This window comes from Blennius ocellaris (genome assembly GCF_963422515.1).
Source record: "Blennius ocellaris genome assembly, chromosome: 9".
In the NCBI taxonomy this organism is placed as follows: domain Eukaryota; kingdom Metazoa; phylum Chordata; class Actinopteri; order Blenniiformes; family Blenniidae; genus Blennius; species Blennius ocellaris.
Genome location: NC_137658.1, coordinates 5,614,668 through 5,903,025, shown reverse-complemented (window position 1 = coordinate 5,903,025; position 288,358 = coordinate 5,614,668). Strand labels below are relative to the sequence as shown.

Sequence of the window (288,358 nt, the reverse complement as noted above, 5' to 3'; positions counted from 1 at the left end):
TCATTTGATTGTCACGTTGGTTTAAAAGTAAGAAAAAGACAACTCCAATACACCCCAAGTTATCCGAAGGCAGATGCGTTGTGGCATAAATATAATGTGACCGTACCACGAAGCCCCAGAGAAGAAATGTCAAACTACGAGGTGTAATGAAAAGTGTTCGTACTGAGAGGAAGGACTGGAGATTATATTGCACCTCAAAAGTGGGACAGATGCAAAAATCGGCCCAATTTCATGTGATTGTGTGCTGTTATGAAGTTATACGGCTGCTCACTGCTTGTGTTGTATGTTAATGTAACACATCAAAGTCTCATAAAGACTTATGATGACCAAGTTAAGACAAATATGTTTTGTCTCCTTTTAGTCTGAAAAGAAACGTCAGTCACCACCTGAGTGGTGAATTCAGTTTTTTCCTACGAGAGGATAATTTCGTGTTTTTGTTTAGGAGAACAATTGCAGTCTGCTCTTTGTGCTCAGCACAACGGCAACGTAAGCTTCACCTCTGTCTCACGTTAGCGGGCAGGAAAAGAGCCCCTCAATGACATGCGAGTCTAGTTTACTGTCCCTCGCAGGGTTTTCCTCCGTCGCTTCGTGCTGATATTGCAATGCAAACATTGGTCGTTGAGTTTACAGCTCAGGACTTTGCATGATGTTGCTACGGCAGGTTACATAACCTCAAGCACGTGCCAGAAACAAGCGTTGATTCATTTGATCACAGCAGAAAGGATGTTAATTTTTAACTTGCGTAATAAATATTACATAACAGACGGAGCTTCAAAAGACCTGCATGTTATTACACTGAATGTAATAAAAAAAAAGAAAAACGGCGTCGCAAGCAGAAGTTGGATTTCTGTCGTTTCGCCCAGCGGGAGGGACCAACTTTCTCCGGCAGCTCAGGAATATTGTGCACGACGAGGCGTCTCTTCTCCACGTCCCCACAGTTTCCCAGGGTCCGGCTCCTGCTCGTCTAAGGTTACCTCGAGAGCTGGAACAATTACCCCTCTGTGCTCGGACCAAACGAGGGACACTGGAGTTCTTTTCTTTTTTTTTCTGAATGCGTGAATTTCCAGTCTTGCATCACAGAGTTTAAACAAAAAAAAAACTTTTCCAATGTTCCCTAAATTATATCAAACTCAGACACTGATGACGCAAAGCTCTTCATCTTTGGGAGGTAATGGGTTACTTCCATGACACTTGTGTTTTGGTATATATTAGTAATAGCAGGGGTAGACGTGACACACCTCCCGTCTGAAGGATGGAGGGAAATGATTGTCTGGCGTGGCCTCACCTGCGCTCGCCGAGGGTGTGGCGGCGCATGTGACTCACTCGTATCCGCCGCGGAAGCAGGTGATTCGAGGGAACGCTGCCCCGGGTAATCCTCTGGGAAAACAGGGGAGGCTGTAGGGCTTCAGACGCTTCCCTCCAAAGCTTAACGCTGTCACATGAGCGCAAGGCGTTTGATGTGGGTAAAGTGTTCAGGCTGTCGGAGCTTTTAAAACCTCTGCTAACTTATTGAAAAGCGTTTATTCGTTATTGTCTCACGTTGCATTTGAATTGAGCTTTTTTTTACAACGATTAGATCTTTAAAATGTAAATTGTTAATAGACTTACAGTGAAGAAATTCTAGCTTCCAGTGCTTCTCGCCATTAATCAGTTACCAAAAAAATGTCAAATTATGTAAATTAAATACATTTTTCTGTCTGTTTAGCACTTGGAAACCTCAATAAAAGGATTCTTAGTTCAATTACGTATCTATATTTCAATTACTTTGCACAAATAATTAAACAAGCCCTGTTCCCAATACATCTAAAAAAAAATCTAGCCAAAATGTAAAGAGAGTTTTAACTATACAGAATCATAAAAGATTATGTCAAGTCTAAAATCTGGTGAGACAGTTTTGTTTACTAAATTAAGAAAAATGAAAGTTCTTGGTTCCAAGCATAATTCCGTGTATATTCTCAGAAAATAATCAAAAAACCACAAAGTGTTTTGCACTGGACAATCAGACTCAGACTTTAAAAAAAAAAAAAAAAAAAAACAGGGACACTGTTAAATGTAAATAAAAACAGAATACAAACATATACATGCCTCATTGGGCCATATTTTTTTCCCAGTAGAAAATTAATCCTATATCAGATATCAACACAGAGACATCATGCTGTCTCATAGAAAATGCCGATTTTAATTTAATGGCAACTTTACTTCTAAGAATTTTTCTGTGTTTCTATTCCGTGATTTCTCAACTGTTTCTCTGCCCTTTTGGTTTAAACCATTTTAATCGCGGTGGTCCTGAAGGGGCCGAATAACACGAGCATCTTTTGGTGTTTTTATACACTTTACAGAGAAGGATCTTCTAAGTATTTTTGCGTTTTTAAGGAGAGGAAAACTTCTGAAGTTGTTCCAGAATAGATGCAGGCTGGTACACCTCTGACCATCCTTGCATCTGAATTACTGTGCCTCTTTAAAATGCTTCTTTTTACTGTCTGACCTTTTGCATTTTGGGATTCTAAACCTGGTGTGTTGACAGGAGTTAAAAGAGTAGCTGGTTATTCAAAGTCAAACTCAAACACTTAGGTTGAAGAGTGGCCTGACGTGACTTCTTCAGTTTTCTGTCCCCGAGGAAATAAACTCATCCTGTCGTAAAACAAACAAACACAAATATGCAGTCGGAAAGCTCTGCAAAAAAAATAAACCAATCGATTCACTCCTCTCCCGCTGAGATGCCTTAACCATTTTGACGAACCTCCGTTCCACACGGAGGACCGGAGAAAGACGAGCGCCTTCATTGATTTCATGCTGTTTCCTTAAGAAGAGTATTGAAACACCGTTGTTTGCGATGGTTTGAAAACATTGAAACTGAAGTAAATTTGATCTGGCAGATCCATCCTCGGACACGGAGAGCAGGAATTTATCCTCCTCGGGGTGGCTGTTGCTGTAACACCCCCCCCCCCCCCCCCCCTTAATAAAAAAAAGTGTTGCATGTGCAGCATAAAGGAATTCAGTCGCAGTGAAACTCATTTGTTTTCATTTTGCACTGACTTCATTTCTTGTGGCTCAAAGGAACATCTTGGAATAAGAGTCCGTTCAGGTCAGGCGTTTCTATAAATGCAGCTTGGCCTGGTTTTCTCCGCGTTTGTCTTTCTTCTGTGTGCTACAGGATCCATGACCCCCCCCTATCCATTACAGGAGTCGGTATCAGCTGTACAAAGTAAAGACAAAGAAAGGGAGGGAGGTCCGTGTGCATGCATATGGAAGGACGTGTGCACACATATTTGTAAGCCGTCCTCTGTGTTTGCAATCAGTTATCGAGCCACTGAGAGTACTTTACCTGTGGTAGTGCAACATCAGCAGTTTGACACACCCCCCCCCCCCCCCCCCCCAAAACACTCTCACATTCTCACACACACATAGTTTCTATGCTGCAGATCATTAATGTCTAGTCTAACCATAATCTAACATGGATCTTCCAATAAAAATGAAAATGTAGATTTTATCGTGTATTCCTACACCTCATCGTACAACCCGGTGGCGTCCCGACAAGTATAGACGAACGACTCCACACACATATATTCATACGTGTACTAATGAAAGAGGCAGAGGAAGGGAAAAAAAAAATAAAAATCCCAACATAATAGGTATTTCCCCCTGCCTGGTTATACCCCTGCATTCCTCACCCTGGTGCAGTCAGAGCTCATACACATCCACACCGATACACACACACACACACACACACACACACACACACACACACACACACACACTCGCTCGCTCTCGGGCATTATTTTCTGACGGTGTACTGCTCGGGAGGCAGGGCTCTGGTTTCATTCAGGCTGCTGGAGCCTGGTGTTTGCGTGCAGTCCCTCCTGGGCGCTTGACAACACTGATATCATCTCGGCCGAGTCGTTTCAATAACACAAGAGGATGAAACCGCCTTTTTGTGTTTCTAAAACCTGGACTGGGTGCACGAAAACAAGGAGGTCAAAGGTAGTGGCTGTTTTTAATTAAGATATATATGTATATATATATGTATATTTTGCATTATACAGAAGTCTTTGTTTTTTTTTTTTTCTTTAATTAATTAGTTCAGGACTCAGTTGTGCGTCCCGGGATTTGTTTTTTTTTTGTACTTCTTTCAAGTCTTCTCACGTTACAAAGTTTTTCCGCATCGATGCCGTGTCGTGACTGCAGCTCTTTGCAACTTTACTCCGCTTTACTGTTTTGTTTTTTTCCTTTTGTTAGCTGCTCTTATCAATACTCTTATAATTCCACTTCTGTTCTCGCCCACCATTTTTTATTTTTTATATAGAGGATGAAATGTGACTAATAGGGAAGATTTAACTGTGATTTATGTTGTTGGGTCACCGCTTTTTATACCTTTGTTCATAAATGGGGGAAGAAGTTGAAAAGCCTCTCAAAAGAATGCATTCCCAATAATTCCTCTGCTCATGAGGAGGAATTAAACGAGATTAGGCGTTGCACAAAGGGATAAGGGCCACTGCTGATTGGTTGCGAGGGGTCATTAACAAAGGGGATTGCCTTTCTCTCCAGGTCATTCACACTCCGTACGCTCATGCAGCGCCGTGCCTTTGTACCTTCCCATTAGATGCGCTTTGACTCCGCTCCATTTTCCTTCGGCCTCATTTCACACAGTTTAGTTGATTCCAGTGGGGAAGCGCTGCGACTTTTAGCCGAGATGAGAATTCCTTTTGTCCCTCAGGAAGCCGGCTGAGAGGAAGCAGCTGTAGCTCCGCTGCCATATTGCTTCTGCTTTTTGTGAATTTGTCATTTCCTGTGGAGCCGGCCAGTACGGGCAGGAACGCTCCAACTCTTTTTTTTTAACCATAGTCCTCACTGTCTATGTCTCTCAACAGAAAATCAAGATGAAGACATGGAGATGACATCGTTGACTCTGGATTCTTGTTGGACTGTTTCGAGTGGATCCAGTTTGGAACATGCAGCTCTAGACTTGTGAACTCCGCCAGGCCGGGTTTGTGGCGAGATAAGAGGGCGCTGATCTCTCCCGGACACAGACTTTTTTTTGTTGTTGTTGTTGTTTTGGGGACTGTCCCCTCCAGATCATGGCGACAACAGAGACCAAAGTTCCCAGCAGCACCCCGGGCCTGTCGTGGGCCCGCGTCTGCAAAGAGTGCGGCCAGCAGCACGAGGGCCCCGACAGCCACCTGTACGAGTACCAGGACGAGGTGGACGACGAGCTGGTCTGCCACATCTGCCTGCAGCCTCTGCTCAGGCCCATGGACACGCCGTGCGGCCACACGTACTGCTTCCACTGCCTGAGCAACTTCTTGAAGGAGCAGGACTTTTGCCCCGTGGACCGCCAGCGGCTGCAGCTGCACCAGTGCCGCCCCTCCAGCCTGCTGGTCAGGAACCTGCTGGACAAGCTGGCCGTCATGTGCCCCCACTCCGCCGAGTGCCAGCAGCAGATGCAGCGGTGCGAGCTGCAGCCTCACCTGCACAACAGGTGAGACTCTGGGTGGGATGAAGGGGTGATGGGGAGTGGAGTCGCTATGACGACATTTTGAAATCATCGAGCGTTCCGATTACAAAACTTCCATGAGAGTTAGAATTACATGGTTCACCCTCAAAGACGATCAATATCCCTTTATTTGTAGAGGCTCAGGCAGACATTTAATGATTAACCATAGTAGGAAACATACACTTGAGCAGAAATACACTATGCTGTTTATCTTAATTAGCTTTAAAATGACATTAAAATTCAAACATCTGTGATTATTTTATATTTATATTTCTACGGTGTATATATAATTTTTCTTTTGATAGTTTTGAATGAGGGCAGATGTCAGCTTTTTGGTCAATCCTCCGACGTTCCGCCTGCCTCAACAAACCGGGTTAAAGACTATTCTGTGATGTTTGTTCAGCTGAGAGGTGAACGACTGGATGAAAAGTTGTCTCAACATTATTTCACACCGTCAACTCTCCAACCAACAGGCTGTGATTCTGAAGAGCTGCAGTAAAACATTATTGAGCTTTGTAAAAATCTCTGGAGGCCTGAAAAGACTACAGCCAATACACATTTTATCATTTTATCATTATAGCCGGTAGCGACAGCAACAGAATTTTTAATCTTCTTGCACCTGTAATGAAATCTGTTTGATGTAAAAAAAAAATTTATGTTTGTATTTGATGTGTAATTCAGTATTCCTGTGAATATGAGACAGCTCTCCCTTTTACAAGGATCATATTTGTGTTTAAGAAGACATAGATTACATAATAAAAACACGCGTCACCAAACAGAAGTTGTTAATCTTTTTAAATGCCTTCTGTATGTTTTCACATGGACTAAACTTCTCAGACATTCCCTACTCTTAAAATCTCCGTTGTCCTCGGCTTATTCACTGCACAAAACCTCCAGCCCCTCTTTTCTCTGCAGCTATCTATCTAAAACATTCGAGACGCATTTAAAGCCTCTGAATTACGTTGCAAACAACGAGATCAAGCTCCCGTCGCTGGTTTGGTTTCCCGTTCTGAGGCTCTTGTGCTCAGCATTTTATTGGGAGCTTAATATTAAACCGTAAACTTGCTTTTTTCTTTTATTGTACACCCATTTCGACGAGGAAAATTAAAAACCTGCCTTATATTTCGACCAGTATAGTCCATGAAAGTAACTCTTGCACAGGAAGAACATGCAAACCTCCAGTATATCAATTCTGTGTTGAACTCTCTGAAACCAGATGCCTTTCAAACATGTCATGAAAATGACAGTTTAAGGAAGTCGGAGCCAATTTATACAACAGATATGCGAATGGTCCGGTCAAAAACACGGTTCGTCCCTGAAAAGGTCAAGAGTTTCTCCCCGTGAACGCCGGACTGTTACGTCCGAACAGAAGCTTTAAGTAATTTGGAAGAATTTAAAACAACCGTCATCAAATGGTTTGCTCGGTGTCCTTTAAAGGAATGTGTTCTCCCACTTTGAAGCCGGACCAGCGTCTCCTGGTGTAACAACCCCCCCCCCCCCTCCCCTCCCCCTGTGAACTCTCAACCTTGTAATTATTGAGCTTCAGATGGGCTGCTGGTCATGCATCTTGTTTTTCACATGGTCCAACGTGGTGTTTATCGCGGTCACCTGTGGGAAGAAGATTGTGCCCCTGTGTGCAAACAGTGAGGAGGCAAAGTTCAGGCGTGAGGTGACGAGCGGCGCTCTGACGGCTTCAATCAGACTCAACCCGTCTCGCTGGGACACCCCGCCGTCCGCTCATCCGCATGGCGCTTGCCGTCATCCTCCCCAAATAGTTTCCTTCGCTAATCCCTCCCTGAAACATTCATGAAGGCCTTCTCCGTTTCACGTGAAAACTGCACGTCGCGGGTTGTTTTTTTTTTTAAGCGTAAAATGATTGACGACTCGCCGCTCATTACCGTTTTCCCCGTCTCTCTTCAGATGCCCTGTTTTTAAACGACTCCGAGAGGAAGCGGAGAAGAGGAAGAGGCCCTCGTGGAACGAATTAAAGGGACGAAAGGGCGACGCGGAGTTGTCGGGGGATGCCAAGCATTCGGCGACTCCGTCTCGGAATCACAACCGCGACCAGCCAGAGCCCGGCCTGATTAATCCGGCCTATGAGGAAAGTGAAGAAGGTACGCCGCCAACCCGTCATTACAGCGACCACCCCCCCCTCCCATATGTCCGACGACGAAAAGGTGGAGGATTGTGTGTGTGTGTGTGTGTGTGTGGAGCTGTCAGTGAAGAATGCTTGTCGGCTCAGAGGTGAAGGAGAAAGGTTTTCTGAAGTGGTGGTTGTTGACACACACACACACACACACGCACACAAGACTCACTGCTTCTTCGCCTCGGGGATTTGATTCTGTCGCAGGTGAATCATCAGACGAGCCGTAAGAACCTGAACCAGGTGTTTTAACCAGACAGTGTCATCACTTGGAAAAAACCCTCCAGCTGGTAGCAGTGATCCGAGTCTGCCAGGAAACGGTTAATCGGTGTTTCGTATTGAGGTTCCTATTTATGAGCTTGAACAAATTCTGTCTATTCTCCTAAAGCTCAAGTAAAGCCCCCCCACGACAGGGAGCCCAGTCTGGAGTTAAGTTGCCATTTAAATTAATTTCCAACGCTGAAAAGGAAAACTGCTGACTCATCCAGATTACACCGTCTCCGCTGCCGGATGAGTTCACGCGTGTGTAATGTCGATTAGACGGCGTTGAATTTCACTACGGGTTTTTTTTTTGTGAACACTCGACCGTTTCCAAGGTGTGATGAGCTCACATCTGCTCTCATCATTGCCTTACTTATTTATGGTACATTGACTCTCTGTGGGGGGTGGAAAAAAAAAAAACCCCAAAACAAACGTCATCAATGGCAAGAGTAGGTTACTGGTTAGCGCAGCATTGTGTAACTCTGCATGTCTCTACTAGTAATGGCCTCTTCCCAAATGTTGGCGAGAATTCCTGCTTATTCTCTTGCTTGGAGTTAAATAAAAATAGATATTGAGCTTATCTTTTCTGTCTGCTGGGTTTGCAGCTCTCATGCAAACACTGATTTTAGAAGACAGTCGTAGTCACCTGAGCAGGAATCTCAGTCTAATGACTAAACATCAGGAAACATGCAGTCGTGCTTATAAATATAATAATAATATAACCAGTTTGACCTCCCTGTTCACATAGCCATTAACACAAATAACTAATCAGCCAGTCACAGGGCAGCAGACGTAATGACAATGAGTTACGAAAGTTCAAACGAAGAAAAAGCATGAGGAGAAATAGCCAATCTGGCATAAACAACCACGCTTCATTTATAAAGTTTTAGCTGCCGTACGCGTGAAGGCACAATGTACTCGTGCAAATATCCAGAGTAATAAATCTGGATGCCAATAGACAAATGGAACTTGAATAAAATAAGTCAGTATAAAGTAAAGGGAAAGAAATTGTTTCTAAATGATAAGAAGCATTCAAATATATTGAAGGCTTTCTCAAAAAATTCATACAGAAATGAGTAGTGAAACTGTTCATCTCTCAAGAAGTAAATATACTAAAAATTATGATTACAATGTGAAATTAAAAGTAAACTTAAGAGCATAAATGAGTAAAAAACTAGATTGTGCTAAAATAAAACTTGGAATAGAAAAAGCAGCCGTGGACGTTCATAAAGTAAAAACACGCCTCGTGATTTCTGAGTGGTTTGGAGGAGTAATAGAAGGTTGGCACATAACTGCAACACATCTTTCAACTCAGCGTTTATTATTTCTTTTTTATCAGCCAAAAGTTAGAAACACTGTCGGTCAGATTTGACCTGAGTGGAGGTTTTGTGTAAAACCGCGCCGACACCAGAATGTGAAAACACAGAGTTATTATTAAAGTCATTACTGTATTCACGCAAAAACGCTCCTAATGAAACCACAATATTTTTGTTCATTAACCGACGGACTGAGGTCAGCTGACATGCAGACGCTCCTGTTTGGCTTGTTGGTATCAAGTTTTTAGTTGAGTTGAAGGAAGCATAGTGACGACATTAAACCGAGGAGGCGCTGCTCCTGTAGAGGAAACAAAACACTGAATTACTGATGACAAGTCAATCTGATTCACGGAAACACAATTACTAACAATACGTTAGTACGGCAGGATGGTTATAAGTAACACTTTGAGGAAAGAAGTAGAAAGGAAGACGATAATCGTCCAATCTTCTCTTAAAAAAAAAAAAACACATTTCAAAGTCAGACGCCACAGATGAAGCGTTTTCACTCGGAATCCAAATGTTTTGCTTACCCCTGTCTTCCCGCCCCCATCCCTCATTGTCTCGCCCCTGACTGTGTTATGGATTTCAACTTTTTTTTTTTTCATCAAACATCCGCCAAGTGAATTCATGGGAACTAAATCTGGGACATTTTAAAAGCAACTGAAGCAGCGACGCTTTCAGAACAACCCAATGTGCAGAACAGAGCTGGCTTCCCTTAAAGAACCGCAATTGGTCAAGAGTCGCACACGCTGCAATCCGATTGGTCAATTTGTGAACTTCCTGCCGAGTCATGGTCGCGGTTTGCCGCGGAGAACAAACACCTGACCATCTGTGTGAGAACAGTCCTCACCTGCACACTCCCACAACCAAAACGCTCTCCGTCTCGCTGACTGTGTAAGATAACACGTTTGTTTTTCCTCGGGCCTCCTGCAGGTCCAGATTACCTCCTTATCTACTGTACCAGGCTCTGCGTATTATGGAATGCTGTTAATTTATTAGAAGGAAGTAGGTGGGGGGGGGGGTTAATTCTGTCAGACACTTTAATGTAGACACTGCCCGTTTAAGTCGGTGCGTTTATAACTGGTTTAATGTGAAAATAACCGGTTTGGGGTCTGAGGCTCGGTTTCTAATCACAAGGAAATCATTTAAATCCTGCATCTCCCCGCTGTGGAAATGTTGTAATGCCCTTGAGCAAAATGATGTAAAGTGCTTTCTGGACTGCTGAAGGAGTGGAAAAGATATTATTATTATTATTATTATTATTATTATTATTATTATTATTATTGTTCAAATGTGCCATTTCAGTCCGGCTCTCAATGGCCTGTGACAAATTGTAAACAGAAAGTGTAAAAAAAGATTTTTCCCAGGTTTATCCTTTTTGTTTGAGCTTCATTTTGCTTGATGTCTGATAACATATTGACGGGACAAGGAGGGTCCGTTCTCGCAATGTTCATGCAGCTCACGTTAATGTGATTTCAAAGTAAAACTGCTTTTGTTTAGTTTTGTGTTTCCAACTATTTCCAGGTTGATGATGATTTAGGGGCTTTTGCTTCTGTTCTTTACATCAACTTTGGAGGTGTTTTTTTTTTTTTCCCTTGCCTGACAGTCCAATATTATATATGCAGGTAGTAGTGTTGCCTAGAAAGTTAAAATAAGACTTCAAATGTCTGGATTCAGTTAAACCTAATGGGGAAACTGCGCTCTCCTCCAGACAACACCCCCCTGCGCTCCAGTTTGGTGGCGGAGGCCAACGTGGTGGAGCTGTTCCGAGACGAGCCGGAGGAGGAGCTGGGCCTTCGCATCGTGGGGGGGAAAGACACACCGCTGGGGAACATCGTGATCCAGGAGATCGTCCGGGACTCGTTGGCAGCTCGTGATGGCAGGCTGGCCCCGGGGGACCACATCTTAGAGGTGAGAGACACTCCGACCCGCCACCATTGAGGCCGACTGCAGCACGGTGCAGGCCAGAGATGTTTTGCACAGACACCCTTCATTTGCATTCTCACGGCACTGTAAACACTTTTCCGCAGCGAGGGGGAAAGTAGATATTCAGGATAAACACGTTTTGTCGCCATGGTGACGAGGCGTGGTTTATTATTGCCGGGCACAAACATGGCGTGTCTGCGTGACAGCTCTGGAATAGTGGAAGGAGCATCATTTTATTGTGATAGGACGTCAACACAGCTGGTGTGGAAGTAACAAAAGAGAAATGCTCACTTTTGACAACCCAGTCCAACAGAATCCATGTATTAGCGAATGAGTTGTTGTAAAAGGGGTTCGTTTGATTCCTCTGGAGATAAGTGAGTCTGCAGAATATGACTTATTAGATATTTTAATATACCGTGATCTCCACCGTCCCTGCCACATCCTCCTCCTTGGATTTCCAGCCTGCGGCCGTCCTGGTATGTGGCACCGCCGCTGTAAACTGAGCTCACAGACTGTTTCAGCCTCAGTGTGTCCTCTGGAAAACAGCTTTTCTCCTAAAGCCGACCAATCCCACACCAGGAAATGAAAAAGGAAAAAAAAAAGGGGGGGGGGGGTGCTTCCAGCTGACAGGACGTGAGACAATAGCAGATTCTTTTTCCTCTCTTTTTCGGGAAAGTTGCTGTGTTTAATCAAAGACGGTGAAGAAAGAATCCACCACTCCGACCATGAAATTAGATCTTCGTGTCTTCTTTGAATTACACATTGATTTCTGTACAGATCGACTTTCCCCTCAAGTTTGCGAGACAAATATTGTCTTTGACATGAACATATTTTAAACCCGGAGCTGAACTGATGATGATTAATAACTGATTTTTGTTGTTCTGTATCATCAAGTATCTATAATACAACGCAGGGTGAATATATCAAATTTGACATAAATGTTTTTTTTCACACTTTTGCACGTCATATATTTGATCTAAAGTGTATGTCTTTTGGATTGGGATAAGAAAACAAACGTACGCATAAGACGAAGATCACAGAAAACTCCCCGGGGTGGAATCGAACCGGACTATTCTCACTGTGGCAACAGAGGAAAAACGATTCCTCATCTCAATATCCTGCTGAATGAAGAGCACACGCGTCGTCTTTGCGCAGCAGCCCGTGTGTGCGCGTCCGTGACACTGCGGCGTTTGTTTCCAGGTGAACGACGTCAGCCTGGCCGCCGTCCCCCACGCCCGGGCCATCGCCGTGCTGCAGCAGCCGTCCCTCCTCAGGCTCACCGTGATGCAGGAGAAAGGCTTCAAGATCCGGGACCAGCGCGCCGACCACCACCACCCCTCCACGTCCGCCGCGCCGCAGCCCTCCCTCGGTAACCACGGCAACGCCGCCTCCGGCCACAACCCCGGCACGGTGCTGCAGGTGACGCTGATGAAGAGTCAGCGCACGGAGCCGCTCGGCATCAAGCTCATCCGCAAGTCGGACGAGAGCGGCGTTTTCATCCTGGACCTGCTGTCCGGCGGCCTGGCGGCCAAAGACGGGAAGCTGAGGAACAACGACAAGGTGCTGGCCATCAATGGACACGACCTGCGTCACGGGACACCCGAGAGCGCCGCCCAGATCATACAGGTACACGACGTGAACCACACCATCCATGACAAAAAAAAAAAAAATCCATTTTAATTTAATTGTGACAATTGAGGGAAAACTAATTACTTTTAAAAAAAGTTTTAAATGTTGAATTAACGTTTCACTTCCCCTGCTACTTCAGAGGGGCTCTCGGTGTATTCTGCAGAAGAGCGTGTACTCTATATGTCAAAATAATGTAGGAAAGCCATAAATACCTGCCGTTTGTAGGCAGTTGAACTAATTGGCAGTCCTTATTTTACTGAATATGACATTTTCGAAATCTAATTCTGAAGGGGTTCATTATAGTTCCTTCAAATAAAAAATGGAGAATTTCTAATAACTGCTGTATGTGTTTGTGGTAAAGTTTTCTTTCCCATGTTTCCAGGGCAGCGAGGTGCGAGTCAACTTTGTGGTGATGAGACCCGCAGAGGCTCAAGACGACGGCGGGAGCGGCAGAGCGGCGAGGCGCGCACCGGAGCCGCAGTACTTCAGGCGCCGGTCCACCTACATGAAGGTAAGATGAAACACCATTTCCCACCCCCCCACCCCCCCACTGGCCACAAGATTTCGTTTTCAGGGATGTATCTCGTGTCTAAATTTATTTGGCCCGGTTCCAGCTGTTGCCCCCCCCCCCCCCCTTTTTTTGGTGGTTTTTTTTTTAACAGCGCCGCTCGCAGCGTCTTACCAATCTGACATGTGTCTGTTTACTCAGCGTACTGGTGACGATCTCTCACTCAGTCGTACCATACACCGAGTGTAGAAAGAGGACCCCCCCACCAATACCCCACCCCCCCTCGGCTGAGGGTGAGAAGCTTTGAGAGCAGACACCTGCGTTGGTGAGCGGAGATGAAAGCCCTCCTCTGGGGCCTCCCTCTGTCCTGATCAAAAGACCCCGGGTGCTGCTCGCTCTGCCGCTGCGGGGCCACTGGCTTGTTGTTTTTTTTTTCCTTTTTTTTTTTTGCCGGGTTGTTTCTTTGGGGAGGCAGAGGATCAAAGCTGGTAACAGTTAGCTTTCGCCTGCAGAGTCGAGCCTTTTCGTCTTGCTGGAGGGGGGATGGGCTCCCTGCTGTGGGGAGGAAGGACCCCCACCCTCCCCCTCCGCCTCCCCCGAGCTTCCCTTCTGATGGTTTATAGACTCCGGAGGGCAACAAGGAGCCTGGTGGAAGTTGTCGTTTTCCACACATCTTTTCCACTACGAGAGCCGAGTGCTGATCCTCACACGTTCCCTCTTCCCCCGGACCTCTCAGCTCCATCTCAGATGTTTCACATTTGTTTCTACAAGTGGTTTTCTTTAGTGAGATCTATTAAGTGAAAGCCCCCCCACCCCCCCCCCCCCCCCCCCACCCGGAGGGGCTCGAACTCTAATGCATTGTGTGTTAAGCAGCATGAGATGCGGCGACGACGACGAGAGCCGTGAAGTTTAATTCGCAAATTTAGAGGTTCGGTCCAGTTTGACGCTGACCGACGCGTTTCTTGTCGTGTGCCTCCGTACAGGATCCTCCCGGCGGCTTTACCAGCCAGGAGAAAACGGTGAGCCTGAAGAAGGAGCCCCGGCTCTCTCTGGGCATCACCATCGCCGGCGGGAGGGACTGTCGCAGCCGTCTGCCCGTTTATATCACCAGCGTGCAGCCTGTTGGCTGTCTGCACCGAGACGGCACCATTAAAAGAGGTACAAAGCAAAGAGTAAATCCTCTGTAAGCCCAAGACAGTTTCCTTTATAATGGTATTTAGATCAGTAATGGCTGCAACTTCAGATCTTCCACTGATTATTGGTGAATCTTATAAACGATTTTGAAGATGAAGGCACTTCCGTCAACACATTGTCCTTACATGGCAACCAGCAGAATAGAATAGAATAGAATATCTTTATTAAAGCCGAAAAATAAATTTAAAAAAGTCTATATTGTGGACATTTTTATATTGACTTGTATTTGTATTTTATTTTTTATTTTAAACAAACCTGATCATTTCAATTATTTATACTGTGATTACCTGGTTATTTTTATTAAAGGTATAATACGGTGCGCAACTCTCTTTTTATGTTTTTTGACATATATTTGAGCTTGATTGAATTAGAAGCATTTTGGTAATGATTTAAAAAAAAAAAGACACATATTTTAACTTGTTTTCATGTAAAATTCTAACCTGTTATTCAGGAAAAGACAATTTTTTTTCTCCTTTGAACTCTGGAATATATTGCATTGTCAGTTCAATATTATTTGATAACAATATCAAAGCCTATTTATAGAACTGCTTTCAAGCATGAGTTAAAACGGGATGGGAAAGATAGAGGAGTGAAGTATAAAAATAAAACGATGAACAAGGAAATAAAAATGCTAATCTCAGGATCTGTTCCTCGAATGTTTATAGCTGCAGTTTAGGGCTTCCTTCTCTTTTCCTGCTTCTATTGAGGGAGACAATGTGTTGCTTAAGGGCCATTAAACAGAGGATGTGAGCTGAAAAAAGAGGCTTCACACAGACTCTGGCGGAGGTTCTATTCAGCCGGTTGGACGGATTTCGGCTTCAGTTCAGGGATTCAAGCTGAAAAACCCCCCCAAATCGTCCAACGACAAATGATCCTGTGGTTCTTTAGGCGACGTCCTCCTGAGCATCAACGGCGTGGATTTGACCCAGCTGACCTACAACGAGGCCGTCTCGGCGCTGAAGGCTCAGACGGCCCAGTCGCAGGTGGTGCTCCGCGTCATCCAGACGCTCTCCGAGGACTCGGACGTCGACGCCGACGCCGCCGGCAAGGACGAGCTGGACCCCGTGGAGGACTTCCGAGACGACGGCCTCAACTGGACACCGCTGTGGACTCGCTGGCTGGGATTGCCCAGGTAGAGGCCCGCTCTGTTCCACTCCAGCACTTTTGTTTCAGTTCCAACAACAACCAGGAGGAAAGCCAAAAACCTGGAAACACATCTTGCAGTGACAACCCCACACCACTAGGAGGCAGTAACATTCAACCATGAATCTTATTATTGCTTTAATCAAGTTCAACTCATTTTCGGCCGCTAATTTTCGTCCAATGTGAGTTTGTGAGGTGTGGGTGACAGTCAGCAAAGCCCCAGTCTTTTCCTCAGCTGAATAACGTTCTTCAGATAGTTTAAAACCAATGAGCTCTGAAATTATAAAATGTAGAGTTGTGAGGTCTCATCTCTCTGAACCGGTCTCTCCAGTCACATGCACTGGTGCCGCGACATCGTCCTGCACAAGACCAACAACGACAGCTGGGGCTTCAGCATCGTCGGCGGTTACGAGGAGAGCCACGGGCAGCAGCAGCCCTTCTTCATCAAGACCATCGTGCCTGGAACGCCGGCTCACTTTGACGGGCGCCTCAAGTAAGTCAAGCGCTGAGGCGTCCTGCAGATTTCAGTCCCGGGTCAGAAAAAGGCGATTAGAGAAGCAACTGCTCTCACTTTTTAATTCACTCACTGAATTCATCCACTCAAATTATTACATTGAACTCTTATTCCAATAAAAATTGTTTTTTTTTATATACTATCTTTGCTTATATATCATTATTCTATAATTTTTTTATTAATATTTTCTATTTTCTCCTCATCTTACCTACTTCTTTTCTCCTCCTTTTATTTGTCTTCTACTTCTTCTACTCCTTCTCCCCACCATTAAACGATGCTCTCCGTCGCCCCCTGCAGGTGTGGAGATGAGATCGTGGCGGTGAACGGCGCGACCACCGTAGGAATGAACAACTCGTCTCTGATCCCCATGTTGAAGCTGCAGAAGAACAAAGTCACACTGACGGTGGTTTCCTGGCCGGGGAGCCTCGTGTGACACTCGCCCTCGTCGTCGTCACATGTTCAGACGCACACACACACACACACACACACACTGCGTTCAGCTGCAATTCTCCACTGCAACACTTGCTGTCCATTGTTTAACTGGTTTGGTCTCATTCTTCCAGGACAGATCGATGTTACACAGAACATGCGTGAGCTCGAAGAATCGTCACATGTACAGTACAAATGATTTTCACCGGCGTCACACCAGCATGTTGTTTCAGTTTGTGTTTCAGTTTGTGTTTCACTCGCAGCGTCAGGGTGCAAAGATGATGACAATCCTACTATTTTAATGCCGAGGGCGAACTGGAAGGACTGTTGTTTTCCGACATCTTTTTAATCCCGTTTTTAACCCGTATGTATATATTCACCTGTTCAATATGCTATTTGAGAGTTTGATCCAAGTGATTCAGATACACGGTATACAAAGATGAGATATGTTGATCACGTAGACGGATATTGAACGGATTTATTGATGAATACATTTAACAAAGTGGCTGCTGACTGTAGACTCATGCCAAAGAGAAAAGTAGTTAAAGCGTGACGTATTTAGCTTTAGAAAGCTCAAGAAATTCTACATAAAAGAAGTGAGCATCAACTCAGAGGTGAGGTATTTGACAAATTAACAGAAATCACACTTGTAATCTGTGTTATACTCCCTAATCTGAACCCGAACGGGAAACATCCTGTAAAGAATTCCGATCAAAATCAAATTCCCACAGCGAGACGTGCAGCAGCTTTAATTTATTACCTGAGTGACTCTTATCATTTATTTCTGAACGACAAACTGGCTCTAATAAAGCGGGTGCCTTGTAGATAGTGAAGGACAAACCAGAATGTATACTTGCCTTAAATTTCCACTGTACCCCAAAAAAAAAAAAAAAGCACCCCCCCCCCCCCCCATCATCACTGTTTATAGGAATTGATCGCGATGAGTCGGTGTCAACACGTTCCCGGCCGTCTCTCCGGATGGACCTGAGGTTTCCCAAACGGTTCAGAGAGGCTGTGGAATAATCTGTGTATGAACTCGTTCACTGTTTCACCGTGTTCAATAAAATAAAATTTTAAAAAATCACACCAGATAAAGCCTGAGGTGTGTTTCTGTCCTTGAACTGGGTTGTCCAATACTCTACTTTCAAAGCTTTCAAAGTGGGAATAACCTGGCAAGCGTCAGGGAGACAGATTAGAGTCGGGGGGGGGGGGGGGGGGGACTGAATGAAAAGTGATTTTCTTCAATAGAAACCAGTCAAGCTTTACTGGAAATCCATAAGTCTATCAGCTCCAGACTCCATACTTAACTTCACAGCATAATTGCCTAAAGTAAATAAACCACATATTCCATTTAGGCACTTATTCTACCAGGCAGATGATAAAACACTTACCAGATGTTTTAAACCCAACATGAAAGAGCCATATATTTATTTTTTTTATTGTCTACAGTTCCTAAAAGCCTTCAATAATATCCTGTGATGTAAAAAACATCAGGAGCTCCAGTCACAGATCATTTCACTGCTTAACATAACAAGCTCATTGGACTGAACATGAAGGAGTGGAAATCCCTGCGCTGAAATCTGAGAATTCTTGCATCACCAAATTATTTCACATGCAGCTCGGAAAGGAACTCCAAAGGAATCGAACTGCCGAGAGCTGACGGTGCAAACCACTGCACCAGACTGACACCCTGTGTCTTCAATAGAAATGCGTGTTGAAAATACAAAAAATGTGATTTAATTTTTTTTTTTCATCTTTTTTTTAAAAATTCAAGGTGTGAAATTTAAAAGCCTTGCAGCGAGCAGCAACAGACAGATTGAAACTTCACATCGTCCTTGGAGACGAGAGGAGATGAAAAACACTTTCAAGTGTCCTTCAAGGTCATTTTGATGGAATCTAAGAATGACTGGAGTCTCACTGTATCTCTGTACAGTTTATCAGACAGTTCAGTCTGACCCCTTGTGGACAGAGTTATTAGTGGAACAAGTGACACACACACACACACACACACACACACACACACACACACACACACACACACTTGCATCCAGGCCCTCCACCTATCTTCTTTTTTTTTTTTTTTTAAACCAACTTAAAATAAGTGTCAACTTATGCGTGTCCGTGAAATTCAAAGCTTAACTGAGCTCCTCTAACCCATTTCTTTTGTTCCAATTATTCAATGTTAAATAGATAGTTATCCAAATCAACAACATGACGAGGGTGGCCACATTTCAGCAAAGTACTTAAAAAAAATTTTTTTATCTGATTTATTTTCACACAACTTAATGTTGCTACACGAAGGTTTTTGTATCAGGAAATAAATGACATACGTTTTATGAACGACTGTATCATGAAGTGTAAAAGAATATAAAAAGGCACATATTCAAAATAATGATTATGAACAGCAGTGAACAGATGTGCTTCGTATGTCTGAAATGAAAGTCAATATATATATTTATAAACATTTTTCCAGTCAATCTTAGAAAAAACATTCACAAACATCCTTGCAAATGATCTTTTTTATGCTTTCTAATTAAAATATTTGGCCAAATGTCATATTTAAGTGGATTATATTAACCTGTAATTAAACTGAAGACCAATGCGATTAAAATTTAGTTTAACTCTTGTATAGAACTCGCAAATATTTGATCACTCGTGCGTGTATTTATCTTTTCTACGCTGACAATGGTGAACTCAACAGAAATACCATGTTAAGACTTGAGCGCTTTACACAAGAAACCCACTGGAAGGGACAATATCTATTTTAACATACTCGGTAAACCTATAGTTATGTTGGTAAACAGGACGAGTGGAATCTGCCAGCTTTTACACCACGTTCCAAAGAGATTTCCATTTAATTACGCGGCCCTCAAAGCCTTTGGCAACTCTTAAGGATGACGATTTTCAAGGTGCAACATACTCCAGTGGTCAAGAGGGGTTAAACTGCCGCGGTTGTAAAGACTTCCTCAAAACTTCCACGGGGAGAGACAGTGGATGTGAAAACAACAAAAACAAAGGACCGTAAAAGAAAACCACCCTGAAGCGAAGCCCTCCTGTCCAGGACGTGTGTGTGTGTGTGTGTGGGTGGGGGGTGGGTTTGTAAGTGAAGTGAGCTACTGTAGTGCTGCGGTGGCGTTCCCTCCGCTCGCTGACCACCGGTGTGTTGCAGCGGGTTATGGTAACAAGCCGCTTTTACAAATGTGTTGAGTAATTGCAGGCCGTCTTGTTAAAGTTAACGATTCAACACCTTGTTAAACATGACAAACAGTGCAGTGGCTCGGCCCCACCGATCCGATTCGGGGGGGCCTTCCGGGGGTTCAGACCACAGATGGGGTGTTAGAGAAGTAAAGCAGCGGAGAAAAGTCAAAATCAACTTTTTATTTTTTTTTCTCTCCGTGGGGATTCGATCATCAGGACAAACATGTACAAGGGTTTTAACGGGGACAAATACTGGGAGGAGGATTTTGAAGTCTCCGTTAGCAGAGGAGGGCAGACGTCAGCCTGTTCTCCTCTGTGATCCTGCCGCCGATCCAGAGGCACTCTAACGCAACGCAACGCAGCAGCCTGCCGACTAAGATCCAGGAGAAATAACACCGACACTGGAGAGAAGGACCGAAACGAAGGGACCGTCTGCTCGACGCGTCATAACAGGACCCCAAACACAGCATGGGGGGGAGGTTACAAAACTACAAAAAAAATCAATGCAAAGTTCGGGATGAACTGAACAAAAATATGAGTGGAAGTATAGAGATAAAAATCTTCCAACTATCTCCGGATGACGCGTCGCTGGACGTCATCTCCGTTGGCGAACGCCGCCGTGCATCTCGTCGCCGGATGAATATTCAGTCTGATATCCCGACGTTCCTCAAGTGCAATAATCAGTCTTCAAACTCTGGCATTGGGTAACGTAGTCACTATATGGCTTAACAAGGTAAACAGGTCCATATAAACTAGAAAGACATCTTTCATTAATCAAAACTATGGTACAGCAATATGTTGGCAAAAAAAAAAACTGAACTAAAGAACTAAGTAACTTTATGTAAACAATGGTATGCCACTGTACAGCTTATTCTAACTGGGTATTTACAGGTCAAGTTTATTTCACTAGCTAGTTCCCACGTACAAGAGGGTTAAAGTCGAAACACAGGGTGGACGTACGCCGTACGTCAGGCAAGTCCAACCGTCCCGTCGACCTGCAAAGAGCGGAGCCCCCCCGACAGGTCGCGTGATTAAATACACGGCCTTGTCGAGTGGCTCCGAGCCTCCCTCCCTCCCTCCCGTCGCACATGGAGTCGTTCCTTTCTGAACCATACATAAGGCAAAGGATCGTCACGGAAAGGTGGAGGCGACACATTCTCTGCAATGGGAATTACCGATCTACGGGGATACATGTTGGTGGTTCTTTGGGGTAAATGCACTTTTCGAGTTTTCACCACGACGATAAAGAGAGAGAGAGAGAGAGAGAGAGTGCAACGAAGGGGGATAATGTCTAGTTGTGGGGGAGGGGAGGGGAGGGATGTGCAAAATCTGCTCTAAAGCAAAGTGACAGTGTTGCAAATTTCTAATGTACAAGGTACAGGGAGACGCACGGGGGTCGTCGGGTGGAAGATGCCAGTGCAGACCCTCGTGGCGACGCACTGTGTTTATATACAAGGCACTGAGGAGAAGATTCAAGGGCCACGCATCCACTCCGCCACCGGCCCCGCTCAGTCCGGTCGAAATATAGGATATTTGGGTAAGAATTCTATAAGAATCACCTGCAGAGGGAGAAAAAAAAAACATTTGAGAACACACAACGGGGGACATTAGGAGGAGTAAATGTGATTTTATCAGCACGATCGGATGGGAAAAGTGACGATGACAATGATTTTTTTTAATGAATAATGCGCCCAAGCACCATCTGTGACACTTTAGCTTTTAAAATCCTGATGATTAATCCTGAAAAACTGAACAAGGACCATAATGTGTTCTTCATCTCTAGTGGAACTTTAGTCAAAGGACAGCAGGCATAGACATATAATTAAAGTTATCTAATAAAGGAGGCTGTAAGACAATGTTAGTACCTTATATGCAACTGTTCTCATTTTCTTTCGACACAAAATCACAAGAAAAAGTCCCGACATCACCTTCGGTGACAAATATTTTTTCAGTAAATTTAAATCACAAGATCAATTTTTTTTAAAAATCACTTTGGTGCTGGCAAATTATCAAACCAATGCTGCATCTTAAACTTAATAATTTAACCGTTTCCTAGAAGCTTAACGATTTATCCGTTAGTCGGGGATGATAACCTGGAGATTATTTCGTTGTTTCAGCAACGACGTGATCGACTTACATATTCCATCATATTACTGCTTTCGCATTTTCTTTTACTGAGTTTCCAGTGCAGCCCCAGCTGGCGAGAGAAGAGAAGACAAGATTAGCCAATATCTGTCTTTCACCTTTAAACGCTCACACACACACACACACACACACACACACACACACACACACACACACACACACACACACACACACACACACACACACACACACACACACACACACACACACACACACACACACACACACACACACACACACACACACACACACACACACACAGGCGAATCTGTCTGAAATCTCCCTGCAGTGTTGGGGGACGTTGGGATCAGGACTGTCTGGTCTGGCCGGGGTCAAACTGTGGCCAGACACCCTGAAGAGCTTCCTTTATACCTCTGCACAGCTACTAGCAGTAATTTGTTGCTGCGAGACAAAACAAAATTAACACAGGTCTTTTTACGGCTGACCCCGCGGTCCGTCCCCGGAGCATCGCGGTTTCCAGATCGGACTCGAGCGGCTTCGGGGCGGCGGGCGACAAAGAGGTTAGGAAGCAGAGGATCCGTCACGGTGACGCCGGAGCTTAAACTCACACCGACGCACACGATTAAACACTTCCACACTCGTAGCGGCCGGCGTCTCTCTCTCTCTTACCTTGTGGTATAGTCGGTTATTTTCCCATTCTAAGAGCTTCTGAATGGAGCGTCTCGTCTTTTTGGGGGAGGGAAGAAGAAAAAAAAATGCATTAATGCAGGCGGGCGGGGAAATGCAGACTTTAACAAGGATCAGTAAAGAGCAACAGTGTGAGGATTTATGGACTGAACTCCCAATTTACCAGCTTGTAATTTCCACTTTCTTGTCAGCAATTCTGACTCCACCTTTAAATGACACACACCCTTGAGCCTGACGAGGAGTGGAGTGGAGCTGCACTGCACCATGCATCATTTTTCTTTTTTCTTTTACACAGAGCCACTAATTGAACACGAGCAGTTATCACACACCCCCCCCCCCTCCCCTGCGCTCAGATCAATGCAGCCGAATTGCCATAAACGGCCGCTGAGTAATCGGCGCTGACGTCAGGGAGGGTTTGAGCCGGCGGAGGAGGCAGACTCACCCTCTTGTTGAGGCAGATAACGGGCCACAGGCTGCAGCCGACCGTACAGCAGCAGCACAGGCAGCCGCAGAGGAGCCACTTCACATTCACAGGCAGGTTCTTCTTCAGACACGCGTTCACTCTGCTGATGCTGGTTTTGAATTCCTCGGGCGCTACCTGAAAACACGTTTTTGGTTTTTTTTTAAAAAGCAATCGCTTTAATAGGGGCAATGATGAGGGGGGAAAATAGTGAAGCTGGAGAAACAAATAAGTACTTTTTGAGGTGTGTGTGTGTGTGTGTGTGTGTGTGTGTGTGTGTGTGTGTGTGTGTGTGTGTGTGTGTGTGTGTGTGTGTGTGTGTGTGTGTGTGTGTGTGCGTGTCCCCTCGACTAGATTGCTCTGAAGAAACCGGCGCGCAAAGATCAAAGACTTTCAGAAAACCAACAGGTAGATGTTTGCAGATGTTGTCCCGAGATGAGCTCTCTAAATGCTACCCCCCCTCCACCCCCCCACCCACCCCCACCCCCGACGTGCTAACCGAGCTCCAGACTGTTCAAGGCAAAGAAGGGACTCAAAAGGAGAGATAAGGCCAGCGCCTGTGGCAGTGTCGGGACCAAACAACTTGAATGGATGCTCATTCCTCGGTGAGTCTGTACGCCATAAAACCGGGGTCGTAATCTTTTATGACAGGATGCAAAGGTCTCTTTGCAAACAGCCAAAGACCTCGGAATAAAGCCCAGCAGGGCCTGATCTGCACCCTTCAATCATCATAATTGTGACCTCGTCCATCACATGTCACCCTGGGTCACAATACCGAAGGTACTTTTTATTGCCCCACACTTCCCTCGGCCCGCTCTTACCCCTGCAGCCTTTTTGTGTTTCTGCGTCCGACCCAGGAAGCTTTTCTTTTCTTGTCTAACGGCCGAGGCTTCATTTCATTATTTTATCACCCGGCGCTGGACCATCCAGGACACTGGGGTCCCCGCCAACCGCTCCCCATAGACGGCTTACTCATTGACAGAGCCGGACGGCAGCACATTCAGGCCTCCTTTCTCTGCGCTGCGCTGCGCCGCTTATAATGCATCTCCATCAGATCAAACCCACTCGGGGAAGTTTGAATGGGGCGGTTTAGGGAAGTTGGGGACAATAAAGCCCCCCCCCCCCAAAAAAAAAGGGAACAAAGGGATCGCTGCAGCCTTTAACTGCTTGATTCTTCCCACTTGGATTTGAACAGAAAGTGGCACCGCAAGACCGAAGTGCAAGAAAGCTGAGGAGCAACCGTACCTTTCCCGTGAGAACAGAGGGAAACTCGGTGTCGAATCTGTTGCTCAGTCCAAACCTGCAGGAGGAAACACATTTAGTACGCAAATACTTCGATTGATACGTCAACCTGAGCAAGATCAAGCTGAACAGAAGCTGAATCACAAACCAGCACTCATACGAAAAGAGAGACATTAAATGTGGATGTAATTTTGATTTATTTAATTTTTTTTAGGGGGGTACATCTGACTTATTTTATTGGCTGGCAGGTACACACATGAATATTTAAATTCACAAACCAAACCTGAAACGTACCTCAACATAAGTTCTGTCTGCGATATTTTCTTCATTAATTTATAATTATAACTATTATTTTAACTCATCAGACAACAGAACAAGTTTTATTTTCCCCCTCAATACATTTTATATGGACTCCATCCCATCTGGCACAAAGGCATTTTGTTCAGTGTTTCCAGACGGTGGATTGTGGAAGTGACCATGCAGTGACGAGCACCAGCATCTAATCGTTTGTCACTTTCACTCACTGATTTTTTCCCCCAAATTCTCTGGATCATTTGATGAAATTAAACACTGTAAATACTGGGATATTCTGAAGGTTTCAACAATATTTAGATGTAATAGTTCTCGTATCAAACTATTCCAATCTTTTTTTTTTAATGGCGTCTGCATATTATTGAGATCACCGTATGTGAAGTGATATAAATCATTCCCACTTCCTGTTTCTCTTTCAATAAAAACAATGTTAATTTGTTATGAAAGAAATATAGGTGTATAACTTGTACACATCATCACATGGGGTGGTGTGGCTGTATTATATGGATTATATAGGCAAGGCTAATCTATCTAGACAGTACATTTCAGACACAAAGCAATTCACAGCCCTTTGCAAAGAAATAAAGGAAATACATCCAAACCAGGCAATTAAGAAAGACATACAAAGGTGAAAAGTGAAAGGATGATTAAAACAAAGGACGTAGAATAAGTAAGACCTACTATTTAAGGGAAATTGTGAGCAAATAATAGTATTTTAAGGCCTGCTTTAAAAGAAGTGAGTGTGAGCGGTACTCGGGTGTTCGGGAAGTTTGTTCTGGAGTTGAGGAACGTAGGATCTAAAAGCTGCTTCACCTTCGTTCACTCTGGGAAACTTAGTAAACCTTTTTTTTCCCTGAGGACCTCGGGGGTCTGGATATTTCATAATCTACAATAAGTTTTTGCCCTGAGACCATTCAAAGCTTTATAGACAATAAGTAAGATTTGAAGGTGGATGTTTGACCAGTGAGGAGATTGAAGCTCAGCTTGCCTCTTTGGGTTATTGAGGACTTTAAAACACACAATAAATAATAACATCATAATGAAAATAATCCACTCAACTGAAAACAAACGCAGGAACATACTGAGTGTGTTACTGTCCTAATGTGGTGGTTGATATTTCAGATCTGAGTCCATAATCAGAGGCATAAAAACAAGATGTCAGAGTGTTCGTCTCACGCAGCCTCGGTGACGTGTGACGCTGTGATCAGTCTCTCCTCGTCTTGTTAAAGGAAGGAGACTGAAGGAGGATCAGATAACGATGATTTAAAGCCACGCTGGAGGTCTGCTCAGCTTCAAGGCGCTGACCTTTCTCTGTAAACTTCACTAAACCGCGATCTAACCAGTGGCGTCGACGACGTTCCAGCAAAAGTTTCGTCAAAACATGATGAGGATGATGATGAAGATGGTGGAGGAAAGATTTACAGTGAAACACTTGAAACTTGAAATAATCGGTCGGCGCGCCGCCTCCTGTGAGGATGTGCCGGGGTATATAAAGCGGGTGAGATGAGCTTGTGGAACAATAACGGGTAAAAAAAAAAAAAAAAAAAGAAATTAAAAGAAAGCGTAAACATATGGCTGACTGTTAGTTGTTGTGATTTGGCGTTAGCTCGCGGGCTAGCGGCGGCTCGCCAGGCGGAGGATAACAAGGCGACGGGCGGACAGACGGGAGCGACAGACGCGGCTCTGCTTACACGGTGATGTGGCCGGCCCCTCGCATGACCACGGGCTCCGGGCAGTATCTGGGGAGGTGCTCCTCGCTCAATACGTGCTCATCCTCTTCGTCTTCTAACTCATAAATGGTATCAAAGTCCGCCATGTTGGGTAGTAAGACGCTCATGACGTCTGCGGCGGGGGCGCGCACGTCACCCCTTGTTTTTTTTTTTTTCTCGTTTTTTTTATGCGCGCCCACGCGGCTGGTTTGCACTCAACAGATTAGAATCCATTGAAATCAACGCATAGTTACAAGAGTGGAACACATCAAATTAAATCCCCCCCATAAATTGTGATTATTGTTCTGTCACGTAAACCAAGTGTTTGTCTCCTTTACATGATTTAATACCAAGAGTATCACATACGAATGTAAATAATCTGACTGGTTATTGATCTATTCATTTATTATTTCCACTGTTTTGATTGTTTTTCATACTCATCATTTATTGTTTGCACTTGCCTTACTCTTTTATTATTGTCCAGTGATTCTTGCAACAATGCAACATTCCCCATTGTGGGACAAATAAAGGTTATTATCCTATATTATTTTCTTTATGACTGGGGTTTGTGTGAAATATTTTGCATCTGTTTATTGTCATTCACATTTAAATTTAATTAATCATGTTGTGGATGTATTTTTATTAGTACAGGACTACGCTCTGTATAATGTTACTTGTTTTCATGTTGTGGGTTTTGTCTGTTTTCTGCGAGTTAGTAAATATGATTCCAAGTCATTTCAGTCACATTTGTGGCTCTTCGGAAGTCTTTGGTCTGAATTTATGTCTCCCTCATTTGTATTGTTTTGTGTGTCTGTCTGAGTAATATATGCTTTATATATCTGACCCCTCTGACACTTTGGGGTCTCGGGCTCTTGTCCGCTGTGAGAGCTGCACCCTGTCAGGGTGAATCAATGAACTTTTTTTCAATTCAGACATGGACACAGGTCAACATAAGAGAGAGACCCTTTTCCTGAAATAATGTGTCTAGACCGATGATAATTGACTAATTACACACCAACAAGCATGCCTTGATACCACCGATTATACCAAAGCATCTCTACCATGTGTAGAATAATGAGGAGAGTTGATATATACCCCACATTTCTTGGGTTTCTCTCTATAAAAAGCACATAAATATGACTGTGTTGTATTTGGTGCTATATAAATGAAGTTGAATTGAATTGAATTTGATTTTCTCTCTTAACTTCTGGGCACCCATTGTGCTTCAGTAACATACAATAAAACAAGTCAGGGTCAAATGACAATACACTTTCTATAGGCTATATCATGAAAATATAATTAAAGTCCAAATGAAAGCAGATGTGGGTGCATAAAATCTCCAAATCCACGTGGGAAAGGAGCAGCCAGTAGACCTCAACAAGTTATTTTAGACAGAGGCCTGTGCTGATTATCCACAATAGAAAACCAGAATTTCCATTATCAACAGTAACCATCTGTGTTGGACAAAAAAACAAAACCCTGATATATTAACTTTGTGAAATATCTCAACAACTTGCAAAAGTCAGACTATAGAGTCAAACAATAAAACGCAAATAAACATAAAGGTAGAAAACATTGTTCTCGAGCAGCATAGTTGCTTTAAAATATGTAGGTTTGTATGCACAAGAAATCACTGAAAATGCAAGCAAGCGAGAGAAACAAAGAAAAATAACGTAAGTTCTGCAAAAAAGCATTTTATTTACACTATGAAATTTGCCATTGGTCGACTTCGCGAACCGCGTCATCACTTTGCACCAAAATCGTGCCGCAAACATAGAAAATGATTTGTCAAGTCGAAGCAGTTTGTCCAGTGTGACTGAGCCTACAAACAGTCCAAACCTCCACTGGAATATCCCTGAATTCTCCTTTTATTCACACTCTTCATCACATACAAAAGAAAAAGGATATTTATATCTTATTAACTCACAAACAGTTTAAAACTTTAAAAATTTGAAACACGTAGATTTTTTTTTCTTTTTGTTATCCTCACTTTATTATATCTATTCTATTTTTTTTTCCTTTAAAAAAAAAAAAAAGCAATATTTGAGGGTAAATCTGCAGCTTTGTGCTTCAGGACGTGAGTCCAGGTCCCCTGGCTGCCTGTGAGGAGTCCCGTCAGCGCGTCGGAGTGCTCAGTTATTGAGAGATGATCCACAGGGTGAACTGTTTCACTGAGTCACTGTCACTTGCTGTATATTCCCGATTGATGGCAAGGTGTTCATTCCCTGTGGAGGATACAGAGAGCCGTGGATGTCTGTGGGGCTGAGGGAGCCCGGTGGCACCGGCAGAGGACTCACTGACCCCGGGTCACTGTGCACGGAGCCGCTGCTGCCGTCCGACTGACCCAGCTTCTTCTTGATCAGCTTCCTCTCCTTCGCTCTGCGGTTCTGAAACCAGATTTTCACCTGGATGGAGGCACGAGAAGATAGGAAAAGTGAATACATATATACCCCTAATTGCTTAGTGTGGCGCCCATGGTGCGCTTTAACAGATTTGGGTACAATTTGCGCGCGGGGGCAGCGTCATATTCACGAAATAAAATGAGACGTTTTCGATCTTCACTTCATGCTTTAACGTGTCCCAACGTAACAAACGAAATAGTATTAGAAAACAGAACAAAGCAACAGATTTTGGCAATAAAATTAGAACTGAAAAACAATTAAATGCCATACGTTTACAAAAAAATTAAATAGAAAATACACATTTTATTTATTTCTTAATGCATGCAAACTATTTAAACTGTGCTCTAAAATACAAGAACGTAAACTGCTCACGTATTGAAAAAGTTTAATTCCGTTTTACAATGTATCTACTACATCAGTAATATACAAACTAAATACTAATCGTGGGTGCTTTGAATTTATATATTATAAATAATTAAAATGTTGATAATTAGAGGTTTTAACGAATATCTATATGAATCTACATTTACCCTGCCTGAATATAATTGCAGACATATTTTACAGCCACAATAATAGTGACTTAGTTTTGCAGGTTACACGTCAGCCATCTGATATGACAAGTGACAAGCACCTCTTTGACCCAGTCTGTAGCCTATAAATACTTGTAGTCTTAACTTTACTGCGTTTCATTGCAGACAGGCGTAAGTGGGGTTGTATTTAATTGTGGCATGGATCTACCTGTCGTTCCGACAGTCCGAGGTTGACAGCCAGCTCGGACTTCCTCCTGATGGTGATGTATCTGTTGAAATGAAACTCCTTCTCCAGCTCCAGCCTCTGATGGTCTGTGTAGACTACCCTGTATTTCTCCTTCGTTCTCGTTTTACCTGAAGGTGAGAAATAAGAAGGAAAAAGCCACGTTGAGGACTTTTAGGGACCTTTTGCGTTAACAAGCCAGGTGGTTAAACTGGTAGATTTGCACACACTGCATGCCGGGACCGGCCTATCTGAGCATCTCGACGCGTCTGTAGCCCGCGAGTCTGCGCCTTCTTTCAACTGATAAGGCCTTTTGATGTTGCACTGATGACAGCTGTACGACACTGAATTTCAAACAGATCCGCCACTGACCAGTCAGAAGTAAACACCCAACCCAAAAATACGCAGACAGAAGAGACATTGATTCCATTTATACTGCGTAAAATACAAGTTGTTACGGTTTTACAGGCCCGTTGTGAGAGCACACTCGTTAAGCTGGACTGGGCGATGATAAAGACATCTTGTAAAAAAACGGTGACATACACATGTAGTCCTATAACGATTTATTCAGAATGCTTCAAATTAATATACAATTTGCTGAAATTGTGGTCTTATTTTTCCGGGGTTTTTTTTTTCCCTTCGCTGGGCAAAAATAGCAAACCAATAAAAGTTGTAATACAGCCGTAAAACATGCTGCCCTTAAGATTGAGATATTGGCTGTGAAACGCGTCGCTCTTTCCGGCAATATAACTCTCGGAGAGGAAGGGAGGATGGCGCATATCAAAGTGAAGAGGTGTTGAAAGCAAAGGCCACTATGACGGATAACTCTCAAAACAGTAAACATGTAACAGGGAAGTCGACCTCACATCTTCAGGATTGATGGCATTACCATCACAACTGCGCCTGGCGCCGATTCCTCGCACCTTTTTAAAATGTCCACCACAGGAGAGAGACCAATAGAATGACCTGCTGACCCCCAGTCCAACTATTACGCGTCAGAGGTTTTGATATGGGAGTAATGTGTACAGACACATGACACCGAATTCGATCAGCTGAAAATATTAAGAAAAGTTTTTAAATCGTTAATAGTATTTTGGAGCAAAACTGGCCATAGAATATAATTGATTCCTAGCCTGAGAACATTTTGCATAATCATTTTCTTTAAAGGTTAACAATTCCCACGGTGACACGGGGCCAGGGCCGCCTCCTGTCTCTTTAAAATTCCTCTCTGGATTCCGTGCATTTTACGTTTGACATTCTATTTTTAAAACACATTATACAATATTTTTTGTTAAAATAACCACGTTAACAATATCTATTTCCAGTTATATTAAACCGCAGATACGTGCGTAAAAATCCCAAAGGCGCGCCAAACCATTTTTTCTCTCTCACTATAACACAACTGCATCTGATCCACTTTTCACATCACACTATAACATCAGTACATTGTTTATGATGTGGAACTGACCTGTAGAAGATGACTGCGCAGTTTTACTCATCCACTGGTATGAATTGCGCCTTTCTCGCTCAGACGAAAGTTGCGCGACATTTACGTTATCTGGCGGCGGCTGTAGCACCGCAGAGCCTGGAGGATGCATATGACTGTACTCGGATGGACAGTAAGGAACCGGTCCAGGAGGGGAATTACTCATGGGTGTAGGAATAGTATTAGGTGGTCCCAGACTGTATGCACCCCAGTCCTCCCGTGGGGCACCATATGAAGGTCCCCAACTCCCCGCAGACTGTGGGTGCGTATCCATGTTTGGCACATGATGATATCCAGTAAAGTCGGGGTACTGCGGTGTAGAAACAAAGTTCTGTGGAGGCAGATTGATGCTTGATCTTCTTACTGGCCCTTGATGATACATGCTACTTTCTTTATCCAGTAGGTATCCCACATACATGATTTGAAAAGTGTTTAATTGTTCAAAAAAAAGCAGCAGCAGCAGAGGGGCGATGTTGCCTTATCTTAAGGCGACATTGTGACCCTGCAACTGTGAAAACAAATCCTTTTGCTGTTTAGTCCAAACGTTGTTTCCGGAGTAAAAAAAAAATGCGGCGTAGTTCCCGTGCGGCTCCAGTCTCACATGATGTGGCTCTGTTGACAAGAGGATAAAAGTATACTCCGGCCTCCTTGACGTCAGCTGACTCCTCCGCTCTTGTCGATTTGCATCCAAATGAGAGTGACCGGTGCGGCCGGCCCAGCTGTCCCCTTGCGCTCGTCCTGGAGCGCGTCATCACCTGACGATGGGCCTATCCCAAAACACTAGTAGTCCACTCCATGAATATATTAACACCGCGGCCTATCAGCTGCACATGCCGCACAGACCTGCAATAAACCGAGGCCTCGCGTCCACGAACGCGTCGGGATTGAACGGTAACCGTGCGTAGTTCCGTGCTGGTATACATTTAATTATCAGGACTTTCGATAGGAACTATTTTCGTGTGTGCGTGGTAGTAGTATGTTACAATAACCAGAACAAATGAACTTGTTCATTGGTTGAACCTATTGTGTTTCCAAAGTTGCCCATCAAATCCAATGTGGATTCAAAAGACGCTCAGTATGGGGAATTCGCCACTTTCCAGCCACGCTTCACGCGCGATCCTCGATGTATTTGTTAAGATATTCACTTGCAAACGAGGTGCAAAGCACCAGAGGCTTTTACCCAAGGCAAGCCGGACCTTCAGTATTCAGCGTTCACACCTCAAGGTCGCACTTCACAGCTAATTCCGGTTACAAGGAAACTCCAAAACACCCCCCCCCCCCCCCCCCCCCGAGACAAACAGCGGCCTGTGACACTTCAGCCACCGCCTGAAACTCAAACTACACACAAGTTGTTTTCCTGCGACTTCAACTGGTGTTATTATTGGATGGATAGATAGATAGATAGATAGATAGATAGATAGATAGATAGATAGATAGATAGATAGATAGATAGATAGATAGATAGATAGATAGATAGAGAGATAGATAGAGAGATAGAGAGATAGATAGAGAGATAGATAGAGAGATAGATAGAGAGATAGATAGATCTGACTGCTGCACCCTGCCTGTCACTCAGCTCTGTCTTTTCTTAAACCCATTCTCTTAATTTCAAATGCAAGTACGCAAACATTCAGTTGTGGGTGTTTCATACATTTTATTCTGTGTTGTTTTAAAGTTGGAGAAAGAGAAAGTGATCTTCACAGTCACTGAAAAAACAATAACCTAAAGCAAATGGGACTTTTTGGAGAGGAAAAAAAAATTCTGCACATTGGTGGACGTTTCTTTGCTGCGTTGAGTTCAGGAGGGCAATTACGTAAAACACACTAATGCCCCCTTGTGGATTTAGGCCCAAGTGCGGCTGCCAGAGTGAGATGGACTGTTCAGCAGGTTATGTACCTCGAGAGGGCAGCCTACACCAACAAAAACACATCTGAAATACTCCCAAAGAACTCTTCTTGTACATCCATCCATCCATCCATCCACCCATCCATCCATCCATAATCGGTTTATTTTCCTGCTTAAATAAAGTTTGAATAATAAAAAAATAAAATAACAGGCTTAACGATGGTGATGCTGTCTATATGCTGCAGTTCTCTTTTGATGATGCTGGTAGTGAAAGGATGAGGCATGAAAGGATCGAGGAAGTCGATATGAAATCAGGAATGATGTTCACTGGATGTTGTTAAAAGTGATTAAAAGTTACAAACGCGTCCCCTCTCTGACGGTGGAAGCCAGCGTTGAGAGGATTCGGACGGTTTGTTTGACAGTCGGACGTGCAGTGAATGTGGTGGTGAATCAAATTAACTAAATTGTAAAATAACAAAAAGCAGGTTGATGGACCTGGTGCATCTTAATGTCTTGCGTCATGTAGAACCAGCCACCATGACATTATGTTTGTCTCACAATCATTATGCAGCGCATTTGTTCCCATAAAACGTTGACATGGTATGAAGCTTTATAGGTTTCAGCACAATTTAATTCGGATCACTGAAGCTCTGATCACACAGCCTGTGACGCATGGCTGCTCGAGACCTCTGCAGACCATTGCAGCGTTTTCACCCAGTCACCAAACCACGAACGTTGTCTCTGAGGGTTTCAGGGCCTTTCTGTAGTGGAGTGTGCATGTTTCCCCTGTGTTTTCTGTCTGTTCATAGTCCTGAAATATGAGTTTGAAGCTAATTGGTGCTTCTAAATTGTATATACCTTTGAATCTGTGTTGTGATTGACTCCAGCACCAAGACGATGTAATATAGAAGACTGATGAAATCCACATCACAATTTGTTTCTATATTCATTAGAATCAAATGTGTTTATTGCTGAAAATGTCTTTTTAACACTTTAATATGAAGCCAAGTGAATATTTGTGTAACAACCTGATAACTTTCCACTAGATGGTGTAGTTGAGTTATTTATCTTCAATCCTCACCCTTCCAGTGTGAAGAGAGAAAAAAAACTGTCACTGAAGTACTCAAAGTACTAAAGACATTCAGATTTAGGCAAAGACAAACGTTCACACATGGCTTCTGTATGTGACTTTTCCAAAGGATTTGATGATTATAACAAATTATAAGTCCACATTCTGAGCATTTCAACAATTTCACGAGAGATTTGACACAAATAGTAAATGTAGTGTTTTTCCACTCTGCTTCAGCAGCCCTGAAAGTGCTTTACATGTGACCACACACACACACACACACACACACACACACACACACACACACACACACACACACACACACACACACACACACACACACACACACACACACACACACACACACACACACACACACACACACACACACAGTAAAGGCGATTAATCCTTCCACTGGGAGCAGTTTGGGCGTCACGTTCTTGCCTGAGGACACTTCATCATATAACCAGGGGAGAAAGATGGAGGACTGAACAAGTTGTGATTGAAAGACAATCCGCTCTACCAACTGTGCCTCAAACATGTCTAATTTGAATGATGGTACTGAGTTTCTCCTCATACCAAGCACCTATATAATGAGGCAGCTCAGGATTTTTTGAGACCGAATGAGTCCATTCGGAGTTTCTGCTTCAGTTTCCAGCTGCTTTTTTTTTTTTTTTAAGGCTCACCTCAGTAAATACGAAAATAAAATGAATGTTGTGCTTGGTCTATAGAGTTTATACGGTGTGCTAACGGGGTGACCGTGAAACCTTCCAAGAGGTTTTGGCTTCACATTGCTGTGTTTTCTGGCTCCGGCGTATAATGTATAGACAACTGTGAAAATTCAGAAACACTTGTGTCTTTGCCATAGTGATTATGGGCCCGTGGCTGGGTTCTTTCAGCTGATCGCCCGTCAAGGCAAAGTGAACCTTGTGGATGAACTCAGAGTTACAGTGAACCCCACACATACTGGGAGCAGCTCGCTGCTGAGCTGCTGGGGGGTGTGGGGTTAAAGGTCACGGTCAGGGATCCGTAGTGAAAACCTGTTGGCAGCAGCACTTAAAACCAGCTTGCTTCTCTTTAACTTCCAGGCCGCCACGGCGCTCAACAGAAGGTTGTTGGTTCTCACCCGGTCCATGTGCTGAAGTGTCCCCGGGCAACAACCGTACCGCCAAATGTCTCCCAGTGGAGGTCGAGCATCCCGCAAGGCCCTCGGTGTGAATGTTTGTGTGAATGTGACCAACAGTGCAAAACAAGCAGTGGAAACATGTTATATAACTGAAGTCTGTTCAGACGCTCTCTCTCTCTCAGGAGTCTCTTGTTTATTATGGGGATTTCATGCCACTGTTGGGAGCAGACTATAAACAAAACAAAACAAAACAAAAAACAACAAACCCTTAATGAACAATTTTTTGCTCCACGATTTTCATCTATAATCCACCATGTTGTACTTCATCCTCTCTCCTGACTTTTGAGAACTGACATGCGCAACATAAAAAAAAATAAAAATAAAAAAAAACCTTTGCTGGAGTCACATTTACTTTGGACTACTTTGTCACTTGATGGAGCCACATTTCTTGTTTTGAGTGTCAAAAGCCACGAGGCTCACGAATCGAAGCGTCCCCAGCGTGTCTCTGCAGCAACGGCCGTGAAACAGAAACATGTGCTGCTATTTTTAGGAAGAGCCGTCTGCATGGTTGACCCTTCCTGAGTTTGTCACTTCTAATGTGAAACATCTGTCGAACACAACATCACGTTCGCTGGTCCAAGTGTTCTTGTTAATTGGTTCAAGAGACGACAGGAATAGATCGTGGTAGAAAATGTAAAAAAAAAAAAAAGATCCTATTTACAAACAACAACAACCAAAAGTCAAATGGAATTCACGTTAATCATCAAAATCAAATGTCCTCAGTCAGCAGCGATGCTGCAACACCCCCGCAGCTGACTGTGGGTAATAAAACTGTTCACAGTTTGTAGACTAGAAAAGCTCCTACCTTGATTTGATGCTTTGAAACCTTCATTTAAAGTGTAAATTTTTTTTTTACGGTTGTCTGTATGTTGTGTAGCATAAGTGAATCAATTAAAAAAAAACCACAATTGTATTATCTGTCAGTTACTCATGAAATCCAGGCCTTCCTGAGTGTAGTTTGCATGTTTGTTTGTCTGGATACTCTGAATTTCCTCCAACATGATACAAATATGTATTTAAGGTTAACAGGTGGGTTTAAATGTGAGAGTGACATTATGTGTTTCTTTGTGTTCCTCATTTGTTTTTTGAAGGTGACTCGTCACCGACTGCCAAACATGATTGGCTCCTGCAATTTGTTGGACTATATTCAATTTATATAACACCACATACAACACAGCCATTTCAAGGTGCTTTTAACAGAGAAACCCAACAAATATGCATATATTGTAATTTTATATGCGTATGTAAAATAAAAACATAAATAGAATAAACACACCAACTGGTGATGTAAAGATCATTATATAAATGATTATTAGACTGCAGCTATTAGTGTTTTGATTTCAGAATCTTATGTGAATAAATGTTATTTATTTCAATGCTTCTGTTTGGCTTTTCCGTCAGCGTGCGCTCTCATCACACAGGCTATTCCTTGAGGTAATCTTAATGCAGCTTTTGACTTTTTCAACCAGTGATCTGTTGGTACTGATATAATAATAATAATAATAATAATAATAATAATAATAATAATAATAATAATAATAATAATTATAATTATAAAACACTGCACATACAATTAAGAAAAAATGTGGCATTTACTTCCTGTTTACCTTTTGAGCAGCATTTAAAAAAAAGATTTGGGGCATGTGAGGAACCTATGACAATACTAAAGTGGTATTTTGTTTTGGCTGAATTCTCCATGTGCTCAGCATTATTCTGAACAAAAGGAATTCATACTGAAACGTTGGGTTTTTCCTGGAGCCTTCATGAACTCTTTCTACAAAAACATTAAAAGCTAACAAAAAAAAAAAAAAAACAACCCACAAGCTGGTATTGTTGTTCTGAAAGTGACAGGCTGGCGTGCTTTAGGCGGAGAAAAAAAAACAAGTTAACTTGAACAATGTTGACTTCATTCATCGCACATTTTGGCTTTCGGACGGCTTTCTGATGACACTTGTACGCCACGAGGGTCGGTGGACGTCAAAGTGACCTCAGTGACACGAGTGCAGGGAACGTAGGGCTCAGATGTGTGTTTGTGGAGGATTTTTTTTTTTTTTTTTTGTGCTTCTATGAAATATCTGTGCTTCCGTTGCCCCTCTGCTGCAGCAGCAGCAGCAGCTGTGGATGGGCTTCCTACTCGCTGAGCCCAAATTAAGGGCATCTGATCTGCATGTTTTCCGCCATGAGCGGCATTGTGAACGTGTGATTTCTGGATCCCTTCATCAACGCTGCACCGCCTCTGCGGTCTGTTGCAATATGTTAGACCCCTCAAGAGAATTACCTTATAACCTCATATGATTATCCGAATTAGTGAAAACTGTCATTCGCACTGTTATTACAAAGACCAATTTTGTGTCGGTACACCTACCAAAGTGTACAGGGGACTAGATAACTAAACAATGGCTGAATTGGCAGGTATGAACGAGTTCATCCACAAAACCTACTACTGATTAAAAAGACTCTGACATCAAGACCAATGGTAAATGGATTTCATTTTTATATCTTGCCCACAGACGCGAATTAACCTTCAGATAGTGCTTCGTCAAACTATTTAGCATTTTCCTCTTCGGATTGCGGCCAGGCCACTCATAGTTTCAAACTTCTCATTTCGTAGCTCAATCATTAGTCTCTAGGCTTTAGAATTTCAAAGCCACAGTTGCTTCCATCTGCTTTCCCTGCTTTTATACGGTCAAAGGCACAGACTCCTACATTTACGCCTTCAGCAGGAACACATGGGACCAAACTAACAGGGGCACAGGGAGAACATGCAAACTGCTCACGCCACGACCTCATTGGATCCTCGTTATTCTCACAGCGGACTGGGAGGCAGTGCGGCTGAAGGTTTGTGGCCTCGAGCCCCAGCGAGTGGAATAATGACGATGTGTTTCTTCTTCTTCTACCCCTTCAGACATATTGAATTGAATCCAATCGAAGTGTTCAGCACATGTTCTCTCATATGTTCCTCTGAGTATTAAATGTTCTCCCTTTGCCCGTGGAGTGTTTCTGACGCTGCATGGGATTCTTTCCACAATCCAAAGGCATAGTGGTTTGTTGAATTGTGACTATACATTGTCCATATGTGTATATATGTCCATGTGATGGACTGGCACCGTGTGATGCAAATGCAATCAAAAGCATCAGTCTTTCCTCTTGCAAGATGTTTTTGAATCGAAGCAGTCACTTTTACATTTACAATGAATTTAGGAAGGGGCTTAAATAAAAATGTAAAATAAATAGTTGAACCTCCATCTGACCTACTTCCCCCTGAAGCCCAAGCGTTGTCCGGCAGCTGCCCAACAATAAGCGTTGAAAACAGGCAGGGCAGGGAGGTAATCCAGGACCAAGGACTGAGAAACACTGCTGCATGGGTAAACAGAGAGGGAAAAAAAGCATTCGGTCCCTCCAAAGAAAACTCGTGGTTTTCTTCATTTTTGCTTTGATACTTGCCGATTTATTTACACAGAAAACTTCAGACTCCATTGTTTTGATTAAGATTTCGCTGCAGCGCAGCTCCCTCATTAACACTCCTCAAACTACACAAACATGTGGACTTGCTCCTGATCTGTTTGTGTTTTTCCTTTTACCTCCTGCCCCCCCCCCCCCCCCCCCCCGCCCCACCCCGCCCCCTCCCTCCTCCTGTTGTCTTATTTAGCCAAGCTGCTTCTGCTGTTAAAGGTGAACTAATGTTAGGTGTTGCAGGGGAGGGTATCCGGCTCATTGTTCTGCTTTTAGGTGAGAGGCGTGTACGCTGCCTGCACGCCATTCACCTCCTCGGGCAGGGGTCTGGGAATAGCATTGTGTGGACGTTTATATGCCTTCACTTTTTACCCCCCCCCCCCTTTTTTTTTTTTTTCTTTTCTCTGGCTTGGTTGCACTGATTGGCCAATGGCCTCAAATCAAACTATGATTGGATTTCAAGCTGAATCACTGTTTTGGCACAGTTTCAGAGGTTCCCTGAATTCATTATCGGCTTCTTTTCTGAGATTAATGAAGTGTTTTTGCAGCACTGTTTGCTTCAGGAAGAGGCAGTTCGAAGTGGTCAGAGGAAGGTCGGGGAGTGTGGGGTGGGTGGGTGTGTGGGTGGGGGGTTTCATAAAGGCAATTGTTAAATGAAGGAAACAAAAACATGCAAAATGGGTGCGACACACACACACTAAACATTGAAGGATGTTGTACTCTCTTCATTTTGTGAAATATTTTCAAGATAATCCCGATAAGGCAGATCTGTCTCTGTGGGAATCTCCTTGTTTACCCGTGGGTTCATTTTCCAATTTGTCCATATCGGACTCTGCAGTCTAAACGTCACTGCTGCCATGTGTTGTGCAGATTGTGAAAGGATGGCGCTCAACCGAAACCAGACTCCAGTTTAGTCATATATGACTTGAAAGCCAAGACACTTTACATTATTTTACATGTTCCCAATTTTCTGATGAGAGATTTATGCTCTCATGTTCTCTCATACTTTTATCAGTGAACAATGGTGGGATGATGTCCAGGTCTTGGCATTGTGATTTATAACATGGAAATATTAAATAGTATTCTCTCTTTTCAACCCTGTTGTGCAAACAAAGTTTGATGTATATGAATACAGTTGGATTTTGGAAACTCTGAAACGACAACTTTCAGATGCACCTTTTGAAAACAGATGTTACGCTGATTTTATTGCTTTTTGAGAAATAAGCTTCTGATTCTTTGCTCTGTGTTTCAACATCATTAAAAAAAAAAATCTAAAATCTACCCGCAATCCACAAAACCACTGACCAGTGTCGTCGAAACACAAACCACATGACCACAAGTTTCCTCGAAAGTAAAAATAAAATAAAATGAAATTTTCACTTCCGCTTTACTTATAATTCTCTCAACTGTGTTTCTGCAGAAAATCATGCACAAGCTATGAGGAAGTTGAGTTTAAAGATGATGAACAGTGTTTCGTGACGCTGCGTCACATTTTAATCCTCATCAAAGTGTGTCTTCATCACGAAATGAAACATTAACTTCAGGTCGTTTCATTCATCACTTGTTCATTAAAATACGGGGCTTTGGAAAGATTCATGTAGACGTTTCAACACAATGAGTAATGACCAGGATAACCAATAACATTCATAATTTTGAATTTATTAACCCTTTGAAGGAAAGTTTAATGTGTCTGGAGTTTCTGAGAACGATATGTCATCTCTTCTATAAGAGTCTTATTAAATCCGATTTTCCAGTATTGAAAATGACAAATAGAATAGAATTTTAATTGAACATGACAAACGCTGCATTGCCATAGATTTCTAAATGACTATAACTGCATCAACTCCACCAATGAAATTATTTGGAAATAACTTTTTCTCGTCATCATTTGAATTTCGTCCGTATTTAATGGTCATCATGCGAATATCTCATTCGTCTGCTCAACTCAAGATCAAGTTTGGTTGCATGTGACCCCTGAGGTGATATGAGTTTGACACTGCTGGTGTAAAAAAAAAAGAAAGAAAAGCAAATAAGTGACTTCAATTTGCAGGATGTCATAACAACAGAACAACACACAATCAATTCCAGCTATTTGAGAACATAATGTACTATTTGCAAGACAAAGTCCAACTATGACTTACTAGAAGTATCAGACACTTCAAAGCTGTCATGTTGCAATTTGCAATACATTGAGAGAAAAGTGGAAGTTGCCTAATAGGGTCACTTTCCCCTATAGAACATTTAAAACGCACTGATTCATGGAAAAGTTTGTGGCGACACTTGTAGGAAATCAACTCATCTCCTTCCAGGTATCTCATGGGAGGATCTTCATACACATTCATTTGTGGAAAAACACTATGTTTAGTTGCACAGTTTAAAAAAAAAAAAATGAAAGAAAGAAAGAAAAATCACAGTGAAGCCCTAAGATCTCCCAACACCCACCCATTCCTTCACCCCCCCCCAACGCCCCACCACCACCACCACCACTCCCGGCCCCTAACATCCTTCCTGGTTTGTTTGTATCTCCTCGTCTGGAAATAGTCCACATCGGAGCTTGTTGGCATTCATTTGGGTGTGATGTTGGCACTCACTTTATGGTAAACACAGTAAATCCTGTGATCGTCCTGTTGCTGTCCCCCCCCCCCCAATGTCAGACACACCCAGTGCCGGTTACCCAGAGCCCCCCCACCCCACCCCCCCTTACAGGAAGTGCCGGTGTGTGGCGTCCTCCAGTCTTGACCAGGATGATTAAGAGTTCCTTCCTTCCCGGCTCAGAGGGGCATTGTCCCGCTGAACAGACAGGCTGCCGACACCTTGTCCCAGTGAGGAAGTGCCTCTTTCACGGTCCAAGGAGCACGAGAAGGCTCCGCTCCAATCTAAATAAGTATTTTCATTAACGTTTGACAACCCAACTGGGAATAATTAGTAGGACGATTCAGAAAATCTGGCTCCTCCAAAAAAAAAAAAAGCTTAGTGGCTCAAAGTTGAGCCCCTCCCACAAAAGTCACCGGAGAGATCGGAGCTTGTTAAAACGATTACCAGCATGTTTTCAACTCTAAAATAATAATCCTTTACAACATCACACTTTTGTCATTTGAATTTTCAGTGTGACTCATGAAAAACTACCCACATTGTACAATTCTCTCAGTGTAGACTCCCAAGGCCACGTTTCCCTCCGTCCCTTTGTTCACATCCAATCCGTTTGACTTGTGACTCCTCACTATCGATCACAACCTTCACAGCCTTTTACCGTAAACATGCAGTGACTGTTTCATTTCCAGCATTTTGAGAGGAAGAGATGAGGAAACAAATGGAACAACAACAAAAAAAATTATCCAGAATTAATCATGCAAAGATTTAAAGTATGAAATAAAGGGGGGGGTTTGAAATGTTTACAACACACATTTTCCTGTTTAATCCCGAAAGGGGCGTGACAGACTGCAAATCTTTCAGTGGAATGCTTATTAAATCACAGTCACTTCAATTCAAAGATAAATTACAAACCGCAAATGCAGGTCATGATTTTCTTTGTTGATCCACTGCATTCATTGTTAAAAAATAGCATCATGTTGAAACACTGTTGGAAACTGACTTTTTGTTAAACCTCATTATTTATAAGTTGCATGTCATTTTAGTTGTGCAGTCCACTTGAGATCGTATTGTGGGGGGGGGGGGGGGGGGGGGGGTATACGGCCCCTGAAGTAAAAAGAGTTCCACACATCTGCTCTAATGACTTTATGGCCCTCTTTTGTTCTTGTTAATAGACTTCTTGGGACACCTGGCAGATACAGAAACCAGAGAGGATTGTGTATATCCTGTCTTGAACAGAATATCAAACAACTGAATTCCACATATTAATGCCGCACAGTGGTGGAGTGGTTGGTACTTTAACCTCACAGCAAGAGGATCCTCAGTTCTAGTCTGAGTCTGACAGTTTGCGTGTTCCTCAGCCATCAAAAAACATGCATTAAGAGTTATTCAGTGACTCTAAAATAGGACATGTCCTTGCCAGAGTTGTATCTATGAAATTGATCTGATTTTAGATATTTTCAATAGCGAATTAGGGGGTGAGGCTCAAAAGAAGCGCAGACATTTTTGTTTGATCATCTCTTTGAAGTATTTGGACTGAAACTACTGGCTGATAACACTTTTACTGTTATTGTTTGTTTTTTATTTCCCAAGTGTGTGAAGGAGAGATACCACAGGTCTTTCCTTCCTGCTACTGTTGGTTTTTACAACCAGTGAAGTCTCACATGCACAGCAGTCCTCATGTACACGTTGAAGCCAATTCTGACTTTAGGCAGTTTTAATTGAATTAAAATGAATAAAAGTATAAGAGTCACATTTAAATGGGTCATATTAGTCAACACTTTCACTTGAGTTCATATGTACAAAAACATTGTATTCAAAGTTTATTGCATCCAAATACTTTATTTTTTCCTTGATTTTCCTCCATTATTGGATCATAGGAGCTACATTCAGAATCTGCTGTCTGTGTGAGCAGGACTGGCTCCGCCCACACATGCCCATCTTGGGACGAGGAGGAAATACTTCGTCTCGTGGTGCCATGTGCCATAGCAGAGCTGCCTAATTGTGGGAGAAACTGAAATTTCCGCAGTATTCAGCTGTTCTTGAAACATTTAACTGAAGTCTTTATCCAACAGGAATCAAACGTTTCACAAATTTTTTTCAAGATCTTGAAAGAAATGAGACTTGAGATGTGTTTAATGTATAAATATATAGATCTTTATTCAGTTATTTACTTCATACGCTCAGTTAACCGTGTTGGGGAACAATACTTTGATTAAAGTTGTAACGCTACATGAATAACACAAAACCAGAGAAGGTCTGAACTGCTGCAGGAAATGTTAGTGGTGTTGATTTAGAACAGGATGTAATAAGAATCCAACTTTGAAAAAAACTAAATCTTATTTGCAGTTACACTGAAATCAGAGGAGTAATATCAGAAACTAAAATTGATATGACGTTTTAAATTTTAAAAGTGAACATAACCTTTAGATGGCAGTGACAATGTTAGGCTGGTAAGACAAAAAAACAAACTGCAAGTGTTAATTTTCCTATTATATTCTGACAAAAAACACAGTAAAGTCATAACATATGAACTTCAACACTGTTTCATTATAATATACTTTTAAAATACAAAAAAACCAACAAAATAACATGATATAAAGTATCAGTGCATAATCAGTTCTTCAACATTTGGTCACAAGAGACAAAAAAAAAAACATTTGGAAAGTTCAAAACATCCACTTCACACTGTAGTTTACTCACTGACAAACACTGGTTCTTTAGTGGTCGACAAACACGAGCCAGCTGCATTTCAAATCGCATCACAAAGTAAAATGCTGTTAAACACACAACAACGAGTATGACGCCCGCGCAGCCTGCACCGCAAGCTTCGTTAACACGAGGAGGACGAGGCGAATCCCTCGGCTTTACAGACGGTTAATACAGCAGCATGGACAGCGAATACCTCGGATGAAACTCCGTGATTGGACATTTTGATCCGAGGAAGACTGAGCCGGAAAATCCTTTGGTTCACTGGAGCAACAAAAGCGGGATTACTGAGTGACATTGTTTAGAAAGCAGAGAAATTTTTGTTTTTTACTGCTGCTCCCACAATAAACTCTTCCTAGGAAGTTTCTTGCCACGAATCAAGAAACATGAATGTAATCATTTCATGTTAAATCTGAAGTTTGCTTTCGTATGTTTGTTGTTTTTTTTTTGGATAACATTATAACATATTTTAAAAATAAAATACACAACTTCTCATTAGAAATGTTTTGCTGGACACATGGACAGAAAAATATCCCTCTTTTTCAAAAAAAAAAATTCACAAAATACTTTCCAGTTTCCAATTTCAAAAACAAAAAAAGAGCTATTCAGTTTACATTTGAACAGCCTCGGCAATCCTCTGTCTCTCCTCTCAATTCTTCTACATCGTCATCGTCGTCACGGCGGGTTCGGTCGGGGGAGTTCGTGGCGGCGCTTTATTTCACAGTAGGTCAAAGAAACACCTGAGCCTGTTTTCAGCTGACGTCAAGCCAGCGTCTGGAAAAAAACAAAACAAAACAAAACAAAACAAAACAAAAAAACTGGAACCCAATCAAACAGCCTGTAAGTTTTTTTTTCTTCCTTCAGCTGAAAGAGGTTGTAAGTTGCAGTGATTTTTTTTTTTTTTGGCGTGAGGGGGATTTTTTTTTGGAAGTGGACGCTGAAGAGTTTAAAGAGTGAAAAGGCCTTGAGGTGAAGAGTCTCAGACTCCCGGTGGAGGAAACGCCGGAGGTGGGGGTGTGGGGGTGTGGGGGGCTACACAGGAGGGGTGGAGTAGCGCACCACGTAGTTGTAGTCGGGCGGCGGGCTGTGGCACTCCAGGCCGGCGTCCAGAGCCGAGTCGTCCAGACTGAAGTCCAGAGCGGGGACGGAGGACGGATACTTGTCCTTCTCGGCGTCACACAGCACCGACTCCTTGCTCTTACTCACCGCCTTCATCCTGGAAACACACAGATACGACCGTAAATACACTCTGACACGTTATCTACAAACCAGATCTTTCAGAACGACGGTGGATTTGGTGAAAATCTCATTTATTATGCATATATTTAAACAGTATTGCATTCATAGGCCCAAACATTTCAGGAAAAAAAAACTTTTTTTTAGGTTTATGGACAATAAATATTAAACGTTTACTCTTTTAATTTGTTCTTTTTTATTGGAAATAGAATTATCTTTAGTTGGAAAGACAAAATTAAAGATATTGAGTTTTAATCTGACGTATAGAATATACCAATTCATTCTATAATAATATTCTGTCGAAACCAGAGAAATGTGTCCTTTTATGTTGACAAGGTGGGAAAAATAAAGTCTAATTTGAATTTAACAGTTTGAAAACCTTCAACAGAAACAAACTATAGAGAAAGTAACTATATGTCTTGAAATAGTGAAGGGATATTTCAAAGGTAGATTAAAAAGACGTAGATTAAGACTGTCGAGACATAACTGGTCATCTAATACCACTTAAATCATGTTCTCTCAACTCCCGTCACTTATTTATTCACATTTACTATTTATTAATGCATCTTATATGTTTATTGTGTTTCATTGACTATTTAGTATCCATCCAGTATCTTTTTCTTCATAATTACTGACTTTAACACAATCCTGTTCAGGTGAACCTGAACAATCGGATTATAATCCAGCGCCCTTTGTTCATCTTTCTGTTCGTGACAGCCTGTGTACTTTGGTGTGACATCGAGCCGTTTCTTTTTCATCACTTGTTTTTCTTTCAAGACAACTGGACCTGACGGCTCTCACAAAGGACGGCAGCGTCATCAGACCGACCTCCCCTCATTCATGTATGATGTAATCAATCATCCCGAGCTTTTTCTGCTCCGTTGGATGCCCAGAATATGAGTAATTGCCTCTTATTGTGTGGGATGTTGCTAAGGGTTCCCGGAGCTTTTTCTCTGGAGGGCGAAAGGGTCAGCGCCCAGCGGGTGGGGTGGGGGGGGGGGGGGGGGGGGGGGGGGATGCAGCTCCTCTGGAATGCCTCCTAGATGAGTAAACTACCTGGTAAAGTCTGATCAAACTACATGACGGCATCACAAATGACACGAGGTCAAATGTTTGATTGAGAGCCGAAGCCGTCGGGAGAGGAGACGTTTTTATTCAAGAAATGTTGGTTTTTTTGTTGTTGTTGTTGTTTTCCATCTTTTTCAGCAGAAGCATTCTGTCTCCTGCAAAAGTTCCGCTTCACTCTGACGTCCCTGGAGGTGTCCAGAGATAAGACAGTTGTCCTCCTGGCAGAGCGAGTAGAAGAGGAGTGGGGAGGCCCGGGGGAGCGTCAGGTGGACTGCCATACAAAGAGCTACAGCAGGGGGAGGCCCTCATAAACCCCCCCACCCCCCCTCCACCCCCCTCCACCCCCCTCCACCAAAAGTTCAAAGGTGGCATTGACTGAGTGGTTACCCCAGCGAGGAAGTCCTCCCCTTAAAATATAGATCATTCCCTGGATGCCTGCGCTGATTCCCTTTGCCACGCCGAGGCCCTGATGGGACGAGCAGGCGCGTAACATCCTCCACCTCCCGACGTGAGATCATCCTTCAATCTTCTCTGTTTTTTTTTTCTTGCAGTAAGAATTAATATGCGCCTTCGGGTCTTTGTTTAGCGGTTTGTAAGTCAAACATTTCTCCCGGCTACTGCTCCGTTAAATCCGTATTAGCAGCTGCTACCGTGCAGGGCGGCAGCAGAATAATGAGAGAAAGTTTAAAGTGTAATTATTGAGTTCAGGGGTGTGACCCTGTAAATTAACCCTGCCACTGAGCCGCTATAAACTTCACATATAACCCTCCACACACCCAGAGAGACCCTCCCAAATATTAGGTAGGGGGGAAAAAAAAAAAAAAAAAAGAATTTACAAAAATCCCCCTCATGTTTGACTCTTTTTGAGCATGACCTCGAAATGGAGAACACACAGACTCACACACTCAACGCTATTCTTTCAAGATCCACATCTTAAAGTCGTCAAACCATCGGCCAGAGTGGATCGGAGTATTTTAAAGCCTGCCGACGTCACCGCTTTGGCTTCATTCGGGCCAATAGAAATAAATCTTGCAAGGTTACATAAACGCTGTTGACAGGTACGACTTGTGCTTTTTGATAATTATGACAGTTTCTGTGTCCTGGAGTTCACTTATTTTCTTTCATTCTATCCTGTGCTACGTATATAATAGCATGTATAAAATGCACTATTCATCTTTTTTTTTTTTTATATATGTATATATATCTATTCTTTCCATGCATTTGCATGGAATACCCAGAAGGTATTTTCCTATGGCGACAATAAAGTGTATTGTATTGGTTGCCTAGCGTTGCATTGTAGCAGACAGCCATGACTCACAAGTTAAATCAGTCTGGGAGGTATCTTATTCAGTGCTCTCTTGGTGAAAACAAAGACTTTTTTAGTGTGTTCTCTTAAAACAGGCCAAACCTCACTCTCCCTTTGTGGTCAGTCCTTCAGTTTGTCACCTTTAAGCTTTTTTTTTTTTTCCTCCCTCCCTCCCACTTCTCCTTTGTGCTTCTCGCCCTGACGCATGGTTTCTTCAGACAAAAGGGAAAACTCGCTGCTGGCCTCTCTTTAAAGGCAGAATAATCTGTGTGTGTGTGTGTGTGTGTGTGTGTGTGTGTGTGTGTGTGTGTGTGTGTGTGTGTGTGTGTGTGTGTAAGTGACAGTTGCAGTGTACATTCCTGCACAGCAGGGAGGTTTCCAGGCAGGTACCCTGCTGCCAGTGTGTCGGTGTGTGTCGCACGTGTGACGTTGCGTACGTACGCCAGAGCCATGATGCTCAGAGGTCGGCCCGCCAGCGACTCGAAGCGCATCAGTGTCTTCATGTTGTCGGACGACAGGCCCATCCCGCTGTCCGAGTGACCCTGACGAGGGCGACAGAGAGTGAACATGGAGAGCCACTCCTATGCTTTTTGGCACAATAAAGAGTGTTTTGGTAGAACAGCGGACACAATGCACACTGTCGTAAAAACACAAACTATGAAGTATTATAGTTATATATTATTGTTGCAACGACACCAACCAGAATTCTTTTATTTATAACATAAAACTCAGTTTTCAATCAAAAAATTTGATAGTTGAGGGATATTTACCAGTGGTGTTTATATCCTTCCAATATGTCTGTTTGTTTTTTCGCATGACAAGATTTGACCTCGAACTTTGTCTGCTTTGAATCATTGTTCATTCAGCGAGTCTGTTTCTGCTTTAGTTTTGGGCCGAGGCTCTCACCTCGTGGTTCTCGTTTGTGCCGTCCTCCATAGTGACCTCGTCGAAGGTCTTCACACTGGCCGGACGGATCTTGATGTTCCTAGGTGAAAAAAATAAATAAATGTACTTCTTCAGTTAAGACATCGAAATACATTTATAATGTCCTGCTGCTGCTGGAGAGGATCTTGTGACTATACTGCAGCCCGACGTCAAAGTTCAGCAACACAACTGCAGGAACTTAATCACTTAGGTCAACACTGCGTTGCATCTATGACATTGTACTCTGAAAACACGCCTTGTTTGCTTTGCATTTCAACACTCGGAGGCTAAAACGGCAGCCTAATTCGACTTAAGGGGCAACTGTCATTACCGCTTTTCATCACCTCCTCAATAAACACACTTGGTGGACCTGTGAAAACCCAAGAGCTCCACAAATATTATTTTAAGTGGACATAAATCTTGTCGCTGGCTCGACAGTTTTCGGAGGGGAAATTCCTCGCAGGAGCCACAATACCGAATGCTCCCCCGGCCGTCAAACTGCATCGACCAGGACGTCTTATCACCCATCGGGTCTCTCATTGTCCTCCGGGTCAGACTCAGCTGAGTCTAGTCTGAGCGCCGCGGGAACAATAATTGTTTTGGCTGTTTTTCAGTACGAAAATGATGAAAATGAGTCAGGTATTTCCTTTGCAAAACAGACGCGGCAAAGGTTTGCCTGTAGCAGTGTGGGGATTGGTTTACATGTGCGTGATGATTAATTTCCTTCGATAGGCCGTCAGGGAGCCCGACGGGGTTCAGTCAGCGCGATGAAACGCCGGCTACGGAACTCAGTCGAGCCGCGCTCATAACTTTTCCAGGTATTTGATTATAAAACCCACATATTTGATGACCTGACGTTCACAGATACAGTCACAGTTGTTGTCGTTGCCAATGGAGGCTCGGGTGTCACAATGAGCCCGTGTGCTCACCAGTTGCTGCCTGAGTCACGGTGGGAGACGGGGCGAGTGGGGGTCTCCTCCGTCGGTGCTGCGGCCGTCTGGTCGCCCACCTTCCCCAGCAGCGCCGTGTTGATGGGTATGTAGTGCTTCCCCTCCTAAAATGAATGAAACGGGCAGATTTATGGTCAACGCTGTGTGCGCTGTGCAAACACGCGCAGCCACAAGTCCTGGTGACGGGCCAAAGAAACCAACATCGTGCTGAATAAAATCCCGGGTGCCGCGACGGTGGAAGTCGGTCTGAAGTGGGCCTTTCTGCTCTGTAACAAAAGTTTTACTGATGAGAGTCGAACTGCTCGTCTTTCCTCTCCATCCTGTCCGAGACGTTTCTCATGAAGATAGCTTTCACAGGCTCATTTGTAATGCAGCGGTCGTCATGTGGTTTCATGTGTGGCCTTGTCTGTCGCTCCGTGGTTTAACCGGACACTCTGTAGATTTGCGTAATCTTTGCAAAAACACTGAAATACAATTCCCTGGTTATGTTCCTCTACCGCCGCCGTGGCAGAAAGCAGAATGTTGAATGGGTCCAAATGGCTCTCTCAAGCTGATTTCCTCAGATTATTGGATGTAAATGTCGAGTCTTTCATTTTGATTCATGTTTCTGTCACATTTTTCCCTTCGCAGGAACATTCCAGACTATAGAGGTGATCATTATTGTTCTAAATTATTAAAAGTGGAAAAATAAAGTACTCCAGCAGACGTTCCTGTAAGAATAGATTTTTTATTTTTTTTTGCATTTCAGTTCCTTCGTCTCACAGATTAACAGAGCTCAGAGCGAGTTGAGACTGTGTGAAATTCTACCTCTCTGACTTTTTCCTGCAGCACAGGTAAACAGGTGGAAACAGGATCGCGAAAAGTGGCTGTTTTCTTTTGTGTCTGCTTTGGTTTCGGAGTCCTGGTGTTATCACATGGCTTTAATGGAGCACTTGGACAGAATAAAGCCATTGTGAGTGTTTTAATGACCTCCTCTAATAGGTCAGAATGTTTACTGCAGACAGACTCACTGGACTTAGTGGGGTGTTTTTAATTTTGAAGGACTTACAGGCACTGTTTTTACAACACGAGAGCATTAAAACAACCATAATATGATATAGATGAGAAAAAACACACCATTCTGACACTGAGGGCAATATGACCACCAAAGGTGGAAGTGATGAATTACAGTTAGTCTTTTTTTTTTTTTCAGCATTTAAGTGTTTACGTGTATTTTCCTCATCTTCTGCTATATATATGGAGTGCATCTGTTAGACCTGCTCGATAAACAATGGACAGTTTCCCAGTCCATCGCGGAGAGACAGATAATCAAACTGTAAAGTTCGTAGTCTCTAATTAACCTAACAAACAGGTATTGAAGAAGTGTATTCTTTGAGAAAACATGTGACACTCATTGCATTGATACATTTAGCAGATTTCAAACATATTTACTGTCAGTAGATGCTTGAAAAACGGATTATCCTCAAATCAAAAAGGCCCCAAAAATGAGCGGATTTCTTTTGTGTGCAGTTGCTTCACCAAGGCAGTGGAATTTGGAGTCACAATTATATAATCAAACTGTTAACAGGAGTTTGTGCAAGACTATTTAAAAAAAAAAAAAAATGGTACTACAGTATTTGAGTTCATTATTTCATTCACATGTCCTTTCGCAACAACACTTAAAAGCATCGACTCCGGACAATGCAATCTTGCATCACACTCATTTTTGCATTGTTTTTCCATGTGTTTTGAAGTGCGGCGGCTTTTGTGAGGCTGATTGTGTCATTTCAAAAGGGGGGCCAAGTGTTTATGTATGAGTGTTACTTCCCGTCTCAGTTACACCGAGTGCCCTCTGGGCGAGACGTGGCACAGTCTTAAGGCTGCAGGACCCCGAACCACACTTCCTGAGTATCTGTGACATTTGAGACTCACGCTGCAGAGGGACGGACTAATACTATTGTTCTACGATCAATATTGTCCTATGAGCAAGACATATACATGCAAAAATATAATATTGCTGTAAGAGAGGAGATATTTCCACTAATACATTTTGTGATCACTCATGTCAAAAATGTTAAAATCCACTGACCAATACTGTTGAAAGCACCACCTAGAAAAGCTTCTGTATCACCAATTAAAGAATAAAATATTTGCGGAGATTAAATAATTACAAACTTAATACAGTTTAAAATATATATATAAAGAGGTGATTGTGGCGAGGTACAAGGTTTTGCTATGAGAACAAAGGGCTTGTGGGTTATGACGCTGGACTGTTTATCGGTAGAAGGGAAACAATCTGACTGTATAGATCATCACTGCTTTTTGTGATTTGGGTGTAGGATCTAACAACGTTGATGTAAATCAAGAAAGAATCATGAATGAATGAATTCATATTTTGTGTGATTCCAACAATAACTATAATAATATAATACTATATCATAAAGGGGAAGGATTAAAAAAATGCAACTTCTTCTCATCCCCTTTTCAAACATGTAAACGCACACATTGTTAAATTGTGTCATATGAACTCATTTGGATGATTGTCTTTAATTTTTTTTTAAATTTATGTTGGTTTCTCTTGTTTCTTTTCAATTTCATTTTTTTTAACGTGTTCGTAAATAAGTAAATAAATGAATGAATGACTATAAATACCTGCTGCACGCTGGCCTGAAGCAGATCTCCCAGCTGCTCCACCAGCTCAGTGAAGGTGGGTCGCTCCTGCGGCACACCCTGCCAGCAGTCCAGCATGGTCTGATATCTGAAAGCAAGAAAACAAACCACAGAGTCGGTCGAACCTAGACGAAAGCCCTCTCAATACGAGATTTACGCCCCAAAAGTTCGCGCCAAGAGCAACAACAGAGTATTATGGGGTTGATATATTGGATATTGTAACACCTTCGCAAGGAAAAACAGCTACCTCAGGACCGGTGGTCCCTCATCTTTTCAATCTTCAATAAACAAACTTCTTTGCACTGTACGGCCACATCTGGCGCGCCTCTAAATCAACAGTCATTCAGGCACATTTATACACTCAATATCCCCCCATGTCAGGGGCAATCCTGAGCCCCCGGGACCGGATCTCGCTCTCCCGGACTTGGGTGTGAACGCCGCAGAGAGCCTCCATCGTGGGTCCCTGACAAGCTGTCAGCGTCTCCGTCCGGGTGGGAAAGCTCGGAGCCACTCCGCTAGTTTCCATCCAAGCCTCCCTTCACGGAGGAATCCAGAAATGCAGCACCGCCGCTGCTGTGCAAATGACTTTCACAGCTTGCTACGGATTCCTAATAGAAACCGCCACTCTCCCCACAGAGCGCTTATATTTCATGTCAATACAGACATTGCGATTGCATTTGCCGATACGTAGCACAGGTCTGAGGAGCTCCAGGAGGTAGCTGGTCTGTAGCGTGTGCCGGTACAGGTGGCAGCCCGACTGACAGTGGCAGGATGTCCATAGCCAGACCGCAGCTCTTGTGCATATTATTGAGGAGGAAGTGGACACATTGTATGACTGCAATATTTAAACCACATTTCCTGCCCGACTCATAATGAGAATAAATAGTACCGCGCCACATGTTTTGGGCCTTGAGGGAGCCGAGTGTTTCTGATGAGGAAAGATTTTTTTTTTTTTTTTTTTGGCATACCGGAGTATTTCATCCTGTCCGGCAAGTGTCGGATGGGAAATGAGCATCCTATTTAATTGTCCTCCCACTCTCCGCTAAGCATCCGCTAAATTCCTGAGCAATGCATCAGGGCGGGGAGTTGCTGTTCGCGGCATTCTTGATGAGTTAAGCGGGGCCGAGTGGTGCAAATGAAAAGAGGCTGCTTGTCGTACCACATGGTTTTCATCAGTCTCGTATTCCGGGGTTTCGGGACGAGGGTCGCCATGTCATAACCTGTACTGATGGACACCTGTGACGAACCGCAGAACCCTGGAGGGGATGAAGAGAGTTCGCCCCACTGGGGCCGAACGCGTCCCATCTGATCTGATATCAGCAGGTTTTATCTGGACTTTAAATTAGAGGCAGGCCTCACAGCCATAAGAATGCAAAATATGTAATCTGGCAGTTCTATATTCTGCCTGAACCTCCACGGAAAAGTACGAGAAATCCTTGGCACCGGTCGGTCTGCATCTAAAGATCCAACTACGAACCTCCGGTCTGGATTTGATTTTGCGTTTCATTTCCAATCACGGCCGGCATCCATCGCTGATAGATTCATTCAGTTAGGTTGACTTGGCACAAAGTGCTTTCCAAGCCCCGGACCTTCCGATAGCGTCGTCACTATCAGGGCCGGAGTGCGGAATTATGCTTTCAAAATAAATAACATTTGCGAAGTTTAACAATGGAAGTCAAGTTGAAATGAATTCCAGATGCAACGTATGCACACGTGTTCAGGCCCGGGCTGTGATTGCTGGGCCCAGATCAGTCGCACGCCGGACAGAAGAGTTCTATTACATGAAAGGTTTGACCGGCTGCGTCGCTGACTGACGGCAATGACACAGACGGAGAGGACTCTGTGTTCTCCCACAGATATTTATGTCTCACACGATCCTTCAAGTCTTACTAAGGGAAAAAAAAAAGAAAAAAAAAAAGAATTAGGCTCCACACGGTTTAATCTGAACCGCCGTCAGTCTCGAAAAGTTCCAGAGCTTGAAACTCGCCGCTGCCGAGCTGATCAGAAGCTAATGTTTCCCTCCACGACACTGAGAGCTGCGTTAGTCATGATTCTTATCAGGCGTCTCTAACCTGCTGCCGGAAGGGGAGGAAAAAAAACAAAAACAAAAAAGACAAAAACAAAATCCTCCTCTGACTTTCTGCCTTTGTTTCTCATAGAGCGAAACAGCCAGCAGCTTCAAAAACCAGAGTTTTTACACCGATTTGCTGCTTCGTCACAAACCATGAGACGCTTTCTTAAATTGACAAGGATACTCACATTTCCGAGGAGGAGTATTCCGGCGCCCTCATCCTGGTCCCGTCTTTTAGTCTGCAGCAAAATTCTTCATCAATCTGGACGCCGGGGTACGGGGAGGCACCTGGCAGCGCAAAACAAGAGGGAAGACGTACAATTACTTTGTTGTAAGAGATTCTTTTACTTCTAAAGCTTTTTAAATTTTTTTAAAATATAACTGTTTAATTGACCATTTAGACACATTCAATGGAGAGGCTATGCTATGCCAGTTCTCTCACACTCGCGACACACATGAACTAAAATCATATGGAAAATAGATGACTTTTGTTTGGAAGGGGTTAAAGAAAGCTTCGCTCATTACAAATAATAGAAGCATAATATTTGTCTGTTTTCGAATCATAAATATGTCAAATTTATTTCTCTTCAATCTAAAAAATTAAAAATAAAACCCAAACATTTAAACCTCATTTTAACATGGAGCTCCATTCTTAGATGCAGAAACCTGCATGCACTACCTCGTTTTGTGGGTTTAGTGAAATAACAGTCACCCAAGCATGTAATCAATATAAACTCATGACTCATTAAGTATTACTTTGTGTTTACTTGAGTTCCCATGCACAAAATGATGAATCAGCTTTATGAGTTCCCAGATTTATAGGATCCCCCGCTGACCGCCGGGCAAGTAAAGAAAAAAACCAAAACAATCTGTGATTTGTGTTGCGAAAACATTTCATTTCCAGCTGACGGAGTTCATAGTTGCAGTCTATGTGGTCTTCCTGTTTTGTTTTGTTTTTGACGGGGTGCTGGATCGAATGTTTAGTCGCTGCTGCATGTTGGTATTTGTGCCTAAACAGATTTTTGAGTGGAATATGTTTCGCGTCGGAGCCCTTTAGAGGGCCCGGTCTATAAATTCACCAAGTGTCTCACCTTGCTGGATTTCACTAAAGAGATTCATCCGCAACTGGGACTTCCCGTACGAGCAATCTGGACTTCCTTGCATTTCTGACACTTTACAGCAGTTCTACTTTAGCGTAATAAAAGCCGCAAAGCGAAAGAGAAGGACACAGCCTGAGGAAGAAAATGCCTGACGGATCTCTGTGACGGCAGGAAAACAAAAACATGCAGCTGAGAGGATTGTCTGAGGACGAGGTGAAGACAAAGACATTTGGAAATCCTTGCAGGCACATGCAAATCTCAGTACGCACTAATCTCATTCAGTCTCAAATATGATCACGAACAGACAAATAAGAATGTATGTGCAGACAAGAAACCTCTACCAGATGAGATAATATCAACAACAACTGAAATCTTTCTCTGGTGTCATGTGGACTTAATTTGTGGTGTACATTTTAAAGTACCATCCCAATTAAGGGCCTTTTGTGTTTTTCCTCAAACTCTTGGCCACCACAGGTTCTCCTACAGACTCTGAAGGCAAAAGGTTGAAGGAGAAGTCTTTTTCTTGTTACAGGCATACAGCTCAAAGCAATATGGCAACATAACCAAACATCTTTAAAAAGAAATCTATTTGAGGTCATTTCTCTCGTGTGCAGGAAACTGCAAAAATACCAGAAAATACCAGAAAAATGCCACCTTCTCCATTCGTGTCCATTTTTGGGATTTTTCCCTTTGAAATCACTGTTTCCAAATTACAAGGGAAAACACTTGCTTTTGCAACTTAAATTGCCAGGAGTCATTCTTCATCAGTGGAAATCGGATAAACCCCCATCATTTAACAGCTGGATAAAGGAAATGCTCTCTGTTCTGCAGCTGGACAAGCTAAGATATAGCAGAGAAAAGTGTCCTGAGAAGTTTTGGGTGATCTGCTCTCCTTTTTTTGACTACGTTAAAAATCCGAGTCTATATTTAAGCTCATATTATTGTCTATATGATTAAAGGAGTTACACTTATTTACTTATAGTTTTTGTTTTGTTTTATTTATTTTTTTTATTTTTTTTTTCTGAGTTATCTGTAATGTATATTCACTGTTTTGCATTTTACTTTTCTTTTCTCTATATGTGACATGGGAGGGTGGGTGATTGGGAAGGATGGTATATGTGTATAGCTGAAAAATGAAAAATCTATAAATAAAGTCTTGGGGAAAAAAAAAAAGAAATCACAATCACAATAAAACAAATACGTAGTTTTAAGATTTATTTTCATATACAATGGTTTTATGTTTTAAAGGACTCAAATATAAGTTAGTTTCCATTTATTGGGGTATCCACATGTGTAGCCAATAATAAATTCACAAGTTCCACAGATCGCCAGTTTCCCATCTCTGGTCCATGTATTGCTAAATATCGTTCTAGCCCAAAGGCGTTGAATGTGCAATTAACAGTAAATTAATAAAGTGGATATCTGAGCCCTCAAAACAGAACTGACACACTTGTGGTTTTCAGTGTGATCTTAAAAGCACGTTGGCGTCGTCCAGGTTTGACCTACAAACATGTTTGGGTCGCAAATCTCACCGCTCTGCCATTTTATCCGGGTCGTTTTGTATCCTTGTCTCCTGATTTATATTTTTCTGAGGCCCGACTAACACTACCCAGATGTTCCAGTGTTTCTTTGAAGGGGAAACTGTGGTGTGAATGTGTCAAGAGGGAGGAGAAGGAGGGAAAACAAAAAAAAAAAAGGAAAAAGAAAATGAGATCAAAGTGTCATTGTGACGTCGGCCGGCTTTATGTTGGAAAGTGCATTCAGTGACAGTCTTTCAGCCACAATGGCGGCCGATTCAAAAGGCGTCACAGTCCAAACGTACAGTGCAGCAATACATCCAACTCTGCCGCTTTACACCGACTCTTATGTTTCCTCCACTTCCCATGGTGACGTTTGAACATACAATATTTCATGCTGAGTCCCGCTTTAGAAATGCGTCTGGAGCTCAGAGCCACGGTGCACCGGCGGACACACAATGCTGCCTTAAAGGCCTTAAAGTGCACAGCAGGGGTCCACTTTTACACTGATCTGGCTGCTTGGTTACTGCGAGTTTATGTTGCCAGCAGGAATGAAGCACATAACTTAAATAAGGTGGTGTTCTCTCATTTTAAAGTCACCAAGCCTGCACTAATGCGCAAAGGCAATGATGTTTCTTGCACGGGTGGCAGAAAGATAGTTTTCTCAGACTGACAAGACAAGTGCAGGCTCTTCGTCTCCAGGGGAACAGTTGCACAGTGGAAGAGGACAGTTATTATTACCCAGTACATCTGGTGAGGTAGTATAGCGGGAAGAACCAGGATCCACGTCAGAGTATCTTCTGACTGAATGTATGTGACAAGGGAGACCTCACTGTAGTAATTACCAATATAAACTACCAGCAGTAGCCATATTAATCCCAGTATAATCAAACTTACTCAAAATGAAAAGTGGAAAACGATTGCAAACGCTCCTATACAGTTTATCTCTGCAATGCAACTCGTCTTCAAAATGCCGAGTAAATAACGCAATATTTTTGATCCGAGTAAAAGAGAAGTCGGAAATGGAAGATTTAGACATTTTATATTTATAATATGTGCTTCCTGATTCTAATCCCGACACTGACAGCAGGCCCTGGTTGGAAGTCACTTGCCTTTCAATATGATACAGTCCACAAGTCCCATCACCTTTTTACTCTACACCTTTTTAATTTATTGTGATTTAACCTTTATTTGATCAGAAAAACTAAAAATATCTTTTTCAAAAGTGTCCTGACCAAGACAGGCATTAACGTTTCAGCCAAAACATATAATGAAAACATCAATACATTAAAAGACATAAATGAAAATGAAGTCCATTTAAATATAAATGATTTGAAATTTTGTTTTTCAATCTGTATTACTTAGAAATAAGTTTTTTTTTTTTTTTTGTTTGCTTTAGTCTATGAAAATTCTTCATAAAAGCACATAAACCAAGAGGTCAGCAACTTACCCAGAGAAAAGATCTCCCACATGAGAACGCCAAAGGACCAAACGTCACTCTGAGTCGTGTAGATCTTATCAAAAATGGCTTCAGGTGCCATCCACTTCAGTGGCAGTCGAGCCTGCGCACAAATATTGAGATAATTACTTTCCTCTATCACCTGCAAACATCTCATTTACCAATGCCAACACAAACACTGTTACTTTAGGGGGAAACTGGCTGCTTTCAATTGTCCCAGCAGCTGCTGGCCTCCGTTGAGCTGAGGTTTTTTTTAAAAAACTATTTAAACAACATTATTATGTCTAACATTTCCAAAATGAGTCCTTGTGTTTTCTGCCAGATAGTTTTTTTTTTGTAGGTTTGCCACTAATGAAAGCATTCTAAACGACCGTTCCCGAGCTGGAGAGGCTAAACTGCAATAGCAAAGAGTTTTAGGCTTTTTCACTCACGTCTCCTTTGCGCACGTAATCGGGGTCTTTGTAGATGTCTCTGGCGAGTCCGAAGTCGCAGATCTTCACAACATTGTTCTCAGAGAGGAGGATATTCCGTGCAGCCAAATCACGATGAATGCACTAATGGAAGAAGACAAAACTATTCACAAACATCTACACCCAGTTTCATGCAGATCGCTGACTTTAGACTGATCCACTGTGTCCAGAGAAACACATGGTAAAGTCATCACTGGGAAATACAATAGCAAGCCACTTCTTCACATATTCAGTTATTGGCTATTGACAACAATGGCTTCGTTCTGCACTGGGTATCATCCGGCTTCTTTAAAAACCACCAGATTATACAACAAAGGGGAGAATAAAGTAGGTCAGAGCAAAATAAACAACTTTTTTTTTCAGATGTTCTGAATGTGCATCATCTTTCATCACTTTTTTTCCCCCTCTTATATTGTTTTCATCTTTTTACGTGCATCTGATCACCAAAAGGTTTTCTAAATGCAAATCGAAATTAAATCAAAACACCCCAAACTAAATGTATACAGTTAAAAAAAATAAAAGTATTTGCAGCATTTTGACTGTGAGGAGGTTTCTTTCTTTTCTGGACACATTTACTGATTTTTGGAGTAAATGTTAACATAGTCAATTTCCACTATGTTATGGAAAAATCTTAAAATAAAATCCAAAATACACATGTATTAAAATGGGGGAGCATACCTTGCGTGAAGCCAAGAACTCCATGCCTTTTGAAACTTGGAAACTGTAGCAAATTAAATCTTCCAGTGTGAGGATCCTCTTATATAAATCCTCGGTTTCTGAAAACAGAGAAAAAAAATGAAGTTTTCCCATTGAGAAGGATCTTTCACTGTGACCTTTTACATCTGGAGAATTAACCTTAATCATCGAGGCATGTTTTCAAAGAAAGTGAGGATGATCAGCAGCTCGCAAGCAACTGATAAATCAGATAAGAAGGAATAATAATGAATCTCAAGGGGACACTGGAGAAGCCCAGGGCCGCGGCGCTCCGTCCTAACCATCCATCCTGTCACGTACTCGTCTCCCCCTACGCTCCCTGTCTCTAAAACATCCTTCGCTCGGGCGGCGATTAAAAAACAAATTCACAATTGCTCCGATTTGTCGGATGTCAGGTGAAACGTGTGGTGATGAGCGCAGCGTGCTGAGATGGGAGGAACTCATGGGGAGTCCTTTCCCCCCCCGGGCCCACCTGAGTAAACAGCCAATCAAACCAGAAATAACACATCAGACACGACGTGGCCGACGTGGCGAGCCGAAGACAAGAGCGGAGCGAGACTTGGGTCGGGACGGGAAATAAACAGACGCCTCCCCAGACTCAGTGGGGGTGACGGCGGCTCCTGCTGCAGCGATTGTACTGCCGAACAGGAGGAGGAAACGTCCCATCAGGCCCAGACCAGAAAACAATCTGAGGGGAGCTTTTCGTTCCTGAGCGGGAGGGGTGGAGCAGAGGTGAGAGGAGGAGGAGGAGGAGGAGGTGGTGGAGGTGGGGGGGTGCAGCAGGAGGGACAAACAAGGGAGGAGGAGGACTGCGTGGGTTGAAAGGAAGCGGGACGTGTTTGGCCTTTACCGTCTTCCTCTTCCTCCGAGTCGCAGTAGCTCTTATCTTCCACGAAGCCGGAGCTGGCCGAGCTTCCTGTGCTGGCCACGCTCTCCAGGCGGCGCTTCATCAGCTCGCTCAGCTCGCAGCCCGACCCGGACGACACCACCTTACCGTCCTGGTTCTGACCGCAAAGCAGTTTATGGTGTTACGTTTCAACGCCGGAGCATGCGGGAGATGACTCAGACTATTTACAGCGTTAACTCACCTTGTAGACAAGAAAATCCTCTCTCCTGCTTCTTAAGAAGTTGGACAGGTTTCCATATTTGCAGAACTCCACAATCATCATCAATGGTCCTATTGACATTACAACAGCAAAACAATTTAAATTGTGTTACTTTAACATCGAGACAGACTGATAATCTTGTGTTTTAAGGTGAGCTCACCTCCAGGTTTTGTGCAGGCGCCCAGCAGGTTGACCACATTCAGGTGATGTCCAATGTGAATCAGGATCTTCAGCTCTGACATCAGAGCTTTGCGCTCGTTTGATGTGGCGCCTCCTGTAACCCCAAGCGTACAAACCTGTTCAGCATTGGCCGGTGTTTGATGGAAGATGCATTGCAACTTCCTCTAAATCCTTTCATTTTAAGAGCTCGTCGACATTTGTTTTTGGCAATCACAGAAAAAGACGAGATGAAATGGACTTTATTGTGTCTCTCGCAAACAATCTTCTTGAACAGGCTTAAATGTAACAAACTCTCACTGTTAAAAACTTACGAAGAAGCACGTGTGAATGAGAAAGCAACAACACATTTAAATTTGCCGAAGGAATAAAGGATTATTTCTTAAATGTGCCTCAAAGCTCTGCAGAGGATGTGAGGAACGTCAGTGATGGAGACGGCTTTTCTTCTAACTTTATACATATTTTGAAAGGGAAGTAAGCCAATGACGACTATTTAAAATAGTCAGAACTATAATATCTCCATAATTGTGGAGGTAATTCTTTCTATGCGCGGTTTCAAAGTGCAGAAACTAAATTCTGGGTGGATGATTAAGTCAACTTTAACTTTAGAAAATGATAAATGAATTAAACCATAACACAAATGGATGTAATACAAATCGGCTTTTGACCTAAAAAACACAACGACCACATAATCACAAGAATAAAAAGAGGAAATGCTCATGATCATGTGGTTGATTCTGATAAATATGTGCAATCATATCATCAAGTTGCGATTTAGTGGCTGTTGCTTTATTTGTGGCTTTGACCAAGCTCACATTTATAACCAAAATTGAAAGCAGCCAGCGAGTGTCTGGCTGAAACGTGGTCAGTTTGAGGAGACCTGCTGCTTTCCATCAGTGGCTGACCTACGACTAACAGCAGCCAGAGTCTGTTCCTCTCGCAGTGCCGCTGATTTATGAAGAGACATGATTAATGTGAAGACGGCCACAGATAAATCTACGCAGCAGCACCGTTCTTAATTCTTACTGATACACCGTCTCTATATCACAAACCACAACAGCGTTCTCTAGTAACACTAGAAGACTTCTAAGAAATGAAAACACGTCATCCACATATAAAGCTGGTTTCATTTTAATAAAACTAGAATTTATAGCTCGTTGTGCGGATTTGGAAAGACGCTAACACAGGGTTGTAAGTAATCCCTCTTTAAATCGATCCAGATCTGAGTTGGGATTATTTCCAAATGTTAAGAGTGATAAAACTGTAAATACTTTATATTTTATACATTTTGTATTTTGAGTGAGCGTCGTCCAAACGTTAATTGCACACGTGCCGCAGTGGCTTATGAGACTGTAATGCACGTAGCAAATAAAGTCTCTGCTGTAAAATATTTGGCAATCATCTGTGAAGTACAGACTTAGTCTGGAGAATGCTTGGAGGGCGTCACAAACATTCATCAGGAACTCGTTTAGCTCCTACTTTGGCGAAAGTTCTCCACACGTACGATTTAAACTATAAATCTCAGACGGTCCGGTTCACTTCCGCATGTCTTTCGACTGAGGAAGGGCGTCTACAAACAACCAGAGGAAGCTGAGGCACGGGGAGAACATGCTTGTTGGCCACTCCAATACCCACAATGCAGCACAATCGACCATTACATTAGAAACGCTGAAATGTTGAGTAGCGAAAGAAGTCGGCTGAAGTCCGGACACCTCACCTTTCAGCATTTTGACTGCAACTGTCTTGCAGGTGGAGAGCTTGTCGATCCCAAAGGCGGAAGCCTCGACCACTTTTCCAAAAGCCCCATGGCCGAGCGTTTTGCCTGACAGCGGGAGAACGGAGACAAAGAGGGAGGACATTATAGCTTCCTTTCCCCGGGGCGGGGAAATCACGACTGGATTCCCTGTCAGTCAGTTCCTGTGATTAAAACAATGCGCCGTAGCTCCGATCATCGGGCAGCCTTCAAGAGAATTTATGGTTCACTTAAAGACGGGCCAACAGCACAGGTCATTGATAAGTAATGACCTTAAACACCAGCTGCAGAGAGGGGTGATATCTGCACAATATATCTTAATGTGTATGGCCGTGTGACTTGAAACCACTCGAACTTTTAACCTTCCATTTCAACAGTGTGCCGCTAGAATAGAATAGAATAGTCCTTTATTGTCAGAATAGTCCTGTTATATCACATATATAGACCATATAGTATCATTGGAATATCTTTGTCAAAGAGACAAGTAGAAAAACACCACTTACCGAATATAATCAACTGCCTTATAATCTAAAAACCATTTCAATTTCAGAGCTGCTCCTTTATGTGTTCACTTATGTGCGACATAAAGGATTCAAATGTTGGCTGTTAATCGTTTTCTGTGGCATCAGGAAGTAATTTTAAAAAAGTAAGATATTCCCACACAAATGGAGAAATCGCACAGTTCTTACCGAGTCGCAGGCGATCACGGGGAAACTCCCATTTGCTGCTGTCGTACTGGAGGAGGTCGTTCTGCTCGTCGAGGGGGTATTCGTCGGGATCAATGATGATCGATGGACCCATTTTGTAGTGCGCTGGTTGCTGAAGCGATTAAGAGACGAGTGGGAATCTCTTCAGGATTACACTGACAGCCATCTTGAGAAGTAAGTTTTTATTTTAAGTGGGTAACAAGAAGTGAAGACACAACTTTTCAATATGTGAACTCTATAAACGTGTCAATCTGAAACACTGGGTTAATTTAACTCTCAAACTGTATTTCGTAACCGGCATGCGTTATCTGCCGAATTAAAAATAAATTCAAACGAAAGAGGAACTATGATATTTCACAATTTCAGCGTCACATTTAAAATCCGCACAACGTCAAAGGTTTTTTTTTTGTTTTTATTTTAACATTTTTCTGACAAATGTTTTACCTTCCGCAGCTTGCGAATGAACAGGATGAGCATGAGCCAGAGGAACGTGGCTGCAGCTCCCGTACACACCAAGATTATGACCTCGACGTTCGCTTTCCCTTCATCTCCTGGAAAGAGAAGAACAGCATTAAACTTCTTGGAACTCTGCGTACTTTGTGCGATCTCGCATACTTTCACGCTGAATTGACGAAGCCTGAAATATGGAGAGGGAACAAAAGTGTGAATAAAGAGCATTGTACTGCTTAAATACAATCATTCTATCTAACTGTTGTTTAATTGTCCCTTCCTAAATGTTCTCTGAACAGTTGCAAAAGAAACTACAGTTTAATCTCCCAAACTTTCCTAACAATTCACACGGTCATTGTGAAAAGCCGTTATCCGGGGAATCTGAACTTTTTTCTCCAGCTCTTATTTCCAGCCGTGCTTGACTAAACCAACAGTGCAGAGAAGTCTACAGTGCAGTGTGCCGCTGGAATACTTTTCCCAGTGAAGACGTAACGATACCTACAAAGTTTATCCTCAAGCAAAATGAAAGCCGTTTATGAGAACTTGGTGCCTTAAACGTGGCGCAATATCAGTGTGATTCATTGTACGGGCAAAAGCACACAGGCAACAAACACACTGGCAATAAAACAAAAAAACAAAAAAACAAAAACCTGGCCTTCAATTCTAATTATCTCCTATGTGTCTTCGGTCCGCTGGTAGTTGTCGCAGTCAATCTTTTAGACTCATTAGTGGACCTCTTAACACTTCGCAGAGGTTATGTCCTCTAGGTAAGAGCCCTCGGCCAGAGCCACGGTCGTAAAACCCAAGAAGGAATTTCACCCGGCATTCCTGGCAGCCACAAATTTTCTGTCCGGGGAGACGATTCTCACTGAAGTCCGAGCCGAGCTATTTGTAGTGATGACAAGAAAACACGAGGCCGACCGGGCCCCCTGAGATGCTTTGACTGGGTATGCGGAAAATGCAGGAACTCTGTCGCGCAGACAATTGATCAGTGTGTGTGTGTGTGTGTGTGTGTGTGACAGGGTCTGTACGGTGCGCCACGCCACCTCACGCGGCCGCCACACGACGAGCGCCGCGAAGGCAGCAGATTGAAGTGACTCCTGCCGGTGGACTGACTCGCAGTGACTCACCGAACACAGTGACGACGGCGCTTGTTTTCGCGACACCCGCCACGTTGCTGGCGACGCACTCGTACAGGCCCTCGTCGTCTTTCTTCACCCTCTCGATGGTCAGAAGGCCGTCCGCCCCCAGAGTGATGCCTGGAAAACACGCACATTCTTCTTTTATTTAAAGTGTAATTTAGCTTGTAGCTTAAAAGGTGATGAAGAGATTAATTTTTCAGAGGATTTTTTTTTTTTGCTCACTTTGATTTAAAGTTGAGGATTCGTGGATTATTACCAGCTATCTACCATTATGGCAATTTTTCAGTTCTTACCATATAGTTATTAAAATGAAATGAACAAGGCGGTTGTTGACATTGGAGGTGTTGCATTTTTTTACTTTTGGCTTAAAATGCACATCTTTAAAGTACGTACATTTACTGTGAGAGCAAAAGGCGAGCAGGAAGTCATGTGGTATGTCTGGTTGTCTTATTCGCTCAAATTGGGCTATGTTGTTAAAAAGTTCTGCTCTCAGAACTCTGACTGTATTTTAAAAGAGTAAATGAAATAACGAATAATTATTTAAAAAAAAAATGTAATTAATTAATTAACAACAACAACAACAACAATAATAATAATAGTAGAATAATAATAATAGTAATAATAATAATAATAAATCCTTTTTATTTAAAGATTCTATTCAAACCACACAAGCTCACCTCACAAAAGTAAAAAAAAAAAAAACCAAAACATAAAAACTTTGACTTTCAACTCTCAACAGTAACTTTTGATTCTCCTCTCCATCTTGTTTCTGCTTTATTCCACCAAAGAGCTTTTTTTCTATGATGTTCACAACACAATCAATAATCTTTAAAGCACTACCTGGACTCTCTTTCACTGGAACTCCATTTTTGTACCACCTGATCTCGGGACGAGGAACTCCAGTAGCAGAGCACGCGAGCAACAAGATGCTGCTGCTGTTTACGTCCTGATTCGTTAGATTTTGACTCAGCAACGGCCGCTGTCTTTCTGCAGAGCACATAAACCAATCAATAAACAGGGATTAGGTAGCGAGATGGACGGTTGGACACACAGATGGATACAATCTTTGAATCAGATACGCTTTTTAGCCTGTAACTGGACAAGATCGTTTATCGAAAAAGTGTTGTAATCAGTAAAAAAAAAAAAACTTGAAGTACCAAAGAGTTTAGCTTCTCGCATCCTCCTTTGACTTACCGTCGACTTTAAGTGCAACGATCTTGTATTTCACCTTCTTGTCAAATTTGTACACTTTGCATTTGTAGCCCGCGCTGCTCCTTTGGGACACGTTGTGCAGGTAGAGCGAGCTGGAGATGGAGTAGCGGCTTAACTGGAGACTCGACACGTTCGCCGTGACGTTTTCGTTCCTGGAATCCAACCACTGCAGGTCGGTGTAGAGGTAACGGGTCGCCCGGCAGGTCAGGGTAACGTCATACCCTTCAATGGCCGTCTGAGGCTCGATGCTGATTTCCTCCGGGTGGTCTGATGTGAAAACGTGCAAGAATGAGATGAATTAGGACGTCGGTGACGGTCAGCCCAGGTCAACCAGAGTTCTCACTGTGAATAAGTGACATTTTACAAACACTTTAAATGCACGCACATTCTCTGCTGGCCGGACTAAAAAAAAAAGTTTGGGACACAAAGCTGCTCATCATGAGGCCAAGAATGTCAAATTTGCAGTTATTTCCTGTTTCATCACGGCTAATTGGAAGCATGTTGCCGGTGTACAGCGTTTGCCGATGGTGGATCTGCACACATGCGATCGGAGTGAGGCTATGCATGCACCCCAAGGGACGCAGACTGTGCTTGTTTATTCAGTTTGCTGGAAAGCATTCTCTGTTCCGTAAGAGAAGACAGCTGTTATTACAACTCTGTCCTCTTTTTAGCAGCATTCCATCATTCTCTGTCTTCCTCACCTCTGGAGGGGAGCAGGACTCCTCCTGGGAAATCTTTCACTCTGGGAGAATGACTTGAGCCACTTGGTATCCTGTACTTAATTATGGGCACATATAAATCCCTCCGTCCCTGAAAGAAGACCTTCGACCCTTTGGAAAAGGTGACTCATCAAGGCTTTTAAAGAGATTTGATTCACCGTATTATAACGTGAACTGTGGTTGTATGTAGTATTACATAACGATCATGAGGCACGTCCCATTTTGGGAACATTTGGAACTACTCAGTTATGCATAAAATACAGAAATTTCATTGCGCACACAGGCACACGGACCAGGAGGAATGACCTGCTGGCAGTGGACCAGGAATGCAGTTATTCATAGCTGTATTTAAACGCATGCCATTACAGCGCTCCATATGGCTCGGGACATGTTTGCCTCTCTTCCGCCCCGAAGCTGCGCGGCTACAGTGGAAGATGGTTTCAATTAATGCCCCCCTTCAGTGTCTTTATTGCACAATACAATCTGCACATTCCTTCCCTGCTTTTGTAGTTCATTACAACGCGCACCGTGTCCGTAGATCATGTATAAGAACCCAGCACGCGGTATGGGACACTTTGCGATTGCAAAAAGACCCAGGGGGACTTGCCTCTGTGCACTTTCAGCCAAGCGGTTAAGATTTTAAGGCTAATGTCGTATTCGAGTGACCCACTTACCATCAAGGTAGAACGGCATGGTCATGGTATTTATTCCGTCCAGATTCTTGGCCACGCATGAGTAGTTTCCAGACACATGACCCTCTCCGATCACCAGGGTACTCACCGTCTAATTAAGATCGGAAAAAAAAGATTATAAAGGCAATAATAACGACAATGTCTAATGTGACTTTTGGTGCGATATGTTCTTTAGGTTGTGACCAGTGAGGTGAGTTTGCCGTATACGAACAGCTGAGAGATCCGGGCCGAGCCTGGTATGTTTTATACCCTCCAATGTTTGACATTAATGGAAGGATACATCTGGAGTCTTAAAGCCCACCAAGTATCCTTCAGGCTTGCGTCGTACATTAAGAGCTGAGGCTCCATGCCCATTACCTGGAAAGCACTTCTAACGCCATACTCAATTTGAACTCCACAACAAAATCTTTAATGGCTGAAATAGACACACACACACACACAAAAAAAAAAAACATAGTGAAGTCTGGATGTGGTCCAGACTTCAGTGGGGTTCTGTTTAGTGTTCACAGTGACATCTGTTTTTTGGGGGCAGTCAGCTACATCAAAGGGACTGAATGATGTGGGAGTATTGTCTGGAGTATGCTGGCCAAAACTTCCTCGTCTGGCAGAAAGTATTGTGTCGACTATCAGAATCCCAGCTGCAGTGGTGAAACCATGTCAGTGTCACTGTGCGGACAATATCCACCGTACTGAGGGCAAGGCAGTAAAAGAATGGGTGTTACTCCACGTTGTCGAATTCATGTTCACATGACCCTTGTGTAAACGCTGACAGAGTGGTATTATGGTATTATGTTACGGCCATTGCTCAAATTGATGTAACCAGAGATCGAAAGCTCTCATTTGGATGATTTTGCACAGTCCTGAAAAGGTGACCTGACCAGACACGCCATGACCTCTGCGCCCGTGTCGCACCGCCATGTTTTCCTGATAGTATGACCTCGGCTGTTCCAATTCTCTCGACTGGGTTTGCAGGGGAGCCGCTCAGAGGCCCAGCTCCGACTATGTTCTCATTCACGGGCCAACACAATTTATGTGAGGTGACAGAGAGGAATTTGCTTCCAACAAATCCCTCATCTTTTAAACTGCTGCTTGTTATCATTGACCCATACTCCTCACCCTCATAAAGCACCAGTGACTGGCCACAAGTGCTTATAAATGAGTAGTGCCTCCTTATTTATGACTCGCGTGCATTAGAACTGAAAAAAAAATAAATGTTCAACTCTATATCGAGTGACAAATCTTCATACAATTCAGAATTTAATATCATGGCTAATCGAGCAAAGGTTAATAAATCATTGTGCAAGAAATGAAAAACAGTGGAACTCAAACATTTGTGTTGAGAACAATCACTCCTCTGCAGATTAATTTGTGCCCTAATTTGACCCAGCCAACTGTAATAGGATTCTTTGACCTAATCCTATAGGGAGACGAAGGCCTGCTATTAATTAAGTTTGGGGGTGAACAGTTTGAGTTGGAGGCTTTCTCAGGACATTTGCATTGACGTCTAAAGTTTTGCAATTGTGTGGCATGTTGTTCAGCTTGTCTGGGGAAAGGTTTTTTGTTTTTTTTCCTTTTAGAGAAAAAGACAAAAACAACAGATTTTTGCAGAAGACTTGAATTTTAAGATCTTGAAAAATGAACCAAACTTAAGGTCATGGCTGTTGTTAAACACTCCAAAAAAGAACAATTTAGTAATGAAATCTATTATGACATTGAGTACAAAAAGAATATAAACATTTGAATAATAAAAGCAGAAATTGTGTGGTACATTATGTTCTCAGTATGCGGAATGTCGCATGCATCTTTTGCAATGTTCAGAAGAATCTCCACAAAAGACAAGATGCATCTCGAGCAAGGCCCAAGGTGAACGTGCAGATGTTTCATTTACTACACTTCCCCATGAGAAAATACTAAAATGAAGGGTTTAAATCACTTTGGTGATGAAAAACCAACTACATCAGTCAGTTATATGTGCAGAAACCAAAGGACTGAAGCTGGCAACAATTTCAATTTGGGCCGTAAATGTACAGCTTCTTGACCCTTCCCGTTCCTCATTATATGGATTGAAAACATTTTTATACATTTTCTTGCAGGGTTATTCCAAGAATAAATCATGTCCTTTCATGTGCACCAATGAATAACAAAAGTGTTTGGGGTTTTTTTCAAACGGGACTGCTGAGGGCCTTTTCATGGGTTTTGGTCACAGTTACATAAGTCAAAACGAAGGCAGACAAATTTAATCACTTTCAGTCAAGGGAAATATTGCAACACCGCCAACAGGAGGGAAATGTTGAAGATTTGTGGGTTTAAGATGTTGAGTTAGACTTTTAAGCCCCAATCACTGGACTATTGGCTAGTTTATGTATCTCCAGACTTCTACCAGATCCCGTCCTTATGCAAGTCCTCCGATTGAGTTGGTCATTAATAGCTGTCACTTTCATATCATGGTGAATTTATTTATAACAAATGCATTCAGTGTGTAAAATAAAGGTAAGACAATGTGTGAAGAGAATCTACATACCTTGTTTTTTCCTTTCACCAGTTCGTGCTTCGTATTTATGCTCCTTATCCAGTTATGGACATCATTTCCTCCTTTATTAGTGGTAACCAGGAATGGCTCAGTGTAAGCAAAGCAACTGCAGAAACAGAAAAATTAACAATTCAAGACCTTCAATAATATAATCAAGGCTAAAACATCATTTTGTGTTGTTTGCACTGGTAATGTCAGCGAGGGACTGCAGAGTAATGCAAGAGCCTCTCCTTGAATTGAAAATCCGGATAGCGTCCAGGTCCATACTAAGCTATCTGAGTTGTAAAATACGGGAGAAAGACTTGATCTAACACCGAAGCCCTTCACCGCCCGTGGCGGCGAACAATCAGCATGATGAGTGGAGAGGCAGAGGAGGAAACGGCAGCAGCGACAGGAAGCGCTGTGCTGTGCGTCACCTCGTACAGGAACACCCCCCCCCCACACACACACGTTCTGGCCAGAGGAGATAAGGTTGATCCTGAGACCTTGGTGGTCAGCGAGGGACATCTGATAACTCCTCAACCCTGTGATAAAGACATCCCCAGACCTTTGCCCCCACCCCCTACATTCATCAGCCTTATGCCACCTCCAGAAAAGCAAAGCTCCCCTCTTCTCCACGCCGTCTCCAGACTCTGTGCTTCCCCTCCGCTCTAAACTCCCGAGATCAAGATGAGATATGATCTTGAAGGGCTACATATTGGATTTACAGTGACAGGTACTTTGCAGGGTCAGCTCTGTATTAAACAAACATTTTGCACAATTGGCCTCCCACCAGGCTGGAGCTGTTCCTCCGTCTCATTAGCTGCCTGCTGCAGCCGAACCACTGTTCCTGTTGCCAGCTCTCATTATCCTTGAGGGACTTTGACCTTTTGATTTTATTTACCATAAATCTGGCCAGCACAAATCATGTTGTACCTTTTAATGGAGACAATTACTGGACTGTCATTCAGCGTGTAGCACTAATGGTCCTCTTTCTCCCCACATGGGTGTTTCTTCTTAACAGATCAGAGACCCCAAGAGGAATAAAGCCCTTTTCTCTCGGACAAGAGCCGTTCTTGGAGGGCTGCGTTGCTGTGATTTTCTGGGACAAAGTCAATTCAGTTCCAGTGGATCTGCTTTGTAGTAGGATCTCTGGGCTGCACTGGCGGTTCTGGCTTCAACAATGACGTACATTCAGTGGGTCATGCTGTGTGTTTGCCTGTTTGTGATTCTGAACAAATATTGCAGCAATGCCCAGGACTCTTCTCTTAGATGCAGCTGTGCAGTGTTGCTTTGTAGTTCAAATAAAGACACAAACTTCATATTTAGAGGAGCCTGAATTATTCTCTGCTGTTGGCGGTCACACAGATAAACATGGGAACAGTTTTTGGAAAGAGGAAGATATCCTATAAACCGGCAGCTATGACTGAACAGATACCTGTAAAACCAATCAATTTCATAGCAGAATACTCAGGATGGAAGTAATCAAACTTTGTTAGTATTTTACGATGTGGCACTGCTATGGACGGAGTTACTTGGAGCATAAACAAAATATTCTTAGAATAATTGTGTAATCAACAGCTGTGTAGAATTAACATGATGCATTTTGGGGATTTTTCAGATGTTTAAAGCACAAACAGCGAACATCCAGTTTCAACAATAAATCGTTAAGACTCACACTCCGAAGGTGGGGTCGGAGTGACACGGTTGCCAGAACCAAGTGATTGTTGGCAACGGCATCCCGTAAGCATTGCAGGTCAGGTGGTGCTGTTTGCCAGACAATCGAGGTTGCAAATCCAGAGTGGCGAGCTCCGCCTCCGATATAGTTGGCTTCACTGCAAAAGAGAAATCCACATAAACACACACACACACAAACACACATAGGGGAAACAGATTAGCCAAACAGATTGAGGGAGATAAGAGGTTACACAAACTATCAATCGTCTCGATCCAGCCTGCTGTGGAATGTCATAATGTCTTTATAATGAGACACAAGAGTCGTGATGGATGGCCGTGAAAATGGTGCCACTGACACAGGTTGTCCTTTGGATACTGTGCAGGAGAAGAATAGCAGGATGAATGATGGGCCCGGAACGCGCCACTGTGGCCCAAGCTGAGGCCAGTGAGTTTGACCACACAGTGTACGCTGTAATAAACAAGGACACTTGTGCCATCTCAGCAGGGGGTCCACATTACTTACTCTAGTTTCTGCATTTCAAACAGCTATAACAATTAAGCCTCACCCACTAACATGGCATGGTCAACCTCAAAAACCTGCATCACACCACACACACACACACACACACACACACACACACACACACACACACACACACACACACACACACACACACACACACACACACACACACACACACAACCATCACATACAACACATTCATAATCCTGAGTGTTGTGACAACTCTAAACAAGCTATGAACAATGTTTAAACTAGTTCTCTAATTGATACCAGGCATCTCTTCTCACTGTGTTTATTTGCATCCCTGTGCTTTATTTTTTTGGCCATTGCAATAAAGAGAAGGTTTGTAGAGCCGGCGAGTCATGGATCATAAATAAAAGTTTATACAAGCCAGAAGGGGTCTGATTTTTCCACTTTTTGGCACGCCATAGGGATTCCTTGAAAATGTTTAAAGAATGCAATGAAAATAGCTCTACTCCCTCTGTGGCAGGCTTAAAGTAACAGATATACACTTCTCTGTACTCTGCAGCAAACAGACCCCATTCAAGTTTCCACTTAACATGCTCCAACATTTATAGCCCCCCGTGTTAACAGTTATCGCTATTCTCCGCAGAGTCATCAAAACAACGCATTACATACTCATTGTTTCTCCCCAAGCTGTATACATATTGTGTGAAACATGTTGTTTATATGAGCTCCACTGTATACACACATGGTGAGGATGCAAATAAATGCTATGGACCGGGGGGGGTCTGGATCAGTTGGGAGTCTGCGTGCAGAATAGAGCTCGGGCCATTTACACACTGCGCCAAGCCCCTTCAAAAGAGCCTCAATAATCAACAACAGCTGCCCCAGCTACGTCAATCCAGCCCTGGAATCAACAAGCCCCCAAATTCCTCTCATACTCGAGCCGCTACCTGCCGTCTAGTGAACTGAGCTGAGAGCAACAGCAGTGCTGAGGCAGCCTCAGCTCACTGCTTCATTTCCTCAGGATCAGCAAAATTTTGCCAGATTTATTTTGTTTTTTTGGTTGTTTTGCCAATATCTTACCAGTGACTACCAAAGTGTAGCTCAGGTTCCTGTAGAGGCCCACCAGCGTGTTGCCCACGCTTAAGGTGAAGACACCAGAGTGCTTCTCCTCCAAATCCAGGATGACCAAATTATAACTATACATGTTGTAAGAAGTGGAATTCTTTAAGATACGGACTCCATCCTTGTACCTGAGAATTGAAAAGAGAGCGGGGAGGGGGGGGGGGGGGGGGGGGGGTTTGCACATCAATTAACTTACAGACTAAAAAAAACTAAAGAAAAGAAAATACTCCTTTGACCGCCACATGACGTTTACGCATTGTGACTCTGGAGAATTACATACCATACTATAATGTCTGGTGGGGGCAGGGCAGTGACTTTAGGCTCAAGCACAACTTTCTTCCTGCCTTCTTTGACAGTTATTGGACTGGGTCGCTCAGGCCTGTAGGAAATGTTCAGGAACGGATGTTCTGCAACAGACAGGTGAAGGACAAAAAGAAGTTGAGGCAAGAAAAATTAGACGAAGGCAAAGTCATCATTACATGACTACAGACATAACAACACTAGATTCTCTGATACCTCGATGTTAGTCTTATTGTTCTTAATGAACCTGTAAAAAGCGATTGACATTGTGACACTCACCAAAGACAAGGACTCTTGCTGAAACGGTCTCGTGAATTGTGGGATGAAGCTCAGCATTGCAGCGATACAATCCTCTATTCTCCATGGTGACGTTTGGCACCGTTAAATTATTATGCATTCCGAGAACCTTCTCAATCTTGAGGTTCGACTTGACAGTGTTATGTCGATTTTCCTAAAGACCAGACAAGCCCCATGAACACCAGTCGCACAGCAAGTGATAATCATTCGCAGCCAAGTAATCACATTAACAAGGCACCCTGCACTCACCTTCTTCCCAGGAAAATCCCAGGTGAAGCTGAGTCGGCCATTGTAGGTCGTCTTGCCACTGCATTGGAGGACAAGGGTGTCTCCCACCAACACTCTGATGCGATCCGGCGTAATCTTCACATTCTTCAGTTCATTGGCTGAAAAGTATACAAGGACTCGTGAATATCGTAAGAGCTGCAAATGTTAAATAGTTGAAGAAAGCAGCATGACAACAAGAGGAGGGTTCATGGACTTACTCAGCCTGTGAGGGATGTAGTGGGACTTGAAGGTAGTTCCGTTGACCACGGCGTTACAGATGATCAGATTGTGCGACGTGTATGGACCATAGGGAATCCTGAACCCCACCTTTGCATCCCATACCGTTTGCTCTATGACCTCCTCTGATAAACTGGGATTCTGCAATAGAAAGAGTAAAGCAGCCACGTCACTTAATTTGAAGTTGCATGTATGGCGTTGGAGTGAAGATCTGATTAGTGTGTTTTTAGAAGTGTATCCTCTGCAGTCATTTATTCAATGGCAAACACAACAGTGTGCATTCGGAAGAGGATGTACGTGCCGACTGCTGTTTGTTCTAATTTCAGAAGGTGGGCAGGGAAGAAGACGAAGGAAGAAAGGGAAGGAAGAGAAGCAGGAAGGAGGAGCAAAACAGATGAATTAATAGCAGGGAGGTCATAACGTCCCTATCTAAGTTATCCAACCAGGAGCAGTTCATCCACGGTGGGCACCATGACACATCGTGTGACGTCAATCAGCGATCAGAAAGAAAATGTCAAATACAAATGCAGTTATTAAATGTGAAATGTTTTCTGCAGCTTTTATTAAAGTATTAATCCATTGACATCTCACACTTAACTCCAAAACCACATGTCATCGTCCCCACGCTGATTTACATGTTGTTTTCCTATGAATAAACACTCTGTACTGTTTTCTTTTAACCGCATTTCCTGATGTTTGTAAGAGAAGAAGGACTAAATTTAGATACGGTGTCTATTCTGGGAAAAGCACTCTTGGAACACCTTCCTGGTCTTGCAGGAAGCAGACAGGATGACTCCCTCTGCCGCCCCTGAGCTTCCCTCAGAGAGCCACTGTCCCCGGCCTCCTTCTATGTACGGCAGCAATTTAGCACACAAGGTGTGTGAGAACCGGTGGGTCAGCTGGACCTCACAGGGGAAACACTCCTTTCCAAGACAAGTAAAGACATCCAGAGATGGTATAAATAGCAATCTTCACTTCTCCAATGACGTATTATTTGACTTTCCACACATTCCAAGCCCACGGGAACGTATGGTCAGTCAATCAAATCACCCCCGAAGTGAAAGCAAGAGGCAGTTTGGCTGTTTTTGTGAGGCCTTACCATTTCCAGAGAAACAGGAATATCAGGGGAGGACGTTCGGCAGGGGATCACAAGGCTGGTCTCATGCCTGAAGATGCCCAAAGAATCTGGTATACGATCATGGGGCTCCACAAAAGGTTGCTCTGGATCTGAAGAATGAGAACCATTTACACATCAAGTGAGAAAACATAGACAGATAAGACTTATATTCATTTAATTGTTTTGTTTTTTTAAACACACGCAAGAAAATCTAGCGCTCAAATGTATTGCTTTGTGATGTTGAACACGACCCGGCGGTCAAATAATAAGAGAAGGAATCTCAGATTCTATATTTTACTTTCATTTCTAAGGTTACCAGGTAAGAAAAACTGCAAACGTGGGATTTTCACGGGAAAGAGTTTGTGATCGGGGTTGATGAATAAACTGTTATTTTAAATGTGAGTATGGAAAAATAAAGTGAGCAGCTCTGAAAAGAGGTTTTCCCTAAACTTGCCACACGTAGACTAAACACAAGAACGGCATAGTAAGCCAACCTGGAATCACTGTGAAGCCATAACCAAAATGTGGTAGAGGCAGGACTTGACAACAATGGCTGAAGAGATACACGTGATGGAGAAACTCTATTATATAGTGAGGCTATAAAAAGCAATGCAAATCCAACTTTTTTTATGACAGTTAACTGTTTTAAATTCTAAAAACAGCTCTGTCAAATGGGAAGATTCTGGCTTTAGAATTCGTGGTCCCCTCTTTTCTCCACATATTCTCCATTTCACTGCAGCTGAAACTGCATCTGGTGCCTTGCAAGGCACAGGGGAAGACTACAACAGTAGCTGTTGCAGTAAGTTACAGCTTCCAGTGAAATCAAACTCACTCTCTTAACTCCAGATGAAACAACAAAAAAACTGTTTATTTATGTCTTGTTTTCTGACGTTAAGGTATGTGAAACTATTCCCCAATACATTTTTTTTTCAACTTTCTTTCTGTCATTAACTATGGTTTAATTTATTGTCAAAAAAAAAGAACACATTTTTCCTAGCTCTTGTACCTTGCGGGGAATATTGGAATACTCTTTGCCCACTTTGTTCTGTCTCTTAGGCACTATTGCTTGTGGCTTTGGTCCAACGTGAAAACCTCTTAACTGGCGTCAGCAGATGACAATCACCCTGTGAAAGCCTTTTTCAAAAGAGTCACAAATGTATCATGGCTTTCCTGAAAACAAACAGTGCCATTGTGGATCGACGAAAAATCAACAATCAACTCGAAAAAAGAAAGACGTCTTATCAGTGTAGCAGTCTGGTTCACTGCATTTTCAGACATCAAACTCAGTTTTTCTCATGCTAAAATATGATTTATATCGACTGTGGGAAACGATTTTGCGGTTCTATAAATCAACAAAAAAGAAAAACAAGTGAAACGGTTGCATTCTCTGGTACAAGTCACCACAAACGTCTCATTGGACGTCTGTTTTCCAGAAACTCACCTTTGACAAAGACGTACGTCGAGGCGACGTGGTCTGAACCAGATTCGGCGTATGCACATGCATATCTCCCCGTGTCATTGGCACTCGTGTTTGCGATGGTCAGTTTGCTGCAGTTGGAGTGAGCGTGATGTCTGCCTTCACATCGTTCCACCGTCACGTCCTCTGATGAGACTGATTGCTTGGCATTGCCAAGCGTCCAGTCCAGGGCGCCGTGACCTCTGGCGGAAGACAAACGAGGGTTCAGCAAAAACTGATAAATCAAGTCCTGCTGGCTCAAAGTTTGATGGGCGGGGTAAAAATAACCATCGCTGCACCAAGGAAGCAACAGCAAATAAAACGCTCCTTAATTTGGATCTATTTTTAGGAAGTCTCACAGCGACTGATGACCTCATGGGCTTATTACTTCAGGATGGCCGCGGCTGCTTCAACCCTGGGGATGTTTTGGCGTGACGTTCGTTTTCGGTTTATTTTGAGTTAATCTTGAGTCACCCGATAACTTGAACTTTCACATGGGAACATGCTTCTCTTGAATGATGTGCTCAGCTAACACATTCTTTCCACACAGAATCCATTAAAAAAAAAGAAAGAAAGAAGAAAAACCCTCATTAAGGAGATCCCAGAGGATCATCAAACATGTCCCGCATACCACTGCCTGCGCCTGCAGAATTTGGGGGTCAAGCAATCTCCAGTTCTCATCCAGCAACAGAAAGCGAGGACAGTATGGACCAGGAATCTTACCATATGGCCTTGTAGGGAAGCATTGCATCAAACAGACATGATCGCTCTTCAAAGGCCTACAAAATGATGCAACGATCTAAATTCTTCACAAATGTGAATGTAGTCCACATGGGTCCCAAACATTCCTTAAAGGAAATGGCAACGCACTAAATGATGTAGGTCACCATCACTGGTTCCTGACAATTACTGTCAATGCTTCTTCACACCAGGCGAGTGTCTTCAAACTCAAAGTCGTTCGCCATTTATTTTAATCCGTGGTTATTCTGGCATGTGATGTCATGCTTTTTACATTGGGTACGTACCTGCAAATGAGGCTGAGCACATCTCCCTTATGAAGAATGAGTTGGTCGTCGGAGGGGAAGATCGTGGGCGATTGCTCTTTCTCCAGGTGTCCTGTCCAGCACACATAAAGAGCATTTAGGGAGAAAGTTCACCAAAACTGCGCCTTTGCAGCACCTCTTTGAGGCTGTGTCAGTTTGGTTACTATCGCAGTAAAACAGGATGGAAAACACCTCTGGAAATTCCCATGAATCGCTACAGTGCACTGTGCAAGTGGGTTTCCTTTGTGCGATTCTGCAACGCCGCCTCGTATGCATGTGGTCGTCTGCTGCTACTAAATGTTAAATGAACTTTACTTATATAACAAAGCTGCTGCAGTTTTGACACGCTTTACATTCATGCACGTGCCGCCGGTGATGGTCGCCATGTAAGGTGTTTCCACACTTAGTGGGAGTGACTTTTGTCTTTCCAAAGGACACCGCAACACTTATACAGTGCGGGATGAGGAAGTGAACCACTAATGCTGGGACTGGAAGATGACTGGCTCTACCAACGGAACCTCAGCCGCCTCCACTGAGGTTTCTCAAGAGATAGAAGCGAGAAAAGGGAAAAAAAGAAAAAGAAAAGGTGGACAAGAAGATGGAGAGGAAGGTGATGATAAGACAAGCAGCTGTGACTCTTTACCAGAAAGGTCAAAGCAGTCAGAATGGACAAAAACCAGAAGTGAAACCCCTGACGAGAGACTCGTGTCCTCCCCTCGTTCAACCTCCTTTATGGGGGGGGGGGGGGCGGGGGGGTTACCTCTTTTTGGAATAAGCATTTTTTTTTTTTACCATTTACCAATGACAATGGGCTGTGTGAGCAATTATAAAGATGAGAAGATGAAAATGGAGCGGTTTGATTCAAAGGTGGCTTCTGTTTGTTGAGAGGTTTATCCACCAGCTATCAAGAAAGGAAAACTGCCTTCTCCCTGCTGTCCAGGAGGCGTCACAGTCATATATGTGATTTCCTCCTTTTCACAAAAATCCCTGAACTGCTTCTGATTGTGGCCAGAAAACCAGATTAGTAATTCTACCCTCTGAATATGACAGTCTTCAGGGGAACCTTTTATATGGAGCACATATTCATGAAAAACTATTGTGTGTGACACAAACGCATGATGTGGAGATATGTATGAACGAGCTGATGGATATACTTGTATTTGCACATATGGAAACCGCACAGGCACACCTGCATGGACAATTGCAAGCACAGATGGGTGCACACACACACACACACACACACACACACACACACACACACACACACACACACACACACACACACACACACACACACACACACACACACACACACACACACACACACACACATGCACACGCACACAGAAAAACACTCACTCACACAGGCCAGGTTTTTCATCTATTATTCGGAACAGCTGTTGTGCTAAGAATGAGCTGACGCTGCCAAGGCTGGCAGTGGCACTCAATATCCACTTCCTTACTAAATATTATAACATCATTGTTTTATTGTCCAAGGTTAAGCAGGGGGGAAGGGTTGTGGCTCGTGTTCTCGCATGCTGTGATGGCACACGCTTTTGGTTATATGAACACAAATCCCCGCTTCCCGTCCCAATCGAAATACACTCGCACACGCCTAGTTCTCAAATTGAATTCTGTTTTTGGATTCCTTGTAGCTTTTTGATGAAGTTGTTTGAGAACGTTCAAATTTGCTTCTTTATTTTTTTAGGCTGAAATCTGCAAGGTCATAGTTTATTTTGTCAACTTGTTGTTTCTCTGATGCAAGAGCAACACATCAGAATGGAGGAATCTCTTTGTGCACGTAACACATGACTGAGCAAGTGCAAAGCATCATACGACCTTGTGTTAAACAGGTAAGCTGCTCATCTCCTATGATGAGGCAATTTTTTACCCTATTCTTCTCAGTAATGCGACACAGATGGATGAATCAGCAGGGGCCCCCAGCAGCCCCCTTATAAAAGGCAAAAGAAAGGAGAAGAAGAGAAAAAAAACCCATGGTTGTCTCTCTCTCTCTCTCTCTCTGTACAACCAACACCCTCAAAGCTCCCACCTGCCCGGCACTGACCTCCGCAAGCATCCCGACAGCCCCTAACCCCCCGCAACAGCTGTGTGCCGCATTCCTGCAGGATATCGCCGGAAAAATGCCAGAAAGTGTTCTTATTGTGTCGGTTCAAAGAGCCCCGGAGCTGGTTCTCATTAGGAGCCATTAAAAAGAGGACAGGCATGGAACAAACAGAGTGAGGCAGTGAGGGATGGAGGGATGGAGGGATGGAGGGAGAGCCACAGCGAGGCCGACTTCAGGTTCAGCTTCTCAGTCGTCTCGCGGTGGGGTCTTCAGCCTCTCGCACGCCATCGGACGTATCACTGACACGGCGCCAGGTTGGCTAAGTTTAGAGCGGGGTTTGTATGTCCTTGTCCTGACGTGGCATTGATTGAAGGAAGCGGCACAGGACACAGGGTTTGGAAAAAATGTGTGGTGAGTGCGCTACCAGTCAGGAAAACGAACAAAAAAAAAAAAGATAAACACTGTCGGATTCCAGGATCTATTCGACACCGTTCCAAAAATGTTTGCGGCAGAGAAAATACTTAAATATTTAGTCTGAAAGAAGAATTAAGCAACACAAACTGAGCTCTTTTTATAGTAAGTTCATCAGTGCAGCTGTGACCCGGCGTGGCTTACATCACATATCATGACGACAAATAATATCCATCCAACTTCTCTCCTACTCTATCCAACTTAAATTCGAGGGACCCTAGGGCTGATCCCAGCTGATATTTGAGTAAATGTGGAGTACACCCTGGACCGGTTAACCAGAGACTAAAGTGATATCATCATAAAACTCAAGAAAACAAGTAATTTGATCAAATAAATAGAATGAGTGAAAAGTTGTAGCAAGTTGCCATTATTGTGGAACACCTCGGAGTTCCAGCATGTTGCTCAGAGCTGATGTTTCAGCTTGCATAATAATAGAAAAAACAACCCCCCCCCCCCCCCCCCCCCCCCCCAAAAAAAAAGCAGTGACTGTATCAGATGACTGTACTGTCATTGAATTAAAAAGGAAACCCCAGGTCACAGCCCTTCAAGTGCCAGGGATAATGTGCGGAACTCCCTTCGCCTTTCCAGAGGGTTTGTTTCATCTCCCAGTGGCTCCCGTCTTGACACAAAACGGCATGACTATCTGAAGCGTCCGAGGTCGAAGATCTTTTTTTGGGATTACCAACGCAAAAGAAACAATAACACGATTTACAATTGTCCTGTCGGACCGTCTCGTATTATTCCATGCGCTGACGTGACGACAAAAGGCCTGACGAGGGCGGAGAGGGTGCCGTCGTAAAACAAAAGAGCTTGAAGTGACTCCTTGAGTCATCTTCGGGATTGTAACCATGGCGACGCCAGTGAAGCAAAAGCGACTCTCCACCAATCTGCAGCAATCTTACAGACGAGCGGTTCTGTTAAGATTGCTGCAGACGCGTGCACCACCTGGTCAGAGTCCTGGAAGTCCAATCATTGCTGCTGATGAAAACATAAACCTGCTTTTAAATGATCTGATTTATCCACAACGTGCTGAATTATATCTGGATACCAACTGGCTCTGCAGGAGTTTTGTGCAAATTATGGTTTGCGGGAAGTTAATTACAGGTGGATATTTTCAAGATAAACACTCGAAGGCTCAACACTGATGGAACATCAAATCTTTGAGGAGACGTTGGACCACCTGCCCTAATAATAAGTTGCTACCACAGTTCTTGCTGTGCTACATCTGTACATACGAAGTAATTCTTCACACGGGGCCCTTATGAAAATTCGTCAGTGCGCCAACTCCAAGGTTAAGACAACAGCGATGGAGAGTGCCTTTTTTTTTTATTAGCCATATATTAGCCTTTGGAGATTTGGAGGCAAAGTGCCCCAGACTCCTCTTAAAAAAGCAAAATAAAGGAACATCTGGCCATGATGGGTGGTCATTGGTGGTTATATAAAGCTGAGTAGAGCCAACAAACAGGAGCCTCCTGCATGAGGCTGCTAAATAGTAAAACCCTGAGGATTCCTGTTCCACAATGTATGATTAAGACGAGTAGGCAGACAGAAGCTCCTTGAAATTGAAATCTTACGCAGGATTCCAGCGTTATATATTGCGAGCTCAGGATGGATATTATGTGTAAGGAACAGATGCTGGAAAAAAAAAATCCTATAAGAAGAGCTACACGTTGCAATTTGTAAAGCTTAATATCTGTGTGTAAAGGAATAATCAATCTACTTTCCTGGTAAGTCTTTCTATCCAGGAGAGTGAGTGTGTGAATGTGTGTATGTGTGTGTGTGTGTGTGTGTGTGTGTGTGTGTGTGTGTGTGTGTGTGTGTGTGTGTGTGTGTGTGTGTGTGTGTGTGTGTGTGTGTGTGTGTGTGTATAAATGTATGTGTTTTTCTTGGGTTGCCTGCATGGAGTCAGACATACCACCAGTGAGCGATGAGCCCCCCCACTGCACTTGCCTGACCTCTCATCACTCCCATTTTACAGTTCTTCCCAAGTGTCCAAGCAGGAAAGAAGAAATGACTCCAAAGCAAATTAGACACAACATAAAAAACTTATAGAAAAAAACGGTCTCAACAATGCAGCACAGAATAAAAGAAGAAATTCAACAATGACATGTGACAAAAAAGGAGCTGTTCACTTTCAGTTTTCATCCTTCACTCCCACGTTAGTTGTTTAAATCATTACTTATCTTCACTCCACTTACGTGAATTTGACTTGTGCTCTAAGAAAATGTACAACTAAATCAACTCCCTCTTCCACGGGGTTGTTCTCCTTAGTCAGACAGAATAACCTGTACAGCACAAGAAATCTTTTTACTGAACAGTCTTCGATGAAATATGTGCACAGTCTTCAATAAATAAGCATATTATATATATATATATATATATATATATATATATATATATATATATATATATATATATATATATATATATATATATATATATATATATATATATATATATATATATATATATATATATATATATATATATATATATATATATATATATATATATATATATATATATATCATGATATCATATATTCATCATGATATATCATATATCATGATGAATGATGTGCACACGATGAAATATGTGCACAGTCTTCAATAAATAAGCATATTATATATATATATATATATATATATATATATATATATATATATGTACACACATACAACTATAACTAAATGGAATGCCTCATGATGGATAGAGACAGTCTGACATGTAATGATATAACTAATGGTTCTAGCAGGCCGTGCCCCCTCTGCAAAAACAATACCCACTTTCTGCCTTGCCATTGTCTGATGGATGAAGCTGGACATTGCTGAATATGAGCACAAGGAGCTCCAGGAAGAAATCTTTGCTCAGGTAGCGTGTCACATTTCCGTGACCTTTACTAGCCAGAACAATTCCAGGCTGCCTCTTGTCCCTACATCCGCTTCCTCTGTGCGTCTTTCCCACGCTTTGTGTGCAGACAGTGAAGGAAATCTACTCGAAAACATTGTGGACAAAAGCTTCATATGTTCAACGTGTGTATGAGTGTGTGTTTGCTGTAGTCTCTATGTGTGTGTGTGTGTGTGCGCGTGCGTGTGTGTCTGTGTAGTAGGGGGAGGGAGTTTAACTTGCACAGTATTTCCTTTGTTTGGATAGGTTGTTTATTTGGGAAGAGTTAGGAAGCCTTGCTGTGTATCTCAGTGTAGCACTCAACCTGGCACAAGGTGCAAGGAGCATCCATGTTTTATGCTTCATGGTTCACTGACTGTACTGTCTGGGGGGGGAAACCCCAAAACAAAACATGCTTTCTCCACCCAAAATATTTTAACTTATTCACTCAGATAACAATTGCAGGAATAAACTCCTCTTTCCCGCAATAGATAACAAACTGAACACTTGAAAAATATCAAAACAAATACTCTGGAAACAAGTCAAAATAAAAAAATACGAATTTCCTTTATAAATTCACTGTTACATTCAAATCTAGTCTACCTGTCTACCTGCCAGTTTACACATTTTAGTGATCTGGAATCACTCTGTTAAGGAGGGGTAAGACGGCCTCTAGCGGGAGAGGAGAGAACTGCACACGAGAAGAAGAAAAAACAGCCTGATTTGAATTAACTCATCCTTCACAGAAACTGTGAAAACATATTTGATTCAGACTGTAACGTACATGCACGATCAACTAAAAAGAATTGTTGCTTATACAGAGAAAACAGCCAAAATAAGCTCATGGAAACACTAGATGGGTACTAGAACTCAAAATATCAAAAAAAGAACCTCTCTCCATTGCTTCTTATTCCAAATAGTGAAGTTGTTTATGATGTTCTTATTTAAGACAATATGCATTCAGTCAATCATCAAAAAACACATTCAACCTGTGCGTTGTTATATTTCTGCTCGTGCGTAAACGTCATCTGCGCGTAAATATTTGATCTGCTGAAGCATGAATGGTTTCTTACCAACTGTGAATGAAGAACAGCACAAGATGACAGCGACCCATTTGAAACAGTCGGACGAGGACATCTTTCCAACTTCTTTGAAATCCAAACCGAGAGGGGGAAAATTAAGCAATGCAGTTTTGTTGTTTGTTTGGGTTTGGTTTTTTTATTTTTATTATTAATTCCAGGTGGCTGGCAAAAGTTTGAGGTGAAAGCAAGTGGAAATTGTCAATCTCGTTTGCGTTTTGAAAAGAAAATACAAAAAACAAAAAACAAAACACTTAATCCACACAGACTTCAGGTGTACAGGGTAAAAACGGAGGTATTTCTCCAGTTATCCCATGACGCGCGACCCGCGGGGGAGCCCTCCTGCGCAGCTGGATCGTCCCACTCCGGTTCCCTCACGGAGCGCGCGGATGAACCGCTGTATCCTCGGGGCAGGTGCAGCGAAACGAATTCACCCCAAAAACCCAACCCAAGTTAAAAAAAAAAAAAAATGGGAAAAAAATCTGAAAGCCGAGGTCAAGTTATTTCAGTTCGGAGCGATGGGCTTCGGTGAATTGAGGGGGTAAAAAAAAAAAGGGGGGGGGAAGCCCAATTAGCCGCTGCCTTTCGTGCGCGCCTTGGACAACTTCTCCGTTTCGCCTCTGAGCAACACTTGCGCGCGCTCCACGCGTGAAACACGTTTTATGGAGACGCGCAGGAAGGACGCGGCGCGACGTCACGGGGCCGAGGAGGACACCTCACGTCACCAAACGTCTCCAGCAGTGTATTAAACACCATCGTTATTTATTATCTACGACATTGGAAGTACATATATACTCACATTGCTGTAATCGAGAAATGTTTTAGGGTTTTTTTTTGTACTGAAACGTATATTTCCAACCAACAAATATGCGATTTAATCACAAGTCACAACAACTTTCAGACTCTTATACATCATGGATCAAAAAACTGCCCCCACACCATTTGCAATCATCACTTATTTTGGTCCTCTTTAATAAATTCCATAACTCTAAAAGTGAATTTCCATACATTTGTTTACTAAACAGACTGGATTTATTCATTGTTTAACTGAGAAATATGCTTTGAATATTGATATATAGCAAAGGGGGCAAAGTAACTATACAGTAAGGAGTTAAAAAGGTAGATTACCCTGTAGCCTTTGTGCAATGCAACTGGAGTACCAATACTTATAGTTTTTCAGGGCGACTGTGGGGCAGAGCATACCTTCTTCCAATTCTCCCTATACCATCACTCCTCATCCACATGACGTGAAGCACCTTGCTTCAGAATGTAATATTTAAAAGTATTTAAAAGTATATTTACCATTTTGAGTTGTGTTTATGAGACTCTTGGGATGAGCCACTAAAATGGACTTGGAACAGCTAAAACAAAACAAGAACAAAAAAGAACATCTGATATCACTTTCACCTTCATGATGTTTTGGTAGTATTTCGGTACATTTGAACAATAAAAACAGATAATCTACTTTCATTGAGATCATTATAACAACACAGCTTACTCAAACTTTGCAACTTTTCAAATTAAAGTATTTTGGTTTGGGGTTTTTTGTAACTATAATGGAATTAAACAGGAACTGATTCAAATGAGTTTTTTGTTGTGAGTTGTATGTGTATGTGTGGGTGGGAATGAATGCTTATGTGAAGATCAATAGAGATCTTTATGAACAAAAACAGTCAAACACTGTCATGTGTTAGTTTATAAACAACTCAAGACACCAACATTTTTACTTTGATGAATAAATCAATGAATTTGTTTTTCTGACCTCTGCGTGCCACACTATCTTTGATAAAGTCGTCCCGCTGTGTGACCGAGGTCAAAGGCTCCAGCCGTTATCTTGTCTTGAAAGCTAAAACAATAAAATGCAAACAATGCCCCGTGATATCGGCTTGAATCTCTCTCGCCATGTGTTTAGAATAAACATTTGCTGGATCTATTTCTGACCCCAGAAGCAGGATACGCTTCTTTTTCTATCAGTGTAAATAATCTCCTTTTGTCCCACAGTACCCTGCAGCGTGTGGATGTGCAACAGACTGTTTGGCCACCGAAACAATTCGGTTGCTGCTGCAGGTCGTTGTGGCAGGTAACCGTCAATAAGAACATCCTGTCCGCACCTTCCCACCCACTTCACAAATTAACAGCTGTCAGGTTTTTTTTTTTGTTTTTGTCAGAAATAAGCTCTGCAGCACTTCTGAAATACAGTGACCACGGCCATTCCAACAGTGTTACATGAAACCTATAATATAGGAGACAATGTATTTGAATGGCTATCTCACGAGACATAATAGTGTCATAATGAATTACATTTTGGATTATTTTTGGTAGTCTGTGGCCCCACTACTGGTAAAGTAATAGCTCATTTGCAAGTTTCACTTTCTTGAATAAATATGCATATTGAAGACAATAAACCAACGCCAACGAGAAAATGTTATTTCTGCAGATGAAATATTCTACAATTGTTTCGGTTTTTAGGAAAACTTCAGTCTTCAATATACGAGAGACATTCCCATTGGGCTAAAAGGGCAACAGATAAGTCTCCCGATGAACAATTGCTGGAAGTTGCTCGCTGAGAGGGGTGGGCTGAAGGTGATTTATTTTAGGAGCTGGTGTTCAAAACACACTATGGGGAACTTACTGCTTCTGCACACACAGCGTGATCTTCCTCTCCTCTTCCTTGGGTAAATGAACCCGTAGAAATGTCCTTCTTCAGAGGGGTAGTGCAGCGACTCTGACTCTCTGCCCCGTTGCTCAAATGACTGTACTCAAGTCACAGTCTCGGGCCTCCATTCAGACCTCCGCCTTTCACTGAAGGTTGTAGGGCAATAAGTGCATTTTTAAGGAGGGGATGTATGAATCAATCAAGCATCGGATGTGAGAATCCACCACACTAAAGAGGGTTTGGGTTTTAACCAAATACCTAAAAGTAAATGTAATGCCTATCAAATGAAAGGTTAAAGAAACATGTTTAACTGTATGTGGTAATGTAGGGAAATTAAAACATTCTGGGAACAGGGAAAAGGATTATAGACCAACGGCCAAGCAAAGCATAATGCAAATGTTGTCAACATATCATTAGAAAGGGAAATATATCAAAGTCTAATCTGACCTTTGAGAGAATATGAATGCCCTCTAGGATTTAGATCTAATTTATGAAGATAATGATTGAGTTTAAAAAAAAATGTTTTAATAATATATTGTACAGTTACGTATTTACCCATGATGGATTTTGCATTTTGTGTTTTGGAGATGTGGGAATGGACAGTGCAATTCTGAAGTTTACAGTATTATCAACCACTGTTTATAGTAATTTAATCTGGGTTGTGATTCATAATAGCAAGTGTTTGTTTTGTTTAAAGCAAGAATGAATGGATAGATAGATAGATAGATAGATAGATAGATAGATAGATAGATAGATAGATAGATAGATAGATAGATAGATAGATAGATAGATAGATAGATAGATAGATAGATAGATAGATAGATAGATAGATAGATAGATAGATAGATCTATCCACATTTACCAATTTAATAATGCATTAACCTTGAATATTAAAACGCATTGTACTAGATGTTATAAGTCATACTGGCACTGTCTTTACTTGATTTATATGAAATATTGCATTTATGGGAAATCACGTTAATGTAGATAAAACTGTACAAGTTGGATGTGAAAATGAAGTGACTGTACAAAGACATAGAACATTTGTTTTTTTATTCCATATTTTCCCTTTTACTGCTATTTTTAAAAATCTATTTTGATTACATTTTTATAAAATTGTCCCAAAGTGCAATGAATTAAAGCCTAGACTTATTTTTCGCGGGCTTTTTGACGCAGCTGTTAATCAAACAGGATCCTTCAGCGACTTTGGCACGCGAGATGGAACTGCTTGTTTCTAAGCTAAAATGTAAGTAAATGACCGTTAAACTCTGCGTATTAGCTATTAATTAGGAGCTTTAATCGCGCAGGAACATATTTTGTGTGATAAACTGCAGTTACTTACTAAAAATAAATAAAGAAAGAAAGATAGCTGAATCACCGCAGCTGCTAACTAGCATGTATGCTAACGTTTGCCCGTAGTTTGTCTCATTAGTCAAATTTGGTAATGAAAATGTGTGTTTTAATATATTGTTTGACTTATATTCTTAAGTTATCTCTTGACAAAATGACAAGAACAAGTTTGGTATCTAACAAACCACTGTTGTGTTGTGGTATTTTATATACATCCACTTGTTTAAACTAAATATGATCAACACTGGAAAGAAAACATTTAATCATTTGATTTCTGTCAATTTATTCAGCTTCTATCGTCCTTAAATGTTGTAAAATCCTTGAATAAACATTAATATAACTTTTCTGGCCATAGACAGTTGTCACTATGGAGTTGTATTTCTTACATGGCTTTTTTTTCTCACCTAAATACTGTATTTTGTGTAAATATCACTGTCCTTTCTTTTTATTAGTCTGTTTAGCAGATGCTGTTTGTCACTTAAATGTATATTTTACAAAAAGAATGTAAATAAAAATAGATATTAAACAAAGCCATCGGTCATTTTTATGTATGACAGCCCCTCAATAAAACACCCAGAATCATTATTATTCTTTAGATGATTTAATGTTTTCTTCCACAAGATGTGAACTTAGCAACTAAACATTTGGGAAACTTATTGAACTAACATATATGTGTTGTTGCTCCTCTGTGTGCTTTGATGACTCTGCATGTTGCTGTCAATTCAATGTGTTTACAGGTTTTATTAAGATTAACTTATTTGTTGTTGCACCTTCTATAGTTAAATGTTTAAAAAAAAAAAATCAGATTAGTGAACAACACGTCGTCATAAAATTATGTTAGTATGTCAGATGTTCCTGATTATTTGGGGAAATCAGGTAGCATCTCTTCTTGTACGCAGGTCTCACAGAGGACCTGCTGCAGAGTCAGCCGAAAGATTACGAGGAGGAAATAGAAAAACTCTTCTCTGAACTTCCTGGCTTGGAGGCTTTCCCCAAAATTCAAGATCCACAGGTCGGTAAAATAGTGTGAGCAAGTCGGGAATGTTCTGTTATACTTAATGAATACTTTCCTTCTGGGTCATATTTTTTTTATTACTGCTACAATCAAGATCTATAGATTCATCAATCAGTATGAGTTTTAAAACAAAATATTATACCACCTTTATGTGATCCTAATTGATTTCAACGAATCCTTGTTTTTTCTGGTTTTGCAGCTTGAAGACTGCGCAGTCCAACTTTGGAACTGGTCAGTTGCCAAGGCGGTGGGCGCTGTCATAAGTAAACATCAGAAAGCCAAAGGTATGCTTTACAGATAGACTGTGTCTCGGATACTGACGACACACAATGTGAAGCATCTGGTTGCAAAGTTTTTACCCATCATGCAGTTCGCCATGTGGCGTGCAGTCTGCTCTACTGCTGTGAGCCTGACCATCCAACAGAGGGCACCATCCGCAAGCAGATCCTGGCAAGTTGTGCTCCAAGCTCCTTCTGCAAATACTCAACATTTCAAGGAGGACAGGGCTTCGTTCTCACCGTCTAATCCTCACAGGTGGCGAGTAAAACAGGGAGAACCTGGCTGGACTGCAAAAATCCCCAGATGGCAGATCATTTCCTCAGACTTTCTGTCAAGGTAAAGAGAGACGACCCCGAGTAGAACTGAGATATGGGAGCTCACATGTTGTTAGACGGAGTGAACTGAACTAGGGTTTCTTTACACGCTACCAAACATGAAATATCGCCAGAGTCTGGAAGGCCTCTATAGCCTGCTCACATCCAGAGGCGATGGAGTGGCTGACGTCCTCACATCCAAGGGGGACGTGGAGAAGGATCTGCTTCGAATCCTCTCATGCCAGGCAGAGTCGGTGAGCCGCGGCGCACGTGACGTTCAACACCTTCCATGTGAATGTTTGTTCTTGTGATATTTGGCAGCATGGGAAGTGCTATTCTGACAGACTTGCAGTGTGAAGTGTGAGACAGCTAAAATGTGAACCGAGAAACAATAAGAAAGGGGAAATCTCTCACAGCTAATTGGGAGTATTAGATTGTTTGCTGATATTTTGCGAGGTGGTCCAACCGGGTTCTTCTTTGCCAGGCCATAAGTCAAGGAAATAACCAGGAGGCTGTGGTCTGCATGCAGCGCTGCAGAGACATGTTGCTCCGTCTCCCAAAAGACGTAAAGAATCCCCCTGTTATCACTGAACTTAACACTTTATATTGATGTTTCCGTTGTGCATATTGTTGTTTGAATTGTGGAGGATGGAACTGTGAATGTTTACTTTCTCAACACAGACGGCTTACATCTCCCTCTTGTGCTACAACTTTGGAGTCGAGACTTACAATCTGAGTCAATTTGAGGACAGTGCTTTTTGGCTGAGGTAAACATACGATTTAATCCCTGCAGAACACGCAGGCAATCGATGCAGTGGGAAGTGGTAACGACTTCTTTTTCAGCCAGAGCTACGATATTGGGAAAATGAACATGAATTACGCCCCTGGATCTGAAGTCCTGGTAACAGTTCACTACAATATTCAGTGCAACGTGATATTAGAAATGGTCTGTGTGTTTTAAAACACTTTTAATCTCTCTCTCTCTCTCTCTCTCTCTCTCTCTCTCTCTCTCTCTCTCTCTCTCTCTCTCTCTCTCTCTCTGTCTCTCTCTCTCTCTCTCTCTCTCTCCACAGGCTAATACCCTGCGGCTCCTGGCCACCGTTTATTTCAAGTGGGACTGTGAGAAGTTTCAGGAGAAAGCTCTCGATGCGGTCAGCTTGGCCAACAGGGTGGGACATTTCATGTTGTTAATTACACAACAATTGTGTTCCATTTCCTGACTTTGCCCTGGACATTGATCCACTGTACCTTTTGACAGGAATGTTTGAGTGCATCTGGACTGTACTTAAAGATCAAAATCCTTCTGAGATGCGATTCCCCAGACAGTCACATCAGAGCAGGTGAGCTCATACCACAAATTATTACTTCATTTATGTGGAATTTGATTTTACTAATGACTAATAGATCCGTTACAAGTATTTATGTATGAACGTAAGAAGCTAAAACATTGAAAATAACAACTTTTTTTTCAGGAAATGAAGGTAGTCATTATTTCTAGTGTGAATTTCATAATTTATAAGCTTCATTCTCAGTTTTGTGCTGTCAGGATTATGTTAGATATTAAAACAAAAGGAAAACACTTCTCGTCTGCACCACTAGAGGGCCCTTGCATACCACCGGCATTATCTGTACCACAGCTTGACAATTGAGAGTCAGCAAAAGTTAAATCAGGGGTGCCAAAGATCTTAAAGGCATCAGAACTACAATTTCCCTTCTGTGACGAGCGGCGCAACAGAGGAACATTTTTATGTTTTATCAGCTCATGGTGAGTTGTCAGTTTGTACAAATCCCACTGCAGTCATTCCACCATTGTGTCTTTGTTGTAGACAATATTAAAAGCTCTTTCATGTCATTGACATTATGGACCATTTGATTTCATGTTTACACCCTCGGTCTGTTTTAAAAACACCAGATTACAGAGTGAACAGGATTTTAATACTATTTATTTTTCCCTGCTTTGACAAGAAAATCCTACAACAGGTGCAAATGCAAATTGGGCTTTTATGTCGACCCTGGTCAGAGTCATCGTTTCGTCATGGGTGACTTAAGAAGTGTTAGAATTACATTTGTGAATAAACTGTCTTCTCAGGACTTAATGAGCTGCTGGAATGTAACGTTTCCCTTGATGAATCTCTGAGCGTGGTGAAGCTGCTGATGTCTGGAAACAGGTAAAAAAAAAAAAATCCTCTTATCTGTCTCTTCTTTGTTCTCTGTTCGTGGGAATGCTCAGCAGTGTTCAGATACAGGTCGTCCATCTTCTGAGAAGATGTCTGTTGTGATTTTTCCAGAGAGGAGCTGGCATTTGAGCACCTGAAGCGTGTGTGTCAGCGCTTGGAGTCGTCCCCTGACCTGGGAGCTGCTCTCGTCTTTCACATCGAGTTGCTGCTTCAGAGAGGCAAGGAGCTGCTGGGCAAACAGAAGATAGAGGACATCATCACTGGTAGTTATCATGGCAGCGTTTTATATATTACATGCAGTAAGGAAAAAAAATAAAACAGCACGCCGTCCTATTGTCACACTCACAGGCCACTATACGGGGAAACAGCTGACTCCTAAGGCCCTCAGTAATTTACACGTCGTCCTGTGGGACAAAGCATCAAAACACTTTGAGGTATCAAGTTGACTTAATTTGACAAGATTTATTGCGTGTGTGTGTTCCTGTACACCGGATTTGCATCGATGTGGGTTTGCTGCGGTGTCGGTGAATATCAGGTCAGAGTGGGTTCAGTTCTTCAAACCATGTTGTTAATTTCTTTTCAGGCCCAAAACTATTCTGAAGCTCTTCAGTGGTTCAACTACTCTTTGAGTTTCTTCAAGGCCGGCCAGATGGAGCCCAACTTAGGCAAACTCCAAAGGAACAGGGCTTCATGTTTGCTCCAACTTGGTCAACTGGAAAAGGCACCGCAACTCCTCTCAGAATTCACTTTTTTCCTTGAATAATATTTGCATATGCATTCAAAACGTGTATTTTCAGGCCAAAGAAGCGATCAAAGAAGCAGAGAGATGCGATCCGGACAGCATTTTCACTCACTTCAGTGTTTACAGGATCGCCGTGCAAGAAAACAACGTGGAAAAGGGTAACTCCAAGCCTAATAGTTGTGTGACGACACAGTGTCGCAGCTCCATTACAGATACTTTCAGTAGGTTCTCCGTTATGTTGACACTCCCTTCCTGCGACAGCGATAGAGGCAGTGAATGCAGTGGGACGTCTGTCCAAGAATCCGGTAACCAGCGAGAACAGACTGCTGACGTCTGAGAATGCCGCCTCCAAACTCCTCAGCCTGGCCGCTCAGATCGCTCTGCAGGTAGAATTCTCCGCCGGACTCATTCATCTTGCCGTTTGGAAAATTCGCGCTTCAGCTTGAAGATGAATGGGATCATCTGGTAATTTCCTGTCTTTAAAATAAGCTCCTCCGAGTTCGGCTTAAAGAGCAGGAACAGAGCACTACTGTTCCAGACCCATTATTCATGGACGTATAAATAAGAGGAGGCCAGTGTTTCACAACTTATCTCCCAGCAGTCGTCTGTACGAGAGCTCGGTGTTTCATATGACTGCACGGTATTATAATGAATCAGTTGTGTCGCAAACATAACATGATGTACGTCTGCAACAAGCAGGGCAGCAGGTCAGCAAGAAGCTGAAAACAATGGAGTAAACACATAAATCAAGTTCACTTTTCACAGTTACATGACAGTGATAGTAACCAGCCACAGTTCGTGGCAGTATTCTTCCTCGGGTGGAATTAACGACCATGTTTGTTCTTCTGTGACAGAACGAACAGCAAGAGACTGCAGTTAAAGCCTTGGAGAGCTTGTGTGAAAACTCCCAAGACGAAGGCCACATCCTGACTGCTCTGAGGTCTGTGGCAACTGGATTATCACTGAAATACACACATCTTCACGTTTCTAATTAAAATAACCAGATTCTCCCATTAACAGATAATCTCTGGCATTAAAGTGTTGAAATCGAGAGTCGGGGGAGATGAAACACTTTTAGATGCTTACTTGTTTGGAGTAAGAGTTTGGGGGATTGGGTTGAGATGCATGAACACTTGTTTCACCATACGGGCTGTTTAACCGCAGTCAGTGTTTCCTCGTTGTTTGGCGTTCTCGTGTTGAGGTCGTGTTTCACACACTGGGTTGAGTTTGAGGCGTCGGGCAGATCATGGTGGTGTCTGTTGGTTTTCCACACACCTCCGTGATCCACTGACCTATATTCCCTCGCTTCTTCACCGAAAGTGTGTCTCTGGATCATACAGTTAGTAGGTGAAGAAAAGGAGGTCATCTCGAGTTTCCTCATTCATATTTTTTATTTTTTTTACAGGTGTTTGGTTCGGCTGGTGCTCTCCACTATTGAGGAATCCGGCGACGAGCTGAGGTGAGAGGAAGGCAAAAATACCCGGAAATCAGTAATGCTGGCAATCTGTAGCGTCTTCACATTTATTGCTTGATGCAGGAATGTCAATCTGGACAATCTGCTGAAGTATTTGAAAATGGGTGAGTGCATGAAACAATCGCATGGTTGCATGAATGTCTTTACCGCCATGTTTAAACATTGGGTTTGTCATCTCTGCAGTCCTACAGATTCTCTCACGTCAGTCTCCCATAACCGCCGAGCAGCGCGTGACGTCGGCTGACTGGTTCAGAAAGATCGGTACTTGCACTATTTTACCTTTTCACCGAAATACCCTGTGGCGTGCTGTCGTTTGGACTCTGGCAGTACCTGCATTGTGTCTGTGCGTCCTCGTTGCAGCGTGGAACTCGGCTCTGCAGTGTGAAAGCTGCCCTGGCAGGATGAGGGATTTCTTCGTGCTCTCGTACCAGGAAAGTTCCGTCATTCTCTCCGCCGTATGAATTCATCCGCGTCTATACGAAGCTGCAGATGGAGAACACAGTGGAGGCGTTTAGCAGCAGAGACACGGGGACCTTGATTGAGGAGGGGCCTTCAAAAGCAGCATTGCAAAATTGACATGCAGCTTCACTGAGCTATTGAAAATGAATCTATTCTGTCCTCATTCGTAGCTCTCTCAGCTGTGCCCTCCTGATCGCACTCTGCTCATGGGCCAGAAGACGAGCCTGCTCATGGCCGTGGCGGCTTCTCTGCATCTCCACAGGAAGTCTCCTCCCTCCGGCCAGGTGTGCCTCCCACTGCACATCTCCTGCATTTAGCACAGTTAGTGTCATTCACACGGATGGAAATTCACCGAGACTTAATGGACAGAAGAGGCGACGAACCACATCGCCGGTGTCGGCGTCTGCGTCTCATTTGAATCGGTCTTTGAGATTGAACCGACCAGTAGGTGGCGATGACGAATCCAGGATGCTTTGTTTTCTGCTCACAGATGGAGGACCTCACTCAGACCCTGGAGTATATTCAGATCTGCTTGGAGATCTGGAAAACCCTGAAGGCTTCAGGTAGAGCAACTACATTTAAATAATGGATCAGAAAACTCAGTGGAAAGATTGAAGCATAAAAGTAAACAGAAATAAACACAGATTTTTTTTTTTTTGTCAATATCTGCTTCACTGAGTTAAACCAATTTCTTTCAAGTTCAGTACTTCCTCTGTCCTGTTTTCTATTTTACATATTGTTATAGATACACATGGAGACAGTTTTGTCTGCTGTACCACCTCATTGAGCTTGATAGCAGTCCTTTGTGAATCAAAATTGATCTGGGCTCGTCATATATCCACAGGGAGCTTCCCGACGGACCCGACAGACACACTCCTGCTGCTGTATGAGTTTGAGGCTCGCGCTAAACTGAACGACTGTAAGGCGGAGACCCTACTGGAATCCATCCTGGAGTGTGAAAAAGTTGAAATCAAAGTATTAGAGACCATGGCAGGTAAGAAGGGGGGACAAATGCTGTAGATTTAAGAAATAGACCCAATATTTACTGTATAATGTTTTCCGGGATGCTTTTATCTTTCTTACCCACATGTAGCCTTGGCCATGCAGCCTCCAGCCCACCTCCCTCTGCTGTCTAAGAAGGCCCTGAGGGTCACGCTCTCCCTGCTCAAGAAACAACCCCAGGTCGACCTCGTCCGCTGCAGGCATGCCCTTCATCTCCCCCCTGCATTGCATTTTCTTGTCCCGGCCTCGTTGAAGTGGTGCAAGAAATGGTTAATCACGCGGCTCTCGTATGTGTATCCCAACGTAGCAAGTGCATTCACAGCCTGATCAAGCTGTCCCTCCCCAGCGGCGTGACGGAGGTGGAGGCCCATGTGCTGGAGGAGGTGTGGGACTACTACGAGGAGGCCCTGTCCATCATCGGCGCCGCAGTGAGTCAGCACCAATCACACAGCCACATCCCTCGGCTACACCTCCCGTTCCCTCCAACAGCCCGGCTCCCTGCTATATAATTAACCCCCTCTTTTCCACTCCATGCCTGCCTGCTGTTCTGGAAGCGTCTTTTTTTTTTTTTTTTTTTATCAATGGGCTTTCAGCCGCACTTCAATTAGCAGATGCTTCCATTCACCACCCCTTCCTGCCAATTTGAATGTTAATGCGATGTACAAGTCATCACACTGCCGGTGAGCTGCAGCTCTGAAAGAGACATGAAATTATTGAGCCATTAGGCTGCTTTAGAGGGAGTGAGGCATATTTCCCCCTTTCATATTGAGTTATTACTTGAAAGCTGTGAAATTCTTTGGATCAAAGTGAAGGGACAAGATTAAAGTGTGTGGATGTGAATGAAACCAGTTCGGTCTCCTTTTAGGCCTCGGCGATGGTTAAACATACAAACGGACAGGATTTGACGAAAGTTTAAAAATGTCAAGTGAGTCATCCAGGTGGCCCCCAGTTTAAAAAGAGGGGGCCTCTTTTGAGCGTCTTCCTGCCGTCCTCCGCAGCCGGACGACATCCCAGAGATGGAGACCCTGTGGCTGCTGACTCGCGCCTGGAACCTGGGCATCCTGCTGTACAACTTGGATCAGTACGACGCGGCGGAGAAGTGGTGCGGGCTCGCCATGAGCTTCATCCGCCACCTGGGCTCTCTGCAGGAGAGCTACGAGACGCAGGTAGAAGACACATTCAAACGGTGTCGTCACCGAGGACTTCACACGTCCATCTCCTGGGATGGCTTTACGCCGACGTTCGTCGGATTATATATAAGCCACTGCAGGGTGCAACCCAAAACAGAGCCTCACACATCGATCAGCCTGAAACACATGGACTGCAGTAACCAGGACACCCCCACCTGCACACAGGACCTCCAACACCCCCAGACTCAAGAGTGTGAGACCACTGCAACCTTACGGGTGTTTCTAAAAAGCAACGTCTAAAAGAAATTTGTAGTCTTTTTTTCACTTGGATCAAAAAAAAATAGTAGTGTGACATTATGACTATTTCATTGTCCCACGTCAACAAAACCTCATGAATGAAAAGGCAAAATGATAGTAGCGGCGTTGTATTGCACATTATAGGAGAAAAGCTTGGGGGGACTCCAGGACAACTTCCTCTCCACTCAGGACATTCGGGCGTCTCGCAAAACAAAGGAAGAAGCTTCAAAGGCTTTTTTTTTTGTTGTTTCAAAAGCTATTGGCCAAACTAGCAGCATCACAGAACATTGGAGCGTTTTTTTTGTTTTTAGGTTTCCGTTAACACTAAATCAATGAGCTTGAGTGACTCAGTGATTCTCGTGTTTCCTCAGATGTCCACACTCTACTGTGAAATCCTGGACCGGCTGGACAAAGTCAAGAAGAAGCTCACCATGGAGGAGTAGACAAAGGAAAGTCAGCGGTTAAGCGTTTTGTGTTCTGATGGCATTTCGATGCGTTATGGTTCCTGAATGTTGTGAGGAAGGAAAAAACCTCTTCTTTTCCTTCAACAAATGCTAAAAAAAGGAGAGAAAAATCAAATGTGTGTAATTAAATTAAATCTATCATCCTGAAAAGCGTTGAGGGTCTTAAAGCAGAACAACAAGCACGTGGAAAATCATAACTGAGTCACATATTTTATTTCCAAACAAATAAACTCTTGTCAAGTCCCAAAATAAAACCCAAACAAAAAGTTGCAGGACTGTGTTCCCTCACGACTAGGACAGGGAAGACCATGAGGCCGAGTGTCCTGATAGGCTGTACCACCTGCAGTGACAGGAAGGAAACTACTGTACAATCAAAGGGTTCATGTTTGCAAGCACTTACTGCACTGATGTGCTAGAACAGAAACATATCATCACCCAAAAGTACAAACAAGAACCCCTGACCCCCGCCCCGCCCCGCCCCGACCCCCACCCCAAAAAATAAAAGCATATATGTTGTCATTTCTCTCATCAGAACATAGACCCTCATCAATTATACACACACGGAGGCATTCGGGTTCCAATCTCGTGACCACGACCTCAATGGAAAGAGTTCAAATGAAATCAAGTTCTTTGGGCTTTGACATGGCTGACTGAGGTATGAATACCACACACATTGTTAACAGTCAGCTGTATTTCAACCTAACACCAGAGAGGACCAATTCTAAACTTCTAATAATGTATTGATCAACGCTCCTGGGTTTTTTTTTTCTTCTGTGATATTGTGTAGGTTTCTTGCCTGCGTCACTTTTATTTTACAATATATATATATATATATATAATTTTTTTTAAATTTTTTTAAATCTATACACCCAGACACGTTCCACAAGAAATCACATGTAGACAGGCCCTACTTGAGGGAAGTGAATTCCCAACTGACTAGTTAAGTGTTCCAATAGGCATTTTGAAGAGAAATACCAACAATACAGCACATATTTGTATGGAAATTATATCTCAAGAGTAGCTCAAACTTTACTTACCTGACATTTGTGGTCTATAAAACATGTTTGTCCCAGTTTTGATTCACACATGCATGAAGCACAGGTGAGGGGGATCTGCTGGGGGCATATTTACATTGTACAGCTACCACACCCTTTGAAACAGTCTGCAAGCAGTTTATAAATGGCTCTGTTCCCTTCGGTTATTCCCTGAACTCTGGTTTTGACACAGGTAATGACAGCTGGTTTAGCAGTGGTGCCGACAGGTGGGCACACCTGTTCAGAAAATGCCTGCAGGTACAGGTGCTCTGTGGGTGGGAGAGAGCAGGGGGAGGGAGGGAGGGTGGTGGTGGGGGGGGGGGGGGGACCCAGAGGTCTAGGTTTACACTTTTTCTTGGGTCTGGCTCTCTTAGGAGGAAAAATAAACCAAAATTAAGAAGAAGAAAAAAAAATCCATTTGCGATCTTTAAAAACAAAAACAAAAATCTGAAGAGGAAAGTGTTCGTAGGATTGGTGGGAGGGTGGTGGAGGGGGTTCACAGCAGCGCTCCTTTTCTGCGCGAGGCCGCGGGAGCGGCTCCTTCCGTAACCGAAGCGACGGCCTCCGACGAGCCCCGGGGTCCTCGCAAGAAGAAGAGAAGACACTCGATACAGCCCGATGGCGGCGTCCCGTTGAAATTGCGTTTCTTTTGAACTCCTGCGGTGGCACTCACACGTGGCCTCTCAGTCAGGGGGGGGGGGGGGGGTGAGGGTGGTGGGGGGGGGATGGTATCTGTACTGTTAAGATTCCTGAGCTCGTCTAGCTCACCCCAGACACACACAGAGCTCAACACAGTGGTTCAGCGTCTGCCCAATAACACACTTGGTAAGAATTCATACATGTATAGATACACAAAGCATGTAGGTTTACTTAAACCTGACTTTAGTGTTGTTTTTTTGGTAGGGGGAGGGGGGGGGGGAGCAGGGGGGACAATTCAAAACAGGTTATATCGACTCTTTTAATCGTTAGGACATCCAATACAATTATTGTCTTGTTCTACCCGTTTTCAGGCCGCCGTCACGGCGGCAGATAGGACAGTACCATGTGACCAATCAGGAGAGAATCCTCTGGGAAGGCAGAGAGTGTAATCGGGTCGTCTGCTGCGCAACATGAGTTGGGAGGCTCTGGCTGTCCAAATTGGAATCCGATGGCCAAATCAGAGGAAAACAACAACAATAATAACAAAAAAAAAAAAAAAGCTGAGATACAGGGGAGAAACTTTTTAAATCTGCACTCAAGTCAGGCCTCCTGGACAGTTGGAGGACACAGACGCAGCGGGGGGGGGGGGGGTGAGGGGGGGTTAATGGCGAGCGCTCGACTCGTCGTTTCCTCGTCGGCTGTGCAGCCGCGCTCACAGACAACAGGTAGTCACAGGACAGAATTTGTATTTGATGTAAGGCAGTTTGGTGTTTTGCAGAGAGCCCAGTTACACTTCTCTACCCCCGTCCTTTTACACAGAGCAGCTAAAAAACCACAAGCGAGAAAAAGAAAGAAAGAAAAAAAAAACAAAAGAAAAAACAACCCACGAGGAAAACAAAAAAAAATGAATCTAACAGCCCTCCAAATTGACAATTCTAGCGAAGTGTAAAATGTGTAGGTTTTTTTTTTGTGTTTTTTTTAAATATGTAGTAAAATCTCAGTAGGATTTTCTCAATAATCTTTGTGATTTTTAGAATATAAATGTAGAGATTCGCAACGCATTTCTTCCTCTTGACCGGCCTCCCGAGGCGTTTCGTTCTCGGCGACTGGCAGGCCACCAAACAGCGAGTTGGTTTGTGATAAATAGATCACCAGTTTGTCGGCTCCTCCACTAATTTCCTCAGTCATTATAAACAAGATCATTTTCCAACAGTACCATCAGCAGGGCTCCATTTTATCCAGTCTTTCGAGAAAATAACAAAACAAAACAACAAAAAAAACCCTGAACTAAAAAAAAAATAAAATAAATCAAACCCTTAATTGGTTTTCAACTTCTCATGTCATCGGTCTGTTTAAATGTGATTTGATGAACATTTACAAAGTGTTCCAACTTGGTTATGATTTGCCTCGGTTCCCCTGCAGCTTCTTTTGGAATCCCAACTCCTCTCCAGATTTTCTGCGAAACATTCTGATCTTCAGTCAGTCCCAGTTCACACAAAAAAAAAAGAAAGAAAAAGAAAAAAAAAAAGGATTTACTTGTTTTCCCTTTTTGTTTTCGTTTGACAAATTCCTTTGGAATGGCATTTCCAGTCTTGAATGGATTTGTTGAGAAACTCATGCAGGGGTGTGCACAGTCACAGTAATGGTGATAAGACTTCTTTTTCATTTAGAGAGTAACATAATGATGACACTAAAACTTGATATGAAACATATCTGCAAAAAGGAGGTGAGGAGAGGGGAGGGTGGGGGGGGTATTTGGGTGTGGGCGGGGTCTCTTGGGGGGGGGGGGGGTGGGGGTCTGCGGCGACGCAGAGCGGACGGCAGGGAGCTCAGAGCTTCTCCGAGGACGGGATCCAGATGTAGGGCCCCGGACTGCTCCTCGATGATTAACTTGATTTTGTTGTAGATCTCCTCTAGTGAGTCACCCTGTACAATAGCTGCAAGCAGACAAAACATTTATGTGGTGATGATTATTATTATTCATCATAAATCTGACAACTGTTTGCAAATCAGAAACTTTGGCTATTTAGACAAACCCAAGGAAAAAAAAACCCGGATGATTGGTTTTTATTTCAGAAGTCCCATTTTAACATGACTTTTTTTTTTTTTTTTAAGACAGTAAAATGTCATTTTCTGCCTTGCATTACTTGACGTTTGTGAAAAACCTGCTGACTGATCTGAAATCCCGTCTTCCACAGTGTCTCTCTACACAAGATTTCTGCAGCCTTCACACTGTTTTCACAGTATAGCTTTAGCGCTAATGCTAAATAACTGGGGCAGCGTTCACTGACACTGTTAGCTGTAATGCTTCCTCAGTAACAATTTCCAATGTCATGCAGTCGACTCAGTAGCACTGGATTATTTCTATTATTATGAGGCTGGTATTTAATATTGATATTTAATACCCTTGTTGTTTTGAACCAGTGGTGTCAAACATACGACCCACAGGTCACAGACCAGCCTCCCACCAAGGCCCACTACAACCCGTGGGGTGAAAAATCACAATGAAAACATTAACAATGAGTGGTTTTTTTTTCTTTTTTTAACGAAAGTAGCTGCTGTTCAACACTGAATCACTGTCAGTTACAATGTTTATTAGCAGAAATAAGAGCACTGTGCTGTGAGATCAGACAAAGCTACATTACTGGAAATCTGATTACGGTGGACTGGTGAGAACAGGAGGCTGAGCGGATCATCCCCCCCCCCCCCCCCCCCCCCCCCCCCCCCGAGAACCAACACATGAGTCTGAGTTAGCGCAAGATTTGTCAAAGAATTATATCAAGTCATTTGTTCCTTCTAAATCAACCTGCAGCATTTGTAGATTTCGGTATTAACTCGTTTTCAAGGCCTTCTCTAAAAGAAACTATTTTGGAAAAGTTTTCCAAAATACTTATACCTTTTCATGTTTCCCTTATATATATAAAACAATGTGTCTATTTTCAAGCTCAAATATAAAAAAAATACTCCTCAACCTTCAAGGTTTTGTGTCGTTAAAAACATTTTGCAGCTTTTCAACTCATGTGAGGAGATCACGTTGTTTGGGTATTCATTGTTTTTTTTAAAGATCTGACTTTATTCTGTACTTATCGCTTGAATAAGAGCAGCTGACCGACTGACAATCAACTTTAAGTAACAGTACAAAACGGCACCAGATGCTGGTTAAACATTAAAATCAGACGCACATTTCAGACACGACTTATCGACTGAGAGCAAAGTGAACAAACACCAACGCCCGGCCCTCAGCCCACACCGGATCCGTAAATATCCTCAAACCCGTGGCGACACCAACCTGTGAAAAACTCTCCGAAGTCTTGCTCCAGCTTCACCGCCTTGTCAAAAACTTTATTGGCCTGCTCGTACGTCTGCCTCTTATTCATCTCCCTGCAGGGGGACAGTGTTTGTGGTTAGTACGAGAGGGACGCCTCGGACCTGCCGTCGCCGTGGTTACGCGTGCAGCAGGCGGACGGGATCGCACTTACATTAGGGCTTCGATGGATTTTGGTTTAATAAAGATGGCGATCGGGTAAAGTTGTGCTTGCTGCAGCCGCTTTATGGCGTTTCCAGACACGTCCAGGATGCAGTGTTTCCCCTGTGGGCGAGCAGAACGACATCACTTTGTGCAACTCGCCACACCGCCACGACTTGAAACGCGAATATTCAAGAGTGCGATCAAGAAGGCCCCCCCGACTGGGAGGCTGCAGTGCGTACCCGCTCCGCCACCGTTCTGACGGACAGGATGCTCGTCCCGTACAGGTTCTCGTTGAACTGCCCGGCCTCGATGAACTTATTATCCTGAATGTCTTTCTCCATTTGCTCTCTCGACGCCACAAAGTGGTAGTCCTGGCCGTCCATCTCGTTTTCTCGCCGCGGACGAGTTGTATCTGCGGGGTGGAGGGAATGGGAGGGGAAGGAGGTTTAGATTTGGTGGTTGGCTGCCATGTTTGGTACGCTGGGTGGGGGAGGGGGGTGAGTGGGGGGGAGGGGGGTCAACTCACGGGGTACACATGAGCCAAACTTATGGGGGAACTCGGAGATGAGGTCATCGTTTACTCTGTCCTTCATTGGGCCCAAAATGATCACAGGCCGTGTGTAGTGGACTGAATCGGAGAGAGGAGACGAATGAGAACATTTAAGAAATAAAAAAAAAATCAACCCCAGTTTGACGCGCCTGCTCGCCGTTACTTACTTTCCTGTCGAATAACGGGCTCATAGGAAAGAATCGTGTCCTCTTGACCCTCTGGAACGATAAAAGAATTCAAACATTTCACCACAAATACAAAAGAAAATATCAGAAAACCGTCGCGGCCGGTGAGATTAGAAATTAAAAGAAGGTAAGAGATTTCATTTCACAAGTAGATTTATGGACATCGACGGCATTATTCATCTATGTGGGAAGTGTAAAACAAATCAGAAAGACCATGAGAAATTAGGGTGACTCACTCGAACTACTTTCGCTGTCACTTGTGTTGGATGTCAAGCATTCTGTGAAAGCAAAGGGAGGGGAGAGTTTCACATCATCTGAAAAACCCACAGTCACGTCTCAATAAATTCTCTCCTGATGGGTGAAAATTATTTTCACCTGCCTTGACAAGCTCAGGGTAAAAAAAACCAAAAAACTAAAACTAAACAAAAAAACAACTCGCTGCTTGTCAACGACTGCAGTGTTCTAAACAAACGGAGAGAGGAGGGGGGGGGGGGGGGGGGGGGTAAAGAAAGCAGAAGTCTGGCTTGGTGCAGTAGCCATGCTGTCACACTATTAGGGAAGTGGTTTTTAGGTGTGAGCAATAGGAAATTAAGTGTTTCCTGTGACAATATCTCCAATGACCCGCAATTCCCTGGACGGCGTTTCCTACTTCTGCATGTAAGTGCCTGTGGCAACAAACTCTTGGATCGGGGAGGGAAAAAGAAAGAGAAAGAAAAAGAAAAAGAAAAAAGGAAAAAAGCCGGCGTTCCACCGTCCACAGGAGGCAGGCGGGAGCCGGCGGACTCAGGGGAGCTGCAGCGACACCCGGCTCTGATGACAGATGTACTGCAGCTCCGTGTGACCTTAGAAGACAAAACTCTGCTAAACATTGTGTTGTTCAGGACCCGGAGACAGTCACTAGACGTGTAATGCTCACTCGCCCACCCTTGGGGGATTCATCTTTTATATGTAGTGGAAAATGTGTGGAGGTGTGTGTGTGTGTGTGTGTGTGTGTGTGTGTGTGTGTGTGTGTGTGTGTGTGTCACTCTGAGGTTGCGTTCACACTTGTGGTCTGGTCTCCTGTTGCAAACCAAAGCCGGGGGACAAAAAAGACTATTTAAGAGCCGTTTTTTTTTTATTTTTGTTTCCCCACCTGAGACAAAACAGTACAAAGACATAGGATCTTGTTCTGATGAGTAATACTGGGGATCTTTTATGAACTACAAGCTTATTTCAGGAACATCACCAGTTACAACCATGGCCGCATCTGCTTTTATTTAATTTTTAATACACGTCAACAACCATATATGACTTAGTTAGCTGGACCAGTGGTTCCAGTCCTTTAGACCCCCCCCCACCCCATGTGACGCCTCTCTGGGAAAGATTTTGCGTCACAAGTCCGGCTCTTTGTTGCGTGACACTCTTGTGTAGCAGCTGTCGCCATTGCGGCGTGTGAATGAACGCAGCTTAGTGTCAACGTGTATTCGTCATGACGTCCCAGAGTCACTTCTAGCAATAAAATTAAACAACGGAGGTGTGACGGCAACTTCGGCGGTTCGTTCAAGAGCCTTGAAGCAACAATTATAGTATAATCTACCAAATGACGGGAGCAGCATTTGCTCTGATGGTTCTATCAAAATACATCTGATGCAGTTTGGAGCACAGATGTCAAACGATCACGGAACAACAGGCGAAATGGTTTAAAATCCAAATAACTCGTGCAAACAGTGTCATCGCGGTCCCATTTTCCAGTGTTTTGATATCGTTAAAACTTAAGTCTGCAAAGAAAAATGTAATTGCTTTGATGGTATTTTAAACCTACTTTAAAATCGAAAAATCCAGTTTGGTCTATTTAAATGTGTAGTGCTGTGAGAAGGTCGAGGGCAGGTGTGAAAAAAGCGGCAAAGTATAAAAAAAAAAACTTTCAAAAATAGTGTTGAGGGTTAATTTTAACCAGATACCGAAATAAAAAAAAAACACGAGTAAACAGAAGGTAAATTCTATGTATAATTGGTGGAAACAAGTGACTTTCTTCGCTCTGCATTTTTTTTTCTGCACGTGGGTGAAAAGGTGGCTCAGCGCTGCTCTGGGATGGACCGGTGACCTTTCCCACAAAGTTCTGGGCTTCCTTGTTTGGTGTGCACCGGGGTCTGACCCCAACCTGCCACGGTGTGAACACAACTTCCTGGTGTGTGGTTTATTGTTGTCGTCGTTTTTTTTATTTTTTTTTGACACTGCCGGCAGGGCCGGTTACTCACAAAACATTTCTGTCTGAGCTCAGGCAACAGCTGCTGGACACAGTGCAACCACACACTTACTCAAACTCTTTGATCCATAAAAGTCATCGCTTAACCCTGGGAAGTCCTAGGTGTCCCGACAGGTGAGAGAGGCAGAGACCAAGAGAAGAGAAGCAGACAGGAAGAAGAAGAGGTTAGTGAAAGTCGGGGCGGAGAGGGAGAGGAGTGCTGTGCTGGCGCTCACCGGGCCCACTGACACACGGTGCTGCCGCACCCGCTAAGCCTTGAACACCACTTTTGTTCGTCGTAAGCCACGGCCTTTCAATTACAGAAGCCCCAATCCCATTAAAAATGGGATTTTGACCTGTTAAGTGTTAAAGCTTCGGCCCGGTTAATGAGATTCGTCTTGTTGTGGTGGCCGGTGACTGACTGGAGAGCTGATCAAGACTTGTACGACGAGTGGCATCACGGTATTAATAGGCCTGTGTGTTAATGCAGCCAAATACACGCACACGCACACGCGCACACACACACACACACACACACACACACACACACACACACACACACACACACACACACACACACACACACACACACACACACACACACACACACACACACACACACACACACACACACACACACACACACACACACACACACACACACACACACACACACTCTCCTCTGGAGCCCAAAGACACACCAGAGAGAGGCCCACACCTCCGGCCGGTGGGGCGTCTCTCTGGGACAGAGAGGGACGGACACGGTGCCGTCGCACCAACCGTCCCTGGAGGTGATCGGAAAGATGAAGATTGAAGAGACAGACCTGAAGCATGAGAAGGGGGGGGGGGGAGGGGAAAAAAAAAAAAAAAAAGAGGGAGCGGAAACGGCAAAACGACCCCCTCCCACCCTGCCCACTCGCTCACACAGCAGATACTCACGTTCAGACTCCACCAACTCGTGCACAATATTCTCCTTGCTCTTGTAAAACGGGAACTTGCGTGAGAGGTTGAAGCTTTTTTTGCGCTTTACTTTGACCGGCTGCTTGTTGGTGTGGGGAGGGAGGAGGGGGGGAGGGGGAGGGGGGCGGGGCGATGAGAGGGTGAAAACAAAAAAACAAAACAAAAACAGAATGGGTTTCAATGAAGGTACTCGACGAGACCATGCAAAAAGAAAAGCTCACACACAAATGATATATAAACAAATTGTACACATCAAATAATGGAAACGAGAAGCAGGCGATGGGTGGAAAATGAACGGCGCGTCGACGTGAAGGAAACCGGCGTCTGTTGGCCAAATTAAACATGTTCCATTTTCAATCAATTTCACCTCCTCGGTGAGCAGATAGGACGGGCACAACACCACAGCTGATTTATACTCCTGCAAATTAGATCTGACACATCAACCTCTGATAAACGTGCAGATATTTTCTAAATGCAAATTTCTGGCCGGCGCTCATCTCAGACCACGTCTGTGGAACCTATACAGTAATAGGAGCCCCTTTCTGCGCTTTGCTCCAGCGAGCAGGTGCTGGTTTCTTCCCCACACTAAAGGTGGTGTTGGTGGGGGGGTGGGGGGGGAAGTAGGCCATCTCCCTGGGAGCCCAGCAGCAGCATGAAGACAGCCGCTCCGGCACCGGGGCAGAGAGCAGCTGGCCCCTCTACACTTACCCTGTTAGACTCAATCATGCCTGTCCTGGCGTGGAACTTGACTGTTTTTAACCTGGCCCGCTCCTTCTTCTCCACTCTGGAATGGAGTCGAACAGAAAGGAAGAAACACTTTAGAAGTTTAATCCCGAGAGCAGGATGTAACTGCGTCGTCAAAGCTGCTGCGAACGAGGGGGGGGGGGACACACACACACACACGCACACACTACCTTTTCTTGCTGGGGATGACCCCGATCTGCTCGCTCTCTCCGTGAGGCGTGACGAGCCTCGCCTGCCACCACTCGTCGTCAGAAGCATTTATGACGTGGAGGATATCCCCGTAAGAGAAGCTCAAGCCTTGGCTGGGCAGGCAGCTGTCCCTCGTCCGGTCGTAGTCGAACAAAGCTCTGCGGAAACACACAGGCGTTGGTTACGGCCTGAGCAGAGAGTCCACACGCCGCCAGATTAAATTACTCTGCTCGTCCAAAGTTGGCACAAAATGGCAGCCGTGAATAACGAACGCTCCTCTTTTGTTACTTGGAGTACTACATCCAGTCACTAACATGTGGCCTGTGAGGAAAGTTGAAAACACATTCAAACGTTTCACTCCACATTTTGTCATTTTTGTGAGCAAAATTACTTCTATGTCAACACGCTGTGTCTAAAACAGGAAGTAGAACCAATTAAACTACATTCAGTTATTTGGGCACTGGCAATATTATTCACCGCTTATACACAAATTTGTTATTACTTTATAAATATCACATTATTTACTCATTTTTGTGAATGAAGAGGATCATTGGCACAATGACATGAAGACTAATAATGCTATACACTGTGTTTTTAATATTACGTCTGGAAAACGGGTAACTTCTTGGATTAAATGATCTTATATGGTGTCACTTACTATCTGAAATATAATGTGTAGACAGCAGGACTTATCGTGGATCCAAAAGCTTTTAAAGTGTCCGTCACATGGTCAGATTTGATTGTTTTTGCTTTCATGCAGATCGATTAAAGTCCCTCCTCCACTGCATTGAATTCTGGGAGTCGCCTCAGCTGAAAAGCTGATTCCGGCCGCAGTCAAAACCAAGTGTGTTTAGTTTACGATGCATCAAATTGCTTGTAATGAACAAAACTCTTCTGCCTCTGCCTCTTGAAACGCTGGAGTTTCAGGTGTTTGCAAGCAGCTGCTGGACGGTTTTCTCTTTTTACTTTGGCTCAAGTGTCAGCCGTGTGCAAAGATTTTATTGTGCCGTTGTTTTTACATCAACAAGTTGACAGCAAGTCACAAATAGTTCTGAATTGATGACATCTACCATTAAAAAAAAAAAAAACCCCAAACAAACAAGGTGACAACTCTGACGATTGGCCACTGAAATGTGACTTCAGGACTTATGTTGTGTCGGTCTGACTTCTGCTGCTATAACAATCCTGACTTGTTAGCAGCAAATGCTTTTAGTGCTTTAACTTGTGTGGGCAGGTTTTCCTGGGACCACGAGCGTCGGTAATCTCTGGCCACCCATGGCCTTGTTGCTGCTTCACTGATCTTTCTTCTCTTGATAGAAACCGACCACTTCCAGGGAGCAGGGAGGCCGACGAGAGCCGCAGTTCATGACATGCTCTCGCTCAGTCATGTGACCACGTCACAACTTCCCCCGTGTGAAACTCAAATCCTTACGTTTCACCTTTTTTTTTTTTTTCTTCCTGCTTCCAGTGTGAGCTTTGGAGACCAGCTCTGCTGCACAGACAATCCCCACCGTGATCACAAGATACTCACTGCTGCCCAGTTCAATGTTGAATAACCCACATCAGAGGACAACTGCTCCTGTTACAGGGCTCAAATTTAGAAAAATTTAATTAAGAAAAATTATCAAAAATCGAATTGAATTTTTTTCCCCTCAGGCCAAATTACTCAGCCGTAGTAGTGAGCAGTAATGGCACGTGCTCACAGACAGCTTCACGTCTGTCTCAGTGATTTAGCTTCAGTTATTGTAGCTCTGTGCTCCTCCCATAGTGCCTCAGCCAATGAATTTGACAGGCAGAACTTTAAAGTCTCCTTAACAACAACATCAAGCACCTGTGTGTGTTTTTTCAGGAACAGCAGGAGCTATTAGTAATATTACACTGCAAATAGAAGAAGACCCTGCTTTTGTGGGCCTATTTCCATGATAATTAAACCAATAGGGTTATAGCGTTCAACACCGCTGCAATGTTTAGTCTCGCTGTGCATGTGCACACACTCCAACGTGGACCTCATAGATTTCAAAACCTCAGGAGTAATGTCATCCACCATGTTGTGACTAATCCAAAACAACCCTTGCAGTACGCAAACATGGTTTTAATTATCGCTGAAATACAAAACAATAGCATTCACCATCAGCAACTTTACAATGACCTGCCGTTGAACCACTAATTGAAACAAACCAGGTTTACAATATAACTGCTAATTAGAACGAAGTCATTAGTTTACAAAAGCACAAACACAGGGTGGAATAAAGTATTGCAGGCTGCACAACATAAAGGATATTGTTCATGATTTTCTATATCATATTTCTCGCTGCTATCTCCGCATACTTCTCACGACAGTCGTGTCCTGTTTGCCTGAGAGCGTCACCGTCTTGTCGAACAGGTCGACCCACAGCCTCGTCTAAAGTGCTCACACTTGCTCTACAGGTTTGGAACTTTCTTGACCTACAAGCCTACATCTCCACGTCCTTTACACCAGCCTGCTGGATAACAACGGTGCCCAACATGCGTTTTGTCTTCCGTTTTCAGATTTCAGCGAAACCTTCAGCCCACCACCTGAAAACACGGCTGACAACAGATCAGCAACAGGAGTGAAACTGTCACGGGATCATTTGCAGTCCGCCGTTTCACCGGATCGACGCATTTGCTTTGATCGTATTGTGACGAGGAGACGTTGAATTTCATAATTTGTGCCTGGCGTACTTCGGTGGAGACGGCGAGTAAGCACACGCGACACTTTTCTTCTGAAGCACACCTCACAGTGTGAATGGCTCCACATTCCTGAGGCTGGGAGGACATGGCAGCTCCTGCATCAGCCAGTAAACGACAGCTTCCCAACATAACTGTGGGCTTAGTCACCCGCACAGGAGCAGGCTAGGCTCTACATGCCTCATAGGACTCAGTGTATAAGACAGGCATGAGTAAGAGCGGTTAACACTCTTCTGACGGGCCACCGATGAGATAACACCTACCGCGTATACTTGTGATGCAGCCGAGTGAGGCCCGCTGCTGTTCAACCTGGGCAAAATCAATTTAGTAATGTTGCCATCGAGCTTAGGTTAAGTGACACGCATTAGTGCTGCAGCAGAAATAGGGGGGGAAGCACATTGACAGCAGAGTTACATCACGTTGTCCTTTTACCTTGACCTTTCCCCGTGTCCTCTGTGACTCGCGGCATTTATGTGAACAGAAGGATGCCACCTGTTTTAATTCCTGAATGAGCCTCCATCCAGTTTGGCAACGGGCCCAAAGTGTCATAACACAGGTCACTTCAACAAGCGCCGCTGTCAATCTACATTAAACAGAGTAAAATCAATGCCACAGAGGGCTCCAAAACAACACGAGAACGCCCGCCCATCAGCTTTGCGGCGCTCATGAATAGCATCAACCTGTACAGCCTAAATTAAATGTTATCGCACAAAGGGCTCGTCGTGAACCGTTTTATGGTATGATCTATGTCATACATGCTGCTGCTGCTCCCCAACAGCAGGAACGATTATGCCAACATGTGTGCTCGGGGCTTTAGTCGCTCCCCCCCGCAGACAGGACCAGGTTTATTATGCAAGGGTGGCTATTTTGACTGCAGATTTGAGGTTTTGATGTCGGGGGGAGTGCAGGCGGGACTGTGTGAGCGTGTGTGGTTTACCTGACATAGAGGGAGCGTTTCTCACTGGTGCGCAGGGAGCCTGATCCCGAGCTCATGCTGCTGTTCATCATCTGCTCCCTCAGGTCGTGGATCTTGGACTCAAAGCGACTGTACTCTGTGATGGAGGAAAGGCAAGGTGTCTTTAGCCACAAACACACAGACACACTTTGAACTTTCACAAAGCAAGCGGCATTAACAGAAATCAATCATCTAAGATTAGGTCCCAAGTCACATTGCAGCAACAACAGACCAGTTAATCTCCAGTCTTTGAACTTGAATTATCAGACGGGTCTCGGACTGCACTGCACCTTTTAAAATATGAGCGGACTGGTGTGGAGGCGCTCCCACAGTGGGAAATCTTAGGTTTGTTGAACGCCTGCAGTCATAGACCTACTGCTATGTGATATTTCAGTGGCTCCTGTTTCAGCGTTTCCACAGCTGATTTTTATTTGTTTACGCCCGATGCCCATCCTCATTGGGGTTTGAACCGAACTCATGATCACAAGCTTGCTGCTCCGGCCTCTGGTCTGCTCTCCATCTTACATTAACTGATGTTTTTTCTGTGATTATTTTTACACCATCCCATAGTGGCCTATTCTCAAAGATTCTGGTGTAATTAACAATTTTCAACATGATTTTTGGATTATTTTCTCTGATACGGGATAAATAGAGTATTACGTTTGGTTATAGTGCATCAACTTTTCAAAAAGGTTTCTAGATATTAATGGACTGTTTAATTACCATCATTACATTGTGGAAAAAGGGGTTTGGTTTGACTCACTATCAATGGTGAAGGAGAGAATCTAATAATCCACTCAGCAGTTCAGGGAGAAAATAAAATACAACCTGGTTCTCTTTGAGTTGCACAAACAAGGTCATTAATGTTGGATGTTTTCATGACAAGATATTCCTAAGAAATAATAGTATGTTTCCCCCTCCCATATCTGAACCTCTCAGGAAACAGTTTACAAAAGGTAAATTGTTAAAATTGAGAATTGCCCTGTATAACGTCCACCATATTGATTGCGTCTGTGCTTAAATAACAGATATAATAATTATTCATGTACAAAAGTGTTTAGTATTCATCGAGAGATGAGAAGCAGAGCAAGTCGTCACAGTATGTACACAGGAGACGTTCAGGTGCTGGGTTGAGCGCAGGTCATGTGGGATGAGAAGTGCTTGGAGCTCAGGATACGACTGCAGTATAATGCGTGAAACTGAAGCTAACTTGCCGACAAAACGCTGCGGGTTATGACTGACGTCATGTAAAAGACTGAAGAATTTAATATTCACGGCTAAATTTAGAGGAGAAGACGTCCACATGACTCCGATGAGTCACAAGGAATCTTTCCTGAATATTCATTAACTTTTCAAATATATACTTGTTTAACTACTGAAACGGCTCCAAGTTTCTAGGTTGGTACAACCAAAAGGTAAGTCGACGTCGATCGCGTGAACATTTGAAATAAACTCACCAAAGGGTGCGCAACACTGCCCTTTTGTCTCATAGCAATATTACCGAGGTGCAGCGACGAGCGGAAGTGAGTGGAGGAGAAGGTTCAGTGAATCCTTGAGCTGATTAATGACCCCAGGAACAGATGGTTTATCACAGATCTGCCTTACACAGCCAGTAATGTCTTGTGTCAGGCAATTAATTATATAGATTAATTAAGTTCAACATGGGCTCTTTAGCGTGGTGAAAAAAAAAAGGGAAGCCCTCCAACAATTTTAAATGCATGACCATTTGTCATAGGTGTGTAAATCCAGTTGGTGGCTCAGGAACATGGGGATGATGTACGAGTCCACCTGGACCTCCTCATTAAGAATGCTCTCATTAGTCTGCTGTGCGCGGCGCTCTGTGCCAAGGTTGCTGGATACAAGCAAGGCCACGGCAACCCACTACACACAGAAACAGACCGACAGATGCAGCTAGAACAACAAACAGGCTAAGGTGCTCATGTGATCACACGAGCGGCGCGCTGGGGCCCCAAAAGGCCGGCAAGGTGAGCAATGAGGTGTGTTATCTAGAGTTTCTGGAGCTTTCGCTCTTCGCGTCACACACGAGCTGTTATGGGCGCACAATTGGCGATTTTGGTTGGAAAATAAAAATATCTGTCGGCCGATCATCCATATGAATTCATATGACGTAAAAGCCACGGTGATTTCATGACACAATACGACACTGTGACAGATTTCCTGACAACACAGGAAACATTGAGTGACAGTCACGACATTGTAATAATGTCTCATAAGGACTGGAAATGTTGGATTTCTTGGTAGCTATTTCACAATTTTTTAGAATACCGTCATTATTAATTACGTGGTTAATTTCCCACAATAAAAACGAGTTAAAACATCAGCAATATGTTTCCTGAAAAATGCAGTAATGAAACAAGTCTGTCTCTGAATTACCTCATAAAAGAGCCAACGCGAGAGAATGCCGTCAGAATTAATTCAACATACAGTATCTTTATGATTGCCATGCCTGTAGCAGTCGACGCCTACCTCGAGTTTAATCATTCATAGCCGGCATGTAATGCGAATGAGATCAAAGTTCTTTTTTTCCCCCCTCTCTCTGTCAAACAAGCCTAGAAGTAGCACTGAAAAATAAACACTGATGCTTACAAAGATGGATCTGAGGCTCCGGGGAAGTTCTGAGCAGGTGCAAAAACAAACTCATGGCCTGTTAACTGGGATCCCCTCCCAATCCCGGCACAACCACCTGCTGGAAAAGCTAAAAGGGATTCAAAGCAAACACGAATGTGTCCCGGGGCCCGGCAACGGCTCTCTGCCCCGGCCCCGGCCCCAGCTCAAAGGGTTAACAATACAACAGAGTGACGCTGCAAGGTGAGGCAACCAGACACCGCCTGACTGGCTGTAACCAGGAGCAACCTTCCAGCACTCCTGAAAACAGGGACACCACATGCGGAAGCAGCCATTCAGACGAGTCCACTGGGCTTTGAGGCACAAGAAAGGAGCACAAGAAGCAGCAGCGCGGGAGAGGAGGGGCCAGGGGACAAGACAAAGAGCAGCTAAATAGAGAGAGAGAGCAGCCTTAATGCCCTGCTTCACAACGCCAGCCAACCTGAGATCTGCGACAATGAGATAGCGCTGCGGCTATCGGTGGCACAGGTGCCGCGTCTAAACGCTCGGCTCTTTCACATTCCCAACGTCCAAGTGACTCATCCAAACGCCGTGGACATGCAGGGGAGCAGAGGGAGCGCTCACCTACAACTGAATTTCAAGCCTCCGTGGGAAGTCAGGGCGGGAATCATAAGAAAACCATAAATTGCCGCCGCGCCTCGTTTATAGTGGTGACATCACAGTATGAGCGATTGTGCAACACAAACTATGTATAGCACCACGTGATACCTGTGTAGCTGAGCAGGAAAACACGCGACCAGCAGTCTTAATGGAAATCACACCCCCCCCACCCCCCATCACTTGCATTATTATGTGATTTCCAGTAATATCACAACCAGATAGAAGAGAAAGAGGAAGTGTACGCCTGTAGGCTAACAGACAGGCACTCCCAGTACCTCCATAGAACACACTGTAATAGGAAAGAGAATAAAACAAAGAAAATTGACCAATACACAGACTTTTACTGACATTTGTTAAAATTGTTTCCTTAACTTTGGCCACCATACTTTATCCCATTGCCAAACCTTCACACTTGTCTTCATTCAAACATTTCAACAGAGACACACAGAAACTCTACATATCACCTGACTATTATGAGAAAATTTACCTGACAATAGTTTTATATGATTCTTCAGCCAAAAGCAACTCTAATTCCAAACAATGGCACTCATTCAAAACCAGAATTCTTTCTTTTTTTTTTTTTTTTACATTTAGTCCACATAGAAAATATGCACCTGACCATACTGTACCTTTGAGTTTGAACGCTGCTTTGCACAAGGTAGCTTTGTGACAACAAGGCTGATAAAGCAAGATAACACCCGAGTGCAGAAATACCTGCTCTACTCAGTGATCATGCCCTTGGTGTATATATATATATTTTTTTTTTTTTTTGAATGGGGAAATAAATTGGACATACTTGTTCTAAAGTGTTCACAGGTATGGAAACATTACCTATTTTCGGAATTGTTGTGTCACGATTAATCCCTATTGTGTTGGGCAATTGGAGAACAAGTGCAAAACAAAACAAAAAACATTTGAAAGTTTTCCTGACCCGAGACAAAATAAGATAAAACATAACAGGGTTGAATTGATGCAGAGCACTTCATTCTGAGCTCAGGCAACGTTCTTGTGGTCTCGGTGGTTATCATACTACTTATGTCTATTGTTTCCAACTGGACTTTTTGGAGGGACAAAAAGTGAAAGCATCCTTTGAGTATTAAACAACTAAGCTGTACAATCATATAATCAATAGGAACCCCCCCCCCAACTTGTTTCCCCCAGTAATGTGGGCGACCTCCAACAGTTTATTTAAATTAGGAACAGTTTACGGTGCCCCTATTATCCGATGACACATTTTCTTTCATGAACAACTGAGTCAAGCCGGGGAAAGAAAGAAAAAAACAAAAAACAAGTTATGCGTTAATCCATAGATTTTCCACCAGCTCAGTCTCAAACGCTGATCAATCCCTCATAAATCATTCATTAACATTCCTACTGACAAACATACCTTCAGAGTCCTGGGAAAGTCTACAGCTCTGATTATTAGAACCTGGTCCCTTAAAGCAACGGATACTCAAGAGCGCTCCTGTATTTTTAGGAGCGACCCACAGGAAGAAAAGACAGCTAATAGAAACTGGGACTATTCGGTACCTCTCACTCCCACTGCGTGTCCTCATTAGTTGTACGGCTTTTTTTAATTTTCTTTATTTTGGGGGACAGTCGTGTCTCTTTTGATCCAGTTATGCAACGCAACAGCAATGTACTTGTAACGCGAGAGTGTGTTATATTCTCAGGGATAGAGGAGCCAGTAAATGCAGGCGCACACACACACACACACATTGCTGGATAACAGTGTAGGAGGTATATGTGGACCCTGGCTAAAATACCACCACAAAGCTCTGTAATGTACACTGTTGGGAGTTTAATGAGGGTCACGGAGTGTAACATTTCCTTCATGGCCCTCCTCCCATTTCCTACATGCAAAGATACAAGCGTGATTACACTGCTTGATGGTGAGGATGGGCAGAATGTGGACTCACTGCCCACATTTCCATTCCAGAATGACAATTAAGGCATGCCGGAAACCCTCCTTTAGAACCACTTGTAGTGTAAATGGGAGCAAACGCTAGGGGGTTCAATTGTGGCTTCTTTTGGGTTTCGGTGCCGGCGTTTCGTAACAAGTTCATGATCCACGACTATCATGTCCAAGCCGTTTGCCCTGCAAAAACTAGTTGCTCACCCTTCCAACAGACTGACCGTCCCTGTACCGCACACTGAGGTTCCTCCTGCTCCAGACTGAAAGGAATGACATGCCAGGATTCCAGGAGAATTACTGGTGTCAGATCTCCAGTCACCAGAGGGGTCACAGGAAGTCAATCATTTGCCAGCACTCAAGTCGTTCGTGTACAGCAGTTAAGAAGTGTACACAAACAGATAAGCGTCCCTAACCGAGCCACAAAGGGGGCACAGAGCCGCAAGCATGATTTGGTATGGAAAACAAAGGTTCCCTTCAGCCAGCCACATCATTATTCAAGATGCTGCCTGAATGCCCCGGCCTGCGAGACAACATGAACTCACATGGCCAAGTACGAGGAGGAACACTTCAAACATTGGTTTTGATCCGAGTGCGTGCAGTTCCCTGGTTTAGGCCCACTCTGACTCTCAAATTCTGACCTTGAAGAGTTATTAGACATTAAAGGCTCCTGTTTTATTAAAAGAAAAGCGGACTTGAGAGCATGCTACGACCTAGGCCTCTTCACATTCCTATCATAGCCCGACTTTAAAACCCAACTGACATGCAAAGCCGACAATATCCTTTTCAGTGTTGTAACAGTATTACTGCAACATGCCCAGTACATGACTGGAAAACTGGATACCACACAGCTGGGCAATGGTTAACCATTACAAGGTCAGAGAGTTGGGATTTTATTGAGAGAAAGAAAGAAAGAAAAAAAAATCTGTTAAATTTGGAAAACATTTCCAGAGCTGAACACCAGTTCCGCTTCAGTCAGCATGAACACAGGACCTGTGGTCAGTGAGCTGTAGGAGCAGAGAGGCGAGGCAGTAAAATATAAAGATGATTTCACAGGTGAGGTCACTTTTTTTTGTTTTTTTTTAAACAACCAGCAGCACTGAGCTGACACTCACCTGTCTAACCACACCTCTGTGTCCCCACCTAAAGGCTCCGCTTACATAAGAACTGTAAAACAACTGTTGAATGAGCATTGCAGTGAATAAATTACAACGTAGCTCAACTTCATCCGGCCTCGTGTGGGTTTTTAAAGCGAGACTTTCAATCGAGGAAAGACAAAAACAAGCCACGGAGGCGCTCGGATTGCAGGTAATGGCAGGAGTGTCACCACAGAGGTGGTTGTTTCAGTGCAGTGAGGGCGCAGCTCCCACATGCCTGCCACTGGAACTTATCATTAATCTCAAGGTTGATATAAGGCTGAGCAGGTTTAACTCAGAAAAATGATAATTATAGCTCTTTCAGGCTCAGCCATTAGAGGAATGTACAAACACACACACACACTCACTCCCGCAACAAACCACCTCAGTACCGCAATAAATAGAAGCACGTTTCCATCAAGAAACTCACGTAGATTTTCGAACCGCGTCGGCTCGTGAGTTATTTCCTGGGACGTCTCCCTCCTCGAATGTCCTCGGTTAAATAAAAATAAAATTAAAAAAAGGAAATGGGCTGTTAATTCGGTTTCTTCATCCAGCCATTGGGGAGTTCATGCCGCTTCTGCTGTTGTATCCGAGCCCATCCCCCATCCCCGCACTCAAGCCCGGTTCACAGGCGCTAAACTTTTGCCGCTTCCACCCTCAACCTCCGAGCGCGCCCAAAGACTTCCTCCGTCCGGCGCCAACGCGAGTGAAAGCTGGGCACCCTCCGCTCGGCGTCCGCCGCTCTCCGTTGTCCTCGAACAGCGGCAGCTCGCTGGGGAGTTTGAACCGGGAAGGGACGGCAGCGGTTGGTTTGCCCGCCTCGCTGTTGTTGGCTCGCGCAGGAGCCGCCCCTGAAGCTGAATACCGGCCTATCCGGAGCCCTGAGCGCGGCGGCCAGGTACACCTGAACGCGCCGTTAACGCGCTATTAACGCACGATTCAAGCGCCGCGCACCGACACGACCACCACACCGCAAGTGTCCGTGTCGCGCAGGGACCGTAACGCGAAGGAACCAGTGATACAAATCTGTCAGTGGCAAGCATGAGCCCCGAACCAAGAAAACTACATTTCCCACAATACAACACGTCAGGGGGGGGGGCGTGGGGGGGGGGGGTGTTCTTCCTTACAGCAAACATGGAAACAAAGACAAACTGATAGCCTTTCTAAATGACAAACTGGAAATCATTCGTTCACTTATCCTAAATAAACAAACAAAGAAAAAAAAACCGGACAAAAGTGATTCCAAATGAAAAAGCTTCGACATCTTCAACGGAGATTTACCGCACATTTGTTGTCAACAACAGGTTGCTAGGTAACCCAGGAAAACAAGACCAGGGTTGAGCCCACGCTTTGAGGGCAATTGTACTATAAGTAGTAACAGTAACAGTAGTGCCAATAACAATGCTAATTATTGTGTTGTTTTTTTAAATACACCAAACTGCTCCTGCTACATTTCCACAAAACATTAGTTAATTAATAATTACAACATATTAAACAGTTAATACATCTTTTTTAAAGCAATTTCATAAGTTGCTGCAACCCAAGCTAATTTATTAGCGCTTGATTAATACATAGAATACACAGTGTGTGGTTTCCTCTATTCACACCTAACACAGCAGGATTCTAGTGGTCTACCCCAGCGCAATAACTACCAGAGGCTGCATTTGGCATCTGAATAGTCAGTTGCACAATCCCCCATAAAACCTCAACATGTTGTCTTTAACCTGAAAGGTGGAATTTTAAAATTAAACAACTGCAATATCACACTTGAATTATGGAGCCTCAGTGTTGCTGGTATTCCATCGGACTGATTCAAGCTGTTTCCTGACTGCAGTCTGCATTTTATATTTACCATACAGACTTTAGCTATGGGGTAAATATGAACGCTGCCCTTTCTTCAATTCCAGGTTTTACAGTGTGCAAGTTACACTGTAGATTTATTTGAGAATTTTCAGCACTGATGGATGTTGTGGGTCTTGCCTCATTACTTAAATTAGTGATCGTAACTCTGGAAGGAACTTTTTCTCACAATCTACTTGAAAGCTCTTTACTGGGTTTGGTGAAATTACCATTAAAAAAGCAGGAATACTTGGTGCTGTAGACGTAACGGGAGGTTTAAGAGAGCCTTTATCACACAGCGGGAAGGTGCCAATAGAGGTTACATTGTACAAAGATTAAATTAACTTGAAAAAAGGAAAACTATTTGTCAATGTTGAGAATAAGTATCGCCACTATGGCCTTTTGATGGACGACAGTAAAACATCATCAGCAGAGCCTCACCTTCAGGCCTGTACTGAGCGATGATAGTGACAGTCTGCCCAGCTCTCTTCAGTGCTGCAGCTGCTTGCTCATGTGTGGCATTCCTTAGGTTCACACCATTCACCTAAAGGAAATCAGATAGAGAGAAATTTAGCGAGAAACACCCCATATTAGATAAGAGGACAGTCGATTTTTTTTCTTCTGATCTGGACAGAAAAGTCAATACATTGATGCAGCCAATATACATAAATAAATAAAACATTTAACATTGAACCTGACTGGGTTATATATGGAGTGTGTGTGTGTGAAAAGCTGCACAATTCATCATTCAAGTGATTGAACTATCTTTATCGTATTAGCTGTTCAGAAACGGTCACTCCATTTGAAGAGGGCAGATGTTTGCGTTGTTTCTGAACTCGAGGCCTCCCATTATCTTATCAATATTCTGACAGCAGGAAGTGGCTGAAAATCCTGCTCCCTCAAAACCCGCGACAACAGCCGAGATACTGACCGAGAGAATCCGGTCGCCCCGCCTCAGCTCGCCGCTCAGGTCGGCTGGCCCTCCGGCCAGGATGAAGGACACGAAGATCCCCTCTCCATCCTCCCCGCCGACGATGTTGAAGCCCAGACCTGTGGAGCCCTTGTGCAGCAACACTTTCCTCGGCTCCCTGCCAAACAGAGTGACAGTGTCAGGGTGAAGGGCAGGACACAGCACAGAAGAGAGACCCAGAGTGAGTGAGAGAGAGATAGAGAGATACGATTAAAACGGTAATAGAAAACGCTTAAGCAGAGGCGCTCACTGACGCTGTTTGAGCCAACAGCCATCTTCTTTTGGTTTACTCCATGTATAATCACAAAATGTCACATGCATCCAGTCCAGGCAGCAACAAACAGCACTCCGGTCTCTAATTGTAGATCCTATGTGTATATATATTCTAAAGTAAGCACGGTTAATACAACATATATAAGGGTTAAGTACTAGATACCACTTACTGGTAGAAAATAATGATTTACCAAGTGATAAACATGCACTAATCACCACGCCAATAAAGACGGTTGCTGATAACCACGTGAGCAGCCCTGCTCGGTCAATTCAGCAACACAAGCGGCAACTTGATTGGAGTCAGAAGTCTGTCTATTTCCTGCGTATGCATGGAAATGCACACACGTGCGCACACTTAACCACCCACTCACATTAACATACAATGAGCCACCTCCTGCTCGACAGACCCGCCAAGGCTTCACTTTAGCTGCTGTGACTCATCCTTCAGCCAGCTATTCAGACTGCCTCACTTTTAAGACGCTCGAGAGGCCGAACCACCGCCACAGTCCAGCACAGGCCCTTTTAGATCGCACTTCACACAAATGCAAGTGTGCACACACACACACACAGACTGTGGGAAGTTGACTCACGCACACAAGCACACACACACACACACAAACACGTATACATGGATGTATGTGCACACGGACGCACACACGGTCTCCTCTCAACAGAAAACACTGCATGGTTCCCATTAGTGGTCTCCTCTCGCAGTACTCAGCCTGAGGTCTACAGGAACAATTCCTACTCGATCCCTAATGGCTGCGCTCAGACTTGCTGTTAGGACCATTTTGCCACCGATGGCAGCTGAGGCAGCATTCCAGACTTTCAGTATCATACCCATGACCGACTGGAAAAAGAGCCGACTGCTGCACTAAAAGAGCGGAAGAATATGGAAAGTCCTGAATAGTAAAACGGTGCCTTCAGCAAGACAGTGCGGCTCTATTCATTTTTTAAATGAACTGAACTTAGTAGAGGGTTGTTGTAACGGCGCGACAGATGACAGGTCAAAATTCATGTGGTAGCACTTCCTCTGCAGGAGTCCTTATAAGTAAAGTTTTGGACAGGGAAGCTTCAGGACAGAACAAATTGACTAATACTGCACTGTTGAGTTTTTACTTTTCCTATGAAAACAATAACACACAATATTACAACCAGGGAAAGAAAAATAAACCAAGTCAATAAAAAAAAAAAAGTCTTTAAATGCAACTAAAATGACTGCTTTTTCTTTAAACAAGACCAGATTAAAATAAATTCACTTTCCATTTTGGGCTTTTCCATTTCATTTTGACAGAGCACGCAGATGGTTACCTTCGGATCCAGACACGGTGCTTGCTTCTGAATGAGCATTTCCTAACTGTGCGTTCATGCAGGTTCCTCAGGGACATGGAAGACGAGATGTTGACCGAGAACATGTTTGCCCTGGCGCATTATTCAGCTCAGCATGGCTCCTCAACTCCCGCTCCCTATCTGGCCTTCTACAGAAGTGTTGTTGGGCTCCAATTTTAGCAACTCCAGGCCTTGTGCTCACTATCTCGTCCCCGTGTGCAGTGATGGGAAGCAGCTCCTCTTGACGTAGTGACAATCCCAAGCAAAACCAGTAACTTAACCCTCACGCTACCTTATGGATGCGACGTTCTCTTCCGTTCTGTGGGAGAAAGCAAAAGTTCCCTCCTTCCCTTCGTATTGGACTGCAGATAATCCAAGTTTGATCCCATTTGGCACCGGTTTGTTCCCTCGACTCTGCTGTGATGTTGCAGTGAGTTCAGCCCCCTTCTAACACAGCACACCAGCATTCCTGTCTGTCAGCCTGGCTCTCTGGAGACGAGGCAGATAGATTCCTAGAACATCCTTGTTAATTTGTCAGAGTGTAAACAAATGGAGACGCTTGAGGACTTGACGTTCGTGACGGCCCGATCTGCTATGTGATGGTCTCTCCCCTCTACAGTGGACGGCACATAGATTTGCCGAGAGGAAACTGACACACAGTTGACCGTGTAATACTCTGACACACAAGGTCAGCGTCTTTTTTTTTTTATCACATTACACTTTGCGCGACTATCTGCTTTTCTGCACTGTACGTCTATAGGTTGTGAACTGCCTTGCTTCTTTTAATGGAAAATGGGAGTGAACGGCTACACATGGCGATGCGGGGATCGGGTCCTCCCCCTCCATCACAAGACCCGCTACCCCCTCCCTCTCTCCCATTCTTCTTTTCATCCATGCCAGGAATGTAAACAGTTAGAGAGCGGTTAAAAACCCTCTCTCTGCCAGCCATTTCTCTAATTCAGCAGCCGTCCTCCCGCCCACCACTATATTTTCCCTCTGTGCCTCAGTGTTTTGGCTGAGGCAGTCGCAGCTCAATCCTGAAGCTGTGAATGGAAATCTAGGCTGTGGGGTTCAGCGGGTCATGATGCCCTGGCCTCAGCCCAGTAATTGGCTCTGCTTGGCTGATTAATGGTGGACACTGCAGATGGACGCCATTTTCCACGGACAGCCAGTGCCTCTTGCAGCATTATACCTCTCCCTTTCCCCCATAGATTGTGTCTGTGTATGGAAAGAGGTGTATACGGTCATATTCATTCCTTTGTGCCGCTTTTATCCATTCATAGATTTAAAGTAGTCAGTTCTCCCTTAGTAGCTTATTCTTCATATCTTCCACGATGACTCAAAATAAAACGAGTGATAAGATATCAACGTGTGAAGTGTGTACAACCAAGTCCGCGGGGAGTATTTTTGTTTTGTTTAAAAGTGCCTGATAAGGGTCAATGTTACTGATGTCTTGAATTGCCCTTGTAATCTATCGGAAGTTTTGTTTTTGTGCACGTGTGCGACACACAAAGTTACCGATTAGCTCACCTGCTGCTGCTTTGCTCAGACTGCTGTGTTTACCCAAAGCGACCAAACAGTGCGACTCGGCACAGTGAAAGTGAAGTGATGATGTGCTCAAAAGCGAGCATCTTGGAAGACTTTCTAACAGTTCTGTATATTTAGGCTGATCCTGAGTCTTGTGTCTCTTCATGTGATCCCAGACTGACTCAGTGATGTTGATATCAGGACTATGTGGGGGCCACTCCATCTGTTCCAAGACTTCTTGTTGTTCTTGTCGCTGAAATTCGCTCTTTTATGATTCTAGCTGCAGATAGGACATGTAATTACGATGGACAATGAATATGGAAACTGATCAGAAATTTACCACGATGGTACACCTTTGGCCGATATAATTACACTCAATGGCCACTTCGTCAGCTACTCTTCGCCAGAACGACACCACTACCACAAATTCTGCTTCCACAAAAAGTACTAATGTTCTGTTGTGCTTGAATTTGCCTGAAAGGTTTTAATTTTACGACCACATTTCTGATGTGTGAGGACTGCATGACACCGAGAGGTGTTTCTAATATTTTGCCGTCATAATAACATGAATAAGAGGAGCAGAAAATCATAGTAGCTCCACAGCTGAGCCGTGTATGGCTGGCAGAGCTGGACTGCTTGCTTAGTGATTGTGAGCACTGTCATCATTACACACAGATGCATGTTTACACCAAACAAGCCCATGAGACACAGAGGTTTTATCTGTTATCGAATCCAGTGTGGCCAAAAACAAAGATGCAGAGGAGCTACTGATTACAGTGTTAATATATTTCCAGAAAAAAAAAAAGGGGGGAAATATCAGATGGAGAAAGGGGAGGGGGGGTGTCGGGGCATGTGTCTGTGATGACACTATTGAGGGGGATGTGCAGATGGGCAGAGGGCCGATACAAGCTATGACTCATTTCTCACAAACCAGCCTGCTCCACTTCTGCGCAAACCTGCGCTCACTATAGCATCCGTCTAAAATAACCTTTCCTGGTTGGAGCCAACGGGGGACGCTGCCGGAGGGAAGTGCCCGCTCTCGGCCCGTTAAGTTCAATGGATTTGGGTGCACATCAGCTGGGATGGGGCTCAAGTCGGTTCTTGAGGCCCTCGGAGACAATGCCGCTCCCCTCTTGGTCAAACAAGCAGGCAGAAATCCACAAGGCACAAATGAGTTTGACTTTGGCCACGGTATACAGAATATACATAACAGGTATGTACATATGTCTGCGCGCGTGTCGGCACACGATGCGCAAATATCAGCGCTTACGATACTCATGTGTGATAGGCGCTGGCAGCGTGGGTGATGAGATGGGTAAGACTAGAGAGCACGGCCTGGTTTTCCCAGTGTGCAGATGAATCATGACAGCTGCAGGACTGTCTGCGGCTACTGGTCTGCTGGCCTGTACTGGATCAGGCTCCAACTCCCTGTTGCATTTATGGTAACAACGAGACTCTGTTTACATTTGCATACATCATGGAGGAGCGAGAAATAACATTCCAGACAGCAAAAGCAGAATTGTCTGTGCTGCTTCAGTCAGCCACACTATCCTCCCTGTTCGCGTTTTTGTTTTTTTGTTGTTTTTTTTCAACAAAGCAACCTGACTACAGTTACAGCCAAACCTCAGGAAAGAGGCATTGTGTGTTCTCACTCTGCTGGTCGCGTCCAAATAAAACAAAACTGTGGTGTAATTGATCTTTCAAGCGAGGGTTCATTTGCATCTGTGAACGTTACAATCTGAACTCTGTTGCGTAACAAAACCACACAGAGAGGCCCTTTAAATGTGGGTCTAATTCTCACTACAAACAGAGCCTGATGCAGTTTGGCTTTAACAAACCATCAACATATATACCAACTATATACAGGTTGCAACGGAGTACAAACCCCTCTTTCCTTGCAACAGATATTTATTGGCTTCTGCCACTGTTTGTACTCATTTTTAAATTTCTTAACTGCTGGTGGATTTCAAACTTGTGGACAAATCCTACCACAATGATATTTCTTGTACATGTTGCATACAAACCATATCAGTGTCCCTAACTTGAAATGCAACTGTGACCACAATTCAAATTGCCCCAAAGCAATATCTCGTTTTCCTCTTTGTTCCCCCGCCTTGGCCAGAGAACTGTACCACAAGTGTGAATGTAGACTAATGCACTGAAAAAAAGCACAAACCGTCATCTGTGCATGACATACATGCTACACAATGTTGGCTCAATTTAGCACAAACACATTACATAAAAGTCACAGTTCACACGGAGAGATCAGAGCATTCATCCATGAAGTGAGGCACAGTGGACGGGACTGCGAATATGGTATAAATAAATAAGCCAAAGAAAAAAGCAGGAGGCATTTTGCACATTTAGTAAAGCCAAGCTGAAAAACAAATAAATAATAATAATTTAAAAAAACAAAAAAACAAAACCCTCACACAAACGCACAGGCTTGACCATAAAAAAAAATCAATGTATATTACTGTGAGCAAAAGTAGCCTGGCCTGAGATAGAAGCGGAGTTTTTATCAATGCCTCCTGACAGATGGAATTGAGCAGCTTGTGAGAGCGTGAAGCCCTTTCGGCTGCTCTCCTGCGGTGAGGTGTTTGTGAAGAGCAGGTACGGCTCCATTTTAAACAGCAAGAAGCAAGACATGATTTGTTTGAGATTCATGGACAAGGGCAGATTAGTGGAAAAGTGATTGTCAAATAATAAGTGTATGAGTGAAAATAAACAAAGATCTACGCACGCACGCACGCACGCACGCACGCACGCACGCACGCACACACACACACACACACACACACACACACACACACACACACACACACACACACACACACACACACACACACACACACACACACACACACACACACACACACACACACACACACACACACACACACACACACACACACACACACACACACACACACACACGACAAGAATTGATAAGATAATTTCTTTCATTTTGGCTTCATTATCAAAAGCTCTTACTGGATTTGTGTAAAGCACTTTTCATTTGCACAGCGGTGGATGCATGTGAGTCCGAGACAGTTTGAAATACAAACAAATAAAAAGCACCAACACACTCAAATTTGTGCCACACAGCAGTACATACAGCAGGAATGGAAAAAAAGTGCGGTGGGGAAACACTGACATGCAAGCACAGAGACAGGACGCCAAAAGAAGCACAAATATCACCCTGCCACCCCGTCTAACCCTCCCTTTCCTCTCTTTCTCCTCTCTTTATCTTCGCTGTCCGTCTTATCCGCTTTAAATTTCAAATGTGCACAGACGCGGCACGGCACAGCACTGCTGAGACAGGTGGCCTTTAACCTGCGGTCCGACTCCTGTCTGAGGCCAGATCCAGATGCTGAGCTACAGAGAGGAGGGTTAGCTACGCAAGGCATGATGGACTAGGTTAGTACCTGCCAGAGAAGGGGAGTGGACCTTGGCACAAAGGAGCAGGGGAAGGACAGAAGCCTCTGTAGAGGGCCTGGGGCACCTTGCTGTCCCCAGGTTTGTGGATGACACTGTAAATAGGTTCAGCCCTGCTGTGGGGTACAGGAATCACAGTGAACTGGACAAGTGTGGGACACAAATAAAGCACACATACCAACAAGGATGCGACAAATGCACATACAAGTCATGTAGACAGCTTGTACAAGGACATTACAGGGCAACATAGCAAACACCCATCCAGTAACAAACACACTCCGCAACACACGCATGCAGCAACACACACACACACACACACACACACACACACACACACACACACACACACACACACACACACACACACACACACACACACACACACACACACACACACACACACACACACACACACACACACACACACACACACACACACACACACACAGGGGCAAACCAGAGGGAATAAAGCCTCCCCAGAGCTGTGGGTTAAGCTGACTCAAGGCCTTGTGGGACGCTCCAATCAAGCAACTATGAATGCTGCGTCTGATCACGTACTTGGATAGGAGGTCAGAGGTTAAAACACAGTTGTAACAAGTACAAGAAGTGACAAAGGGCCTCCCTCAGCACACTGTTCACCACTCGCTGACCAGCTAGAATATACTATGCACCACCGGGTCTCAGATGAACGGGAAATAAAAAAAAAAACGTGACTCTTCTTTCGGTGGTAACCTTAAACTGCTGTACACGCATGCATCATCGAACACACTGTGACGACGCCTGTGAAACAGCCACCAAATAGAGGCTGATGGGAACTAAAGGCAACATCTAACTACATGTTAACAAAAGTGCATTTAATCCACTTTACCACCAATCCAGCTAAGCTGCACACAAAAAATGGACTCGTCAGCCCCAGACTCACATACCACCATATGAATAGAATGTACTGGAGAGTGAGCATTGATGGAGGAGCCAGTCGGGAACGTACCTTGTGAAGTCTTCCTCTCCCAGCATGTGGCGGGGAACAGGCGAGTACCTGGACGGGGTGACCTGGGGTGGGGGGTACACGGGTTTGGGCTCCATTGCTCCCATGTAGTTGTGGCTGACGTGGTTGTCCACCATGGGGGGGAAGGCTGGAGGGAGGGCCAGGCCAGTAGGGGGAAAGAAAGAATGATTACAACGCAGGCACGACCAGAACAATAAGAGTCCACCGCCACAAGCTCATTTGCTCCTTTTGGATGCCAGAATAGCTCAAAAAGCACAACAAACATTCACTTTTACAGGAACGCCACCAGCAGCAGAGGATTTATGCCTCTATTAACCTCCACCACCTGGTTTATTCAAATTAAGATTTTGAGGATCAGAAGTCAACCAGCTTATGTCTGGGGAAAAGAAGGCAGCGTGCAAATTGGACACGTCAACAGTCCATCACAGGGCAAACAAATATAAAGAGACGGTCATCCAGATGCAAGTCACATCGATTTCCAGTCACTGATACATTTAAGAAGCATGTAAGGAAGGCAAACTATTCAAAATATGCAACAGGCCAGTAGGTTCGATCGAGGTACCCTACCTGCTGTGAGCTAAGAACACGAATCACAGACTGAACAAATCAATGCCGCTGCTCATCGTGAGGTTTCCATAAATGCACAGACGTATAAAACAGATGTACAAATGTGACTTGCGTTACTTGCAAGAATGGCTGCGGTCCCTACACCTGAACAGTCTCTTATTCAAAAAGACAGACATTTGCACTCTTGCCTCATAGCCAGAGAGATCCTGGTTCACTTTCAAATTAGCATTTGGAGCCTCCCTGTGTAAAGTTCACAGGTTTTCCCTTTGCACAGAGTTTCTTCAGGTCCTCTGTTTTCCTCCAGTAGTACAAAAGCTTGCGTCTGAGGCCGATTGGTGACTAAAATTGTCTACAGCTGTGAAAGTGAGTGCGTTTGCCCGATGATGGACTGGCAACCTGTTCAGAGTGAACCCTGATTCACCAATATAACTCCGGCTGCGACACGGCAGTAGACAACGCAGTTTAGAAGATGAATGGAGGTTCAAGCGCCATGCAGCCATGTCGCATGTCCCTGGGGACACCAAGTCCTAACAACTGTTCCACCACGTCACCCCTGCTGTGAAAAGGTGCAAATGTTTCTATATAATTAATGGCTTGATTTTGTCTCGTGTCCCGTTGAGCTACCACCAATAAGAAATACCTGTCCTCCTTTGGATTTGGTCTTGGCAAATTGACCAAGACCAAGATGCCAAATCTACGACTCATACTTCTTACTGCCTTTAGCTTCTTTGTTAGTAACATATCCACATTCCCCGAGCCGAGCAATTAACAGGGTGAGAACAATGATATTAGAAAAAATGAAAAGTGGCCAAATCACAAAAACAAGACCAATGTTTTCCTGTGAAGAATCAGAATGACATTTAGAAAAAAAAATTGGCTTCCCTTTTTTGTCATACATCTAAATTAATCTCTTGTCTCTGTTCAATGTCTGTGTCGATTGTTTCACAACTGGCAACAAGCACGGACTATTATCAGAACAGGGATGTCTCATTAATCTAGACCTGATGTCTCAAATCCGTCAATCCTCTCCTGGGGGAACATGTTCCTCACATGTGATTGCAGCCTTTGTGCATGCATGCAAAACGCATCCTCTGAATGTACATTCTTGACGGAAAAAACATTTCAAATCCAGATCATCTGACCACGGATGCTAATGTCAGAGTGAGAGCAGGGTTAAGTGCTTTAAGCTCCGACAACAGTAAATATTAAGGATACACACACACACACACACACACACACACACACACGCACAAAAATGCCCCCATCTAATACTAAATCACTGCTCTGTGGAAATGTTGAGATGCTGCAGCTGAAGATCGTGGGCTCTCATGAGCAGGTGGGATGTGAGAAACCATCCACACTCAGTGGGAGGCAAAGAACTGCGCTTGTTGTTACTGTGGGAAGGAGTGTGTGTGTGTGTGTGTGTGTGTGTGTGTGTGTGTGTGTGTGTGTGTGTGTGTGTGTGTGTGTGTGTGTGTGTGTGTGTGTGTGTGTGTGTGTGTGTGTGTGTGTGTGTGTGTGTGTGTGCACACGTACTACATTGACTATGTGGGTGTCTGGGCATCGCAGTTTTGGGGAGAGAACAGTGATCCAACAGAAAATAAATCATAAAACATCTTTTGTAAAGATAAATGGACAATTCCTATTGCAAAACATGGTAACATGAACCCGATTTATAAATACCTCTCTTTCTCTTATGTAAAAAAAACAACAAAAAAAAACATCATATGAAGAATGAAAATAAACTCCTGTTTTGCATCTTGCCTGCTATGCGAGCATAACTCCAAGAAGAAGTAGATACGTACTGCTGGAGTAGTCGGGAGGGGCGTACATGTCGTTCAGATGTACGGGTCCCGGCTTGGCCACCTTGAGGTAAACCATATCAGAGGTGTTCTTCAGTGCAGCCACGGCCTCCTCGTGACGCACGTCCTGCAGCACGATGTTGTTCACCTGAATGTGACGATGAAAGGCAAGGATTAAAAAAAATAAATATAAAAAAGATTCCTGTATCAACACCTGAGAGCCTCGTGTCTTCGCCGCACTGTGACAACATCATGCATCACAGCAGTCATCGCACCAGCCAACACAATAATGAATCATAGCTCCGAGGTATTATGAGAGTTCAGTACATTTCAGCGCCAGAGTGAAGTGTTGGTCGGTTCCACAGCGTTAACAGAGGTCAAAAGCAGTAGGTAGGGGGTTATAAAGGACGCTCTGAATTTCTCTTTTAAGATTCCTTCCGCTGGAAATATACTGTCAGTCAAAAGTTTATAAACGCTGCATATTTTAACACCGTCAATAATGTAACAGGACCGGCGAGCTGTACAGTATGCCAAAAGTGTTGAAAATGTAAAAAAAAAAAAAGAGAGAGATTTTGGACAGTCAAAACTCGCTGCTCTGTACTTTTGCTTAAAATGATCAAACGCTATGAACAACTACGCTGCGTGTTTTAGATTTGTCCTTGCACCAATACACATGATTTGAATAAAATATGGAATGATGCATAAGCTTGATCGTGACGCACTGATTTAAAAAATAAACGATGTCACCTGAATATATAATGTACAGATCCACAAAATAGGTCTACCACTGTTACGTCGACTTCACCTTTGAAATGTATTTCATGTACCAGCAGTACTTTGTTTTGAAAGATCTAATTAACCGAGGCGGTTTTTAAGATGGCATGCAATTGTGGTTTTGTGTTTTGCTGTAATCTCGAGGTCTGACAATAGTAGTCTCGTGTAGAACAACATGACAACATACTATTGCAGCTACACCTTCCTAATCTACGTAATTTAGTGTTAAAGTGAACTTTTTTCCATGACGACGAGACAAAATATCAGCATTGCATAACATTTGTAAAAGCTTATTAAACATCAGCAGCAAAGGAACTGTGTTTGGTATGAAGACTGCCGATTATTATTTATTCAGAATATAAAACAGCCATAATCAACCTAAACATCTCTTACAATCATATTCTGCTGGTGGTTTTTTTTATCATCGTCTCATCTTTTGGTTCAAATTATAGCTGCATCACAGTAATAAATTATGGTGTCTCACTTCGTTTACAAGCAACCAACTAGAGGGAGAGCACGTTGTGTGAAATGTTTCTCATCAGCAGCCTGAAGAGTAGATTATGCAATCTATACTCAGTAGTTGGGGTTAGGCGGGGGTTCATACAGCTAGCAGGCGGTCTCCGGTCTGCAGCCGTCCATCTTTCTGAGCGGCCCCTCCTTCGATGATCTTGGTGATATAGATGCTGTTGTCTCCTGGGATATGCTGGTTCCCAATCCCTCCAGCAATACTGAATCCCAGTCCTGGACAGAGAGTTACAACAAACACACCGAAATTAACCTTTTGATGTTTGACTTCGAAGGCAGAACTGCAAGATATCTAAATAATACTCAAAGTTTACTCACAGATGCCTTATAATATGAAAATACTAAACATATGCCTCCAGAATATAGGAAAATCACATCTCTCCATCATCAGAATTTCAGACGGGCTTCTCAGCAGCGACCTAACATGCTTTCTCTCTTTGATAATCAATGGTACAGAAATATCTTTAGAAATTCTCTAGATTTAAATAATGACAAAAGCAATAAATAAATAGAAAATATCCACAGATGTTCAAAAAAAAACCCTCTTCGTTTGGCCTCATAAAGACACTAGTTTAACAAAGAATAAAAAAACAAAACAGTAATTTAATCGGTAAAAGGGGAAGTTTTTATTCAGTTCCCCTCAAAATCAGCAGCATGTCAGCGATTCTATTATCTGACTGTATTAGTGAGCGTAGTGGCACACAAGGAAGCTTCTTAGGGATTACTTGCCACACAAGTTAGCAGTCATTTTAAATACATGTCCTTTGAAAAAAACCCAATGGACACATGATTTTAGAAAAAAAAAAAAAAAAAGCCTGAACATCCCAGACAGACATGGGAAGTGTCAGCTGATGTTAATCACACATGATGGATACTAAAAGCAAAGAAATTGATGAAATGAACAGTAACATCTTCACAGATTTCACAGTATTTGACATCAAGTCGTTTCTCTGCAGTTGTATTGTAAAACCAGGAAAAGGCTCTTGATTAATAAAAAAAAAAGGGCATCTTGCATCTAAAACATTCTAGATTTCTTTTTACATTTGCCTTCGGACGTTTCACTTCTACTTCAGTCAGAGTTGAATAAGGTCCGATTTCATACAATCGTCTGTATTTCTACTCAAATGAAAAACATGAGTCCTCTATCCAGGTCTGGCTCAAACGTCCATATTGACTCTTCGCTGCTGACCTTTGGGGCCTTTCAGCAGGTTGACCTCCAGAATCGTCTCGGGTGGCGCCTGCCTCCGTCGGACCAGCAGCCGGACAACAGGCCCCGCCTCCTTTAGCGCCTCCACCGCTCGGCTGTGAACCACCTCCGACACGTCCACGTCGTTCACGCGCAACACGCAGTCGTTCACCCTGCGGAGGGAGAAGTTTTAACGCGTCGCACAAAGTCGCTAAGGGTTACCTCACTCGCATAAAAAGCAGGGAGACGCAAGCAGCGCCAATATGATCGTCAATCTCCCAAAGCACAGAAAAGCACTTCATATCATAATTTTTGCATGTTCACACTTCGTTTTTTTTTTTTTTTTTATCCCAGTGAATCATAATTTGGAGGAAGCACACGGAGCCCGGGGGCAGAGGGCTGCAGAGGCTCTGCCTCGCACACAGCACCGCCTGGCGGGACACGGTGTTGGTGGCGATTGAAGATGAGAGAAGAGAGGTGAGAAGAGAGAGGGACAGAGGTTGTCAAAGAGCTTTGACAGACTAAGAGCAAAGGAAAGAGGCGAGGCGGAGCGGTACGAGGAGCTTGTTCGCGTACAGGAGGAGCGGGACCTTACCCCAGTCGTCCGTCCATGGCAGCTGCTCCTCCAGGGATAATTTTCGTGATGAAGATCCCCGGATCATCGGGAATGTGAGGATTGTCTATTCCTCCAGCGATGCTAAAGCCCAGGCCAGAGTTCCCCTGAACACAGGTCACGAGTGGCGTTTTCAGTGGAGTACAATCAACGGCACATACATTCATGCACTTAGATGAAAGTGACGGACCCAATGTGGGCTCAAGGTCGGTGCAATATGGCTCTTAAGTGTATTAGCGTCACGTGATTGATGCAAACGGCTGCAGGGATTTCTGCGGGGCATTTCTGATGTCTGTTCTCATGGACACGTGTGTGTAAGTGTGTGTCCTCGCATGTGACGAATGCTAATGCGGCGTATTCCATTAGACGAGGGCACTTCGGTTTGGAAATGCCACGCGTATCGCCGTCGACCCACAGAGAGGCGTGCGTGTCGGAGGGTTGTGTGCACATAGAAAACGGGATTTACGATCTGAAGTAAAGAGGAGTTTTGAAGCGCCTTTTTCTATCGCACGACACGACGCTTCCTCCCTTCCCCGCAGGAAAACGGACCCTGTCACTGCCTGCCGCTCCCGTCCCCGGGACGACAAAGGGGACCCATTTGGATCCAGTGGGTCTGGACACGCTGCTGCATCTGACAGCCGTGGCCACGGAGACGGGCAGCAAACAAGACAGCTGAGAAAAGACTTCAGTTTATTATTTTCTATAATTAATGAGGAACAGTCGCAACAAATTAGGACAGAGGGAGGCTGAGGCCTCCCAGTGTGCCGCTCTGGAGCCAAGAGGAGTACACTGGGCCTCACCACCAAATGCTCCACACCCACAGACCTTTTAAAGTGTGACTTAGCATAGTTTATTTAAGCCTCCTTGCATGCAGAAATGCCACTTTAGAGTGGAAGGGCTGGAGAGACGGTGTGCATCTATCGAGGGTTCGAAGCTGCATCTATATGTGGGCGGAATAATGAGCGGGGGGGGGGAAACGTATAGTTCTGCCACTACAAGCTGAACTGCCACTGACAAGTGCAGTGGTGCCCGCTGAACAATTGAACAGGAGAGCACTCTACATTTCTGGCGTCTGCTGATGACATGTGCATCAAGATTATGTAAAACGCCACGCGCCTCAGCGGTGTTGCTCTGTTGCCCGTAGTCGCATCAGACGCCGCGCATACGGCGTTCCTAATGCGCGGATATAAACAACGCATAGTTTCCCCCACGTGATTCTCGTACGTTTACACAGATTAAGGTTCATCTTTTGGTATTCATGTTCCTTAAACTCAGTTGAGTTCAGACTGAACTGCTTACTACCACCTAGTGGGGGAAAATCCATCATGCACAACATGTGTTGAAGAGGAATCCACATTTGTGGAAAGAAAAAAACCCAACAAAATTAAACAAGTAATTTGTAACACTCACCCGCTCTAGAATGATCTCTTCATATTTATACATCCCGTCACTGCCATTTACCTGTACAACACACACACAAACAGAGTGGTTAGTTATATCACGGTGGAGTAGTTTGGAAGAAAAAAAGAAAAAAGAAGAAATTAACAGGAAAATGAGAAGCACAAAAAATAATTCAGCTCAGTTGTTATTCTAATCATGTAAGGGCTATGAGCAGAATGATCACAGACAGCTGCGGAGGCTTGGATCATCGGCAAAAATACAGAAAACATCGGTTCATCCGATTGAGTCACCTTCTGCAAACACCGGCACAAAATCCTCCGAGCGAAAAGGTGTCGTTCTCGCTAAAAAAAAAGGCGGATACACCGCGACACTGCGTGTGCAACCGCAGAGCGCACAGTCGCCGCAAACAGGCAGGGTCAAGAGGATGATTGCATGTTGGTCCACATGGCAAACAGCATGTTGCTACCAGGAGGAGGCCTTTTTATCCTCTCACACACACACACACACACACATACCCACGCAACGCAAACGTACAAACATGTTCATGCACTGACACAGAGGAAGTGTGAATGAGAGGGACATATACTGTACAGACAGCGAGAACAGATACTTACATAAGGGCCTGCATCTAGTGAGTCTGCGTTGACAATGATGGGGGGAGGGTTGGCCTGTGAATATGAAGAGATACACATTATCTCAGTGTGTGAGGCTTGCAGCACGCAGACGTAATGCGGTACACACACTCACTCACACACACACACACACTGCCACTTGGTGAACGGATGCCATAGGAACAGTCAGGGAGTCTCTTCGGGACTGAGGCTGTGGGGGAGGGTGTGTGTGTGTGTGTGTGTCATGGGGGGTGGGGGGGTGGTTTGAAAGGTATGAGGACTGAGAATGAGGCGCTTATTAACCGCCACAGCCAGACACCCTGCGGTCACTTCACGGAGCAAACCCACTTGTGTTCCGGCTGTCGGGACGACACGTTCACAGTCCCACATCGACTCTCGCTCTCATTCGGCACACCGGGGAAATGAAGGACACCGTGTTGTACCACACACACACCTGAATATCATGATCAACGAATGACTCTGTATGATGGGATTTACAGAAATGCACCAATCCAGGAAAATCAAGCTCCATGATAAGATCGTTTCAAGTGTATAAAAGGTGAAATTGATGATAATAATAATAATAATAATAATAAAACCAACCGATTCAAGCAACATGTACAACTTTAATCCCAAAAAGCTTGGGGCAACAATGGCAATGACAAACTTCTGCAGTGATTTCCATTTCCAATAAACTCCTATCATCCGCCATCCAACACAGAAAAACGTTTGAGACGTTGCAAAGAAGACACTCTACAGTATCATACAAAACATTGGCTCATTATGAATTTCATGGCAGCGGCGCGTCCCAAGAAGTTGACAAGGGAACGTGAGCCCGGAAAAGCAAGTGTACTCAGAGTCACATTTTGCAGTCAATTAAGCTACTTGGCAACAGTTCAGTAACATGAGTGGGTATAAAAAGTCTGTTCTGCAGGGCTGAGGCTCTCGGAGGTAAAGACGACAAGCGGTGACAAGCCGCGTTGGGAAAATTGTGCGAAAGCTTCATAAAACATATCCGTCGACAGTCATATTATCGTCAAATGACTCAGAATCTGAAAAAGTCCCTGAGCACAATGGCCAATGTTGGATGCTCGCGATCTTCAGGCTCCACTGAATTAACTCTTCAGCAGAAGGAAACGTGAGATTACAATCTTAAATAGCTGAGAAAATCTTGAGATTTAACTTTCTTATGCATTTCGGTAAGTTCGCAGATTATGCATGACAAATCTTTGTCCATGATGGCATCCCTTCACGTGTACATCTTCTATACAGCTTCACCCGAATTTATTGTGGATGGAGCTGATCTCCGCAGAGCGTGGGTGCACTTTGGGAATTTCTCCTGTGATAACATAAACATAAATATTTGTTCCCAGCCAGCGCAACTAATTGATGCATTTCTTTTGAAAAATCACAGAAACACTGTGCACATAAAACTAGCGCAAGAGAGAATACGTCGACTTGGAAACACATGCTCAATGCATGAAGTGAATCTTATTTAAGGTCATTAAATAGTAATTTAAAGTGATAAAGTGATTTGTCATTTTCTGAACGCTTTAACATTATTCAACCCAGTTCTTCAGGTGCTTTAAGCTAAATTACTTAACCAATCTGAATTAAATGCAGCTGTTTCTTTTTTTTCTATTTCACATCAGCTACATTAAAAACAAACATCCATTCAATCTTGTTTAAGCAGATTTTTTAACTCTTCTGACATTCAAAATCATAAATGGTAAATTTCAAGATAAAAAGGTCACCGTTTGGTATTTGGTGGTGAGGAAACGAGGCGTCTGAGGACGTGACCACTCAGTCCAAATAAGACGCATTCGAGTCAAACGAGGCCACATTTGGATTATTTTATTCTCTCTAAAGACTGAATTCCAGGTGTAATGTTTCTCCTACTATTTACGGACAATAGGAAAGAAGAAGAAGAAAACAATACAAGTGATTATGAAATTTCTTCTTGATTCCTTTCATTCACAACTACCTTAATGTTTAATAGTATTATGGTAAAAAGAAAATGTTGCATTGCTTTTTTTCCTCTGTGTATATAGTTCATGATGCTTTGCTGCATTGAATAAACACAAGTTGAATCGCTGTGATCAGGGAGAAATAAAAAAAAAAAGAAAGATGAACAGAAATACAAGAACTTGACCTGTACAGAGCAGGAATTATGTAACATACCGCCTTAATAAAAGATATATTCATATCGACCATCATGACTCGGCCTTCCACTCGACTGCTAGGCTTCCATGTGGAATCCTCATAAAAATTAATTACCCACCCCCTGGTGTGAGCAAGGTCCCTCCAATGCGATTCCAACCAGAGGCAATACGCAATACAAAAGCTCACACGTCCATTCATCTCCCAGTCCTGCTCTATTGCACCACCTGGTGTTTTCCTTTCCCTGCCGTCGTCCTGCAGATTGACCAAAAGAGGAAGGAGTGGAAAAACCACAGCGATTCGGTCTAGGAGCAGCTTGAGGGGCCATCCGTCAGTTCAGCACACCGACTGTCCACTTTCCATCGATCTGATCGAGTTGTGTGTGTGTGTGGGGGGGTTTGGGGGTGCTGACACGGCTGCTCGGGGACCTGATACTTCCTCGGGCCCCGACACCGGGGGAGAAACTCAGTAGCCGTCGGTCACTAACTGCCCTCCCTCGCCTCAACCGGCGTTTCTCACGGATGTTAACGAATGAATCAAAAAATACAAATTTCACTGTTCATCCCTACAGATCTCTGTGCTACTCGTGCGGTCAAACTCGGGTTGGTCTCAGCAAAGGGCTCGTGTGAGATGTTGATGATGAATAAATAGAACGGAGGAACCGCTCAGGCTTCCTGTGCTGACGGAGACGCAAATAATCCTTGAAGCTCAATCTCACCCTCTTGATATGAACACACTGCCCGTCTCAGTGAGGCTGATTCTCACCGACCCCTCCTGAATCCACGCGCAGCACATATTTCCAATGATGCAATTTGGAATATAGGTCGCGCTGTGATGACATTATTTTTTTTTTTTTCCTCATGCAACTGTGCCGACAGCGTTGTGGCGTCGCTGCGGCGTCAAAATAAGAGCGCACGTACGGCGATTTACACTCGCTGGCCACCTCGTCACACGCAGAACACATCTTCTGTCTCCACGGAGGTTTTAGTGGTCAGTTTCGTTAGAGATCACCACAATAAGTGAAGTCCATCACTTTTTACATTTGAGAAGGACAAGATATTACAAACAGCGTTCCGAATACAAAGAAATTAAAAAGCTTTCAGACAATCTCCAGTGAAACTGAGAACTATTACATTTGTAAAAATTGGGTTTAAATCAGAGCCATATTTAAAGAGTGTAATTAATCAGGTGTATATTTTAGAATTAGAAGGATAGATATAACATTTTTGTATTAAAGAGGATGATTTGGCCATTCAAGGTTGCGGAATAAGAATATGAACCTGATAGAACCTGTATTTACCTCACATGTCTACACACAGTGGAGTAATTCAAGATGAATATGTATGAGGTAATAATACTTTGTGGGGAAATGATATAACTATATTCTTTAGAAACAATTGACGCATTCTGATAAAGCATCCAAACTCTAATATCCTCAATTCATCATGGAAATTTGTACAAAACAAAGGCTGAATACATTTATTCTATCAAAACTCTAACAAGCGCTGGTGTTTAAAAAAAAAAAAATTGTATTACCAAGTTATTGTTGGCAGTTCTATATTATCACACTTTTTTTTTAAATTTTTTTAATCACTATATTTCACAAAGTGAGAGAATAATACTCCGCCACGCAGCAGTTTTATGTACTGTGCATTTCACTTTCAAATCTCCGAATATGCAACAATTACTGTCGGATTAAATCACCCGAGATGTATTAAAATGATTTTATTTAAGAGTTTTCAATCAAGCAGCATGTGGCGCCAACACCTCCGTGTCAACAAACCGGCAGCTTAAAACAAGGAATAGATTGGATCTTTTGATCAGAAAATCTTCTGATAGTTTTCCTCCCCCCCCCCCCCCCCCCCCCAACCCTTCACACTCCTCGGGTGTGATGAAGGTTGTTCTCCTGATGAACAGAAGCTGTAGATTTGACCTGCGCCTCTCGGTAGCGATGGGCGACGGCTCCGGACAGCTGTGGCCGGCCAGCACAACCGGGCCTTCGTTGTAATCTGCATATGGACTAACAGATGCTCTCCTCTGTGCTTGTGTTTGCACATTTCACATGAAAGCTGCAGTTTTCCTTCCTTTCATCTTAACCACCCACCCACCCACTCCCACCAACACAACAAGAAGTGATGAAACAGAGCCCGAGGGCAACACAGGGGAATACGCCAGCCACCGCTGTCCCCCCCCCCCCCCCCCCGGTGAACGACGGACCGAGCGGCTGAATCCACAACTGAGACCACATGTGACAAAACACTGACGCCTGCAGCGCTTATCAACGAGTATCGTAGTGGGGCCGACGCGACTCGTGGGATAACCGAACACACGAGTCCAGATGAGACACAATAAACCCATCAGCGGTGGGGAAAAACAGCCGTATTATCCTGGCCCGGGATTGCTGTGTAATCCCTCCAATCTGAAACTCAGATAACAAGCAAACAAAAGGAATATTGGAAGATAATCTTAGCGCGGGTAATCTCAACATGGGCTTGTTTAACATTTAGCGCAGGTAACTTGGATTAGCCTGGATTAACCTAATCTCTTTCAAGCGTCTCGCTGCATGCGTCGGGGGGGGGGGGGGAGTCACATGGTCGCCACCACTGAAGTTCACTACTCACCCCGGGGGGGGGGGGGGGGGGGGGGGTCACATGAAGCCGAATTTCTGTGTTCAAAACTTGATTCCTCCTCATGTTAACTTCTGCAGTTCAGAGTTACAGTAAAAAGATCAAAGCAGCTGATCGTAACAGTAACCGACAGCAAAGATGCAGAAATGGAGGAATTCAAGTTGCATCAATAATGTTTGAGAACACAAGACTTCCTGTTGACATTTCAAAAGGAAATTTAATTGCATTTACAGTGATTTATATAAAGCAAGGCCCGCTCGGTTTTTCTTTTTGTTCAAGTTCTGAGCTCAAAACCATGACATAGTTTCGATCATGATTTATGTCACTGGCAAAGACTAAGATGACAAACTGCATCGCAATAACTAAATTTTTTGTTTGTGTGTATACACAAAGGAATATGACCTCCTCCCCTACTATCACCAAAACTGGTCATTATGTATCAATCAAAATCTATTTTAACTTTTGACTTATGTACTGGAATACATTTCTTAAACTGCACATTCTTTACCTTTTTTTGACATTTAATTTAATGTATTTGTACTTTTATTCAAAGTCATATTATGAAAAATTTACTTTCTAATGCTTTTCCAAATGTAACAACCGTCCCCATACCAGGATGGGTCCCCCTCTCTCCCTGGCTTGTTTTCATTTTTAAAAACTGTGATGCTCCAATGAGCCAATCAGAAATCAAATCCTATATAGTGTCATCGGGGGTTCAGCCAATCCCAATCAAGGGAGGCTCCTCCCTTTGACTCCACCCACAATTAGGCAGCTCTGCTCTGGCACATGGCACCGCGAGAGGAAGTACTTCCTCCTCTTCCGAAGATGGAAGGACTGTGGGCGGAGCCAGTCCAGTTCACACAGACAGCAGATTATGAATGCAGCTCCTATGACCCAAAATTCAAATGGATTAAAATCAAGTAAAAGCATGATTTGGGGTAATAAACTTTGAAAACAACAGTTTTTTGGACCAATGAGACCATGTGAAAGTGTTGATAAGCTGGATAATAAAACCCCTTTAAGCGAGGACTCTGGCGTCTCCGCGGAGGACGAGCACAGACTTCAAGCGTATGGATTTCACCGCCACGGGAAGTAAGTCGAGGATCGCAGAGGTGAAGACAAGAAAGCGGGAGGAGATGCGAATGTCTGTCAGTGTGTTGCAGGTGAAAAATGGGTCAGAGAACTTCAAGAGATTGAATTGGTGAGGCAGTGAAAGATTACAGACGCGGTGCAGTACCGTGTGCTGCAGACTTGAGCCCGAAGGCCTCGACTTCAATCACAATATTAAGAGTAAAAAAAATTATAATTGAGCGAGATTATAACCACAAGATAAACAAGACCACAACAGATGGCCACACAGTGGGAAATGGTCATTATTATGCCTCTGCACTGAAAAGACAAGGTCTCCAATAAGTGAAAACACTAAAATCAACTAATTAAAATAGCCAAAGGCAACAGCGAAGAAACACAGGTGTGAAAAAACTTGCTGTTTTTAATCCAAAAACATGTTATTGGGCATAGGATGTGACGATAAGACATGAGCTCTTTGTCTGGACTCTTTATCCGTCGCACTCATGGACATTTGCACCTGGAAATTAAAATTAGTTTGGTGGTTTCTCATGGTTCACATGGTAGCCTTCGTCCAATATCAACAAAAAAAAAAAAAGCTTTTGGAGTAAATCCTTCACTTGCATTCATGTAAAAACAGGCCAGGAGGACAAGGTGACTTTTTTTTGTTAAACCTGCAATGCTTTACTTTTGTTCTAATATCGTGTTGATTACGGATATGTGGCAATTTCTGCGAGTGTATTTTATTCATTTCTCGTCAAAACGCCTCATCGCCCTTCACGAAAGACATAATCGTCCAATAAATACAAACTCAATGAGATCTCAGGTCCTGGCTTTAGACCAGGATCACCAACCACAGTAGATCACAGGGTCTGCCGTAAAAATAGATTTCAGGACAATAAACTTGACATAAAAACACGAGAGTTGTTGAAAATGACTTCTCCAAAAATGTAACAGAATTGTACCGTTCATTCATCCATTCATTAAAAAAGGTCAAGAGATATTTTTGCAGAAATATGTTCACTGGCTTTCAAAAAAAAAAATCACTTGGATGAAGGGAAAAAAGATTCAGTTATATAAAGTCAGATTTGAGTTTATATTTAGATGATTACCTGTTCTACTTTTGAATTTATGTATTAGATCTGACATTTTTTTTTAACTTTTACCAAAGTATTTTATTTCGCAGTATCTGCACCTCTACTGTTGTTCCACTTTTGTTAATTCTCCGTTAATAACAGTCTGAATCTCTTCGCAAATTCAGTCAGTTTGTACCAAGCAAAGAGCAAATATGCATCGAAGTTAATTGATAACTTTAAAGTGCCATCAAAAATGGAAAATTCATGATCGTTCATACAGGAGAAATCGCTCGGTAAGTAAAGACATCGACGTTCTAAAATGAACAAAGAAAAAAAAACTCGCAATTATTTTCAAATCTCAAATATTAACTTTAATGACTGACAGATATTTTGTTTTTAAATACCGGTAATAAGAAAGCATGAGGATAAATATTTGGCAAAGAATTCACACACACACCTCCACAACCTTTCCATCAGATTAGAGAAACTCGTAACGTCGAAGAAAATGAAAGACACAGACACTCAAAATGAAGGATTCTTCTCCGGTGTGGAAGTTTTCCCACACCATCGTGCAGATTTGTGGAAACAACAACACAAACTTGACGTACAATGAGTCCAGACTGCAGACCCAGCGTGAGATGATTTCAACAAGCCTCCTCTGACCACCAGGAGCGGCGGGAACTTTACACTGCTTTCTTTCTTTCTCTCTCTTGCTCGTCACGTCGCCCATCCCTCGGCCTCGCCGTTGAATCTGCATCGTGTCCCGGCGGCGCTGCGCCACACGGCACTCGCTCGGCCGCAGACCCTCAGGACAGTGAAGCTACAAAGACTCCCAGCGAAGCCTTGGCAAGCGCGGGGCACAAGCTTCATCCAAATTGTTAAATAATCAATGTGTTCCCATGGCAACTGGTGCCTGCAGAGCATTGGCCAGCCAGCTTGGTAAGCCACCTCCCCTTTGTTTCACCTCGCAGGGCTCTCGCTGTTGCCTCACTGCAGTTTATGCGGCTGAGCCTGACGACACACACACACACACACACACACACACACACACACACACACACACACACACACACACACACACACACACACACACACACACACACACACACACACACACACACACACACACACACACACACACACACACACACACACACACACACACACACACACACACACACACGCCGAATTGCTTCATTTACTACAGCCAAGATGAGTTGACTGATATTACTTTACCGACAAATACGCCGACCTTAACCTCCTTTATTATGTACATAATTTAAAATATAGGGCATTTAGGGGATGACCATCGGTCCGACAGAGTGAGAAACTGAACTGTATTGGTTTGAGTGTGTTTAGCTTCCCTGTTATGGTACGATTCCCATCTGTGCAGTGGAAGATCATTTTTAAAATAAAGTGTTTTAAAGCAGAAATTCAACACTGATGAAAATGTTCCCCGTCGCATCCGTTCTGACGATTAAAACGTTACAACCCCCGGCCTTTTCCTCTGGGATGGTCGGAGTGACCGCCCGTGTTTTCGGACCCCCGTCTTCCTCGCACGTAGAGCGGCGGCGGCGAAGAAGGAAAAAACACACAGCGAACAGCATGCTGACGGGGCAACAACCTCCTTCCTTCCTCTGCAAACGCTTCCATATCAGATCACCCCCCCCCACCTCACCAAGGCACAGTGACAGGGGAGCTCGGTCTCCGGCGGTGACATCGCAGTGAAGTATGACAGTCAACCCGGCTCTGATGATGCGCCCAGTCAGTCAAATGACACGGCCGCCGCTGAAGGAGGCTCTTCCCGGGGCCTAAAAGTCAGCGCTAATAGCGAACAGCCAAGTGAGGCAACGCTTTGACGCGCTTATGTTATCTAAAAATGTAGCAGCCCCGAGCGGTACGAGTCTTCCAGCAGAATGTGGGACGGGAGATGCAGCGGGCGAGATGAACGCCCCGATCCTCTCGTTGGGCCTCTCGTAGGCCACGCTGCAGTCCAATCAATATCTACTCGATTACCATGCACACGGCATCTCATTCACGCTGCACACACACACACCACCACCACCACCACCACCACCACCACCACAACCCTCCGTGCCGGAGGGAAGAGGGAAGGCGCGGAGCGAGGTAAAGGAAGAGGGTGACAGACGGATCAGAGGAAGTACGAACGCACACGAGAGTGAGAGACGTTTCACTCGCAGACGCTCCGTCGAAGCTCGGCGTCGGCGACAAAAGAGACGGGGAGAAAAAAAAACAAACAACAAAAAAAACAAAAAACGAGAGGTAATAAAGAATAATCCTGTCGCAGTAAAGGTCAGCGTCTCCCCTTAACAACGTCCCGCTAAATTCAGGCATTCGTTTCAATGAGGAGGATAATTAATTCACCAATAAAAACAGCCTCATTAAAGTTCAGCGTTTCCCCCCCCCGATTTCATGGCGTTGACTGAGCATTTTGACTGCGTTGCGCCCGCCGTCCAAAAACCCTTCCAACACACGCCACCGACGCACGTCTATGAAACCATAATTAATAGCCCGTCACAGCTGTCAAGCGGCTCTCGCTCCTCATCTTTATGTAATATTACAAAAGCATGCTCCGGCTTACCTCCCCGTCATGCTGAGCAGCTCCGAACGGGAGCCGGCCAGCGTGACCTTCACAAGTGCAGCCGCAGAGGGAAAAGTACTTAGTGTAACAAATATTCATCACAGTGTTGCTCCAGAAGGCCTTCGACCAGGCTCCCGACCACGGCGCGGGTTCAAACCAGACAGCCTGTGCGTGTGCGTGTGTGTGTGTGTGTGTGTGCATTTTGACCTGCCACAGTGGGGAAAGCACAGCTTGTAAATAACAACATTAATAACGTCCATTGTTCACGCTGGCTCACTGTCACGGTGTCACCGCTAACTGGGGCCAATTGTTAACGTCGTTACCGCGGCAACACCTGTGCCGTTCTTCAGCGACGAGTCAACGGACGTGTCAAAAACTGTCAAACCACAACGTGACTGAGCAAATCGTCAGTCCAACACACATTTACAGTGACAGCCATTTTTTTTTCTTCTTCCAATTCAGTCACCCATTAACCTCAGAAGCATATTTTTTTGGAGGAGACTCTCGCAGAACCAAGGTGAACATGCAAACTGTGCACAGAAAACTCAGACGCACACCACACATTTTCTCACTGAGCGACATCACCGCTCTGCATTGCAACCATATTATTCACACTTTCATGTGTAATTCTCATCCTCTCTATAAAGGTTGCACTAATGTATTTATTGTATATATAGTATGACTCATTCATTCAAATGCATTACTTATACATATAGTGAGTTTTTTACCGTCATTACCGACTTATCTCTACGATAGTGAGATTTTGAGAATGTGTCATGTATTTCTTTTATAATCACATAATTTTCATAGCATTAGGTGGAGAGTGCTCAAATATCCTCATTTATAATATGGACATGGTTTGTCAAACTCAGATCACCAATATAAACTGATAAGGCAGTGCACTACTTTACAGCATGGTGGTTTATTTAGTATTGTAACGAGGAATTATCAAGGTGAGAAAGTGTTAAATAAAGAGTAGATTCTTCTTCAAAATTAATTTCATATCGTATTACCCAATCCTAATACAAGTGAAAGTGTTAATATGCATTTTCCTCTCGTGTTCCATTAATATGTGTGGAAAATGTCTTTTAATTGAAGAAAGCGAGTCATTTCTGGAGTTCCAAATAAGAACAGATGAAATCTAAAATGCTGCTTCAGAGAAGGAAATTACACGTGTTCACCATGTCATTTTGTCGGATTGCTCTCTAACTATCATTACTTGCTCTTTCTTTTTGTTTGTTTTAACCTCCTTCTTCTGTCCCTCGCCATCCACACAGATTTATTAGTCACTCGATGGGACGAATAAATATCTTGCGTTACAAGAAACATTTTCCAAGACAGTCTTGTGATGTCTTTCAAATGAAATCTGTGACTTATAAAGGAATAAGATCCACTTTCACAAAATCAGGTTTATTAGATATTATGGAAATGCGACCGGCTTGCAAACCGGGGCTGCAAAGCAATGACACCGTCTCATGCCAACGTCTCATGTCAATGTCTCCTTTCTGGAAAATCATTATTAAAAAAAAAAAAAAATTGAAGCAATGAAAACTCCCAGGAATTTGGTTCAAAAGTCAAGATTTCAGTGCTGTAACATCTCTGATTGACTCGTCTCTGCCTCTCAAACGCTGTTCGGGCGACAGAATGACAGGTGCTCCGACTCGTGGCAGCGACCTGCCGTTGTGCTAAAAAAACAAACAAACTATCAATTATCGCCGACTTTTATTTTTTCTTCGATCGCGATACACCATCGTGGCAAATTCCAGCGCTGGTAAATTGACATCAGCCGCAGACCGTAGGACGACAGGACGAGTTACCACATGAGACACGCTTCAGGATCGGAGATACATTTCACTGCCTTTTCAGGTGAAAAATATATTTTGCTTCATGAATCTGAAAACGTATATAATGTAAAAAAAAAAATAATAAATCATCAGGATTCTCAATCTTCGGCAATGAATGAAGCTAGAAACAAACAACTACAAGACGAGTTACAGAAAGTTTTTACTGATGCGACTGTACACGGGTGTATGTTAGGGTGTGGATCTGGGTGATCATTAGAAATGTGTTTTTTATATACGTTGGTGATACGTTTTACTTCTTCCTACCCCCTTTCAGGCATGATAATTGAATATAGGATGGATCAATAGGTGGACATACTTAAATGTGAATATCTATTTTTTCCTAAACACATTTTTCAGAAAATGTAACGAATGAATTATATTATCTCTAAACGGTTCGTATATGAATTTGTATAAATGTATATGTATGTGGGTAGATGGAGTATATAGGATTCTGAAATCTGAAAGTCAAAAATGCTAAATCTCTTTAGCGAGATGCAGGCTTGTAAATGCCGACAACTTCAGATGGACCACAAACCTGCGCGTGCAAATTTGACAAACGTTTCCCTCAAACACTTTTACATCTTTATAAGTATATCTTGTGTGATATTTTGTGTTTCAAAGAGGATAAATCCAAACAGGGCTACTCTCAGCTTGCCCATACTTCGACACGGAGGTCGGAGTGGGTCGGCAAAATAAAAACGGACTGGAATCAGTCGTTTCAATTCATCTCACATCATCCAGTTATTTTCCCAGACAAAACAAAACCCTCCATACTTCACTGGCCACAAGTCGATTCCATTAAAATATGTCGACACAAAATGCTATTTAAACAGAAATGTGGTTTGATCAAGGTTACTTTGCTGCAGCAAAAGTGTAAAATACAAATCATAGGTACACCAAAGTAATATTTTCAAGGCTTTTTGCCAAAATAAATGTTGAAATGCAAGTTTTTTTTCACACTGCAAGGAATTTCCTGCCCCACTTTACTTACTTCTGCCTTAACTATGCTTACAGTCTTAAAATGTTGCAATTCATGCATTGTGTTTTACTCACAATACAATTGCAATTGAAAAAGATGTCTGCCAAATGTGTGTATCGCCTTTATAAGCCGTACATTGAAATGATTTGCTTCGTGGTAAACCAACTTTTCAGTGCCAATTGTGTCGCCTTCAACCCGATTAGTGATCGTTCCTCTTTTCTGGGCGTCAGAAAGCAGATGACATTGAAATGTTTGTCGAGACACGTGGTCAACTATACCAACACCCATTACGCCATAATAAAGGGATTTTTAATTAAACTATATAGTGCAAAGTCCAAACATGGACTTATTTTGTCTCCCACATGCGTGTTTTCTGTCACTGTTTTATTTGTAATACAAATACTCTTTTTAAGAAACATCAAATCTGAATTCAACCACATCCTGGGCTTTGAAAAAAAGAGGCGCAGCAAGAATGAAAGTCACCATCATTAAACTTGCAGGATTTTTTTTTATTTTTTTTTATTGCCCCCACACAATTAAAATGAAACGTCCCTCAGACCTTGAAGCCTGTCAAATGCCGTGGTGAGCGAAACGCCATCAGTATGTTTCAACATAATCCCACCGCCGCCGCCGCCGTGGTTCCTCGACATCAGAGGTCACTGCAGCACGGCCACGACTCGCCACTCTTTGTTTTGCGGAGCTGAAAGAGCCGCTAAGCTCGTTCCTCTCTGGTGTTTTGGATCCTCGGTTAAGTACCGGAGACGGAGCGCTGCCGCCGCCGCTGCCATTTTGATGCTCTACCACCGTCACTCTGCAGAAACGAGTGTGTTACTCTGATGTGAATCTGTTCTTTAATCCTATTTAGTTTGCTAAATTAATTTGTCTGTCTCCACTGATGTGTGTGTGTGTGTGTGTGTGTCTCCGGAGCTACGAGGTTGCCGAGGTAACGGCCCTCAGTGTGACGTGACACGGCGAGACATTTCACAACGCAAACGTCCACAAAGTCGGCTTCAAAATCTATAACGAGGCTCAGCGACTGCAGGAAACAACTGAACGTGGGCGAGCGGCAGACAATTTAAAGATGCGTAATGTTTTTTTGTTTGTTTTTCCCATGCAGGAGGCCAAAAGGTCGAGAAAGCCGTTTAGAGATCAGACTGAAGTCTGCGGTTATTTTTATTTTCTTTTAACTGATCGGTTTTCAAATGGACTTCTATTCATAACGTGCAACAAAATGTTGCATGCTGCAATCCTGAACCTGATCTCACTGCATTCCAGCAAAGTCACTCTGAAGTGGAAAAAAAATGAAAGGTTTTAAATCAAATGTGTTAAAAGACAAAAGCAGAAAAAAAACTTGATTTTACTGACCGAGAATTCCCCTTTGCTTTGGGCCTCCATCAAGCCAGGAGCAGCTCTGTGTATCCGATTTCTAAATGATGGCCATTGAGCTGTTTTAACTGACATTTTACATTTAGCTTTTTTGCAGAAGTATAAACAGGCGACATGTTATTTTAATTTAGGTTCTGGTAGGAAACCATCCTCACTGCTCCACAGCTTCTTTCTGAACCTAAAGCCTCCGTCGTTCGTTATTTTTTGCCTGCATTCGTGTAACAGGACACAAACAAGAGCCGCTATTTTCCTTCTTGATGGACTGAACTATGCTGGATTTTACATAGATTTAACAAAGCCTGCGGTTTTCCCCATTGAATGCGGACTTTGTGTGCTTTTCACATGCTGCCGCTTCAGACCTCGCTGTGTTTCCACGCTTTAGTGTCAGACAATGGAAACAGACAAGAAATTCATGGGTTGTGTTATCACAAAAAATTCGGAGTTCCTGGAAATGTTCTTAGATTGGAATCTTCTCCCCCCCAACTGCCCCCATTGGATTTTAAACAGTGCGGCACTGTAGCGCCGCAAAACATTCCCACCAAAATGACCAAGCGCTTTTTCCTCTTATGCTTTTAATTAATGTAAAAATGTTTCAGACAAGCCAACATGTTGGATACTGAGACTCCAAGACAAGCATCTGGCAACAGTTCACAATCGGAAAGATATCTGTATGGGGCTATTCAGACGCCAGGCAATTCAAAATGGGAAACATTACAAATGAAAAAAAAGCAACTGGTGAATGTCGCCAAAGCTACAACTTCAATACAATTTACCTTTTTTTTTTACCCCCCTTCATCTTTTCTCTTTTCTTCTCTCTTTATTGTATCATGGTTTTTTTTATTTCATTCTATTTTATGTGAAGCACTTTGTGCTACAAATTTTCATTGTATGAAAAGTGCAATAGAAATAGAATTCTAAACAGAAGTTTGATTTACCATTTTTAATTTATTCTTTCCCTGAAAAAAACTGTACTAGAAAATGCATTCATTTAAAAAAAAAAAAAAAAAATTGTACTGTATTTAAAATAAAATGTCATTGTTTGAGTAGTTGTAGCTATTTTATACTTAATTTTCCCCCCATTTTACTTTATTTAGCCATTTTTAGCTTAAATTAAAAATGTATGCAAAATGTTTATTTACAAATGATTTTGTGAAAACGTCAGGGAGCCGCAGGTCGCAGACCCGCACGACGGTAACAATGTCGACTTTGACCCAAACGACAATGGAAGGTTTTTCTTCCGCACCGGCCGGAGGTCTCGGCGTGTCTCTACGTCGATCTTCCCGTCACGGTCGAGGTTTCAAGCTTTTCTATAAGCATCGGCAACGCCCACACGCTCGCATATCTCCATTCAACTGCCCTCGCCTCAGTTCTGGCTCACAATAAGTGTAGGTGTTGAAAGTGGTGAAGAATTACAAAAAAAAAAAAAAAAAAAGTAGGACAACAGGCGAGGCAACAAAAACAAGAGCCGCGTCTCTAGTTCCCCCTCTTGATAGTTATGAATACATGAGCACATTTATCCATATGCTGATGTATTTAGCGCCAAACGGCAGAGGAGAAAAAACAAAAAATACAACAAAAAACTAAAACAGGGCACTGTTTTAAACGTTTGTAGCACTTTGGTGGTTGCCAAATCAATCTGCCTCCTGTCGAGGGTCCAGATTCGCCTTTTTTCCCCTGGATGCCCCTCGGGACACGCTGTACCCACGAAAGACAAGCGTCTCGGCCAAGATCAGAGCAGACATGCTATCCGACAGCAGAGATGACACACTGATCTGAAATCTGCCAGACCTCCAATGCTCCCGCACAGTTAATACGAGATCCCGTGATGGAATCTGCAGACAACAAACAGGACAATAAGCTAATAGAGGCTTTTTTACTTATTGCAAACAAACGTTACAAAACATATCTGGGGGAATTTTTTTTTTTGTTTGTTTTAAATTTTGAGCATTTCCCACTGCAGTGATAAAAACAGCAAACTCTTCATTTATACAAAAAAGTGTTTTTTGTTTTGTTTTTACAAAGCCCAGCCAAGTTATCACATTTTTATTTGTTTGAATTAATATAATCCTTAAGTTTGTGACTCCAAACAATGATTGAGCTGTTACGTCCAAACCGGAACAAATAATGTTAAAACGCAGTCGTTATGATGCTATTGTGCACAAAAAAGTTCACTGTTGGCAGCTGCTGAAAGTAACTAAAAAGCTACTAGTATTCTAACTTAGTTACGTTTAAAAAGCAGTATTTAGTAAAGTAACCAATTTACTTTTTAAAGGGGTGGCTAGTAATCAGTAATCTGATTAAGTTTTCAAGGTAACTGTGGCAACAATGGATCAGAATACCTACCCTACTTTCTAGACTATAAGCAGCTACTTTTAAAAAACATTTTTTTACATGCTTGCAACCAGCTTGGGTGATGCGTTCAGGTGCATCCTGTAACGCAGACATTTGTTTTTCTGTTTTTTTTTCCTATATAAATTTGGTGGGTGCAGCTTATATAGCTTATATGGTGCGCTCAATAGTCCTGAAATCACGGTATAACAAAATCATAATAAAAAGCAGGAATAACACACAGGATATCAGTTAATAGTAGTAATAGAGTGAATTTCTTTTCTCAGATCATTTTGTCCACACTCACTTTTCTTAAATTCTGTGTGCACGCGTCGGTGTTGCGTCACCCAGACCCCTCCCTCGTGGCAGCCTAGTGAACATATGCAGGGCCTGGATTTGTCCGATTACATAATTGTAAAAATTTTAATAGTGAATAATAATCCACAATGGCCCATATTGGGTTTTATAAGCAGGCTGATCAGGACCTCCAGCCGCTCAGGAAGCAGCAGCAAGAGGACGATGAAGAGCCGACCGGTCGCATCTAAAAAAGCAGGAGGAAGCCAGAAGTCTCCAGTCTGTGCTGATCAGCCAGCTGAGCAGTGAAGCAGCTCTGCACCATGGCAACGGCTGAGCGCAGCTCCCCCCACCCCCACCCCCACCCCCATTCAACGCCACACCTCTCGTTTCTTCACCTCTTTTCTCCCCTCTCCTGCATCATCATCAACGCAGCCCATGTGACTTAATTTGAATGATGCAGTTCATTTCTTGGAGTCGTATTCAAAGCTGCATTGAAAAAAAAAAAAATGAAAAAATGAAAATATGTACTAGATATGCACGCAGATGCAGGATTAAACAACATTGGGTGTGTGAAACAGACATTCAGCGTGATTGGCTGCAGAGGAAGTCGGTCTGATCTGGACGGGAACTTAAAACCTTCAACTGTTTTCACTGGAAATACTGGGGGGAAAAAAAACAACCTCACATTTGTTCAGCCTTTTAACAGACAAGTAATCTCTATTTCTCTTTGTTTTCTTAAAGCGAGCCATTGTAAGGTACAGGATCTTTCTTCAAATAATAGATTATATTGTGGGACAGTAGATAAATATGTCAATTAGGTTCATTTGACACATTCTAACTGATTTCACCATGTTCTTTTGTTTGTTTAGTTTTTTTACCAATGCATTTTTTTTTTTACAATTAATGCATTGAAAAGCCTCTAAGCGAAGGGTTATCACTCAATTTTCCAATTTCTTCAGTGAGTGGAAAACATTTGTATTCAAAAGACAAGTGAACGTATACAAATTTAAAAAAATAAATAAACCTTCTTTCAAATCCACTGCATACCAGTTTATTCTTGTACACTATTAAACAATCAGTAAAATAAAGTGATAAACGCTGGACTTGTTTATTCACATTAACACCGTCAGAGGTATGACCCTACATATGATTAAACACAAAGAGAAAATACAGTCTGATGCGTTTTTTTTTCTTTTTTCTCCTCATCTGTGCAAACATCCAATCAACTCTAACCCGCGTGGCCGTGTTCTACCTGCAAGAGCAGCGCGAGGAAACGAGGGCAAGTGGAAGCTTTATACGTGTTGACAAGAGAGCAAACACATTCCCCATATTCTGGAAAAAAAACGTTTTCCTAATCATGTCGTCCGTTTTGTTTCCTGCTGCTGTGTAAAACATCAATACTGCTTTGTGCCCCCCCCCCTCCCATGTCTCGGTTTGTTCAGGGTGACAGGAAGTAGCAGTAGACCTTTGAAACTGCAGTTTGTAGGACCTACAACATAGCATATTTAGTATTTAGATTTCTTTGTAAAAAGATTTTTAATGGCGGATACTTGAATTTGATCAAATGCGTCGTTATATTGTGTTATTAATCGGTCACTTTACTGCACCTGAAGGTTTTGACTCGTCAAAGCGTTTAAAACTTGTGGGTTTTAACTAAATGTGCACACTTTCTGAAATGAAAATCTACATTGATGTTTCAGTTTTTTGCCCAATGGTCTCTCTTGATCAAAATTACTATTTCACTTTTTCATACAAGATCCTTTTTGATCCTCAGTTTTTCAGTAATTTCAAATATATACTTACATTTTCTCTTTCAAATTGACCATAAAATAGGTAAAACACACCCCATAAACAGAGGACGAGTCCTGTTATCCAGCTCCTGCATTAATCATTTCCCCAATGATTGACAATGACTTTCCTGTTTTAGTCTTTGTTTAAATCTACATAAAAATAACCATCTATAGTCACACTGCTGTCAGTCAAATAGACAATAAGAAATCCACCACTAGTATTTATATTGTTGAGAAAACCTTAAGCATACCATATCAGCTACATTTAAGATTCTGTAAAATGTTTGCGTTATATGGTAGTTTGATTTAATGGGGACAGCATAATAAGTTAATACAGCTTGCACTGTGATATGTGTTTAATTCCCTCGATAAATAAATCCCTCTAGTTTCTTTGTTGACTAAGATTTGGACAAAAGGCAGGACATGTTCACCCACATTTTCCGTATAATGTTACCAAACTGCAATTACTCCGAGCATGCATTGAAACAAGCGAAGATGTTAATAAAAAAAAAAAAAAATCGCCAAAATCTCAAACAGACCTGCTTGGAACACAGAAATTCAATCGTGCCGCTCACGTTTCCCCGTCATCAACTAAACCGGTGACTTCACGTCACGTCATTTACGAAAATGTTCAACCCGCGAACCAAACGTCCTCCATGAATAAAGCTGTATGTATAGTTTAACTCATTTTAGTCTACGAGAGTAAAGGTAACCGTGTGATTTGTTCCTCGATGGGAAGACGACGTGTTCAGCTTGAAGACAAGTAAACAAACCTGCGCTGCCGCACTCGGCAAACAAAAAGTAATAAACCCTTAAAAAAACTAAAAAAACAATACCAGGCTTGTTTTACCAACGATGTAATAAAATGTATGATATTGAGCTGGGATTGCTTGTATTGTTTAAAGCCGTGACAGGGTGAGGTCAAACTAAACTACTAAAAGTAATCTTACTTTATTAATCCCATTTTTTTTTTAGGGGGGGGGGGGTCAAGGGTCAGCGAACCCACAGTGGCAAATCGTCATCCGTGGGATTCGAGCCTGCAACCTCTTTCTTCTTCTACGCTTAAATATCATGTGTGGTTTTGGTGTCCATGCAGCAAACTGTTGTCTCAGTAGGGGGGGAAACAGGAAATCCCAGTGAGCCAAACATATGTTGCCTCAATATTCTGCACACGAGAATAAATCCAACACACGTTTCCGTAAAAGGGGCGACGCACCCGTGAGCCTTGTCACGAGCTCAAAATGGAGGCTTCTGCAAAACAGTTTGAAATGAAAACAATATCGGATAAGATTATGACGACCATCAATCTGGTTGATGCACAAAAATAAATAAATAAATCAGCAAACAAACATATCGTCAGGGTTGTTAAGAGGATTCATGTCGACCACTGAAGATTTTAGCGCATTCAACCCTAAAAAAAAAAAAATAAAAAAAAAATCACACGCAGCAGATGCATAACTTGATCATGACTTGCGAGCACATAATCTTAATTTCTGCCGGGAAACAAAAGACGACGAGACGAGAGCAGAATCCCGATGGGCGACATCTTGTGAGCAAAACGATTCAAAGTTGGACACGCAGTCAAACTGTATGAAGCTCCGGACGGCTTCTAATTTGAAATGACAGCCGAGTTAATTTCCTGTGCGGCTGGCCAGTGACGTAACCGCAGCTCCCGGTCACAGATATTTGGGGGATGCCCCGTCGGTCCAGCGGCCTGCAGAGACGTGGAGGTTTTCACCGTGGAGCAGGTTTGGGCCGTGCCACATCCAAGATTAATTATTATTTTGTCCATTATTCAGCAGATGAAATCTCCACCACTATAACATCACAGGCATTCAGTTTAGACTCTCCACATTCTTGCGATGACCGTAAAAAATTTCCTGTGGCCTTTTTTTTTTTTTTTTTTTTTTTTTAAATACAGATTCTGCTCTACAACCGAAATGAAGCCTTTTATTTATATCATGTCTGAAAAAAGAAAGAAAGAAAGAAAGAAAGAAAGGAAGAGAAGGCCGACGGAAGGCAGGAGGAGGGGGACGACAGAAATGAAGAAGCCTGAAAAAAAACGACACGTGTACACACACACACACATGAGAAGCCAGACCAAATGGCTGAAGGGCTGCTTGGATAATGCATTAGACAGAGATGGCACTCAGAACGGCTACACATGGCAAGAAATGCACTGCTTCGCCAAATCCCCACACACACACGCACACACACACACACACACACACACACACACACACACACACACACACACACACACACACACACACACACACACACACACACACACACACACACACACACACACACACACACACACACACACACACACACACACACACACACACACACACACACACACACACACACACACACACACACACACACACACACACACACACACACACACACACACACACACACACCTGAAATGGAGGTGAATGCCGCTCGCCAAGTTTAGCCCAGCTAATTTTCAGACTCCAAATCGTCATTAAATGAGAATCTACATCCCATAATGACTCCAAGCAGGTTACCAGTGCACTCGGCGATATCCTGTTAAAGTCTCACAATACACCTCCCCCCCAGTAGTTTTCAGGGAATAAGTCAAAGAAAGCTCATGAGCTGTCAACAATCAACTACGCCACCATGTTTGACTCACTTACAGTTTGTAGAAAATGTGGACATTTTTCGATCTACCAGTCAAAAGGACGACTCATTTTGGGACCATGACCTAAAAAAAAGAAATCTCTACTTGATCACAATCATATCAAATAAAATCAGAATTACTGCTCTTAATAAATACAACAATTATCTAACGCAGGCATATTCATCATCATCATCATCATCATTATCACAATACGATTCAGTTATATAGGTTGATAATTCTTTATAATACGCCAAAGCAGAGCAGTCACATCGGATTTACCCTTTCTTCTTGAAACAATAATGACACAAATGGTATCAGATGTTTCACACAATCTATCAGACTCATTTTTAGCTTTCTTTTTGCTGCATTTTGTGATATTTTGCTCAATTTTGTGGGGTAATTATTGTGTATTCTCCTCCCATTAACACGACGACCTCAGTCTGCATGAAGAATTGAAGTTTCTGAGGAACAGTAGCCTCAACTGGTCAAAATGCAAGAACTACAACAACATTAAGTTGCTTTATTTACTCCTGTGTGTTACAGAAATTTGAGATCATTTCAGATATCGAGATGTTTCAGTAAGGGAAGATAAATGGAAGGAGGAGGAAGATGGAGGGCTCGCTTTATTATTACATACTTTTTTTTAATCGGAGTATTACAATAGTGCATTTCGGCTTGAAAATCAATCAAGAATCCAGCGACTTAAGAAGACTAACTTTAGAAAGCTTTCACGGACTTGCTGAATGCTGAAAAAATTATAAAAAAAAACAACAGTGTTTTATTGTTTGTGGTATCCTAAGAAAATATTTCTTTTAATTGAAGTTGAAAAACAGCTACGAAACAGGATTATTTAGGACTACGTTGAGAGATCTGTTTGCACAGATATTTCTCTAATTGTCTGAACGATTTGAGAAACGTGGGTGTTTTTGTATCGACATCCTTCCCCTTATGACGACTAACTTTCCTTTGATTTCCACCAACCTGACTATCCCAGCCTGTTTACATGCACACTAGAAATTATCCAATTTCTGGAGTTATTTACCGTTTATCATGTGAACAGTGTAATGTGACCATCAGCTGATGGCAGTTTATCTGTATTCTGATGCATTAGTGTGCGTTTGCCTCTTCTTTTGTATCAGCATGTTCGGAAATAACTGAATACTGAATATGAGTGAAGTCACAATGTTGAGCAGAGTCCATGAATCAATATCTACATATGTACTCCAATAACTGTGTGGAACATGTTTCCAGTCATCACATTTTTCAAGCGCATGTAAACGGATCAAATCAGATTAGAAGAATATGATTCCGTATATTTTCATGGTTGTGTTAACTTGCTCCCTCAATGAACTTTGCTTGAAAGACGCAGCAAAGAAAACAACCAAAATTCTAATTACTGTCGACTTAAAATCCCATTTAGCAACGTTTATTCATCGAAGAGAAAACAAACCTCGTCTTTAGTTCAAGGTACTGATTGAGTTTATTATTTGATCCGATATAGGTTGTTGACAATAGACATTTTATAAATATCCCCATATTTCTTCAGTACTCGGTTGGAGTAACATTCAGTAATTCAACTCTCAACTCTGTGAGTGTCAATCATCACTCGGTTGTTCTGAATCTCCCTTTTCACCGACTAACCCCAATCACTGCCTTCACATTTAATCAAGCCACATTAACCTCCTGCAAACGTAACTACACACTTCCTGCAGATGTTTCAAATTAAAAGCCCACTCAGAATAGGACACATTACATCCTTTGAGCCACAGGAAGGCTCTTAATGTGAAACATGCGAGAAGATTGTGCATGGGGTGTCATTGACGGCTTCTTGAAATGGAGGAAACTGGGTGGAGTGAAAGAAAATGTCTTTTGGAGACGAGAGGCGAGTGTTTTACTATTGCTTCTGGTGAATTTCTTCATCAGCGCGGCGAAATCGAAGAGGATCAAAAGGCTGATGGTGTCTGTAATGAACCCCGCTCCTCGCTGCCGTTCCGCCGCCATCAGATCATTTAGCAAGAAGTTCAGGTTGTAACCACTGTTCGTGAACTGCGGCGGGATAAAGCGCTTTTAATCCTCGTGTCTCCCTCTGTTCTTTTTATTCATAATTCATCGTCTAAAAGGTGTCTCTGTGCCCTGGGTTTTGTGTACCTTATTGTAAAGTGTTACCAAAATAACAGCCGATACGACGGTTGAATAAAAGCAATAAAAGCACAAGCACTGTTGAAAGCTACCCACACACCCCCACGAAAATGAAGAGGAGTCAGAAGGCTTCGGGACTCGCTCTTCACCGATATTGATTGGATATACACGTATTTCACGGCAGGCCGCATGTGGGAGATGGAGCTGGTGTACTTTGCCAAGGAGATGCTGGCACATTTCTTCCGCTCAAAGTGGTCCAGAATATAAAGTGCGTCGTATCTGTACATGCAGCCGCTCCCGACGTGTGGCGCTCTTAATTTCCGGCGGAGAAGTCACCGTTACACTGCCGTCAAAAGGGCGCGTGTGTCCCTTGCCCTCCCCCTCTACACTCCCTTTCTCTTTGTGACGCTTCCATTGCTGATTCAGGGGTCCGGCGGCGGCGGCGGCCTGCCCCGCACAGCACAGTCACATTTCTAGGCCACTCTCTACTGTAATCAGCAAACCTCCCCTGAATAAGACAAAGGAGCCATGCAAACAAACAACCGGTGTTCCCCTCGTTTCTCCTCTCCCCCCCGTCCTCCCCCAGGGCTGGCACAACGGGGCCGGGCCCTGGCGGGGCCTCTGACAATGACCATATGGATCACGCGGGACGCGCCTCCGCACACAGGAAGCTGCATGCTTCACGCCGCCGCACCTGCACTGAAGGCTGAACGCACACGCGTCACGGCTGCAGTTGACGAGTAAAACCACTTGATGAGCGGTAAACTGTGACGGCAGAGGACGCAACACATCGCCGGGGATCCAGCATTTCACACAGGACCTCCATGTTGAAACAATAAGAGCAGGTTCGCTCTGTGAACACGATACAAAGGCAAAAAAAAAAAAAAGGCGAGTGTAGGCTTTTAAGGGAAATGTACCGTAGGAGGTGGAATTCAACCATAGTTCAGGTTCTGGGTCACCGCTACGGTAGCGCTGTATCACAGATCGGGCTCTTCGGCTCCCATAATGGTGGCTGGCTTGTTCCAAGTCGCCACTAAAAGCTGACGTCAACGTCTGACTGGCCTTTTCTCCGCCACGCCGTCCCCGCTGCCTCTCGCAGCGTATTAAAAGCTAACTTTTGTCAAAGTGGACATAAATATTGCAGCACACCTTGTCCCCCTTGTTGCATTTCCCATAATTCACAATCCACCCTTCATCCAGAAAGTCTCAGGGCTGAAGAACATTTTGTTAGGGGTCTGTGTGTGTGTGTGTGTGTGTGTATGTATGTGTGGCTGCTTTTTGTAGCTCTTGAGTGAAATTAGATTATCTACTCCACATAAAACATCAGTAATAAAAGTGTTGAATTAGATTCATGATGAAATTGATGCATAATTTGCTATGCAGGTGTTATATGTGTGGCACCGGTCTAATATTGCAACGTGCATTCTGTATTGTTTGCGCTGCTTTGCATGCAGCTTATACTTCCTCTGGGGAAAACGTCACAAAATCTAAACCTTTAACCTCGTATCGCCATCATCAGGCACAATAATTCCGTCTTTAGAAAAAAAAAAAAAAAACAGTTCAAATGTATTGCTTTCCTTGCAAATCTGCAAAGTTCATATCTGTAACAACGTCACTGAACTAAAAATTAATGCAAGAAATGTCTTATCACTGAACGGTAAATGATACTTATCAAGGTGAATGCAGATACTTCAACACTGTTAGCAGCTACTGGGCCTTGGGTCCAAATTGTGCAACAAATTGTGGACCTGGAATGCTCAATTTGCACTTTTGTGTTGCAAACGTGAAACCATTCCTGAATAAACCGCTTCTTCATCAAGCTTGAACATGGTCAGAGTCCACAAGACATTTTTGCCTTTGCTCTCATGCAACCGGAATGTCCTACAGAGTCCATTTGTTGAGACAATCAACCAACTGCAGCCATGTTTTATTTTTGTTATTTTACGTCAAGAGAAAATAAAACAATCCGAGTTCACAAACCCACTGCATCACATTGTTCCTGAATGCAAATTCGAAAAGCTTCCAAGAAGTTGCAGACACCTAGTGGTCTACAGACTGATGTTTAAAGTCACACCTGTGCACCAAAACGACAAATCAGAAGAAAAAACGACTTAATAATCAAGTAGAATTTTCCTTTTGACAACTGGCATCATGACAGCAATGAGGAAGATCTCATGATGGAAGTTAGCATTGCAGAAAACAAAGGTAAGCAAGAAGAGCGCTGCCGTTGCTCATCTGGCGGTAGAATCAGTGATTCAAATAGTGACAAATCGGGAGCAGGTCCTCGCATGAAATGTCAATTCCACACTGGAGCTAAACTGGGATTGTGAAAAGATACCTTGTCGACATTACTGTGGTGGCAGCAGACTTCATATTGTGTTATAAGATATTCTCTCTGGGATCGTTACAATTATTGGCCCCCAGTGTGAAGCTCCATTCTGCTGACGGCTCAAAAAGGGCCTGAAAGACTTTCTATTTAGCCCATTTGAATAAAATTGACATTTTATTTACAGTTCTTCTTGGAAGTAAGATTGATGTGAAATCTGCAGGAAAAAAAAAATGTCCAACTAAATCATAATCTCCATGATCAGCTAAATAATTAAAATGGGAGCAAATGGAAAAAAAAACAAAGCAGCCCAGTAATTCTGCTGACTGGAGACTTCAGCACCAAGAAAGAAAACACACGATAAGCCTCTTTTCTGGGTTTTGTTTCCCGCAGCAGGTAGTATCTTTTCAGTAGGGTGACGTCACCTTCTCCGTAAAGCGAGAAGCAACACTGGGAGATGTTGGAGGTGTGCTCCCGACTCCTGTTTTTTTTTTTTTTTTTTTTAAATAGTTTAATTAAATTGGAGGAATTGCACCAATTACAAAAGCTGGAATGTTTAACAAAATTGACATTGTGAGCAATTGTAATTCCTGAACGTTTCAGTTTCAGTTGATGTGGAGGAGACCAACACAAAACAACAAACGTGTCTCTGGTTTGAGTCCGTCTTGGAGCCTGAACGTTCCCCCTGTGCGACGTACTGGTAGATGAAGACATCTCTGAATGGATTGATACTTGGAGGCCCCCCCCGTCTAATAGTTCTAATCGTCTCTCTACTACGTCTCCTCTGACGAGACGGAACAAACATCAGCCCGCTCTACTCGTGAAGTAGAATGTAAGGTCACGGTAAAACACCACTCGCGTGATGCGCCTTACTTCCTGGGCTTCAGATGAGCCGTTGAGAGCAGAGACTATCTGAAGTAAAAAAAAAAATTCAAAAAAAATCAGCTCGCACATTGAAATCAGGTTTATCCGACTATTCCATCAGCAAAAAAAAAAAAAAAAAGAGAGATTTACCTTGCCTACTTGAGATTTAGAGATCAAAAACAAATTGTGTGTCACAATAGAATCAGTGTGTAGACAAGAGCTGCACCTGCGGGTGTAATGGGAATGTCAGCCATCTTGGTGTCATTATCCCCACAAGATTTCGAAAGAAACCACACGTACGCTGTGATTGCACTTCAGATCACATGCGTTTCCCCCCCTTCCTGTCCCTCGTAGAGAAATCCCTTTTGATCTGATGACAATATTCCAGGTTTTAGATGGAGCCTTTTAAGATCACAGTAGGGGACGCGGCTCAAGACATTTGGACATGGAGCGCATGTAAATCCCCTCGGTTAATGCTCTCCGGGTCGCCCTCGCAGGAACGGCGCATCAAATCCGACCGAACAAAATCTCATCAGAAAGATGTACAAACCAATGACACTGATAAATCAATGTGACTGCAAAAGACACACACACACACACACACACACAGACACTCTCTCCTGGTCAAGGCCTGAAGGCTTTCAAGCTGCAATCACCTTTGGGAGTGTTCAACATGGAGCACCCACCAAGTCTGTACATTAATAAAAAAAAAAAAATGGCATCAACTGCAGCAGCCCGACATTAACAATACATGCAGTGAAGTGTTTTATATACATATATATTAAATTATGACGCTAATAAATAAAGTAAAATCCCATTAATATTTAAAGCTAATCATAGCCACAGAGTTGGAGAACACACAAAGACAGATTGGAGCCCGCGGGGGGGAAGAGGGAGCTTTCTGACTGATGCTCCCAGCGGACCGAGGTCGCCACTTTTCTCAGATTTAAATTCAAAAGCTCCATGTTTTAACGAATGCTCGCGCAATCCCAGCTGAAATCAGCCGTAATTAACCTTGCTGGGGCCTCACAAAGGCAGCACACACACTCATTTAGTAAATAGACGACGGGGACAGAGAGAGAGAGAGAAAAAAAGAAATGAATATGGCATCATTATGTGTTGTGGTGTCTAATGATGTCCTCACACATACATGAAACGTTCATGGCTACAGCAGCCATTTAAAAAGAAAAAAAAGAAAATCAAGTCAGTGATCCGGCTATAAAAAGCCGGCTCAGACAATTCTGAATGACTGTGCAAGGTTATTGCCTTTCATGCTAGCCTCCAAAAAAAAAAACCCCCAAAAAAACCCACGAGTTGTTATGAAGGCTGCATGATGAAATGTGCACGCATGCAAGTGTGTCGCTGGGCGTGTGTGATTACTGCTCTGCTCTCGGGGTGCGTATAGGTGGCGGCGGGGGGGGGAACGTTCAAGTTTCCCAACAAGAATGAGCAACAGTGGCTTGAGGAGCGCTGGGGTAAGGGGGGAGGATGGAGGGAGGATGGGAGGGAGGGAGGGCGACGGTGGGTGTGCATTTCCATCCATGCCAGTTGGAGAGGAAGCGGAGCACATATAGGCCATTCAACATGCCTGTTTTTTTAAGAGATGGAGGGACAGATGCTTGACCACAGTGTCAGTGCCTCTCCTGCTTCCCTCTCTGACAGCACCACCAACTGCCTCCTCTTACATAACCCCCCCCCCCCCCCCCTCCCCCCCTTCAGGGCTGCTGCCTGCATTTATTGGCTTATTTCTCTCTTTTTCAACCTTTGCATTTTTACCCTACTGCCCCCCTCTGCATCCCGGGCTAAATAGCGACACCGAGAGCTCCTTATTTCAATGTAAAAAAAAAAATAATGGAAGAATACTAGTTCACTGAAGCCTTTAACGTCACGAGGTTCACGTTTTGTATGATACAGCAGGAATCTTTTGACAGGATGGAGGGGATTTATCCATTAACGTGACCGCTATAGACTTCATGAGTTCCCAACGTGAATCACAATGCAGTCAAACGACGTATTTCATCTGGCAGATACTAATTTGCTCCACTGTGAGTTGAATAGTGAATAAACATGGTGGAAATGAGCAGTGGAAGAAAGAAAAGAGGGTGTGTATGTGTGTGTCAGTGATTGTGAATAAAATCTCCATGTAAGAAAATAAATGCTTACATAATCACATCTGCCGTGAGCTCTCAAATGTGTGAAACATGAAATACGCCTGATTGGTCTGGGTGCAGCTGCAGTGCAATGGATTTTAAACGCAACACGGACCAGGGGAAACTGTCCGTTCCCCTTTCTTTCCCTGCCTGCTCAGAGCCAAAACCCCCTTGTCGGGTGTAGTAATCTGCTAATATCAGCCAGGTTGCGGCTCATCATAGGAGGGCTCAGCTCAGGAGGATTTCTCCTGCTCTGCCACCAAAAATTCAGCCTCCATTTTACTCTTCCTCACCTTCCTTCTTCCCATTCCTCTCCCAAGGAAGCACGGCCGAGACAACACACACACAAAAAAAAAAAAAATCAGGGGGGAGAAGAAAAAAAAAAACCGGGCGATGCAGAGGCTTCACTTGCCGCAAAACACGAAGCTGCACAGACACATACTCATGCACAAGCGAGGACCGTTCCTTGAATCTCATGCTCGCCCTGCCTCCCTTCCCCCACCCGGGGCTCACTCTCATGTTCTCATACGTGCACCTTGCTTAATTAAAGACTGTGCTTCTGAAGCCATTCTGACCTTTCAGCAACTGCATTTTATAAATACATGTGACTATACGAGGCTAACGGAAACAAAATGGGGCACGTGAAGAGGCAGTTTGATTCACACAGTGCGACATGGACGAGAGGCAGCGTTTAGACACAGATTACTGCTGATTCTCTGCTTGTATTATACAACACATTCATCACGGAGTGATTCTTTTCACCGAATCAGCCCGATGAATAGGAAGGAGCTGGTGTCTGGGATCGATTTCATCATCTCTACCTCTGCTCTGAGCTAATGAGACGACCCTACAAATCTCCGATCGTGGAGAAATCTTTCTCTCTCTCTCTCCCTCTCCCCCTTACATATAATTTTCTTTAAAAAGTCAGAGAAATAACTCAGAATAACGGCTCAAAGTGTCTCGTCGCTGCTCCAATGAATGAAAATGCAGCATTTCTGTGGCCTGTGGTCACTGCATCGGTGTGATCCTTCGACGGCATACCCTAGGTGTGTTTAATCTATTAGCATTAGTCATCTGCATCATATCCACACACGGGAAGATCATGTACATGTGTGACACGAGATCATCCCCCCCCTGTTCCCTTCTCCTGGCTCCTGGCTTCGCAAACCAAGACGACAGTCAACAAACGGGAGCTTGGAGGGCTCGAGATGAATACCAAATCTCAATTCTCTTCCACAAGCAGACGGCTTCAGCTGATGCATGATCGTTTCCTTTTTACTGTAGCAACAGTTCGCCTGATCCCTATCTCCTCCGCCAGGCCCGCCAGGCCCGAGCTGCCTAACAGAGTGAGGAAGATGAGTTACCTGGTCGTACCACTCCCGGTTGGTACAGGTGCACTCGGGCCACCATCCTCCTTGTCCACTGGAGTTGTTGCCATTTACTTTGGGCCCACCCTTGGACTGGCCCTTTGGATTGGGGCCTCCAGGGCCCCCGCCAGACATAATCTTGCCTTTACTTCTCCCCAAAGTGCCCCCTCCTCCTCCCATGTTTCCACCTCCTCCCGAGGCCGGAGGGGGTAAGGTCTGTCCTCCCCCATACCCAGGCGGGTATCCATAGGGCTCGGCCTGCCAGTCTCCTCCGTACGACGGGGCGTCCATCCTTCGCAGCGCAGCCATACGAGTCACCTCATAACATTCTGGGCACTTGCAGCAGTGGTGGTGTTTGTGCATGCTGGCTGGGCTGAGCTGACGCTGAGATGAGCGGCGTGGCACTCTGTCTCTGCTGCCTCCTCAGATCTCACACAGCACACTGTGATCGGCTCACAGAGTGCTAATGCCGATGGAAATAACACTAATCACAGGAACTTCTTTTCTTTTACTAGCTGATTTTTTCCCCCTTTTTCCGTCAAATCCCGTCGCTCTTCGCTTTATTCCTCTTGCGGTGTAGAAAAAAAAAAAAGAAAAAAAAAAGAGAGATTGAGAGAGATGGGAAGCAGCAACAGGAAAAACAAAAATACAAAATGGGCACGTAGTCTTTGTCCTCTTGACGTAGAAGATCAAAAGAAATATTTAAAATATTGTATACCACCACACAATCAGAGGCCAGCCCTGATGATAGAAATATCTTCTTGCTTCTCTTGGTTCACAGTGATACGCATATAAATTCATAGATATATATCTATATATATATTCTTTTGTTTATATATCATATATATTTACACACACAAATACATATAAAAATATTAATATAAACAGACGAGCACAAATACAGATATGTACAAGGATAAATGTATATATATATGTATATATATATATATAAATATCTATATGCGTGTGTACAAATATATATATAGATATATAAACAATATGTATAAATAAATGATATCCGCAGATGAAAATCTTCCTCTGTAAATTCTTGGTATCGTCCCGTTCAGTCAAAATCTCACGTTTTTCCTCCTGCGTTGAAAATCGTTGTCTTTCACTCTCTGTTTCTTTTCCCAGCCTGCAGAGAGGAGCTGAGCTCTGGATCGCCTCTCAGCCAGCTTGCCCTAGATGTGGATTATTCAGAGGGATGTGAGCGAGCAAGAGGGAGATGGTGAGAGCAAGAGAGCGAGAAAGAGAGAGAGACAGAGAGAGAGAGAGAGAGAGGCGGGAGAGGAGGGGGAGATACGTAGCAGCATCCCTCCAGCACCTCAGCCCTGACGGCCACAGCCAATCAACTAGCAGCACTGCCATCAGCAGCAGCAGCACCAACAGGACTGAGCGCTTCACTAGCTGCTCTTAAAGGGGCCACGTCACCGAAACCACGCTGCCGCCTGCGCCGGGCGGAAAAAAGCTTCTCCTTCACGAGCCGTGGCACAATGGAAACATTGTGTTTCGTCTATTTAGTCGATATCTTGAAGAGGAAAGGTCAGGAGGTCGGCACCCGGGGTTAACGCCGAGCTGAACCCAGACTCTGATCCACTAATTGTGAGTCTAATCCGTGTTTTTCATCAGACCAATGCAGCCGAAATCCAACTTACAATGAGCACCCCCCCCTGTCCCTCCAACTGATCACTGGTCACCTCCGCGGTCAACTCCAGTTCAGCTGCAGACTTAACAGCTTTCTCGTGCCTGTAATTGTCAACCTCAGGCTCTGTGTCACAGCACACATCAGTAAATAATCTCACAATAGAAGATGAACACCCCAACCCCCCCTCTTTTTTTTTTTTTTTTTTTTTACTCCTGGGTATCATTAGACCTGCCTCTCACCAGAGGATGCCTTTGAATCACACTGCATTACTTAGCATGATTCTTCATCTTCTGCTTTTTCTTTTTTTTCATTTTTTTTCTCGTGCTGTTGAATTATTTGATGGCCAGGTCCAGCCAAAGTGAACCACTGGGTCAGAAAACCGCTCTCTCCCGAAGCCTCGCTCACAAACCATGGGGGAATTATTTTATGCTCACAATGATGACATCAACACATGTGTATGAAACCAACGAGATTACACGCTTGGGCTTTCGAGTGGGTGGAGGAAAGAGATTGGGAGTGAGGATGTGTGAGAGGAAACGACAACACGACTTTCATGCATCTGTGGCAGTTTTATTTCCAGAAACAGTAAAACGACTGCTTGTAGGCCATTTTGCAGGTTTGGAAATTTGTGGGTTGATCACAGCTAGATACAACTCAACCCGATGTCGAGTGTGGAGGTTGATTTTTTTATTTATTTTTTCCCGGAGAACTGAGAGGGAATCTTACTGTGTCGCCATTAAAGCACTGCATATATGCATTATTAATGAAATGTGACGGAGAACGGAGCAGGGTGTGTCTGCATGGGGGAGACGGTGTATTTATACGTAGTCTGCATGTTACAAGTGCCCCTACATGAATACTAGCACCTCTACAGTGTTTTCATTTTCACATATCACATCTTGCCCTCAACTCTGCTATTAGTGCGTGTGTGTGTGTGCGCGCGTGTGTGTGTGTGTGTGTGCATCCTGCCTGGATCTCAGAGCAGAGGCTCACTGCATTATGTTGCAGCCCTACCAGGAGGCACACGCAGCGGGCTCAGCCACACTTAATTACATGCAACAGTAACTCACTTCATTATAATGATTTTCTCCCACTCTAACCTATAGAAATGTAACAAGTACAGAGCAAAAAAAAAAGCAAGAAAAAAAAAAGAAAAATGAGGAAGGACTGACTGCCATTTAAAATGAACTGAGACAAGAAACCACTGATTGCCTCAAGTTACATTGTCGGATGCAGTCACAGACGCCGTCGAAGCCAATCAGAGCGGCGAGGCGGGGCTTCGAAGCAGCGGCTTGAAAGACCGATGTAAGCATATCGATCAGAGCACACATGACCGAGCACATGTTGCAAGCATCCTTCCCGAGCCTCGACGCTCCGTCTCTCCTATAAACTGTCCACATCGCATTTACCAATCAGTGCAGTGGGTGGGGGGGGGGGGGGGGGGGGGGGGGGGTTTAAAGGACCGAAAAAGAACGACTAAAATACAGTGCAGCACACAAAATGAAGCAATGGCCAAGCTGAATACACATAATAATAGAAGAGGAGATAGATGGAGGAGTATTCCTCACACGGAATTAATATGGATAGTCTCTCAGTGTTTATAAATATACATCAAGAGATTAACTGCCAATGCATGTGCAAGCAAAATAAAGTACCTCAAGGTTAAAGACAACCCTGCTGTAAAATACTACATTAGCTCAAACATACATCATATTTTCTTTAGAGGTAATCAATCACTGGTTTCCGCATCAAATGAGTCCCAGGAAGGAATACAGTAAGTTAATCTGCACTAATCAAATTAGAGCTCTGGCAAGGGACGGAAAATGTCTCGGAGGCTAATGCTGTGTTGGAGTACATGTCTCATAAGACGAGCCGCTTTACAACATCACTTACTGAATAAAGAGATCTCGAGTCAATATCGGCCTTTGCATTTCGCTTTGATTACTGAATAAATATAATACTTTAGAGATATGTCAATGATGGAAAATCTATGTAACTGCAAGCTGTTACTGACGCCACAAAGGCAGTACCACGATCATGCATTGGATTGAAAAAAGAAAAAGAAATTGTACACTTTTATTTCAGACTTTCAATTTCACTTCCATTGCATTAGATTGGCAATGCAGTCAAATGCAATGTGTGATTTTGAGTGCGTAATGAAACTAACATTATACGGGATTAATTTGTTTTTATTTTTGACAGAGTGGTAAAAAGAAAAGTTAATAATATCTGATATTTGTTAAGGGGCTGCATGTAATCCTGGTTGAAATGGAACAAAAGCCCAACGACAGTTATTTGAATATTACTAGTTTCATTTTCAAGTCCTACACTGGAGACCCTCGTGGTCATGTGGTAGCTCGTGTTACAAAAATGCATGCAAAATCTAAACAAAAAACAAGCAGATAATTAATTTGGGTTTAACACCATGGATGCAACAATACAACCGTGATCATTGTGAGGAAGCGGTGCATCTGTGTGTGCACTGCTTCATAATTCTGCTCCGAGATGACGTGGTTTAACAGAATGAGGCATTAATGTGAGAAAACGAAGGCTGTGGCCTCTGAATGCAAGCTGACAAAAAAAATTAAACATGGAGGGGAAAAAGAAAAAAAAAAACCTTTGATTTACGACATAACTAAGGGGAAAAAAAAACATCCTGTGCTTTTAAACAGTGATGCTTTCCTGCATCCCACTTTGCAGCTCCCCCAACACTATCAACTCAGCATCAGCCTGCACTGCCTTATTACATAAACCCACCTGGACACCCTGGAACAAACACACACACACACACTCACTCGGTATAATAATGAGCATTACAACCAACCACTGCACGGACCATGTATTGAGCTTTTCAGTCATTTCTAAGCATTTCTCTGAGAAGCTATGCGACTGCTCCTTTGTCACCTGACCGGATGCTGCACCATAAAAGGACAGTCGGTAGTGAGGCAGTCTTAAAGTGGCAACGCGTACCGAGCTCCTCCACTGTAGCCTTAACTCACTGCAACATGGGATGAAAGTCTCTCTCCCAGGCATTGTCACAGCCACTTGTTTCTTCCACAATTGAAGATTACCTCACAGACTACAGGAGATTATATACACATCTAGCCGTCACCTTCACGGTGATTGCAGCTTTTGTAAAGTGTGAAGAGTGCGGGAATGCGAATAAGCAAAGCGCGAGAGCAAGAAATGCCCGTCGGCGTAACCTGCACGGGAAGCCGCCACAATGCTCTTCCCCGTGATTCAGGCGCAGGAAACAAAAGCTACGCGGCTTGGTTAAGACTCCTATTAATAGGCCTTAGCGACAAAGAACAGCTGCTGCTCCACCACACACGCACACACACACACACACACACACACGCACACACACACACACACACACAGCACCTCCAAATGATGGAGAGAAACATACAAGATTTCATCTGAGCTGCACAGCTAAAGAATGTTTGATAAGAGGTATTGAAACGGACGAGAGGCAGAAACGTGAGGGGCCGTGAAAACCAGGGCGCGGGCGGGAGGGTAAGAGGCCGGACGCTGACAGGAAGGTGAGAGCCGTTGATAAAACATGATGGAGGTGCTGTGGGTCCACGGCCGAGGCCATAACGGAGGAGAAACGGAGCTGAGGTGCCCCGTGTGTGGGCAGAAATGCAATGACTAGAGGGGGCATTACTGAAGCATGGTGCTGAACAGAAGGGGGAGTATAAATAGAGAAGAGAAAAAATAAATATATATATACATATATATATATATATATATATATATATTGAGAGAGAGAGCGAGAGGGAGAGATGCTAAGGAAACAACACAGTGCTTATGCATCCATGAGTGCATGGGAATGCAAAATAAAGTGTGTAATTACCCATTCACCTTGCCACTGAGTGCAAGGCATCTGAAATCGGTGTGCTTGCTGAGTGTGCATCATCACGAATGTGCTCAATGTGTGCATGGTGTAAGAGCAGAACAGGATGAGAGAGAGAGGGAGGGAGAAAGAGAGAGAGAGAAGAAAAACAAAGACACGAATTAAAAGAGAAATGAAAAAGAGGGGATGAAAAACAGAGAAGCGAGGATGGATGGATAGAGAGAGGAAGAGAGTCAGAGCAGTCTGTAGGGATGCAGGCGGGGGAGGAATGTGGTTTCCATGGCAACCCGAGGAAGGCTGAGCTCTGGGTGTCCGTTCCAGCTCTGCACTGCACCGGCCCTCGCCTCTCAGCCGCCTTCCTCGCTCTCTCCCTCGCTTTCTCTCTCTCTCTCTCTCTCTCTCTCTCCCTCTCCCTCTCGCTATGCAGCCTCCCCCACTATATCTCTTTCTCTACACCCCCTTCCTTCCCTGCGCCTCCTCAGCTCCATCACCTCCCTCCTTCATGTGATAGAGGGAGTCACACACACACACAGCTCCGTATTATTCACACACCAGAGTCGACCTGTACCGTCACTGTATTCTTACGCAGACGTTCTCACACAGGCACAGTGAATCCATGTGCTCTCAGGCTGCATCGCCCTCTCTTTTACCCCTTTCCCAGTCCCCTGATCCGCGCGCCCCCTCTCCCCTGTCCCCACCCACCCACTGCACTAATTCTGGGCTCAGCTGAAAAGCCAACGCCTGCGGCCACTGTGCTGCCATGTGCCACTGGTCGTGTTGTAATGGGGTGGGGGTGCATGTGAACACGAGGGCCTTTAACAGGGGAAACATGGCAGCCGATTGAAACGTATCTAAGCAGTGCAAGGCGACGAGCGGCGGGCTTGGTGCTCGCGTACGCGGCGAACCGGTCGCGGCCCTCGCAGAAAGTGTTTGACATTTCGGGAGGTGGGCCGAGTCTGTTCGCTCGCCAAAAAGTTGCTACGTGCAAAGCCAGCGGCGGCAGGCGATTAGCTTCGTTTAGCATGAGGACATTAATCCGCTGCGGTTAGCCAGGGGTAATAAAAGATGAGCGGAAGCACGACACATTTCACGTGTTTTTGTTTTTTTTTCAAAAGAAAAAAAAACTAAAAACACTTTCCCCCCATTCATTCTATATGGATACGAGACATTAGTGTTAATCTGCAATCAGAGGGCAGGTTTGTTGTTCGAACTTGCAATGGGTCGCATTTGGAATAGTCAGTATAAAACAATACCTTACTGTAACGCCATTACTTTTGCCCTCAATATAAATGCATTGGCAGTATTGGATAGTTACCATCATGACATCTGCAGAAATGTATTTCACTAGTTTCATTTCTATTGAATTTAACAATCGTCAAAGAGACCCACTCGGTGCTGAAAGCTGAAGTGTCACAGGAACACTACAAAATCACAATGGCTGAACAGTTACAACCAAATCGAAGTAAAGAGAATAAATTGTAGTCAAATACAAATTAATTTGCACTACGCCGCTTGGGAAAGCAAAGCGTTCTGTTCCTTTAACCCCTTCATGTCACCTTATGACTATAGTATTAATTCAATATATACAATGCTGGTTTAAAAAAAAAGAAAAATAGATGTACCGTAGGTGTTCAAATGACAAAGAATATAATATTTTTCAGCATGAAAAACTTGCATTATAATACGACAAACAGTTGAGGTGCTGGCAGGGGAGACCCGGGTTAAAAAAAAAAAAAAAGGGACCAAGTTAAATATGTGCAAGACGTCTTGCTGCTACATTAACACTGTGACACTGCTCCCTCGAACAACCAAACTACTTTGTACTTCAGATGCAATATTGATGGAATTTTCCAAACAATCTTTACTTATCAGTTGGGGAACTTTTTTTTTTTTTTTTTTTTGCTTCACCCACCTGAGGCGCATCGACATGCGATCGAGCCACCAATCCCGAAACTCGCTCCACCTTGTGGGGGCTCCTCCGGCTGGTGACGCGCACTCGGGACACGCTCTCATCCTGCAGCACACAAAGTCATTCGTTTAAAACAAATGTGAATAGAGCAATATAAAGAAAATTGAGATCTAGAATCAGTTTAAAGAGGATTTATTTCAAACACATGTATTTATTTCTGAACATGCAAAAACTCAAAAAACAAGAGAAACAAAAAGAATGAATATTAAAAAAAAAAAAAAAAAAGACTCCAAATGAGTAATCCAGAGATCACTCGACACACACTCCAATTTTTCCAATGTGTCTTATTTTAATCCCCCCTCCCCCTTTACATCTTTATCGTTGCAAATCACACTATTGTAAACCCAAGTATCATTAAAGTTTGAAATACTTCAGAGAATATCCAAACCACAGAACGGGAGGAGCTGCAAGTGTGAGCGCTTTCTTGCCTGTACATCCATTCTGAGACTCGAGCCAGCAGATGGTTGGCTTAGCTCAGTAGAACGACAGGAAACAAGTGGGAATAGCTAGCCTGGCACTAGCTAAAGGTATAAATATCCACCTACCCGCAACTAAAAGCTCTGTCATTAATCCATTATGCATTAGTTCAGGCTCAAGGAAAATAAGTACAGAAAATTAGCAGTTCCATCACATGACTGAGAATAAAGAGAAGGCCGGTCTTAATCCTAAAGTGCCACAATCCAGCCAATTTGACTGTTTTTAATAAGCGGTTTGAGATCAAGCCTTCTGTAGAGCTTCTTTCAAGACATCCTGGTGTGTTGGAAGACCTGGAAAACATCCAGGACGAGATCCCAAGGACCAATAGGGTGCACCTCTTCTCTCTAAAGTCACTAAATGAGACCAGGATACAGCTGCTGGTGGTCTCTTTGTACTCAAGCAAGTTCATGCAGGTGTGATTATTCCTCTTGTAGTGTTAAAATTGTTGTTTTTCTTTTATATTCAGACATTACAGATATGAAGTGATCCAATATACAACATGAAAACTAGTAAAAGTGAAGTATCTCTTGAAAAATATCACAAAATGACAACGTGAGGTGACAGAAAGGTAAAAAAGCAGGTGGGAACTTATGACAGGATATATGCTTAGTGGGGTAGAAAAAAAAAAAAAAACTTGGATCATTTATGTGAAATGATTTCCTCGAAGTGCGTCACATGATAGTAAAGCACGGGACTGTTTGCTGTGGATTCACACCCAGACCACAGCAGCAACACAACAGTCCACCGTGTGACCTGCCTTCACCCGCTTTAACCGGCAGTAGGAAACACATGGTTAGAAATTAAAGGTAAACTCCAAATGTGGAATTTCACAGTAGTGAAAGGCATCGTTTAGTCTATAGTGCCTGGAGTGATTACCACAGTTTGGGCCGAACAGACTGCAAACAGACAGCGCAAGGCAGCTTTTAAAGCGACCTGTCAGGAGTGAAAAAGCAACAAAAAGTTCACCCCATAAAAAATAAATAAAAAAAAGAATAAAAATCCTCAAAAATATTCCCAATAAACGGCACTTTCTGTCTCATTCGATTGCCTCAAATTAAAAGAGAAACGCTGCTCTTCTGCTCAAGTTGAAAAGACAAGTGTTTATATAAATACACCCACACCTCTGAGTATGCAGGCTGCTGCGCCTGGCATCAATATAACCAAGAGGAAGGGAGCTAGAAGGCAAAAAAACAACACAAAAAAAGCCACTTTGAAATAACATTAATGTAATGTTTGAAGATATTTACTTTTGTGCTGCGGTGTTGACCAGATAAGAAGTATAGGTGACTCCCCCCATTCCCACATGCCTGTGTGATACGGGCCAGTACAGCCTCGACCCTTTTGTATGAATTACATATAAAAGTCAGCAGACATATGGTGAAATATGTAATCATTTTCAATTTGTGCAATATTTCAAACCTAAGGTGCGTTTGATTTTTCAGCTGCCCGTCAGTCCTTCAGTTATGTCATGATAGTCACACGTTAATGTCAAACAAATTACATAATTCAATCGGTATGAAAAATAATGTAGGTCATCAGTTCCGACTACTGACAGACTCTACTCATATGGTTCCTTTGAGCGTTTTTTTTTTTTTTTTATCCACAGGGGCTACGTATTCTCCCGCTCTCACCTGCTACTCTGCACCAAATCGGGGAATTTGCAGACTCATTTAGTTTCCCTCCCATCCTTCGCTCAGGTGACAGCATGGCTAGAATACTGATGAGCGCCTCGCTGGGTGTCCATTAGGCAGCTCTCTTTCTCTCTATCTTGCTCGTTGTCAAACTTCCCACCGCGGCTGATGCACCCTTCCATCACTCGCTCTCCCTCCAGCTGGGAGCAGCTGGGATCCAGAGAGGGAATGATGTGGGGTGGGGTGGGGGTGGGGGGGGGTGGGGATCAGGAGCCACGTTGCACTGAGTTGGAAGATGAACAGGGTGGATCACAGGATGCACTTGGAGGTGCTTAGGACGGCAGAATGAAGCCCGGGCCACATTCATAATTCAGTTTTTAGGTCGTCTGCCCTGGGAGTGACACACTCTGAACACATGGCATTGCACAAACACCTCCCCATGCTTGACTAATCCAGTGATTCCCATGTCGTGAACAGTTTTGTTTTGGTTTTTTTAAATTAACCAGTGGTTTGTGTCATTTTCAAGGACATGTCCAAAATCATTGCAAGTATCTGGTCTTGCAAGTCGTCATTGCCTGAAATCAAGTGATTTCAGCTTTGAAATTCAATAATAGTCACAAGTTAAAAAGGAAGGCTTGTGCCTTTTGAAACATGCTGATAAAATTAAGATTCAATTATGCCTAAATATTCGACGCTTTACAAAATTGAATCGGTCGAAATTGTCAGTGTGCGTCATGTGGACACAATGATTATGTATTAAAACGGCCTCCGTCAGTGGGACATCACAATAGAAACGTGCATCCACGAGTGACTGGGATGTGATTTAATCTTTTTCTTGGTTAAAACACGAGAGGTTTGTCTCTTATTGACGCTGCGGGAGGCGGCCATGTTACTTCATATTGACCTGTGAACGCCGTCAACTGGGGCCTTTTCAACTGTTGGAGCTGAATATGTGAGGTTGGTACCTGAATTTGATGAACTAACAAGTGTAATCATATGAAATAAAGGCTAATTAGTTTCTACTTATACACATGTATTATATTTCAAATGAAAAGCCATTAAATGGTCAGATTTTTTTTCTTTCCTTCAATAGTGGTGCAAATGTTAATGTTAATATTGTGAAATAAAATACACCCAATAATTCCCATAATAGATTTATTTTATTCATATCAATTATTGACTATTAGTAGTGATTCGTTTGTGGTTAAAGCTGAAGGTTAAAGTGTCAAAATTGATAAATTGTTGGTAATTTATGTGCTGAATATGAATATATACAGTTTGAATTACAGAATGGATAAAGAGTTTTTGACACTATGAATGGTAACTTCTCTATACTATGATGAATTAAATGAATAACAAAATTATACCTGCTGCCAAAAAATGGGTGTCAGATATTAAAAATGTAAGTTGTTGGGTTTTTTTTGCAAATACCTTTCATTTAAACCTTGAACGACAGAAATAGACATTATTGTGTAAGGTGTTTACTTTTTCCCCCCCTCATCTCAGGAGAAACCTTTAAATGAGACTTCTGTCGCCTGTGTGACCTTACTGAGCTGCAGGGAAGTCAGAAAGCAAGCCGAGAGTCTAGTATTGTGGTGTTTACAGTCAGGTACCTGACAAGTTCATGGCACGCTCCCCTGTTTGACTCGGTGTACGTAATCCGGTTTAGACTTACATAAATTTGAAAAAAAAAAACACCCCACACTGACATTAAGTGATTGAGAGGAGGGAGGGGCTGTTCAGCATCAAGGAATAATGTTAGATTAAAGTTTTCATCTCAAGTGAGGAATTAATTGCACAAATTCCCTCTCAGCCAAAAAAACAAACAAAAAAAACCCCAAAACAAAAACCCTATAACCTTGAGCAAGGAAAGCAGGCACAAATCAAAGTAAGAAGAGGCTCTGGAGGCAGACGGTTGGTAGTTTGAACACGGTTCTGGCTTCTTCACCTGGAATATATCAATTAAAAAAGAAAACCGGAGCACAACTCCATTTTCAGCTGATGACAGTCGGGAAGCGGCTCAAGTCGTATTCCATTTTAGGCTCTGGGCCAAAAACGATGACGGAGGAAAAAATACTGAAATTGGAGTATCCGTTAGGCCTCTATGATATTTCAAAGAGGAAAAATGTATTGTTATTCAAAGAAATCAGTTAAACGTCCATCGATCATCCTTCTGACTAGAATACAACCAGTTCAGGTCACCAGTCCACCGCTCGAACAACAGTACACACTTAAAAAAAAAAAAAAAATCTACGTGCACTAGGAGAATATATAAACTTAAGTTTGAAGTAAAAGTACTGATTACTACAGCACATACCAAGAAACGTCCAAAGCGAGACAATGAGACTTACTCCAGTGTTAAAACCATTAAGGCTGTACGCTATAGCATCTTTCTATAGAAGTATAAAAGTCAGCTAAAGATCGATTTCATTAACATTTTGACATTTGCCCGAGGAAAGTTTGAAGACGTTAAGTTTCACAAATGATATGAAGTGGGATGTTCCCAGTCCTTCCAAAGGACATCACAAGATGATGGACAAGGAACAACAAGAAATATATATTAGCAGTTTGAGAGCGTTCAATCATCAATACACACAAAAACAAAAGACACAAACTTTTCAGTTTGACTTTGTTTCTTGCAGAATCCTACAGTAACAATATAATAAATATCCAGAACTTTATCTCTGGGCTCAGCGGGTCCGAGCCGCGGCCGCCGTGACTCACGCCGACCCGTTTACCTCGCAGCCGGGCAAAGGACACGCTTAATGACATCCTGTGCCGGCCGAGAAAGTGCGGCGCATGGCGGCACCGGAAACACGGAGCACATTTCCTCCAATCTATATAATGAGAAGCAGGAAAATTACCTCCTCCCACGCGTCATGCCTGCTGTCTTCTTTCACAAGAGTTTGTTCTGTGTTCAGTTGCAAGGTCACCTCGTAACACTCTTGGATATCTGTGAGAAAAAGAAAATCCAACAAACTATCATGAGTTGTGGGTTTTTTTTTGGTTGTTTTCCTTTGACTTTAATCATTAGAAACATCAGATATAAGCACTTTATACCATCTCGTATCTATTTCAACTTCACAACTTCTCAGGCTTCCCAAGCGAACGGCTCTGGTTGTGTAAAGAGAATAAGCCGATCAATCACCGGCACATCGGGACCCGTCTCGCTTCTCCTCGGGTTCTAACTGCGGGTAGAAACGTGGAGGTGGGAGTCGTCTGTTTACATGGAAGTTAGTCTGCACATTTGCAAAGGCGCTCGTCTCATCTGCTTGCTGAACTATATGACTCAGGTACAGGCTGAGTAAATCATCGCCTCAGTCTCCCGGAGAGGAAGACATCATATCCCAGCAGACCTGAACATTGTGTACTGCGCCGACAACGAAAGCGCTCATCTCACTTCTCCTATTCTTCCACTTCGTCATCGTCGTCTCCATACATCATTTTCCCAGCAAGTCACCTCCAGGCTCGGTGCCTTGAAATGTCATTTGACACATGTGGAAAAAGTGTGGACACTGCCCCCTAGTTGAACAGCAGGCCACCCGTACCCTGCTGCAACACGTCCACACGAATGAGCTTCTTTATCCAGGGGGGGAAGTATCGAATGCATGTGTGTTCATTAAAGACACCGATAGATATGCTATCATTATGATGAGGTACTTTGGATTTTTTTTAAATTAATTAAAAAAATGTCAGTGATTCAACAATACATCTGTAATTCATTAAATTCAGGATTGCAGGATGCTGCACAGGTCGCCACCATCTCAGGGCAAAGACAGAAACAGATAGTCACACACACATATATTCACACCAATTGAGGTACGTTTTTGGACTGAAGTACTGAGAGAGCAGGAGAATGTTGGGAGCAGCCAAGGCGGTAATGTGGACCATTGTACCAGGCTGGAGCTGAACTGTGGAACAAAAAGCTTACCAGTTAGTCCACATCCCCACCCTGACCGGCAAATTGAGTGTTTATTGAGCATCCTGGACACAAAGAGCAGCTTACCACAGGTATTTGGTCCTGAACTAAAGAATTGAAAGAACCATTACAGCTTTTTTGACATTGTCCTTTTGTGGCATAATTTATCATCTTTGTTGTCTGCAGTCCCTTTCAGTCCAAAAGATGTAAAGAAGTAAAGGCGAAGTAAAGATCGAGTTGGCTCTTCGGGCCATTCTTCGGATTTCTATAACGCTCACTGTGTTCTTGGTTACAGTCTAACCAAGAGCAAGAGACAAAGACTTTAGGGCAGGTTCCTAGTTCATTCCAGGGCAAAAGTAAGAGAAAATAATCTCTCATGGTCAATTTACATTCACCAAATAACCAACTGGTGTTAAATCCAGGTCTGGGGATGCTCACTGGATGTCTAAGATGAATGATGAGGAGCTTCTTAGGCCTTTTCCTCTCTCAGTGTTTGTTGATGACGCAGCCCTCCTAATCAGTGGGTTGGAGAAGGGACACTCGTAAAACATGAAGGCAGGAGCCCTTCAGGACCAAGATTTGACTCCACTGATCTCAGCTTCAAACATCTTTATCTATTTTGGAAGAGCGACCCTGGATTATCTTGAGAAAAGTCATGCAGGGACAGATAAACGCATATGGCCAATCTTTGATTGGGCGACTTGGTGAGGTTGTAGAAAAGTAAACAATATACTAATCACTTCTTACTATGGCAACACAGAAATCTATTTTATTAATGCCGTTATCACATATTTGCTGTTTGGCGGAGTTCTGTGAAGCTCGGAAAACTGTGGCGTCAATCCCAACTTGCTCCAAAATTTACTGGAAATGATAAACACCGGTGGTGATTTAGGTTGGTCAATTAAATCCAATCGTTGTTAATCTGTACATACATGTAAAGACCAGTTGACATCATGCTCTATATTAAAAAGGCACAAGCTGCCAGAGGAAAGAGTTTGGCAGTATTCAAACTCAAATGTTGACTCGCATGAACGGCAACTGCAAAGTCTCCCTGGCAACAGTCAAGATTTTTGGTATCGATCAAGCAAATGACTGACTAAACAGATCTTCTGGCATTTTCACAGCTGAAGCCATGTTCTTCAGGTGGTGGTAAAAAAAAAACCAAAATGGTGTGATATACCTCAACCGACTGTGTAGAAACACTCGAACCAAACCAATTCCAAAATCCTCTGAAAATTTGTGCTGAGGTGGAGTGATAGTCCAGCGTGTTCAACTCCTCATCTCTTCTTTCAAGTATTCTCATCCACACTCATGTCCTGTGGTCACCTAATGAGTGGCAGCCCTTTGATGAGAATGCACTGGGACAATTGTGCTGATGTCAAAACAACGGGCCCGGTTACTGCAGTGTCGACATAAAGAGGCGACGGGAGAGTTCGTCAACTCCCCCAAAGTTCACTCTCAGGACAAGACGGACATATTCCCGAAGGACAGTCCGGGAATAGTTTGGACTTTTTTAACGACGTCTCGTTCCCCATCAACAATGTAATCTCTGGCCCCCCCAAACGCAAACACCCAAGGACGATCCGCCGTCTCCCGAGCATCTGAGACGGAGAGAGATAAGAGTCGGTTTGTCCCAACAAGACGGTGTGAGAACAAAAGTGTAAGAATGGAGCATGTGACTCATCACTGTGTCTGAATGTGGAGGAGTGAAGCCAAGTGTGGGCAGAGGAGTTTACTGACCAGCTGACTAAAGAGCAGCCTCACTTGCACAAACTCTTTCAGGCGTGCGGCAACAAACGGCACAGCTACCTGCGCCTCGACAGACTGAAACCCTTAATCCCGCGAGGAGTTGCCCTCCTTATTGCTAATCCACCGCAGCATTTCAAAAGACGCCATCCAAGCGGAAACGCGTCACTCTGCACATCGTCGTGAAATTAATGTCATGTGGCTACAAAAGGGAAAAAATAATTTGGTGATAATGACACGGGTGCTAATATTTTACATGACTGAGGTAAGTCTGCACTAAATAGCTTTAAAATATTCCCGTTTGCTTTTGTCATAAGTGAAACAAACCAAATTGCTGTAAAGCGGTGACGCTCTTTCGCCAGTCAGGTGTTTGAAAAGCTGCCGAGTCTAAATCGATTTCGGGAGGTGAAGAAATTAACGAAACACAATCGGAATATGAGGGTTATTGTCTTTATTTCAATCGAAAGGTAATCGAAAGTTAATAAGTGTCTGACACAGTCAACATCGCTTTTATTAAGTCGCCACTTCCTGGAGAAAACTTGTCTCCCAATTGGACCAAACCATTGTGAGACAGCAGAGGGGGAGAGGTTCTAAATTGTGAAGAAAAAAAAAATAATAATAATAATTTGGCACGACTTCCCTAATTTTCTAAAATTATTGCGTTTGAACCAATATAATTTGTTAAAATATTCTATTGCGTTTTACAGGCTGGTTCCAACAAGTCATAATGTGGGAAAAAAAAGGATTTTCATGGGATTTAAACCGCTGCACGTTCAGGCGTTTGACCTTTTGCTCGTGTGGAAAGCGCCGCCTGCTTCGTCTTGAAACGAAAGTCTTGTAAATGCTGTTAAGTTTCACAGGCTCTTCGCTCCGCACCTGGTTTGCTTTCGCACAACCAACACTTCTAATTACATCATTCGTCTATTCTTGGCAGAGGGTAACAAGGCAGACAAAGGTGCTCAATCACGTATACAAGTGTTCCGAGATCAGGATTCACAGTCACATAAAGTACTAAACAGAGTTTTTTTTTCTCTCTTTTGACATCTGTGACTTTCCCAAAAAAAAAGGTGCGCCAAACCCTCACGGACCACATAAATTCCTGGCGATGAAACAAAATACATAATCTGAGTCAGAAGTCTCTTTCAGAAGCATTATTGCAGATTTTTTTCTTTTTCTTTTCCATGACTGGGCTATTTTGGGACGGCCTGGGTCTGTGGCTTTTTGTCACAGTCATGGGAGGTTTTCTTCTGCACCTTCCCCGAGTCTTACAAACGCAGGTTCGACGCATTACAGGCCTCGTCTCTTTGTCGGCCAGCGTCATCTCTGTATTGCCTGCCGGGGTGAATCACACACACACACACACACACACAAAAAAGAATGTGCCCCTCTTTCTTTACATGACGATGAGCAACCCCGGAGCTCAATACGACGACATGCTGACGGAAATCTAGGTCACAATTTTGAGGCAAGGCAAACAATGCACCCCGTTGTCGTTGCCTTAATAAAATATTCCCCAGGAATGTCAGGCCTCCTGTGATTCATGTCGGTCTGTGTGTGTGCGTGTGTGTGTGTGCACCCCAAAAAGCCCCCCCCCCCCCCCCCCCCCACCCGGTGCCTCCCACTTCATGTTTTTAACGCTGGAACAAAAGGAGAGATGCACAGTTAAGGCAACCTTTGTTCGTGACTGCGCAACCATGCCGACGTCCAATCAAGTGGCCAGCGCCGAGCTTTCCCACACGGCGCCCGACACCTCTGTACAATCCCACGGCGCGTCACAGTTCAGCAGAGATCTCTCGAAGACGCAAACTTAAAACTGCAAGCTCAGCGGATTCCTCTTGTACCCTGTTACTTTCTATGCGTCTCACTTCGGAAAAAAAATAAATAAAAAAACGGCGGGTCACCGACGCATAATAGTCCTACCAGGACCAGTTGGCCTGGCCCTGAGCTGAAGGCAAACACAACAGGAGAGGATAAGAGGATGAGTAATGTTTATACTGCACTGTGCTCCGCTGTGAACCGGCTCCTTTTCCTCGCCGCCTTCCCTGATGAGAACCACATGTCCACCGAGGGGCGAAGCCTCGCCAACCCCGCACTAAAACACACCGACCACAAAACTCTTCTCCTTCTTCTTCTTCTTCTATTCTCGCTCTCGGCACGGAGGCGCCAGATAGAGAGGAAAGTTGTGGGAAAAGGCTCGGCCTGGTAGCCAGCGGCAATTTATTTTCCTGTCCGCCTCGAGCTCGGCCCTGATTGAACATTCTCGGTGAGGAATGTTTGGAATCCTGATTTGGAAAGCTAATCCTCTCCTGAGTCTCTCTCACCTCGATAAATAACAAAGAACATTACAGCTGATAGTCAATAGTCGCGTGGCACATTTGTGCAATGATGGGTGGCATGTTTTTTTTGGTTTTTTTTAATTGTGCTGGGAGGATTTTCTCCAGCTATGTGCTTGTTAGTTGAGCTGGATGTGTGTGACTCTGAATGACCGGGCCGGTAAAGAACAGATATTTTGGTCTGCAGGCCGGCAGTAAAGTGGCAGTAAAGTGGCCCTGCCTCTTCATTCCGCCAGATTTGAAGGCTGGACACTTGAAAAGCCTCAGAAAAATAAATAAATACATTTACGGAGCAATTTTTGCATTGCATCAGACAGCAATCTAAATATAGTGTCAAATAAATAATAAAAAAACAAAAAAAACAAGTACACACTCTCAACTTAACATGAGAGAAGATAAAGTCATTTGAACTTCCCGAATAACAGCCGGTGTTTAATAACGTGGATAAAAGTTGAAGGGGGGGCAACACGTCGCATCAATTTCAGGTCAGACTGATTCATCCACCAACGCCTCACAGTGAAACGTCCACAAAAAAAAAACGCTGAGTGGGGAAAAGAAAAAAAAAAAAAAGTCTCGAACTGCATTTGGTCAAGTCTTTGAAATAGGACTCTTAACACACATTTGATCTTGAGATATGCACCTTGAATGACGGGTAATTAGTCACTGCTATGACTCCCTGACCTATGATGAGGGGAAGAAGTGTAATAAATCTTCATTTTTATGCGTCAAGTCTTCCATCAGCTTCACACGGGAAAGCGTGCCATAAAAGCGTTTCGGTATACATCACTGGTAAAAATAGCTATACCGTATTTCTTTAACTGCTCACTGAGTCATGGCAGCACCCCCCCCCACCTCCCCTTTAGATCCCGGGCAAAGGAGCAGCAGTGGGTCAGCAGAAGCAATAGCAGACCCAAGGGCGGGCATCGTTAGAACACGGTTGTGGTAATTAGAAGGACCACTCAGGCGTTGGTTAAAGTGAAGTAATGTGCCTTATCTGCTATAAAAAGGAACGGCGGGGAGGGTTCACGTGAACTCGCCTCAGCTCTTCGCTAAAAACACTGAACCTGTCATGAAGGTGGAGCTGCTCACAACTAATAATAGAGTCTCTCAAGACGGTTTCGCGGCAGAGTTAAAGTACACGGCGCACACTTTGGATTAGTGATATTAGTCTGGCCGCGATTTGTTTTCGGGCTGTTGGCGAATCAGGAGCTCCAGTTTTTTTTATTTCTTTTTTTAAACTGTATGCTTTCTTTCGTCAAACTCAAGGGAATAATTGTCCTCAACCGGTGTGACAAGTCCGGGCCTTATTAGCCGCTCGCTCTATAGATGGACTGAGTTTTTTTGTGAGGCCTTAATGGGATTTCATTACAATCTGGGTATGCTACAGAGGGGCACATACAGCGGACCTTTGTGAGGTGGACTGAAAGACCTCTTTCATGAGACATAATTGGCAAATATTTAGACCTGGTTAACTTCCCATATAAATTAATACAACCTGACCCTGACTGCATCCTGTGTCTGCCTGCAGGCAGTTGTTCAACGACACAAATCAAACTATTCGGCCTGCACTGTAGGAAAAAAATATACAAAATAAAACAAAAAGGACAGATGACAACATATTGTGGCAAACAACAATCGGTAAACGCGATTCCTCTTTTCTTTTTAAAAAGATGAGCGTGTGAACTCTGGTGTAATTCAGCCTCGAGGGCAGAGTTTTGAAAGACTTTGAACGAGGGGAGGAAAAAAAAAAGGAAAAAAAAAAGAGGTTTCCAGTGTTTTTCTTACCAAGTAGGGCTTGAAACAGCTGGCTGCCCAAGATAGCGGAAACCTTGCCCACACTGGTCTTCAAGGCCTGCTCCTGCGGACTGGTCAGGTTGGCCTGGTACTGCCTGAGCAGCCCCACCGCCCTCTCCGTGTCTGTCCCACAATAAGCAAGGCAAGCGTCACAACTACAAGAACTACACAGGGAATCGGCACGCGTGGACACAAAGTAAATAGCATCTCCGCGAGCTGGCATTTAAATCAATATGCATCTCTTGGGATTGCGTGGAGAAAAAGAGCTTTTTCTCTACGGCTTTATCTGATAGAGGGTTACAAATTAGTGTAAAACCTGGATAGGTCACGCAGACAAAAACACCAACATACACTCAACATTAAGTCATACATGTGATTTACAAATCACCAATTAGCCTCAAATGCATGTTGTTGTTGTTGTTTTAACTGTAGGAGTAAAGAAAACGTACATGCCAACACAGACACGACATGCAAACTCAAACCAAAATAAAGTCCTGCTAGAAGGCAAGAAGACTAACTTATGTAACACACTGCATTTCATAGTAAATTCATAAAGTCATCATACTGAATAGAAGTGAATAAAATGTACAACGTGGAACTTTATGATGTGGATTGTAAGAATCAATTGCTCACCGTATAAATCTACTGGTTACTAATTATTCTGTATGTTAAGTCATCAGAGGGGAAAAAAGCCAATATAAGAGGCACATTTAAAAAAAAAAAAACAACTTCTGTTGGTTGGACTAATTACCATCTCATGCAACTTAAATCAGTGATGACGTGCCTGAAGACAAAGCAGCATTTGATACAACACCTTGTATACTAAGCTGAGGATTGTGCAGGTTTGTAAGTCAGCGGTGTTTGTCTTGTTATTTTCTCCTGCACATTAAAAGCAGGTCTTTCTCTCCTGTAGCAGGCCTGTGCAGCTGCTTGTTGAACCTGGTGGGTGTCGAGCAGCACAGCTCAGAGATGATGCACACCGTGAAGGTTACAAAAAAAACAAAAAACAAAAAAACTTACTACTTCACTACCTGATGCTCCAAACATTCTGCAGGAGAAATGCAACCCCGGAAGTTAAAATATTTACAAGTCAACGGGAAAATAAAATAAAAGAGGGAGGGGAGGGGGGGGGTTAGTGTAACAGAAAAAAAAATGTAATAATGGATGGAGTAAAGAGCTGGTATTGACCTCGAAACTTTAAAAAGGGAGGTGAAGACACGGTACTCACCATATCTGTGCACCATGGCGTGGTCAACTCGGAAAGTCATAGGAATTATTGTGTTTGTTTGTTTGTTTTTGTGAGAGGAGGGGTGGAGAGAGAAGTTAAATCTCGGGGTGGTGCTGCGGAGCTCCAACTGTCCAGTCGCTCCTTCTCCACACAACAAGTTGAGCTCCAGAGTTGCGCTGCGGACGCAGGACGGACGGACACTCCCAGTCTTGCTGCGGCGGTCAAGCTGCGGCTCCACACCCACCCGGCTCTGGATGCCACTGCCACTGCCTGTTTACTTCCACACAACTTTCCACAAGTTTTGTTCTTTTCTTTTTTCTTTTTTTCAGGGCAAAGAGAGATCAGAGCGTGACATGTTCCTCCTCCTCCTCCTCTTCCTCCTCCTCCTCCTCACAGTCACGCCTCGCCTCTGTGATGTGACTGCTGCAGCACGTGCGTTCATATATATAGATATATTTTTATTTGGAAGAAAAACATGTCATCTGCACAAGAGTTGAATTAGTGCTCCGTTTACGTCATTGGTGGTGGTCGGTATTCTGTTTTTTTTTTAAACAACAGTCGGCATATTTTTTTAAGACCGTTAATATGCCGCACGTCTTCGCTTCTTTTTGTGGTGTCTGCCATCTAGTGGTGGGATGACGGCAGTGCAGGAAATTCAGGTCTCAAGGCAATAAAATTATATCTGCAATTTCTTTTTCAGTCCAAAATGATTTATCTAAAAATGAATGAAGGAGTGATTTAATATGCTTAGTATATTATAGTTTTGCAATACGACACCATTTTGGCACAAATTTAACCACACGAAAGGACAACTTAAAGTAATTTTCCATCTGAGTCACTAGTGCTTAGCACTGTCTCCTCACAGTGAGAACGTCCCTGGTTCAAATCCATGGTTTGGGTGAGTATTACAGTGCTCAGTTTACGTGGTCTCAATGAGTATCCATTCATCTTCCAAGCGCACACACTCACAATCACACCTTTGGGCACATTTTCCACCGGTGATGTCAAAAATAGTTGAGTTCAGCAGTTAAATACTGCCCAGTTATATCTTGGGTGGGTTGACCTGGTAAAATGCTACCATAATAAACTTTTACATTTAAACTCCTTTGCTGTAATGCAGAGTATATGTGGTGAAAATGTCTATATTCTTGCAAAACCACACAATTCCCATCGAAATGACTACGGTATCAACATATAGCCAATTTTAATGAAACTTCATTGTGATTTTTACCATTTGTATTAGAGGATAAAATGCACTGACACAGGATAAAGTATAAAATGGTTTTAATGCTTTTGGCTCAGTTTTCAGTCTTTGTCGTAATGGTAACGCCAGGATTTTCTTTTATTCACTGAAGACAACAAAATGAAAGGTTAATTGTGACACAATATACATATTGACGAACAGAGGGCATACAACACATACAACGTATTCAACATTAAAATATTGATTAAGAAGAACCATGGCTCTGCATATGTGGCATTAATATGCTGAAAATGTCTTGTGATTCTAAAACGTATCAAATATTTGTTTATTTTTTTTTAAAAGTTGATTTTTCAACTCCAGGTGAAATCATTATAATGCATTCAGAACAGATGACACAAAAGGCAGCTACATCTTAGCTGAACATAAGTTTACTGATTACATTGTTCTTGTAGTTACAAACTACTTGTGAAGAAAACGTCAAGAGGCTGCAGGGTAACCGAGAAACTTTTCTTTAGGGTCCAGTTTGGCCTTTCGACTGAAGAATTCGCTACAATGGGAACTTGGCTCATGTTTTGTCACAGTCACAATGTCATTATATTTATGTCTCTTGGCAGTAAGGAGAGCTGAAGTTAACTCATGAACCAGTCACAATCTGTCCAATCCAACTAGAAACAGCATAACATCTCAGCATAACAACCTTTTTATTAAAAGTTGATCCAAGGGAGCTCTGGAGTCTATTCTCACAAATAAAAAGGAAAAAATTTAAATAAAGATACCTCCTGGTGGGAAAAAAAATACATTGAAATGTAACAACACTTAACTTTTCAGCTTTTATATATTCATCTTTGATGCTGATGATACCTACTAGTAATTAACTTTTACCAGTGTATTGGCTCAGTTTTGTGCAATAGTCTTACTACACCTACTAAATAAATTAGCAACCGCAGTTTGTTTAATTTCCACTGGACTGAGGACAAACCTGAGGCACAATAGCTGAAACACCTGAAGTCCTCACATTAAACCTTTACAACAACTCACTTCGGTATGAGAAGACAATCAAAGCACATTAAGGGAAACACATGTTCACAGCCATGATTGTCTTCAAAGTTAAATCCAGTTCACCAACGAGACCAAAATAAAATTTATATATATATTTTTTTTTTTTTAAAGTGTGAGACTGCCACCCAGTGGCATCAAATTATATTTGATTCACTTTTTTCTTTTTCTTTTTAAATATCTGTAAAAACACAATTTTCAGTGTAATGGCTGAATGTGTGGCAGTTCACAGCAGCTCGATTTCTCCCTGAAGCCGACACGTCTTCCCAGGGGACAAGAAGGGAAACAGCTCCTTCTCATTCCCCACTGCAGGACTGTGTCTTTGCACTTCTGTCAAAAGTGAAGAAAACACAGAAATATGACTCCCTTTAAAATGTTCAAGCATTCAGTTTGAAATACAGAAATATATTACGCAACATTTAACGATAATGCTGATTTCCCAAACTGAGAAGAAAAACTGAATTATATAACAGTTAAACTTTTTGATTTTTTTTTTTTTTTTTTTTAGAAAGTTGCAATTGTTAGTAAAGTGAGTAAAAAAACAAAACAAAACAAAACACTAATCAATCTCTGGGTAGAAAGTGAGTAAATAAAGTAAATTTTACTCTGAGGCTTTTCCCACAACCAATTAGTCGAAAACTAATAACAATGGTGATTTCTTGCCCCGGCGGTAACATATTCAAACACACACTGACCTCCTCTGTGGCACAGAATCTGTGTTTTCCTGTCACAAACAGTTGAGGTGGGTGAGTCACTTCATCAACATGCAACTCACAATTCAGTGCGGCGCGGCCTCGGTTGGTCTTACCACTGAAAGATGAAGAGTATAATCATTATCACGGCCGAGGCGACGTCCACCGAAATCCAGATCGTTCTGTATTTGTGCGGCGCCTGAAACACACAACCAAAAACCCAGTTCAACCACACATGTCAGCTTTTCAAACTAAACCTCATGATGTTTTGTTATCCTGGATAGTGGTGCAAGGGTGTGTGTGTGTGTGTGTGTGTGTGTGTGTGTGTGTGTGTGTGTGTGTGTGTGTGTGTGTGTGTGTGTGTGTGTGTGTGTGTGTGTGTGTGTGTGTGTGTGTGTGTGTGTGTGTGTGTGTGTGTGTGTGTAATCTCACCATGGTCCAGTCGGGCTGGTGAACATTTTTCAGGAGGTTGCAGGAGTTGGTGGTGACGGAGCTGGCCCCGGCACACCACAGCAGCGAGAAGAGCCAGCGCTCATTCACCACCCACAGATTCACAGAAATGTTCTTCCGCCGAAGTTCCCTGTCGAACGCAAGCACGTCACGTGAGGGAACCAAAATAAAAAAATAAAAAAAACTCAGACAGCAAGCGGGATTATTGTAGATTATCTTCAAGTGGAGACTGAGAATGTTTTGGGTTTTTTTTTTTCAATGGGTGTGAGCAGAAGGGATGGGATTACGAATGAGTACATGATGATGAGCTGCTGGAGGAGAGAAGAGGAAGGTCAATATGGAGGTTCATGGACATGAGATTGAGAACCGACATGCATTTGACTGACGTGAGGCGACAGGAGGCTGAGAAACAAATGATGGAAGCATTAAAGTGTAGAGAAGAATATATATATGCTGAAGTTTACATGAAAAAATAACTGCAATGGCTCCCGAATACACACTTTTTCTTCCTCTTTATTTTATTTTGAAGGGATGACATCAGTGTACCGTGAGGTATTTGCGTGTGAGTGTTTTCTTCACCTGATTTTTCCAAAGCTCAGATTGCTGTATTTCAGGTTCAGATGCTTTCCGCCCCCTTTATGCATGTCGTTTTCATTGTTATAGATCTGGGTGAAGCCCGGCGCCCTCAAGTTTACGTGTTCCCTTGACTCTGGAGGAAGCCAGAAAACCTGTGGGGCGAAACGTCCTGAGAAACGCGCGTCGTCATATCAACGAAAACACCCGAGCGTCGACGCTCACCAAGCTCGGGTTGATGCTGGAGTTTAGGATGGCGTCGACCGTGTCCACTGCGTCGTTTTTCGGGTCTGGAGTGTAGAGGTCAAACAACACTGAGATGTTGTGCTCCTCGGCCAGACGAAGCAGCTGAAGCAGAGAGGGTATCGTCTGATTCCGGGCCGTGTCCTTCTCCTCGCCGGACAGCTCGGACACGGTGTGGAACGGATCCGTCTGCAGGAGCGCATCAATGCAACGCTATGTAAAAAAAAAAAGCTGATCGACAGACACAAAGATCACCTGGAGTCGACGTTGCGTGAGCACTGGCCTCACCTCCAGGAACCATTCACCTGCGTTCAGACTCTGCAGTTCCTCCAAGGTCAGGTCGGCGCCTCGGCTCGACGGCTTGTCGGGGAACTTCCCTTTAATGTTTGTGGTTCTCAGCAGGGAGCCGTTGTGGTGGTCGTGCAGCAAGAAGGGAATCCGGTCTTTGCTGATTTTCCAAAATTATATTTAAAAAAAACAAAACAACATTAACATCTTGATTTAGTTTATTTCTGCATCACTGATCTCAAATTACCTAGTGACAGTTGATCGCTCTGTACAACATCGACGGTATATTTGTGTTTATATTGCCGAATAAGCAACTTGGAGGATCTGGATCATTTGGTCAAAACAGGGAAAGAGTTTCAAATGTCAAATGTTTGATGCTTCTTAGTCTTAGGAGTTTGACATCTTAGATTTGTAGTATGAGTGGAGTTCCATCCATCCATCCATCCATCCATCCATCCATCCATCCATCCATCCATCCATCCATCCATCCATCCATCCATCCATCCATCCACCCATCCATCCATCCATCAATTTATGGGCAATTTTAATGAAGCTTTAATAATACAAATTTCTTTCACAATATTTATGCTATTTTCTTGAAAGCGAGTGAATTTTAATGTCAGAATAAATGACCTTTCTTATAGTTTCATCATAGTTTTAATAACTACTGAACAAGCTTCAGCATATTGTAAATTCCCATTACTAAAATGTGGCCAAATCTTATTTTCTCTTTTATTCCACCGAGAGTCCTTTTAAGTATTAAAAATAAAACAAAATCTCAGTATTGTGTAGAAATACACACATTTCTACACAATACTGAGATTTTGTTTTATTTTTAATACTTAAATGGACTCTCGGTGGAATAAAACAAAATCTCAGTATTGTGTAGAAATGTGTGTATTTATGATTAAAATTGATGTTCGTGGCATTTAACAAAGCAGTATATTGTTATCAAAACTGTGTGCGCTTAATTTTCCTCATAACAATAATCTAATTTCTTTGGCCTGTAACTCAATCTCCCATGACGATGCATCACTTGTAGCAGACGAGTTGAAATGGACAGAAGGTCTCTTTTTTATGAAAAATGTATCAAATCATGTTGTTTATCTTTTGCGCTCATGAGAATAACACTTAAAAGTTTCTGTTACATTTCATTTCATTCACACCCTCACAGCACAAGCAGGGAATAAAAAAAAAAAAAGAAGAGGTAGTTTTACCTTCACTGGGTTTGGGGCCGCAGAACCAGTGTTATGCAAAATATAGGAACAGATGTGCTTTACCTGAGCTGCACGTCCGTCTCAAAGGCCGTCACGCCACACTCAATGCTCCTGTTGAAGGACAACATGGTGTTCTCCGGGGCCAGCTGAACACATTGAGGACAGATGGGGGGGGGGTGAGTGCCCTACATACCCCTAAAAGCTGTGTGAACACATTCAACCCTGCACCTCGTGTTGGACTGAGCTCATACTGGCTCCGCGGCAGTGAAGCAAAACCAACAAGGTCGCGGCAGTACAGCACATGGGCCGATCACATCACTGGACATTTGCTCACACCTGAGTCAGGGCTACAGGGCTTTCACGAAATAAATCATATTAAATGTCACATGAGAATAAAAGATTATTAATGTTAGTTAAAACTTAATAATCCATACAGCACCCATGAATCGATTTATATGTATATGACATAACATTTCAACCTTCAAAAGCGGAGGAAATGCACAAGTTACCAGATTTGGTGGTTGGTGGTTGAAGGTTTGAACCTGTTTTCATTTCGTCTAAAAGTTATTATTTAACTTGTCATTTGCTTTTGCTTGAGGTAAAAGTGGAACTTAGAAATGATTAATTGTGGCTCCTGGTATTATGAGCAGCGGCGTTCTGCCCAATCTGATTGTTCACCGACTGGAATAACAAGTGGGTCACAAAAATCTTGAACTCAGTCTTTAAATGAGCAGTAAAACATCCTCCATTGACTCAATGACCGTGAGTCTCAACAGTATTGAAGATAAATCGAGCCGCTCACCATCGGGGCGCCTCTGTGACCAATCAGCTCGGGTTTTTGGGGTAAATCCTGACGGTCGATCAGACAGGGAGACTGAATGAAGAGGGGACACAGGAAGATGGCGGCCGACACGACCAGAAACGCCACAGCGATCAGGAGCTTAGAGCCTGCATGGAGAAAACAACACACAGTGTGTTTCCCGTGGGTCTGACGAAAACTCCTTATGTCCGATATATTATTTGTACAGTAATTTCCTGTCGGTCGTGCTTATTTTGTAATGAAGTCTGAGACACGGACCTTTCCTGGCCACGTGGAAGCTGCGGAAAACAAACAAGCTCAGCAGAGTCAAAGCTCCAACGGCGCCAAACTGCAAGAAGGGAGCCGTGGCCTGCGAATATTTGACGTGGGAAATACATGAGGGGAACAAGAAAAGAACCACCATCATGCACATTGAATCTCACTATACCTGCAGAGACAGCGGGACAGTCGGCCATTCTTCCTCCCACTTGAGGCTGACTCCAGTGATGCCGAGAACGACGAACGTCACCCCCAAAAATAAGAAGAACTTTGCAGAGAAAATGTTGAACCCAGAAGTCAATAACTTTGCACACAAAAAAGAAAAACAAAACAAAACAACAACATGGTTTTTAAAGTGAACTACCTTGTGCAGACAGTGTAAGTTGGGTGTCTCGCCCAAGGCAACTTGGAACAAAGCGAACAGCTGCAACGCAATGTGAGGATAATAATAAAACGTGAACACGTTACAATGGATTTTTATTCTTCTGCGGTACAAGGCGGTGAATCTGCCGTTATCACTTTTGTCCGGTCCTGTCACACAACTTTTTCCCGCCTTTTGTCTTTTCTTTCATCGGCTGTACTTCCATTTCTCTTGAAATTTTGAAAAGCACATGACCGACTATTCAATCCATCCGCTTTCTATACTGCACTGTCCAACGTCGACTTGTTAAGCTCAAGTCGAAATTTAAAAATGTAAAAATAAATCTGCATTTCCTCGCAAATCAAAAACAAACCCGTTTGGAACAGTAAAATGTGTTCGAATTTGTGTTCAAATGTAGGAAGTGCTATTAAAAAAAAGGTGTATAGGAACAAAATACGAGCGCTTCTTCGCTTCCAATTTCTACAAACAGATTAACCTTTACATTGAATAAATGTTTTATTTACTTATCGGGCCTCTCCCATGGCAATATGGTATAATATCCTGCAGTTTTGCTGCCGTGTCGTTGGCACTTTGTTCTCACCAGCAGCAGGACGCAGTAGCTGGTTAACACGGCAGAAATGATGATCAGCACCATGAACCAGTTCACCCACAGTTTCAGCTGATTGAAGCCCTCCCTGATAAAGGGACAACGAGAGGGCAGCGCAGGGTTAGCGGAGCAAAGGTCAACAATAAAGACCCAGAGAAAAGCGATTAACAAAGGGAAAGAGAGGGTTCTGCAGCTTTTGTGCTTGATTCAATGTGGAGGGGGTGGGGGTGGTAGTGGTGGGGGTGGGGGTGCATCACTCACCAGTTCACATCGTCTCGATCGTTAAACGTAACCAGACAAATATACATCCAGCACAGGGAGAGCAGGGACACCACAGAGAGCACTGTAAACCACCGGCAGGCATGCTGAAATTCCAGAACAGGTGGATTATTATTATTATACATTTTCAGCAACAAAAAAAAACAACTTGACGTTTCTAAACAAAAATGATGTGAAATGTGTTGGCATTTTTAATAGAATTAACATGCCGGTGTGAACAAATCTAACCTTTTTTCTTCAGGGCTAACGTCTTAAACTGCACCGTATCGCAACAATCCAACACAAACAGCTCCTTTGTTCGCTCCCCCCCATTAATGCCCACGCAACCTTTCATTCTCATCCTCAATTAGACTGAAAAGTAAATAGTCTTCACCTTCTAGAATCCTGGTTCCAGATAAGCCCCAAACAAACCTGTTAGCGCATGCCAGTTGATTTGTTCTTTTTTTTTTTTTTTTTTAACAAGCAAGTCTATTTTCGTCATTTCACCTTTCAACTTGACATTTGACAGTTTCATTGTTGAAGCGCTATTGGCAATATTTTACATTTCTTAAGTTTGTCATGTGGAATTCAAATCCATGATCACGAGGACTTTCAGAGGCTAAGCTCAGAGAAAGTACAAAGAACATGACAAAAAAAAAGTGTTAAAGGGATTATGTAACTATTATTACACATTCCTAGAGAGTTTAGGAAAATAAAAGCATGTCGGACTCTCCTGAAAACGCCTACGATCTGAGACAACCTTAGTTCATTAGTGGTAAAAACTTAGTTACGCACAAGTACACCTGAAATGCTCACCTTTATTTGTCTTCTCTCGGGGTTCCTCCGGTGGCAGCTGTATAATCCCCTGCTGCAAACCCGGCAGCAGTTCTGAGACATCACTTCTCCTCATCCGCCGTCCAGGAAAAACAGATTACCTTCAGTCTGGACACCTGATACATGCAGCCAGAGGTCAGATGAGTTGATGGTTTCTCTGGATACAGTGGGAAGGTCTGGTCTCATTCACATCACAGAACCTGTTGGGACGGAGGGAGGGGGTGGGGGGGTGGATGAGGGAGACGACTGTGACAGAAAGCAAATGAGGGTGGTGTGGCAGTTTCTTTGAGTATTAGGGCAATCCCGGCTCAATGAGCCTCTCAATGGAACGACTGTGAGAAGAGGGGGTGGCGGGGGGGGGGGGGGGGGGGGGGGGCATTGCCATTGGGAGCACTTACAATGGCCTGCACCATGGGGGTATTGAGGGTAGCGCACAGGCCGGCTTCACAGTGAAGTCACACACTGTTGGAGCTTCAGCAGCACAAACAGCCCCGGTGACAGGCACGGCCAGGCACAGGGAGCGGATGGGGGCAACAAACAGGGTGCAAGGTATCACAACATTTTATAGTGGAGGCAGTTAAACTTCCATAAAGCTCTGTATTGAAGGCTGCAAGTCAGGAAACAGGTCATAGCAGGATGTTACTCAACGTGTTTGAACGTATTCTTAAGTTGTGCCAAGTTTCTCCCCCCCCCCCCCCCCGTCTCTGTCATAGACAACACGGGAAATCACACCTGTTATCTGGAACCCACCAGGAAGGTGCATTGAGCAGAAAGTCCCACTCTTTCTTGTCAGACTTGATTTGACTTGGGGTTTCTGCCAGCCATTGTCCTTGCTTCGTTTGGGGGTTCTGTTTCTGGAGTCGAAGACTGCAGGTCAAATAACCAAGTTCAAGGTCAGGACAGAAGATCTCAAACATGTCGAGCAATTTGAGATCGTTTGAATCATTAAGACCTTGGAAAACGACACTGAACAAATAAGTAACATTTTTCTTGAAATGAAAGGATTATGTCTGCGTGTTTGTGCAGGTCTGAATGTTCCCGACAATGAAACATAAGAAACTTTGTCTCGTTGCACAAACACAAACACCGGGAAGCCGTAAACTTGAGCCGAATGTTAAATATTATCTGTGAAATATGAGCAAAAGCCCTGTCAACTGGTGACCAGACAGCAACAGAAAATGAAAGACAAATGTCCCCATTACAATTAGAGAACAATAAATACTTGCTCATGGTTGAGTGCCTGGCAACAGTGTCCTTCTCATGCCCCAATTTAATATTTAGCAATAACACTTCACAGTATTTATACTTAATATGTGTACTTCCGCTTGAATAAAATCAGTTCAAACTGAAGCATATCATTATGACAGTTTAAATAGACACACAAAATAAATGGCCTTCACTTGTTTTGCTGTTTAGCAGATTGCAGACACACCCAGATGATGTGTCTATCCATGCAGCATCTATGGCTTGACTGTGTAACCTGTAGTCAGGTGCAGAAGTGAAGCTCATTTGATCATTTAATATAAACTGATGAGACCTAAACATTCTCTTAATGTTATGTGATATTCTAAATAGTGTGTGTATTCAGAAGCATACTGGTGGAAAAAAATGTAAACAACTGTAATAACCTGATAAATATCAGTGTATTTGTTTCTTTGAGTTCATGTTACGAGATCTTTAAGAAAACTGTTTGTATTTTGTGTTAAAATATTATTCATGGTTGTTGTGTTATAAGACTGAATGACGGAATCTTATTTTGTTAATATTTTATTTTGGTGACGGAAAAGTTTCACTTCCGGAAAGAACCTTGAACGACGGAGGGAAAAGCTGGGTACACGAGTGTTTCCCGCCGACAATTAAGTGGAAGTAACACTTACTGGATCATCTCCTGTTCTTCAGCTGGACTGTGAGTAGTCCGTGGATGCTGTAGGTTTGGAGTGAGTGATTCAGAAGTGTAACTTGCGGACGGAGTGTGTGAGAAACCACTCTGATGAACAGCTCAGTAGCCTGTTAGCTTAGCCACGGCTGTCGCGGTCTGGAGTGCGACTGCCTGGGTGGACGTCAGAAGACAACGAGGATCGGCTGAGTTTCTGCTGGACACTGCTGTCGCTGTGCTGGATGACACGGACCCAGTTTTCTTGCTGACCAGGTGAAACTGGATTTCTGCTGAATATCCCACGGAGGGATTTTCCCCGGGTAGGATTCAGTCACACTCGCCACAAGGGGGCGCTGCTCTCCTGTTAATGAGCTCCAACGATAAGCCGGCCAACGTGACTTAAAACAAGCTTGCTCAAAATACTATATAAACAGTGCACTGTTTATCTGACATTAAGACTTTAACACATACTTTTCTACCGGTTCTTTTCCTTTCTTTGTGGTGTTTAAATATATATTGTTAATACAGTTTGGAATGTTCAAGATTATGTGTGTGTGTATTATTTGAAGTGTTCCCTTTTTGCCACATGTTACAGGTGTATTGAATGGTAATAAGCTAATATTCCATTTAGTGCTGCGAGCCAGTGGAAAAAGGGGTTACATTTGTGGGGGCTCGTCCGGGATTGTTTATTTGTTTTTCATGCTCTGTTGATGTCTAAATGTGTTTTTAGTAATCATAGACATTTTGTGTAACTTTTATAACCATCAAGATGGATGCTGTTGAGATCAAAGCTTGGTGTGAGAGAAAAAAGTTAGCACATGAAAATGCACTAGTGCTGAGTGACATTACTTCTGATGTTACAGACGATGTACTGCTTAGAGCTTTAAGTGAAGTCAAAGTTTTTGGAAAATTTGAGATTGTTGATCGCTGTGTAGACACTGCTTCCAAGACACAGTTTTTGCTAATTCGGACTTCCACTGACTTGACAAAACAAAGCTTGCCTGACCGTGTTGGACTTCCTGGGGAAGCCGGACCCTGGCCTGTTCATGTACTTCCTGTTTCCCGACCAGAGGAAGGGTTTAGAGCTAAATTGCTGTCGTTTTTAGAGCAGGAAGGCAGGACTGTTACTGACATACAGGGGTTAGTGAATCCATCCCCACTAGATTTGAACACAGCACTGATCAATGCTCTTAGTTCCATTGTGGACAAGTGTAACCCTGGCCCTGCTGATATTCATAGCTACCGCAAGCTTCGCCTGTTTTCTGGGATCAAACCTATCCCTAGTGGAGAAGACGAGTATGATGCTTGGGCTGAGCAGACAATGCATTTGTTAGAAGAGTGGCAGTGCAGTGATGCTGTGAAGAAACAGAGAATTGTGGAAAGCTTAAAGGGGCCTGCTGCAGACATTGTCAGATTTCTGAAAACGCAGAACCCAGCAGCTGCTTCGCATGATTATATGCAAGCTTTAGAGGTGGCTTTTGGACCCACTGAGAGTACTTCTGACCTTCTTGTGAGATTCCGACACACATTTCAAAATGATGGTGAAACACTTTCCAGCTATTTGCTCAGGCTGGACAAATTGCTGCATTGTGTGTTTAGGAAAGGCGGGATCAAAGTTTCTGAAATGGATCAGCTTCGCATTGACCAGGTTGTGAGGGGTGCGTTACCCAGTGACATGATTGGCCTACGTATCCGCATGACCCATAAGCTTCGAGCACCTCCTACTTTCAGTGAACTGTTAAAAGAAGTGAGGGAGGAGGAAGATATGCTTCAGAGCAGGCATAATGTCAAAAGCGCAGTTCTGTCCGGTAATGTTTCGGTTCCCAGACCAGACGATGACACTAAAGAAAACTCTGAAGTAGAACAGCTGAGGAAAGAGATTAGTGTCATGAAAGCCGAAATGGTGAACCTTAAGGCCGCAGCAGTTGTAATTCCATCAGATGCTTATGGAACACAGGCTAAAATCCCTGCTCGAGGGACATTCAGAAAAGGTGATCAGTTACAAAAGTCCCGCTATGATGAGGACAAACCAGGGATTTTCTGTTACAAGTGCGGTGAGGATGGACATTTCAAACGACACTGTGATGGTGAGGAGAACCTCAAGAAAGTCAATAATCGCCTGATCAAACTAAACAAGACAGCGGGAAACTACCACGGGACCCAGTAAAGGAGCGGCCTGGTATCCCGGTGGTAAAGACACGCTCCGCCAAGTGCATTAACAATGACAGGAAGGTGGTAGACACTATACCCGAAGGCTTAGTAGGCCCTAGCGCAGCTGTACCAGTACAGATTGAAGGCGTTTATGCTAAAGCTATCCTTGATACTGGTTCTCAAGTTACTTTGTTGTACAGATCCTTCTATGACAAATACCTGACTCGTCTGCCATTGACATCCATCAGTGCTTTGCAAATATGGGGTCTCAGCCCATCTGATTACCCTTACGATGGCTATTTGTCAATTAAGCTGGAGTTCATGGAGGCTGACGTAGGAGTGATTGAGGCCATTGATGCCCTTGTGTTGGTCTGTCCTGACCCCATGGTTAAAGGCGAGGCATCCATTATTGTCGGCACAAATACACCTACTGTGCGACGATTACTAAAGAGTTGTAAAGAAAAAGGAGGAGATAACTTTTTGAGCACATTGCGTATTCATCCTGTTTTCAAGAATGTGTTTGAAAAGTTAGTTTGCCTGCCACTCCCTAGTGATGATGATGACAAAAGAGGGATTGTGTGGTTTACTCAAGCAAAACCAGTCATTTTGCGCCCTGGCGGGGTGGCTAGAGTGACAGGTGTTCCAAAGTTTCAGGGAATCCCCACTACACAAGCAATTCTTGTTGATTCACCTGATGAACATTTGGATGATTCAAGGTTTCCTGAGCAGATTCTGGTAAGGTCAGAGTTGCAAGCGTCTTCTGTAGTGACGTCCAAGAGAATGACTGTGCTTGTCAGAAACGTGTCGGCTAAAGAAGTTGTCCTGACCAAGGGGACGCCAATTGCTCATCTGTTTCCTGTAGAGGTGATGCTGTCACATGCAGCGAGCAATGAGACCAGAGATAAGTCCATAGATGAGGTGACTCCCTCGTCTTTCAATTTCGGAGATTCTCCTGTTTCGGAGGAATGGAAAGAGCGGCTGGTAAAGAAGCTGATGGCACATAGTGAAGTTTTCTCCACTCATGAGTTCGATGTGGGACGCAGTAAAAGCACTCACCACACCATTAAAACCACGGAGGATAAACCATTCAGAGAGAGGTCTCGTCGGCTGCCACCTGCTGATGTTGAGGCATTGAGAGAGCATTTAACACAACTCAAGAATGCTGGGGTCATTACGGAGTCACGTAGCCCTTATGCCTCCCCTATAGTGGTGGTGAGAAAAAAAGAATGGTAAAATAAGGATGTGTGTCGACTACAGGACCTTAAACAGGCGTACTGTCCCAGATCAGTACACAGTGCCGAGGATTGAAGATGCATTGGCTTGTCTAAATGGCAGCAAGTGGTTTAGTGTGCTTGACTTGCGAAGTGGCTATTATCAAATTCCAATGAGTGAAGCCGACAAAGAAAAAACAGCTTTCATTTGTCCGGTTGGCTTCTACCAATTTGAAAGGATGCCACAAGGAGTGTCAGGGGCTCCTGCGACTTTTCAACGCATAATGGAGAGAACGGTTGGAGACATGAACTTGCTGGAAGTTTTGGTCTACCTCGATGATCTCATTGTGTTTGGGGCCACTCTTGAGGAACATGAGGAGAGGTTGTTAAAAGTGCTTGACCGACTCAAAGACGAGGGCCTTAAGTTGTCATTGGACAAATGTCAGTTCTGCCAACCTTCAGTGACATACGTGGGACATGTTATTTCCCAAGATGGTGTGGCTACAGATCCTAAAAAGACTGAAGCAGTAACCACATGGCCCAGACCAACCACAGTGACTGCTTTGCGGTCATTTCTTGGGTTCTGTGGATATTACCGACGCTTTGTGAAGGATTATTCCAAAGTAGCTCACCCTTTGAACAAATTGTTGTCTGGATATCCGCCCACTGTCAAGAAGTCAAAGGTGAACAAGACCAGGGACTACCTTAACCCAGTTGAGCCTTTTGGGAGTAGATGGGATGATAAATGTGAGGCAGCCTTTGAGATGCTGAAGCAGAGACTTACTCAAGCTCCTGTATTAGCTTTTGCAGACCCACAGCTACCCTATGTTCTGCACGTAGATGCTAGCCGAGAAGGTTTAGGTGGTGTGCTGTACCAAGATCAGGGTGAGGGGCTGAGACCAGTTGCTTTTGTAAGCCGGAGCTTATCTCCCTCTGAACAACATTATCCCGTTCATAAACTCGAGTTCCTGGCGTTAAAGTGGGCAGTAGTGGACAAGTTGCATGACTACCTTTATGGAGTTAAGTTTGAAGTCAGGACAGACAATAATCCATTGACTTACGTGCTGACATCTGCTAAATTGGATGCCACAGGCCACCGCTGGCTGGCAGCCTTGTCTACCTATGACTTCAGTCTAAAGTACAGGTCTGGGGTCCAGAACATTGACGCAGATGCACTGTCTCGTCGGCCACACCCTACCGAGTTTTCACAACAGAAGTGGCAAAACATCTCTGCTGAGAGTGTGAGAGCCATGTGTCAGAGTTGTGCAGTAACTAAGTTGATGGATCATTGTGTTATGAGAGCAGTTGATCACTTGGTGCCTTCAGTACATGCCCTCCCGCAGGCATTTTGTAACTTGTCCACCCTGAGCACTAAAGGAATGCCAGTATTGAGTCAAAAAGAGCTGTCTGAAGCTCAACAAGATGATCTTGCCATTGGAGAAGTATGGAGAGCTTTTCGGCATGGAGATAGGGCACGAGTTGACAGGACTAAACATGGGACTTGTCCATTGCTCTTGAGAAAATGGGATAGATTCAAGATGCAACAGGGTGTCCTGTATCGAGTTACAAGTCCTCCTGGTAAATCCCATCGATCACAATTAATCTTGCCTGAGAAGTACAGGGAGGTGGTGATGAAGTCCTTGCATGATAACTCTGGTCATTTAGGCATCGATAAGACTTATGGCCTAATTAAAGACCGCTTCTACTGGCCTCGGATGAAAACTGCAGTAGAGGACTATTGTAAGGCATGTGCACGTTGTATTCAGAGGAAAACTCTACCCCGGAGAGTTGCACCATTGTCCCATATGCACAGTGATGGTCCCCTAGATCTTGTGTGCATGGATTTTTTATCCATTGAACCAGATTCTAGTAACACCGAAAACGTCCTGGTTGTAACCGATCACTATACACGCTATGCTCAAGCCTTTCCCACAAAGGACCAGAAAGCAGCCACTGTGGCAAAGGTTTTGGTGGAGAAGTACTTTGTTCACTATGGGTTGCCAAAAAGGATGCATAGTGATCAAGGGCGTGACTTTGAGAGCTGTCTGATTCGGGAGATGTTAAGTATTCTCGGCATTGACAAATCTAGAACTACTCCTTACCATCCACAAGGGGATCCTCAGCCTGAGAGATTCAATAGGACATTGCTAGATATGCTGGGGACTCTTGAGCCAAGCAAAAAGAGGAGGTGGAGTCAGCATGTTGCACACTTGGTCCATGCTTATAACTGTACTCCGAATGAGGCAACCGGGTTCTCGCCCTATTACCTGATGTTTGGACGTGAGGCCAGAATGCCTGTGGATCTCTGTTTTGGGACATCGAGTGATGGTACTAGACAGAAAAACTACCTCAAGTATGTTGCTGATATGAAGGAGGAGTTACGAGCTGCATATAACATTGCTGAAGCAGCTGCTGCCAAGCAGAACAAAGACAATAAGCGGAGATATGACCACAAGATCCGTTTCACACAGTTGCTGCCTGGGGATAGGGTTCTGATACGAAACTTGGGGTTGCCAGGGAAGCACAAGTTAGCTGATCGCTGGGCTTCTAACCCGTACATTGTGGAGAGTCAAATGTCTAACTTGCCTGTGTTTCGGTTAAGACTAGCAGATGGAGAGGGACCCACCAAGACCCTCCATCGAAACCACCTTCTGCCCCTGGGACAGACTGTGACTCACCCAGTTTCTGACCCTGAAGCTGAGCCTCCTATCCAAACTCAGCGCAGGAGGAGAAAGAGACATGGTAAGAATGTTGACCCATCTGACAGCGAACAGACACCATCGACGGCACCGAAAGACATGCTGGACGGTGAAACAGGGAGTCCGACTGCAAATGACATACAGAGTTCTGACTCAGAGGATGAGGCACATGGGGTGTGGTTTGATGATGGAGGTCTAGAAAACAGAGTGGGTGAGAAAACCTCTGAGCCGCCTAGTCTTGACCTTGATGTTCTGTGGAGGGACGAGAGTGAACAGCCACAGACGATGTGTGCAGAGACGAGTGACGATGAGAGAGACTCGGAGACTGCTGAGCGAATTGAAGAGCCTGAGCCTACACAGACTCATGACAATGAGGCAGAACTTGACACAGACGTTGAGACTGAGCTTGACGTCGATCCATGTACGGATACCAGACGTCCTCCGAGACTCAAACGACCGCCTCTCAGGTTAACCTATGACACATTTGGGAACCCCAGTATTACTGCTACTCCTGTAGTTAGGTATGTCTCCTATTGCTTTAAGTGGATTGGCCCACCTCTTGTTACATGATTAGTTAAGGTGTGTGTTTGATGCAAAAGGTACAAAGTCATGAGGGCATGCCTTTTTATTTAGTGGGGGGAGAGTGTAATAACCTGATAAATATCAGTGTATTTGTTTCTTTGAGTTCATGTTACGAGATCTTTAAGAAAACTGTTTGTATTTTGTGTTAAAATATTATTCATGGTTGTTGTGTTATAAGACTGAATGACGGAATCTTATTTTGTTAATATTTTATTTTGGTGACGGAAAAGTTTCACTTCCGGAAAGAACCTTGAACGACGGAGGGAAAAGCTGGGTACACGAGTGTTTCCCGCCGACAATTAAGTGGAAGTAACACTTACTGGATCATCTCCTGTTCTTCAGCTGGACTGTGAGTAGTCCGTGGATGCTGTAGGTTTGGAGTGAGTGATTCAGAAGTGTAACTTGCGGACGGAGTGTGTGAGAAACCACTCTGATGAACAGCTCAGTAGCCTGTTAGCTTAGCCACGGCTGTCGCGGTCTGGAGTGCGACTGCCTGGGTGGACGTCAGAAGACAACGAGGATCGGCTGAGTTTCTGCTGGACACTGCTGTCGCTGTGCTGGATGACACGGACCCAGTTTTCTTGCTGACCAGGTGAAACTGGATTTCTGCTGAATATCCCACGGAGGGATTTTCCCCGGGTAGGATTCAGTCACACTCGCCACAAGGGGGCGCTGCTCTCCTGTTAATGAGCTCCAACGATAAGCCGGCCAACGTGACTTAAAACAAGCTTGCTCAAAATACTATATAAACAGTGCACTGTTTATCTGACATTAAGACTTTAACACATACTTTTCTACCGGTTCTTTTCCTTTCTTTGTGGTGTTTAAATATATATTGTTAATACAGTTTGGAATGTTCAAGATTATGTGTGTGTGTATTATTTGAAGTGTTCCCTTTTTGCCACATGTTACAGGTGTATTGAATGGTAATAAGCTAATATTCCATTTAGTGCTGCGAGCCAGTGGAAAAAGGGGTTACACAACTTTTCACTGTCACACTGTAGATTATCCAGCAAGTAGTAGAAAAAAAAAGGTTGAACTCCCTTTGGACTGCTTTTCAAAGTTTCTTTCTTTTCCCAAAAAAAATTCACTATTGTTAATTTCAGAATTTCCCCCACTCTTAAACATAAAATCACAAATCTCAGAACTTCAGGACCTTAAAAATACTTTTTTTTTTCTACAGTTATGCAATGTATTTTTAATTGCATAAAACAAATTGTCATGAATGAAAAGTGCATCTAACTTTTCTCATCTTATCTCATGCATACCTTTGACACGAATTAAGGAATCAAGTAACGGCACGCATGAATAATTTGCGATGTTATCTCAGATGCACACCCGGAACAGAAACGTTATTTTGGTATTTGGCAAATATCCGTCATGTACTTTCACGGACCACCTCTAACTTTGTCAGTGGGGAACATTTGGTGAAAATATGTCCTGTAGTTTTTGACGCAATCCTTAAAAGCCTGAAAAAATAAGTAATATCTACTCCTGCTGAACATTTAGACAAAATCAATGCTGGAAGTTTTGACATAATCTTTTAACAAGCCTGCAGATAATTATTTTTTTATTAGGTCCGCAGGGCGTAATTGCCTCAGATTAGTCTTCTCTTTGCTTTTGCTTTCTTTTTTTTTTAACTTCACCTTTACAATTTGTGAAAGTGAAACATGAGCGATCTATCTATCTATCTATCTATCTATCTATCTATCTATCTATCTATCTATCTATCTATCTATCTATCTATCTATCTATCTATCTATCTATCTATCTATCTATCTATCTATCTATCTATCTATCTATCTATGAAAAGGACTCACCGTGGATCACGTCTTCCTCTCAGCTCACGCGGACGCACTTCTGATGAAAACTTCTCTGTTCTCTCCTTTTCTCACAACCTGATGTGAATGTGAATGGATCCACATGAATGGGGGCGGAATGAGGAGGGAGGGAGGGAGAGGGAGAGAGAGAGAGAGAGAGAGAATCAGTTTCATCGAGATTACTTTCAATACGTGATCAAATACAAAACAAACGTCTGAATCGGCAGTTTCGTTCTGAGTTGTTCAGGTTTGTCTCTAAAAGTTACTACAAAGAGGAAATATGTGGATATGGAGGAAGTTTCTCTGAAAAGAAAAACTGCGGACTGAAGAGCAGCCAGGGGCCAGAGTTGAATTATGTTCATTTTTGACGTTTTGAACTGTATGATTAGAGTCTTTTTAAGTGACGCATATAATTTGAAATGTCTCGGCAAGGTTAAAACTCTTTCCCTGCTCATTGTTGTTCACAAAGTCAGCACGTGCACAGGGAGCCTCCAGGTGGAGCAGATGGGTCTCAGAGGCAACTACAGCTCAATAAATGTTGAGATATATTGTTGTTGGTTTTTTTTAATTCTGTGTCTCCCTTCTTTCTTTGTTCTGCCCACCTTGCTCATGGTGAGTTTTACTGGGTGGATTCATGATGGATGGATGGATGGATGGAGTATCCCATTCATCCACGTTCTATACAGCTTTCTCCAACTCAATAACAAAGAAACTGTCTTCAGCAGCAAAATATGCTTTTCCTGCTTATATTGCAATTCTAATTTAATTCTAATAGCTTGAATATTCTTGGTGGGGGTACTTGAAGGGATAGAGGAAGCATTTTGCAGGCAAATAAAAGCAATAAAATGTATTAATAATGCATTTTTTTCTTCTATTTGTAATGATTTAATTGCATTAGATGATTTAATACTAAAATAGAAACATCCTCAACCTTATTATTGTAGCTGTCGATGTGCGTTTGATCATCTTGATACAAATGTCTGAAATAACTCGTCTCATGACTCGGGTCTGATGTGGCATATTGTGTGAAAAAGGTATTTCATTTCTTTGCTGTCCAATGATTAAACTCATTGCTCAGGTATGCACTTTGCAGGTTATGGTTTCATTGGTTTCCATTTGCCTGCTCAGCAAAACTTGCCCAGGCACGAAAACCTGCAGTCGAGTCTCGGTGAAGAGTGAAGTTAATGTTTGGAAGAGATTTTGGAGCCGGTCTATTTAATTTTCAGCTGTACTCAAAGCTTCACATTGCAAAGCAAATGATTTGAAGAGATAATATGATATCATTCCAGACAAATCAAGACCGGAACAGCTTCTTGAAGCATTTATTTCATATTTAAGTCTCTGCACCTTTCTTTGCTCGGTGTTATGAATGCAATTCAATAAGTAAGTGAAGTTGGATAAAGAGTTATAAAAGATATTGGCAAATAATCTCTATGGCTGTGAAAGCAATCAAGCCTGTTAGAGTCTCAGCAGAGGACAGGGACTGTTATTTTTCACTGCCATGGACATTTTTTGAACGCTACGTAAACCGTTTTCTGTTTAAACTTTGACACTTTCCAGCTTGTAATAATCCATGAACTATTATCCCTTGTCCTGTACTTTACATAATATTATTCAGAATTACCGGGATTTTTTTTTCCTACTCAAAATTGATATAAAGTTTCATATGAATCCAAGTGAATGTAACCATACAGTTAAAAAAAAAAAAAAAAACATAAATAATTTGTACTGATTAGTTTGTGTAAAGTTGGCCGAAATATCCAAGTCTTGTTATTTTTTTTAAACATATATTTTGGTATTGTTTAGTTCTTTTTAACAGTCAATAAATAAACAAGCATTAAACCCTGCAAAATTCAAACAGCACTACAAAAAACAAAAAAACAAAAACAAAAACAAACAAACAACAACAATAAAACGGTTCTCTTTAGTCCCTATGCTGTCCTCAATCAGTTCTGTCATACAATTTTACTTCTAAATTGGTCCGTTTTATTGATGTTTTCTGTAAGATTTGGCTTTATTATTTGTGCTTTGGGTCATGACCCCCCCCCCCCCCCCCCCCCCTTTTGTGGTTCTCATAGGAAAGGCTTCTCATTGGTTCAGCCGTTGCTAGGATACGTCAAAATAAAGCTGCATTCGGTGGAGTTGTCTGAACTCCGGTGGCGGTTAGAAGACATTTAACGTTAATCTCACATTAGTCATCGTTTAAAATTGACCACATTTCTGTGTTTTCTTTTAAATAGACGTGAAATGCAGATGGAGGCTCACGAAGGATCAGATAAACATGGTGAGTAATTAATCCTTCCATTGAGGTGAGTATACTCAACTAATACAATAAAAGTAGAGTAGTCCGACACATGTGTAGGACTACATTACATTTGAAAGATTAACTGCAAATCTAGTTCAAGTTCCACTCTTTAATGTTTGCTTTCTCCTTTTTCTTATTGCCTCATTGGCCTCCTGGTTAAATTGACTGACTCTTGATATCTGGCTGTTTGTATATGAATGTGCACACGTGAACTACATATTGTTTATACAGTGTAAGTTCAGGCATAAGCAAATATATTTTTTACCGTTATTGCTGCGTTAAGCACTTCAAGTTGGACTTCAAGGTCTGGAAACATACCGGATTAATCTTTATTAGTCGTTGTATTTTGAGAGGCGTTTTAGCTATTCTGATGCAAACAGCTACCATACAAATAAATATGTAGTTGAATTAAACCACGTCAACAAACTTGTGAAAGATTTATGTTAAATCTGTTTTATTTGAGCTTGGGTACAGTGGTAACCCACTATAATCATGCTGGGTAATTATTGGTAGATAAACAGTTACTTGACTGTATTGAAATGTGGGGGAAACAATGGAAACAAGATATTTAGACAGTTGGGTCAAATTGAAGTCGACGGCATTTTCAAATCCACCTCTATGCACAGATCTTAACGTCTGCAAGAGAAATTATTGAAGAGAAATAAATGGCACGGTGGACTGGACCAGGGCGAGTGTGATGGCTGCAGCTGTTCCGTCAGTTGAAAAAGAAAATGTACTGATGTCCCCTCTTATTTAAAATCCCCAGATGCTGGTGGGGTGACCCAGCCACCAGACCTCCGTCAAGTCATCGTTTTTAGGAAGGCTGAATGGCAACGGATCCAGGATCACGTGAACCAGGTGAACAGAGAGGAGGAGCGTCTGAGAGAGGCGACCCGGCGGAGGGAGGCCTTGCATCGCCAGTCACAGGAAGTGGTCAAACTCTGGTCCAACACCATCACCGTGAGTGCCTTTCGCGGTTGATTCCTCTCGCAATGACCAGAATGCACAAAGTTAATGCACAAAGAACCTTTTTGCCCCCGCAGAGTCAGGTGCAAAAGAAGCTGGAGGCAAAGAAGATCCGGGAGCAGATTGAGGAGGAGAGGAGGAGGCAGATTGACATCGAAGAGGCAAAATACAAGGATGAAAAGAGGAAAGAGGCCATAGGAAAAGCCAAAACTCAACTTCTTTATCAAACCAGCCGCGTCAAGGGATTACATGTTAGTGCGCTTCATGTTTTGTGACGTCAGACGTGACTCCTCTGACGTAACAGATGCTCGTTGCTTTCCCTCCAGAGTGCCCTGCTGCTGACGGAGGTGCTGAAGGAGAGGGAGGCTCAGATTGAACTCAAGCAAAGAATAAAGAGCGCCGCCAAGGACATGGACACAATGTCTCTGGATGTGGTGAAGGCCAGGGAGGACGAGGCCTCCAGGGAGGAGCAGAGGGCAAAGCAGAGACGGCGCGACAGCGAGGCCGTCGCAGAAGACCTCAGAAACCAGTAACCGTACATTCATACACTATCGGTTTCTTATACTTTGGCAATTTAAAGTAGTGATTTTGAGTTAAGAAGGCAGATTTGCAAAATATCGAAATCGAATGCAACAAAGGCAAGCACACGTCTACAAACATTTAGGGTTTCTATCATTTAAAACACATTGTTCCCCTCAGGGACTGAATTAGAATCAACTAATAATACAAGTTTTTTTTTTAAATGAATGAATCAAATGAATCACAATACTTTGTGGGTTAAGGGTAAAGTGATGTACGAAATGACCTTAACCTGAGCAGAACATCATGAATTTTATTGTCGTGTCAGTTTTTGTTGCAAATGAGAAACGACTGTACGATTTCCCTCCTTCAGAATAAGAGAAAACGAAGCTGCGAGGGAGCGAGAGCGGCTGGAGAGCAAGAAGGAGGAGGCAGAGGAAATCCAACGCTTGCAAGAGGTCCATCAGTGGGAACAAAGAATGGAGTCGGAGAAACGAGAAGCTCAGAGGAGGAACCTCATGCACGCTCACCTGGTGGGGGGGGGGGGGGGGGGGGGGGGTCACGCCACCTCGGACTAGACATCCGTCATCACCTCCACAATCATCGGCTCTGATGATCAATATGTGTATTTTCAGGAGGACAAGGCCAACAGAGACCTCGTCAGAGCAAAGGAGGCACAAAAAGAGGAAGCCGAGGAGGAAAGAAGGAAACTTTTTCTCTCCGCGAAACAGAAAACGATGAAGCTGCGCAAAGAAAAGGAAAAGGAGATGCTTAAGTGAGACTCGGCAGCAAACTATGGCTTTTTTTTTCTTTCTTCTATTTCCTGTATGAGTTCTCTCCTTCATCAGAGAGGCTGAGACTCTCCGCGAGAGGATCCTGAGCGAGCTGATCGCCACACAGCAGGAGGTGAGCGGCGGCGAGGAGGAGAGGATCGCCCGGGCCGCCGCCCAGCAGGACGCCAGGGAGGCTCGGCTGCAGCTGATGGAGCAGGAGAGGAAGGCCGCCCTGCTGACGTCCGTGGAAGAACACAGAAAACTCAAGGTAACGCAAGCTGAGGGTGAGTTTGTGAAAACATGCAAAAAAAAATCAAAAAACCTGCATATGGATATAGATTCTCCGGCTTAATTTTACTGGTCTGGCCTTATTGTAATCGGCCTCTGAACTGAATTTCAGGCCCTTGTTTAAACACACTCTGTCAGTGTTTTAAATCAATTGAAGTCCACAGGTGTCAGTTTCTCTCATCGGTGTTGTGAAAATCAAGCGGCTGCATTTTAATCACCTCATTACGCTGTCATGTTTCTCCTGTGTCTCCGCAGCTACACGAAAAAGAGGAAAAGGTCAAAGCAGACGCGCAGAAGAAGCGAGACGAACTGCAGGCCAGCAAAGAGAAGCTCAGGATGTTTTCTGACAAGCAAGAACTGCAGGCAAAGAAAACAAGGGAGATGAAGAAGTCACTGCAAGACTTCAACGCCTCACAGATGGTAACGTTGATAACTTCGAGGAATATCAGTAGATGCTATGAGGGCTTTGTTTTGTCATTTGATTGGAAGGTTGCCGACTGCAGGTTGGGAAAAGTGTGCGCCGGGAACGGCTGAGGCTGGCAGAGCGGGAGCTTGAGGCGAGGAACGCAGAACTGGAGGCCGTGGAGGACCAGCAGTTCCAGCTGTATTCACACGGCGTGATCAGCGCGGCGGCCGAGGCCCGGCGGAACCTCTTCCCGCTCTGCAAGGCCGCAAGGGAAGGGTTCGGAGGAGGGCCAGGTTATCTTGTTCCAGGTCAGAAGGCAACCTGCATCTCGGGAACGGCGGGGGACATGAAACAGCTCCACGAGGCCGCGGATATCGGCGATGCCAGGAGGAGACTCGGGTTCACATGGTTGGGATGATGACGCCTCCGCTCGCATCCAGCGCGTGCACACAGAGCACTGTGCAATTGTTTCTAGGCAGGTTGTGGTGGAAGAATAATGTTCACTACGTCTGATTCTGCAGGAGAATAAAAGCAGACGCACAATTCATGTCATCGAGGTTGTTTCCGATCAATAAATGCCACGTTTTCAACCATACTTGCCTAAAGGTTCTTCACACTGCTGCGTGTTTGTGTTTTCATGAAAATTGCAGTATCGCCTGATTGGACGTTTATCTCTGGTTGCATGAAAGTAAATTATAGCTGCTACTTTGAAGTTGTGTTATTTGGAACTTTTTTTTTCTTCCTGTAAGTGTGTCAAATATCACAAAACAAATATGCCCTAATTTATCCAGCAAACATAATTTCAATAATATAATAAACACTGGTCTTTAGTCCCTGGATTCTTACTTTTAACACATCTCTAAGAGTTATTTCAGAATTTGTTTGCACATCCACAATCGCTTTCATAGTTATGGCAACCGGTTCAATTATTAATGAGTAATCCCCATTGCCTGATGTTGCTTTAATTCCTTGTGTGCACTTGAGTCTAGAAGGTCCTTTGAGTTACAAATAACTTTAAGTACCCAGTTAGATGGGCATAACATTTATTATAAACTTATGTTGTTGCACTGCTGTACCTCTCCAGGACAGCAGGTGGCGCGCTCTCACTGCAGAGGCAGCGAACACACCCGTAGAGTAGAACTGTCCCCCCAGACTAGCAGGTAAGCTAACGTCTTTTTGCTTTCATTCTGTCATTTTAGTATAGATTTAGCTCAAAAGTAAACCGTGTCCTGTTTTTAAACAGTTTGGGTAATGACGGCACTCAGTGTCTGAGTTGTTGTTGTTGTTATTCGCGAAGCAAAGGAATCTTGTTTTGTATTTAGACAGTGAGCCAAGTTAGCATTTCGTTGGTGTAAAAATAGCAGATTTAAACTGTCATTTCTGTGAACGTAAGTTGTTCAAAACGACATATTCGCGTGCGTTTCCGGATTTACAGTCTCCTTGTTGTCATATATACTAATTGTACTTTATTAAGTTTTATTGATAAATGTCGGAGGAATTGAACGTACTTGATAGAAACTGTCAGGTTGTGCTTGGCTTGGTTGCTTTCTGTTAAATAACTGATATTAAACCCTGATCAACAATGATAAACACTTTAGCGATGTGTTTGGTAGAACTTTGCACTATGTGCCCACCGCAATATGCCTTTTATATTCAATGTGCTTCATATAATGTGTAAAAAGGTGTCAGCAGCTCGAACAGATGCATCATTATTCCACCGCTTTTCACTAATAACAAGATTAATTCATCAATCAGCTGCATTGAGTCGAAGTGAGAGGTATTACACTGCGAAGCTTCCGTGCATCTTCCATATTTTCATAAATTCTAGCTAGCAACACTTAACTCATTCCTTCATGCTACTGTTTAATAAAATACATTAGTGAGTGGAGAGAAGGAGCTGCAAATTTGCTTTCAGAAATTGCACCAACCTAAAAACTTTGAAAGTCATTCATGATAACTAGAATTTTCTTGATTGTGTTGAAATCAAATGGTGACTTGTACTAACTACCAGTCTCTCTCTCTCTCTCTGTGGGTGTTTTCAGTAGGGATGGATCAGAAAATCCCTTACGACGACTACCAGCTCCCGGTGGTATTCCTGCCCTCCTATGAGAACCCTCCAGCGTGGATACCGCCGCAGGAGGTGTGCAACAGCTGCACTGTACTCTGGGTTTAATCCCTCTGAATGTTCCAGAGCATTTTCTTTCCCCTTCTGACATTATAGAGTATTAACTTAAAGGTGTGCTCTTTTGGCGTTGGATGTTAAATATTATTTCAACAGTACATGGTTTGACCGGTTTAGCTGCTTGCAACCACTCCTGGGATCAATTTCCAATCCTTTGATGGAGAGACATATTTAAAAGCATATATGTTTAATCACTCTTCTTATTATGTTTTTTTTTTTTTTATTATTATTTCTTGGCCATATTTTAGCGTGTTCATCATCCTGACTACAATAACGAGCTCACCCAGTTCCTGCCTCGCAGCATTGTATTGAAGAAACCTCCAGGAGCGCAGCTGGGGTTCAACATCCGTGGAGGCAAAGCATCGCAGTTGGGAATCTTCATATCCAAGGTGCGTGCTGGGTGCGGGCGTTTGGTGTGCCCTCTACATATTCAACGCGCTGCCGGCAAACGGTTTGCTTTTTTAAAACCGCCCACGACGTGACCTGATATTTCTCACGTGTGCGTCGACAGGTGGTTCCAGACTCGGATGCCCACAGAGCGGGGCTGCAGGAGGGAGACCAGGTTCTCTCTGTGAATGACGTGGATTTCCAAGACATCGAGCATTCGAGAGTAAGTCAGAGCGGTTTGTTGGTGCAGGCGTGTTGCAAGGTTATTGCATAACCGCTGCACTTGCACACACTTTCCCATCCATTTCTTTTCAAGTTGCAGCTTAAAGACAATTCTGGAATGTATTTTTCGTAGAGGATTATAACATTCTTAACTTTTTGCATCGTCGTGAGAGCGAAGAGAAAGCAAACCCTCGATAATGCTACTTTTACTTTCTCTTGTGCATCAAAAACAAACGTTTGGTTATCGAAACTTTGTTGGATGACTAAACAAATTTGGAAACTTTCTCAGAACCTGCATATTGTCCAACAATATTGGAACTATTCATGATAACTTTATGTATTACACAGAGATGTATCTGTCGGTGGGTTCACAGAGTGGAGTCTGAGCCGACCAAAACAGTTTAATGATGCAGCAGCAGGTCTTCGTCCTTATCAGCAGTTTGGAAATTCCTACATTTTTATATGGGGGCGTCAAGGTTAAAAAATATAAAATGGAACCAATGTAAGTGAATCAAATGACAAATAAATCCAAATTTTTCATGCAAAAATGGGTTTTAGCGTTTTTGTTGTGTATTTTAAATCTGTGTTTTAGATATAAGAATGATGTGTGTTATTTTTGTTGACAGCGTTATTGTTGATTTGGTCTTTCCTTCAGGCTGTAGAGATCCTGAAAACGGCTCGAGAAATCCTGATGAGAGTTCGCTTCTTTCCTTACAGTAAGTTTTGGTTTACTGAGCCATATCGGCATCACACATTAGTCAGGATCATTTCTAAAGCCATATCTTCTGGTTTACAGATCTGAAAGACTGCATATCTTTTATTTTGTAGAGGTGTTCTGGGAACATTTAAGTAATGTTGGGCAATTTTAAACACCATTAAAGATTCCTTAGCCACTGAATGTTGCTCACTTTTGCTCGGTGTGTCCTTTTAAAGTACAGCGTCCATGTACTTCTTCCTTTGTAGCAGAATGTGAGACGGTAATTGTTCCCATGTGTGTCAGTGATGGTGAATTACTACTTTCATAAGTCTTACAGACAATGGCTTCATCAAAAACAAAAGTGCTCCACTTATGGATGGAGAACTCCTCAAAGTGGTTCCAGATGTTAATGAGTTTAAAATGAACCAAAAACTAATTTTCTTGCAAATGCATTCAAATTAAAGAAAGTCTCACATATTTACAGATTTGCCACACAGAAAACATCATTCTAAACTAATAGCATTCTGATGTTTTATTTAAATATCAATGTTTGTGTGAGGAGAGACAAAAACACACACACTCACACAAAACATACCATCCAGTCCTTTCCACACACACACACACACACCAGGTTTTTACATTCCCCACATAGCAAATGTTTTCAACAAGAAACAAAGGCAACAAAAAATGTGTCTTCAGAGTCAGTGAGTGACGTCACGGTGGCAGGAGATTACATAATGAGGCTGCTTATAGTCCTATAATGACATCCCCTGTGTGTTTGTCTCAGACTACCAGAGGCAGAAGGAGAGGACCGTCCACTAGGTGGCAGCAGAGAGATCCACACTGAGGCTTCACTTCCTCCCACAGACTGTGGCCTCCACTCCAAAATCACTGATAGATGACTAACGAACTCACTCATGGTGCATCTGAATCGTCCCTCCTATCTCCTTTCCTATCCACTTTTCCTAAAAACCCCAGAAGTGTTGATGAGGAATGTTTGAATTCTCACTAAGCTCAGGAAAGGAGCCTCAATGCTTCATTTATAACCTCCTTTCGGCGAGGAAACACCGATGCTTCCTTTACTGGAGGAGACCAGATCATGCTGCCCTACAATTCTTTGTGGCGACTAAATTTAAAGAGACCGTTCATCCGAGCGTTCAGGGAAACTCAGGATCAGGAACACAGATCATGTTAACTTACCAATGCAATAATCTGCCTTGAACGGCTTTAAATAATCTAAAAACCAGATCCCAACTATGAATTATATGTTATGCAGATGTTGTAAAGTAACATTTTTATGCAGCCTATTCTCAGTTCGATTGGTTATTTATTCACTTGGCAGCCTCTTTTCAAACCTTGAGATATTTGAGATTATATCACCGGTTAGAGCCACAAGAGAAAGTAGTAGAAAAGCGCTTTTCGTGCAGTCAAAAAAAAAATTGGATCACCTTTTCCTAACTCCTTTAGGAAACCTCCTAACACCTTATGAAAAGTGGATAGGAAAGGAGATGGGAAGCACCTCAGAGTCCTCGTCCTCCATGTCAGGAGCGGCGGATTCCATCAGATGCCTGAAGTTTTCTGCACCATCAGTGTCCATCCCTGCACAGAATCCAGTTCCCATTTACATTCTTTTTTTTTTTTTTTTCTTTCTCTAAACCAATAGATGTTTCTGCTGTGGACTTTACAATTCATGATCTCTAACAGACAGACTATATTACTGTAAACACTAACTGGTTTGGTACAAAGGCAGTCCAGCCTTTCACACTGTAATTTATAGTGCACGACTTCTGTTAAGTTGTAGAAATTAACACAATTTTTAATATCGCATAGAATATTGTCCATCATGTTTGAACTATTTAAATATGTCTTTTATTGTGTATGGATTGATTTGTGTAAGTATACATTTCAGAGACTACTTTTGAGGACTACTCGCGATCACTTTATTGTTATTACCAAGTCTTATGTTTCATACATGTTTTACACGAGGCGTCCTGGGATGATTTACTTTCTGTCTAAAACTGTATATTTCAGGTGCCAAACTATTTGATAAAAAAAATAATTGCAATCTGTCATGTTATGTGTCACAATTTGTCTCAAGATGTACGTTCGCGTAGCCTGTTGTTGTGTTTACTCCACAAACTGGACAAAAGGAAGCTTTTACTGCCACAGTGCAGATTAGAACTAAAAGTAAGTGGAAAAGTTCCAGGTAATAATGTTCTCATCGTTTTGTTATGATTCGATTAATGCTTTAAGATTTTGCAGTCGAAATTGAAATTAATTGCAAATCGATCAGATACAAATGTGAAAAGTGAATCTTTAAACATTGTGACATGGATAGAGGGATGATGAATGTGCTGATGATCAGAGCCGGCCAATGGCATCGGCAGTAAAGGAAAATGCTCGGGCCCCAATTCTTAATTAAGATCAGTGGATAAAAAGAAGAAAAATAAGGAAATGTGTGTTTTGATTACTTATATTGTTCTTTATCAAATCTAATTTTCATGATATCATTTATTAATCCAAGATCTACAAATAGGACCTATTTTCACAACATGCTCCTTGTTACCTGCTCATTGTGGACGAGAATGGACAGTAGTGATGAGAAACCCGACTCCTTGAACTGACTCCCGGGTTTTTGAGCCGTTCATCCAAGTGAACTGGTTGTCTGAGTCGTTTGATTCAGTTGCGCATGCGCACCATTCCACCCACTCCAGGACCTGGAGGCGCGACTGAACTGCAACATGAACCACGGGGAGCGTCATGCATTCATAGTAAACTGCTGAAACACTTCTGAGGAAAATAAACAGTAAGTGCACACCAGCTTTTATTGACCCTGGTTTCTTTATTCTAGATTATGTTTTTGAGGTTTATTTGAACCAGGGAATAAATGTAATAAGTGATGAAACTGAATAAATACCCGGCATCCAGAACATGAAGCTGAAACGAAAATGAATGGAGATATTGTTGTGATATTTTCAATTAAGGACAATGAAACACAGTCAATGTATAATTCTTCATTGCCAAAATATACAGATTTCACCACAAATATCTATATATTTTGCGCTAAGATCTTTCGTCTTTCAATTAAGTGGCAATGTACAGTTTTGGTATTTATATTGCTCATGGCATGTATACATTGCTGTGAGTTTACAGTTAGAAAACCCCAAAACACCCACACATGAAGTTTCAATGCACTGCTAAATATATCACAGTACATTTGTGTTCAGTCTGCAGTAATCCTCGTCATCATTAATCCTATGAGGATCCACAGTGAGTTTAAAGCAGAACTGAATCAGAAAATACAATTTCAATAATGTTTTTTCTTTAATTGAATTTTTACACTTTACTGCTCCACAGCGATGTGGGGAACAAAGCATAGGAGATAGACCACAGCAGGTAGTATACACATGCATGGGGAAAGGATGAGCAGAACACCAAGATGACTCCTGAAAATTAGAAAGAAAGAAAAAAATCGTATGTGTGCGCAAAGGTAAAGGCGCTGTCTGACGGTTAAACGCATAAATCGACCGTGGCTCAGGTGGTAGAGTGGTCGTCTTCGGAGTGAGAGGTCGGAGGTTTGATCCCAGTCTACACCGGTCTATGTGTCGAAGTGTCCTTGGGCAAGACACTGAACCCTAAATTGCTCCCAGTGGTCGACTAGCGCCTTGCATGGCAGCTCTGTCCCATTGGTGTGTGAATGTGAGCGTGAATGGGTGAATGAGCTGATATGTAAAGCGCTTTGGGACTACCTTAGTGTGGTTAAAAGGCGCTATATAAATCTAGACCATTTACCATTTAAATCAGCAGATGAGAGATGCACAAAATCTTGTTGAAATGCATTTGTATGCACATGTCCTAAAATGATGCTGCTTTAACAGTGAACTGGAAAACACTGTGAAATTATTAACATTAAGTACAGCTTATCTTAGCTTTATCTTAGCTTAGCTTTATCTTACCAAACTGGAACAAACATTTGGTAAAGAATGGCTTTCGACTTGCAGGTCAAACAGACTTTGCTCACATTTTAGGAATTCTTCAAAAACACATTTTTAACAACTGTTCTAGTATGAAAAAAAAAATCCCCTTGAGTTCATCCATGCGTTTTTTGAAGTGGTGGTTGCACGTTCTTTCTGTGGATATATAGGTTTTCTACGGGTACTAAAGTTTCCTACCACACCGAGGAAGAAAGTGTTCAAAGTTATTAGTGGATCTAAAATGGATAGATGGACGCTTTACCTCCAGCATAGACTGCTTTTTTCCAGGCCTGTGACTCCAGCACTCGGTCATGAGGATAGAAGTTCTGACTCATCATGAAGATGATCATGACCACCGCGATGACCCGCAGCACTGCTGTGTTTCCCCGTGACAGCAGAGAGGCGCTGGCCAGGATGCCCGCCGAGTACATGCAGGGCAGGCCTCGGTACATGAATGGGATCCCTGTGGATCAGTCGCAAAGAAAAGAGCATGCACACGTGCAGAAAAGTCATTTAAACCGAGTGACTACTCCTATTAAAAAATGAAATGATGAGGTAACTCCACATCTGGGGACTCACCAGTTGAAAAGAAACAAAGGCGTACAAACACGGACAGGAAGTAACACGTGCTGAGGATGTTGTCCAACAGGTCAGACGTCCGCAGGAGCAGCGAGGTGGCAACCCCAAAGGTTGTGAAGTCGGCCAAATCATCCATCTTTGCACCTGAACATGACAGAAAAGAAACAAGGGAACTTTGACCACCTCAAAGCTGGAACTTTTACATATGAATTTGAATTTGCTGTATTTACATTACATCTGTTATAATGACACGTTGCCATCTATGCTTAGACATTGGTCAAGAAGTACAAAGTTCCAGTGAAACAGTTATAGCTTGGTCCAAAATATGTAATAATAAATAAAATAAATATGATGTCTTGGGTGATATGATATGATTGTGGCTAAAAATTGGTTAAAGACAGAATTCCTGAAATTCATGTACTCTAAGAACAGGAACTATTTTTTTTTTTTTTTTTTTTTTTAACGTTCATGCTTATTTCAGAACCTGTCTCAGTTTACCATTAACCTGGCAAACAACTGCTTTTAAAATGGAATCTCTTCCATAAGGATCTGTATGTTTACCCAAGTCAAGCTTGACCACAAGTCTGTGATGAAGGTAGACACATCACCAGGTCTCCAGTGTTACTGACGTGTGACCATAGTGTGGTGCAAGTACAAATATTCCCAAGTGAAAAGTTCAGTCGGCTCAGCAGACGGCCATTCTAGGAACGACATCCTCCACTGCTGTGTCTCTTTATCCCACAGAAAGCAGGGGGGGGGGGCATGTTTTCAGGGCCCAGGGTCAACAGTTTTAGCAGTTTCAGATATGCAGAGAAGCCAAAGCAACGGGTTAAGACAGGCGAGTGAGGCGGGCTCCTGTGGAATTAGGCTGCTTAATCGGAAAGTAATTGTTCATTTGACACGACAACACCCACCTGCAACGTCAGACATAAAAAAAAAAGCCAGTCGAGACACAAAAGCAAAAGGAGTGGCTCTTGATTTAATAAAGCTCAAATGACATATTTTTTAAATGTGCATGATTTCTCACAAACAATCAACTTACCCAGTGCAGAGCAGGCGTTGAGTCCCCGGGCGACCGCTCCGTCGGCCAGATCCAGGAGGTAGCCAATCAGAACCAGCCAACACGCGGCCTGGTGGTGCCTGAAAAACAACAAGTGATGGTTAAGTGGAACCATTTGATGACAGCAAGCCCGTGGTTTGTTTACAAGTGTCACAAATGAAGGTAAATAACTGCCTGCTGCGTTTCTCTGGATTGCATTACTTGACTGATATCATTTATATAGAAACACTGATGGTGACGCACAATTAATCGTGCAAGAGAGACAAACAATAAAAATATGTTTTGTCCGCAACTTTTTCTTTTAATGACATTAATTGAGTTTTTGGTGCACTTGCTAGATGATGAGATTCCATTTATCCACAGTGACACATACCTATAGATTTCATCACTGATCGGCCGGACAAGTGTTTCGGAGAGTAAAATCCATCACCTCCACGCACACTCACCCATTGAGATTGCTGAGAATGGAGGCCATGCCCATGACCAGGTTAGCAACCGACAAAGCGTTAGCAGCATTTTTACGCGCAAACTCCTTGATGCGCTGCCCCGTGGCCTGATCACTCGAAAAGAACTTGTTGGGACACTGGAAGAAACCTGTGGTCAAACAACAGCAGCAGTCAGGAGCTGTTTGTGTCAGTAAGGAAATAACCAGTAACAGTAAAAGAATCGGTCAATGTGCAAAATCAAAGGAATTTCCCCAAGGGGATTAGTAAAGTATGATACTTTAGTTTATTAGTCAAAGTCAAAGTCTAATTCTTCAATTGCAGGTACACTTCATAGTTTTGTCCCAATGGCTTGATTTAGTTTTAGTCTACGTGTGAATGTTTAAAACGTGTTTGTACCTCAATGTGTGTTTTCAATGAGTTATTCTATTGTAACGTATAAATACAATCTCTTTCTGTATGAGGAAACATTTGTGTACAATAAAATGTACTGTACTTATTATCCATTCACCTTTCTGCTTGACTGTGACTTTGATATCCAGGAGTCTGATATCAGTTTTTTTCAGTTGAAAGTTGTTGTTTTTTAAAGTCATTTCAATATTGCAATTTTTTAAAATATATTTTTATTTAACGATTATTTTCAGTGAATAATATCCTCACAATCATTGCCAACTGATACATTCCAAAAAACATTTCAAATAGTAGGACCAGTTGATTTTGAAGGAACCATACACCAAATATGTTATGGTTATTTACAAGAACACAACTGAACCAATAGAAAGATGTATACAATACAGTAAAACCTCTGATGTAGGGACGCCCTAAAGAGTCTTCCCCTGTTGCTGCCTTTATTAGAAGCACAATAAATATTATTTTATTGATGGCCTTAATATGCATTTTTCAATTCATGCATATAATATCTATATATCTTGCTTCACATAAATGAAAAGTTATCTTCCAATAGTATATATGCATGCCTTCTCTTTATTTAAGGTTATCAGGAAACTATGCTTCATGTTTTCCTGCCCAGATTGATTCATCTCATCTGGAACTCCTGATTCTCACTATTGTGTAATCCAGACCATGAAATGAGATGGAGAAACAAGTACCAACCGGAGGTAGAAGTCAGGAGGACCATGATTGTCTCTGGCTCACAGCTGAAAGAGGGGAAAAGTATATTTAATACATATACAGTTTGTTAACTTTGCATGCAATACATATTTTAAAAAATAGGCCTGTGTTTATGATCTTATACAACTGATTGTGTCAAAAAAGAAATTCAGGTTTCTGGTTTTGCAATCATGAAACCCTTTTATGTTTTTTTTTTTTTTATTATTTACTAAGTGAGTTCTTTGTATAGTTAAAAAAGAAAATAAAAACTTGACAGTCCTGCCTCACTCATCCATTAATTACATTTTCTTAAAGCTAGGAAAATCTCAAATACCAAACATGCTGTTGGTTACATAAATAAGCCAAATCATTATCTGAGACATCTTGACTATCCTTGAAATCTTTGATTTGCGCCCGCATCCAAAAGCACCTGCTGGTCCCTCACACACAGTCTCAGTGCGCAACGTATATATTTTACGCATTTAATGCTCTTTGAATAACTGCATTTCTATAGGCACGAGTATTTAAAAAAAAAAATTCAAATACACTAACAGGTGACTGGTTGCCTGTATTTAGAGGGAGAAGGAACAAGCCCAAGGAAATGCGTAACTGCATCACAAGGTGTGGCAGATGCGAAAACATGCAAGATATTCAGTAACCCAATGTGAGGTTACAGTCCGGAAACCTGCTCCTCATCTCACCTGAAAGGAACTCCACAGAATACTTTGTCTACACAACTAAATGAAGTACAAGTCGGATGCTGTCCCTGATTGTTTTTTGAGAAACGGAAGCTTGCCTCTCTTTTGTTATTTTTTTTTGTTTTTGTTTAAATGCATATCATGTGTCCACTGTCCAGTTACCTGTCAGGTTCACAGCCTCTTGCAGGAGTCCATGGATCAATCCGCTGGCACGTGCCGCCACTGCCGTCAAGCGAGCCTGCACTTGTTATTTGTATTTGGGAAACGCCCAGAGTCGGCCCTAAGGTAATTTGATGCCCTAGCATTTTTATTTTTTTTACACACTTCAAGAAAAATGAAATCCAGTTTTACAGTTACAACAAAAAAAATTTAAATTCTAAAATCAAAGAATGCCTGTGAACAACATTAACAAAATCGTAATTCTTATAGTTATCATTGAATAAATTAGAATTCAAATAAATACAAAACAGACGACACGTAATATACTTTATCAACCAAACTAGAATGGAAATACAAAGATCTATAATTACAATAAAATCAAAGATTTTGAAAAAAAATATACAGTATACAGAAATCTAGTTATTTTCTTAAACGCCTGTTTTTGGCCTTTACGGTGTCGTACCAAAAACAGCCCGGCTGCCCAGAGCCGGCTCATGGCATAGGCAGTATAGGCAAACGCTTGGGCTCCCATGAATAATTATTGATACAAATGTTCATGATATCATTTATTACTGTTTCACAAGAGTCCAAGAAAACGTGACGATAACCTCTAAATCTAAAAATAGGCCCTATTTTCCTGCTCTCTGCTTGACCCCTGACCAGGCACATGACAACACCGCTCCTTGTTACCTGCTCATTGTGGACGAGAATGGACAGTAGTGATGAGAAACCCGACTCCTTGAACTGACTCACGGATTTTTGAGTCGTTCATCCAAGTGAACTGGTTGTCTGAGTCGTTTGAGTCGTTGGATTCAGTTGCGCATGCGCACCATTCCACCCACTCCAGGACCTGGAGAGGCGCAACTGAACTGCAACATGAACCACGGGGAGCATCATGCATTCATAGTAAACTGCTCAAACACTTTTGAGGAAAATAAACAGTAAGTGCACACTAGTTTTTAGTGACCCTGGTCTCTTTATTGTGGATTATGTTTTTCAGGTTTATTTGAACCAGGGAATATATTTGATAAATGATTAAACTGAATAAATACCCGGCATCCAGAAAGGCAGATATACAGTATTTGTTGATATATACATATTATTTTATAGTTCATTTTGTTTCCTCCAATATTCTGATTTTCTTTTTCACTGGTATCAATTAATAACGTGATGTTCATAAAGCAGAACTAATGGGAGGGGACACTATTAAATGTAACACAATACACGCTACAGTCATATTTTAATGGAATTTATTGTGTATTTATTCATGTATTATTCATGTATTTATTTCTGCTTTGTGAAACAATGCATGTTTTTTTTCTTCTTCTCCATCACTCAGAAACTTTGAGGTCTCCCGCTTGTGCTAAACACAGAAAACAGGCTAGAAAATCCACAAAAAAATATTCTTAGCTCGCTTGCTGGACCACGTAGCAACATAAATAATGCCTAATTTTAAAGCTGAGGAAAAGCTCTATCCAGTGGAAACCTCATGGAAAAATTATTGGGGGGGGAAGGGAAAAGTTCCATGGGATAAAGCTTTTTGTTGCACTTGTTTAAACATTGAGGAAATGTCTCTTCGTCGACATCTGATGTGTCGTTTATTCTCTATTGGGAATAAAATATGGGTTGAATATATTTGCAACTAATTACATCCAGTGTTTTTCATTTTTTTATCTACATTTAAGACATATTCCCAACTTTATGGGAATGAACCTTGTACAAATAGTGATCTTTTGCTCAATGAGGCAGACAAAGTCCTTTTTCTGACTGACAAACACAAAAGTTTCTATTTCTGTGTATGTACTCATTATAGGTACGACATAATGAAGTACTGCTGGATGTGGAGTTTCAAAGACCGACCCACCTTGTCACCCATCATCAAGCTGTTGGAGGCGTCACTGCACCTGGTAGTTTTGGAGCCTATTTGCATTCTTGAGGTCGTTGATATCTTTGATTATAACAAAAGGGCAGCGCTGCTGTCATCGGCTTGTGTAAATATAAAATATCCCAACAACAACAGCAAAAAGTTAAATCAAACTGCCGGTTGAAATCCAGTGTTAACATGAAGCTGAAACGAAAATGAATGGAGATATTGTTGTGATATTTTCAATTAAGGACAATGAAACACAATCAATGTATAATTCTTTATTGCCAAAATAAACAGATTTCACCACATATATCTATATATTCTGCACTAAGATCTTTCGTCTTTCAATTAAGTGACAATGTACAGTTTTGGTATTTATATTGCTCATGGCATGTATACATTGCTGTGAGTTTACAGTTAGAAAACCCCAAAACACCCACACATGAAGTTTCAATGCACTGCTAAATATATCACAGTACATTTGTGTTCAGTCTGCAGTAATCCTCGTCATCATTAATCCTATGAGGATCCACAGTAAGTTTAAAGCAGAACTGAATCAGAAAAAACAATTTCAATCATGTTTTTTGTTTTTTTTTAATTGAATTTTTGCACTTTACTGCTCCACAGCGATGTGGGGAACAAAGCATAGGAGACAGACCACAGCAGGTAGTATACCGGTACGCATGCAGGGGGAAAGGACGAGCAGAACACCAAGATGACTCCTGAAAATTAGAAAGAAAGAAAAAAAATCGTATGTGTGCGTAAAGGTAAAGGCGCTATCTGACGGTTAAACGCTTAAATCAGCAGACGAGAGATGCACAAAATCTTGTTGAAATGAATTTGTATGCGCATGTCCTAAAATGATGCTGCTTTAACAGTGAACTGGAAAACACTGAAATTATTAACATTAAGTACAGCTTATCTTAGCTTTATCTTACCAAACTGGAATAAACATTTGGTAAAGAATGGCTTTCAAGTTGCAGGTCAAACAGACTTTGCTCACATTTTAGGAATTCTTCAAAAACACATTTTTAACAACTGTTTTAGTATGAAAAAAAATAAATCCCCTTGAGTTCATCCATGCGTTTTTTGAAGTGGTGGTTGCACGGTCTTTCTGTGGATATATAGGTTTTCTACGGGTACTAGAGTTTCCTACCACACCGAGGAAGAAAGTGTTCAAAGTTATTAGTGGATCTAAAATGGATAGATGGACGCTTTACCTCCAGCATAGACTGCTTTTTTCCAGGCCTGTGACTCCAGCACTCGGTCATGAGGATAGAAGTTCGGACTCATCATGAAGATGATCATGACCACCGCGATGACCCGCAGCACTGCCGTGTTTCCCTGTGACAGCAGAGAGGCGCTGGCCAGGATGCCCGCCGAGTATATGCAGGGCAGGCCTCGGTACATGAATGGGATCCCTGTGGATCAGTCGCAAAGAAAAGAGCATGCACACATGCAGAAAAGTCATTTAAACCGAGTGACTAATCCTATCAAAAAATGAAATGATGAGGTAACTCCACATCTGGGGACTCACCAGTTGAAAAGAAACAAAGGCGTACAAACACGGACAGGAAGTAACACGTGCTGAGGATGTTGTCCAACAGGTCAGACGTCCGCAGGAGCAGCGAGGTGGCAACCCCAAAGGTTGTGAAGTCGGCAAAAGTATCTGTCTTTGCACCTGAACATGACAAAAAAGAAACAAGGGAACTTTGACCACCTCAAAGCTGGAACTTTTACATATGAATCTGAATTTGCTGTATTTACATTACATCTGTTATAATGACACGTTGCCATCTATGCTTAGACATTGGTCAAGAAGTACAAAGTGCCAGTGAAACAGTTATAGCTTGGTCAAAAATATGTAATAATAAATAAAATAAATATGACGTCTTGGGTGATATGAAATGATTGTGGCTAAAAATTGGTTAAAGACAGAATTCCTGAAATTCATGTACTCTAAGAACAGGAACTTTTTTTTTTTTTTTTTTTTTTTTTTTTTAACGTTCATGCTTATTTCAGAACCTGTCTCAGTTTGAAATCAACTTTCCCAGTGCAGAGCAGGTGTTGAGTCCCCGGGCGACCGCTCCGTCGGCCAGATCCAGGAGGTAGCCAATCAGAACCAGCCAACACGCGGCCTGGTGGTGCCTGAAAAACAACAAGTGATGGTTAAGTGGAACCATTTGATGACAGCAAGCCCTTAGTTTGCTTACAAGTGTCACAAATGAAGGTAAATAACTGCCTGCTGCGTTTCTCTGGATTGCATTACTTGACTGATATCATTTATATAGAAACACTGATGGTGACGCACAATTAATCGTGCAAGAGAGACAAACAATAAAAATATGTTTTGTCCGCAACTTTTTCTTTTAATGACATTAATTGAGTTTTTGGTGCACTTGCTAGATGATGAGATTCCATTTATCCACAGTGACACATACCTATAGATTTCATCACTGATCGGCCGGACTAGTGTTTCGGAGAGTAAAATCCATCACCTCCACGCACACTCACCCATTGAGATTGCTGAGAATGGAGGCCATGCCCATGACCAGGTTAGCAACCGACAAAGCGTTAGCAGCATTTTTACGCGCAAACTCCTTGATGCGCTGCCCCGTGGCCTGATCACTCGAAAAGAACTTGTTGGGACACTGGAAGAAACCTGTGGTCAAACAACAGCAGCAGTCAGGAGCTGTTTGTGTCAGTAAGGAAATAACCAGTAACAGTAAAAGAATCGGTCAATGTGCAAAATCAAAGGAATTTCCCCAAGGGGATTAGTAAAGTATGATACTTTAGTTTATTAGTCAAAGTCAAAGTCTAATTCTTCAATTGCAGGTACACTTCATAGTTTTGCCCCAACGGCTTGATTTGAGCTGTGCTTTAGTCTACGTGTGAATGTTTAAAACGTGTTTGTACCTCAATATGTGTTTTCAATGAGTTATTCTATTGTAACGTACAAATACAATCTCTTTCTGTATTAGGAAACATTTGTGTACAATGAAATGTACTGTACTTAAAACACTACCCATTCACCTTTCTGCTTGACTGTGACTTTGATATCCAGGAGTCTGATATCAGTTTTTCCAGTTGAAAGTTGTTTTTTTTAAAGTCATTTCAATATTGCTATTTTTTTTAATATGTTTTTATTTAACGATTATTTTCAGTCAGAAATATCCTCACAATCATTGCCAACTGATACATTTCAATCTTTAATATTGATTCTAGAGATAGAGGCTGCAACTAATGATTATTTTAATAATCGATTAATCGGTCGATTATTTTTTCGATTAATCGATGAATCGGTTAAAAAAACCAAAACATTTCATATAGTAGAACCAGTTGATGTTGAAGGAACCATACACCAAATATGTTATGGTTATTTACAAGAACACAACTGAACCAATAGAAAGATGTATACAATACAGTAAAACCTCTGATGTAGGGACGCCCCAAAGAGTCTCCCCCTGTTGCTGCCTTTATTAGAAGTACAATAAAATAAAGTAACCTAATATTTTATTGATGGCCTTAATATGCATCTTTCGATTCATGCATATATCTATATATTTTGCTTCACATAAATGAAAAGTTATCTTCCAATAGTATATATGCATGTCTTCTCTTTATTTAAGGTTATCTGGAAACTATGCTTCATGTTTTCCTGCCCAGATTGATTCATCTCATCTGGAACTCCTGATTCTCACTATTGTGTAATCCAGACCATGAAATGAGATGGAGAAACAAGTACCAACCGGAGGTAGAAGTCAGGAGGACCATGATTGTCTCTGGCTCACAGCTGAAAGAGGGGAAAAGTATATTTAATACATATACAGTTTGTTAACTTTGCATGCAATACATATTAAAAAAAAAATGGCCTGTGTTTATGATCTTATACAACAGATTGTGTCAAAAAAGAAATTCAGGTTTCTGGTTTTGCGATCATGAAACCCTTTCAGGTTGTTTTTTTTTTAAACTAAGTTTAAGTGAGTTCTTTGTATAGTTAAAAAAGAAAATAAAAACTTGACAGTCCTGCCTCACTCATCCATTAATTACATTTCCTTAAAGCTAGGAAAATCTCAAATACCAAACATGCTGTTGGTTACATAAATAAGCCATATCATTATCTGAGACATCTTGACTATCCTTGAAATCTTTGATCTGCGCCTGCATCCAAAAGCACCTGCTGGTCCCTCACACACAGTCTCAGTGCGCAACGTATAGATTTTACGCATTTAATGCAGCCAGATTCTCTTTTTAGGGACCTTGCCAACCTTTTGTCAGTGCATCACTCCATATATGGGCAGCTTCCTGTAGCTTCCGGTTGCATCACTGCTCTGTGATTGACAGCCTGGATAGCAGGAACATTATGTTAAAACTGACCAAACTTAGCTTGGCCTGGCTTGTCATGAATATCTAAAGATAAGCCTCGGGGGTGAAAGACCGGAGACATGCAATGGGGGTTGATGCTTTGTTTGTGTGGGGCTCACTGGTGGAACAGAAGCCCCGCCTCACACAGCCCTCAAGCAGCCCCCATCAAACAGCCACAGAAAGGCGGAGACTGACCGCAAGACTATGAAAGAAGCAGCATTTCCGGCGCGAGCTCAGAGTCTCTCTCTGATTCTCACTCTTTCTCTTTCTTTCTCTCTCTCTCTCTGTCGCTCTCTGCTGACGTGGTTCTGGAGCAAAATCCTTTCATGGTGCCATGCTTCAGAGCCCAGGAATATTCTTGTAAAGGCCGATACTTTTTCTGTCTTATGTAATAAACTCCTGTGTTAATCCATTCTCAAAGTTTGTAGGTTTATAACTCACTGTGTATCTATTCTCTCTTCTCGGGGAGAAAGATTGTCACTCCCTGTCTGTGCGGATTCGAAGGAAACAGACTTAGACAATTACAGTGCTGCTCTATGGGCTGACCTGCTGGCTAATGCAGCAGTTTGTTAAAGGCCAGGTTCCTTTTGTAATCTGTACACAACTGACAAAGGCCCTCAAATTCATGTCGGTGCCACTTTTTTAAAAACCTTTCATGTTCCATATGTGCTGTGTCATTCACACAAGAATTGAAGTAAGACCAGATTCCGGATCGGGGGCACCTGGGGAGTACCACACTGAGATTTTCAGGTGGATCGCTAGCTTGCTGCTTAGCATGCCTGTTAGCATTCTAGCAAACATTGTCCGATTGAGCTGAAATTTGGTAGGTGGTCTAATGGGGGCACTGCGGTCACGAATCACTAGCTAATTAGCTGGTTTCGACGCCGTTTTTTCAAAATAAAAGTCATAATTTTATTTATTTTTTTACTTAAAAAATGATAATTAACCGGTCGTGCCCACCCCGACGGGCAGTCTTTTGCGAGGTCCTGTCCAATGCTGCTTGCACCTTTAATTGAATAACTGCATTTCTATAGGTACGAGTATTTAAAAAAAAATTAAAATACACTAACAGGTGACTGGCTTCCTGTGTTTAGAGGGAGAAGGAACAAGTCCGAGCAAATGCGCAACTGCGTCACAAGGTGTGGCAGATGCGAAAACATGCAAGATATTCAGTAACCCTATGTGAGGTTACAGTCCGGAAACCTGCTCCTCATCTCACCTGAAAGGAACTCCACAGAATACTTTGTCTACACAACTAAATGAAGTACAAGTCGGATGCTATCCCTGATTGTTTTTTGAGAAACGGAAGCTTGCCTCTCTTTTGTTATTTTTTTTTGTTTGTTTAAATGCAAATCATGTGTCCAGTTACCTGTCAGGTTCACAGCCTCTTGCAGGAGTCCAAGGATCAATCCGCTGGTACGCGCCACCACTGCCGTCAAGTGTGCCTGCACTTCTTATTTGTATTTAGGTAACGCCCAGAGTTGGCCCTAAGGTATTTTGATGTCCTTGAACTGACTCGCAGGTTTTTGAGTCGTTCATCCAAGTGAACTGGCTGTCTGAGTCGTTTGAGTCGTTTGATTCAGTTGCGCATGCGCACCATTCCACCCACTCCAGGACCTGGAGAGGCTCAACTGAACTACAACATGAACCACGGGGAGCATCATGCATTCATAGTAAACTGCTGAAACACTTCTGATGAAAATAAACAGTAAGTGCACACTAATTTTTAGTGACCCTGGTTTCTTTATTCTAGATTATGTTTTTGAGGTTTATTTGAACCAGGGAATAAATGTAATAAATGATTAAACTGAATAAATACCCGGCATCCTTAACATGAAGCTGAAACGAAAATGAATGGAGATACTTCATCTGGTGCCCCTTATATTGCAGCCAATTCTGACACAAATAGCATTTTTTTTTTTTTTTACACACTTCAAGTAAAATGAAATCCAGTTTTACAGTTACAACATTTTTTTTTTTATTTTAAAATCAAAGAATGCCTGTGAACAACATTAACAAAATCGGAATGCTTATAGTTATCATTGAATGAATTAGAATTCAAACAAATACAAAACAGATGTCACGTAATATACTTTATCAACCAAAGTAGAGTGGAAATACAAAGATCTATAATTACAATAAAATCAAAGATTTGGAAAAAAAATATACAGTATACAGAAATCTAGTTATTTTCTTAAACGCCTGTTTTTGGCCTTTACAGTGTCGTACCAAAAACAGCCCAGCTGCCCAGAGCCGGCCCATGGCATACGCGGTATAGGCAAATGCTTGACCTCCCATGAGTAATTAGATCAATGGATAAAAATGTTCATGATATCATTTTTTAATGTTTCATAAGAGTCCCAGAAAACGTGACGATAACCTCTAAATCTAAAAATAGGCCCTATTTTCCTGCTCTCTGCTTGACCCCTGACCAGGCGCATGACAACACCGCTCCTTGTTACCTGCTCATTGTGGACGAGAATGGAGAGTAGTGATGAGAAACCCGACTCCTTGAACTGACTCACGGGTTTTTGAGTCGTTCATCCAAGTGAACTGGTTGTCTGAGTCGTTTGAGTCGTTGGATTCAGTTGCGCATGCGCACCATTCCACCCACTCCAGGACCTGGAGAGGCGCAACTGAACTGCAACATGAACCACGGGGAGCATCATGCATTCATAGTAAACTGCTCAAACACTTTTGAGGAAAATAAACAGTAAGTGCACACTAGTTTTTAGTGACCCTGGTCTCTTTATTGTGGATTATGTTTTTGAGGTTTATTTGAACCAGGGAATACATTTAATAAATGATTAAACTGAATAAATACCCAACATCCAGAATGGCAGATATACAGTATATGTTGATATATACATATTATTTTATAGTTCATTTTGTTTCCTCCAATATTCTGATTTTCTTTTTCACTGGTATTAATAAATAATGTGATGTTCATAGGGCAGAACAAATTATAGGGGACAATATTAAATGTAACACAATACACGCTACAGTCGTATTTTAACATAATTTATTGTGTATTTATTCATGTATTATTCATGTATTTATTTCTAAAAGCTTTGTGAAACAATGTGTGTTTTGTTTTTCGTCTTCTCCATCACTCAGAAACTTTAAGCGCTTTCAGGTGAGGGAGGAGGTGAACAAAGCAGATCAGCTCATAGATACAAAACACTATAGAATGCTTATGCGCCGCCATCTTGGGGGGGTCTCCCGCTTGGTCTAAACATAGACAACAGGCTAGAAAATCCACAAAAATATTCGTGAATTCTAATTAATTCAATGATAAAGTGATACAATTTTGTACAGGCATTCTTTAATTGTGAAATAAAGAAATTCTGTTTGTAACTGTAAAGCTGTATTTAATTTTTCTTTAAGTGTGTAAAAAAAATGCTATTTGTTCCAGAATTGGCTGCAGTATAAGGGGCACCAGATTAAATCTTGCCTCGGGCACCAAATCATCTCGTGGCCGGCTCTGAATATGATTCATGTTGTTGTTGTTTTTTTAATTGTGCAGTTCTTTGCAAAAATAAAAGAAGAAAAACCCTATATGGCTTTCTGTCGAAACACAGAAAAAGTTCTTACAAACAACAAACCAGTCTTCAACACACTGGACAGAATTCAACATCTTACTGCTAGTTTACGAAGCAGTTTTTTTTCTCAACCAAAATATAATAGAATATAATTTTTCAGAATTCTAAATGCATTTAGTTCAATTTTTAACTAATTTTAATTTCCTCGTCTTTTAATTACTCTCATTTTCTTAACATCTTACTTTTATTTCTATGATTTAATATAATTTTATGCATTTCAATGCCTTGAAGTGCTTTAACGTCTTCCTTTTTTAATAACTGATCTGACACGCTGCAATTAAACCGGTCTCATAAAAAGGAGTACGATGATGGACATGAATTTAGAAAAATAAAAATGTTTTGATGTTTTGTAGCCTCCGTCTTTGTTCAGGTGCTTGAGGATGCTGCATATCAACTGGTTTAAGCAGCAAAACTTGTCTGCTGGTTTCTCCCGAAACCCGACTGTTGCGTATGAAAGATGCCACGCATGACAGGGATTTCTAAAGCACGTCAACCTTGTGCTGTTTATTTAAAAAGTTAAGACTGTGCAACATTCTTTAAAAAAAGAAATTAAGATGAAAGAGGAGAAAAAAACAAACAAACAGGACTGCATGTCAAGGGCCTGTTCTCCACCAAGACTTCATTCATCTGAACTTACAGTAACTTCAAATAAATACATTAAATAAACATGTCTATTCAAATTCCTCAGATAAAGTGGTATTAATCAGGCACTTTATATTCTTTAAAAAAAAAAAGTTCTCTTTGTGAGGTGATGTAAATTTAACATTTTACAGTGCATAATAGGAAACCTTCATAAAGTCGACTTTCACAACACATTGGAGAAGATTGCGCTCTAAATGTGACAAATCAAGTGAACTTGTGGTCTGCAAAAAAAAAAAAAGTCTAACATCCAAAGCTGCTACACACACACCCAACCATAACCTTTTACCAAAGAAGGTGTCACGTTCATCTAGTGTTTTAACTGTGACCCCAAAAATAAAAAACAAAAAAAACCTTTATGGGTGTCTGAACAAGCTCTAAAAGATGAAAAGATTGGTTAAAACATTTTCAAACACGGCGTTGGACATCCTTCTAATCAGCAGACACCATTTCCCCAGCTTTCTGTTCACAGTCACTTAAACAAAAGGTTTGAGGACAAAAAAACCTCATATCTGTTCACTTTAAACTTTTTTTTTTTTTTTTTTTAACTCAGCTGCATGTAAAAAACGCCCCAAACAGACGTCCCGTCGTAAAGGCTGACGGCGCTCGCTGAAGAAACAGTTTTAGCTCTAGTTCAACAAAGGACTGAGGTGAATGGCAACTTGATCCGTGCTCATTTCTATTTGGTAAACACTTCATATATTCTTGCTCATCCTACAGAATCGGGAGGATCGATGGGGTGGCGGGGTCTTGTCGAGTATTTTCAGTCCGCCCCCCAATCTTTCCCGCCTCAAGCTTCAGCTGCTGTCTTCGCCGTTCTGAGCGTCCACTATGGACGTCTCGTCCACGTGCTCCAGTTCGTCTGCCCTCTGCACCGACAGCTCGCCGGGCTCCATCATGGGCAGCTTGCTCTGCTCGGGGTGCAGCCACGGCTTGTAGGCGGGCGAGTTCTGCTGCTTCCACTCCGGGTAGGCCTTACCGGCCGTGTGCACGCGGACCATCACCTGGAGGGGCAGGAGGCCAGACCACATCATTACACAATCGGGGAGGGGGGGGGGGGGGGGGGGTGACACACCTTCATCCTCCTCAAAGCAATAAAAGCACAGATAAGGCAGCACAAAGCAAAACGGATTATTAGAGCAGGCTGGCTCATGGGCGACAGGGAAGACTCAAGACTAACAGCTGCCTGACTCAGTCCACACACACACACACACACACACACACACACACACACACACACACACACACACACACACACACACACACACACACACACACACACACACACACACACACACACACACACACACACACACACACACACACACACACACACACACACACACACACACACAATACCTAACCTGACTTAAAGCTTGTGTGAGATAAATATTGTTCATTTGAGACCATCTGTGCCGATAATCGGTTACAGAGGAACCAAAGGTCGTAAACTTTGTCCTCTCCGAGATAGGCAATGTTTGAACTGCTTGCTCCCCCCCATGGAGACGTTTTGATACATTTAAAGTTTATTTCATTTTAATGTAATCAGTGACAATAAACTCTGTGTAGAATTGTTGGTTTTCTTTATCTGGTTGATAAAAATGTAAAGCTAGATTTAAAGTTGTAGTAGTGTTTGTCTCCTGCTCTCGCTATAGAGTTAAAAAAAATTTTTATAATAAAAGGCCTGCATCATGGCTGCATTTTCTATGTTTACTTCTAGAATATGTCAATGTGTCTGCTTTGGAGGCAGGAATCTTCCAGAAGCAGTTCTCTCTCCCTCTCACACACGCGCACGCACACGCGCGCACACACACACACACACACACACACACACACACACACACACACACACACACACACACACACACACACACACACACACACACACACACACACACACACACACACACACACACACACACACACACACACACACACACACACACACACACACACACACACACACACACACACACACACACACACAGATACAGTTTGCTCTAAATAGCTTCAATCTGCAGAAGATATGAAAACCTGGGAAACGAGTTCTTCCAGGAGAGCGAGCAAGCTGAGATGCTCCTTTGTCTGCAGCCCTACCAGGACAGGCCCGGTAAATTGAGTTACTATGGTTACCATTGTCCGTTAAGACACATGAAACTCTCACTCCCTCGTGTACGCACACACACCTCTTGCGCAATTCTTCAATCGCTTCATGGACACCCACCCACCCACCCTGTCAGATGCGCAGACACTCCATCCATGTAATGTCACCGTTTTTAAATATGAGGTGGTTTTTTTTTTTTGTTGTTTAAAAAAAACACAAAAAAAACAAACCAAGATTTTGGATTCACGTACTTTAGGAGCGAGGACTTGGGATGCTTTGTTGATCGCCCACTTGGGAAGAGAACCTAAGGAAAACGCACACAAAGTCTTTAAGAAGCCGTCGAAATGTGGAGAAATCATGAACAAACGTTGGGAGGGCGTCTCACCCATCGGGTCGGCCTGCGACAGATACGTGAAAAGACAACTGTTCGGTCCCGTGGACTGGATGTAATAACCGGTCAAGATGGAAATGGCCCTCACGTTGGCTTTGTTCGGTGGAAATTTCTACGACGGGATGCATAAAAAAAACACATTTATAAAGAAAAAAAACAAAAACAATACTACCTCAAGCAGTTTTTGCCACGTGAGCTCGTCACAGTGGACGAGGAGATATTTGCACACGAAAACATGAAGACAAAAGATGCCACGTGTGCTGCAGGGTGTAGAGGAGGCGGTGTACCGGGTGTTTGACTGAGAAGTTCAGGATGAGGTATTCATCATCTCTCACGCGCCACGAACGCAGAGTCACTACATCCCTGTTCTTTATTGGCGGCGGACATTTCCCTGCAGAGAAGGAGAGGTTTAATAAAAGAAAGAAAAGAAAAGAAAACAGAAATGACTTGGATCTGTTTTTTTTATTCTGGCACAACCTGGCAGTGCAACACTGTTGTGGCAATAAAGACACGGGTGTAACAAGAAGCCACGGAATCCGTAACCGCAAAGGATCAACAGGACAAACACTCACTTCTGCGTGTGGCATTGTAAACAAAGGACCATGTACACAAACTATAGAGGAATTCGGTTTGGATCGCTTGTGTTTCACTGCGACTAAAATATAACCACGTTGCTTGCATACTCGTGCCCAAGTGTAATTCACATAACTTAACCAAAACTTTTAAAATCTATGAGACTGAACTAAATACATGCACAATTTCAACTAATACTGAACTTTTTCATCTTTCAGCCAAAAAGAATAATAACTCAGTGTGTGTTCACAACTTGCACTTTATCATTATTTGCTTTGATCGTTTATACAGACAGTTTTGACTAAATACTGTTAAAGAACAGGTAAGAAATAGCTTGAGTCGCTTATGAGGAAAGAACTTAATTATTTTTAAACGTTATTGTGAACACATTAAGCAATTCAATCCCCCCCCCCAGCTCTTTCCCATCACACTGCAAAAGTTGATTTAAAATGCGTAAAACGCACATTTGTTCTTAATCCTACCACTCATCATGATATTAACCTATATTAAAAGAGAGTGTGTGTGTGTGTGTGAATGTGCGCGTTTGTTACAGTGTGACGCGCGTGCGCACGAGAGTCCTCACATGAGTAGTAGCCGACGTCAGCGTTATCCGAGAGGCGCGCGATGTCAAAGCTCTCGTTCATGGCGGAGTCCCACGTCTTCCTGTACTCCCCGTCGTGAAGCACGTCGTACATGGTGGCGGCGGACACGTCGTCTATCGTTATTTTGCACTGCGACACAAACAAAAGGCGCAGTCAGACGCCAACCGATCACCTGGATCATTCCCGTCCGCGCGTCTCACCTTGATCTTGTGGATCTTGGGCTGTTGCTTCTTCTTCTTCCCCGGGTTCACCTCGACCCACACCTGTTTCCCCAGCGTGTCATATTTGTTCACCCAGTTCTCGCTTGATGAACACTGTCCCACGAAGTCCGCAAAGTCCGCGTCAGTGGGGATGATACTCGCGCGCTGAGACATCGTCGCTACTTTATTCCCCCTAAAAAAACGGGCGCGTGAGACCCTTTATATAAATGTATATATCCTCGCGCCAGATCCAGAGCCTGTGTTAGTTTTGTCGAGCCTCCGGAGACACGGTTATATGGGTTGCTGGTCACCAATCAAGTCGAGCAGGATTTTTTTTTTTTTTTTTTGACTTGAAAGTCTTGAGACGTCCCTTCGACGAGCTCCTCTGCATGCGTAATAGCGCGTCCTGCATCCAGGTGTGCGTAAGAGGAACACCTACGGCCACGCCCCCCGGAAGTGAAGGAAGCCCTCGCCTTCACAGGTCATGTTTTTTTTGCTTTGAGTTTCAGGAATACACACGATTTACAGGGATTTGGGAACAAAGTTGACCAGGCTGAACAGTCAGGGGCGTGGGCAGGTGAGAATTACTCAGTGTGAACACAATCAGACTGCAGGGGTACAATAAGACACCAGAAATGTTTGAAGCATACATAAAAATATTAACCAAAACATTTTGACCTTTTTTTTTCTTTTTCTTCTGCCAAAACAACCCTGACCTGTCAAGTACGTGGCCCCTGTGCTAATACTGGCCTGTGAGGGGGGAAAGGTGTAAATAAAAGCAAATGTTTAATAGAAATAACTGCTGATCCTTGTTTTTTTCATTTTTTTTCATTTTTGCTGAGGTTTGCATTGTTACGGTTATAGTAGCAGGTTTAAGACAAGTGGGAGACCCAGAACTGAACAAAGAATACCTGCAATGCAGCAGTGATGAACAGCAAAACAACTTATTCAAGCAGCATTTAAAGTTTCAGTTACGTTGCAGTATTGAAGTGATCATGGCTGTTATTCACGTCACCACATACAATTTCCCAGGGAGGAATAATAAAGTATAATTGATTAGTTTAATTAGATGTTATTACAGAAGAGTTATCTTGATTTAGAAAAACAAACATGGACAACACATTTAAATATGTTTGATGATATTCATAAGATTCAAACCTGGTGTGCAATTTAACTTTGCAAAGAACATCAAAAGACCATAATAATCTTGAGTTTCAAAGATTTTTCTTTACGTTTATATAGTGAAAAAATGAATGCTTTGTGCAAAAAAGTTAAAATAAAAATAGAGCTATAAATAGTTTATGCCACAGACCTGCCTCAAGTAGTATGCACAACTATATGTTTGAATTAGGTTTTATTGTAACACCGAACAACTTTTAATCAAAATGTTTCTAAACTTGTGATGATGGTAATATATATGGCTGGCTCCTCTTACGTAAAGTTATTTTTCAGATTTGCAGTGGAGAGTGATTTTTCATTTTATTTCTTCCTGCAGCAAAATTCGAACTGGAATTAATTTGTCCAGAAACTTAATGTGACGGGGGAAAAAATGACAAGACAATCCAGGCAGTTGTTCAGTTCAACGATTTAAAGTGAAAATAGACCTGATGACAGTGTGTTGTTGTCTTTCAGTCATTATACGAAGTTTGGGTCAGTGTATGGAACTTTATTCAGGATTTTTAACTGATGTCAAATGTCACTTCCTGCTTCAACTGGGACTTAAACCCCAAACCCACACGCTTAAGGTCAAGTTGTGCCTCAAAAAGACAATAGATTCATAAAACTTTCTTTTTTTTTCACTTGTTAAAGACGTCATTGTTGTTCAAAAAAATGCATTTGAGGCTGATTGTCAACTTAAAAAGAAATATATCAGCATTTGTGATTGACTGGTTCAGAGAAATCCCCCTCCTCTCAGCAAATACATAGATTTTTTTTTTTCCTTTGTCCAAACCCTTAATCAATTCTTTAAAAAAAATTATGTTCATCAGTGAGTAATAACCTCAAAGTTTAACCAAGCAGGTTTGGTTTCAGTGAGGCATTTCTGCTTCTTTACCGTTGGTTGTTTCTCTGAAACATCAGGTTATTCACCTTCAATAGTTTGTACAAAGTGACATGTACATACTCTATAATGTCCTGGCAGTTGTAGTCAAACATGCTTTTTTTTTTTTTTTGTGCAACGTCATGTTCATACTCGGCCGCTCCTCTGTTGCAATATTTCATGTCTGCGATGTTGCGTAATGAAGAGTTTCAGCTTGGTGACGTGCGACACTCACACACCTTCATCCGACTGCCTCTTTATTTTACAAAACCACCGACTCTGAGCTGCACTGATTAACAAAATATATAGGTTTTTATTCGTCCACCATAAGATTCAGTATTTTCTAATGGCAGAGATTATAATCCCTGCATTACTTTGATTTATTTACATTATAGACACTTAAAAAAAAAAAGTAGTGTGGAAAGTCTTGACCTTCATGATCTTACTTAATATTAAGTGCCTTCTAACACTATAGTTTCACGTTCAAAGCTTTCGTTATGAGAGAAACACACTGCTTAAAAAAAAATAAAGGGAACACAGAAAAAACACATCGTAGATCTCAAATAATGAAATATTGCAAAGTCTTTATTCAATATATAGTAGAGTGTGTTCAAACATAACGCACGGTGTTGGGCTGTAAGAACAGCCCCCCCTGGTGGACGTGGGCCCTCATACCACCCAGGTGAAGTCTTACAGTTTGAGCAGAAACATGCACATTAGTGGCCTGCTGGAGGTCATTCTGCAGCTCGAGCAGCTCCCTCTGTTCCTTCTTGCACAAAGGAGGAGGTTGCAGTCCTGCTGTGGGCTCGTTGCCCTCCTAAGCCCCCCCCCGGTGTCCTGGCCCGTCTCCTGCCATCACCTCCATGCTCTGGACACTGTGCAAGAGGACACAGCAAACCTTCTTGCCACAGCTCGCATTGATGTGCCATCTTGGATGAGCTGCACAACCTGAGCAACTGGTTTTGGTTGTCGACACGCCTCCTGCTCCCTCTCGGACCGAGAACACCCGCAAAATGAAAAAGTGACCAAAACATCAGCCAGGAAGGACGAGAAGAGCGTAATGGTCTGTGCTTCACCGCCTGCAGAACCACTCCTTTGCAGGAGTCGTCCTGCTAATTGCCTCTCATCTCCACATGTCTGTTTCATTTGCACAACAGGTGGAAATGATTCACAATCAGTGTTGCTTCCAAACTGGACAGGTTGATTTCACACCAGTGTGGTATACTTGTTGAGGTGTTCCCTTTGTTTTGTTTGAGCAGTGGAGTTGCTATGATCCAGCAACAGGTTGGAGGGCAACTGAGTATATATATAAAAAAAAACGTTTTCCAATCAATTTAAACTTCAGTAACTAAATACCCTTTAGTTACTGTATTAATTCCAGAAGCCTCGTTTTTTTTTGATGGCTTATGATCAAAAAATAAATTTTTCCTTTAGTTTCAGATAGGTGCATTAATGAATGACAAACTGTCGATTAAGTTGCAATCCGATGTGATGATTGTTGCGTCACAAAGATACACACGCGTCAAAAACGGATGAAAGCCGTTAACGTTTTGGTGAAATATCTTTATTTTATTCCATGTGATAGGCCTACACTTGTGTTTCATTAACTCTCCTTTTTATACATATGATAGTAATAGTACATTATTCACACAAACGTTGCTAAACACGAGTAGACATCATATTTCAAATGGACAGACACGATTCAGAAGAGCACAAAGCCGAGTATTTAGTCAGTGACGAGTATTAGAAGAGCTGCTCATGTTAAAATGATGATTCGCTGATGTATTTAAATACTTAAAATGTCCAGATCCAGTTTAAAACGCTGACATTTCCAAAAAACAAGCGACAGCAAATGACCAGTGTCTTTTGTTGTGCTATGGCTAGTTAGTCGGTTTGTGTGTGTGTGTGTGTGCGTGTGAATGTGTGTGTGTGTGGAGAAGGTGCAGCTGTAAACCGAGCTAATGACTACACAGGAGAAAACATCACCGGGCCTAAATGTCGCCTTCGGGTGCAGCAGACACGCAAACAATAAATAAAATAAACTTTTAGACATGCCTGTCAGCGTCTACTTTTGGTCAAGCGAATGTTATTTGTGTGTCCCGAGTTACAAAATAAATAAATGCATAAAAACCAACAGTCCCACGCAGGCAATAGCAATACAGCAACTAACTTCTCTGCGTTGTTTTTTTTTTGTTGTTTGCTCACAGCAAGGGTGTTAGTAAAGCATCAGCTGTATCTGAGGACGTCTATCTACCAGCATCTACAAAACAACTAGTGAAGCCATGAACCGGTCAGCAGGCTTCGTCTGTAATTTTTATTTTTTTATTTTTTACAATATTGTGGCTTGATTCAGTGCACAACGTCGGTGAACAAACAAGCAAGGCATCTGTGTTCTTATCCATAGAAATCCTGAATGGTGAGCATGCTGCATGGCCAACACAACACAAACGGTGGATGAGGCGGTTCTCGTCCTATCGTCATAGCGACCAAAGTGACAACTCTGCATCGATGTGGGGAAAAACTCAACACTGACTTTTTTTTCTTCTTTCTTTCTTTTTCCTCCACGAGAGCTGGTTAGTAGCTGAAATCTCCTCCTCAGACATGTTAGTACGCGTGAAGCTAATTTAACATCAGAAAGACGGTTGCGATAGTTAAAATGCACACGAAGCCATTCTAGTGAATTTGAGATTTAAACACCCCCCCTCCCCTCCCCTCCTGTAAGTTTGCAGCAGTTTTAAATATGTTCTGAAATCATTTGAATTAACATGGCTGTATTTAAATAGTTCCACTGGTCCCATGAAACATGTTGATTTAAGGTTGAAGTGGTAATCTGATGAGTAGCAATGGTGTGAATTCACTGGTGTTATCCTGCGTCTACTTCCTCAAAATAAGACAAAAGTAAAAAAAAAACAAATATTGGTGAGAGATACAATAGTTCCAGGCAAAGTTTTCACTCGAAATAAAAAAATGGAAAAAAAACAACAAAAAGGGCAGAAAACTCAACCTCACAGAGTCATTTAAATAATCCCAAGCAAGTTTTACTTTACAACAACAGTAACAGCACTAAGATTCAGAACTGTGCAAGAACTCAAGAGCGGTTAGCTAAGTCAGTCTGCAGTCCTATATAATGCCATGCAACTGTAAGAAAAATCTGAACATATCGTTTAACTTATTCCTTATTTTAAATGTTTACTTTTGACCCCCTCCCCCAGATAATCTGTTTCAATACAGTAATGCACATCCACACGGTTACTCTGAAAAGTCACTGAGTTGAGAAGGTGGGGGGGCAAAAAGACAGGTCATCCGTTCCCGCTGGCGGCCTGCCAAGGGTGGAGAAAGTGGCCACTGAGAGACAAGCTGTTGGTGGTGGTGGTGGTGGGGGGGTGGGGGGGCAGCCCGGGTGTGGGGGTGAGGTGTACTAGCAGGAGCAGCTGCTCTCGGTTACAGTCATCTCTGGCTGCTTCTCCAGTTTGATGTCGATCACTGAGAGAAAGTCGGTTAAGCGAGAATGAATTGCAGTTTTCACTTCAGTATTTCCTGAGCCGCCGTCTTAACGCTCATGATTTCAGCGCCTATGAAGGCTGATGTCGTGCAAACAGAAAGACTTCAGCATTGACGCCGGTGCCTTCACCCTCTCATGCATCCAGCATGTTGGAATGAGGGTTTGGATATTAATGCACCAGAGGGCACCGCCTTAAATGAACAGACAAGAGCTCTTTCTGACAAGGCTATGGCACCTATTTGCTTCCAATCACAACACTGCCCCTCCTGGTTGCTGACAGTACTGCAGTGTTTGTTCCATGAGTGCAAGCTTCCACCAGACTGAAAAGTAATTGTGTGTACATGCATGTATGGTTGGGCAACTTGCTGGAAACATTCACTTTTTTCCTAAATGTGTCTCAAATGTTGATTTCATTAAAAAAAAAAAAAGTTTCATGTAAATTGGGCACAAATTTGACCTTTGTGACGACAGTCCCACCTGTCATGTTGCATTTTATTCAAATTCCACATCACTGAAGTGAGACGGCCTCACAATTCTGTGCTGGACGTCATGAGACACGTCTCGTTTAACCAATTGTTGAAACTCTGCAGCCACGAAAGGCTTTAGTAGATTGGGAAGCTCCGGCTCAAATTTCAAAATCATCTTCTCTTTGTAAGCGGCGATTCCACAACTTCAATACGTGCCGACAGAAATTGGACGTGGCTTTACCGTTTCTCTCAGCGCAGCGAGAAGACGTTCGTTAACAGCTCGATGATAATGCAGACAAACGTGTTCCACGACTAAAAAGGATACTGTCCTCTTTGCTTTTCTCTGGTGTGCTATCCATCCCAGGCAACGCTGCAGCGACACGCCGGAACAGCTACGGCAGGAAGTAAGAGGAATTAATCACACACAAGTTTCACGTAAGCACAAAGCGGCCAAACAGAGGTTGGATGATACGACTACAACCGTGTGTTACGGTCTGAAAACAGATTTTGCCAAAATGTGAAACTCTTTCTGGTAATTCAACTGACAAGACATCATTCGTTCCTCAAAAAGTACAGCAGAACAATAACTTTTCATGTTAGAGATTATAGCTTAGTAACATCAGTCAGAAACACTGATGTACAATCAAAGAAATCATCACATCACCCAGCCAGTCTGTCTGAGGACAGCAAGTGATCACGTTCGTCACATTTACAGGCGCGTCTCAAAAAACGAGAATGTAACTGAAAAGTTAATTTTTCTTGTTAATTTCTGCATTGATCAAAATATATTTAAATATTTCAGTTAATAATGTGAATTGTAGCCTCATGATAGGTTACAAGGGCTTTCCAGGCACAAAATATTTGAAACCGACTGCAGACTTCAAAACTAAAATGATCAAATATTTCCGTTTACTTGCAGTACATCTAAAATATACATAACCTCAGTTTGAGAGTCACCAGCAAATAAAGGGCCCTATGATCGCCACAGATCAGAAAAGGATGGAAACTCTAAAAATGGATCATAAATGAGGAAGCAAAACACTGAAAACATCGCTGTGTGAGTAACAGCGGGATTTCTTTTCTCTCCATAGTGGCTTAACCAGATGAACAAGAAAACAGTGTGTTGACATCAAGTGGTCTTGTGTGAGTCGCTGGTTTAGAAGAGCAGCTGGAGCTTGCTATGTTTGCAAAAAATAAATTAATTAATTAATTAAACGGCCACAAAAATATCCTTCATGTAGCTCAAGCCACTAAAAAAAAACTGCCTGGTTTAGAGCAGCAAAACATTCAATTATGAGCAATAATTCAACGTGTCGGTAGGTTGAGAGGCGTCATGCAAGAAGTCGACCGGGAAACACTTTTGTCTACAGAAAATGTTTGCAGGAGTAGAAGCGGAGCAGATAGGGGAGCGTGAAACCAGACTAAAATATAGTTTAAATATTCTGCCCCCTGGTGTCCAAAATATGTAAGAAAAACCCTTCGTATTCTGCAGTCCAGCTCAACTGCACTGCAAACCAAGACTTTAAAAAAAGAACTTAAACCGATGCATTTGCAGTAAATTTAGTGCAGACTGGAGGGTGGATGAGCCGAGCTGCCCTGAGAAAACAGAGTCGCTACCTGTTTGACATTGTAGCCAGTCTTTGCGCTGGTTTCAATGAACATGACATTCAGTTCCTTAGCTCTCTGCTCGCCCTCCTCCGTGGTGATCTGTCTGCTCCAGTAAAAGCAGAAAGGGATGGACGAACAGACAGATATGGAAAGAAACATCGCGGGGGAAAAAAAAAAAAAAAAAAAAAGGGCAGGCAAAGAGAGAAAGGGAGGGAAAATGGAGAGAGAGAGAGAGAAACAAAGAGCTCAACACAGAATCGTTTTGGGTTAAAAAGAGAGGTTAGTTTATCACACGGACGGACGGAGACGAAAGGAGAGAAGCTGCTGTTGCCAAGTGAAGACGAAGCAGCAGGGAAATATCGACTCCACGGCGTCCCCATTCACTCAACAGCCACACCGATTTATAGGAAGAACCAACGTGACCCGGGTGCTACAGGTAGACCGCCCTGACCTACGGGGCCGCGGTGGAAACAAGACGTCAGTGTTAAGACCTGCTGTTGCTGAACACCAACCTGTTTGACGTTATAGCCAGCCTTGGCGCTGGTCTCTATGTACATCACATTGAGCTCACGAGCTTTCCTCTCTGCCGCCTCAACAGAAACTTGCCTGCCGTGGTCCCGGGGAGGGAGGGAGGGAGGGAGGGAGGGAGGTGAAAGGTGGCAAGTGGGGTGAAGCGTGGTGTGGAGGGAAAGCACAAAAACAAAAAAAAAACAAAAAATTGAAAATGGCATGAGGAGAACATATCAAGGAAGGGGACCAAACAAAAAAAAAAGTAAGATGAAGGAAACAAATGCAGAACAGAAATGTGATCAAATCATAAGAGGAGATTTATAAATTAAAAATCCATAAATCACTAATAAAAAAAAAAAAAGAGGCTGGAGTATGCAACATACCAAGAAATGATAAAAGTCAAAACTGGATGAGATGCTCTCAAGGGAAGAAAACATGGGACTCCAGGCTTTGGCAGTTTATAAACTACACAACTTAAAGCTAAACATGTTGGACAATTAACGTTTGCAGTTCATTTACCAGTACTGGTCACAGAGAATTATCGTAAAATCCTTATTATGGTCTTTCACACTCATCACACAACCATGTACCTTTTATCTGCTAAGTCTGTTTTGTTCCCCACGAGCATGATAATCACGTCGCTCCCTCTCTCTGTTCTAACATCGTCAATCCACTTTGAGGTTTGCTGGAATGAATTAAGATCTGCAAACAAAAAAAAAAAAGCACAAAGTTACTGTACGAATCAGCCGTGGCGCATCCCAAAAAAAGCCATGAAACATGTTGTTATGTTAGCTACAGTTAAGTGAGCATCGGCTGGTGTTACTCTTCATGAAAGAAGGCAGAAGATCTCATGTCAAGTCACAGCTTTTAGTCAGAAGGCAGATCCAGAAATGAGGCTTCGAGACAGAAATACTAATAGAGAACTTGAAGGTTATTAGCAGAGCAGACCGTTTTCTATGCATCGCTCTAATCCCCTACACAAAGGTTAGTGTACAGCCCTGACTCACTGGTGATGTCATAAACAACCACAGCAATGGTAGAGTCACGGATGTAGCTGGGAATTAGGCTACGAAAACGCTCCTGTCCAGCAGTGTCCCAGAGCTGGAGCCGGACCTGAAGATTGGGAGGTGGGAGAAGAAGAGGACAAAGAGATGGGAGATAAAGGGAGGCAGAAGGGAGAACAAGGAACACGGAGAATAGGACAGACATAAAAAGAACTGCAAAGCCAAGCAGCAAAAGGTGAAAATGGATTTTGATGGCGGGATGGAGGGGGGGGGGGGGGGCAATCATTCCAATGCAGAAAGCGCAGAGATGCAAGTCAGACGTGAGGAAGGAGACCCTGCTGAATCGTGATTAAGGCAAAGACTTGTGTGCCCATGAAGTGACATCGGGAGATCCTGTTATTCTTTCCATCAGCCTCTAGATGTAACAGCATGTACGTAGCACAGACTCTCCCCGGACACTTGCCAATAAATGCATCGCAGCTGATGCAAACAGGCTGGAATACTCTTTATTTATCCCGTTCAATGGGGGTTAGTCCGGCTAGTAGATGCTGGATTTTCTCCTCCACACACTTGAGTGAAGGACAAGGAGGAGAGGCATAAGCCATGATACCTACTGGCTATGTCATAAACCACCACAGCGGCGGCTGAGTCGCGGATGTAACTGGGGATGAGGCTGCGGAAACGCTCCTGTCCGGCCGTGTCCCAGAGCTGCAGCCGAATCTGTGGCCAGCCACGGAATCAATGTGGGCAAAGGAAGGAGGGAGTGTGGAGGAGGAGGAGGAGGGGTGGGGGCATGTCATGATCCAGCCAGGGGATGGAAGGAAAACAAAACTTTGAAATGGTAAAGGCAACTAAAAACGTGGTCACAAAGTTCAACAAAATGAAGAGCAAAATCTAAAACAATCTAAAAACACAAATAATGAGCCCGTTTACATGAACGCAAAAATCCGATAACTGGGAAGAATCGGACGAGTGGAATTACAAGATCTGATGTTCACATCGTCGAACAACTTCAGTCTATTATCGGATTTCGTATCAACGCATCAACATCCCATTATTTAGAACACCTTGTTTGTTTCCTCAACAGGAGTTATAGTCTCATCATTAGCACCGTTAAATTAATCTTCTCTCCGATTTTCTGCTGTTGCCGTTTGAGATTCTACCGTTTCACTTCGACTCCAGTATTGGCCAATGAGCAGATTTCAATGTGCTTGTAAACGGGCTCAACATGAAACAAAGCAAGGAAAATAAATGATGGCAGCTAAATAAACAGCAGCTTTTCTTGCACTTTACTAATGACAGTGATGAGGATAGTAAAATTGAAGTATGCAGGACTTACCGTGCGGTCTTCTAAGTACATGGTTTTTGACAAGAAGTCAATACCAATTGTTGCCTGCAAGACAATCATGGCAATTACTTTTATGCAGTAAATTGACTAAAGAAATGCAAAAAAACTATATTAAAACTATATTAAATAGCAATGCTGTAATATATCTTAACTACGATCAAACTTGTATTAAGGTCAGTTCAGCAATACAATTATCATATATATATCTGAGAATCATAGGAACTTGAATTGACACGTTCTGTTAATATCAACATATCACTGAAATCTATTTAATGTGATATGTATTATTTCATAGTATCACTGAAAACCTGAAGTCATGATGCACTCTCACTACGCTATTGGAACTGGAATATCTGGATTTGATAGAGAGTAAAGATGTTATTCATACACATGCTTAACAAGTTAACTATGCTATTGTTCATGTGCTGCAGGGTTCTGTCATAAATTCCATTGGGTGTACAAAACAGGGTTGATTACATTTTTAACTAGAACATAATAAGGCTCATCCAGCGTAAGGTGACTGAAAGAAGATGTCAAACACATTTTAGTTCAGGGGCCACATAATCAGCTTCATCTCCAATGGGATGGACCAGTAAAATAGTGCCATAATAGCCTTTACATTTAAACTTTAAAGTTTTTCTTTGTCGTGGTGCAGAGTAAGTATGATGAAAATTTCCATAAAATACAAAACTACTACAACCGACACCTTCACATCGGCACATCCTTCCAGAGCTGTGATTTATGCATTTACCTGGTAAGTATTGTCGAAACTGTCATACATAAACCTGGTGATCAGTGAAGTCTTCCCAACTGTACAGAGAAACAAAAACAAACAGTTCAGTGAGTTGTTTTTTTTTTTGTTTTGTTTTGTTTTCCTATTAAAGTGGACCTTCAAACACACGTTCGATGGAGTCGATCAAACCCCAAACATGTCCTACATTGACAGTGTGGTAAAGTCCTGGACGGTGTCTGACGTGAGGACAAGAGAGCCTCACTGACATCACGCCCAGTGAGTAACCCGCCGAGCTGTGATGCAGTGTGGACCCAGGGACCCACGCGCTGAGCTGGCAGTATGGGTGGAGCCACAAGATGTGGCGAAACCAACACCGGCCGACTCCCGATTCTTGATGCAAGACGGTTGCTGTCGTGACCGTGCATCCCGACCACCCCTTAAAAAATGCTTCAAAAAAATAAAAAATAAAATAAAAAAAATGTCCTGTCAGAGGAGGTAAAGTGGGAGGAGGGGTGAGAGAGGAGCGGGCCACCGGGTGTGTGAATCACCGGCCGACGTGGCTCTGCGGGATGCTGCCGCAGGAAGCTAACAGCTCAAGTTAAAGCACACTGTCCCCGGCAAATAACGACAGATCAACGTCGTTGCCCCGAAATGAGCCATTCTGCTTTGAGTGCAGAGGTTTGCAGGGAACTTTAGTTTGCGCAGGAAAAAAATAAGGCTTAATGCAACGAATGAGCGTCAATGACAGCGAGTGTGTATTGACGCTAGCTCAAAGTAATGTGCTAGCTACGCTACAGGGATCGTGATGATGATGATGAGGATGATGATGATGCATCGCCCACCAGCGCCCAGAATAGCTCCGTCATGCGTTGCTTTGAATGAGCAACAATACAATCTGGGATTAATTCTCAGATGTGACGGACTCTTGCGGATGATTTGGCTCCAGCAACGTTATCCAGACCGAGGTGTGTGGCTAGCTTAGCCGACGGCGGCTACTCAATGACATCATCTCTTGCGTGAAATACTAGAAAGCCTGAAGTATTTTTTCCCCCTATTTGCGTCCACTCCTTTTCCACAATGGAATGATAAAATTCTACCTCGCTTCGACGCTGTTCAATCCTGGCCGCTTTATAACTTCCCCACATCGTCCACTCGCTCGCTAGGCTACTAAGCTAACGTGACCACTTCTTGTAACATTTCCCCACAAACGAGCGTTCAGGAAAAAAACAAAACAGCCGCGTTCGGGCTCGCCGTGCCCAGCTTACCGCTCTGCTCGCCGAGAAATACGAGCTTGAACTTTCGTAGAGGGTTGCCAAACTCTCCGCCGCCTGTCGTGGTTGACATTTTGACCAGGGATAAAAGGGGCTAACTAGCCGACCGTGCTAATGATGTGATGTCTAGACCTGAGCGGACTCTGCGCGAGCAGCGAGCGAGCGAGCGAGCCGCCTATTGTTTTCTCCAGCTTCAGCGGCTAAACAGCGACCCCCAGCGGCGGCCGCGCGGGGCAACGCGGTGCGCACAACGCCTCGCACAGCTGATAGGTGCTGAAGTACAGTGCAGGTACTGGCTCCTGGAGGGGGAAAACATTTATACAAAGACCAACAAATAAAATTAATACATTATTTCTGTACTTTGCTTCACTGCAGTGAACATGAGAGTAGATTAAATAGAGTTTAATTCAATGCTTTTTTGAAATCCTATTGTTGTTAGGCTGCATTTTATATTAATCTCAGGGAAAAGAGGTATCTGGTATATTTCAAATCGCTTCCAACATTACCATGCAAGACAGTAAAATAGTGTCACTGTTATTATCGTTTGCAAAAGTGAAACATTCCTGTATGGATGGAACTCGGTGATACACCAGTACATGACGGATGTGATTCTTCAGCTCTAAAATGACTGTGCATAAAAAAAATAAAACCCAACATGATTCTGTTTTGCAAATCAATGTATAAATCCCAGAAATCAATTGATCAATTTATACTATACTATACTATACTATACTATACTATACTATACTGTACTGTACTATACTATACTTTTTCCAGAACTTCTTCAAGGTCGGATGTAATGTGTGTGGGTTCCTTTCAGGAAAAAGAAAGAAAAACTTGAGTAAAAGAAACAGGAGAAGCAGATGGACAGTGGTTTGTGACGTGAGTCACCATTTTGGGACGGATTGGGAAACTGAAAGCCGCATCAATGTGTACAAAAAAAAATACAAAATTATATAGTGCCAACAGCTGTATGATGGATCGGCAAAGAGACTCATCATAACAGATGATTGGTTAACTAATTTGTTTATGTGACGTAGCGTCAAATACATTTCAGACAAAATTAAAAGATTCAACATGAATACATTGAAAGAAACCAAGACAGCTGAGTATTCGAAGGGAATTGGTGTTTATTCATCTCACTTGTCTACACAGAGTGACACAAATTGTGTATTTTGGTGACATTGAGTTGATTGTTGCACTGTGATTCCTCATTGCTCTAATGACACAACAAAACAAAGTAAGAATGGATTCAACTGTGCAGAACGGTCTTCTCTCTCATGTATGGGACAGCTTCTTTGACATGTGTACCGTACATGCTTTATTCTGTATGATGTTATGATGCCATTTAGAGAAATGTCACAAAGAGTTTGGACTCTTGCAGTGCTCGAGTTCCTGTAGTGACTTAGAATAAACATGTACACATATTGAGAAAACAAGACCACTGTAATAACTCTATGACACTTTGTGCTTCTCTTCATGAGTTCCTTAATGTTCTGTGATCTTCACCAGGGACGTCATTTGTCTTCCTGGTTGTCTCATCCCTCCATGGGCTCAATTGTGATGTCAGCCCTGCACATGGAAGTGGGAAAACAGGCCAGATTGTGATCCGGTTGCAATACAAAGGTAATATTTTTTAAAATAAAAATAAAATTGTGATTAAAACAAGACATGATGACCACTACGTTTTTCTTTTTGCACAATATGGGTAATATACGTTTGATACTTCACAATATCCCATATTTGCAAGCATGCTGCTTTTGGATGCTACTGGGGACAAAACAAACGGTGTACTCATTCAAGGGCCGTGAGTTCAATAATTAAATGAAAAGTTGCCATTTGGGAGTAATTAAAAATGACATTTCTTAATATGTATTTTTGATCAAATAGTTATAGACTTGTTCAAATATATTTTTTTCTCTTTAAAAGACAGAAACCCTTGAAGGAGTGAACCTGACTAAAAGTGAGTTGACCTCACCTGAATATGAGGCATTTAGTCCAACTTGCTGTGGTTTTATCAAAGCCACAATTTGCACATGGAGAGAAATATAGGCAGCATGTCAGAAACATCGCTCACACACATAGAAGATTACAAGGCTTGCTATGAAGTCTATCATTAACTTATACTTACACTTCTGCTCCACGTGGGGCATTGGCGTGCAATTATTGGGAAAAAAGGGAGGACATGGCATAAAAGATCATGAATTATAGATCAGGCACAAGAAAGAGTGAATAATCTCAGGAGGCTTTTCTCGCAGAATTACACGGATTGTTGCACTCACCCGCAGGTTTTGGGGACATCAGAGTCAGAGGAAGCTCCACAGTGACATCGCTGGGAATAATTTAAAAAGTTTATAGATTAGAATTAGAAATCTTTGTATTGTTCTCACAAAAAAATGACACAAAAGAAAAAAAAATTGAGATTTACCTTCCTGTGAGGCCACCCAACAGGCTTCGGAGTGAAAAAAACCAAACTCCATTAATTAGTTGCTGTTTCACCAAACATTTAGGCATTAAGAATTTAATATATTTTTTGACTTACCCGCCACTGGACACCAACAGATTGACCTTGACTTTGTAAGAAACAATGATTCCCTGCATCTCCTTATCTCCTTGACTCCTGTGAGGACAAGAATAGTTTATCTTTCATACGTGACGATTTGTCCTAAGATCCCATAAGTGGATCACACAATGTGTAGTCGCGTCACCGCCACCCAGTAAGAGGATGAAACCCCTCCAGCCGAACGCTAAGCCCCCGAGGGGGACGTCTTACAGAGTCGTGGACGCGAGGTGGGTGTCCTCGTCTTTTAGCCGCCCGTCCACAGCGAGACCTCGCTTCTCCTTGTTGTTGGCCAGCAGTGGGGTGAAGTCAAACGTCTTCTCAAATGTGGAGTTGGCATTCACCGTCTCTCTGTGTAAAGTAGTGGAAAACACCCATGACGAAACCGTAACACACAGTCAAACGGACGGAAAGCCAGTTTTTTGCAGCAATAGTTGTATAAATGCCCCCCAGACATAAAGATATTGAGTTATGCAGACATACTTTACAGGATGTATTTTGCCATATTGGGCACTTTCGAAATTAAGTGGCTAGAAATGGAAGAGAATCTGGTCCTGCTGGTCAGACTCAATTAAAGCGGTGGAAGCCTTACCCGTACTCCGTGGAGAAGACGTCCTTGGCGTACGTGTCAGATGAATAAAGGGCCACATTTGTTACCTGTTCAACTAAAAGCAGAAAAATAGCTCATGTCAGGTGAGGCGTCTAAAGCATCCAACTATATTATCAATTTGTTGAGTCTTTTCATGGTAATACAATATAAAAAAAAACCCACAAAATTATTTTAGTTTACCTGAAACTTTGATTTTCTTTACAGTTTTGTTGGTTTCGTTGTTGATTTTTACGTTGATTTTCATGGGATCGCCATGGTAATAAATCTAAAGATAGAAATGATGTATTTTAGCTGATTTAGTGGTAATAAGTAATAATAATACTAGATACTACTACCACTTTGGAGGCAACTGTTCACCTCCTTTTCCAGTGAGGCCTCCAGATGAACTGGCTTGTCGGTCATCATGAACTGCTTGGACACCTCAGCCTTGGGTCCCGGCTTGTTGTTTGCAGGTGCGAACTGTATTTTCCGGATCATCAGACGGCATGTATCCCTAAAGAAAGGAGTTTTAAAAAAAAAAGAAAAAAAGTGGGATTTAAGAATCAGTGAAGTGAAAATGTACAGGAGAGAGTGGCAAAAAACTTTGGGACCAGTCACACGTACTTCTTTTCAATGACTTCATCTGCGTTGTCTACGCTGTTGGCAATGTATGCTTTCACCTCGAAGTCCACACCACAGGCCTGCGACACAGCAACATGCAGCTACCTGAGAGTCTGTCCAGCATTTATTGTAAAGTGAAAATGTGGAGAAGTATTGTTGTACTACCTTGCCAGCGTCATTTGGGCCTGGCTGTAAGGAGACTGAGCATGGGAGATCTGTTGGCATCTAAAACATCAAAACACAAGCATGTGAATGAGAAATAAACTCATGTTGGTTTGATGTTCCATAAACACTGAGATTATATTTCCTCACCTGGAAGGAGAAGGGGACTCCTTGCTCACCAACTTTCTTCATGAGAGATTCTTGCATTGGCGTTTTAGCTGCATTATCTCCTGTTGATGGATACAGCTGAACGCGCTTTATCCAAATGTCTCTCCTGAAGGACAGCCCAATGACATCCAGGTCATCACTTCCATAGCGGAAGGCACAAGCAAGGTAGACAAACACTACAATGGAGAAAAAAAAAGAAAAAAAAAGACAAGTCAGTTTGTGCTGTTTAAATTCTGGATTTCATTTTTTTGGCTGACGGTGTGTTAAACAACACTACCTTTTCTGCCATTGAGCCCAGAGGGGTCCACTTTCACAACTCCATCTGTAAATAATCGACAAAGTCAGTCAGCAAACAGTCTCATACACCTCTGAGACTCACATACATGCACATTGTAAGCGCTGTACCACGCACCTACTACTTCCACTGAGTCCACATTGTCCACAAAGTCTCTTTTCCCCAAGTAGAGGGCAATCTGAAGGGAAAAAAACAAACAGAAAAGAGGAAAAGGGTTAGTCCTCCACTAAGGTTACAAGAAGTTAGAAGCTATTTTGGGAAGTTGGAACACTAACATACAAATTGCACTCCTCCCTAAGCCAAAGGGGAGTCCTATAATGAGTATATTGCAGAGGCCACTTACATGTCCGTTCCCACTGGTCTTCTTGAATACTCTGAAAAGACAGAGCGGAGGAAATGGCACAATCAATTCACAATTATTGCACATTTCAAATCACTGTAATTCTGGACCAAGTCCAAACAACCAATTTCCCCATGATGTATTTCCTTTTAAATGTCTTTTTCAGTTGTCATATTCTATGTTTGTGTACACCTACTCTACAACATGCCACAAATACATGACATGATTTGGTAAATTTAATCATCTGAATAACCATGTATAAAATAATAAAAGCTAAATCTTTAATCGGTATGTTTTGCGGCTGATAGACACTATGTGTGTCATATGTCAAAAGCACCAGTGTTCCTTGCAAATGGCAAACACAAGGAAGTAATCCTCAATGATGCTTGTGGAGTAATCCTGTTAAAACTTTTCCTTAATCGTTTAACCCCGTCTTTTGAGATCAGATTCACACACTCCATGGAGGATTTATTTGAAAAACCACGTGAGTAAACAGTGGAAGACTGAAGACTTCACTGAGATGTTGAGTTATAATTACATTTTTGCTTGCATATCATCCCTTTTATTTCTGCTGAATAAATCAAGTAAGCACAAAAGAATAAAAAAAAAAAAGTTCTATTGAAATCATGCTGATCAGCTTACATTATTCTGCGACAAAACAACCTTTTAAAGAGGACTCAGTCATTGTTGCAGCCAAAATAAATACATTTGCTAAATGATTTGCTGTGTTTTTCTTACATTACACAGATGGAATGACATATTTAAACAATTTCAGTCTGAACCACTGAATGACTCAGGACTGTCCCTGTGGTAGCAAACAGTTGGAATACTCACTTCGACATGTTGATGTAGTGTTAGAGTCTGCAAATAAAACACAAAGAAAATTAGCTGCTGCTATTATTTGGGGTTCAATTGTATTTTTCCACTAAGTTTTTTATTATTACAAACTCCACTGGTTCACCATGAAAGTTAAGCCATCCTTATTTCCTCAATAACTTCCGAGGCGTACCTGATGAACTTAGAACCGTTTCTCAAACTTTGAATAATTAAATCTTATTAATAGGAAAATGAAAATGTACAGGTTGCATTAAAGCACAAGCGCTGACATTAAATACAGGTTTATCTGTATTGTCATTTCAAAATGTTGGCCTCACTCACGGTTTTCCTCAGTCGTGTCGGTGAGTCGTCTCCGCCGTCGCTCTAATCACTGCTGATGGCGAGAGTGAGTGCCAATCCTTACCTCCTGTTGGCTTTTATACCTTGACCTACCAACCTTCAGAACCTCCCCTCTGCCTATCCAGAAAATCTGATTAATTCATTATTTAACGCTCCTGTTTTTGGCTCCCGGCGCTGGTAAAAATAATTCTCTGTCTGAGACTTCAAAATAATAAGCTCAGAAATGTAGGCGGTTCCAGTTCAAAGGTTAGGACGGACTTCGAAAACAAAGCCGTGCTCAGAACTATTTTTGTGACTTGGACACTCGTTTAAGATCACATTTTATCCGTGTGCAGAAAAGCGGCATTGACAGGAGGTCACAGATTCGTGCTTCTTTCTAAAAGAAACCCAGACAAATGTGTTAACTTTCTGTATTTATATAAATGTCCAAATCCAGATAAAAAAAAAAGGTCTTCATATCTTCATATTTATTGATTTGTATATCTTCCTATTCTACGTTAGCGAGAGGCTTAAATGTTTCATTTTAAGTTTTCCAGACAGCAGTCAATGGTACAAACAACCGGTTATTAAGCAGCGTCTTATCGAGACTGAACAAAAGAATGAGCAGTAGCAACATGATGTTAATGTGCTTCCACTTTTCTTTTTAGCCACGCGAAGAAGAAAAAAAAAAAAGAAATACTCTGGCCTTGAGATCTTCACGGGAAATGTACACAATGCTACTGTCTGGCATTGGATATTTCACAGTCTATGATTACAAAACCTGGTTCACTATTGATTTTTTGTGGCTTGTGTCTCTTTTGACAACCTGTTCAATGGGAAGTTTGGAATAGTTGGATGCATTCAACCCCGGCGAGGATCGTCTTCTGCATGGACTGCTTGAATGTTCAAGGATGTCCTTTCTTATAGCTTAGACTTGAGTAGAGTGGCATTAGCTGGATTTTAGTTGTTTGGGGAGCTGTGTGCGACAGATGGCTCCTCGAGCAAGCCCCACACAATCTGTGCACATGGAAGGTTTACAGAGCGCTAAGTAACCTGCTGACTTACCACAGTGGAAGCAACAAGGTTTTATAATTAGCACCAGTGTGACTACAAAACCATTTCCCCCCAATTAGTTGTGCTGTTTATGGTCATGAGGCTCTCGTCGTGGCTGATTTATGACGAGCGTTCGGCCCTTTTGGGACCGAAAAAAATCGGAAATGAACTGAGGCAGAAACGGCAAACGTTTCGTGGGGGATTTTCCTCACTTGCTCAGCCAAGAGCAAGTGATTGATTAATGAGGGAGCTGGATGATTGGTTTTATGGAGGGATTGGCACACCTTGGCAGGCTACTGCATTGAAAGGGATCCGTGGCGGTGTCGGTTGGCCTCCGTTCACCTGTCATACAGCGCCAAGGTTTGCGATCTTCTTAAAGCTGCACTCACAGGTGTCACTTCTCCCACACGATCGTCCGTCAGGTGTTTAAGCTCTTTAATGTGGTTAAAGCTCGCCTGATAAATCCACATTCCTGCTCCACATAAAACGGAAAGTTGGACATATTTGCTAAATTGCGTTATTTGTTAGCATTCTATGACCTGATCGTGTCCATGCAATGAAACCATGACAGACTCTTGAGGACTGGAACACGCGCTACAGATTTCTTTTGCAAACAAGCAGGTGTGATAAAAACTATTGTGGGTTTTTTTTTGGGGGGGGGGGGGTTAGCTCTATGTGGGAGCAGTGGCTTCTCAATGTGCAACTTGAAGCTCTTATGTAACATCGTATACCTAACAGACCTTTTCATACCCCTTTGTTTCCAGATGTTTTGAAGAAAAATGCAGCTCTGAGCTGTAAGTCTCACGCATCATATACTTCACTACAATGCCAATTTAAATCCGTAGTAATAGAGATATGTGCGTCGCATTGTATACATATCTGAGTTTTTCCAAGTGTTTATGCGTGAACTCACTCATCTTACATAAGAGCCTCTGTACGATGAACCGTCTGTCTCGAGACTTCTCTTTCCTGTTTTGGCTGTGCTAGTCCCCATACAGTCACGTAAGCCCCTTACTGTTAAGCCGGTGCTGTTAAAAGCAAGAGCTTTATATAGGAAGTCAATATTGCCCCTGTGGTATTAGTCTACCACTTCTTGACAACATGCTCTTCTTCTTGTGCGTTGCTAATTTGAGGCAGTGATGTAGTGCATGACTGCAGATGCTTGAGCCTATTAGCGTTGCCTCCAACCAACAGTGAACAGTGTGAAGTGGCTGTCAGTGTAACCTTCAACAGCGATTTATTGGCGCTCAAGCCAATATCACCGACGGCAATTATGAGTGCAGTTAAAACACTGTGTGCATGAACTCGGACTAAATGTTAAGCAGCTGCAGCCATGTTACCTAATTGTCTTCCATCATTCATGCTCCGCAGCTCACATGTGACCTTTGCCCGGTTGCTATTTTTAGCATCTGCTGCACACCGGCTTAACTCCACTGATGCTGTTGTTGGTGCTGCTGCTGCTGCCATCAGATGGAAAAGGATGTTATGAGGACATGGTTGCCCACATCCAGAGAGGGCACTCACTCAACACCCATTTCTCATTGATGATGTGGCTTTTGTGACGACCGTGTGGTTATATATTTTTTTTAAACCCAAAGAGGCGCACAATTAACTTTATTTCTTTGTAGCCTCTTGTATTGCCTCGGAGAAAGGCATCGGCTTCTATATAGCACGATTTCTTCGTCTCAATCCAAATTTATGGAAGTTACATTTACTCCTTTGCTCAGACAATTATTCAACAACTTACACACCAATGGCCGTGCAAGGTGTTATGGATCGGTCTAGTGTTTTGCTCAAAGGACTCTTTGACATGTGCTTTGGTTAAGATGTTTCGCCAAAATTGAGGCACCTCATTAATGTTTTCATCAGCAAATCTAATTTGGAAAACTTCCGAGCAACTGCCTGCTCTAGTGAACTCCATGTTTTGAACCACCTGAATTATCTTTTTTCTTTAGTAATGAAGTCATTAAGTAAACACTTTATATACTTTGAATGTTTTGGAGAAAAAAATAGAGTGAGGGGATGCTTAAAATACGAATTGTGAGTGATGGAGTACACAGTGTTCCTGATACATTTCGGAGCCCACAATTTGCAATAAACAACAATTTGCCACCTTCATGGTCTTACTGATCAGTGGACGCTAGTACAGGATATACACAATAAAAAAGCAACCATAATTGTTTCTCTAAGCTGTTTTTTAATTGTATTCAAGCTGCAGCACTTTACTTACACTGTCATATCTAGATATTTTGACAAACAGTGTGAAAAAAAATTCAATGTGAGACGACCAGTAGTAATAGTCAACTATGACTAGCAAGTACTCCCACTAATGGACTGATTTTCTACCAGTCAGGTAAATTCCTTCCCATGATTTTTCTACAATTCAAGATCAAATAATTAACAAAAAGAAAAACCCTGCCTAATAACTATCCAGCTGTCAGCTATCTAGGAAAGTCATACCTTGGTGTGCAGGTAAAAATAGCTCATCTGCATAGGCTGATTGCTCTTTGAAACATATGAACTTTTGTTATATAATCAAGGCCTCACTTTGGTTATGTAATGCAGGGTAATATATTCATGAAGATGGTGTGTTATATGCCAAAGTAAAGCTCTTTCAGCATCTCTGTCCTTCATAGCAGGGGGATCTGACTCAAGTTAAACAAAACAATATTAATTAAATGCAAGAGCTGATCTGACTGCCGGCTTGGAAAATGAAAGCGAGGAGCAGATTCTGAGAGCACATCTTTCTTTCTCTGTCTGTCTCTGTGTCCTCTCCCATTCATGTGTTGCATAAGCAGAACATTTGGTCGATCTGGAGAGAGTATCAGACACGACAGGAACCGAGTCAGCATCACATAACAACTGCTGTTTCTCAGAACTAGAACTGATTAGAGGAAACCTCTACAGAGAGGAGTTTTTAGATAGAAATGATAGATTTTTTTTTTCAGAGACCACTGCTTGACGTTCTTAATATATTTTCCAACCGTTCTCACCACATATCAGCAAATGTCCTCATTTTCTACTAAAGATGACACATCTCTGTACTCCGTGGCTCTGTGGGCTGTTTTTTTTTTTTTACAAAACCAGTCAGATGTTTGCAAACACATTTCATACAGAGGCCCATGGTCTCAGAACAGTGAATCACTGTTATATGTGATCGTCAGCATCTTACTCTGGCAAAAACATGATGTTGATATTTTTAGGTCCTTCGCTAATGCCTCTGCACTGATATCTGCTATCCATAAAGGGTGAATCACTCCGTGACCTTGCCACATTTTTTTTAACCAATGAATTATCTTCTCACATAGTGTATGAAATGGATTAAATGAACATAGGCATTTAGGTTTTTCAGATATGGAATTCCATTGAATTCAGTGATGAGTTGAACTCTCATCTTCCATCAGCAGGATGTTGGAAATAGTTGGAGTGAATCATGTACTGGAAAGATTACATAAAGTGTGACACATTCATGCTCTTCTTGAATTAAAAGTGTTGAAACTCTGGTGATTACATTTTCATCTTGGGTCCCATTTCCTGTCTCCTTTTTCTCGCATTTTTCGCATTTCTTCTTGTGTAGTTTGCATGTTCTTCTTGTGTATACGTGGATTTCTCGGCGCACTGCAGCTTCTATCGCCCAGTTCAAAAACATGAACGTTAACCTGATACGTGACTTTAAATGGCCCTCCGGCTGAACATGTGTATGATTGTTTTGACAGTTAGCCATGGATTTAAACAAATATGTCATGGGCATTAATGTGAATTTTCAATAAAATATATTTTAAATAATCCATTTAAATCACGTTTGTCTCCATGCAATAGAAATATCTATTTAAATATATTTATATTTGTACATTAAATAAGTCTTGTGTGCAGTTAGTGGTTATGTTATAGGTGTCACACAACTTAAAGCATGTTTGTGTTTAGTGCCTTGCTCAAGTACACTCCTGCACAAATTTTCACTGGCAGCATATTATCCATCAATGAATGGAAGCGTTGGGCAGTTGTTTGTATGTCAACGCAGACCCTTGAGTTATGTACCTTGGAGGGCGTGCGGCAATAAGAGGAAGTGCTTATGGATGGAGGGTTAACAAGATGCATCATCAAATCAGGATAGACTTGCGTCTATTTGCTTTATGAGTTCTGCGGTTGGTGGTCGGCACATTTCTGCTGAGTACCGAGAGGCAGAACAGCAAATGTGGGACGAAACGGCTTCCCACAGAGTTATATGCTCCAGCTAATGGAGTGGGAGGGACGAAGGAGGGCCGAATAATGGGTGATGTTCGAGGAGGGCAAAACTAAAGAAAGTTAAGGATGATCATAACCATATGGAGGTTCTGTTTTGCTGAGAGGGAAGAAATGTGAGCGAGAGGGGAAGGGAAGAGCGGGGAGGATGACAAAAAGAAAAGGATTTGTAAACATGCCTTCCAGAGGGTGAAGAATGTGAAGAAAAAAAACATGTTTAGAATATAAAAGATAAAAGTAAGATGCCCTGTCAGGGAGACACTGTGTTTTCTGTGTGAGTACAGATCCATGTTAGAGAGAGAGAGAAAGGGAGAGAGAGAGAGGGGGGGGGGTGTAGACAAAAATAGAGTGAGAGAGAAAAAGGAAGTAGACTGCTGTTTCACACAGTGGTGGTGAAGTTGAGCCCCTCACAAGAATTCTCCTGGCCGTGTCCGCCATCTGGAATGTCGAGTCACTTCCTCTGTCTGCTCTAACGGGGTTGTCCTCTGCCTCGCTGCTCCCTCCCTCTGCTCTGACAGCACTCCGAGGAACCGCTGGAGACCACGCCAGAGAGGACGCGACTCTCCTGACAAGACAAGCGGCGGCACACCAACATCCAGCATGAAAGTAAGACCCCCACCCGGATGTCGCCTCCATCCAAACAGACACGCCTTGGATGGGCTCTGCTCTTGGAAGAAGCAAAGACAACTGCAGTCATCAGCTCAACCTTTCTAGAGGGTGTTGCTTTTCCCTTATATGGCCACAGAGCTGGGAAATCATTTGAATTAGTCTGGTTTGTGTTGCATGCCTGTCTGGTTTTACTGCTGACTGAGTTCCATCTGGCGTGCGTCTCAGCACAGTGTGTATGCCGCTTGACTTGTTTGTTTTGCCATTCTTGGTTCTTCTTTTCCTTTTTCTTTGCATGTGGGGTTTTTGTTTTGGGACCAGAGGAGGGCTTGTGTTTGTGGTTGAGCTCGAGGCACCGTCATCGCCTCAGGGGGTGGCTTGCTCCATTCAGACTCGACTCACCGCGGTACCTTCCCCTTCGACCTGCGTCTCTTTCCCCTCCCTCACACATTGCAATGATGGCCTGTGTTTGTTGGAGCAACACACCCACCTGGGCAACACCCACTTTCAACTAAAAAAAAACTGAAACTGAGTCTCTCCGCACAAGGGTACAACCGTAAAGGTTAGACTGGAGCCTCTGCTGAGGAGCAGGCCGTCGTTGGATTGAAGTAGCCTCTCAATCGGGCTGGGTGCGACTTCGTTCTTCCTTCACCGCTGCAGGATGCGCGACCCAGAAGAAACCGAGCACGACCCAGGAAGTGCCAGCTGATGGGCTCGTCTGTTTGACCATGAAGAAAAAGATCATGGGAAGTTTTGTGACGCTACATTAAGATGACTCACCGCCCTGTGCTGCTGACGACTTGAGTGACGGACCGCCAGCGTGACGGCGTTGAAACATGCAGTGAATCGCAAGTTCGTCACCTCATGTGGACTTTCTTTAAGAATCCTTCTCCCGGTATTGATGGCCATGGCTGCGGCTGCATGGTATCATCGCGATATCAGCCGGGTGCACGCGGAGGACCTGCTGGCTCGGGCGGGAAGGGATGGCTGCTACCTTGTGAGAGACAGTGAGTCTGTGCCAGGAGCCTATGCATTGTGTCTGCTGTGAGTACACACACACACACACACACACACACACACACACACACACACACACACACACACACACACACACACACACACACACACACACAAACGTGCACGCACATATTCAACACGTTTACCTTAAGGATATACTCTTTTTGCTACTGCAGCTTTAGGTGTTCAGCGTTGTGATGGTAACATGTCATCAGTGCACCTGTCGCTATTTGTTGATGAGCAGCTCTTGTTAAATAATTACGTTGATCGAACACGGAAGATAAAATGCCGGGAGCTTTCTTTGCATTCAAAATACAACAATGTTACATACATTAATGAACATTCTGTATTTTATTTGTTCCGTCCCCTTGAAAATATTAAATAAATATGTCTATAGTTGATGGGGCTTTTTTGAAAAGAACCATTTAAGAAGTGACGCCTCGTGTACAACTATACAAGATTGCTTGTAAGATGTTTTGAATTTTGGCTAAAGGATTGGATAGCTGTTCATAAATTCATCCCTACTTAATGTCCTCATTTCTAAATTGATTCAGCAGCTTCACCCTGTCATATCCATCACTTTCACCATCATCTGCCAACAGGCAGCAAAAGAACTACTATGGCTAAAAGCGGTGTGTCCCGGCTGGGCCAACTTCACACGTACGCCCTCTGTAGACGAGACTGTCCTGTTAAAATAAAGCCCATCTCAAGCCAGTCAAACCCAGGCGTATGACTCCCTGTTTCCCCACTTACCCCTGTTTCTTCCCCGGGGCCCCTGAAAGTGGGCGGGAGCTCCAGCGACCGCACTACGCTGACTGCTCATCAGCCCAAGCCAGATACATTCCTGAAAGCTGAGCTTTGCTGCTCACAGCGCTCCCTCTTTCCCTTCAGCCTTTTTTCCCCCTCAGTATCTCATTCCCCTGGTTTAGTTTCAGTCACTTCTCTACAGTAGATATCTGTCCTCGGTTCGGCTGCCACAGCAGTCACACTTTGTCCACGCCACAGCGCAGTGGCCGATCGATTAAGGCTGCTGCTCATCCTTGTGTGCCGCATGAAACAAATTCTTGTGAAAGGATGCAGATGATGATCTAAGTGTCATCCACACAAGTGTAACTAAAAGCAGCTCTAATCATTAATGGTCTGCAAAACAACTGACTTATTGTCAGAAAAGTTGCAGCATCCTTAAGTCCAGGAATGAGACCCTTTTCAGATCAATAAATGAAAATCAATTTTCCCTGTGGATGCTTGCTTTTGTGTTCATCTGTAGTGCCACTGATACATGTTATTCTGGCCCTCCCAAGGTTTCAACGCCACGTTCACACCTACCGCATTCTCCCTGACACCGAAGGTCTCCTCGCAGTTCAGGTAAGTGTTTGTCAATACGTGACACTGAGCGCCGTGACTGAAAAGAGAATTGACTGGGTAAAGGAACACATAATAGATGTCAGAATCCTTGGCACAAACTGTACTCCCAGGCAGAAGCTGGCGGGATCAAATAATGGTTTGTTATTGCTGGTTGAGGGGAGAACAGGAGCATGTTTGTGTTTTCTCTCTCTAAGAGCTCTATTAGCACTGTTGTAGCTTTGTTGTTTGAATGGCATCTCCGCCATGTGGCTGCATGTTTGCTGCGTGAGCTCAACAGCACAGAGGAGAAATTGTTTTTTTTTTTTCATGTCTCAGAAATTCCTACTCAACACCCACACACTTGGTCATTGACCAACGGGTTTTCTTATTTGTTATGTGTATGTAAGGGGCTGTTTGTATTAGGCGTGATGAGCCTGTTGGATGCGATAGTTTCGAGGCCAGAGATGGTATGTGTCTGTTTTTGGTAGTCTGAGTGGGGTGGGCCAATTACTTAATTATTAGACCATAAAATCACACCAAAGCAGAGCTTACTGCACACATACATTCGAAGAAGATATAGATTTTTTTTTTTTTTTTTTGCCTTAACTACAAATTACCTGACCTTGTTTTTTTTTTTTTTTTCCTTTTTTTTCCCTTCTAAATAACTCTGTCTGCATATTAAAGTTCAATGACGAGTTTCATTGTCTGGCAGTTGTTTTTAAGCCTTTGACTTGGAAAAATCCTTTCCTCCTCCAATAAAGACCTGAAACTTGGTTGCTATTTCAGTTGTTTTTCCACTGCCATCAGTATAAACCTCCACTACGTATTTTCCCTCACTGGATTTGCTCCACTAACTCGCTAGTCGCATGCTTGCCTTTTTGTTTTTCCAAGAGGGCTGAGGGGGTATTTTAGGGCCAATTTTGTCTTTCACTGTCTCTCATTCTCTTTCATTCCTTTTTAATTGCTTTTCAAGAGACCCCTGTGGCACAGAAATACTATTTGGAGAGTTCCTGGCAGAACAGGACAGGTAGCTTAAGCCAAAAAATGGTTTCCCTCACCGAGAAATGAAAACAAAAATATCTAAAAATAGAGGACAGGAAAAGAGTTCATTCAGTGTTGTGGTCTAATGTGTGCCATCTTGGTTTTGTTGAGTTTCCTGCATTGCTGCTAGTTTTTAAGAGAAGCTTTACTTTGATTTAGTGGTTTAAGAGTATGATTATCTGCTAGAAAAATGCCCAGTGCAAACAGATATAGTAGATATAGATTGTTTTATGGGGGTACGGTTTCTTTTCTTTCCATCTGAACGTGAATCATGACAGCTAAGTGCTGTCACATCGCCAGGAGTACTCTGCCATTGATCGTTTAGGCCACAGCTTTCAGAATACCTTTGGGAGGCTTTTTATCACAGCACATCATCTGTATGGACCTTTTTCTGTCATGCAAACAAACACTTCTGCTTTATGGTATCAAGAAACATTTGCTTATAGGGATGGTGGGGGGGTAACAGTCCTGTGAGAGGCACCTAATAACAACCAGATAGGCCATACTTGTATAGTTGCATCTATTAAATAAAAATGTTTCTGAAGAGTTCATGTTCTTGAGTCATTATCATAGACAGCAGTAGATTTTCTTCAGTCTTTGTAGAAATAAACAAGGCATTGGCGCCTCAGCCTGATTACATTATATTTTAATCTCCCTAGATGTTTCTAGATATTTTGGCATGACAGTTTTAATGAACCTAATCTCAGTTTCTGAATGTGACATCACATTTATTTCAATATTTCTGAGTTTTTCAGTTGAATTGTAAGTGCTGCTGCCTTGTTTGTGTTTCTCATAGACTACACAGGGGGTGCAGGTGAATTGTTTCCGGACACTAGAGGACTTGGTGTTGGGGTACCAGCATCCCCACAAAGGTCTGGTCACTCCTCTGCTCTACCCCGTTCCTCGTGATACGGACGCCGGGGATGAGAGCTCAGGTAGGCCACCAGCTATTATTCACCAATTATCAACAAAACTTATATTTGATCATTGTACTATAATAACATAATGCTTTTTCATAAGACTTTGAAACAACAACTGCTCCAAGTCCCTCGTCTGAGAGCTGCAATATGTGCTGCAATATATTTTTGTTTTCTCTGCTGAACCGTCATTGTTGTGTGTTTGCGCAGATGATGAGAAACCGCCTCCTGTTCCAGCCTCCGTCAACACGACGCCTTTCACCGGACTCCCGGCAAAACCAGCCCCTCATACCGTGTTTTTGGATAAGTTGCAAGAACTGAACACATCCAGGTATAATTATTCAGTGTAAAAGTTTAACAGAAAAAAAAAAACATGTTTTAATTGGAGAGGAGCTCATCAATTCCCATACTGAGAGCTCATTTTTGCCGCATGCTAAGCTACTCTGATTATCAGCAGCAGCAGTGTCATTATAAGAGAACGTCTTTCGTATTTTCTAGAGTAGAGGCTAAATTGTCCGTTGTATTTGTTAGCAGTACTGCAGGTGAGGTGATTGGCCTGCTCAATGACTACCTCTTCAGTGAGCTGCCTCTTGACATTGAGAATGTGCATAAAGGGGCAACGACTCTATGTCACCTCAAGCGTACTCTCGGTGCAGCCTGCCAAGGTCTGAACAGGTAAGCGTCATTCCACACTGGATATCAACACTAAACTTAAGTTATGAACTGATGTTCTCACCACTGCTCTCCTCCCCTGCATGTAGTTGCCTGTCTCAATGGTAAAAAGTCTTTTAAACTGTGTATCCGATTGTTCCACAGTGAGATCGATCTGACTCTCTCAAGTCTGGAAACTCTCGCCAAAGTCTTCGACCATCCCAGCTGCTCTTTAACAGCCACCAAGGCACAGGTACAGGTCACCTTGCAGTATGCATTTAGTTTTAATGTCGTGAAAATTGCATCCAAGGTACAAACAAAAAAACTTAAGGACACGATTCCAAACTAAAGACTGAAGGAACAACACATTGCCTATCTAACTAATTATTCACTTCGTTTCCGGGTTGCATGCAGTCTGTCCAGAGTTGTCTGGACCGAGAAGCATCGACCACATCATAGAGTCAATACTGACAGCAAAGTAAAGCTGTTTGGCTCCGGAAGAGAAGATATAGCAAATTGTGGTGAATCCCACTTAGCTTCGCTGTTCATCCTATTAATGTGGCACCATTATAAAGGTGAAATAAATATGCTTCCCAATGTTATATCATTCAATGCCAAGAAGGATTGATTTAGGAAAGAAATAATCTTAAGGGATTCTTTTTGTTGTTGTTTCATCTCCAAAAATGTAATGAAGTGATAAGTCACAGTCGAAATGAATCTGTTGTGAACTCATTGTGTATTTTGTCTTGTGATTTGGATATAAGGGTCCAGAGATGGAGATGGACACCTTACTATGCAAGATCTCAGCTTTGGTCAGCCTCCTCTCTTCGCTGGAGAAAAAGGTGTGTTCATATTCATTATTAAAAGCGCTTCTACAGCGCAGAGGAAACTGAAACACCAGAAGTGGTTCAAGCGTAGTTTTCGATTCACTGCTCTCGAGAACAAGCCAGATGTGAACGGAAATGCTCGTGTTTTTGTTGTTGCGAAAAGGCAACAATATAGTGGCTTTTCTTGACAATGGTCATACTGTCAGTGACTGAGCATAAAAGCAAAAAAAAAAAAAAAGAAGAGAGACAGAACGTCAGTTTCTGAGTTTTTTTTCACTCACAAATAAAACACAAATCCTCCTTGTTTTGGAAAACTGAACTTAGATTTGAACGCTGCAATGTTGTTTTGCCTATAAAGGTATTAAAAGCACTACAAGACGCGGTGACCAATCACAATTTGGCAGTGCAACCTAACCCACCCCCTCCTGAACCGACACCCCCCATTGCGTCACCTGTGAAGAACAACGTCAGGCAGCTGCCGGTCCACTCCTTTCGGGTGAGTCGATGCAAAAAAAAAAAGATCTCACAACCTGTAAAGTTCTGATCGAAATCTGTTTTCAGACAATGAGTCATATTAATTGACCTCTTATGCTTTATATCTTCTTTGTTGCTGCAGGTGAAGATGGTGAGGTACGGCAGGCAGACTGTTTCTGTGGATGTGGACACAGGAGTGCTGCTTTTTGACAGAAAGGCCGGCTCGTTCGGTATAGAGAGGGTGTCGCATGACAGAAGTAAGAAAAACACTGTCCAGATACGTTGGCATGCCCTTCTCTTGTAACTATTTTATGACTGGAAATATACTCATTAATTCATAAGAGTAAGAGCAACTTTGAGAAAAGATATTTTACAATCCAAACTGGTCTATTGTTACCAGCTTAAAGTTTCCTCTAGCCATCAACCTTCTATTTTTCATTTCCTTTATTTTCCCACAATTTCTCACATACAACCAGGGATTTTGACTTGCACATGAATTATCCAAATGTGAAAAAATTGACACCCAAAAAGGCTTGGAGCTTATCATGCTGGGCTACAAACAATATCTTGTTGACAACCGTAGATTAAAGTAAAAAAAAAAAAAAAGCCACAATAGGCTGATCATCAGCTGATCACAGGTTTAAGACCACGGCCATATAAAAAGAGGAAACTGAACCAAAACTGTCAAAAAAGGTCTCAGCAGTCAATATTATTTAAGCGGCTGTCATAGTAGTCAACCTCTGCAGCGAAGGTGTGATGAGAGAGCTGGTGCAGCTCAGCGATTCTTCCACATTCTGCCATCAGGGAGTCACAACAGTGTTCGATAGAATGTCGCATTTTTATGCATACATTCTGACTTTCTGTGGCCTCAGACGTTCGAGGAGCTGGTATATAGACAAGCTTACTTTCCCTGCTACCTGATCTCCTCTCCTGCTTCTTCTTTTTTAACTTTGCAGCTGCACTTACAACTGTTAAAATCCACCAGGACAGAATATTTCAGGAGTCATTTGAAGTATGTCACGATGTCATTTTGTGCTTTCAGTCCTTCAGATTGTCAAGTTCCAGAGCAGTCCAGCCAAAGTGCGCATGGTGGTTGACAGTCATCACAACACACCGAGAGAAATGGCTTTTGAGAGTGCACGGGTGAGGCAAAAAAAGAAAAAGAAAAAAAAATAACAAGGACTGTTATTTCCTTGGAGTCTGTAATTTCCCTAAGCATGATTTGCTGTCATGTCTTTCAGAAATGTGACTCCTTCTGCCACCTCCTCCAGCTAATGAGAACACGGCACTGTCAGCGGAGTGAACCTGACATGGTCTCTGTGTTCGTTGGCTCCTGGAATATGGGTAATAAGCGGTGATGTGATGTCAGCTTTTTACACTGGAAAACTGGGTGCACAAATAGATTTATAAAAAGAGGGCTTATTTTTCTTTACTGAATTGCAGGTGGCTCCCCACCTCCTCGAAGTCTGCAGTCGTGGGTGACTAGTTGTGGTTTGGGACACACACCCGATGAGTCCATCTCACTTCTCCCCCATGATATATACGCTTTAGGAAGTCAGGAAAACCCTCAGGGGGAGAGGGAATGGACAGAGCATGTCAAAGCAACTCTCCGCAGCTACACTCACGTCGACTTTAAACAGGCAAGTCTATTTCTACTCAAAATTCCATGTATGTTTGTTCAATCGTATAATTTGTACACATATTTATGTCAAAATGAAATATTTAAGTCAGTTGTATCCAATAAGTCTGAGTCCAAAAAAATTCACTCACTTCCTGATTGGATGATCTGAAGTTGAAAAGGAAGTTTTTAACTTCACATTTGGATGCACATGACTTTAAAATAGATAAACTCTGTTACAAGGCCCGATGAGGGTTGTAATGTCTCCCATCGTCCCGTAGGTGGCAGTGCAGTCCCTCTGGAACATGAGGCTGGCCGTGTTTGTGAAGCCTGAGCATGAGAGTCGCATCAGCCATGTGAACACAGCCAGTGTGAAGACTGGCTTGGGCAACACACTGGGTACACTGTCCTTCACCATCTCAGCATCACAAATACACACAGGACAAGTCGAGGAAGTGCAGAGAACCACGGCTGACAGCCCGACGCGTCCTTGTGTGATTAACCACAACAAAAGGCGCCTTGATAACGCAGAGATTAAAGTTTGATCCGTACATGTTTCAGGAAACAAAGGCGCCGTAGGGGTCTCCTTCCTCTTCAATGGGACATCCTTTGGGTTTGTGAACTGTCACCTGACCTCTGGGAGTGAGAAAGTCATCAGGTGCAGTGTGTGTAAGAAGCATGTGTTTGTACTCTAGTGTCATTTCTTTGCCTTATTTGAAGACATTTTTTTGTTTTGTTTGTTTGTTTGTGTTTCCTGTCTTGCATGACATCTGTTGTTCAGGAGGAACCAGAACTTTGTGGACATCCTCCGGCTGCTTTCTCTGGGTGACAAGCAGCTTGGTGCTTTCGACATCAGCCTCCGCTTCACTCATCTCTTCTGGTGCGGTGACCTCAACTACAGGCTTGACTTGGACGTTCAGGTCAGGCCGTGGAGTTTCACTTCCCTCTCATTGTTTTCGTATTCTGATATTGTATGTGGAATAATAGTTACTTGAGAAATTCCACACGTTCACGCGCCTGCTTCTTTCTGGCCCCTCTTAACTGCACAGGACATCCTGAAACATGTGTCCAAGAGGGAGTTTGAGGAGCTCATGTGTGCAGACCAGCTGACCCGAGAGAGGCACAAGAGGAAGGCCTTTCTCAATTTCAGTGAGTTTCAGTTTGCGTTTGCACCGTGCAAATCACTATCATTCAGATATCTTTTCATCTCTCAAGCAGTATGTTCTAATTACACAGTAAAATCTTGTCTTTTTTTTTTTTTTTTACCCCCTCTTTGTTTTTCTCTGCTTTCTTCCTGTGTGTTGTCGCGGTTAAGAGGAAGAGAAGATAGCATTTCCACCCACTTATCGGTATGAGAGGGGATCCAGAGACTGCTACCTCTGGCAGAAGTACAAGACCTCAGGAGTGAGTCATTTCTTGTCGCACGGAATTGTATCAGGAAAGCAGGACGATGCATTTCACAAACCACTTCAAGCACAGTGCAGAGGATGCATTGTAACAATGAAAACTTTGTTCACATGCTGCTCGTATGCAAGAATTCTTTAACTCCATTAACTGAGTCATATGCTTTACTTTCCTCACTGGAGTTGGACTGATAGGGTCCAAAATATATTATCATTTTACATAAACATGCCTATTTATCTTGTATTCTAAATTACATTTTCTGTCCAACTTTCAACCTGAAGATTTGATGTTTGAGAGTCAAACTCATTAGAACAGAGCGACATTCCGTCTGATTTATTCTCAGTTGGGTCCCCTCAGTAAAATGACAGTTTACATATAAATTCTAGCACCTCCTCAATTTTAGATTTTGTTGGAAAATATTAGTAGATAAAACATTCATTCCACTTTCTGCTTTTCAAAGCACAGTTCTGCTGCAGCATTTATCATGGATGTTTCTACAAGCTTGCCATTGTGGTACGGTTATTGGTGATGCTATATGGCAGGAAACAAGGCAGCGGTAGCTTCCCCTGCCGTTCAGAGTTACACTGTTACCGAGGCAAATTACAAACTGTGGCTATTTTCCATTCCCAGAGAAAATTCCAGTAATGTCCCCATAGTGATTTCTACATTTTAAAAGGTCACCGTGCGGGTCAAATTGCATCGTCGTGCGAGCTTGTTTTGGCCTGTGGCCTCATGTTTGACACCTCGGCTCTAAACACACAATACAGAGACTGTACTACTGAGTAAAACTACAGAGAAAATATCCAGGTTTTTTTTTTCCCCCTATGTATTCATCTCTTATGGAATCATTCATTTGTAACGTAATCCTACTGACGCCGTCTGTCGGGACTGCGACAGCTGCTGGCCTCATCACTAAAAATAGAAGGTTAAAAATTAACCTTGCGTCTAAAACCGGAATGTCTGGCATAAACAGAAATGATGGTACACTTCAGGACACAATATATATTTGTATGTGCATGTGGAGGTGCTGTATGTTACAGAGCAGACTCATGAAATCTGTGTGTGCAGGTGCGGGTCAATGTTCCCTCGTGGTGTGACAGGATTCTGTGGAAGTCTTACCCAGAGACACACATCATCTGCACTGCATACGGTAAGATCCCGTGATTTTAATCGATCAGTCGACTTTTATTTGTATTGCATTATATGTACAAACGTAATGCAACACAAAGTGCTTCACATTATAACACTCCAGCTCCTCCACCCCTCCCACTTCTACACTGAGAGCAATCAACAAGCAGCTCTTTAGATATTGAGAGGCAACTTGTGCGGCACAGGTAGAAGATGCAAGCTCAACACAGATAACCTGCAGTGTATTCATTATGAAGCAAGAGTCCCAGCTTCGGCCCGACCGTGCGTCTTGCATGGTAGTTTATAAGGTTGCAATCCTCAGCGGTGCCAATATGATGCAGTCTCATTCACATCGCAGGACAATAAACCCTGAAAAAGGAAGAACCAACAAACCTTATCGACAATCTGATGACTTTCTTAGATTTGAAAAATGGACCTAATGTATTTGCTGGTGACTGTAAATGCAAACAAGCAATCAGCAAGTACAAAAAGGATGCCTAAACTAAATTTATGACAGTTGTAAATTCACAATGGTGGCAAGCCTCCGAAACCTGGTGGATTTTTATTTTTTTTTTCCATTGGTATCACTGGGTTGTCGGTGCAACCCTAACAACGGTAAACCCCAACATCCCGGCCTGTGGTTCATAAAGAAACAAGGTCATTTCCTCTGTTTTAACCATCACTTGTGTATTTGACTATGTTCAGCAAACAATCAAACCAACTTTTAATGTTGAAAGTTTACTAAAGCGTTATGGCACATATTTACAAGGAATATGATATTCAGAGTCGCTCTTCTATGCAGTAATAAATGATTGGTCTTTTACCAGGTTGCACAGATGACATCTTCACAAGTGATCACTCGCCTGTGTTCGCCACCTTCCAAGTGGGAGTGACGTCCCAATGCAGCTCCAAAGCAGGTGAACTCACTGTGTTTCCCCACTTTTCGAGCACAAACATGTGAAACCTGCCTGAATCCATTTTGTAAACATCATTGTCTCTTCAATTTAAACAGATCCAAACTCCGGCATTGAGAGAGCCTGGATTGAGCTCGAAGGCATTGAAGCTATTGTGAAGACTGCGAGCAAAGCAAAGTTCTTCATTGAATTTCATTCCTCGTGCCTTGAAGGTATGGCATCACAACAAAAAGACATTTTCATGCAGCATTGTGCAGCACAAGGGCAGAAATTCTTTCATATCTTTTCTGTGCAGAGACGCGACGCTCCAGCGAGAATGACGCGCAGAGCTGCGAGGTTCCCGGGTTTCTTAAACTGGGCTGGTCTTTCAAACATCTGCCAAAGGTCAGCAGCTCTGGAGAAGAAAAAAAAAAAAAATCGATGTTGTTTGTTGCTTAAATCTTTTTGGTAACCTGTAGTGTCCGTTGGTCTTAGCTCCTTCCAATCATGTCGGACATGGAGTATCTTCAGGACCAACACCTGCTGCTGTCTGTGAAGTCTTGTGATGGATTTGAATCATACGGTTGGTCACGTCTCTCGCCTGTCTTCTGTAATTATGCCATTCAAAACTGTTCATTTTGATTTCAATAATTATTTTGGTTTACCCCCAAAACACAAGGCCTCGTTGTTATTTCTCGTCAACTAAAATCAGATGTAACTGTCGGGATTGTCACATTTTGTTCATTTGACAGATTTGAAGATATTTGCAAAACGCAGAAAATAAACCACAACTTTATTTAATGCATGTTCATTACAAAAATCTGTAGCAATTATTGTATTTTGAACGGTCAAAACTGGAATGAAGCTACAAGTAGGCACCAAATCAAACCTCCTACAGTGAGTAGATGTTGCTAAATGGAGTGTTACAACCATGTGATGGAAATCTTGGCTCCAGGCGAATGCTGTGTGGCTCTCCGCTCTCTCACCGGCGCGTCAGAGCAATTTGAGACGTTCCTGAGTCACCGGGGAGAGGAGATGGGCTCCATACGAGGACGAGTCCGAATCCACGTGCCGAAAGAGAGGCGAGGAACCCGGGAGAAGATCTATGGTGGGTGAGCCTCACCAGGTTCTTCTCTTGATCTCTGCGCCGGCTTGCACTGTCACTTCCCACTAAACTTTCATCTCCACTGTCACTGCATCCTTTTCACTCTCCTGTGAGTCTTACATTGCTTCCTCTTATTTGGTTCCTCAATGATCGCTGGCTTGGCTTTACACTTGCTGGTATCTATCGACCGCTTCCTCTTTTGGCTCCTGACTGACTGACCCTGACCAGAAGCATCCTGAGACACTGAAACAGGACAGATGGGTATTAAACCACCAGGTCAGGCACGACACACACGCACACACACACACACGCACACACACACACACACACACACACACACACACACACACACACACACACACACACACACACACACACACACACACACACACACACACACACACACACACACACACACACACACACACACACGCTGAGTGATGATTGCCATTGTCAACCTTTGACCTATGACAAAAACATTGAAGACATTATGAAATAAGCTTCCTGTCACTTTGACTTCTTCCAGAATGGCTCCATTTAGAGAAAGACAACAAAGGTCCCGGCAGGGGACACATGTCTCCCGCGGTGACACGGCTGCCAATAAACAGGTGAGAACCTCCTTTTGATTAGCCGTACAGTGGATCCCCTCCGCGCTGTCGGATTGGCTGGACTCCACATTCCTGTTCGTCTTTTGAACGAAACGGGTGCAGAAGATGAGCGTTGATGGCTATTTGATGGCGTGACACAAAGAACCAAACCGACGTTAAGCCATGTTAACAAGCCCTTTAGTTGTTTATGCTTTTTATTTTCGTCTTGGGAGCATTGGGCTGCTCCACATTTCAAAATCAACTGCAGAGGAATCCGAAAGTGTGAGAGGTTACTTTACTCAGATATGAGGGAGACACAGCCAGAGGCTATCGTGATGAATAAAATACTGTTGATAAACAGGATTTCGACGAGGCTTGCAAGCATTCCTTTATGCTGTTGTTGACATTGATACCCACTATTACTAGTAAATGGCATTTCCAAAGTCGAAATACAAGCCATATTGGTACAGTATGAAGGTCGTTGAATGAGGTTTATAACCCTGAGTAATCATTTTGTTGTTTCTTTTATGACTGTGTGCAACATTTCTGTGCTCCTTTGGAGCTTAATGCCACTTGACTTTACCTTTTCACATGACATTTGTATTTCTGAAGATCACATTGCATCTGTCAGGTGTTGCATCCTAATAATTTATTTCACACTTGAGGGAGAGTTAATGTACAGGTTGTTTGAGGTCTTCATGGGTTAAAGTTACTTCCGCAACTATAAGAGATTGATGTTTAGTGTTTTTTGTGTCTTATAAGCTTTTAAGTTCATGCCTTATGGGTTATTTGACAGTCAGTTAAAGTCTGGATACTGTGTTCCAGTGATTATTGAAGAAAAACGGCACAAACGCTGAAGTGACTGATAATTGGAGGGATTTAACGAGACTTGCAAATTCCTTGCAGGTCCACTGTGGTCCCTCTCAAACTGACTACGAGCAGCTACACCAACCCTGCCTACTTCATCTTTGAAGGTGTGTCGGTGCCCCGCCAGGCGGAGGAGGCTCTCCCTCAGCGGCGGGACCCTCAAGTGATCTGGTCTGGTAACGAGGCCTTGCAGCTCCCAAAAGTGTCGGGGCGACCGGGATTCGACAGAAGACCCTGTCGCCGATCTGACTTCACAGAAATCGAAATTCCAGCTGTCTTGCCCCAGTACACGCCAAGCAACGACCTCCAGGCGACACAGAACAGCTCCTCCTACCAGCTCTTCCCCGCCAAGAAACCATCTCCTATACTGTCGCCCTCTAGTAAAGTCATCTCGCATTATCAGGAACAGACTGCAAAACCCAGAGATAAATACCAAGTTAAAAATGCAGTTCTGGATGCCGTACAGCCAGAAAGCAACGCGAGGAACCTCTACATGAATCACTCTGCAATAATCAGAGAAAAATGTGGAAGAAATCAACACCAAGTTCTTCCAGAGAGGACCAATCCTGTAAAAGCAACCAAGGCGCCATCAGCGTTCCCTTACAGCCCCACTCACGCGGGACTCCGTCAGGCCTCTGTTCCCTGGATGGTGGATCTGCAGCCCCCACCATCCACGGGAGACAACTCACTCACTGCTTTGCAAATCGCAAAATCGCTCAGCGAAGTTGACTTCTTCCCCACAGAGACGAGGGGCCCGTCAATAACCAGCCAGAGGCCCGGTTATAGAAACGGCCCTCCCATGCATGGAGATAGAGGCTACAGGTGGGAGAAAGAGGTATGATCCTGCTCTCAGAGATGGATTTTAAGAGGTATTGCTCATCATTTGTTGTAAAACTTGACTTTTCATTTGCTCCAATGTAGGTGTCAGTCCTCCAAGGCGCACCAGAGACGGTGCGAGAGCTTCTCAGCACTCTCGGCCTTCAGAAATACACCCTGGGACTTCGCCTCAACGGCTGGGATGATCTGGATTATTTCAGGTAAATTGAATTCCAAAAGAGAAGATTCCCAATACTGGTTCCTCTTATTTCATAATTCCAAGAGTGATTAAGTGCAAAGATTAATCCTGAGCTTAGACACCTACAGCTTCTTTCAGTGTTAATCAAATTGAAGCAGTTCAAGTTCAAGTTCAAGTCGACTGACTCACTTTATGATGTAATAACGATTATTACAATAAATGGAGAAAATTTTTTTTAGAACGTAATATTAAAGGTTTTTACATTTTGGGGGTAGGGTCTGGGGGTGATTCTTTTTTTCAGTGAGTATCATGAAATACCATTTCCTGAATAGAGGCACAGATTACATTCAAAGAAATGGTGAATTATTGCTATTCTGATATCTTAGAAAGCTCTCTCTTTCTTTGACAGTGTCCGGATATGTTTGAACTTTCCCACTTTTCAGATACACTTGAATGTGCTTGACTTTATAAAAAAGAAGAAGAAAGAAATCTGTATTGAGAAGCTATTGACGAAAAATATAACACTACAAAGTTCAACTCAAAGTTTTTTGGAGTAAAAACGTTTGAACTGTGTATGGATTTTTAATTAAGCTTAATTAAAGACTGTTTTTCATCCACAGTGGCATAACTGAGGAGGATCTATGTGCTGCAGGAGTCACGAACCCTTCACACCGCCGCAGGATACTGGAGAGCCTGCCCAGGAACTGGAACTGACATCGAGAGATGAAAAATCATTATTGGTACAAAACCATCAAACTGTAGTCTTTTTTTTGGGAAATGGAGGAACAGTTTGAACTGAAAGGAGGACAGTCTGATCAGATCGTCAGTCACGTCAGATGGGGCTCTGCCACCTTTTCATTCGCCCCTTCAGGACGCTAATAAGAGTTTGTGGGTGTGAACACAGCAACGAGAAGAGAATGCAGCAAGCACCCATGGCAGAGTCTGATTTTATCTTCAGTCCATGTTGACTGATGTTGAAAGGCCTAAGTGTCACCGACAACAGATAGCCTTGATTCTCCAGCTATAGATGCGTAAGCAAACATCGACGATGGTAAAGCGGTCTCACTGATTCGATTTTCAGTGATTTTGTTTTTTTTTCAAATGACTATAAAAAGCCTTCCTCTGGTTTTACAGTGAATGTTTACCTTCCACCTTCATCCCTTCTACTGTGTGCTTCTATTACACTGCTATCAATGAGCCTGGACCTTGTAAAAGCACTCCATTAAACCTGTCGCGCATAAAATCCATCCATAATCTGGAAGATTGTCTGGGAAGCTGGTGCAGTAAAACCCGCCATATGTCATCTTGTTTACCATCTGATATTGTCACTATCGTGTCACTTAATCAGCACCTACGTCCCCCCCCCCCCCGTGCCTGCTCTATGCAACGTTTCATTCCGTGCCGTTGAGCGGTGAGGAGAAAATCTCATCTTCACGTGTCTGTTTTTCCATTTCACAACACGGATCACGGCTTCACGCTGCCTGTCTCTTCGATGCAGCCGTCTCAGTGGTAAAATATCACGTGGGTGACTGCAGAGGTTTCTGTCACGAGTGGAAAACTTGTAAAATCAGTTATACATTTTAAAAAATTAAATTAAAAAAGTGTTTTACATCAAGAAGGGGAACATTCAAACTCTATACAAAGAAGCTCCCATTCCCAATCCAAACTTGAACCACTACTCCACTACTTTGATTTTTATATTAAAAAATTATTTTTTTGTGCAATTTTATGTTTCTGACCTGCTCTTCCACAGTGTCTTTAACTTGATTGTCTCATTGTCATAAGTGGGGGGGGAAATTGACATAAAAACATTTCATTTATGTTCTTAAAAAGTATATTCAGGTATCTGCACTTTGCTGTATTAGTTCATTCCGCCTTCCACCTTTTGTGGAACTTGTGTGTGAAAGGCTTCAGAAGACAAAGATGACTTGACACGGATGAGGGAAGGAGGCTTGACCACATGAAGAAATGACCTCATGATATAGAGTGATCTACATTTACATCCATGGTCTGAATTGAAACAAAACGTTTAAAGTTGTGGTTTAAAAACTTTGGGAAGCCACCTGAGCTGTCTAACCCTTCTTACTTGTAAACTTTCAGTACATTTTATATTCTGTACAGTTGTGTGTTGATGTGAGTAAAGACGTTGCATTGTTATTTCATTTTTCATCTGTTTTTATTTTTTTTCCAGAAATATTATAGACAATAGTGGGAAAAAAAAAATCTGACATAAATGACGACCAGCAACAAAGGTTCATGGTATTTCCCTTTTTTTCCCTTCAGAAGTAGTTCAGATTAATGCTAAAACTTTGTGCAACTTTGAGTATTTTCTTATATGCCACCTAAATCCACCCCTGAACGATACACTTAAATAGAAGTATATAAAGTACAGAGACTTCTTTACCACATCTCCATATTTTGTGAGAACTTTGTCTTTTGCTCACTACATTTGAACACAAATATCTGTACCTCTTCTTCTGAGATCGTCAAAACTGACTCATTACATGTTTCCTCTATGGGAGTGAGTCAAAGCGGCTGATGGTTAAAAAAAAAAAGAAAACGATTAATTTGGTGATCAAGTTCCATGAGAAGTGGTTGATTGCGAAGCTGAAATATGACGTGTCCTTGTTAAAGATGAATCATTGTATATCCACACCAACAAACATAGTTATTACCAATAGTTAATTTCACGTGACGGCCATCCCCAAATACACACTCCCACTTTACACAGCCACCGACGTTCATCAAGTCATCATGTGTCTATAAGGTTAAAACTAAATTTTACTTCATACAGTACATTTAAAAAAAAACCCTGCACTTTTTGACTTTTACTTAAGAACGTATATTCAAACATCTTACTGATTAATGTCGGCGGCCATTCTTTGGGAGGTTGAAGACAGCAGCTGTTGTTTCTTTCTGCTGTAAGTTGGAGAAATCCAGCAAACGTACCAACTCTGGCTATGTTTGCGACTAAACCCTTTCTACAATGAGGCATATATTTGTTGTAAGAACGGACAAATGTAGGACTCTGGAGTCTACATCCCTAGCCTTACTGAAGGCTAGGGATGCTGCATTCAGGGCAGGAGAGGCACCAGCACTCAGAGAGGCAAGGAAAGAGCTGAATGCAGGCATCGCGAGGGCCAAAGCCACATACTCCCAAAAGATTGAGGGTCACTTCACCACCAACGACCCATGGCGCATGTGGAAGGGCATCAAGTGCATCACAGACTACAACACCAGGAATGCACAATGCCCAAGTGACCCCTCCCTGCCAGACACACTCAACAATTTCTACGCCCGATTCGAAGACCCGGACACCCCCCCCAGCACTAGACTCACACCACCGCCTGGTGACACACCCCTCACTGTGACCACAGCAGATGTGAGGAAGACCCTACAGGGAATTAACCCCCGCAAAGCTGCTGGCCCGGATAACATCCCGGGGCGGGTACTGAAGGACTGTGCACACCAGCTGTCCGAGGTGCTGGCAGACATCTTCAACACCTCACTCTCACTGTCATCTGTCCCCACCTGCCTAAAGACTGCCACAATTGTCCCCGTCCCCAAATGCTCCACAGTGATAGGCCTAAACGACTACCGGCCGGTCGCCCTAACCCCGGTAGTTATGAAGTGCTTCGAGAGGCTGGTCATGACTCAGATCAAGGACTCCATCGACGTCACTGTGGACCCCCACCAATACGCATATAAGAAAAAACGATCCACTGATGACGCCATCTCATCGGTGGTCCACACAACCCTTACCCATCTGGAGAGCAAAAACTCCTACGTCCGTCTGCTCTTCCTGGACTTCTCCTCAGCCTTCAACACCATCATCCCGCAGACCCTGGTGCAGAAGCTCCACTCCCTGGGACTGAGCCCCACACTGGGGAACTGGATCCTGGACTTCCTGACCAACAGACCACAAACTGTCAGGATCAACGACACCGTCTCCTCCCCCATCATCCTCAGCACCAGCTCACCTCAGGGCTGTGTGCTGAGCCCCCTCCTGTTCACTCTGCTGACATATGACTGCACGGCAATACACCCCAGCTGTCATATAGTGAAGTTTGCGGACGACACAGCAGTAGTGGGACGCATCACAAATAACGATGAGTCCAAATACAGAGAGGAGGTGGAACACCTGATGCAGTGGTGCAGTGTAAACAACCTCTGCATCAACGGGGAAAAGACCAAGGAGATGGTGGTGGACTTCAGGAGGGTCAGGTGCCCCCCCGCTCCCCTGCACATCGGAGGAGCAGCTGTGGAAGTGGTTTCCAGCTACAAGTACCTGGGGGTACACTTGTCCAAGGACCTCACCTGGAGCGCCAACACTTCCCGTCTGGTCAAGAAGGCCCACCAACGCCTCTACTTCCTCAGGAAGTTGCGGAGGGCGGGTCTGGGAGGCTCCGTCCTGAGGAGCTTCTACCACTGTGCGGTGGAGAGCGTCCTCTGCAGCTGCATCACTGTGTGGCATGGCGGATGCACCGCCGCTGAGAGGAAGGCTCTGCAGAGGGTGGTAAAGGCCGCTCAGAGGACTGTCGGGAGCGGCCTCCCCACCACCTCGGACCTCTACACAGCACGATGCAGGGGGAGGGCTCTCCGCATCATGAAGGACTCCACCCACCCAGCACATGGACTGTTTCAGCCCCTCCCCTCAGGAAAGCGGCTGAGGAGCATTCGGAGCAAAACCACCAGGCTCAGGAACAGCTTCTTCCCCGAAGCTGTGAGACTAGTGAACTCGAGCCATGTTCCATAGACTCCCTCACAATTTTGCACTACAACACTTTACACTTTACATTTCTGCTCTTGTATATTTGTATATATTTTTACGCTCTATATATTTTATTACTGGCTTACCGGGACCTGAGTCCAAATTTCGTATCATTTCTTTTGATATGACAATAAAGAATCCTTGAATCCTTGAATCCTTGAATCCTTGGATCCAGACTGGCTGATGGAGGAGGCGGGTTACAGCTTGGACAGGCCATCACGTCTTCTCTTTTTTTTCACTGTTTCACCGCACGTGGATATCACATTTTGTTTTCTGTCTTCAGATGCTTTACAAAGGTTTTAATGGACATTCGTCTTCGGAGTTTATGTTTTGATCTGCAGTTCTTGGTTTTACCTTATTGAACACTGGACGAAGAGCAAATACACAGTTTCATCATTATGAATGTCACTTGTCTGCAGCAGACAACAAGAAGAATGTAGATATTCATTATTGATTGTACAAAATTAATGTCCTTAATCTATTAACAAACACAACTGCCGTGTTACAAATGTTAGACGACTCACTCTGCAGACGATCTTGTTTTTTCTGCCTGTTTTCACAGAGTGTAATAACAGACTGCAGCGGGAAGGAATGAGGTGACCATGAAGCTGATCCTAAAACAACTCAGAGATATTCCTCTCATGCTGTGACTGCGTTTTGTGGTTTTCAAAGCAGAGGTAGTTACTTATTAAGGCATACAGCTGCCTACTGGCTGCAGGTATGTGTCAATGACCACTGAGTCACGGCCGTCCTGACATCATCCGGAGGAGAGCTGAGGCGCTTCCGCAACAAGGTTCGTTCTACACAATGGCTCTCGAAATTAAATTGGATGACCGTTCATTTTGATGCGTGATTTCATCAGCCCACGATAAATAAAAGATAAGACAAAGAATGACAGATATGAATCTGGCTGTTTGCGCAAAGTTAGACAACATGTGTATTAATCTGCTCTATACAGTGAAAATAAAGACACAAGCTGTTTGATTAGTATAATATTCGGATGCGTGCCTTGGCCGTCTGTCAACCACATGAAGAAACGAAAAGGCCTCAGGAAATTCTACACCCAACCATAACACTGAGTGATTTAGTGTGAAACAATGTACTGTTTTAATACTGCATGGATTCAAGGTTTTTGTTAATAGCCCCTTAAAACTGTGGGCTTTTGTTATACTTGGCCTGAGGAAAGCCCCCCCCCCCCATTTCCCGCATTAATGCTCCAGGTTATCGTCACTGCACAGGCAGTGTTATCACTCCTCTCATCTAAATGCTGGACCAATGTGTGTTATTGAACATGTCAGCAAAGTGTCAAACAGTTTACAAATGTGTGAATAGCTGGATAAGAGTTTTCCACATGTGTGTGTAAACATACAGTTGATCTGCGTTGGTGGAAATGCTTTCACTCGACTCTCTCAGGGAGTTTTTGATGAAGAACTTGTGCTTTGTCCAGAGCCCACTCACATTCCACGTTGGTCTTAAACCACAGAAGCCCCGACAGTACCGGGATATTCACGTGAAAACACAACATCACCAAGAAAATACCGCACACAACACAGAACCGTTGCTCTTGTATCTTTTGCATGAGGTGAAGAGGCTTGTTTCCTCATGTGAGGTTTTAGCGTGAGGAACGGCTGTGGTTCGGGAGGTAAAGGGGGATGTGTTTCAATCACAAACTTTGCGATTAAATTCCAATCATCTCTCCATGTGCCACATGATGGTGAGATAGTAAATATGTATACATCTACATACTCTGGTTTCCTTCAATATTTCTGATTTTGTCAGATGCTTTCAGCTTTCAGCTCAATTTCCATTATAATCTGTATCTGTATGGATTTTATGAGGTTATTTGTGTAGTCCCTTGTTATTTACTTGCGAGCATGCCTCAGTCAAACTTTAGTTTGTATTAACTTATTAAGTAAACACTCCTCTCAGGATTTGTTTTTTTTCTGTGTTGCACATCTTGTTTTATTTCTTTATGATCACATATTATCATTCCACACCTTGTTACTTGAAGCCGAGTGACAAAGTTTGCAGGTCAATCTACCATGTCTTATACAATCCACACTCAGACTACAACTGAGCAAACATTAGCAGTGATACTTTTTCAGTACTGGCAATTGCCATTAAAATGAGATACAGCTCTGGAGTGTAGTACAGTGGGAGTGTATAAAAACTCCTAGTTTTGCACAACATGAATGAAATTATTTGATGTGACGTGGAAAAATTCAGAGCACTGTGACACATAATGAAGATATACAATCCCCAAAAATCAAAGCACTTTAGTTTAAACGCTACTTCATTATGTCTGTTGTATACTGAGGTTTATTTGCACATAAGATCACAACAGTGCAGCTACATTGAACTTTTTTTTATCCAATCTTAGAGTGACAAATGCGTCCAAATCATCCACACAGACATCTCTGCGAAAAACTCTAGAACACATTTTAAAAAGAACAACGCCGAAATGCGTATGAAATCTAATAAATACAAAAATGAATACGAGCAACATCAATATAAGTTCATCTTTTATTTGATAGATAGATAGATAGATAGATAGATAGATAGATAGATAGATAGATAGATAGATAGATAGATAGATCTTATACAACCACAACAATCGACACACCAGCAAGATTTGAACTTGACATACACATGCATTGTGAAATTCCCTATTTTGCAATTTCGCAATGCAAATCTCGAGATCAGTGCATAGGTCAAAAACTTTTAGAACTCCGATTCGTTGCTATTGCCTTTTTCACATCTTCACAAGGAATTATTTCTTTTTTTTTTTTTTTTTCAAGGCACAAGGAGGACTTCCTATATTTATGCCAGTGAGTGTTGGACAGATTTTCACGTTATTAAAATAAAAAGTGTCTTAAGAGTTCGTGCGACACTTTCTTCCACTCAGCAGCGCGACTTCCCATTGCGCGCACTCTGCTGCGCGTCCTGCACTCTGCGTGCAGTGTGTGTGTGTGTGCGCGTGTGTGCATGTGTGTGTGGACTCCAGCAGCGCACAGCACCAAATACAGCTCCGTGTCCAATGCGCACCAGCCGGACCACAGAGAAACAAACACGATCCTACTCGATCGAGAAAGGTGAAACAAGAGAGACTTAAGGATTTATCAATATCTGCGGAACCTGGATCACGGCGAGCTGGACCAAAAGACGTGAGTAACGGCAGCGGTGTCAAAAGTTTCTCCGCCCTTCACAATAAACTCAAGTGAAACATCGACAGGCAAGAGCGATAGGAGCACCGTTCTGTGCGCGCACAGCACGGGTCAAAACTTTGGTAAACAAGATGCAACCTGTGCCAAGTTTGTGTTTGCGCTCAAATGCTTAAAGGGGTCAAAACAGCTTCCACGTCGTTTTATCCTGTCCAGGATCACTGGAGCCCAGATAACTATAGGCGAGGAAAGGTGCATCCATTCAGGTCCTCTGTCAATCACTGGAGCTTTTATTCATTAAAGAGAGCATGTGACTGTGGTATCACCAGTGGAGCACCAGAACAGAAGAAGGAAAACTCTGTTTTATCGAAGCATGTTTTATTTCCCCTCTTAGTTTTTTTTGGCAATGTGTCAAAAACTACAAGTTGTCAAAACGCACATTTCAGGAATGTCTATTTGTCGCAAAGTACAACGACGAGGAATCAAAATGATAAAATAAGCTTTTGTACACAGCGACTAATATTTGTGCTCATACTCCGCCTTCGACTGCAGCATCCTCTTCCTCATCTGTATCTGCCAACCTGGATGAATGTTCACTGGGATGTACAAAGTGAACAATGTCTTGTCTTTCTGCAGGTGGTCGCGAGAAGACGTATTTGTTATCTTGATATAATAGCAGCATGTCCAACATGGCCGATAAGTTTTGTACTGAAATGTTCTCTTTGAGGCGTTGAAACAGGTGCAGCTCATGGAGGGCAATAGAAGCGTCATTGTGTTTGTGACAGTGTATGCCACCAACCATTCGTTAACATTTGCAATGAGCGGTAGATTGTTTCCTGATATTTCTATTTTCTGTAGCGAGTGGCTCACCCAGCCTTTCATGGGGATGAACGGCAAACAGAAAAACCCTGATCCCGAAATCCAACTTGTGAGCCTCGAGTACTGACCGCTGCGTTTGATCCTCTGTAGTTTGTTCCATTAAAAAGGTTTTATTTTTAAGTCTGTAAATGAACGAGCAAGATTACAGCAAAACTCAGAATACTCAATTACTTGTTTACTCGATCAGCTTCATTTCAAAATCATTGGACTCGTCTGTATGTTTATTCTTTGTTTCAGTAACGTGACATGTTTCTTTGCAGGTTTTGATATCTGCAGGTGAACAAAAAGCATGGAGAAGGTCACGAGCAACCAGTCGACAGAGTCGGACGCCCTCTTCAACGCAAGCTGCCGCTTCCACGAGGAGTTCAAGTACATCCTGCTGCCGGTGTCCTACGGCCTGGTGTTCGTGGTCGGCTTCGTCTTCAACGCCACGGCCCTGTGGCTCTTCCTCAAGATGCGCCCGTGGAACCCGAGCACGGTGTTCATGTTCCACCTCGCCCTGTCAGACTTCCTGTACGTCCTCTCTCTGCCCATGCTCATCTACTACTATGCCAACCGCAGCGACTGGCCCTTCGGCCTGGCCGCCTGCAAGGTCGTGCGCTTCCTCTTCTACGCCAACCTTTACTGCAGCATCCTCTTCCTCACCTGCATCAGCGTGCACCGCTACTTCGGTATCTGCCACCCCATCAGGGCGTACACGCTGCTGAAGTCGCGCCACGCCCACCTGGTGTGCGGACTGGTGTGGGGCGTGGTGACCGTGTGCCTCATCCCCAACCTGGTCTTCGTCACCACGTCCAGGAGGGACAACGACACGCTGTGCCACGACACCACTAGCCCGGGGGCCTTCCACGCGTACGTGCACTACAGCTCCGTCGTCATGGTGCTGCTGTTCGTCGTCCCCTTCACGGTCATCGTGGCGTGCTACTGCCTGATGGCGCGGGCCCTGTGCCGGCCCCGGCGGGGTTTGTCTGGCGACAGACAGCCCGCCGCCGCCGGCGCCTCGCGCAGGAAGTCCATCAAGCTCATCGTGGTGGTGCTGGTGGTGTTCGCGGTGAGCTTCGTCCCGTTTCACATCACGCGGACCCTCTACTACACCGCCCGCGTGCTGAAGCTCGACTGCCAGTTCCTCAACATCGTCAACTTCACTTACAAAATCACGCGGCCGCTAGCGAGCGTCAACAGCTGCATCGACCCCGTTCTGTATTTCCTGGCGGGCGACCACTACCGCTCCAAGCTCATGTCTGCTCTCACAGGAAGGAAGCCCGTCGCCAGCGGCCAAACACCCAATCGGCCACAAACACAGCCAAACAACAGCAGCGATAAAACTCTGATGTTTATGAAATCAGCACTCAAAGCCAGCGGAGAGCTTGAGAGATAATATTAATGACAATATTCCCGCTCTGGAACATCTTCTGTGAGTCGTTTGGACGACGAGCTGATTGACCGTCTCGGTTTATGTGATTGCGAGGACGTTACGACACGTTACTCAACATGTAAATAGAAAGTACAGAGTTCTTGTTTTGTTTTGTTTGTTTGTATTTCAATGTGCCTTTTTGAGAAAATGTCTCACATCTGAATGACAGGTTCTCCCACAGGTGGTCTCAGATGACTCATAATCAGGCAGTCAGACTTCTAAAGAGAGTCTGATTGAACACATACTGTTTATATCATACTAAATTATAGTAGGAGGATCTGGCCTTTGTCTCAGGAATGAGACTGATGTGAGGCAGCACTTCCTGTTTTATCAGCAGTGTTTGTGCGTTACTCGGAAACTGCAGCTGGAAGCAACGCAGCGCCGAGTCCCAGCTGTTTTTGTCCTTCAGCATCAGCAGCTGTCTTTTTCTTGGCTCTGCAGGAAAAGCAGAGCGGCGGCTCCAGACTGTCTCTCTGCTATCAAGTCCACCCACACCTCAGGAGGCGAGGAAGGGATTTTTCCGTTTTCACTCCATTACCTTTGGGATCGATGCATGTTTTCATAATTTTAGTAATTGTAGTTGTTCAAACTTTTAACTATTGATGTATACATCTTTCATTGAGCATAAATATTCTTATAGCACTGAGTCACATAAAATATTCCCTCCATATTTGCAGACGTTTTTGTTTTTTTTCCACTCGTCAAACATGTATTGTCAAGTGATACTGCTCAACATGCATGTGACCTGAATTCAGTGGAAAAGGTTTGGTGTGCTCAGGCTTTGGTTTCTCAACAAATGAATACTCAGCAAATATATTTTTTTGGGGGGGAAGTGATCTTTTAGATATTGAGAAATATCAAAACCCCTTAAATTATATTTCCTCCATCTGAAACATACATATTTTAAGGATCTCAAGTGATGTTTGGGAAGTGAAAGCAGATGCTGTGACTCATAAGGCTTTTCAGTGGAACTTTAAAATGAAAGAAGGTGGTGGCGATGGTAGTGGTGGCGTCGGTTGTGGCAAAACGTCCCCAGTTCAAACAAAAGTAAGCTACATTAACACTGAAACTGTTCACAGACAAGATAAATATCCCTGCAGGAGGCCTTAAGGGGACGGGCTACCGAAAACCGGGATCACATTGGTGTGTCATTCATCACCGTCAACATCCTCAAGTCACTTTTCAGTTAAAAAACCTTCATATTTCCCCCCACTATGTTATGGCGTCTGCAGCCGACACTGTTTATGTTTGCCTCAGGGCCGCACGGTGGTGCAGTGACGAGCACGCCCTTATCATTGTGAGAAGGTCATGTACTTGAGTTTGCACATTCTCTACTGATTCATGCATTGATCCGGTTTTCTTCCACAGCCCAAAAACATGCAGCTGAGGTTAATTGGTAATGTGTTTGTGTGTGTATGTGTGTGTGTGTGCATGTGTGTGTGTGTGCACGGTAATATAGATGATCTTTGCTTTGAATATCATTAGAAAAAACTGTCAAACTGCATAATTTATTAACCTAATTGTTATAAAGTAAGACATTTTTGAACCCTGATGTTTTAAAATTACATATTGCAGTTTTTAAGTACCTCACGTGTCAGAACAGGTTGTAACACTCCAAATGATAATCAATGTTGTTTAGAGTGTAAATCGAGAATGACTCTTCAGGTGAGGTCAATTCTCAGCATTGAGTGAAGCTGACCAGCGCCTCCCTGTGGCCTGATGTTGTCACGACCCTTTTTACAGGTCAGCCATGCCTAATTACAACGTGGCGTGTTTTCAATAAACAAATCAACCGATTAAATGCAAAAGCCTTTCGGTTTCGAAAGAAATCACACGGTCTTCTTCTAAAACATGCAGATAACCGCACGTTTTGTCGAAGTTCTGCCCTCAGTGGTGACTTGGAACATAAAGCGGCGAGGTGGAGGCATGCAGGCACCTTCACCAAGGTAAGATGGGCACATCTCTCAAGACTGCATCACTTCTGAAAAACTGCTTCACGTGTCTTCGTGGAGTCAAGACCTTCAACCCAGGATATTGCATTCAAACTGCGAACGTGGCACGCAATTACAGCCTCAACCTGGGAAATACAAGGCACAGGATCCACCTTAATGGAAAGCCCACCACAAATTAAAAGACGTGTATTTACCCTTGGCTGCTGTACAGAAAATATGACACATAGGCACGTCAAGGTTGTCTTGAATTTTATAACCGAATCTGACTTCGAAATGGACTGTCTGCAACTTGCAGAGCGGGTGTCGGTGCAGGTGAGGGTTTAACGAGGGGGGGGACGCTTCATCAAACATAGATCACATCAAATAAATACTTTAAAATATGACAAAGAAAGCCTCATTGAAAATAGTTTGCACAATTACACTTCAGTCCACGTGTCTTCACTTTCTATTTGTGCACAACAGGAGCCGATGTGCTTAAATGGAGCCATTTCAACCTTTCAGATGACCTTATACCCGTAACAAACATGAACCTTGGTATGTTTTATGTTGTTTATTTGTGTGGAAAATAATGCAATTCAGCCATAGGTCAGTGTTTTTGAAGTATACAAAAGGAGAGGTTCAATGACTCTGCTTATGAAATTACATTAATTAATTTCAATTTTGTTGCAAAAACTCTTGAGGTTGCGATCAAGACCAGCGCAAAACTTGTGCCAAATGAAACAGGAGGATTCCATGACCCACTATGGTGACAAGGATACTGTAATATGTGAGTACAAATCCACAATAGCACACACACAACAGGCAAAACTGAGTTTAAACCTTAGTTGGAGTGCGAGCTGATTTATTCTTAAATGAGATTAAAGATTAATCTAAATTGCTGACATGCGTAATGACTCTTCACCTCTATTTATCTGAACCTGTAGAAACATTTAGTAGATAAACATTTCTGATTATTTCTTATCATTGGCGTGAACATATTAATTGATATGAGGTCAGACATTTGTTTACTGCCTCATCAAATAACGCCCACGTGCTCATTTCAGTAGTGTTGTAAATAACTTCTATATAAGAGTTTATTAATCT

At 42.9% G+C, this 288,358-nt stretch overlaps 16 protein-coding genes across 21 annotated transcripts in view; 6 read left to right on the top strand and 10 right to left on the bottom strand.

The window, feature by feature from the left end:
• The window catches only part of lnx2b (ligand of numb-protein X 2b), a 19,302-nt gene extending 1,704 nt beyond the window's left edge, over positions 1-17,598 (top strand). The window contains exons 2-10 of the mRNA XM_080502565.1: positions 4,869-5,476; positions 7,412-7,605; positions 10,923-11,122; positions 12,338-12,763; positions 13,149-13,277; positions 14,258-14,432; positions 15,357-15,600; positions 15,943-16,104; positions 16,423-17,598. Of these exons, the coding sequence (XP_080358691.1) occupies positions 5,076-5,476; positions 7,412-7,605; positions 10,923-11,122; positions 12,338-12,763; positions 13,149-13,277; positions 14,258-14,432; positions 15,357-15,600; positions 15,943-16,104; positions 16,423-16,558 (2,067 nt within the window). The 5' untranslated portion in view covers positions 4,869-5,075 and the 3' untranslated portion in view covers positions 16,559-17,598. The remainder of the gene's footprint in view (positions 1-4,868; positions 5,477-7,411; positions 7,606-10,922; positions 11,123-12,337; positions 12,764-13,148; positions 13,278-14,257; positions 14,433-15,356; positions 15,601-15,942; positions 16,105-16,422) is intronic.
• Positions 17,599-20,883: 3,285 nt separating this feature from the next.
• chic1 (cysteine-rich hydrophobic domain 1) lies at positions 20,884-26,396 on the bottom strand (the record flags this gene model as incomplete). Its single annotated transcript, XM_080502334.1, has 6 exons — positions 20,884-21,311; positions 21,890-21,949; positions 22,528-22,584; positions 22,988-23,143; positions 24,251-24,305; positions 26,251-26,396. 6 exons carry the CDS (start codon positions 26,394-26,396, stop codon positions 21,261-21,263), a joined length of 525 nt encoding a protein of 174 aa, XP_080358460.1. The 3' UTR covers positions 20,884-21,260.
• Positions 26,397-28,436: 2,040 nt separating this feature from the next.
• cdx4 (caudal type homeobox 4) lies at positions 28,437-31,327 on the bottom strand (the record flags this gene model as incomplete). The annotated part of the gene is made up of 3 exons (XM_080502779.1): positions 28,437-28,673; positions 29,409-29,554; positions 30,892-31,327. 3 exons carry the CDS (start codon positions 31,325-31,327, stop codon positions 28,437-28,439), a joined length of 819 nt encoding a protein of 272 aa, XP_080358905.1.
• Positions 31,328-43,206: 11,879 nt separating this feature from the next.
• Positions 43,207-84,630, bottom strand: kdrl (kinase insert domain receptor like). The gene is made up of 30 exons (XM_080501961.1): positions 84,196-84,630; positions 77,683-77,773; positions 76,643-76,860; positions 75,184-75,311; positions 74,066-74,225; positions 73,830-73,966; positions 73,563-73,734; positions 73,264-73,390; positions 72,942-73,111; positions 71,370-71,526; positions 69,704-69,818; positions 67,165-67,273; positions 65,754-66,038; positions 65,400-65,546; positions 64,548-64,676; positions 63,412-63,518; positions 62,950-63,079; positions 62,225-62,329; positions 60,491-60,604; positions 60,313-60,401; positions 60,075-60,228; positions 59,189-59,286; positions 58,472-58,594; positions 58,032-58,143; positions 54,153-54,252; positions 51,876-51,981; positions 49,224-49,348; positions 48,277-48,355; positions 47,812-47,912; positions 43,207-44,976 (listed from the first exon to the last, which is right to left on the bottom strand). The coding sequence occupies exons 1-30, from the start codon at positions 84,257-84,259 to the stop codon at positions 44,793-44,795; spliced, it is 3,936 nt and encodes a 1,311-aa protein (XP_080358087.1). The 5' UTR covers positions 84,260-84,630; the 3' UTR covers positions 43,207-44,792.
• On the top strand, positions 84,516-97,539 carry tex11 (testis expressed 11; the record flags this gene model as incomplete). The annotated part of the gene is made up of 29 exons (XM_080502413.1): positions 84,516-84,615; positions 89,107-89,219; positions 89,422-89,506; positions 89,593-89,672; positions 89,757-89,837; positions 89,950-90,069; positions 90,300-90,380; positions 90,497-90,582; positions 90,659-90,716; positions 90,889-90,984; positions 91,074-91,155; positions 91,905-91,983; positions 92,104-92,255; positions 92,341-92,426; positions 92,576-92,713; positions 92,790-92,892; positions 92,996-93,120; positions 93,589-93,674; positions 94,140-94,193; positions 94,272-94,312; positions 94,392-94,469; positions 94,569-94,639; positions 94,838-94,951; positions 95,158-95,230; positions 95,467-95,661; positions 95,761-95,869; positions 95,977-96,097; positions 96,668-96,835; positions 97,468-97,539. The coding sequence occupies 29 exons, from the start codon at positions 84,516-84,518 to the stop codon at positions 97,537-97,539; spliced, it is 2,847 nt and encodes a 948-aa protein (XP_080358539.1).
• A 3,377-nt stretch (positions 97,540-100,916) lies between these two features.
• dlg3 (discs, large homolog 3) lies at positions 100,917-185,859 on the bottom strand. The gene is given in 25 exon segments (XM_080502300.1): positions 100,917-101,101; positions 101,103-101,170; positions 102,523-102,614; positions 102,713-102,822; positions 102,942-103,114; positions 103,229-103,330; positions 103,420-103,470; positions 103,674-103,715; positions 106,601-106,700; positions 107,330-107,405; positions 107,536-107,712; positions 111,201-111,315; positions 119,796-119,898; positions 120,286-120,442; positions 127,880-128,024; positions 130,270-130,414; positions 131,645-131,781; positions 132,755-132,924; positions 133,347-133,471; positions 134,775-134,825; positions 135,380-135,433; positions 172,443-172,544; positions 177,472-177,560; positions 184,391-184,522; positions 185,628-185,859. Coding segments are annotated over 25 exon segments (2,595 nt in total). The 5' UTR covers positions 185,668-185,859; the 3' UTR covers positions 100,917-101,062.
• A 2,832-nt stretch (positions 185,860-188,691) lies between these two features.
• Positions 188,692-194,551, bottom strand: gdpd2 (glycerophosphodiester phosphodiesterase domain containing 2; the record flags this gene model as incomplete). Its single annotated transcript, XM_080502412.1, has 13 exons — positions 188,692-188,778; positions 189,012-189,159; positions 189,609-189,757; positions 189,828-190,034; positions 190,134-190,293; positions 191,414-191,496; positions 192,153-192,298; positions 192,429-192,519; positions 192,598-192,696; positions 192,793-192,852; positions 193,391-193,484; positions 193,658-193,761; positions 194,471-194,551. 13 exons carry the CDS (start codon positions 194,549-194,551, stop codon positions 188,692-188,694), a joined length of 1,509 nt encoding a protein of 502 aa, XP_080358538.1.
• Positions 194,552-207,074: 12,523 nt separating this feature from the next.
• On the top strand, positions 207,075-210,502 carry cfap210 (cilia and flagella associated protein 210; the record flags this gene model as incomplete). Its single annotated transcript, XM_080502411.1, has 9 exons — positions 207,075-207,111; positions 207,899-208,092; positions 208,176-208,349; positions 208,425-208,627; positions 208,991-209,150; positions 209,253-209,392; positions 209,466-209,658; positions 209,934-210,098; positions 210,182-210,502. 9 exons carry the CDS (start codon positions 207,075-207,077, stop codon positions 210,500-210,502), a joined length of 1,587 nt encoding a protein of 528 aa, XP_080358537.1.
• A 699-nt stretch (positions 210,503-211,201) lies between these two features.
• Positions 211,202-215,602, top strand: pdzd11 (PDZ domain containing 11). Of its 2 annotated transcripts, none has more exons than XM_080501937.1 (6): positions 211,202-211,244; positions 212,127-212,224; positions 212,515-212,655; positions 212,778-212,876; positions 213,531-213,591; positions 214,360-215,602. In XM_080501937.1, exons 2-6 carry the CDS (start codon positions 212,132-212,134, stop codon positions 214,392-214,394), a joined length of 429 nt encoding a protein of 142 aa, XP_080358063.1. In that variant the 5' UTR covers positions 211,202-211,244; positions 212,127-212,131; the 3' UTR covers positions 214,395-215,602. The 2 variants fall into 2 exon arrangements, with proteins under 2 accessions (XP_080358063.1, XP_080358062.1); XM_080501936.1 differs by having other exon boundaries at positions 211,209-211,244; positions 212,130-212,224.
• Positions 215,603-216,908: 1,306 nt separating this feature from the next.
• Positions 216,909-220,782, bottom strand: LOC308134758 (transmembrane protein 269-like; the record flags this gene model as incomplete). Its single annotated transcript, XM_080502542.1, has 6 exons — positions 220,742-220,782; positions 219,632-219,779; positions 219,168-219,265; positions 218,126-218,269; positions 217,809-218,009; positions 216,909-217,018 (listed from the first exon to the last, which is right to left on the bottom strand). The coding sequence occupies exons 1-6, from the start codon at positions 220,764-220,766 to the stop codon at positions 216,909-216,911; spliced, it is 726 nt and encodes a 241-aa protein (XP_080358668.1). The 5' UTR covers positions 220,767-220,782.
• Positions 220,783-223,725: 2,943 nt separating this feature from the next.
• On the bottom strand, positions 223,726-229,275 carry LOC308134968 (transmembrane protein 269-like). The gene is made up of 7 exons (XM_080502831.1): positions 229,197-229,275; positions 227,212-227,255; positions 225,977-226,124; positions 225,514-225,610; positions 225,000-225,144; positions 224,683-224,883; positions 223,726-224,184 (listed from the first exon to the last, which is right to left on the bottom strand). Exons 2-7 carry the CDS (start codon positions 227,234-227,236, stop codon positions 224,057-224,059), a joined length of 744 nt encoding a protein of 247 aa, XP_080358957.1. The 5' UTR covers positions 227,237-227,255; positions 229,197-229,275; the 3' UTR covers positions 223,726-224,056.
• A 2,630-nt stretch (positions 229,276-231,905) lies between these two features.
• On the bottom strand, positions 231,906-236,301 carry stard14 (START domain containing 14). The gene is made up of 6 exons (XM_080502720.1): positions 235,939-236,301; positions 235,720-235,867; positions 234,851-234,954; positions 234,558-234,675; positions 234,424-234,476; positions 231,906-233,072 (listed from the first exon to the last, which is right to left on the bottom strand). The coding sequence occupies exons 1-6, from the start codon at positions 236,110-236,112 to the stop codon at positions 232,866-232,868; spliced, it is 804 nt and encodes a 267-aa protein (XP_080358846.1). The 5' UTR covers positions 236,113-236,301; the 3' UTR covers positions 231,906-232,865.
• A 3,448-nt stretch (positions 236,302-239,749) lies between these two features.
• On the bottom strand, positions 239,750-248,554 carry rab41 (RAB41, member RAS oncogene family). Of its 2 annotated transcripts, none has more exons than XM_080502736.1 (8): positions 248,414-248,554; positions 247,167-247,225; positions 246,407-246,460; positions 245,682-245,787; positions 244,654-244,765; positions 244,066-244,159; positions 242,271-242,337; positions 239,750-241,459 (listed from the first exon to the last, which is right to left on the bottom strand). In XM_080502736.1, the coding sequence occupies exons 1-8, from the start codon at positions 248,490-248,492 to the stop codon at positions 241,395-241,397; spliced, it is 636 nt and encodes a 211-aa protein (XP_080358862.1). In that variant the 5' UTR covers positions 248,493-248,554; the 3' UTR covers positions 239,750-241,394. The 2 variants fall into 2 exon arrangements, with proteins under 2 accessions (XP_080358862.1, XP_080358861.1); XM_080502735.1 differs by lacking the exon at positions 245,682-245,787 and adding an exon at positions 245,071-245,176.
• A 1,318-nt stretch (positions 248,555-249,872) lies between these two features.
• arr3b (arrestin 3b, retinal (X-arrestin)) lies at positions 249,873-253,996 on the bottom strand (the record flags this gene model as incomplete). The annotated part of the gene is made up of 16 exons (XM_080502410.1): positions 249,873-249,991; positions 250,398-250,425; positions 250,698-250,751; positions 250,848-250,871; positions 250,962-251,039; positions 251,193-251,330; positions 251,572-251,644; positions 251,770-251,854; positions 251,947-252,082; positions 252,193-252,269; positions 252,355-252,414; positions 252,502-252,695; positions 252,797-252,841; positions 252,932-252,992; positions 253,158-253,188; positions 253,989-253,996. The coding sequence occupies 15 exons, from the start codon at positions 253,994-253,996 to the stop codon at positions 250,413-250,415; spliced, it is 1,077 nt and encodes a 358-aa protein (XP_080358536.1). The 3' UTR covers positions 249,873-249,991; positions 250,398-250,412.
• A 6,154-nt stretch (positions 253,997-260,150) lies between these two features.
• Positions 260,151-277,242, top strand: inppl1b (inositol polyphosphate phosphatase-like 1b). 4 transcript variants are annotated; one of them, XM_080502608.1, is made up of 27 exons: positions 260,151-261,254; positions 262,529-262,592; positions 264,409-264,547; positions 264,740-264,860; positions 265,064-265,204; positions 265,346-265,433; positions 265,945-266,022; positions 266,366-266,503; positions 266,624-266,738; positions 267,524-267,624; positions 267,723-267,825; positions 267,925-268,121; positions 268,381-268,498; positions 268,661-268,757; positions 268,881-269,019; positions 269,149-269,248; positions 269,415-269,503; positions 270,572-270,653; positions 271,459-271,548; positions 271,644-271,757; positions 271,841-271,929; positions 272,020-272,107; positions 272,480-272,632; positions 273,156-273,237; positions 274,123-274,918; positions 275,005-275,120; positions 275,719-277,242. In XM_080502608.1, exons 1-27 carry the CDS (start codon positions 261,112-261,114, stop codon positions 275,810-275,812), a joined length of 3,675 nt encoding a protein of 1,224 aa, XP_080358734.1. In that variant the 5' UTR covers positions 260,151-261,111; the 3' UTR covers positions 275,813-277,242. The 4 variants fall into 4 exon arrangements, with proteins under 4 accessions (XP_080358734.1, XP_080358732.1, XP_080358733.1 ...); XM_080502606.1 differs by having other exon boundaries at positions 272,020-272,134; XM_080502607.1 differs by having other exon boundaries at positions 265,061-265,204.
• Positions 277,243-284,198: 6,956 nt separating this feature from the next.
• On the top strand, positions 284,199-285,806 carry LOC308134637 (P2Y purinoceptor 4; the record flags this gene model as incomplete). Its single annotated transcript, XM_080502409.1, has 1 exon — positions 284,199-285,806. One exon carries the CDS (start codon positions 284,199-284,201, stop codon positions 285,285-285,287), a length of 1,089 nt encoding a protein of 362 aa, XP_080358535.1. The 3' UTR covers positions 285,288-285,806.
• Between the last annotated feature and the right edge of the window lie 2,552 nt (positions 285,807-288,358).

What these genes read in the sequence shown, in the direction of transcription:
- kdrl (XM_080501961.1), bottom strand. Translation starts at nt 84,259, where the DNA reads ATGTCCTCGTCCGACTGTTTCAAATGGGTCGCTGTCATCTTGTGCTGT. An exon ending in TTCCTGTTTCTCTGGAAATG is followed by an intron (nt 74,226 to 75,183) that starts GTAAGGCCTCAC and finishes TTTCTATTGCAG; the next exon opens with AATCCCAGTTTATCAGAGGA. An exon ending in GGGATTTTCCTGGGAAGAAG is followed by an intron (nt 73,735 to 73,829) that starts GTGAGTGCAGGG and finishes TCTGGTCTTTAG; the next exon opens with GAAAATCGACATAACACTGT.
- pdzd11 (XM_080501937.1), top strand. Translation starts at nt 212,132, where the DNA reads ATGGATCAGAAAATCCCTTACGACGACTACCAGCTCCCGGTGGTATTC. An exon ending in TGGGAATCTTCATATCCAAG is followed by an intron (nt 212,656 to 212,777) that starts GTGCGTGCTGGG and finishes GTGCGTCGACAG; the next exon opens with GTGGTTCCAGACTCGGATGC. An exon ending in AGTTCGCTTCTTTCCTTACA is followed by an intron (nt 213,592 to 214,359) that starts GTAAGTTTTGGT and finishes TGTTTGTCTCAG; the next exon opens with ACTACCAGAGGCAGAAGGAG.
- LOC308134968 (XM_080502831.1), bottom strand. Translation starts at nt 227,236, where the DNA reads ATGGTCCTCCTGACTTCTACCTCCG. An exon ending in CCTCCTGACTTCTACCTCCG is followed by an intron (nt 226,125 to 227,211) that starts GTTGGTACTTGT and finishes GTTTGACCACAG; the next exon opens with GTTTCTTCCAGTGTCCCAAC. An exon ending in TCAACACCTGCTCTGCACTG is followed by an intron (nt 225,145 to 225,513) that starts GGAAAGTTGATT and finishes TTGTCATGTTCA; the next exon opens with GGTGCAAAGACAGATACTTT.
- stard14 (XM_080502720.1), bottom strand. Translation starts at nt 236,112, where the DNA reads ATGTCTCAGCGCGCGAGTATCATCCCCACTGACGCGGACTTTGCGGAC. An exon ending in CCAAGATCCACAAGATCAAG is followed by an intron (nt 235,868 to 235,938) that starts GTGAGACGCGCG and finishes TTTGTGTCGCAG; the next exon opens with TGCAAAATAACGATAGACGA. An exon ending in CCCAAGTCCTCGCTCCTAAA is followed by an intron (nt 233,073 to 234,423) that starts GTACGTGAATCC and finishes CTGCCCCTCCAG; the next exon opens with GTGATGGTCCGCGTGCACAC.
- rab41 (XM_080502736.1), bottom strand. Translation starts at nt 248,492, where the DNA reads ATGTCAACCACGACAGGCGGCGGAGAGTTTGGCAACCCTCTACGAAAG. An exon ending in TGTACTTAGAAGACCGCACG is followed by an intron (nt 245,788 to 246,406) that starts GTAAGTCCTGCA and finishes GGCTGGCCACAG; the next exon opens with ATTCGGCTGCAGCTCTGGGA. An exon ending in ACAGACTTAGCAGATAAAAG is followed by an intron (nt 244,160 to 244,653) that starts GTACATGGTTGT and finishes GGACCACGGCAG; the next exon opens with GCAAGTTTCTGTTGAGGCGG.
- inppl1b (XM_080502605.1), top strand. Translation starts at nt 261,112, where the DNA reads ATGGCCATGGCTGCGGCTGCATGGTATCATCGCGATATCAGCCGGGTG. An exon ending in CGCCGGGGATGAGAGCTCAG is followed by an intron (nt 264,548 to 264,739) that starts GTAGGCCACCAG and finishes GTGTTTGCGCAG; the next exon opens with ATGATGAGAAACCGCCTCCT. An exon ending in GGCTTGACTTGGACGTTCAG is followed by an intron (nt 269,020 to 269,148) that starts GTCAGGCCGTGG and finishes TTAACTGCACAG; the next exon opens with GACATCCTGAAACATGTGTC.